This window comes from Prunus mume, linkage group LG1, assembly GCF_029339155.1.
Source record: "Prunus mume cultivar Tortuosa linkage group LG1, ASM2933915v1, whole genome shotgun sequence".
NCBI classification, from domain to species: Eukaryota; Viridiplantae; Streptophyta; class Magnoliopsida; order Rosales; family Rosaceae; genus Prunus; species Prunus mume.
This window is the reverse complement of record NC_142698.1, coordinates 9,434,208-9,687,999: the sequence shown is the minus strand read 5'-3', so window position 1 is coordinate 9,687,999 and position 253,792 is coordinate 9,434,208. Positions and strand designations below refer to the sequence as shown.

General features: G+C 37.0%; 24 protein-coding genes, 2 long non-coding RNA genes, 4 other non-coding genes and 3 pseudogenes across 45 annotated transcripts; 16 read left to right on the top strand and 17 right to left on the bottom strand.

The window, feature by feature from the left end:
- Positions 1 to 27,870: 27,870 nt before the first annotated feature.
- Positions 27,871 to 32,533, bottom strand: SVP (K-box region and MADS-box transcription factor family protein). Of its 6 annotated transcripts, none has more exons than XM_008237381.3 (9): positions 32,379 to 32,533; positions 31,653 to 31,860; positions 30,645 to 30,723; positions 29,998 to 30,062; positions 29,821 to 29,920; positions 29,697 to 29,738; positions 28,963 to 29,004; positions 28,721 to 28,878; positions 27,871 to 28,169 (listed from the first exon to the last, which is right to left on the bottom strand). In XM_008237381.3, exons 2-9 carry the CDS (start codon positions 31,832 to 31,834, stop codon positions 28,151 to 28,153), a joined length of 687 nt encoding a protein of 228 aa, XP_008235603.1. In that variant the 5' UTR covers positions 31,835 to 31,860; positions 32,379 to 32,533; the 3' UTR covers positions 27,871 to 28,150.
- Positions 32,534 to 38,063: 5,530 nt separating this feature from the next.
- Positions 38,064 to 51,622, top strand: LOC103334386 (kinesin-like protein KIN-14B). Of its 3 annotated transcripts, none has more exons than XM_089044224.1 (23): positions 38,064 to 38,619; positions 38,925 to 39,048; positions 39,349 to 39,435; positions 39,648 to 39,818; positions 39,949 to 40,055; positions 40,565 to 40,696; positions 40,814 to 40,992; positions 41,786 to 41,947; positions 42,959 to 43,050; positions 43,346 to 43,497; positions 43,781 to 43,954; positions 44,504 to 44,650; positions 45,194 to 45,367; positions 45,980 to 46,051; positions 46,648 to 46,703; positions 46,821 to 47,040; positions 47,794 to 47,985; positions 48,122 to 48,313; positions 48,682 to 49,032; positions 49,413 to 49,511; positions 50,184 to 50,324; positions 50,442 to 50,600; positions 50,944 to 51,622. In XM_089044224.1, the coding sequence occupies exons 1-23, from the start codon at positions 38,389 to 38,391 to the stop codon at positions 51,397 to 51,399; spliced, it is 3,870 nt and encodes a 1,289-aa protein (XP_088900350.1). In that variant the 5' UTR covers positions 38,064 to 38,388; the 3' UTR covers positions 51,400 to 51,622. The 3 variants fall into 3 exon arrangements, with proteins under 3 accessions (XP_088900350.1, XP_088900349.1, XP_088900351.1); XM_089044223.1 differs by having other exon boundaries at positions 38,070 to 38,619; positions 46,818 to 47,040; XM_089044225.1 differs by having other exon boundaries at positions 38,248 to 38,619; positions 39,349 to 39,448; positions 46,818 to 47,040.
- Positions 51,623 to 57,144: 5,522 nt separating this feature from the next.
- LOC148920969 (zinc finger BED domain-containing protein RICESLEEPER 3-like) lies at positions 57,145 to 59,373 on the bottom strand (annotated as a pseudogene).
- Positions 59,374 to 67,176: 7,803 nt separating this feature from the next.
- LOC148920968 (uncharacterized) lies at positions 67,177 to 68,794 on the top strand. The gene is made up of 2 exons (XR_016123234.1): positions 67,177 to 67,309; positions 67,905 to 68,794. It is a non-coding gene; the product is annotated as an uncharacterized LOC148920968 (long non-coding RNA).
- A 52-nt stretch (positions 68,795 to 68,846) lies between these two features.
- LOC103334379 (uncharacterized) lies at positions 68,847 to 69,977 on the bottom strand. Its single transcript, XR_016123236.1, has 2 exons — positions 69,332 to 69,977; positions 68,847 to 69,194 (listed from the first exon to the last, which is right to left on the bottom strand). It is a non-coding gene; the product is annotated as an uncharacterized LOC103334379 (long non-coding RNA).
- Positions 69,978 to 74,660: 4,683 nt separating this feature from the next.
- LOC103334368 (Alkaline-phosphatase-like family protein) lies at positions 74,661 to 83,212 on the top strand. 4 transcript variants are annotated; one of them, XM_089044222.1, is made up of 17 exons: positions 74,661 to 74,988; positions 75,114 to 75,207; positions 75,532 to 75,576; positions 75,686 to 75,858; positions 75,937 to 76,029; positions 76,134 to 76,240; positions 76,586 to 76,666; positions 77,091 to 77,143; positions 77,239 to 77,341; positions 77,933 to 78,076; positions 78,285 to 78,381; positions 79,438 to 79,663; positions 79,760 to 79,853; positions 79,994 to 81,010; positions 81,595 to 81,687; positions 81,821 to 82,104; positions 82,740 to 83,212. In XM_089044222.1, the coding sequence occupies exons 5-17, from the start codon at positions 75,948 to 75,950 to the stop codon at positions 82,870 to 82,872; spliced, it is 2,514 nt and encodes an 837-aa protein (XP_088900348.1). In that variant the 5' UTR covers positions 74,661 to 74,988; positions 75,114 to 75,207; positions 75,532 to 75,576; positions 75,686 to 75,858; positions 75,937 to 75,947; the 3' UTR covers positions 82,873 to 83,212. The 4 variants fall into 4 exon arrangements, with proteins under 4 accessions (XP_088900348.1, XP_016646822.2, XP_008235552.3 ...); XM_016791336.2 differs by having other exon boundaries at positions 74,685 to 74,988; positions 75,945 to 76,029; XM_008237330.3 differs by having other exon boundaries at positions 74,697 to 74,988; positions 75,691 to 75,858; positions 75,945 to 76,029.
- A 1,215-nt stretch (positions 83,213 to 84,427) lies between these two features.
- On the top strand, positions 84,428 to 85,869 carry LOC103334655 (uncharacterized). Its single transcript, XM_008237634.2, has one exon. The coding sequence runs from the start codon at positions 84,551 to 84,553 to the stop codon at positions 85,721 to 85,723; it is 1,173 nt and encodes a 390-aa protein (XP_008235856.2). The 5' UTR covers positions 84,428 to 84,550; the 3' UTR covers positions 85,724 to 85,869.
- Positions 85,870 to 88,381: 2,512 nt separating this feature from the next.
- LOC103334359 (transcription factor bHLH131-like) lies at positions 88,382 to 89,301 on the top strand. Its single transcript, XM_008237319.2, has 2 exons — positions 88,382 to 88,606; positions 88,879 to 89,301. The coding sequence occupies exons 1-2, from the start codon at positions 88,382 to 88,384 to the stop codon at positions 89,299 to 89,301; spliced, it is 648 nt and encodes a 215-aa protein (XP_008235541.2).
- Positions 89,302 to 90,118: 817 nt separating this feature from the next.
- On the top strand, positions 90,119 to 90,864 carry LOC148920967 (uncharacterized). The gene has a single exon (XM_089055179.1). It carries the CDS (start codon positions 90,190 to 90,192, stop codon positions 90,646 to 90,648), a length of 459 nt encoding a protein of 152 aa, XP_088911305.1. The 5' UTR covers positions 90,119 to 90,189; the 3' UTR covers positions 90,649 to 90,864.
- Positions 90,865 to 102,400: 11,536 nt separating this feature from the next.
- Positions 102,401 to 104,558, top strand: LOC103334340 (uncharacterized; annotated as a pseudogene). Its single transcript, XR_016125048.1, has 2 exons — positions 102,401 to 103,213; positions 104,322 to 104,558. The product of XR_016125048.1 is annotated as an uncharacterized LOC103334340 (transcript).
- A 1,504-nt stretch (positions 104,559 to 106,062) lies between these two features.
- LOC148920966 (uncharacterized) lies at positions 106,063 to 107,494 on the top strand (annotated as a pseudogene).
- A 3,192-nt stretch (positions 107,495 to 110,686) lies between these two features.
- Positions 110,687 to 111,425, top strand: LOC103344329 (uncharacterized). Its single transcript, XM_008247935.2, has one exon. The coding sequence runs from the start codon at positions 110,753 to 110,755 to the stop codon at positions 111,242 to 111,244; it is 492 nt and encodes a 163-aa protein (XP_008246157.2). The 5' UTR covers positions 110,687 to 110,752; the 3' UTR covers positions 111,245 to 111,425.
- A 9,261-nt stretch (positions 111,426 to 120,686) lies between these two features.
- Positions 120,687 to 121,702, top strand: LOC103334331 (uncharacterized). Its single transcript, XM_008237284.2, has one exon. The coding sequence runs from the start codon at positions 120,759 to 120,761 to the stop codon at positions 121,407 to 121,409; it is 651 nt and encodes a 216-aa protein (XP_008235506.2). The 5' UTR covers positions 120,687 to 120,758; the 3' UTR covers positions 121,410 to 121,702.
- Positions 121,703 to 126,030: 4,328 nt separating this feature from the next.
- LOC103334321 (uncharacterized) lies at positions 126,031 to 126,996 on the bottom strand. The gene has a single exon (XM_008237272.3). The coding sequence runs from the start codon at positions 126,916 to 126,918 to the stop codon at positions 126,370 to 126,372; it is 549 nt and encodes a 182-aa protein (XP_008235494.2). The 5' UTR covers positions 126,919 to 126,996; the 3' UTR covers positions 126,031 to 126,369.
- Positions 126,997 to 127,789: 793 nt separating this feature from the next.
- LOC103334312 (cell wall / vacuolar inhibitor of fructosidase 2-like) lies at positions 127,790 to 128,841 on the bottom strand. The gene has a single exon (XM_008237260.3). The coding sequence runs from the start codon at positions 128,678 to 128,680 to the stop codon at positions 128,135 to 128,137; it is 546 nt and encodes a 181-aa protein (XP_008235482.1). The 5' UTR covers positions 128,681 to 128,841; the 3' UTR covers positions 127,790 to 128,134.
- A 260-nt stretch (positions 128,842 to 129,101) lies between these two features.
- LOC148920965 (uncharacterized) lies at positions 129,102 to 131,409 on the bottom strand. The gene has a single exon (XM_089044040.1). It carries the CDS (start codon positions 130,292 to 130,294, stop codon positions 129,881 to 129,883), a length of 414 nt encoding a protein of 137 aa, XP_088900166.1. The 5' UTR covers positions 130,295 to 131,409; the 3' UTR covers positions 129,102 to 129,880.
- Positions 131,410 to 131,546: 137 nt separating this feature from the next.
- LOC103334303 (ribosomal protein S5 domain protein) lies at positions 131,547 to 133,492 on the bottom strand. Its single transcript, XM_008237249.3, has 6 exons — positions 133,110 to 133,492; positions 132,977 to 133,018; positions 132,774 to 132,889; positions 132,512 to 132,617; positions 132,082 to 132,135; positions 131,547 to 131,984 (listed from the first exon to the last, which is right to left on the bottom strand). Exons 1-6 carry the CDS (start codon positions 133,398 to 133,400, stop codon positions 131,826 to 131,828), a joined length of 768 nt encoding a protein of 255 aa, XP_008235471.1. The 5' UTR covers positions 133,401 to 133,492; the 3' UTR covers positions 131,547 to 131,825.
- Positions 133,493 to 133,634: 142 nt separating this feature from the next.
- Positions 133,635 to 139,174, bottom strand: UBP17 (ubiquitin-specific protease 17). 2 transcript variants are annotated; one of them, XM_089043873.1, is made up of 12 exons: positions 138,499 to 139,174; positions 137,878 to 137,999; positions 137,132 to 137,781; positions 136,951 to 137,039; positions 136,657 to 136,742; positions 136,359 to 136,521; positions 136,150 to 136,264; positions 135,869 to 136,011; positions 135,165 to 135,249; positions 134,859 to 135,071; positions 134,421 to 134,482; positions 133,635 to 134,338 (listed from the first exon to the last, which is right to left on the bottom strand). In XM_089043873.1, exons 1-12 carry the CDS (start codon positions 138,774 to 138,776, stop codon positions 133,879 to 133,881), a joined length of 2,466 nt encoding a protein of 821 aa, XP_088899999.1. In that variant the 5' UTR covers positions 138,777 to 139,174; the 3' UTR covers positions 133,635 to 133,878. The 2 variants fall into 2 exon arrangements, with proteins under 2 accessions (XP_088899999.1, XP_008235462.2); XM_008237240.2 differs by having other exon boundaries at positions 135,854 to 136,011; positions 138,499 to 139,172.
- A 1,087-nt stretch (positions 139,175 to 140,261) lies between these two features.
- On the top strand, positions 140,262 to 140,343 carry TRNAS-GCU (transfer RNA serine (anticodon GCU)). The gene has a single exon. It is a non-coding gene; the product is annotated as a tRNA-Ser (tRNA).
- A 1,239-nt stretch (positions 140,344 to 141,582) lies between these two features.
- UCP5 (uncoupling protein 5) lies at positions 141,583 to 143,205 on the top strand. Its single transcript, XM_008237230.3, has one exon. The coding sequence runs from the start codon at positions 142,123 to 142,125 to the stop codon at positions 143,107 to 143,109; it is 987 nt and encodes a 328-aa protein (XP_008235452.3). The 5' UTR covers positions 141,583 to 142,122; the 3' UTR covers positions 143,110 to 143,205.
- Positions 143,206 to 146,774: 3,569 nt separating this feature from the next.
- On the bottom strand, positions 146,775 to 155,477 carry LOC103334607 (uncharacterized). Its single transcript, XM_089043406.1, has 22 exons — positions 154,592 to 155,477; positions 154,117 to 154,425; positions 153,350 to 153,594; positions 153,182 to 153,253; positions 152,887 to 153,024; positions 152,386 to 152,507; positions 151,908 to 152,297; positions 151,266 to 151,353; positions 151,075 to 151,177; positions 150,864 to 150,980; positions 150,511 to 150,674; positions 150,289 to 150,403; positions 149,692 to 149,916; positions 149,432 to 149,613; positions 149,037 to 149,204; positions 148,856 to 148,961; positions 148,568 to 148,705; positions 148,167 to 148,328; positions 147,886 to 148,080; positions 147,557 to 147,745; positions 147,400 to 147,474; positions 146,775 to 147,242 (listed from the first exon to the last, which is right to left on the bottom strand). Exons 1-22 carry the CDS (start codon positions 154,640 to 154,642, stop codon positions 147,132 to 147,134), a joined length of 3,465 nt encoding a protein of 1,154 aa, XP_088899532.1. The 5' UTR covers positions 154,643 to 155,477; the 3' UTR covers positions 146,775 to 147,131.
- Positions 155,478 to 157,205: 1,728 nt separating this feature from the next.
- Positions 157,206 to 160,426, bottom strand: LOC103334272 (CURVATURE THYLAKOID 1D-like protein). Its single transcript, XM_008237217.2, has 5 exons — positions 160,129 to 160,426; positions 159,576 to 159,802; positions 157,787 to 157,891; positions 157,629 to 157,700; positions 157,206 to 157,527 (listed from the first exon to the last, which is right to left on the bottom strand). Exons 1-5 carry the CDS (start codon positions 160,286 to 160,288, stop codon positions 157,456 to 157,458), a joined length of 636 nt encoding a protein of 211 aa, XP_008235439.2. The 5' UTR covers positions 160,289 to 160,426; the 3' UTR covers positions 157,206 to 157,455.
- On the bottom strand, positions 158,750 to 158,842 carry LOC148920964 (small nucleolar RNA snoR128). Its single transcript, XR_016123449.1, has one exon. It is a non-coding gene; the product is annotated as a small nucleolar RNA snoR128 (small nucleolar RNA).
- LOC148920963 (small nucleolar RNA snoR128) lies at positions 159,085 to 159,174 on the bottom strand. Its single transcript, XR_016123448.1, has one exon. It is a non-coding gene; the product is annotated as a small nucleolar RNA snoR128 (small nucleolar RNA).
- A 19,476-nt stretch (positions 160,427 to 179,902) lies between the features above and the next one.
- LOC107881403 (uncharacterized) lies at positions 179,903 to 180,393 on the bottom strand. The gene is made up of 2 exons (XM_089053513.1): positions 180,080 to 180,393; positions 179,903 to 179,996 (listed from the first exon to the last, which is right to left on the bottom strand). The coding sequence occupies exons 1-2, from the start codon at positions 180,391 to 180,393 to the stop codon at positions 179,903 to 179,905; spliced, it is 408 nt and encodes a 135-aa protein (XP_088909639.1).
- A 3,434-nt stretch (positions 180,394 to 183,827) lies between these two features.
- On the top strand, positions 183,828 to 188,931 carry LOC103334262 (general regulatory factor 8). The gene is made up of 4 exons (XM_008237207.2): positions 183,828 to 184,597; positions 184,686 to 184,808; positions 188,263 to 188,379; positions 188,739 to 188,931. Exons 1-4 carry the CDS (start codon positions 184,097 to 184,099, stop codon positions 188,757 to 188,759), a joined length of 762 nt encoding a protein of 253 aa, XP_008235429.1. The 5' UTR covers positions 183,828 to 184,096; the 3' UTR covers positions 188,760 to 188,931.
- A 4,976-nt stretch (positions 188,932 to 193,907) lies between these two features.
- CYCD2;1 (Cyclin D2;1) lies at positions 193,908 to 196,640 on the top strand. 2 transcript variants are annotated; one of them, XM_008237197.3, is made up of 6 exons: positions 193,909 to 194,549; positions 194,960 to 195,046; positions 195,169 to 195,267; positions 195,388 to 195,589; positions 195,690 to 195,811; positions 195,949 to 196,640. In XM_008237197.3, exons 1-6 carry the CDS (start codon positions 194,217 to 194,219, stop codon positions 196,189 to 196,191), a joined length of 1,086 nt encoding a protein of 361 aa, XP_008235419.1. In that variant the 5' UTR covers positions 193,909 to 194,216; the 3' UTR covers positions 196,192 to 196,640. The 2 variants fall into 2 exon arrangements, with proteins under 2 accessions (XP_088900035.1, XP_008235419.1); XM_089043909.1 differs by lacking the exon at positions 194,960 to 195,046 and having other exon boundaries at positions 193,908 to 194,549.
- Positions 196,641 to 202,229: 5,589 nt separating this feature from the next.
- Positions 202,230 to 208,258, bottom strand: PFK5 (phosphofructokinase 5). The gene is made up of 13 exons (XM_008237188.2): positions 207,808 to 208,258; positions 207,624 to 207,714; positions 207,207 to 207,280; positions 206,163 to 206,274; positions 205,742 to 205,837; positions 205,471 to 205,572; positions 205,297 to 205,371; positions 204,796 to 204,936; positions 204,527 to 204,643; positions 204,333 to 204,437; positions 204,053 to 204,133; positions 202,914 to 203,042; positions 202,230 to 202,793 (listed from the first exon to the last, which is right to left on the bottom strand). Exons 1-13 carry the CDS (start codon positions 208,110 to 208,112, stop codon positions 202,626 to 202,628), a joined length of 1,596 nt encoding a protein of 531 aa, XP_008235410.1. The 5' UTR covers positions 208,113 to 208,258; the 3' UTR covers positions 202,230 to 202,625.
- Positions 208,259 to 211,772: 3,514 nt separating this feature from the next.
- LOC148920962 (uncharacterized) lies at positions 211,773 to 212,960 on the top strand. The gene is made up of 3 exons (XM_089042481.1): positions 211,773 to 211,870; positions 211,975 to 212,036; positions 212,154 to 212,960. The coding sequence occupies exons 1-3, from the start codon at positions 211,831 to 211,833 to the stop codon at positions 212,601 to 212,603; spliced, it is 552 nt and encodes a 183-aa protein (XP_088898607.1). The 5' UTR covers positions 211,773 to 211,830; the 3' UTR covers positions 212,604 to 212,960.
- A 2,875-nt stretch (positions 212,961 to 215,835) lies between these two features.
- Positions 215,836 to 219,422, bottom strand: LOC103334228 (zinc-finger homeodomain protein 1-like). Of its 3 annotated transcripts, none has more exons than XM_089042776.1 (3): positions 218,336 to 219,422; positions 217,267 to 217,340; positions 215,836 to 216,688 (listed from the first exon to the last, which is right to left on the bottom strand). In XM_089042776.1, the coding sequence occupies exons 1-2, from the start codon at positions 219,171 to 219,173 to the stop codon at positions 217,309 to 217,311; spliced, it is 870 nt and encodes a 289-aa protein (XP_088898902.1). In that variant the 5' UTR covers positions 219,174 to 219,422; the 3' UTR covers positions 215,836 to 216,688; positions 217,267 to 217,308. The 3 variants fall into 3 exon arrangements, with proteins under 3 accessions (XP_088898902.1, XP_088899180.1, XP_088898660.1); XM_089043054.1 differs by having other exon boundaries at positions 215,836 to 216,385; XM_089042534.1 differs by lacking the exon at positions 215,836 to 216,688 and having other exon boundaries at positions 217,146 to 217,340.
- Positions 219,423 to 232,105: 12,683 nt separating this feature from the next.
- On the bottom strand, positions 232,106 to 235,814 carry GEM (GRAM domain family protein). The gene is made up of 4 exons (XM_008237168.3): positions 235,325 to 235,814; positions 235,128 to 235,229; positions 234,166 to 234,437; positions 232,106 to 232,396 (listed from the first exon to the last, which is right to left on the bottom strand). The coding sequence occupies exons 1-4, from the start codon at positions 235,647 to 235,649 to the stop codon at positions 232,211 to 232,213; spliced, it is 885 nt and encodes a 294-aa protein (XP_008235390.1). The 5' UTR covers positions 235,650 to 235,814; the 3' UTR covers positions 232,106 to 232,210.
- Positions 235,815 to 240,967: 5,153 nt separating this feature from the next.
- Positions 240,968 to 241,068, bottom strand: LOC148920961 (U6 spliceosomal RNA). The gene has a single exon (XR_016123468.1). It is a non-coding gene; the product is annotated as a U6 spliceosomal RNA (small nuclear RNA).
- Positions 241,069 to 245,436: 4,368 nt separating this feature from the next.
- LOC103334210 (uncharacterized) lies at positions 245,437 to 246,412 on the top strand. The gene has a single exon (XM_008237159.3). It carries the CDS (start codon positions 245,616 to 245,618, stop codon positions 246,063 to 246,065), a length of 450 nt encoding a protein of 149 aa, XP_008235381.2. The 5' UTR covers positions 245,437 to 245,615; the 3' UTR covers positions 246,066 to 246,412.
- Positions 246,413 to 253,792: the final 7,380 nt, after the last annotated feature.

Here is a 253,792-nt window from a genome sequence, read left to right as displayed (position 1 = left end):
TATTCAAATATGCAGTGATAACTTTTGGGTAGGACTCCATGATGAGAAAGTGACAAACCATGATATCAAAGATATTGTATGGGACCTGGAACTGTCACAAAACGTAAGTATAAACTACTAATTCTATAACACACAATGCACTGCAGTTTTTATTTGTGCTACCTATATTACCCATTAATAATTCCATTTTTCTCCAATCAATGTGAAATAGGTTATTGAGGCCTATATGCAAATATGGAAGGAGAAAATAGGGCCCCATGTAGACAGATAGTCCACAGTACATGTCTATGTGGACTTGGGTAAGAATTATTTTGAAAATTTGAAATTGTTTAAATAGACACTGCACTGCAGTTTTCGAAACATATATACTAACATATTGCCATTCAATGCTTCCAGTCTTACATTCAAACCTATCTAGAGCCAACTTGGCATAAGGTCTTCTATGAACCCTTGCTTGAAAAACTCGGGAAATGCAATGTGCTTTTCTTCCCAATCATTTCAAGTTCCAAGTTCCACTTACACTCCTCGCATTTTACAAAAGTGAACGAAAGTGGAGACACTACAATCCACTCGGGTCGTTGGGACAAAGAAAAGAAGGAAAGTGCTTGACATTACTCAAAATTTTGTAAGTGGAATGAAACTGTCTTAATTTCTCAGCACAAACACAAATAGAAACTGCAATGCAGTTTCAGTATTATATCTTGCCTAATTTCAGACCAAAACTATAATATGCAATGCACTGATTACCATTTCTTTTTCTCTTTTTTTCTTCTTCTTTAAACAGGTTAATATTGTTGAAGGGTGGCTAGAATATATCAGACCTCAAGCACAAGAGTTCTTAGAAACTAAAAAAATACCAAAACTTGTGAAGCAAAAGGAAGGCCCCTCTACACCTCCACATGAAGATTTGTCTCCAAATGAAGAACTCACTCTCAATTGGATTTTGCAAAATCCATATCAGTTTCCATTTGAGGATGACACAGAATGTGCTTAACAAAGTTCATCTTCATAAGAATTGTGTCTACTCAACTATTCATTACAGTTTGAAATCATTCAAAACCAAAAACTAATCTCGTATTCATTTGCAGGTTGGATTGCAGCATGTTCATCATGTTCTACATGGATGAAATAGCACAAGGACAGCCCATTCCAAAAAGTGTAGACAAGAATTTCATGAATGAATATCGAGCACAATACGTCACAAAACTCCTATACCACAGACACTGTGTAATTACTCGTCTCTAGTGATTTGCCTTTCGTTAACTTAAGACAATATGTATCTTAATTCTTGTGGATGTTTGTAAATATTTCTAGTTAGGGTATATGAGAACATATTTCCTATACATATAAACTGCAATATAATCTTCGAACATGATGCAACAAAACAAAAAGGAAATAACAAATTGACTGAATTTTTGCAACAAATTAAAAGCTAGTGCAGTTTATATATATATATAAATAAAAAATGTGCTAAAAAAAAAGTGAAAAAAACCCAAAAAGCCAAAGCCACAATCAAAGTACTAAAACTTTGTTCAAAACACATTTAAGTAGGTCAGCAGTTGTAACATTCCAAAATACTTCAAAAATTATTCTGAAATTGAATTATGGAACAAGAAACTGCACTGCAGTTTTTGGTCAAAATATGGAGTTAAACAAACAGATCTAACTAATATCAAAACACATTTAACTCCATGAACAGTTATAACATTCCCATAGACTAGCAAAAATTATTCTGAAATTGAATTATTGCAGTTTCTGGTCAAAATCTGCAACAAATAAACAGAATATGCTCAAATCTGAAAACAAAATCTTCAACAAAATCTGCTCAAATCTGAAAACAAGCATTGAATGGCAGTCAAAAATTAATATCCACTCATGAAACAATTGTATAATTTTCATTAACTTCAAAAAAGAATCATCATATCCAATTAGAACCCGTGTAGCCAATTAAAGGCAACTAAAACTGCAATGCAGGTTTTGCAAAAAGTGCAATGCAGGAACTAACTATACATTCACTAAACCATATCTAACATAAGCAATCGTCAACTGAGAATGAATGTTCATATCACTGCCTTGCAAGTCTTCTTGTTGTGCCCTGCAACACTGCATCAACTGCATTTCAATGGCCTTGTAACTTCACCAAAAGCTTTGATCCTCTTCATTGGTGGTCTTCAAGCTGGCCTCTTTGTAATTGGCGGAAGCACAACTCCAGCTGCAGAACCGTTGCTGCCCAAGCCTTTGCCCAAGTCAATCTTGTAGTAACACTCCACATAATCATAAATTGAATCTTCTTTGCAAGAATTACAGCCACCTCATGCGTACAAGGAAAACCATCAATTTTCCAAAGACGGCAAGAACAAGTCCTTTGCTCAAGATCAACCATCACAGAATAATCAGCAAATACTTCAAAAACAGTGCAACTAGAACGACGAACTGCCCAAATCCTACCGGCCTCTGCTTTTTCCCACAGTCTAGTTTCCATCTCCGGACACAAAATTGTTGTCCACTTCTCCGCTTCAATTCGTCGTTGAGAATTCAATACCATCAATTTCTGTCAAATCCATTCTATCAAAGGTAGCACCGGCAAATCTCGAAACACACCAACCCAGTTATTAAACGACTCGGCTAAACTGTTTGTGTTCACTCATTTTGTGTTTGTTCCTGAGATGGAAGGGTAAAGTTCCCCATTGCCTTGAAAACCATTGACTAGTCAACAAGTCAACTTTCTTTAGTGTGCGAGCGTGCCACTGCTAGCAATAACGATTCTAGCAGACTTCTTAAAAATAGATCACTTGCGCTACAAATTACTAATTTCTAAACAAGTGATTGTAAATTTGGGTGAGGAATATTTCCCAAGTTCGTTCTTTTCCTGCCTCAGACTGGTGAGGACTTTTAAAATTTATCTCAATACAAAATTGGTAGTTCTGTCCAAAATATATGATAGTAAAGTGGATTGTTTTAGGCAGAAATGCCTTTTACAAAACTAAAAAAAGGAAAAATCAACTCTAGAAAGACAGAAAGGCAGCTAGAACTCCATTTTTATTTGGATGGAAGCTTCTGATCCGGGCTGGACTGGGTATGTCTGTGCTGGATTGAAATGTTAACAACTTCAACTGTTAAGCTTCAGCTGTAAATCGATACCAAAGTTTGATTTTGACAGAGCTTTAATCTATTTCGAGTAGGCAAAATTGCAATCTCTTTCGTCTAAAAGGGGAAGAAGTGGCTGGACTAGAGGTTTATTGAGTGGAACTGCACTGTGGTACCTGCTCGCTTGGTCGGGACTCTCCATAATTTTGCTGAGGTTTTCATATTTGTGAAAACTCAAACTCTGCTTGTTTTGCCTTTTGTTGAAGCAAATTTGTAATCAGAGAAGTCTCGTTTTGAATGACTTATTTCTCTAAGTCTGAACTTGGGAGTTCTAATCTATAGCTGAATTCTTTGTGATGAGCTTTTGGTTGCTCCAGTTTATTTCGGAGGTTTTCAGTGATCAAGTAATCATTTTAAGTCTTTGCCTTTGGCTGGTTTTTATTGTTTGATTGGTTGTTGAATTGAGTGTTTGGTGCTCTGTTCACCCTCTCCTATATTTATAAGAAATGCTAGAGTAGAGTCTCTAATTTTTTTTTACAAATGGGCAGCAGATTTTCTCAAAAAGATCTCTCATTTTTAAAATGTAAAGAAAGAAGGGTTTTATCAATTCTGGCAGATAAGCTCTCAACGGTCACTTCTCTGTTTTTGGAAAAGAACCTAACCCCTCTTTAAATTTCAACTGCCCCTCGTGAGAGCTCAAACCGTGATGGTTAGTTTGATTTTTTTTAGTTTGAACAACTCCCTATTTTTCCTGCTTATCTTGTTTTTGAGAACATAGCATGTTTATCCCTTGGAAATGATGTCTGTCGAATTTTCTGTATACAGAAAAGGATTTTGATCTTCTTCTCTGTCTGTGGTAGACTGGGAAATCTTCTTGCAGGAATGCCTTTGCTAATTTCCTGTCAATCCCTTTTTGTGACTAATTGAAATTGTTGACTTTCAAAGTTTTTTAGGTAGTCACGTGGGCTTTCTTAAGAATGCTTTCTTCGAAAAGATCCATTAACTTGTTCCTGGGCTTTTTGAGAGAAATGGTAGATTTTGTAGACTAGGCCCAATCTAATTCTTTTTCTACCGATCTGCTTAATTGTAATTGCCATTTAATTTGGTATTTTTTACATTTCGCCATCTTCTGAAAAAGACGTGGGTTGGGCTCTCTCCTGATCCGACAATTGAAGCCCTGTTCTCTATTCCTTTTGTTTCATGGGCCTTTCCGAGAAATGGGCCGGCGTGTGATTGCTTTTGGCCTAAAAAATGCCCCTTTAGGTTTGAATCATTTTAAAACGGTTTCAGACTTAATGATTGGCCAATCAATGATGCGCGCCATTTCCTGCCGTTGCACTAGCGCACGTCTGCCTATTCAATTAGGCTTCGTGGGGAAATGGGTTCTAATGGCTAATTAAATCTGGAAAAACTCCTTCCTTCCTTCCTTCTTTCTTTCCCACAATCTTTCTGTTTAGCTTATTAAATTTTTCTGAACTTCATTACTGCTCAACAAAACCCTAGCTCTGTTCTCATCTTTCCATTTCTTTCAAAAAACTTCTGCTCTTTTAGTTACGTCCCTTTCAATCCCCTTCGTTAGTCTAATTTCCAAAGAGAGAGAGAAGAAATGTCTTCCCCAAACACTCCTGCCAAGGGTTCCTCTTCCTCACGCTCTCCTGCCTATCTCACTGGAGAGGTTCGAAGCAAGCTCCATCCCTTCGTGCAAAAGAATCTGGATGAGAATGTTCTTCATCTCTTCAAGAACACTCTTGTTCTGGGTCCTCATTGGTTTGGCACCATACCGAAAGAGATGGCCATCTTGTTTAGGGATGATGCTGAGGCCCCTTTGTGCTATCAAAGCTCCACTTCTCTGGCTTCTCATACTTGGGTTAGCAAAAACTTGAGTCGCTCGTTTCCTTCAAGTGAAGTGAGGAATAGTGTGATAAAATGATCGGACTGGATTGACAGGCTTCTCCTTAGGCACGGAGCTCACCGAAGATGGCTGGTATCGCGATGCAATCCTTCCGCCTGTGCACTCTATCAACAGAGATGAGAACCTTTTGGCTACCGCTCTATGTTTCTAGAATTCGCCAAGAACACCTTTGACTTCCGCCTGGGCCCGATTACTCCAACCTGCTGGATATGGCTCAAATCTTTGAGTTCAGGCCCCATGGAAAACATGTAGATGCAGTGGGTGATTACCATAGGAGGAAGAATCAAGAGAAATTAGACAAGCCTTTCACCATTTCTCCTGCCACCATCAATCAGAACTGCTCTTTTTCAAATTACTTGAAAAAGTTTAGTACTGAGAAGGACAAGGATCAGAGCACATGCTATTCCTCCTGCATCGCTGAATAGGTTTGTGTTTCCAAATCGTTCCTCTCGCAGTTCTACTGAGCAGTGCACTGGTAAAAGCGCTTCACAATCATATCGATGTAGGGCTTGAGCCTACTATTCTAGCTCATTTATACAAGCACCTGCACACGCCACTTTGGAGAACCACTGAATCGCCTGGCGCATTTTGGATGATTCAGTCCGCTGCAAGTGTATTTCCAGTAATCGAGGTTTCGGACATCATTCTCCTCAAGACCAAGTCATGGCTCATTCGCTGATGTCAAGATAGGTGCTCAAGCATTCCATTGAGGAATACTTGACGTTCTTTGGGCACCGCACCAAGAGATTGCTGTCTGATGCAAGCGGTGCTCAAGGGTACCTACCCGGTTTCACTGATACGTGCTCTTTGAGAAAGAGCCGTAAGAAGAAGAAGAAAGATTTGAATTCGGAAGAAATTTCTGAATATGATGTCGCTTAGGGACATGCCGTTTGGTAGAGGCAAACCTCCCAACTATCATCTGGGGCGAAGTGTATCATCCCAACTTATGTGCCCGCTTGGCTGCCCTCACTAAGTTGGAGGTTTTCCTCCTCCATAGGTAAGTCTCGAGCAAGGTCACACTCAGAACTTCTTCCAAATCAATTCGCACTTCTTTTCGGCTCTTTTCAAACAACTAGTGTCCAGCCGAACCAAGGATAAGTCCTTTTGATCACCACCGCCACCGAGTTGGTGATCTTTTAATGAGGTCTAAAAACATCAAATGTTCTTCAAGGAACGCTTGGGCACTTCGCCGACATCGCTGGTTGAGCCGAACTTGCTCCTCGTGCGTAACTATATCCGAAATCTCAATTCGGGAAATAAACCTGCGCAGCTGCACCAATCATCCGTAAGGCACCATGAGCGAGCAGATTCGTGGATTCTCCAAGGTAGCAAGATGCGTGGTCTTGAACAGTGGGCTGAATCGAGGACCAAGCCTATTCGTAGGACAGCAGGAATATAATGTACGCTGATCCTAGTCCTTCTCAGAATCAACTATCTCAAGTAATTTGAGAAATAGCGGTTTATCGAGCCGAGAGATGATGAAAGGGCGTGACCTTCTCGGTTTTTCCTCCCGTGGTAACCACCAACAACATCAACAGGCCGGCCATGGGGCCTAAACCCAAAAATCTGAGCCATATTCAGCAGAGCTAGCATCATCGGACCCACACGAAAATCAAAGGTGTTGGCATTCCGTAAACACAAGGCGTAAGCTGTGTTCTCATCTCTATTCACAGCATTGTTTGGACAAGAATGGAATAATATATGCCAGCCTCCTCCAATGAGCTCCATACGTGGCGTAAGTCATCAATCCAATCCGCCACTAACCGGACTGTTCCTCACCCACCGATGGGAATGACCGGCTCAGTTCTTGCCGACCTGTATGAGAAGCTAAGGCGAGGTGCTCTCAAAACATAAAGGAGCTTCAAAGATCCTTCTTCATCAATTTTGCCATTTCAGCCAGAATAGGACCAAACCAGTGAGGCCCTAACACTAGGGTATTGTCGAACAAATGGAGGACATTCTCGTCCAGATTTTTCTGAGCATAAGGGTGGAGTTTGCTCCTAACCTCTATCGCGTGGTTGTCAATTCCACCCAGAATATAACTGGAGGAACTGAACAGGAAGACTGAGCACGGGACTTCGGGAAGACATTTCTCGGATTGTTTTTGAAAAAGGAAGTTGACAGGAAAAGCAAGGCAGGTTCTAGCAAAAAGAGAGTTGTCAAAAAGAAGCTCAAAGGAGTGAAGTCCTGAAAATACTAGGTTTTCGGATGAACAGGAGCGAGTGGGTTTTGAATTTCTTTTAAGGAAGCGCAAAAACGTGGGAAAGAGAAGACAGGATGTGGAGAAGACAAGGCGTCATCTGATATTGACTAGCTAGTAATCGAGCGTTTCCCACAGACACTAGCTTGGTGGGAAGACGTGGGCAGAGGTGGAATAACGGAGGAAACTAGCACGCGCCAATTTAATGGCCATTTCATTTAAGTCTGAAACCATTCCAAAAACGATTCAGACTTATGGGGCATTCTTTGGGCCTAATTGGCACGCCCAGCCCAACAAAAAGAAACCCAAAATCCAGAAAGGACTAGCCCAAGACCTATCAAAACCAGACAAGCAAACTCAGGCCTCAAAAGAAAGTCACATCTTGGGGACCTATTTTTTAGAACCCACGTGACATCTTTTCTTATCAGATTTGGAAAAGTCAAAAAAATCAACTATCACAGAGTTGATAAAAGAGGGTCAGTAGCTGGCAAGCTAGGAATGGATGTCTCTGAAAAAGCTAAAAAGATCAAATCCCTCTTTTATATATGCATGTGTCTCTTCTATTCAGAAAAATGAGATCCTCCCAAAAAGAGATAAGCAAACTTCAAACTCAAAAAGAGATAAGCAGGAAACAAGGGGCTGTACAAAAGAAATCAAACTAACCATCACGGTTTTTTAGCTCCTACAAGGGGCAGTTGAAATTAGAAGAAAAGAATAAGTTCTCTTTCAAGAAAAATAGGGAAGTGATTGCCTATTGAGAACCTATCTACCAAAAACTGATGAAACCGTTTTTTTCTCTTTAAAAAGGAAGATCTTTTTGAAGGGATTTGCCGTCCATTATTAAAAGAATCACCCTACTCCAGAAAACATTTCTTATAAATACAAGAACGAGTGAACAGGGCAAGGACAATCAATCCTACACTCAAATCATCAATCAAACAAACAACTCTAAAATCAACCAAAAGCTCACTTGAATTCCGAGTGAAACCAGCTTTAGATCAGAATTCCCAAGGTTCAGACTTAGAAAACAAGTCATTCAAAACGAGATTTCTTTCGTTACAAAGACAGGTAGAGCTTGAGCTTTTCCCAAACCTCAAAACCTCAACAAATTTCACAAGGCAGCCTCTAGCCCATCAAGTCCTCAAGAACAGCCACTACGCCCTTGCATCAAGAAGCCACAGCTCCCACTCAAAAGCCTCACAAAAGCTTGAAGTACATTAAAGCTCGCCAAAATTAACCTTTGGTATCGATTTACACTAAAGCTTAGCGTTGAAGTTGTCAATACCCACCAAAGGCATTTCCAGTCTAGTTCGATCGAGCCTCCTATCCAGGCAGAAATGGAGTTCCAGCTGTCCTTTCATCTTTCTAGCGTGGATATTTATTTTTATAGTTTTGTAAAAGGCAGTTCTACCTAAGACAGTTTAAATTCCATCAACCATTCTCGCCAGAACAACCTCCTTATATTGAGATAAATTTTCAAAGTCCTCACCAGTCTGAGGCAAGAAAAGAACTTACTTGGGAGATATTGCTCACCCAAATTCACAATCGTTTGTTTGTAGAAATCAGTAACTTGGGACGCAAGTTATCTATTCTAGAATAAGTCTGCTAGAATCTTCATTGCTAGCAGTGGCACGCTCACACACAAAAGAAAGCTGACTTGTTGACCAGTCAATGGTTTTCAAGACAGTGGGGAACTTTGCCCTTCCACCACAGGAGTAATCACAAAAATGGGTGAACAATTGGCCTGGATAGCATGTATTTGATTAGATCTGTATTGGCAATGATGTAGATGGTGTATAGGAGCATGTAGTGTCTGAGTTTCATAGTAGTAAAGTACAAGGCCAGGCAAAGTCTTTCAATTACAGAATATTTTCTTTCTACTTCTATCAGAGTTCTGCTCAGATAGTAGACTGCATGTTCCTTCCCTTCTTTGTTATCTTGGACCAGCAGACTTCCAATGGATACTTCTGACGCGGACACATAGAGTTTGAGTGGTCTGCCTCTCTTTGGCAGGGATAAAACTGGTGGATTTGAGAGGTAATGCTTGATCTCCTCAAAAACTTGTTGATGTTGTTCTTCCCATTTGAAGGTCTGTTCCTGCTTCAATTTCAGCAAAGAAGAGAAAGGCTGGATCTTTCCTACAGAATTGGATTAGAATCTCCTTAGAAAATTAATTTTTCTTAAGAGACTCTGTAGTTCTTTCTTGTTCCGAGGTGGTAGAGCTTCTATGATGAATTTTGCTTTGTTCTTGTCAATCTCTATGCCTCTTTTGGTGGACTAAGAATCCTAAGAAATTTCTTGCTTGAACTCCGAAAACACATTTCTTGAGGTTCATTTTCAGTTTATGTTGCCTCATTCTTAGGAATGCCTTTCTCAGATTTGATACATGATTTCCCTCTTCTGGGGACTTAATCACCTCATCATCTATGTAAATTGAAACGACCTGACCCAAATTCCACTTTGAAATCCGGCCAATCCTCGCTTAAAACTCGACACCTAGTGACTGAGGTCGTAAAATACCAAAATACCCCGAGTAACGTAAACCCCGAGCCCTAACTCGTGGTCGCGCCGATAATCGTAGGTGCCTATGTACCCTTCAAGGATCAAGCCACACGTAGTTCTTTCCTTTGTTCCCTGATCTATAATGGTTTGTTTACTAAAACTCGCTTTAAGGTGACATTTCGGAGTATCCGAGACTGCATTTTACAATCCGTCAAATGCTATATGATCCGAAATTACCTAGATCAACATATTTGAAATTGATTTGCGATCCAACGGTTCAAACGTATCGAACCAGAAATCACACACTAGACAAGATCCGTTCGGGGTTCAAACGTTATCCGAATTAAGATCCGCAAAATCCTACTCGCTCTTGGGGACTAGGAGATCATTCTAGGACAGACGTGGTCCCCACCTGCTGCTCAGCGCCGCCACGGCGCGTGGTGTCTAAAGCGATAACGCTTCGCCAAAAATCCTCAACATCTCGGCTTAAGACTCCTGTCCTAGGTAAAACACCCTATTTGGAACCACTTTTGTTTGGACCTACCCCAAAAACTGGCCGAAGTGGCGGAATGACCGAAAGTCTGCTGAAACCTAACTTATCGAACGATCTACACCTGAAATCTCTGAAATCCTACCCAACTAGCAGCTAGAACATGGAAAATAGCTAGAAAATCATACCTCACTCGTCCGACTTGGTGGCCGGAGGTGTCCGAACGAGCTCCGTGAAATTCCATCAAAAATTGTCCAAACCGCCTGTTTCGTGGCGGTTTCCGCGACCACACAGCAGATCAAGGTGGGATGGGTTAAGACTGAAAGAAGGGAGTGAGGTGGTTCGTTTGGCACTGGTCTTGCTCAATTTGGTGGTCGGAGCTGAGAGAAACCCTCCTAAAGTCGGCTGGTCGAACTGGAGGAGGAGGAAGAAAACTGGGTTTTACAAACTGAAGTTTGAAGTATTTACGATTATGCCACTGAACTTCTTTTGATCGTAACTCCTTCGTTACAACTCCGATTTGAGTACATTACGTGTCTACGGACTCGTTTCGTCGCGCTCTACACAACGGTACAACTAAAATCCCTAAATTCCTTCCCGGTCAAAAAGTCAACTTTTAAACTAATAAAATATTCTGGGGATATAATGGTCTTTTAATGGAATAAATTAGTAATTAAATATTAATTAAGGACCGGGTTGTTACAATCTACCCCCTTACAAAAATTTCGTCCTCAAAATTTACTTACCCTTCACTGGATGGGGTAGAGGTATTGGGCCTACGCCTGTTACTCGGGTGCTTAAGTACGCTCTTTTAGTACTGCACTCACCACTTGCATCTCAATAACTGTATCTGTAAGGCAATCAATAAAATCTGAAAGCAACCTATGTATATCCGGATATCTGAGGTGGCTTAAGAAAATATAAAACTCTGAAAAGATCTACTAATTAACTGAATTTATGATAAATTTAAAACTCTGCTGCCATTAATCTGATATTTAGCTAAAATTCTCCTTTTTCCTACGAGTGCTCGACACTGCTAATGCTGGGCACAAAAGACTAATTTGCTATTTTTAATCTGAAATTCAAGTGCGACTTCTACCAAAATTCAGCAGAGTCTCCCCTGTAAACTGAGCATTCCCAAAAACATTCTACCTGTAAAATAAGTGATGCGCATATTTTATATTATATATTTAACTCCATTTTTAATATAGTTTGGTTAATATTTTGGAAGAATTTTGATACTTTGAATTATATTTCCATTATAGGACTTTCGATTCCCTCTGGAGCAAAACATAATCAAATGGACGAATTTTGGAGTAATTCCAGTTGGAGGACGTTCGTGAGTCACTTGGCTTGATTGTATCAAAATTTAAGACTTTTCTACCAAGCGGTTATTTTCTGGCGATAAAATAAAGGAGCAGTGCGCGGTGCTGGAATAATGACGATTTGGGCTTTTATTATGTTTTGGAGCCCAAGATGACCTCAGATGGGTTCGTGGCCTTCTGGAGAAGTGTTCAGAACGTTTTTATCTTTAAAACGAGCTATCTTGGGCCAGATTTGGAGAAGATTTGAGACCAAAACGTGGCTGGGCAGATTTGGGCAGATTCTCCTAATCCAATTTGGATTTTATATCCTAGTATTATCTTATTTTAACCTAGTTTCCTTGTGGGGATGGGGCAGCTAGGTTTTAGGAGGTATTTAAGCTCCTTTTCACAGCAATTTAGGGGACTCCCTTTTTATTTCTTTTTGGTTTTTGGAGAAATTGCTAGGGTTTTGGATTTTCGCGACTTTCAGGTGTTTTCATTCTTATTCTTCTTAATGATAGGGTGAGGCCACGAGCCTTAGCAAGAATATGTAGTTTCTGTTCAATTTGCTTATGATTATATGCATGCAGATTTTTGAATTATTCATCACTGGGTTAAACTATCTAAGTGTCTTGATGCTTGATCACCATTAGGATGTTTAGAAAAGTAATTTGATGCAGTTTTGGTCGGAGGTCGATCCCTGAAATTGACGAAGGCTTCTTGTGATTAATATGTGCAAGTTCACTTAGGATGAATACCACGTCTTAAGGGTTGCATCGTTTTTCAAAAGGTTTCACAGAACTTAATGAGTCATGTATGTTTCAATTTGATCTGAATACCACAGACAAATTGCATGTGTGATATACGCTCTATGTTGGGGGTCCAAGTAGGCATATATTAGGAATACCTAACCTTCGAAATATGCATGTCTAGGTCATAAGTAATTGGGGGAACTATATAGAATTGTTAAGGTGACGGCGGATCCCTAGTGCTTTCTTAATTTGATTTCTAAAAACACAACTGTTTCTCTTGCTCTTAGCTTTAATTTTGCATATTGCCTTATTTTTATTAGTTAAATTCCTTTTAATTTAAGGTCTTCAAATCAAACATCTCAACTTTCTCTTTTGCAATAATTAATTAGAATTTGGTTGCTACGAGTTATTTAATAATCCTTGCGGAGAACGACCTTGCGAGAATCATTTATACTGCAATAACCTTGTTATTCTTGCAAGTTTTGTAGGAGTTTTAACCCTGTTTGCACAGGTACTAAAAAGCCTATCAATAAGCATGTATATTTATATAACTCACCAGCCATCATACATTAAATCATATTCAAGTAATTAAACATCATAATATTCAGGTTTCAGGTCGTAACAAACCAAATAAATCAATCTACTAATCAATCTTATTTTCCTATATCCAAAGAGGATATCATACTCGGCAGCATATTAATCAAATATTTAAAAGCACTTATCAATTTATAAATCACTCATATGTGAATAGAACTTATTCAAGATCAAATACTGCAACTGAATTTCATAGATCCATTTATGAAAACAAACTCTGCTGCCATTAATCTAATATTTAGCTAGAATTTCCTTTTTCTGTATCCATAAATGATATCCCACTCGGTAGCATATAATTTAAACGAAGAAATAAAAGCACTTATATCAAGTAATCATGCTTTCAAAACCATAACCATCAATTTCTCGTGACACCAAAGGTGACACGTCCTAACCTGAAATCATCGCTGGACTCAGGAGACATCCGTCAACTGGTCCGCATCCTCGCTCCCACGGTCTGGGTAACTCTGAGACTCGTGGGGTAAAATATGCTAGAAAAACTTAAGATATTTAATACTATATAAAACAATGAAAGATAAAGATGAATAAACATACCAAAGTAAAATGGGATGAAATAAAATAAGTTAAAGATCTAAGTTCCGAAAACCCTTAAGCTCTGGCATCGAAACTTACCAAAAACATATATATAAATATATATCCAACTTTCTCTCATGACATAAGTATATCGATTAAGAAAATAATAGTACTGTATCCTCAATTTAGTTTTAAAAACATCTCAGAACTTAAATCCTCTCCACCTAGGCGTACCCCCATATCTGATCCGTCAATTCCTTATATTCCACAATTCCTCGCATCACCATTGGTGACACGTCCTCGCAGGTCTCGGTGACACAAAGTCAATCCAAGCTGCAACCTCGTAGGATTCAGGGGACCTTGGTCAACCTGATCCGCATCCTCGCAGGTCTCAGAGATAACACTTCAATCTGAGCCGCAATCCTCGCAGGTCTTGGAGACATCAAGTTCATCCGAACCACAGTCCTCGCAGGTCTCAGGAGACCATTAGTCAGCCTGAGCCGCAATCCTCGTACCACACGGTTCAGGCGTCCCCGATACTCGTGGGGCATAAACTATCTCAAGGCAACTGGGGGGTATCCTATGGTTGGTTTGAAAACCATAATCTGTTATTTACATAAACTTTCAATAAACTGGCTCTTAACTGAACTTAAAATATATATATATATACATATACCAAAATCTGATAAAAACCAAAAGTTATATTTATTCCTTTTCAACCACTGAATATATGCATCAACTACTTAACTAGTTAATTAACCACCTTGCTCTCTGCTTGCATATTATTCCAATATTATATTTATACTCTTATAACACAATTAATCATATGAGCAAGTATAAATAGGTGATGAATAAACAGATAATTAAATGCTCAACTTGCTAAACCTCAGTTCTCGACATACAAGTACATATATATTAACATGCATAACAAGTTTTTCAAATGAGAACCTCAACAAATTTTTCAACCATAAGGAATGTCCAGCAATTCTGAAAGTAAGGATGCACAAGTAATGCAATGTCTACAGGAAGTTAACCTAATGCTCTGATACCAATTGAAACGACCCGACCCAAATTCCACTTTGAAATCGGGCGAACTCGCTTAAAATCGACACCTAGTGATGTAGGTCATAAAATATCAAAATACCCAAAACAAGAACATAAACCCCGAGCCCTAACTCGTGGCTGCGCCGATAATCGTAGGCTGCCTACGCCTTCATCGAGGGATCAAGCCACACGCAGTTCTTTTCTTTGTTCATGATATGTAATCTGGTTTGTTTACTAAAACTCGCTCTAGGGTTGACATTTCTGGAGTATCCGAGACTCCGCTTTACGATCCGTTAAATGCTATACGATCCTGAAATTACCTAGATCAACATACTTGAAATTGACTGCTATCCAACAGTTCAAACGTATCGAACCCGGAAATCACACACTAGGCGAGATCCGTTCAAGGTTCAAAAGTTATCCGAATTAAGATCTGCGAAATCCTACGCACTCGTGGGGACTAGGAGATTATTCTAGGACTGACTGTGGTCCCCACCCTGCTGCTCACACGCCGCCCACGCGCCGGCAGCGCATGGTGCCTAAAGCGATAATGCTTCACCGGAAAATCTCAACATCTCGGCTCAAGACTCTATCCAAGGTAAAACACCCTATTTGGAACCACTTTTGTTCTTGGACCTACCCCAAAAACTGGCCGGAAGTGGCCGGAACAGTGACCCGAAAGTCTGCTGAAACCTAACTTAAAAATCGAATGATCTACGCTTGAAATCTCTGAAATCATACCCAACCAGCAACTAAAGCATGGAAAATAGCTAGAAAACCATACCTCACTCGTCCGATTTGGTGGTCGGAGGTGTCCGAACGAGCTCCGTGATATTTCATCAAAAACTGTCCAAACCGCCCTGTTTCGTGGCGGTTTCCGGCGACCACACCTGCGGATCACGGCTATGATAGGTTAAGACTGAAAAAGGGGAGTGAGGTGGTTCGTTTGGCACTAGTCTTGCTCAATTTGGTGGTCGGAGCAGAGAGAAACCCTCTCCTGAAGTCGGCTGGTCGAACTAGAGGAGGAGGAAAAACTGGGTTTTAAAAACTGAAGTTTGAAGTGTTTACGGTTATGCCACTGAACTTCTTTTGATCGTAACTCCTTCATTACAACTCCGATTTGAGTCCACTACATGTCTACGGACTCGTTTTGTCGCGCTCTACGTAACAGTGCAACTGAAATCTCCAAATTCCTTCCTGATCAAAAAGTCAACTTTTAAACTAATAAAATATTCTATGGGTATAACGGTATTTTAATGGAATAAATTAGTAATTAAATATTAATTAAGGACCGGGTTGTTACATAAACTTCCAAGGAATGTCCTATCATATCATGGAAAACAGAATTCATTGCTCTTTGATAAGTAGCTCCTGCATTTCTTAAGTCAAAAGGCATTACAGTATACTCAAAAGCACCTATATGTCCCGGGCACATGAAAGCTGTCTTGTGAATGTTTTCTTCTACCACCATGATTTGATTGTAACCTGCATTTTCATCCATGAAAGACAGCATCTGGTTGTGAGCAGCTCCATCTACTAGCATGTCTGCCATTGGCATCAGATATTCATCCTTGGGGGATGCTTCATTTAGATTTCTGTAATCCACACAAATCCTAATCGCCCCAATCAAGCATAGATGGCTGGTCTGATGAATCCTGCTTTGAGCAATCTTTCTATCTCTTCTTTGAACTTTAGTTCTGCGTCCATGGACATCCTTCTTCTGGCCTATTTGACTGGAAGGTAGCCTTCTTTAATTGGCAACTTGTGCTCTGCTAGTTTTCTGTCCAGTCCAGACATCTCATGATAATGCCAAGCAAAACAGTCTCTAAAATCCTGCAAAAGTGCAATGATTTCATTCTTAAGTGGTTCCTTCAATAGTGCACTAATGAAAGTGGGTCTTGGATCCTCTTATGTCCCTAAGTTTATTTCCTGCAAAGGATCTTCCACTTCTGGCAGAGAGTCATCCATGGCTGCTGGTGCAAAATCTAATACTTCCTTCTGCAAACTCTCTTCCTCTTGATCTCCGTGCTTTCATGGGTGAATTCTGCCATATTGATGACTGGATTCTGCATGAAGAGCTTTCTTTCCTCCCAATATGTCAACAATCTGTTTGTAATGGATTGGATTGTTGCAGCTCGATCCTTTTCCTGTTGTTGGGGACTAATCATCGGGGTTCTGGAGGTTTAGAACAAAAGGTCTATTCCAGTCATTTAGGGAACTGGCTAGACCATCTTCAATGAGCCTCAGGCCGTGACACCATGGGGGCGGCTGTTCTGCAGTTGACTCCAAGGAAAGTGAAAGGACCAAGGTCATCATGATAGTACCTTGCCTCAAAACACATGGCAGAAGGCAGAAATGGTCGTGGATCGGCCTCTACTATCTCCATGTAACCTTCTTCATTCCACAAAGCTAGTTGTTGATGAAGAGTGGGAGGAACACATAGACTCTGATGGATCCAGTCCCTGCCAAGCAGTTGCATTGTAAGTGATAGAAGTGGTATCTACCACAAAGAATGCAATCTTCAGCTTCTTGCTTCCAACTATGACATCCACATCAAAGATCCCATGAGTTTTGGTGATGCCCCCCACGAAGTTGGTGACAGTCAAGCGTGTTGGAATCAAATCCCTCTCTGTTCGCCCATCTTGCTCAGCATTCTGTGAGGCAGAAGATTAATGGTTGCTCCTCCATCTACCATGACCTTGGGAATGGGAACACCCCCAAAATTTGTTGTTATGAACAAGGGTCTGAGGTGATTGGCCATCTCTTTGGTTGGTTTGGAGAAGCAAAGTTGTTCTGCATCCAGTTTGTTGGTAGTTCCTCCTGTCCTATGATTACTTGTTTGTTACAGTGGCTCTTACGCTTCGCCAACTTGCATTTAAAACTCTCCTGGGAGAACACATCTCCCTCCAAAGTGCTTTCTTGTCCTTCTGCTGCTCTAAATTTTTTTGGCAGAATGAACACCATGTTGATGCCCAAATCACCCTGTAATAAGCCCTCTAATTCTGCGCTAAAATCTTCAGTTTCTGCATTTATTTCTCCATCATATTCCATATGTTCTTCCCCATATTCTTATGTCCAGTCTCCATGTTCTCCTGCTTCGAGGAGTGCATTCTAGTCATCTGCAGATAGTTCATAATCTAGATGTTCCTCTTCATTTTCCTCAATCCAGTCTTCTTGTCCTTCTGCTGGAATAGCTTCAGATTTTCCTTGTGGTGGTTTAAGTTGATTGTTTGAGGATGAGGTAAGGTGGTTAGGAAATCTGCATGGAAATTCTGTTTTCACCAGCTCTCGTGGTTGGGAGATTTCTTGTTTTGCCTGGATGAGTACCTCAGGCCTTTTTCTTTTTCTGGCAGAATCGGTCCTTGGAAGTACCTGTGCATCCTTTGTGTTATTGAGGAACGTGCAGATCGCCTTTGGACCCTCTTACGAGTTCAGTTAACTTCATGGTTGGTCTGTCACTTTTTCGATGAATACCACCTGCCTTCTATGATAGCTGCCAAAGGTTTCTCATTCCTGGGCATCTTAATTGATATTTCCTTCTTGGGTTGTTCTGTTATCCTTCTTTGGCGGGCTGGGATAGTTTTTCTCCGGCTCTATCTCGGGATGAGGTTCCAATCCTATCAAAAATACTCGGAGTGGGCTAGTTCTGTCTGCTTAAGGCCACTTCTAGCTCACTTCACAGTTGCAATTGCTGCAGAGCACTACCCCAGCTGAGATAGTTGCTTTTGGTCTTTCAATAGTTTCCCTTGAGACCATTTTGCCTATGCTAGATCTAGCTTCTGCGTTGGCCTGCTCCTCTTTTGTTCGCCAATTTAAGTTGACCATGTTGACTTGTGGTCGAGGAAAGGATCTGTTATGACTTATGGGGTTTATCTGCCAGCTTTAACCTTCCTGCTGTTATTCCTTCCTGTATAACATCTCTTAAAACAATACAACTATTGGTGGAATGGTTCCAAGAGTTGTGCCACCTACAATACTGTCTGCCTTTGAGTTCTTCTGGCTTGGGCATCCTGTGGGGTATCTCTATTGCTTTTTGTAGCAGCATTTCATCAAATAAAACATCTACTTTGGTTAAATCAAAGGAATAAACCTTATTATGCGTTGGTTTGTTTGGAACAAACCCTACTGTGAATGGTTGTGGCTTCTGATCCTTTGGTGGCTTTGTAAGAGCCTTGCAACTGATGGGGTGTTTTAATTTTACCATTTCTGCCACTGCAATCTCTGTTTCCTCCGAGCCCTCCGCTTCTTCCTCTGATTCTACCTGAACCAGATGTATTAAAGAAGAAGATGACTTGTAATATGTGCCTTTGGAAGAATTCCTCTTCTGTTGTTCTTCTCTAAGCACTCTTCAGTACTTGATGTTTTATCCGCCAGCCAAATCTCCAAACAAAGATACCATCAAACCTTTTTCTCAGAGAGATTTTGAGGGCAGCCTGAGCCATCTTGATGAAGTATCTCTCTTCCATAGGGATTCGGCACTTCATTTTGAGTTTCCTAAACCTGGTTATGAAGTCTTGAGCAGGTTCATCTTCACTCTATTTGAGGACAGCAAGATCACTGATAGTGACTTCTGGCTGAATCCTGTAATAATAGTCATAGAAAACACTTTCCATCTGTTCCCAATTATGAACAGAATTAGCTGGCAGACTGGTGTACTAGGTGAAAGCTTGTCCAGAGAGAGAGTTCCCAAACAACCTTAGTTTTAACAAAGGGTTATTCTCTATGATATGCACTGGATAGAAAATCTACCTATATGCTCGACTGATGAAGCATGGGGGGTCCTCTCCATTGAATAAGGTAAATTTTGGCACCTTGAAACCTGGTGATAAAGGTATTTGATCGATATAAGCCGAATATGGCTTTCTATATGTGGGCCTTTCTCCTCTTCTGGCTTCAAGCTCCATCATTTCTCTGATCATTCTTTGTAATGCCCTCATGTCATTCAAAGCATTGACAGGATATAGATTATGTCCATGTTCTGGCTGGATATATGGCCGCAGAACTTCTTCCCTCATTCTTCCTTTTCTTCAACAATGGATGGTTCCTCCGGTTTGCCCCTAGTCTGCTCTCGTCATTGTTGGCAAAGGAGTTGATCCCCCTTTACCTCTTCTCGCCACTTTGGTGGAGAGAATGGATTGGGATCCATCCTTCAGTGTCTGTAAGGCACCACAGCTGGTGCCTCGGTAGAAGTGGCAAAGGTTGATCACGTGGGGCCGTAGGTTGTGGAATAGGCGGAAGTTCAGCTAGTTTTATTGGGCCTGGCGCAGGTCTTCCACCGGAGTGGGGCCTCATCTTTGTTGGACGGTGGGACTCCTCCCCTTTGCGCAGTTGGATCTCTCCATGCCCTTATACTCCAGACTATCTATGCAATGAGAGGGTTCTCTTGGTATGGCCATGCTAATCCCTGGTGGAGGGCCATAAGGGAGGTCTAGCTGCTGGACTACAACATCCAGATTTGGAATTCGCCATGGCACCTCACGATCTTTTCGAATCGCCTGTTGACCTCGCCACCGCATCATGGCTGTCATGTTATTGAGAGTATCTCGCTTCTTTGTCGTGATTTCGCCGAACACGGCTTCAGATATCGATTCAACCTCCGAGCCGCTCGAACGCGTCTACTTCAGGTCTTGCCATGAGCCGAGTGCACGCATCTCTTTCTTCCGACTCGGACCTTCTCTAAGAGCTACCTAATTTATCTCCATGGCGTGGTGCGGGTTCTGGCTAGAGCTTCCAATATTCATAAACTTTTAGAAACTATCTGTTAGATTATGTATACCGAGAAGTCCCACTAGGCGTGCCAAATTGTTCGCCCGTTTTGTGTTTACTCCTGGGATGGAAGGGCAAAGTTCCCCACTACCTTGGAAACCATTGACTGGTCATCAAGTCAGCTTTCTTTGGTGTGCGAGCGTGCCACTGCAAGCAATAAAGATTCTAGCAGACTTCTTCTGGAGCAGATAACTTGCACCCTTAGTTACTGATTTCTAAACAAACGATTGTGAATTTGGGTGAGGAATATCTCCCAAATGAGTTCTTTTCTTGCCTCATACTGGTGAGGACTTTCGCAATTTATCTTAGTATAAAAACAGTTGTTCTGGCCAGAATAATTGATAGAAATCGGACTATTTTAGACAGAACTGCCTTCACAAAACCACAAATATACATATCAACACTAAAAGACAAAAAGACAACTAGAACTCCATCTCTGCTTGGATAGAGAACTCTTATCCGGGCTGGATTGGATATCTCTGGGTTGGACTGAATTAATAACTTCAATCTGCTAGGCTTTAATTGTAAATCGATACCAAAGTTCAATTTTGGCAGAGCTTTAATCTATTTCAGGCCCTGGAAGGCTTTTTGAGTGGACAGAATTGTTTCTTCAATCTGCGAGGGCAAAGTGATGGATTCGAGGATTTACTGAACTGGAACTACACCGTAGCACCTGTTCTGCTTGATCATGGCTTTTCATAAATTTGTTGAGGTTTTCATATTTGTGAAAACTCAAACTTTGCTCGTCTTGGCTTTTGCTGAACCAAATTTGTAACGAGAGAAATCTCGTTTTGAATGACTTGTTTCCCTAAATCTGAACTTGGAAATTCTAAGAGATGGGGAGAAAGATAAAGCTTCTGATTGCTCTGGTTTGTTTGAAGTTTTTCAGTGATCAAGTGATCATTTTGAATTTCTTGCTTTTTGGCCGATTTTTGGTTATTTGATTGATTGTTGAATTGAGTGTCCTTTTATCTGTTCACCCTCTCTTTTATTTATAGGAAAATGTGTTTTTTGGAGTAGGGTAATTCTTTTAATAGTGGGCGGCAAAAGAAGATCTACAAAGAGATATAAGAGAAGGAAAGATTTTTAATCTGATTCTGGCAGATAGGCTTTCATCAATCAATCCTAGAGATCACTTCCCTATTTTTAAGAGAAAGCTTAATTCCTTTTCCCAATTTAACTACCCCTTGTGAGTTTTCAACCGTGATGGTTGGTCCGATTTCTTCAGTTTGAACAAATCCCTGCTTTCCTGCTTATCTCTTTTCTGAAAACATAGTCTGCGTACCCCTTGAAAAGATGGTGTCTTCTTTGGAGTGAAAACAATATCTTTGAATATATAAGGGGATTTTGATTTTTTGGATGGCAGAGATGTCTCTTCCTAGTTTGCCAACCACTGCCCTTTTAAATTTTTAATCAATTCTGTGGTAGTTGTAATTATTGACTTTCCATCTATGGTGGTCACGTGGGTCTTTGCAAAAAATAAGCTTTTAATCAGAGTTTGTGATATTTTGATCTGTGCTAGTGGTCTTCTCTCTTTTTGCAAAAAGGACTTGGGTCTTATTTTCTTATTTTAGGCTGGGCCTTCTTTCCCAAACTACAGGCTGGGTTCTTTGATGTTGGGCTAGGGCTTTAACTATTTTTTGGGCTGAATGTGTTTATTTATGGCCCAATTTCAAGGAGGTGTTTGGTGGCTGTCCAAAATTGAGATGGGCTTTTATTTCCTTATGCTGGGTATGCCAATTTAGGCCCAAACAATATCGCTTGTAATGGTTTGGAGTAATTGCGCCCCCCAAGCAAGGTCTTGAGTTCGAGTACTAAAATTCGTGTAGTATATGTGAATTTAGTATATTATTGTAGGGGCTTTTTTCTTCCGACAGCTACAAATGGGCTAGGCTACCGTAAGGAGCAAACTGAAGAAATCGTCCCCTGTGTCTAATATCGAAAATTAAGCCCCAAAAATGCTTCGAAAGGGTAGTAGAGCCTTAGGAAGCATCTTGGTTTCCTTCACCGACTAAAACGATAGCAACCTACAGATAATTTATGCATGCTTACAGATAAAATTTTGAGCTTGGCATGAGAGGCATGTGACATGAAAGCAAAATCAACATGAGTTTAGCACTGAGGGGAACTTTAGGCTTTCTTAGGGGAAAAAAGGAGTGTTAAGGTAAGAAAGAAGAAGCTTATAGGAGATTTGACTAGGAAGAGAGAAATGAAGAGCAATCTTGTTCAGCTTGACAGATACTCTGCTGCCATAAGAGAAAAATGGAGAAGAAGGTGAACAGTGCACGAGATTGCTAGGTTTTTGCAAGTTAGAGAGAAAGCTTGCTCTCTAAATCTGGGTTGGATTTGTTAGGTAGGAGAAGCCTCAATTTATAGCCGCTGGAAACCACCGTTTTTCAAGAAACCCTAATGGCTTCTACCTATTTTGGCCAAGCTTTTCCCTCATTTCTCATCTCCTTCCTTGGCTTTTCCCATTTTGATGAAATATCTTCTATCTATTTGCACCATATCAGAGTTTTTGAAGCTCAAGGCCCCCTTTTCCTATAGCTATGTCAATGGCAGACTTCTATTCTCAGCCATCTCTTTTATTACTTTCTTTCCTTTTTTCCATGGCTAAGTCTAATGGGAAAAGGAGTTGGGATATATACGCTGGTTCGAAGGGTGTTTCTCTCTCTGGCATCCTACAGGCTAATACCCCTTGGTTCCTTGAATGTTTTGGCTTTGAAACTTGCTCCCTCCATGTGCTGGCAGCTCTGTTCAATAAACCTGCGGACCCTCTCTACTTGGCTTTTACTTTTTCAGCAAAGGGTTGAGGCTTTTGTGGCTTATTTTGGAGTTTTGTATGGGCTAAGGTGGTTCCTTAAGCAAGTGAACTATTTTTGTTAAACATTGGGCTCTTTGGTTGAGTCAATAGGCTATTTTTGGCTTGGGCTATTGGACTATTTTTCTCCCTTGTGCTCACCCACATGTTTGGGCCTAAGAAATGGGCTTGAGTCCCAAAGCTCCCAAGCAACTCGAGACTTTCCATTTCTCGGCTCATCAATGGGCCTCATGTTGATTTATTACCATCCATACCACAACTCACTCAAGCAAGCCCCGGGCATTAGAGTGGTTTGGGCCCACTTAGGCTTGTAGCGTGGTTGGGTGTGAGATAACGATTTTGTGCTTGGCACGGCATGTTGCTTGACATGTTTTAATTTTATCGTCTTTGGGAAGGACTGCGATGTTTAATTTCGGCATGGGCTTGTAGAGCCGGTATATTTTATCTCAACCCCTAGCATGGCGAATTTATTTAGCATGGCACGTGAACTACAACTCGCATGTGGTGGGTTTTCGTGTAATCCGCTTTATGCTTTTCCTTAATAGAGTGTCGTTTTGGGCTGATAATTTATTCGGGCCCAACCATGGATTTTTTGGGCCTCAACAATTATCATCGCTTTCAATAAAAAAGTCATCAACCAAACAAAATCTTACTAAATGGAATTACGTGTCTAATTTGTGTGGTCAAATTTCCTTATATATAAAGCAAAACACTTTAATGTTTGTATGGTCAAATTTCCTTATATATAAAGCAAAACACTTTAATGGTCAAATTTTTAAATGTTCGTTCAAATACCCTCTGAATAATTTTATTTTTTTTAACCCGTAGTCCAATAAATCAGAAACATTCGATCAAAGCATGGGGAGGGGAGGTGGGAAGAGCCTATTCACACTTGACCCGAAAAAGGCTAAGTAATGATAAAGAGCAAAACAAGACCCAAAAATATATTAACAACTAAGAGATCGATATGAGCAGTTGGCAAGTATCTTCTGCAACTGACTTCAAGACTTTTTCCAATTTTCCGGTAGTATATATAAATAGCCTCTTTTTTCACGGTAGAATTTTTCGTTTGAACCATGGGTCGGAGATCTTCCTTCCCAAGCAAAACATAAATATTCTCAATATTCTGCCCAAAAAAAATATATATTCTCAATATATATTGTGCTCACACACCTGCAGTCAACTTTGTTTAGGAATAAACGAGATAAAATATACTAGTTATTAGAGATAGGAAGATGCCCTATTACATAAACTTTGTTAACTACATAAACCCCTTCTACTTAGAGCATTTCCAGCAAGCAGGCTGGGGGGAGGGCTGGGGGAAAAGCCTGTTTCCAGCAACCCAAAGCTGCCAGGGCAAGGTGTGGGCCCCAGAAAAAATGTTGTCTGGCTAGCCCTCGGGCAGTCCCGAGGAGCAAAACGCGTTTTGGGCCTCGTCACGTCACGACGACGTAGCTTTAAATTTTTAACGTTGGCGCGTGCAGCGACGCGCCAACATTAAAAATTTGACGCGCCTTCTGATCTTGCCGCCAACGGATCTATTACACGTGGCGCGACCGCCGTCCGATCGGGTTTGAACAAAATCCAACGCTTCTCATTTTTCGCGAATAAAAAAATGAAAAAAAAAAATCGGAAGTTGCACCCAACGGCTCTCTTCCACGTGGCGATGCTCTGGCGCTCCGATGAAGTCCTTCTAGCAATCCAACGGCAGCTGTTCAATCTGGCCAAAAAATAATGAAAAAAAATGAAAAAAAAATCGGAAAAATTTTGAAAAAATACCCAAAAAAATACTGATGTTTTTTCCTATAAATACCAACAAATACTCTTCACTTTTAACACCACCTCTTCATACATTTTCTTCTCATTCTACCATTATTCACTTTCTAGTCTAAATTTTTTTCACTTTCAAGTTGAATTTTTCTAGAAAAATTTAGAGGATGAAAATCTTATCTGAAATTTGAAATTAATTGGTAATTTATCTGGAATTTGAATTTCGAAATGTATCTGAAATTCAAATTTTGAATTTATTTCAAATTTGAATTTTGAAATGTATCTGAAATTTGAAATTTATCTGAAATTTATCTGAAATTTGAAACCGAAAATCTTATCCGATATGAATAGTATTGACACGTAGGAACCCAAAAATCTTATCCGAAAATATTATCCAAATTAATTGTTTAAATAAACAAAGTTGTGAAAAAAACCAAAAAAATGAATAGTATTTGCCATGGCAAGGGGCTAACTGCTGGAAACACACATTTCTTTGGGAGCTAGGGCAGCCACTATTCACGTGAATAGTAACTGCCCTAGGGCTCCCCTTGCCATGGCAAGGGGCTAACTGGTGGAAATGCTCTTAGGTACGCAAATGACCTAAACAAATCTCTACCACCATAAACAATAATTATCTATAAAAAGACGTAGGCTACGTATGTTGAAAACTTACAATTTGCGCTATAGGCACCAACTCTTATATCAACATTTTAATATCAATTGTTGTGGCATATGACATGGCAATTCATGTCACTTGCTGCATTAACTTGCTTAACTTTCTACTTTTTATCAATTATTTTATTTTAATCTCTGAGCCTTGTCATTCAAGAGTCCTCTTCTTCGTAGGATGACAAATGACCTACACAACCCTACCATCATAAACAGCCATCTATAAAAGCAAAAAGAAGAACAAGAGAAAAAGTAAAGAAGAGAAAAGGAAGATAATAAAAAATAAAAATAAAAATAAAAAGGAAAGGGAGAAAAAATAAAATAAAAGAGAAGATGCCAACGGGAGATAGGTTGAAATAAGGGGATGTAACAATTATTCACCTTCATTTTTATTCCCATAAATTAAATTAAGTTCTACAACAATTATGGGTTGATAAAAAATTTTAAAAAAAAATGTAGGAGGGTAAAATAGGCACACACACAAATTGATTAATTGAAATAATAAATATGGGTTGACTCATCATCTCGTTATGGCAACTTTGCTGACGTGGAATGCTAGTCGGGTTTACTTAAAGGGTCATGCTAGGAAAACCAACTTTAGATACCAACTTATGTATCATCTCTCTAAAAGAGAATACTCTTCGCCAAGCTGGTATCTAAAGTTGGTCTCCCTAATATTTTTATTACTTAAAAACTTAAAAGTTCTTGGGTTTCTCCTAATAAACCTTTGAACATTTGCAGTTTCATATATTTTTCTATAATTTAAATAAGTGCATAATTTCCACTTTGGCGAAGAGTACTCTTTAGAGTAAGTGATAATTGAATTCATAACTTAGGTACCAAGACCATCAATCACAAGAACATAAACTACCTAAAAAGGGTTTATATAAATGTGGAAGTAAAGTAACCATGCAAGGTTATTCCAGATGCAGAGAAATACACCATAAGATATATCTCCATAGTTGCATAAAGCCAAACAAATTTCGGCATGAAAGCCACAAGCCTGAACAAATCAACATGGACTGCAGAGCCCAAAACTACCAATACAACTACAACTTTTAAACTCTCACAAGTAAAAATACGAGTAGATGCACAACTACAAACTGAACACCCAACTCACAAAGAGTTGATGTAATTATTACAACCCAAAAAACTACAAAACCAATTGAGATGACAGAAAGTAGAGTCGTCATCGCCACCACGACGAAGAACACCACCGTCGGGCCCAAGTTGAGGGGAAAACTGCAACCACGCAGAAACCTACAACAACAACAACAACAAAAAACACACCCTCAAAGGGTCAAAAATCCAAGGAACATGACAAGTATAGGAACTACTTAAGGTACTAAAGAAATAAGAACAACTACTAATTCATCAGCTAAAATATTTCCGAAAATTCGGAAACTAAGCGATAGAGGTTTTGTGAAATCTTCTAAAATGTTAATGGGAATGTGTTTACCGAAATAACCTAATCCCTTTTTGTAAGGCCCGCATAGAAATATGCTACTGAAGTGAATAAAGCTAAAGCAACGGTAGTATTTATATCATTTGTGGGTGTGGCTAACTCCCCATTAGGTAACTATATGATTTTCCAAGGTAAAAAAGCCCCGGACCAATTCAACACAATCAACCAAAAAAACCAAAAGGAATGCAAGAGAAAAAAAGCAAGGAAGAAGAGGAGAGAAGATTGGGAAGGAGAAGGAAGGAACCCAGTCCCCTTGGATATGAGCAATGGCTAGGGTTCGAGAGGGAGAGAAGTGGAGAGCACTTGGGAAGGTTCAATGTAATTCATTTTAATCATCACGAAGAGCATTCTCTTGGATAGTATAGATTATTTTTTATAAGGGAGTACATATTCAATCAATATATCTATTCTATTAATTATTGTTCTAATGAGTACGGAAAATTGTAAAAGTAAAACATTCAAAAAAATTTAAAATATTCTTGCTTGAAAAAAATGTTGGAATGCCACAATTTAATACAATTATGTCAAATAGTAAGAATTTAATTTGTTAAAAACAAAAACAAAAATATACGGAAGAAGAAGTTACTCATCACTCCACCCGTACTACTGGTTTTTCAGTTTTTTATATTTTTATATATCTATATAAAAAATTAGGTACGAAAAAAAAAACTATTTAAAAAAAAAAAGTGCAATGGCACACACTCCAAGAGGCTAGTCTCAGTAACATTTTTTCATTTTCAAAATAAATACAAAAGGATGACAACCTTTTTTTTTAATTGAAATGTGTCAAACCATTGAGACTTATCATAATTGTAAACCATTTTCATCACCCTCTGTCACTAATTCAACTAGCCCCACTTGCTACTTGATGGGGTCAATATTGGCCCCAGCGGTGTTCGATCGATTAAGGCTAAAAAGGCAGGCCAACCATGCATCCTACCTACCTCTACATCAAACTCAAAAGAAAGGTTAATTGTCCATGTATTATGAATTATAGGAGTCGATACATGAGTCGTCGCAACATATGATTTTATTCTGGGGTCCCGTCTCATCTCATATTGCGGCTCATTCGAGAAAAATAATTACTTGGAACTATGATATACATTTAGCATCACATGGATGATAGATCTGTCCAAGATTCGGATGAATCATGTACTTCTTTTAACACAGTGGGGTTGCATGCACTTGTTGAATATTACATTCATCAATTAGTAACTCAACTTTCCCCAAACTATAGATCATATTAACCAGAGTAAGGTAACCTGCAAAACAAGGAAAACACAATAGAAGAATTATAGAGAGAGAAAAAATACATAGTGAAGCAATTTTGCTCAAAATCAACATTGCCACATAATTAGTACTAATTCAAGAGAAAGTACCGTAGTTTTTTGTTAATTAGCTGACCACATTATGTAGCAGTCAATCGATTTATAACTGTAGATTACAACTCATGTAACCAGTGGATTCTACCTGCCGCATAATGTTCGTCGCTAACGTACTTCATGGCAGGTGTTGGTAGCGACATGTCCATTTAAAATTGGAAAATGCTTTCTTGCCAAAGTAAATATAGGCATGCAAATACTCGTCTAAACAATTTTTACCCTTTAAAAATATTGCTTACGAAAATGGTCATGAGATTTGGATTAGTAATGTCATGGGTACTTATGCAACGGGTGTATACAATGTCCCTCTCTAAGTCAGGAGCTAGCGCATGAGAGTCGATTGGGAGAGGATGAATTTTCTAAAGATTAGGGCATATCAGTAGAAATTAATGCATCATATCAAGAGTACTAATTAGACTAATTAAACGCACCCCAATTTGAGAGATGTATCTGAGCTCTCATAGTCTTGCGGAGCGCTGTTAGAGTTGCAGAGGTTGGTGGTGACAGACTCTGATGACTGACCCTCCTCCATAACCATGTTTTCTGAATCGGCCCGAACCGGCCTCTGGCTATTATGTTTCTCCAGCACCTTCAACAACCATACCAAGAACCATTACCAGAGAAAGACTCGAAACATAAACATAGATGAAGAATTAATGGAGAGATCTTATACTTGCTGTCTCAGCCGTTCATTCTCTTCAACCAATCGCATCGCCTGCACGTTCATATACAAATCATGTCAAGGAAATAGAGAAGAGGAAAATAATTATATGGAGGGCAATATTTATTGTCTTCACCTCATTCTTTTTTCCTTTTTTTTCTTATCAAAATAAGCATGAACCATCTTTCATTTGCACAATGGAATGTGTTGGAAGATTACAATTGAAATCATTTTCAGGCTCAGGGAAGTCTACTCCCATGGTCGCCCTAGGAAACAGACAGGGCACAACAAAGACGATAATATCCACATAATCAGATCCTCAAATCATTACACAGATACATTGATTCGTATTGGTAATGCAGTACCCTAAACTTTTGACATATGTTCAGTTACTTGAAACATGGGAAGTCGTGAAAATGATAGAAACTTAATTGAAATTGGATCAACTACTCCCCTAATCAATCTAATTTCTGAATTTTCAAGTACTAGATCACGGATTGTGATGTGAAGTTCACATTATTACTTTAGGAAAAAAAATAATTTCAATACTCATGTGTTAGTAAAAGTAAGAGAAGTCGGGAATAAGAATAATTCCAATACGCATCCCAATCCGAACATCATAATATTTACGGCCTTTTAATTAACCCAGATATTATGCATGTCTGAAAGCAATGTCATATATCAAAGGATGATAACTTTAGGTATGATTTTATAGGTAGGTGATTTTATAGTTGAAAGAGTCTAACATTGCTTTCGAGATCGCTGATCTCTTTCATAATCTTTTCACCCTGAAAAAGACATACACAAAGATTTCCATTAGACACACATATACAGAGACCCCAATCTAGATTCAAGAGACTAAATACAGACCTTTTTCTCTATTACGCGGCCCAATCCAGCTTCAAGAGACTTCTCCAGTTGCTGCAATTCTTCCAAATTTAATCCTTGGATATCTTCTCCCCTTATCTGCCTATATGTCAACGATTTTATTTCTAAATTATGGAGTATAAACAGTAATTATTATTTGAAACAGAGACTTATAAATACCTAAGTTGTTGACTTTGTGCTGTAATTTCCTTGCTCAACGCAGAGTAGTTGCTGTTCTCCACTAGCTACATCAGAGTCAATAATTCTTATAAATCAAAATATAAAAATGAAAAATCGGAAAAACAATATATAATCCGAAATAAACTCAGATACTTTTTAATCAAATTTTGATTGTATACAGAACAAACTCCGAAGAATTACTCGTTTAAAATAAGCTCTTTTTCCGACTCTCTTACATAGGGCAGAAACTTGAGAAAACACAATAAGTCGTGTCCCTAACATTTTCCTTAACCGAGCATGCCGTGTGCATGTAGCATCCACTCACACACACATCCACAACGCACGACTCAATGAAAAATTTGATTTCATTCTAGCTAGGGCTCACATATAAATACTTTCCAAGACTTCAAAACAAAAGGAAAAAATCTCGAATTGGACCGATATGTTGAATCATTGAGACTAATAATTGTGGAAGGGTTAGCTCAACCGTTACTTCCTAGAGAACAAACAAAAACACAAGGCTTAAGATTACCATACAAAACACTTCAAGAAGATGAGATCAAAGTTTTAATGAATTGGGAAGGAGAGACAACACATCACATTATATGCATTTATTTATGTCTACATATGGTATATAAAGGACGAACCTGTAACTCAAGAGATGGTTGTTCTATTTTCGAGAGATTCTTTGCGTGCAAGTTGTGACGTTCTAGAATTTCCTTCGTGCTTCAGAAAAGAAAAATAATACACGTCACTAGCTGGTTAACTAGAAAGCTTCAAAGCAAATAGCAGTAAATGAAAAATAACAAAAATGGAAAGGACATAAAAAGATGTTATTCACATTTTAGTGAAATTTTTTGGTTTAGCATTTCGAAGATGCTGCTGCAACTTGTTACACTTTTAAACTTAAAATGTTCTTCCCCTCTAGAATCTTACATATATAGTATATGAGCAATTTTTGTTGTCATCGTGATACTGTCGTATGATATGACAAATTTATCTTAAAGTATTTACTCGTCATTCATTTATGTTATAACACGTGAATTAACAACACTCTGACAGTGTTTTTAACAGAAACAAAATTTTCTCAAACAAATTTGAAGCATTGTTCCAGAACCCAATAGAGGGAAACTTGAAAAAGAAAAATAGATGGCTGTAATTTATCAACTCCTTAAGGTGCAATTTCTTATTTTTGGCTGTTTTGATTTCTTTATAAGTAGTAAATTGTTTAGTCATGGTGGGTCAAACCCAACCATGGTAAAAAATGGGCGGTATCCAATAAGAATAGCAAGTGATTAGACCCCAATAAGAACAGTGTCTTATCCCTTGTTTGTTTTTATGTATATTATATGATTATATTCATCCCAGAAAACAAACATCCACATCCAAGTTCCAGACCTTTCACCCTATTTTACATACATTTATATACATACATATATATATATATATACACCCTCTTAATATTATTACAATATAGCTTGACTAGCGGAGCAGCTATTTCCATTGACGTGGTTCTTCCTCCTCCTCATTTTTCACCCCCAAAAAATAAACAAAACCGTACCCTCAAATTTTAAGCCTATCAATTTTCACGGATGATAAAAATATATATATAAAATAAAATAAAAATAGTGGGCTTGAGTTTGTGAGAGAGAGACCTGGAGCTGGCGTATTCAAAGAGTTTTCCAGTGGAAGAAAAGATGATAAGAGCAATATCTGCATCACAGAGAACGGAGAGCTCCTGAGCCTTCTTGAAAAGCCCTCTCCTCCGCTTGGAAAAGGTCACCTGCCTCGCCGTGGCGTTGTCGATCTTCTTGATCTGAATCTTCTCCCTCGCCATCGATCGATCTTCTGCTTCTGCTTCTTCTGCAAGCTTGTGAAAAAAGGAGAATGATATATTATAGAAAGAAAACTCTTAACTTTGTTTGGAATGGAATATTTTGCTTTCTTCTTTAGGGTTTAGTTATCTTCAGTCAGAGAATATAATCAGCAAAAAACTAACCAGAAAAGGCAAAGAAATTAGAAGCAAAAGGAAACGACGGCTAATTGGAGAGGGACAGGTCTGGTGCGAGAAGTGGCGGCATTTTGCCAAATTTAGCCAAGAATCTCTGGGGGCAAAGGCAAACCCTAAATATGCAATGAAATGAAATGCAAAATTTTAGAGAGAAAGAGACCCATCTCCATCTCTAGATTCTTAGATCCAGAGAGAGCTTTTTCAACACCAACAAGGCTCAGAAAATAAAAAATAAACCAACCAATTGGAGAAAAGAAACATTTTCTCAGGATAAGCTAGGGGAAGGGGCTTCTAGATTATTAGGTAAAAAGGGGATCTGTTTGGTGCCTTTTTAAGTTTTTATTTGCTTTGTATTTAATGATTTACTCACCAGTCTGAGTGAATCTGGGGTTTAGTGTTCTGTGAAACTTCAAGGCCACCAATGAGATTGGGAGAGAGAGACAAAAAATTATAGAGAGAGGGAATGTTTGTGGAAGTGTGGAAAAGGAAGGTCCTTTTTATGGTGAAGCAAACTACTGGCTGTTTTCCACGTCCTCGCCCTTTGGTCACTATTTCTTTGCCCTTTGGTTGCTTTAAAAAGGTATAACCGATGGTGTGAAAAACTGAAATGTTGAGTTTGCAGTGCAGGGGAAGCATTGAGCTCAATTTGGATGTATATTTTCTTAGTATAAGTCATGGTCTAAACTAAAGGGAAATGAGATTTCTCACACACACACAAATTATGTCATGTGAGTCAAACTTAAAACCTCCTCCAACTAGATAGACACAAATAGAACTAAACCAAGTGGTAAAAATGGTTAAAATTGTTGATGTGCAAGTGTTTCTGTCATGGTAGTCCCCACGCTCCCTCATCTCATTTTGAAGATATATAATTTATCATATGCGATATGTCCCTAATTAGAATCATTCTAAAGCATTTTCTCCATTCATCAATGTCTTTCTCGTCTTTTGAGGTCACAGTATTTGACATTCACATAGTAGAATGTGGCTAAAGTGAGTTATGAGTTTGATTTGTGCCCGCAAACAACGAAGAATGTCCAATTAATTGTTGGAAGCTGTTGAAACCAATTTCTTTAATGGAGACATCAGCATAACCTTTCCAAAGTTGCGTAATGGTTTTGATAAAGTCATCATGATTGACGGGTTGATCTGTGAGAACTTGAGCTAGAAGACCATAGATAAAACCAACAAAAGTGTCTGCAATGTCAAAAGAACTAATAACCAAACCAGCCTATTCATGAGGCGTGAGTACCAGACGACTACCAAAGGATTGCTCATTATCTACCACAGACGTAGACATTCCAAAACAATAGACAAGCCACCAAACAGCAAGAAGGGGAAAGGACGAGAGTAAACGAACCAGTCCCTAAGTTAGGGGAACGATTACCACGATGATGGATTGGGGCAATGGTGCACAGTGTTGATGCCAAGAGTGCAGACGTGATTGGGCAGGGAGGATGGGGGCGATGAGGCAAGCACGGCGAGAGCAAGGAGAGGAACCGAGAGCGATGAAGATGGCGGAATGTGATTGAGCGACTAAATTGGTAAAAATGGTTTGATGAGCAAGTGCCTCTCATGGTGGTCCGCACGCCCCTCATCTCATCTTGAAGATATATAATTTATCATATGCGATATGCCCCTAATTAGAATCATTCTAACGCATTTTCTCCATTCAAAAATGTCTTTCTCGTATTTTGAGGTTACAGTATTTGACATTCACATAGAAGAATGTGGCCAAAGTGAGCTATGAGTTTGGTTTGTGCCCGCCAACAATTAAGAATGTCCAATTAATTGTAGGAAGTTTGGGGAAGGATCTCGTCATTAGTAAACCAAGTTTTGAATTTGAATTTGGTTGAAATGGATGTCACAATTTATGTCACATACCCACGTCTTTTTTCCTTTTTTCTTTTTGGACAAAAGTCATTACTTCTGCTTATTAAATACACATCTAAAGACTAACTTGGGACCAAAAAACCTTAAAGATAGTTGATGGGGCAGTTTTGTAATTAACTCAAATGGGAAACCTTAATTGGAGAGCATATAGCATAGATGAGCAAAGCGTGAGTTGTGGGACTAAAATGAGCTACATTTTAATGACCCATCTCTTTAGGTTCCGTTTGGTTCAAGGAAAAGATTTAATGGGACATATTTTTCATGTATTTTCTCATGTTTGATTATTACTGGGAAAGTAACTAGGAAATGTCACTTTATTTCTTTCCTCATGTTTGATTGGCTATGAATGTAAAACAAAATTTATTTAATTTTCTAATTATACTCATATTACATTATATAAAAAATACATTTAATATTATATTGTAATTCTAAATTGTTAATGGACACAAAATAGTCTTAAGAAATGTGCATTTAATGTTGGTCTTAGTTTTCCAAGGGTAGGGAAAATGAAACCCAAGGGCAGTGGAGGGTTACATTTTCTCTCTATTTTCTCACGTGCAAAACAACTATTTTCCGTGTGTGGATTTACCAAATAAGGGAAATCATTCTCAAGCCCCATTTCTTATTAACCAAATGCACATTGGTCAAACGGTGACATGTAACCAATTTTATTGAAAGCTTTATTAGAAAATGATATCGTGAACCAAATTAATGTGCATACCAAAAAATAAAGGGTCACATTATTTGATTTGAGAACTTATGGACTAAAATGAGAACTTTTAAGAAAGTTCAAAAAACACTTTTTATTTATTTATCAAAGAACAACTTCGTTACAAAATCTTCAATAATACAAACTAAGACATCAATATGACATTCAAAACACCAAATTCAAGTGAGTAACAAAAATAACATGCTAAAAAAGCAAACTAAAGTGGGACAAAAATCGCATCAACAACTACTAGTCCACATTACTACAATTAAACATAATCTCAATAAACGCCCACACAATCCTATATAACCAACCCCTTAAAGGAACTCAAGCCCCATAAAGTAAATTTAGGTTTTAATCACAAAAAAACTTTCACTTTTGGAAAAAACCAAATTTTTTAAAAAAAAGACAAAAAAACCTCTCAACTTTCAAATCAAAGACATGCAAATGTAAAAGATTCCTTAGGAAATCCAAAAATAAATAAGAGTAATTTTGTCTGTTTTTTCTGTGGTCGAAACAAAATAGAAACTTGTGAACGTAAAAATAGAGTATATATATATATATATATATTTAAAATTAGTATATTTTTATCATTATTTATTGGGATGGTGGTGGTGGTGGTTCATAGGTGATTGATACTGAAGACACACACGTGGAGGAGAATTTGCCCAACGCCCATACTGCTGATGTGACCTGTGGTCGGTGGGTTTCGAGATTGTCTGCGTTGCTATGTTAGCTTTTTACGGAGGCACCAGTGAGCGATGGTGACTAGCCTCTACACCTAAACCTGGCCAAGCATGTCCCTCCCTCACCTCCTCAATCACACCGCACGGTGTATGTGATTCACACCACTAATTTCTTTCCCCTTTATTTTTACTTTAATAATTAATCATGCCTCTTTTCTGGTTTCTTGGGTTGGCTGCCTTCCCAACCCAACTCATTAGTATTGGCAGGCAGCAAGGGCTTTTTCTCTGAAAGGGTAGATCAATGTGTGCCGTACTTCTGTTCATGCATGCATGCTCAGTTTGTGTGTGCGCCTTCAACTCGTGCACGCAAAAACGAAAAAACTTCAACCATTAAAAAAAGAAGAAGCAAATATATTGATTTGATTTTTGGAGTTAATTTGATTTAGATTAATTAATACTACTAATTTTACTATTGGATTTAAATTTGGGCAGATTAATTTTCTTTTAGAGCATTTCCAACAAGGAGCCCAAGAGGAGGGTTAGGGGGGGCAAACCCAAAATGGTGTTTCCAGCAACAAAAGTCTACCAGGGTAAGGAGTGGGGCCCAACGAGCAGGGCTGGCCCGAGCTTTAGCCTGCGGGCTGAGCTGACGTCGGCGTTTCTGTTTAACTTTTTAACGTTGGCGCGTGGAACGCGCCTGCTACAATGCCCCAACGGCTTTCTTCCACGTAGCTGGCTTTGGGCTCTTCGATCCCATTTTTCCAAAGAATCCAACGCAGCCAATTTTTCCCCAATAAAAATCGAAAAAATTGGAATTTTTTAAAAAAACCCGCTACAGTGCCCCCAAATGGCTCTCTTCCACGTGGCTGGCTCTGGCTCTCCGATCCCCTTTTTTTCAGCAATTCAAAGGCAGCCAATTTTTTTCCAATTAAAAAAAAATCAAATTTTTTTTTAAAAAAATACTGAAATTTATATGAAATTTGAAATCGAAAATCTTATCCGATATGAATAGTATTGACACGAAAGAACCCAAAAATCTTATCCGAAAATATTATCTAAATTAATTGTTTAAGTAAACAAAGTTGTAAAAAAAACAAAAAAATGAATAGTATTTGCCATGGCAAACCTAAATTCTGAAAACACACTTTCTTTGGGGGGCTATGACAGCCACTTTTTACATAAATAGTAGCTGCCCTAGGGCTCCCCTTACCATGGCAAGGGGCTATCTGGTAAAAATGCTCTTACAGTTGAGATTGTTCTGTTAAATCCCAAAGGTTAAAAAAAAAGAAGAAAAAAAGAACCAGCTAATAATTATTGTGTAGCCAAGAATAAAAAAGAACCACCAAAACAAGACAAAGGATGAAATTCTTTTTTGGTAGAAATCTGTCTGAGGCCCATCAAACGGGCCCTAGACATTTTGGACTTGATCCTCTTGTGAGAACTGTCCCTTCGCTGGCACCACTTTAGTAAGTGTACAATATTTTCAATATGGCCCATATACAAAGCCCAACTGATAGAAGATCCATGACTATCCATAAATATTTTAAAAAAATATTAAAGAAATATGTCACGTGCAAACGGTATGAGAGAGACGCTAATGGGCTCTAGTCCAGTTTAAAAATGTCTTGATGTACAATTCAGTGATCATATATTCGAATCCCCAGACATTAAATTCCTGAAATATTACAATATAACAAACCCACTGGGCTAGTTTGCTTTGTTTTATGTTCTTCGGCCTTGTTTTTCCAATTCAACCAAAAAATAAATAAATAAAATCTCTAAAATAATTTGCATGGAATTATTAAGTGAAAATTAAGTAAAATAAGTGAGAATTACGCTTATTTCACTATGTTCATTATGCTTTCATGCACGCTTGTTTCAAGTTCAAGTAATTTGGTCTCTACATAATTGTCCATCTAATAGAATCATAAACTATATATATATATATATTTTATTTATCGAAGGCATAATTTACTTAAAATATCATAGCAACTTGGGTTTGATTAATCTGTACATTTGCGGGATTGATTATTATTATTATCGAATTTGTCTATGGTGTGGGCCAAATACCACCAAGCCCCAAGTGTTCTATCATCATTACTATTGGGTATAAAGAGCAAACAAGTACCAAAACAGCAAATTTTTGAATTGAGTTGAGCGGGTCTTTCAAGCCAAGTGACCCACCACAACACAAGTGCATTATGCAAATCCACTTGTTTTTGTTTTTATTCTTTTACTTTTTATCCCCAGTAAAATATTGTATTACTTAACAGTAAGAAGATATTTGTACCCCAAGCAAAAATAAAATAAAATGTACCATTTAAATAAAAGGAAGGGTGTTTAATTGCAATCGTTCCTAAATTTATGCTCGAGTGTTCTTCAATTGTATTACGCGTGACAATTTGGTCATTAAGTCAATTTTGTTGTCAAAATAAATAGGTCATTTTATTGGTTATTTGTACGTGAATTGACAGTTCTATACAATAAATTGACGATCATATTAATAAAAGTACCACTATAATACAAGTAGAGCCCATCCATACAAAGTGGTATATAATGTTACACATAAAGGTGGCATTTTCTCAATTAAAACCCCAAAGAATTTAACGTTAGGACCAAATATACGAAGACTCGGGCTAGAAACTAAACAGTTGGTGAAAAGTCAAATTCTCAGACCCAACAGGGAAGTTCTGAACAATCCGCACGCACCGTCACGTGCGCTGCCTTATCTAAAAACTGCAAGTCTACAATCGAAGGCAACCCCCCAATCTGAGAGCGAGATGTGAAGTAATAACGAGCGCAAAAATTTTGTGACTCAAAAAGCCGAGAAGTGTCACCCCTAAACGTCCATACGACGTCGTTCCCAGCCCAACCACAAGGCAGTAAAGTGCAGACATACGTACCAGTGTCTTCACTACATTTATATATCCCAAAAGCAAAACACAAAAAGAAAATGGCTGAAATTAGATGATCCCTATTCTCTAGGTCCACAGAGCCCAAGCCAGAGCCACTGAGAAGCAATTTTGGTTTCCTTTGGGGTTTTGAATTTTGGGTTTTCAAATTTTGGGGCTAGGTTTGTGGGGGAGACCGCAATGGCGGAGCAGAGGAACAACAATAGGTGGAACTGGGAGGTCAGTGGCTTTGAACCGAGGAAGTTGTCTTCTTCGTCGTCGACGGCTTCGAGCTTCGACCATGACGATTACAAGCCTGGTGCGCCTTTAGTTCGGAGGTACTCGATCTCTGCTGCCTCGGCTTTGGCTCAGTCTGAGCTTTCCAATCACTCTGTGACTTCTAAGCTCCAGAAACTCAAGGACCAAGTTAAGGTAATGCGATGTTTGATTTTGGTTTTGGTAGTTAGGGTATGAGGCTGTGATTAATGGAGTTTTTAGCTGAATCAGTGTTAAAGTCCGTGGTTTGTGGTTCAAGAGTGTGTGTTGTTGGAAATGCATTTTGAAATTATGATAATTTGGCTTGGAGAATGTGAACGCTTTGTGCATAATGTGAGAGACTGCATTAGTGAGAATAAGTGGTTGCATCTGTTCTGGAGCCTTTTGAAGTTATTTTACTGTTTTTATGTGAAGATTATGTTGGGTTTAGGAGGTCTGCTACAACATTTCTTTTTGGACAGCTTGCTAGAGAAGATTACTTGGAGTTGAGACAAGAAGCAAGTGAGTTGCACGAGTACTCTAATGCCAAACTCGAAAGAGTTACACGTTATCTTGGTGTTCTTGCCAATAAAACCCGAAAGCTAGGTAAGAGATTTGGTTTTGCTGTTTTATTGTGCGTTTGTCGGTTTAAAGGATTTCTGAAGTGGGTGGTATGGGACTTTTGTCTAAATTCCAGATGAGTGATATTTTTTGACATGGGTACCTTGATATTACATTGCTACATAAAACTACTTTTTTCTTTTTCTTTTGTGATGTATTTGCACTTTGAGATTAGTTAGTCCAAGAAAACTTAATGTCCTTCACCCCAGCGTTACTTTTTGTAAGGTTTTTGATGTTCTTGGTTATCTTAATGGATTTGAAAATTTGTCTGCATAAAAATGCCAGATCAATTTGCCCTTGAAACCGAGGCTAGAATTTCTCCGTTGATCAATGAGAAGAGAAGGTTGTTCAATGACTTATTGACAGCCAAAGGTACTCATCTTCTGTGAGTTTTCTCCTTTTGGGACTCTCTCTCTCTCTCTCTCTCTCTCTCTCTCTCTCTCTCACGCGGTCACTCACCCCCATAAAAAAAGGCATGCCACACATAAGCACTTTTAAATTTAATTTTCAAGGTTGTTGAGGTATTTAATTGATCTTACAAAAGTTCAACAGGGTTGTATTTTGTAACTAGCCTTTAATTCCAGGAAACATAAAGATATATTGTCGTGCAAGACCATTATTTGAGGATGAAGGTTCCTCAATTGTTGAATATCCTGATGACTACAACATCCGTGTAAATACCGGTGATGATGCCTTGTCCAACCCCAAGAAGGATTTCGAACTTGACAGAGTTTATGGACCTCATGTTGGACAAGGTGAGCATAACTTTCTTATTTCATTGTTTTCACCTTCCTATTGTGGTTGTGCTAGGTGAAATATTAAACATATTCTCCTATTTTAAAGCTGTCTTTGGCTAAAACATCTTTGACTTTTTTTGTTTGTCAGCTGAACTTTTCCGTGAAGTTCAACCTTTGGTGCAATCCGCATTGGATGGATATAATGTTTCTATATTTGCATACGGACAAACCAACTCAGGAAAGACACACACAATGGTTGCGCTCTTTTCCTCTTTTCCTCCCTCTGCATTTGTTTGTGTGTGTCTTTGCTGGAATGTGTTTCTGATTCATATAAATTTGTACTTGTATGCTGACTTCTATTCCTCTAGCCAGTTCAGGGCGTTGTAACTTGATATTTTCTTTTACAAATTTGTAAAATGAATTGATTACAAATTCTACGTTGATGTATTAGGGACTTTAAAAAAGAAATGAGAAGTGATTCTTCACTATTAGATTTGAACCTTAAAGCGTGGTGGGCTTTTCATTGTTTGTTACATTCCTTTTTGTAATCTGGATAATTCTTTCCACTGGTTTACAGCAAAATAAACAATGGAATTCAATGTACTAGAGCATGAATTTAAATTGCCACAATCAGTGGTGTGCCTTTTACTGTTTTTGGTACAGTAAGAGATTTAGTGGTAGTTGTTTCATTTTATTTATTATGAAAGTAGTTTCAAGTTGTGCACGAGTTTCATGATATTTGGCCTTCTGTAACCTTTTTTCAGGAAGGATCTAGCCATGATCGTGGTTTATATGCTCGTTCTTTCGAGGAACTATTCGATTTGGCCAACTCTGATTCAACTTCTACGTCGAGATTTAAGTTCTCCGTTACAGTTTTTGAGCTCTACAATGAACAGGTACTTATTTTTTTTTATAGTAAATTGTCATGATTTCTGGTTTATGTTTGTCTGAATGGCTTTTGAGCAAGGAACCCTCATGATGGTTTGATGTGGATCCCTTCCATGCTCTTGTAGATAAGGGATTTACTCCCAGAATCAGGAGATGCTCTACCAAAGATTCGCATGGGATCACCGGAGTCCTTTGTAGACCTTGTGCAGGAAAAAGTTGATAACCCACTGGACTTCTCTAAAGTATTAAAAGATGCATTTCAGAGCCGAGGAAATGATCCATCGAAGTTCAACGTTTCTCATTTGTATGTTCCAAATTTTGTAGGCTCGTTATATGGCTGTTATAGTGTAAGGTCGTACTTTTAGTAACGTAGTTTAAAGTTCTATGGTAAGCTTGAGCTTTCTCTTAAAAAAAGTCCCGTCAGATCACTGAATGAGAAGACCATGCTTAAACTGTGAAATATATATTTATTTTATTTTATGATCCTCAATTTGTTCTCAACTTTTCTATCGCATCACTTCTGTGCGTTCACTTGATTCAGGAGAAAGTGGTCATTATCACTTGTACACCTTTTTCTGGAAAAAGGATCTATTTGAGCACACGAAAAGTTTTGTTCCTTTTGATAGAAAAGATAGTCTTTAGTTAATTGATCTTAACAACTTGAACTAGTTTGTTCACTTTCATCTACTAAAATACGTTTAATTGCTACATAGTTAAAATAAATTTATTGCTGACATCTTTGATCTGCTGTTGACTTGGTGGAATATTGTCTGACATTTTACCAACTTGGTTGAAGCTACAATCAAGTGGCCTATTACAAGGTTTCTTTTTTACTTACCGGGTGTAGTCTCCAAACTTGACAAACGGCCACTGTTGCACTGTCCAGTTTTCAGGAGTGAAAACAGTTGAAGAAAGGGAATAGTGGATAGGAAATATAACTGTACCATTAAATTGGAAAACTAGAAAAAGAAGTTCAGTATATGCAGTCATCCACTTTTTTTATTTTTTATTTTTTATTTTTTATGTATGCTTGTCTATGTGTTACAACTGCTCGTTTATTAATTTATCTAAAATAGATTCTTGTTCACTATTGTCAGGATCATCACGATACATATATATTATAACAATTTGATCACTGGAGAAAACACATACAGCAAGCTTTCTCTAGTTGACTTGGCTGGAAGTGAAGGTTTAATTGCTGAAGATGACAGCAGTGAGCGTGTGACAGACTTGCTGCATGTGATGAAATCACTTTCAGCGTATGTTTGGATGACTTGTCTCATTTCTCTGATATTGAAAAGTTTTGGTTTCTAGCCCTTCAGGTTGCCTATAATTTTAAGGATGGTTCACATTGGTCTTAAACTTTTGAACAATATACGGTTTTCATTTTGCATGATCTTGATACCATAGTATGGCATTTCAAATCTATTTTCTTTGCATGCGATCACCAATGTTGAACGGATACAAATTTGGGATACTAGAGACGATACGAATATCTCCAAAAATTAGGATACATATACACAACGGTTAAAATAATATATATAGATATATATGGGAAAAGGGAATGTTTGTCTGATTGTCTGGCAAATTGTGAATCTGGACCCTTGATCAAATTGAATTTTGTCAGAATCTGTGGTACAGATTCACAGTACGGAAACATAAGCATTTTTTTGGCAAGAGAACATTAATCTACTATAGGTATAATATGTATTATTTCTTCTCTTTAATCAGAAACGTTGAAAACCTATCTTTCTCATTTTGTCGAACCACAAAAGAGAAGAGACTTATGTTGCCGGTTAAAATTAGCTTTTGAACAGTAGACCACTTTTATAAAATTTCAGAAGAACCCATTTTGTATCCTGACCATGTCTTTTCCTTATCAACTGCATATCCTTGTTTTATCTGAAAGTTAAATGTGCCCAAAAGACACATACTCCAAATGCTATACCCGATATGTATGCGGCCGTATCCGTTTTGATTACTCCATATGACCAAATTTGAAGGATCTATGCAACATAGGTGTTCACATTACTAAAAGGATGGTTAATAAATAAATAAGTGATTTTCCGCTGGTCCCAACAGTATATCAACTTTTCTTTTCCAACCCGTACTGAGTTTTTGCATGGTGGCTGCTTATATCGATCTATTATCTTTTATTTTTGCATAGATTGGTGAAGCAATGACATCATCATGTGCGAATATGGTACCTTTTGAATTTACTCCTGCCATCATGTACTAAAATGTTAGTGCAATTGATGTTGTGCATGTAGGTTGGGAGATGTTTTGTCTTCCTTGACTTCCCAAAAGGATGCTATTCCTTATGAAAATTCAATGCTTACAAAAGTACTCGCAGACTCGCTAGGTATTCAGTTCTCCTTATTGTTTATGTTAGTACTGATTTAGCTGTGTAATTGTGCCATGAAGCAAAAATAAAGAATGAGAAGTAGTGTATAATGCTTTTTATGGTTGTATGTGTTGGTAACTGGTTAATGGTTACTTGTGTCAGATTGATCATGGTGTCCATTACCCTCTGTTCCACTGTATGATTGACTGGCATTATCATTTGGGGTTTTTTTTCAGTTGATTTATATTAATTGTCTTTCATCAGTCTGGTTGGAGAACTATCTTTGATTTCTTATTGAAAAAAACTTCTGTAGGTGGAAGCTCAAAAACTCTGATGATTGTTAATGTAGTTCCAAATTCTGCGAATTTGTCGGAGACACTATCATCTCTCAACTTCTCTTCTAGAGCTCGAAATGCTGTTCTAGGCCTTGGGAATCGAGATACCATAAAGAAATGGAGAGATATTGTAAGTTCTCTCTCTCCCCCCCGCTTTCTATATATACTATAAATATTTTGCTTTGGACGCTTGAGTTTTGTTTTCTGTCACATGAGCACATCGAAGCAAGTAAATTGCATCGAAATGATATACATTTGATTAATACTGGATATACCAACTTTACCAAAAAAAAAAGTATGGAGCCCCTATTAAATGACTTCTTACCTTACGAATTTGTTCTGGTTAAGACACTGTTATGAGCAAAGTTATGAATTCATTTCTTCTGAATTTTTATTTGTGATGGTTCTTGTAGGCAAATGATGCACGTAAGGAGTTGTATGAAAAGGAAAAAGAAAGTCAGGATTTGAAACAAGAGGTTTTGGGACTTAAACATTCACTCAAGGATGCAAATGATCAATGTGTCCTACTCTTCAATGAAGTCCAGAAAGCGTGGAAAGTTTCTTATACATTACAGTCAGATTTAAAGGTTTTATAACTTCCTGAATTTGCTACAGTTTTCCAATTGACTTGCATGCTAGTGAAAGTCAGAAAAATTTCTTCCCAAATACTTGTTTGGACATGTTCTTGATATAAGCCAATTTTAATGTGTTTTCCTTTATTGTTCAAACTGTTAATTACTAGATTTGAATTTACAATCCAATTAAGGAATTTCTCCAGAGTTGCCTCTCTAGTCATCTAGTTTAATGATTTTCAGTTTTATCATAAAATTTTGTTGTGAACTATATGCTAGCTTTCTTGATCTATCTATTTTCACATTCCAATTTTCTAGTTTGTCACAATGTTTGACAATTTTCATCTTATATCTGGGGAATGCATTTGTAGTTTGTATTCTAAATTGGTTTTTGGTAATGTTTGACATTTTTCACTTTATCACCGGGGAATGTATTTGTGGCTTTTCTGTATTTTAAATTGGTGTTCGTCGCTGTCTTGTCTACATGTGTGATTCAACATTGATCATGTAGTTTCTTCTAGTAAGCATGTTGCTAAACTGGTTTAATATTCTCATTTGATGCAGTCAGAGAATATTATGCTTGCAGATAAGCAAAAGATAGAAAGGGAACAAAATGCGCAGCTCAGAAATCAAGTAGCTCAACTGTTACAGTTGGAGCAAGATCAAAAAGTGCAGATAGAACAACGAGATTCTACGATTCAGGCCTTGCAGGTTGGCCATGTGTCTGTTTAGTCTTCCTCATTTATATTTTGAGCGTTCAATATTTATTTTGAAATGTTCAGGACCTCCCGTAGAAAACCTGTTCAATGTTATTGTTGTGTTGCATTCATATTTTAAGTGTAACCTACGCTACATACTTGGGATGGGTGTTTCACTATAATATGATTGAATCGTTTGGAGCTTATTTGGGTCAGCAGTTGGTCTTTTGCGGCATGGTTATTTTTGACACTGTTCCATAATTAACTCAGCCCATGATATTATAATTATTTTTTTTTGGGCAGGTAGCCCCTGATATTATTTGAATATCAATGTTTTCAACTGTTGCTTAATGTGGTTCTTCATTAAAGTAACTATGGCACATATTCATTTGTCAATGCCTAGAGGTTTCAGTTTTGTTGCATTATTAAAGAGTTGAATTATGATGGATGTATGCTAATGTATGAAAGTTTCATATTTATGTTTCCTAATAAATAAATATACTTTGCAATATTGTTGCACCATATGGTGTTCTCTAACTTTAATTGTCTCATTCAGGCCAAAATGAAAAGCATTGAATCCAGACTCAGTGAAGCCCTCCATTCCAGTGAAGATCGGTCAGCATTAGGCTCAGATCTATCAAATGCCAAGGCAATTGGGGATGGCATGGATTCTCCACCAGTTACTAAGAAATTGGAAGAGGAGCTTAAAAAACGTGATGCATTAATAGAGGTGTGCAATTTTACCATAAACGTGATGCATTAATGATCATGAATCATTATTGCATGACCTCATATTTGTATCCTTGAACATCTTATTGATGCTATTTGTAGTCTGAATCAATATTCATTTCCCATGCAAACTAGAAGTTCACGAGCCTAAGTAGAGACTTGAACCTTTCAAGACATTAAGCATTGACATTTAGAATTAAACTCACAATGGCAATCCATTAAATCTGTAAAAATAAGAAAGCTATAGACCCAAAATGACCACAAATCTGCTAATGTCATGAAAAGTACCACATGAATAGTAATTATGCTACATTATCGTTAACAGTGCCCAGTAGTCTGAAGACCATTAGACTGCAAAAACTAGAATGAAGTACCAAAGGCTCCTGTTTTGGTCTCCTTGGGACCAAAAAGTTGTGTTATGAGGGTCTCTTCCACAATGACTTGGTATCCTCTACCAAGTCATTGTTTGTGTGTGCCACATGAAAAGATCATCTATTTAAATCTTTATTTCAAATCTCAATCGATATGCTCCTTTATATAGTATATTTCATTCTAAAAGCTCTCTCTCTCTCTCTCTCTCTCTCTCTCTCTCTCTCTCTCTCTCTCTCAACAGAGGTTACATGAAGAAAATGAGAAGTTATTTGATAGATTGACAGAGAAAGCATCTTTGGCTGGATCACCAAAGGTAATTTCTATTTATCTCATTTTAGATGTGGTTGTGTGCTTTCATGTTATAGATGTATCTTTGTGCAGTTGATTATTTTTTAAGCATTTCAAGTATCTGCTACAGTCTTTTGGTTTTATTCATTTTCTTGTGGCATCTTTTGTGCTTATTGTTGCATTCATTGCTTTTCTTGATTCAGTAATTCATGGGAATCTGAGGAATGCAGTTTTTAGATGTAATTCCGGGTGTTTATTGTAATAAATCAAGATTCTGGGCTGAAAGTTTTTTCAGTTAGCAATCTGACTCTATGGTAGCTGTTTCATTTATTCATATGATATTGATGGTTCTGTTTTGTAATGCCATTTGGACTAACTGAAAAAAGTTTAGGAGAAATTCAAAATTCTATGAAAAAGTTAGAGTTTGCAGAAATCTGTTGTCCTATTTGAATCCATTGTTAGATAATAAGCTGCTTCCTTATTTGATTTCATGTGATCGTGTAAACTATGTTCACCATTGTTTGTCTCATTCATGAAATTTAAGCAATTCTACTTCTGTGATTTGTTTAGGGTATTGTTCCATACTTCTAATATGTGTTTGTGTGTGTGTTGTATATTTAGCTGTCAAGTCCATTATCCAAGGGGCCGCTAAATGTGCAGTCTCGGGACCTTGTGAGGTAAGACTTTTGGAGACACTTTGTGGTTAATGTAATTTTTGTCCTATCTTTCTCTATTCAAAAGCCCTTATTTCCTAAAAGAATTATTAAACTTTATTTTTTAATACCATAAAGCAGGAATGATAGTAGGGGGCATTCGATGGATGTTGTTCCTTCATCACCGGCACTTGCTGCAGACAAGACTGAGGGTACAGTTGCTTTAGTGAAATCAGGTTCGGATAAAGTCAAAACAACCCCTGCAGGAGAATATCTTACGTCTGCCTTGAATGACTTTGATCCTGAACAACATGACAGCCTTGCTGCCATTTCAGATGGAGCAAATAAGCTTTTGATGCTGGTACGCGTGGTTTTTTTTATTTTTCTTTTCATTTGTGTTTGTAATCATACTGACATAATATGATTTATGTGGATATAATATGGTGTTGTCAGGCATTTCTTATTTTAAAGTGAGTATTAAAACTTCAGTTTCAACATTTCACCTTTAGTTGATGTTGAAAATGTCATACTAACTAAGGCTTTTTTTCTTAAATTTTTTTGGGGTGGTGGTGAGCTTTACATAGAGTAGCTTGTTAAATGATTGATTCATAAGTTTTTATAATAAAAAAGATTCTTGTAAACCATTCTATTTATTATCTGATCTCTCATCGCCCTTCTCACTTTCCTCTCCTTGTTCTTTCTATTTCTTTAACTGAAAACAAAAACATTACCGCACAATACCTAGGATCATAATTATTAAACAACTTTTTACTTGGCTTGACTTAGCTTGTATGGTGGATCATGATGTCAGAATGGTAATGCTTTATTAGTCTTTCAGGTTTCATTTGAGCACATAAGCTTTCTTTTGGTCAGAACATGTTAATGGTTGATGATAATTATTCTGTGGCTAAAGCTAAGATGTGATGATATGTGTTCACTTGTCTAGTATGGATTTTCTGCTATTTGGCTTAAAGTATTTTACCTATTGGTCTTTCTATATACAGAAGTTTCAACAGTTTGTCAATAACAGGAACTTGTACACCTATGGCAAATCCTGAGTAATTTGTATCTTAGAAGTAGAAATTCCAAAAGTAACTGTATTTACAAATTACAGGTTCTGGCGGCAGTAATCAAAGCAGGGGCTTCTAGGGAGCATGAAATACTTGCTGAAATAAGAGATGCTGTTTTCTCTTTTGTTCGTAAAATGGAACCACAGAGGGTAATGGACACCATGCTTGTATCCCGTGTTAGAATTTTGTACATTAGATCTTTGCTTGCTAGATCACCGGAGCTGCAGTCCATCAAGGTAATGAAAGTTATGAAACAGTAGAGACCTTACCATTCTATTTGTATGCTCTCTCTTTTTCCTGTGGGGTTGGGGTCAAGAAAATGTGATGTCAAATGCATATTATTTAATGCTGTTTCCGTCTTATTATTTATAGGTTTCTCCCGTTGAGAATTTTCTGGAGAAGGCTAATACTGGACGTAGTAGAAGTTCCAGCCGAGGTAGCAGCCCTGGAAGATCTCCCGTGCACTATGTTGATGAGCATATCCAAGGCTTCAGAGTGAATCTAAAGCCAGAAAAGAAGTCCAAGTTTTCATCAGTTGTATCAAAGATACGGGGCCTTGATCAGGTAGCTGCCATCTTTATGCTCTGTATCTCTGTGTCTCTCTCTCTTGCTCCAGTCTGTTGATATAAACAAGAAAGAAAGGATAAATAGAAAAGAGAATCCCAATACACATGCAGAAGGCAGACCAGAGAATGTAGAGAAAAGAAAGGCTAGCTCTTCTTCTGCCAATTTTTCTGTTTTAATGGAGAAGTCTGGAAGTCAGATGTATTCTCTTTACTTTTCGTGTACCTATCTTTCCCATTCTTCTGTTTTTGGGTGCTTCTTCACTATCACTTCTTCACTATCACTACTTAGTTTAAACATTTTCTGCTAGAATTCTCTTTTGTTGCAAATGGTTTATATGATGTGGCCCTAAGCACTCAAATGTACAGGATACTCCACGGCAGCAGGTAACTGCTGGAAAGCTTAGAGAAATAAATGAGGAGGCTAAAAGTTTTGCAATTGGAAACAAAGCTCTTGCTGCTCTCTTTGTTCATACACCAGCTGGTGAGCTGCAGCGCCAACTTAGATCCTGGCTTGCAGAAAATTTTGACTTCCTCTCTGTTCTTGGAGATGATGCATCAGGAGGGACAACTGGTCAGTTGGAGCTTCTTTCAACTGCAATCATGGATGGTTGGATGGCTGGACTTGGTGCTGCAGTGCCTCCTAATACAGATGCTCTTGGTCAACTTCTATCTGAGTATTCGAAGCGGGTCTATAGTTCTCAGTTGCAGCACCTGAAGGTATGTCTGGATCTTGGGTTAGTCTCCTATTTTAAATAGTTGGCTTAATATTTCTTTCACCCCCTTCAAAATGGTTGAGGGCCTAAGGACTTATTTACATTAACCTGGGAAATCTCCATTGTTATGGTGGTCCATATACCCGTGCTTTTCTATTAGTTTTCGGTAGCATCTCTGTTGTATTTATGTCCATTAGCACATTTGTCGTTTACTTGCTAAATTTGGTGCGAGACGTGCATGATTTTCCTTCAAATATGAGATGCCATATAATTGTTATTTATTTATTATGTGATTGAGATGCCTGACTACTTGTTCTGTGCATCTCTATCAATGAATTATTGGTTTTTGTTGAATTTTTTTTTTTTTTTTCCCCCATATTCCAGGATATTGCTGGTACGTTGGCATCAGAAGGGGCGGAAGATGCAGCGCAGGTTGCAAAATTGCGATCCGCTCTCGAGTCTGTTGATCACAAAAGGAGAAAGGTAATATTTTTTATTGATATTTGTGCACATCTTAGAAAGTATATATTTTGCATATTTCGTATACATTTTTTTGGGTCTGAAATCTATCATGCACTTCATAAATGCAAACTTGCGTGTTCAATAGAAAAGAAGAAGAAATCCTTGTAACAAAAAGGATGTAATCCTTGGGATATACAAGTTTTTACCTTAGTTTTTGTTCCTTTTCTCTAATTTTAAAAGGTTGGAAACTCATGATGCCAATCAATGTTTGGGTCAGACAGGGAACATTCCTTTTTCCTCCTTGCTCAGGAAGTTATTTTGCGTGTACTTTATTTTTCCTTTTCATTTTAAACCTGTTTGTTTTCTATGGTTGACCTCTTGTTTAATGACATCTCAAATTTATGTTTCTAAAAGATCACACATAGAATCTCTCGTCTGAAGGAGGTTTCCTGTCTCCTCAGTTGATATCTAGGTCTCTCAACTGAATAAATAGATTTAAAAATAAAAGGTATATCAGAGTTCCTATGTTTGACAAGTTATTCAATAAACCATCCACTGGCATGCAAGTCAAAATTCTTTTCTTTTATGTTTCCATTTCCTGTGGTGACAAACAAGTTGGCTGAAATGATCCTTGTTTCTATTATCTTCTTGGACCAATTGTTGGATATTATGCTAATTTCTTGGTTTCATCAGATTTTGCAACAAATAAGAAGTGACGTAGCCTTATTGACATTGCAAGATGGTGGTCCACCTATTCAAAATCCTTCTACTGCAGCTGAAGATGCACGATTAGCATCTCTCATTTCCCTTGATGGCATAGTGAAACAAGTCAAGGTTTACCTCTTTGCACCTTTTTATTTTATTTTATTTTATTTTTTCCAGGTGATACTTGATGATTGGGCTATTGTTAATTTGACAAACAAGAAAATGTAATACATTTTTCTTGTACAGGATATTGTGAGACAATCCTCTGTGAGCACCATGAGCAAGAGTAAGAAGAAGCAAATGCTTGCATCTCTAGATGAACTTGCTGAACGGATGCCTTCCCTTCTTGACATTGATCATCCATGTGCGCAAAGGCAAATTGCTGATGCTCGTCATGTGATCCAGGTATCTATGAAATGCTTAACACTTACTCGTCAGACTTATGTTACCAGACTGAATTTGAACACATTCAGTCAAAAAGTTAACCTGATCAATGGTCCAATGACATTGTCTGGAAACCTAAGCATCTTGTGTTGCCAGACAATCTGGTTAGAAGATATTTCCCTGCAGATACACACACATGCTATTTTTTTCTTTTTAACACAAAGGTTGCTTCTTGTAAAATTGATGGGTAACTGTGTATAAAATTGGTTTTTAAGTTTGCTTTCGGTGTATTAGTACTTTTTCCTGACAATGCAGTTTATTATTAATCTCTTACTTCACCCCCTGAATCATCTCTATGTTGCAGTCTATTCCCGAAGAAGATGATCACCTTCAAGAGCAATCTCATGCTCTCAAACCATCTACAGATTTAGGGTTCGGTACTGAAACTGACGTGGCACAGTGGAATGTCCTGCAGTTCAATACAGGCGCTACGACGCCATTTATCATCAAGTGCGGAGCAAACTCTAATTCAGAACTAGTCATTAAAGCAGATGCCAAGATTCAAGAACCTAAAGGGGGTGAGGTTGTGAGGGTTGTCCCAAGGCCATCTGTTCTGGAAAGCATGAGCTTGGAGGAGATGAAACATGTCTTCTCCCAACTCCCTGAAGCTCTAAGCTTGCTTGCCTTGGCAAGGACTGCAGATGGAACGCGAGCTCGTTATTCTAGATTGTACAGGACTTTAGCCATGAAAGTGCCGTCGTTGAGGGATTTAGTCGGTGAACTTGAAAAGGGGGGTGTCCTAAAAGATGTGAGGTCATAAAGTGCAGAAATCTGTCAGGCTTCATGATTTGCCTTGCTTTTCTGATGTATTATAAGATTATTTCATTTTGGGTTGTCCAATATTTGTTGAGCTGTGAATCTGTGATACTCCACGCATCATCTACACGTACTCATGCATGCACAGTGATACCCATCACTGGCATATAGCAATCTCTCTGTATTTTTTCATCTTCTTTATTATGAAAAGTTTTTAAATTTCTGTCTTTGCTCATCCCTAACAACCCTGCAGTTGCCGTAGTTTATATTTTAAGACGACGCTTTCTGGTAGAATAGTGATGCAACAATACTCTCATGCTAATAGAGAAACAAATTAATTGGTGGACAGTTTGGCTAAGAAAGGACGTGCTACTTTGAAAACTTGTATCTGGTTTAGGAATTTTCTATCGGAAATTTTACAGAGATTGTATTTGGATTTGTGTAGTTCAAAAATCCAAGGGCCTCCTTGTAATCATGTTTTGGTTTGAAAAAGAGGAAACTTATTGTGTGGGTGGGACCCAATATCTCAACTATTTTTTTCTTATTGTTTTCATTTGAAAAAAAAAAAAAAATTTTGAACATGAATTTTGAAAAGATATAATAAGAAACATTAATTTTTGTGTCACCACCAGATATGATCAATGGATGACTCAGAAATGCTAAAATATGAAAACTATGAGAGAATATTTGTTTGTGGGAATTTTCTGTGTATTCTTCTCCTTGTATGAGGTCATATTTATAATACAACGAAACCTGAATGGGCAAGTAAATAATAAATTCCTAAATCTATTTGCAGTAGGAAATCAGGAATTAAAGTAAATCAATTACAATTATAATAGGAATTCTTGGTGTGTAAGGAAAGTAAGTCAATATTCACAAGTCACGCCAACACTCCCCCTCACGTTGGTGCATAAATGTTGCCAATGCCCAACTGATCCAGTGAATTGTGGAATGCTTTACTGGAAATCGCCTTTGTCAAAATATCCGTCAATTGACCCTTGAATTTCACAAAAGGAAACTGAAACACTTTAGCCTCAAGCTTCTGTTTGATGAAGTGTCGATCCATCTCAACATGTTTAGTACGATCATGCTGAACTGGATTCTGTGCAATGGCTATAGCAGCTTTGTTGTCACAAAAGAGATTCATTGTGGATGTAGGTTTATACCCAAGTTCAGTAAGCAACTTTCTTAACCAAAGAAGTTCATAAATCCCTTTAGTCATGCCTCTGAACTTGGCTTCTGCACTAGATAAAGATACTACATTCTGTTTCTTGCTCCTCCATGTCACCAAATTACCTCCCACGAATGTGAAGTAACCCGATGTGGATTTTCTATCTGGTACATTACCTGCCCAATTTGCATCTGAATAACCATCAATATTTAAATGACCATGTTTTGAGAACATAAGTCCTTTTCTAGGTGCATACTTCGAATATCTAAGTATCCGAAGAACTGCATTCATGTGGTCTTCACTTGGAGAGTGCATAAATTGACTGACAACGCTTACCGCATAAGCAATGTCTGGTCGAGTATGTGACAAATAGATCAATCTTCTCACTAACCTTTGGTATCTTTCTTTATTAGTTGGAACTTGATCCGGATATTCTCCAAGATGATGATTCTGAACAATAGGAGTGTCCGCAGGTTTGCAATCTAGCATTCATGTGTCTGTCAACAAGTCCAAGACATATTTTCTTTGAGAGAGAAATATACCTTGTTGTGATCGAGCCACCTCAATTCCCAAGAAATACTTGAGTCCACCTAGATCCTTCATCTCAAACTCAATAGCCAAATAGTCTTGTAGTTGTGATATTTCCAATTTATCATTCCCAGTAATAATCATATCATCAACATAGATTATTAATGATGTTACTTTCCCTTTCCGATGTTTCAAGAACATAGTATGATCTGAGTTGCACTGTTTGAAACCATTGTTCTTCATTGCCATGGTGAACCGTCCAAACTATGCACGTGGTGACTGTTTCAATCCATACAATGCTTTTCGTAACTTGCAAACTGTTCTAGTCTGAGTAGTATTATAACCAGGAGGAATGTCCATGTACACCTCTTCCTCCGTGAGTTCGCCATGTAGAAAAGCATTCTTTACATCAAATTGGTATAGTGGCCAATCCAAATTAGCTGCAAGGGACAATAAGACTCTGACGGTGTTTAACTTTGTAACTGGAGCAAAGGTTTCTTCATAGTCTATACCATAGGTCTGTGTGTACCCTTTTGCCACAAGTCTTGCCTTGTATCGCTCGATAGATCCATTTGCATCGTGTTTTATAGTAAATACCCATCTATATCTGATAGTCTTTTTTCCTCGTGGTATAGTCTCCAATGTCCAAGTTTGATTTTTCTCAAGAGCTTTCATCTCCTTTTTTATAGCTTGGACCCACTTAGGATCTTTCAATGCTTCAGAGACCTTGGTTGGAATATGGATAGCAGACAGCTGATGCACAAAAGCCTTGAGTGGTTCAGATAGCTTCTCAGTGGATACATGATTTGCAATTGGATACGGTGGGGGGAACATTGATAATAAAATTTAATTTGAGTCCTTAATTTGCTAAAAAAAAAGGTCAGGGGGTAAATTGAGAGTTATGTACAAGTTCAAGGAGTAAGTCATCAATTTACCCTAATTGAAATGAAAGTATACCTATTCAAGTTGTGCCATTCGATCCTTAAAAGAATTGAAATATTTTGTTATTGCATCTAAATCGATATTGTCATCAACTTCTTTTTCAATATAAACAATTATAGAATAATATTTCTCTAATGTATTCTAGTTTATAGTGGGCCATATATGTTTTTATTTTGTTCTTTAAAACCATGCATTAAACAACATCTAGACTTCATGGCTAGTATGGCTATGTGAACTTTGTGGTGTAAATTTTGTGGTATTTGAGGCCCTGGGATCAAACTCTTTGTTGCACCATTGAGAATTGTCTTTATGTTTTTTTTTTTGGTTGAGAAATTCTAGGATTACATTCATAATTTAGCCAAAAAAGTTACTAGCCACAAAGGACTAATACAAACTAGCCACAAAAGGCCATTACAATAACGGAGCAATCTAACATTAAAATTAAGACAATCTGATGACGATCACACATGATCGAAGAAACTCTGGCATATGCATCCCAATTAAGATTGAAAATTCAGAATAATCGAAAAGAGATAGAGATTGAAAAAACTAAGTCATAACAATACAAATAAAACTCTTACAAAGGAGAGATGAAAAGCTCTCACAAAGGAGATGTGAAAAGCTCTCACAAAAGGAGAGGTGAAAACTACACAGAGAACCCAAAGAGTCTTTGTGACTTATTCTAAACATAAAGAAACCGGAAAAAGGATGGTGATGGAGATCCGACGCCGAGATGCAAGCTCCTGTGATGGTTGGTTGGAGGAAAATCATAACAAAACGAAGACAAATAGGGAAAACCTTTTGTCTCTGGAAATGAGGGAAGAAGAGAAGAAGGGAGAAGAGAGATGGGAGAGGGGAGAAGGGAGGAAGAACAGTGGATTCCTCCCTCCTTAAAGTGTAAAGGGCTCTAGGAGGGTTTTTTGAGAAAATTATCGTTATATTTGAATGCCCTTTTGTTAATCTCAAACCCCTTATCATTTCAGCAATTAAGTTCAAGTTTTGAAATAAAGAAATCTTAGTGTAATTGTAGCCTTGTGAGTGGTTCCGCTTAGGGATGGCAAAGGGCCGGGTATGACAATACTATCTTCGTCTCCATCTCCACCCCAATCCTCGGTTTAGGCATTTCGGGGAATCCCTGTCCCCGTCAGAGAAGTGTCTCCCATACCCGCCCCAATCCCCAATTTTTAATAAGATACTTGCTAAAATAATTTTCTAAAGCACAGTCACATCATTGTGAATTTTTAAAAACATCCACCACAAGATATTTCTTGTTAAAATAATTTCTCAACAAGGCAAAAGAGGACACAAAACTTGAAATAATTTCTCAATCCAAATCTTTATAAAAATTTTCAGTAAGCACAACAAATCCATCTAGTCTTAAATTAGAAAACCAATCCCAAAGAAATATTAACAATATTCTGTCATCAAATAAAACTTCACAATTTCAATGAACTATCTTATGCTTCATCATTCATAGCTTTAATAAAAAAAATGTTCTCTGTTTCAATGGTAGACTCCTACAAAAAAGAAAAATTAATAAGATAAAGACATTACAATTATTTAAAAGAAAATGAGAAATTGGCCAATATAAGAAAAAACCATTTAAAAAAAATAAAGAGAGCTATTAAATATAAAAATGTTACCTCTTCCTCATTATTATTATCTTCCTAATCTTGAAAGGTGAGTCTTTTAGCTTCGTTCTCATTAGAGCTTGAAGCTAACCGTATAAAAAGAAAATTCAAAAAACAATAATAAAATGTTTTACTTAATATGAAAAATATAACCATAAAAATATTTCAATACCTCTTATCTCACTTCATAACCAATCACGAGTGCACATCAATGTCTCTACTGTTTTTTAATGAAGCCGGGTACGATGAGGGCTTATAATCATTCCACTAGTACTAAAGCAAGACTCTGAAGCAATTGTGGATACTGGAATGGCCAAAATATCTCTAGCAATATCATGCAAAGTAGGATATTTGATCCTATTTGATTTCCACCAACACAATATATCAAAATCATCATCATCATCATTCCTAGGTAAAAGAGATTCTTCTAAATAATGCTCCAACTCATATTTAATATGTCCATGGGTAGTGGAGTGAGAAACAAACACATCCAATTGCTTTACCAAATCAACTTTAGGCATAGATGGCCTAGATGAAGAAGTAGGAATCAAAGATTTAGAATGCACCTACTGACTTTGTTGAGATTTTGACTGATACTCCTTGACCAAGTCATAGAGAATATCTTTACATTTCTTAATACCTTGGATCCAAAATACTTGCAACTCCCATCAAACCATGCACTGTATCCCAATACTTCTCAAACTTTGTTTGCATATGTAATGTCATTGCTTGCACCTCTTCTTGTTCAGAATTAAGCCAATCATAAATTGCTAATCTAATAGCACAAATATTCTTAAAGTAAATATTGGTAGTAGGATACTTGGTCCCTGAAAAAAGTACAATCACATCATAAAACATGGCCAACTTATCAACAAGCTCATTTGTCTTTGCCCGATCACTTTCACTAGGCACTTCTTTGTACAACGGCTCACGATGCTTCAAATGAGGAAAAACATATCTTTGTATATCGTTGTAGTCTTAAGCATGGAATATGTAGAGTTCCATCAAGTCTTACAATCAAGTTCTAACATTTTAGAGGTTGGAACTCTCAATTGTCTTGCCGCTTCAAGAAATTTCTCCTTTCTTTTTTGGGTTCCTAGCCAAAATACAACACTGCACCTAATTTTCTCAATACTCTTTTTAATCACCTCTAAGCCATCTCTCACCACTAAATTCAGAAAATGAGCACAACACAGCATGTGGAATAAACGTCCATCTAACATAAGTGGACTGGAGAAAATCTTATCTAACACTATCGCAAGCATGGAATCATTTGTAGAACAATTATCTATAGTTAAGGTGGACAACTTACGGTCAAGATTCCATTCGAACATGCATTCAAATAAAGCATCAGCAAGTACATCCGCCGTGTATGGATATAGAACATATATAAACCTACCATAAAAACCAAATAAGTCACAATCTAATTATTTTTTTTAAGAGTATTAATAATTCAAATAAGAACAATATAATAAATTTACCTTATTAGTCGGCTTTGTAAATTCCATGCATCATCAATGAAATGTGATGTGATAGTCATGAATTCTCTTTTTTGATTATTCGATGTCCACATATCTGTTGTAATGGCAATTCTACTTCTGTTGGTGTCCAACAACTTCATTGTTTTCTCCCTCTCAACTTCAAAAACCTTAAAGATATCATTCTTGATTGTGTTTCGAGAACACACTTTAAATAATGGTTTCAAAGCATTGGAATACATCTTGAATCCAATATGATCAACCATGGATAATGGATATTCATGAAGAATAATCATATTTGTAAGTGTCCTCATAGCATGGTCGTGGTCAAAATTATAACTACCAAGCTTGACGGTCCCATCATTCGACTTTGTAGGATTCAACATTGATTGATCTCTAGTTCTTTGTCTTTTATAAAGACAAGACTTTACATGATCAAGTAAATGTCTAGTCTCATGTTATTTGCGCCTAAGGTATTCTTACAATGAATGCACACAGCTTTCATTTGACCACGAATTTCTTTCTTTTCAAAATGTTCCCGAACAGGAGATCTACCTTTCCTTTTATTCACAGCATCTTGAGTTGAACTGGTGGCTTCTGTGTTGTTATTTTTAGTTGCTGTAGGATTGCTATCATTTTCAGTTGGTGTAGGATTATTATCCTCCTCAATTTGGGTTTCAGGAACTTGAGTCTCTTCATTTGTCACCCATCTAGAAAACATATATATACATTAAAAAAATATAAAGATTGATACAGCAATTGGAAGGTACAATATTTTTTACAATAGAAAATTATCAAAGAGAGAAATCTTAAAGAGAGAACCTTGCTGACCTTTTGCATGTGAACTTGATTTGAAAGAAATCTTAAACAGAGAACCTTGCTGACCTTTTGCATGTGAACTTGATTTGAAAGAAATCTTAAACAGAGAACCTTGATGTGTAGTCGCCCAAATAATTCGAGAGGATAACATCTTTTTTGAATATGAACAAAACTTAGAACCCAAATTCATATATGACCTACTTGATGGAGTACAAAAGCTTAGCTTTTTTGTAAATACTTTTGAGTTTTAACCTTCCACTTTTATTTCCTCATCATTTATGGTCTATTTAAGGATTTTGGTTTTCCTAACAACCAATAGAAGCAGCAGCACGTGGCCAACCCCTCATCTTCATTCATGGTATGTTCATGATCCTCACCATATTAGACCAATCCACTATGTTGTTGCCAAGTTTGGTTAAAAAATGTATCAGATAAGCTCATCTGACCGTGTTGCTGTGCGTGCCAACTATATGCAATGTATCAAGAATAAGGAGCGACACTAAGGTAACTCGTTTATTATATTATATTAATACATATTAATATACATTTTTATATATCAATTATAAATAAATATATTACTTATCGGGCCGGGTCCAGGGACGGGGATAACAATACAATCCCAGGCCCATCCCCGACCAAGGATTTTGTAAATTCGGGATCCTCACTGCCCCGATTTCCCTCAAAACTCTCTCTTTAGGGCCGGGGACCCGACGAGTATTATTTCCATCCTTAGTTCCGCCTTTGTACTAGGATTATTGTTTCTTATTTGCTTGATGATATTGATCAATGTTGGTAGACTCAGCTTGTCCATTTGCTATAGCAAAGTAAGAACTGAATTGAACAAATTTAATTTTGTACATCTTAGCTAACTCCTTGATTTCCCAAGACATGAAAAAAGTCCCTCCATCAGTTGTGATGAGCTCAGGAAATACAAACCTATGAATGATATGACTTTTGATGAATTGTAGTACCTCGTAGGAAGATGTGCTCTTTACTGAAGTGGCCTCTACCCATTTGGTGAAATAGTATGTGGCTAAGATGACGAAGTATGAGCTTTGTTAGATGGAGGATTGATTTTACCTATGAAATTCATTGCCCAACTTCTAAAGGATCTAGGTTTAAATACTGGATTCAAAGGTATTGCAGGTGCATATTGAATTGGGCTATTTCTTTGGCAACTCTCATACCCTCTCGCATAGTTAAAACAATCCTTCTCCATTTAAGGCTACAATAGCCATATATTTCAATAACCATTTCATCTTTCTCTTTAGGAGTTCATCATTGATGAGCACAAAGTTTGGAGCTCGCCTCTTGATTTTCTTATCAATCCTTAGAGAAGGATTGGCTAGATAATCAATCAGAGGCTTCCTCGAATCATTAAGCTTAATAGCATTTACCTCTATGTGCATTCCTCTGGTTATCACAGAAGGTAAATTTCTTCTTTTGATGGTTCTTTCTAATTTATTATCTTGAATTTAAATTATAAAGGCAACTTGAGCCATTTGATTGGCTACTAAGTTCTTTGCTATTGAAATGTATTCCACATTTACCTCAATATATTCTAAACACAAATTCTTAGTTGCCACATAACAGGTTGCTAGATTTGGATCTCTGCATATATACTCATTGGTTAACTACTTGAGCACCGAATGTGAGTGTCCTTAAATCTCCAGATACTAGACCTTGAGTTCCAATAGCATTTCTAAACCAATGATTAATGCCTCATATTTTGCATAACTTGGGCCAACAAAACACCATAAGTAGCTGTTATGGCCCCTGCAAAATCAGAAACTGTGAATCGTGTGGGACTAGGTCCTCCTTAGTTTTACCCAACCTGGAAAATTGATTGAAAGGAAGGATATTAACTGTTGACCCTCCATCTATCAATACCTTGGGGAAATGAACTCCTCCAATGTGTGTTGAGATGAAAATATAACTTCAATGAACAATCATTTCCTTGGTTGGTTTGGACAAGAATATTGATCAAGAGGTCTTCCTCTCCCCTTTGGTTTTGCAATTTTGACCTCAAGTTCCTTGTTTTTCAATGTATCTAATTTCTCATCAGATTCTTCAATTAGCCCGATGAGCGCAACATTGCTCTTCAACCACTACATCCCTTTCTATGCCATTTGCTTGATCTTTTCTGACTTGGAATGAAGCTGGTAGAGCATAGATCATATTCACAGGCATTGTTTGATCATGATTAGTTTGATCTTCAACGTTTGCCCCTAATCTTTGTTTTATTCGTCTGTCGACTGATCTACTGGATCTGCCATTTGATTTGTGACTTCAACTATCGGTTATTCCATGGGAATTTCCATTTCTACTTTTTTGACAAGTTTAGAGATGGGTTCATCTGCTACCACTTCTTCTATTACAGAAGTTTATGCAGCATAAATAGATAAGGTTTTCAAACCTAAAGCCAGTTTGAACTCCTCATGGTCAATATCATATTTGAGCAAGCTATCATCTTATTTATCCTTATCATCCATGATGTCATCCTCCTCCTCATTGTTAAGAATATCTTCAGTTTTTTGAAGCTTTTTTGGTAGGATGATCTCCATCGAGGGTTTGGAGTCTTTCTGCTACTTTGGCTCTTCTGGAAATGGTTGAATAGTAGTGCCTAAGTCTTTCCCTAAAAAGTGCTTCTTTAGTAGGAGTAGCCTATCTTCTTTGGTCATTGTGGGCGTTGTCATCATGCCTCTAGCCATTTTTGTAGGAACAACATTCTCTTCACAAGGGAACCATACTATAACCGTAAATTATCTAAGATTGGAAAGAATAAAACTAAATAAATATGGCTAAGTTGCATATGCTAAGTGAGTATTGAAATTTCTTACTTCTCACTTATTCTTTTTCGTCAACTTTTTTTTTTTTTTTTGGTGTCAGACATTTCTCTGACATGGAAACCCTCTAGCATTAACTTCTCCTTTGCTTCCGTGAGGAAGCCCCCACCCTGCTTGGCTAATACCAATTATCCATTTATAGTCCTTCCCCAGCATGTCCAAAAATTGTAGATGAATATCCTTGTACATTAACCACATCTTAAGTAAATTGTCAATGTCTAGAGGTTTCAATATGAAAATTGGACACTCTGGACATGGTATAAAAGCCTAGACGGCATCGCTGAAGTCAGTTCGATTCTCTTGAAAGTCTTGCAGAGCTAGCTAGAATGGATTTTTTGTCAAACTCTCTTATGCACAATTTTTACGGCTCTAAACAAGTTGTTTGTCCCTTTCAATTCGTTTGAGTACTAGTTTTTCATGGCCATTGGTGACTTTCCCCCAAGGTTGATACATGTTACTTAATCTTTTCAATCTTGAATCTTTTGGACTAGACTTATCAACTAGTTTCAAAGGTTTTAGGAAAATAATGCTCAGTAGTTGTACGTGATTTTGACATGAGGTGGAAGGTAAATGACTTGACAACTGGAAAAGAGGTGGGAGAATAGAGTTTTTTTAATATGCGCTATGATGATGTGTTAAATTGTTAGATATATGCCCTAGAAGCCAATATAAAATGGATAATTCTAGGGACATAATATATAATAATCAAAGGGGCAAGAACTTTGCTTTAGATACATAACGTACACAAAGTCACAAGTCCATGAATTAAGATATAAATAGAAAGTGGTCTAAAAAAGTTAGAAGCACGAGGCCTTTCCATACATATAAATATCGTATCCTAAAATGTTCCTGGTCATAGGATCACCAATTGGACAATGGTGACTGGCAAAGACTGGTACACATTATGTCTGCTCAATTGGGAGGATGACTAGTCTCAAGTCATTCGTGTAGAGACACTGAGACAGATGTGTAGGTGCTCTATAGAAGATGGAGTCCACTGAACCCAATTAACTTTAGAATTCTTGTACGGAAGTCTTACTCACAAGTGTCAAACAAAGAATTCTAAGTTGTGATAATGCAAATTAATCCTTAGACTTGAGACATCACAGTTGTCTTGTGTATATGTTGTTTCTCGTTGAGAGCACTATACGGTCGTATCAAAATAATGTGACTTAAAGGTGTTCCTCAGGATCCTCAGCGTGTACGCATAGATAGGTGAACTCTTGAGATGTCATATTAGGGATTTTGACACAAGTTTACCATATCCCGAGATTATGACATAGAGTATTGAATTAGAGAAGGATCGAATTGCATTGTAATAACAAACTGACTAGGTTCTCTAAATGAATTCTTTTTAGCTTGGGTAACCATGACATACTGCTAGGTGTCACTCATAGCTTTGTGGAAGCCTTATAAGGACTAATTATAATTAGTCTCCGCCAATAGGGACAATTGTATGTAGGGATACAATTCACACTTGATTCAAAGTGAATCATTCATACCCACTGCCTTGCTGATTAAAGCTTATAAGATCGCAAACCTAAAAGGAATCGATTGGGAAATTAAGAAGAGAATGAATGATTTTGTGACTTGGTCAAAGTCAATGTGAGTCAAAGGTCGAAGTCAAAAGTCAAAGGTCAAAGGTCAAATGGTTGACCCGACACTTGACACGGTCAACTAAGGATGACCGGGACAAACACTCGTTAGACAAATGAGTGATTAAATTAGTTAAGTCACTAGAAGTAATTAAATTGATTATATTAATTTAATTATTCAATTAAAATTTCATAACTTTAATTAAAGGTCCCATATGATTTGGAAATTAAAAAAGGATTTGACCATATAAACTTAGGCACATATGTGACACATTATAGGATTAATGTGTTGGACCAAGATAGCAAAAACATGACACACAAAAAGGGGGAGTGGCTACACTAGGGTTTGGGGGTATTTTTGTCACTCTTGTGACATTTTTGATCCTATAAGTGTGTAGCTATGATATCTTATCATCCTAGGGTTTTCCAATTGGTGAAATTTGAAGAGAGAAAACATCAAGCTCTTTCTCCCTAACCGCTTCAATCTATCACATCAAGTGAGGGTGCTAGCACCACTCTTCACTTCTTGTCTACTCATTCTCTCATCCCATTCAATCCTGGGTGAAGACCTTTGGGGAGATGCATATATTTGTATCTAAATAGACTTAGGGATTGGAGATTGTTAAAGTCAAGGGCTTGTCTTCTTTCTGTGTAGACACGGTCTCTTTGGCTATTTAAGACTTCATCAAACTCAAATAATTGCTTTTGGATGTCAAAAAAATAGTTTCCTACTTTTCGTAGAGCTTCATCTAGTGCTTTGGTCAACATATTGGACTCAGTTGGTTGGTCTATAACTAATGAGAGTCTCAAATTATATATTTTTAATATTATTTTGGAGACTTTATGATATAATTTTGGCTTAATAAATATGATTTCACTTGTTGTTACATTTTATTCTCACCAACCGGATTTATGAATTTTCTATATTAATTTGGTGAACTTATTAGGTGAATTTTTCTTCTGTAGGAAGTTGGAAAGCCAAAAGATGAAGACATACATTTGTCCAAGTTCAAGCTAGGCGTGAAGAGAATTACTGGTGGATTTTATTGAAGAATTGATTGCGGGATTATTGTGACTATAAAGAGAAGTAAAGAGGGAGAAGAGAAGACAAAACTGTTGAAGCTAAAGAGCCTATTTCATGTCATTCATAGCCATTTAACGCCCACTTACCCCACCGTTATTTCTTTTCCACTAACTCTCCACCATCAACACATGTTTAATCCAATTAATCCCTCAATTAAACCCTTCATCACCCACCACGAATGTGTTAACTTCCCACTCACCTCATTTACTACTATAAATCACCCATCAACTTATTTGGCAAGGGCACCCCTACGACAGATTTCTTTATCCATTTAGTTTATGTTTTCTTTTGTAATGAGTTGCTAGAACTCTAGCTAAGGCTAAAGGGAATGTTCTTTGAGTAAGTTTGTGAATTGTTCTTTAATCCAATATATGGTGTGAATTGCTAAATTCTTTTAGTTTTGGTTGTTCAATATTTCATATCCTTTTATTTTGATTGATGTTGAGTGCTATTATCTTTTCATGAGTTCAATTATATTTTTATCATTGTTAAGAACTGACTTGGCATGCTTTTAAATTAAAAGAGTAGATATTAAGCAACTCCATTTTCTGAACAATCATTAATAAAATATTACATTGAAAAATTAAATTGGTTTTAATTTCTTTATCTTCCGGTTAAAGTTTCTCAATGATGATTTTAATCGAGTTATAATTTGGATTAAAGAACATGAAACATATTTTGTTTAAAGAATTGAACCTTGATGCCTTAGCATTTCCATTATTGATATTTCATTTTTAAACTCAATTTCCACAAAGTCAAATTACTTTATCCATATTGCTTGTCACTTTTATTGTGGTACGTTTAATTATTTCTTTGTGTGCAGATATTTGCCTACCTGCTCCTTGAGGATACGATACTTGGACTTCCAAGGTTATTACTACGTGTGACTACTTGCACTTGGGTATACGCAACAATAACTCTAAAAGCTCTAATTAATCCCTAAAAGGACTTGGAAATGACTTTAATGTCTACATGATAAATTTTTTGATAAGTTGGTCTCTATGGCATCCTCCATTTTGGCCATTCAAAATGAGTTGCCTCAAATTAGCAATCTCATCTCGAAATGCCAATATTATGATTGACCATAGGTGTTGCTAGTGAATATGAAGGTGGATTGATATGTCTTTCATCCACTTCCTCTTCAGTCTCATCCCTAATACGGATATGTTCTTGTTGTCTTGCACGACCTCCTTTTGCTCTACCATTAGTGACATAATTACCATATCTCGTCTCCATCTATCTGTATTAACACCCCTACCAGGACCATTTCTTGGAGGCTTTGGAGGTATTGCAACTTCACCATGCATTGGAGCTTGGTATCTAAGTTTAGTAACGATTATAGCCTCTGATCATACTGGTGGAGCCTGATTGTTGTTACTATTAGTTAGTTGAATCACAATATCTACCACAGCAGCAATTTGAATGTTCACTAGTGGAAGGTGAACAACAAGTTGTTGAGTAGGTGAGGAATTTCCATGGCCACTTGACTGGCCTGTAGTAAATCCTCTCATTTCCATAGTCGTATTTAGTAATCTGCATGTGAGATCACCACTAAGTGGACTATTACAACTTTTGTCACTTTGGTTTGCCATGTTGTTGATACTAGCTTCAATTCTTCGACTTTTAATAGTAGTTTCTAAAAGATTGTTGAGCTAAACCTTGTGTAAGAGCTTCTCCTGGTTGAGCAAAGTTTGTATTCATAGTGGTATATATACTATCAATAAGAGTGTAAAGCATAGGCTCAGTTCTCGCAAACTCATCGAAGGTTGCACTTAGCTACTGAGTTGACACATTTCATATCCCTATTTTCCATGTGAAGTCATTTTATTGGGATTTGGATTTGAGTTTACCATGTATATTTTCGTCTTGTATGTCTAACCATGCCCAAAGTAATCCCACCGGGCATGCCAAAAATATGTTTACTTCATTGGAGAGAGATGTGGGATGAGGCACGTTGAACAATGTTCTAGCCACAACTCTTGTTGGATCAATTCAGCAAGTGATTTTTCTTAAGGCCCAGGTAAGAGGTCTCGAAGTGATCCAATATGTTGTTTGCATAACTGTCCCACTGTCAGAACTTGGCTTAGCCCAATAAAAAGAGATTGATTGGTTAAATATATATTCTTTAGTAGTTTGCACGTTATAATATGGCTCAAATTAGTCATTGATTGGCCCCAACTTTTTCTCAAGCATTCGCTTTAGCATTTTGTTGACTGTTTCGACTTAGCCATTGGCATGGTGATGCATAGGTGAGGAGAAGCGTAGGTTGATTTGAAGGTTCGAGCAGAATTCTCTGAATTTCTTATAGTTGAATTGCTTGTCATTGTAGGTGATGATGGTATGGGGGACGCTAAATCGACAGACTATGTTTCTCCATACGAAGTTCTAGACTTTGACGAATATGATGGCTACTAGGGGTTTGGTCTCGACCCAATTTGTATCGTAGTCCACGACAACAACTATGAAGCTTTGTTGCCCTTTCTCTTTGGACATTGGACCTATCAGGTCTAGTTCCCATTGATCAAAATGCCAACGGCTAGTCATAGTGGTGAGGTGCTCAGGTGGTTGATGAGGGATGTTGGCGAAGAGTTGGCAAGTTTGGGATTCTAGTGCGACATTTGGCATTTGTGTCCATAGTGGGCCAAAAGTACCCTCGACTTATAATCTTTGTTGTCATTGATTGGGATGCAGCGTGATCTCCACATATTCTTTCTTGGATTTCCAGGAGTGCCTCACATTCTTTCTCTGGAGTTACACATAGTAATAGCGGGAGGGAGTGGCCTCACTTGTACAACTTGCCCTCAAGGATGACATAGCGAGTTACTCGCATTCTTATTTGTTGAGCCTAGGCCTGGCCTGGGGGCAAGGTGCTGCTAATAAGGAAGTTCCAAATTAGGGTCATCCAGTTGGGTGCATCATCGACCGCCATAACTATGGCTTGGTTATATTGATGCCTCTTTTTGTGAGGTATTCAATGGGCACAGTGCGGGTTATTTCTGAGTCTAGAGTTGAGGATAATCTCTAGGGTGGGCACGGTCTGGTTCGACTGGTTCTTAGCTAAATTCGAACTAGAACCGTCTGTTCATTTGGTCCGATCCAGTTCAATTCTGATAAAAAAACTAATTACTTAACCAAACCAACTCGAACTAGTTAAAATCTAGTTCAGTTCCGATTTTCTCGGTTTGGACCGCAAATAATCCCAACTCAGCTTTTTTTTTTTTTTTTTTTTTGCTTTGGATTTTTCAAACTTTAGGCCCAACCACTTGTTTTCAAATTTTGGGCTTAGAAAGTCAACTGACTCAATTTCTAATCATCCAAAATTAAATCCATCAAACATTAAATTTAATTTTACATCCCAACAACTAGGGGTGGGCATCAATCCGGCCGATCTGGTTACACCGACAGAACTGATTATATTGGTTTGGTTTGGTTTTGACCAAAGAAAAAGTCAATAGTTTCTAAAATCAATCCGAACCGGTTTGGTTCGGTTCGACTGCGGTTTGAGAATTTTGTAAACTGTCCTAAACCAAACCGGACCGATTATAAATAAATTTATTATTTTTTAAATATATTTTACATGTGGCAAGGCTTGAGTGGTTATTTGTAAGTGTTATCATGCGCCATTCCGCACATGATTGGACTCTAAAAACTTAACTCAAACTCACGGATCTCTCTGTACCTTTCCCTCACATTTCTCTCAGGCTCTCCTTTGTTTCCTAACCCTAGCTGCACACAACACTCACTCATCACATCATTCATCTCCATCTTCATCACCTTTGGCAGACAATGTCATCACCTTTGGCCTCTTCGTCTCCCCAGTGTAAGTCTCTCTCTCTCTCTCTCTCTCTCTCTGTAGATTTGATGGTTTTCTTGTTCAAGTTTCTGATTTGGGTTCATATCTCTCATGGGTTTTGACTTTAATTGGTTCATAACTTCATATCTCTCATGTTTAATGTGCTGTATTGATTAATGAGTTTGAATGTTTAAATTTCTATTTTTTCTTTTTTCTGTGAAATTACTGAATCTTCTCATTAGTTAGATATATATGGGTCTTCATTTTGTCTTTTTTTTTTTGGCTGAAATTAGTGGGTCTTCTATTAGATTAGCTCATCAAAATTTGTTTGGGTGCTAACTATCCTGTGATGAAGAAAATGATTGGGAGAGGGAGAGAGGTGGGCTCTGGTGATGTGTGGATGGGATTTGCAGAAGTTAAAAGAGAAGATGGGTATTTGATTAATATATATAAGGTGGTGGGGAAGGGAGAATACTGTTTAAGTTTGTTTTTTCTCAATTCATCATTTTAATTTTTTTAAAAGAAAACTCTTTTTATACATTATTCTATTTTTTAAAGATTATTACGTTTTGATGTTTGTTGATATTTTGATGAAAAATCTGTGATTGTGTTTTTTATATAGGTTTTGCTTCTAATAATCCAGCAGCTACGGATGAATCTGCAGAAGGGGTTGATTTCTATTTGTATTAATTAGTTGGATGTTAAAGTTTATTTCTATTTGTACCCAAATATGGGATTGTATTTGAACTTTGTGTTGATGCCTAAAATTGGTTCAACAGAAGATGACCTCTTCGAGATCGAGGTCGGGCAATTCTTCCAGACTAGGTTAGCGTGACCAACCAAGTCGTCCTCCAGAACTTGTAAAACAAGATAGCCTCTGTGGGTGACACCGGTGTGGTGCCGGCCAAGGACCCTCCGATGCTTAAGTCAGTCGAGTGTTTGAGAGTAAAATCACACAATAGGTTCTAGTGCTTAGAATTGCATACCTTTTACGAAGGATGACCTTAGCCTTTTATATCATCCCAGACGACCTAATCCTTCTCGGAGTGGGACTCCAGAGCAAACCAGCTCTCCTCGAATTAGGACTCTAGAACATCCTAATCCTCCTCGGACTAGGACTCCATTTAGATTGGCATCTTGGTGATCCCGAAACATCCCAACTTCCTTGGGATTGGGAGTGCTTTGAGTGAACACAGCGTAAATCAAACTCATGTGCACCGAGGCTGAGCACAAATGGGCCCACAAGTCCACACGGGTCAGGGTGGAAAAGTATAGGGTGACCAGGCTCAAGCCCAGCCCGACTACTAACACCGTGGTCTAGCCCAGCTCGACCACTAACACCGTGGTTTGGCCTAGCTCGGCCTAGAGGTATTTTACCTCACAAACACTTTGTTTTACTGGAAATTTGGTTAACTTTCCATGTTTGATGTATTGGAGATTTGGTTAACTTTCCATGTTTGATGTATTAGAGATTTGGATTATATAATGAAAATGCTGATGTTTGCACCTGTATCAGTTTCTGTTTTAGGATGTTTGTTAATAGGTTCTTTGTTATTATAAGACATTTTGTTTTATAGCTAAACCGGCCGAACCAAACCGCACCAAACCGGATATGAATTGTTTGGTTTGGTTTGATTTTCATTTTGATTTTAACTCAAATCAAACCACACCGAACCGTGAAAGTTTAATTGGTTCAGCTGTGGTTTGAGGGTGAAACCGGACCAAACCGGACCGTGCCCACCCCTACCAACAACAAACAAATACATAATAAATCATATTTAATTACAACTAAATTGCTGAAAAATAACATTCAACTGCTCCATATTTTTCAGGAATACTTCACGACTCTTTAATCTTCGCTGCTCCTAAATCAACAACACATTCTTTAATCTTCTCCATTAGATCTTCCCTTCTTGCAGAATTTCAATGGCACCATATATGCAAAAAAAATAAAAAAATAAAAAAATAAAAAAATAAAAAATCAACAACCACAAGAAACCTCTAAAAACCCAATTGTTGTCATCAGAGCAAGATATATAGTTAGCTGACCAAGATATACAACAAAACCCAAGATAGTCCCCGTTTGGTCATTCAACCTCACAGCCACAAAGTGGTGGCTCTGCATCTTCAAATTCCCACCCATCAGCACCAAATCAACCTCTTTGCTTCTTCTTCCTCTTGTTTCCTCTTTACCCATCTCATATCTAATCATCCAAATTGAAATCCCATTTCTATAGTATAAAAAGAGATAGACCCATTACTTAAAAAGAAGAATTCTCAATTCTCAAGAGACAAGCATGGCTCTCAATAGATGGAGAAAATAAAACTCAAATTTCAAAGTAGTTTTTCTATTTCTCTCTCTCTCTGAAATTGGTCTATCTGAGGCTATGAATTCTAAAAAAGAAAGATTTCAAGGAATTAAAAAAAAAAAAAAAACAGAGCTCTAATCATGCCATCTCAAAGCGTGAAGTTTAATTAGAGGCATCCAGACAAAGGAGCACGTTCACTTTTTTTCTACCATATAATAATGGAAGCCTTAAATTGACCCGAAAACAAGTCCCCAAAATACAATCAATTGATATATATAAAAAAACAACCACATCCCAACAAACCCATATCTCAGCATCAATACAAGAACAAATGTACAAATATGTATGACAAAAACAAAACCCAAATTTCTAAGACACTGACCTGATTAAGCCCTTTGGCAGGAGGAACGAGTCGTTGCTCTTGAGTGAGAGCGAAAATGAGAGAAGAAGGAAGAAGAAGAGGAGGAAGGAGAATGAGAGAGAGAGAGAGAGAGAGAGAGAGAGAGAGAGAGGCATTTACGGCTAGGGTTGGACTTTGGTTGATGTATAGTATAAAACGTTCATTTCAACAATAAAAAAGAGTATAAAAGATTAATTTAAAAAGGTTGGCTGCTAAAAAATAATAGCATAAGACGTTGGGCTTGAGGTAATCGATATGTTTAGGCCCAATTGAAGCTGGGAATGGATGGAAGGTTAAGGTAAAAGCCCATTGTATATATAAAATATAAATAAATTATATTAATTATATTCAAGCTAGTCTAGTTCAGCCCGGTCCAATTTTTTAAGACATGGAACCGAAACCAGAACTAGCTAGTTACAGTCTGTTCAGATTGTTGACTTTTGGTCAACTCATTTTTTTTCGGTGTGGTTTTGCTCGGTTTTTCAGTTTGCCAGTTTGAATGCCTACCCTTACTAATTTCGCCAAAGAGTCGGCTTGGGTATTCTTTGCCCTAATGATTTTGGTAATGGTATACAATTGGAAAGAGGAGATGAGATCCTTGACCTTTGCCACGTAAGCGGTCACCTAGTTGACCACTAGTTGTGAGTCGCTATTAACGTCGATGTGTGCAACAGTGAGCTCCTTTGCCAATCGGAGCCCAGACAAAGGTCGTTGTTAGAAACTTGGAAATGGAATCAAATGGTATATTCTACCTTAGCTCTGTCAAACGAGATCAAGACCAGGCTGGCTCCGCAGGCTTGTTGATTTGATGCACCGTCAACATACAAGACCTATCGTGGCTGCGCCATGGTAGCAGGGGTGATATCCGTTGTGGTTAGTGGTGGGGTGGGCGCCGGGTGAATCCTGGTTTCTTGCTACTCACTTACGAATGTCGACAGGGTAAACTCTGAGATGAAGTCGGCAATAGCTTGGGCTTTTATGGTCGTTTGTGGTTGATATTCAATATCGAATTCACCTAGCTCAACAGCTAATGAGCTGACATGGCATTTTTAGTTTTCGCAAGGCATGGTTGAGTGGTTGGTCGATCAAAATGACGATAGAATGTGCTTGAAAGTATGGCCTTAATTTTCTAGCTGAGACCACTAAGGCCAGTGCTAAGCATCGAGCTAAGGGCTAAGGTAGGTCTTCTACTCTAGTAGTGCTCGACTTGCGTAATACACTGGGTGTTGTATTTTATTGCGTTCGGGAGTAGCTGGTCGCCTCGCGGAGGAGATTTTTGTATGTTTTAGGGGATTCCTGATGAGGGAAAAAAAGAAATCTCTCCGTGGATGCCCTCCATCATGGCGATATGAGTTTTTATCCTTATCGCAACCTTCACATCGAGCATACTTGTTATTGAATCGAGTGATGTAATCCCTAAGTTTTTAATCGGGTTGCTGTTTGACTGCTGGTAAATCATTTGTGATGTACAACCAATTAAAGATTATCATGTATCACTTCAAGAAAACCTTTCTAAGTTCGACGAAAGAACCAATTGATTCAGAAGCAAGCCGTTTGAATGAGATCATAGCATGGCCTTTGAGCGTGGTCGGGAACATGCGACACTTAGTTGCCTCATTTACTTGCCTCCTTCCATTGTGTGATGAAAATTGTCCAGATGGTCATAGGGGTCGGTCATCCCATCATACAATGGAATATTTGGGGCTTTCAAGTCTCCTCGCATCCTGTAAATTGTGGGTGTTGGGTAGTGGAATTTCTTCCTCATTGAAATATGGCCCCTTAGGCATATTTGATTTCTCCACTTAGTTGAGCTCATCCCACACGCTTTTCAGCTTGCCAATGACCAAGTCCTTGAGCATGGAGGTTATGCCACCAATACCATCCTCTCCTTAGTTCGTCTCAACAGTGCTCTTCTATTTACACTCCCCACTTAGGTGCCCATGCTGCAGTTGATCTTGATGAGGCCTTAGTGTCCGTCAACACTACCCGCTGTTTGGGGTCGGCACTAGGATTGCCATTTTGTTCTTGTTGGCCTCATGTTGCAAATTTACCCTCTTTGCCAGGTCTTCTTGAATTACCTCATTCTGTAGGCGGATGATGTTGCTGAAGCTATGGACATCCTTCACGCCTTTTAGGATTCGGCTCATTTTGTTTTCCAAGTTGTCGAGACGATCCATTTGCTGCCTCTTCTTCTTCCGTCTCTAGAAGTTTTTCTCGGTAGAGCCTAAAAAAGCCTTATTTTTCAAGCTTTGGTTTTGCATGGTTTGGTTTGTTCGTGTTGGACTTCAGTAAGGGAATAAGACTTTTGTTTGCAAATTCCCACTGACAGTGCCAAATGTTGACTGATACGAAATCAGTTAGCCAACTAAGATCTTAGCCTGGGCCTAGATCGGATGTGAATAAGGCTAACTCTGCGCAAATGGACCTTCTTCAATTACCTAGGTGATCTGCACAACGTTAAGAATAAGTTATCAAAGATGCATTGGTGTGGTACTAGCCAAACCTTCTTCGATGCCAAAGATAGAAGTAGAATGAACTAATATTTAGGAAAGTGAATGAGTAGTGTTTCTGGATAGGGAAAAATTTATTACCTTTGTCTAGTTGTAGATGAGGGGTATTTATAGGAGATGAAGAGAAGGCATATCCCCTTCAATCCAGCACAAGAAGATCTTCAGCCACTCTCATACTAGGGTGAAAAGGTGGCTCTAGGCATTGGTTACTATACTGGTTATCAGAGGCCAATGGTTGGATGACACATGAAATTGATTATAGGTGTTGTAAATGTCTTCTCCACCCATAAGTCGACACATGTGCGTATGTAATTGGGAAGGTAATATGTGGCGAGGCGTCAGTCCACCTCAGTCCTTTCCCATGTGACATTTGGGTGAGAGGAAGATTGGGTGCAAAAATGGTTTACAAGTGTGGGAGTTGAGTGATCCCATGAGAGCCGACCCTCCAAATCGACTATTAGGGTAAGCCCCATAACATGGCAATAGGTCAGGCTGGTGTAAGAATAATTTGTCCTAACTAGCCTATTGGGATGAGTCGGTATGGCTTGATAAAAAAGGCGACCAAGGTCAGTGTAACATGTATCATTCATTTATCTACGTGGTCTTGTTTTATGGGCTTGGCGATAAAACCTGTCAACGATGTTAGAGAGAATACTGGAGTGCAATTGATGATGACGAGCATAGGCTCTTTTGGTTGTATTCTTTGTATATATTTTTTTCACTACAACGCTTGGGTTGGTGTTCTAAACAATTGGGACATATAACATAGTCCCATGGCTCATTAAAGTCCTAGATGATTCATGAGACTCTACTAGTTGTCCAAAGTTGTTCAGAAGCATCACCCAAATGTTGCTTTGAAAAAATTTACAATCTATTCTTGTCACCATTAATTTCAATCTAATCTCCTCTCTAACACCAACCTCATCAACTTGCCTACCATCTTCTTCTCCATCTTTCACTAGCCCCATTTTCTTGCCATTGTTCTTTTCCTCCATGGTAAAATTATGCACTCTTTGCTCTCTATTTAAGTTCCATTTTCTTGAAAAAATTTCTCTAATTTTCTCAACAATTGGAATCACCAAATAGACCCATGCCAACCCCTTCATGTAACTTCAATTTGATAATAAAAACATAATTCTAAGAAACAGTTTATAATAAATCTTAACTTTTTTGGTCGCTAGATTTTACACAAAAATTCAATTTGGTCACTGAGAATTTTTTTTTAAGTAAAATTGGTTACTATGTTTCCCAAAGTTTACAATTTATAGACATTCTATTATCTTCCGTTAATTTCCTTTAAGTGCAGTTTTTAATTTTATGTTTTTACGAGTTGTGGTACATTATGCTATTAGGGTTTAACAAATTGGGGGAAATCTTGGGTTGAAATCGGAATTGTGAGGTATAGCCTCATAGATTGGATGCTATATTGAAGCTTGAATCAATTGAGTGAAAAGTGTATTATGACTTCATATGGCAATAAGACGTAATCAAGATGATAGAGCATAAAAAATATATTGAAAAGTTGTTGATTTCATTTTAATTTCATTTGCCTTTTTTATTGAGAGAAATTTTGGGTATAACGTATTTCCCTCATACGGGAAGAAGTCTGAAGGTGATTCCGGAAAAAAAAAAAAAAAAACTGCACTTAACGAAAAATAAAGAAATGTCTATAAATTGTAAACTCTGAAAAACACATTGACCAATGTGGCTAAATTTTTTTTTTCAGTTACCAAATTGAATTTCCAAGTAAAACCCAATGACAAAAAAAGTATTTAACCCTAAATCATAATATACATGGCTAGACAATTAGAATAATTTATGTAATATTGTATGTGTACCTACCTAGTGTTCAATAGTATAATAATTTTTTTTTGTTGTTGGTGAAATGCCTTTAATTAAAATCGTGGAAAAGGGCCTTGACTTAGATATAAGAGATCTCAAGTTCGAATTCATGACATCTTAGTTGTGTGTATATATGTATGAAATCATATCCTTGTAATTTAGACCATCGTTTGTACTAAAAAAAAAAAAAAAAAAATTATGAAGAACGTTTATTATTATTTTTTGGTACGTGATTAGTGGTATAATTCCATTTCTTATTTTCAAATTAAATTAAATTTTTATTTTTTTGTAATTGGAGGTCAAGTTAGCACACTAATAACTAAAAAGTACTATTTTTTTTTAAAAAAAAACTTACAACGTCAAAGTGTCTCTGGTTCCACTTTCAATTTGATCCAAAATTTTAGGATTTGTTTCGATCGTATCATAATTGATTGCTCCCTTTGATAATTTCTCGTTATATTATCCTCGGGGAAGCATTCGAAGTTCCAATTCAGCATAGAGGTTTAGGGTTCGTAAAATGCCATGGCTGCTAACGTGCTCGAAGCTGACGCTCTTCACCATAGCTGGAGTTGCGATTCAAATGGTTGGCCTCTCCATCTTCGTCTTCGGCTTCTTCCCTGTCAAACCAACCCTACCTGGACACAGGTACTCTGGTTTCTTAGAATAATACCAAGGATCATAGAAATTGAAACATCAACAACCAAAAGAAAACAAAGCACTTTTTTTTTTTTTTTTTTGTCTGAGTTGGTTCATTTCACTGACAATGGCAGTGGTCCGGAGAGTTTTCAAGCACCCAAGTGCAATTCGATTCAAAATGAGACCGAGAGAGACCTGCATCCTCATCAGCTCGGGTCACTGTATAAGGTACTTGTTTCCTTCATGCTGCTTTTGGTTTGGCAACTTTGAATTTTTACTTAGAAGTTCAGTTTTGTGAAGTTTGACAGTCTTCTAGCTCTAAATGCACACTTGCTCTGGTGGGTTTTTGGTATTTGTAATTATTCTTCACTATTTAGCTTCGGAACTGTTAATATATGTGGCAACAAAATTTTTGTGGAATTCAATGACTTCCAGGGCAATCCTTTTCCAGATAGTATGTTTGGGCTTTTAAATGTTGCAATATCAGGGTTTTTGCATTTGTGTGTGTACACATGCATACATACATAATTCCTTGTTCTATTGGCAATGCAGGAACTATCTGGAATGCCCCTTGCATTTGACCGGCTAATACTAATGGTATATTTAGTTTGTGTCTGTCAACATCTGTGCGGTTTTTTTGATGTGTTAGTTGATAAAGATGTTATCTAGAGGATAAGATTTGGTTTGTCCTTTACAATCATGCCAGTTTAGGTTATTGATGGTCTTCCAGCAGAACTTGTGCTTGGCAAGGATGGTAAGCCTCCAAGCAAGGCATTAATGGAAGCCATGCCATATACTCAATCACTGCTTGCTAATGGAATGGCAATTGGGTATCATGCAAAGGCTGCACCTCCAACTGTTACAATGCCTCGTTTGAAGGTTGTCTCCATCACAATATTTTTATATGTAGAGAATCATTCTTGTAGAGGTCTGCTTTTTCATCACCCCTTGGTATAGGATTGCAGGCTATGGTTTCTGGAGCAATAGGGGGATTCCTGGACGTGGCTTTGAATTTTAACACACAAGCTATGTTAGATGACAATCTTCTCGGTTAGTTGATAATTAATACTTTAATGTTAAATTCATTCACTATGTCAAATGTTTTGAAGACTGTCCAGAATTTCATGATACTTGTTTACTTCTTTGCCTCACAGACCAGTTTTTCAAGATTGGTTGGAAAATGGTGATGCTTGGTGATGAAACATGGCTTAAGTTGTTTCCAGGATTATTTATTAGGCATGATGGAGTCAGCAGTTTCTTCGTAAGTCTCTTTTTACATAATCAGTATGTTACATGTCAAAGCTTGCATATGACGATTAAGCTTTTACATCTTCACTTTTGAAGTGTCTGGATGCTAATGGAGTGAATGCTCGTCTTAAGATTTCCTGTTTTTATAGGCTTGGCTGTGATACCCTGATGTGTTAAGGCCACTGCCATTTTTGGTTGGCCAGTTTTCATGCAATTTTTCACTTTTCAGATTGATTAGTAATCTTATGTTTGATGTTACTCTATTCTTGTAGAAGTCAAATTGGTAATTTTGTATCTGGGTTTATTGTGGAGGTTGTAATATATGCTGACTTGCAACATGCATTCTTTCTTGCTAAAGGTTAAAGATACAGTACAAGTGGATCAAAATGTTTCTCGACATCTGGGTCATGAGCTTAACAAAGATGACTGGGATTTTCTGGTTAGTCTCAGTTACTAGCTTACTAGATAATATTGGATTGTCCAGGGCTCCTAGTATACCTTATTAGCAACACCTGCTGCCGATAATTGTTGTAAAGAATATTTGTACTCTTACTTTGCCAGTTTGTTAAATGGACTAGCATTTTAATAATTTTTACTTTCAAGCTGGTTTTACAGGGTAGTTCCAATTTTTCACTGTGTTTAATAGCAATAGTTTCATTATTATGAAAAAAAAATAAAAAAAATATACTTTGAATATATATTCATCAGATTAATCGTCAAAATTATTCTTTGGAAAATTCAAAGTATCATGTACTTTGTATTCTGTTGTTTTAAAATGACATAATCAAATCTTGAATGATGAATTTAGTTTCTGCTTGGAGGCATTGCTCTGTTTTCCACTTTTAACTGAAACTGCATGTCAGATTCTTCATTATCTGGGCTTAGATCATGTGGGACATATTGGTGGGCGCAACAGGTAGTCCTTTTCCCTAATTTATGTTAAACCTCTTTTGATTGATTCAACAATCTTATTTCTTGAGGATTAAGTGGACATGTTTTTTATTATTTCAGTGCCTTGATGGCTCCAAAACTTTCTGAGATGGATGACGTGGTGAAGATGATTCATATGAATAGTATACTAAATAAAAAAAATGATCAAGGACGGACACTCTTGGTTTGTCGTTCTCTTATCTGGTTCTTCTCATTGACCGTAGATTCTTACTTATGTCTCATGAATTCAATGCTGCTGATCATGGAATTTCATCTGAGGAGCAATAACTGACCAGCATTTTACCCACTCGATTTTGAAAAATGCGTATCGAAACAAATAATGGAAGACTAACTATAATATGCAGGGCTAAAGCTGTAGGGGTTCTGAATTTGAGGCATAGGTGTATCCAAAGGAAACATGCTTTTCTAGGAAGGCCTTTAAGGAATAGAGAGTGCATTTCTATCTAAACAAGGTTTTGTCTTTTCAGATAACATTTTATGGCACTGGTAGTATCATGTAAAGCAGCTGTTAATGTGTAAAACTGTTGCACATAAATACATGTATGCTCAATGCGTGGTTCACATTCCATGCCAGTTTTCACTACTCTCTTTATATTATTGGATCTAATCAGCTATATCCTTATAATTATTGTCTCTCTTTCTGTGAGGTTTATAAAGTGTTTTATGTATTTATTTATTTTTCTGTTCTGTCAGTAGTCATTAAAAAATTTGAAATCATACTCATATCTGTCTCTATCATGAATTTCTTATCTAGGTCGTAGTAAGTGACCATGGCATGACTGAGAGTGGTAATCATGGAGGGTCCTCATATGAAGAAACTGACTCCTTAGCCCTTTTTATTGGCCTGAACAATGACATCTCTGATTATTCGTCGTCCACCCATAACATCATTTATCAGGTAATTAAGATATAGAATTGTATGGTTATAATGTTCCATGATTATTTACATTGAATGGGATTCCTAGTTTCCATTAAATTGCAACAAAGGCATACTTTAACTTGCTGGACTAGAGAATTTCGCCCCAAGATTAAGACTAAAATATTTCCTCTTCATCACTTACCCGCAAATGTAATTTCATTTATCGCGTGCAATTGTTGTGGTTCAGGTCGACATTGCACCAACATTAGCTCTTCTATTTGGCGTTCCAATTCCAAAAAACAATGTTGGTGTCCTAATTGCAGAAATTTTTGGGTATTTGGCTGGTTAGCTCCTCTCTCTCTCTCTCTCTCTCTCTCTCTCTCTCTCTCTCTCTCTCTCTTGCATTGTTGAGGACACCCCTCAATGTGGTCCAATTATCCAAACCGTCTAATTCTTAGATCCCTGTTTAAAAGTCATTCATGCAAAACCTAAAAAATTTCAGTCTTTATGGGGGAATACTGTGTTCGTTTTGTATATGGTTATAGTTAGATGATTAAATGGTTTCTGGTTAGTTTGGCCCCACATGCCCTTTTGGTTCTTATCAAATGGGATCCCTTGTTATAAGTTTTATATAGATTTATATCTATGCATATGTGTGTGGGTGTGGGTGTGTCTGTGTGAATTATTATATCTATGTGCTGGTGTGATTATATGTGGGACCTTGTTATATCTAGGTTGGTTGTACATGGAGTTGAAAGAATGATATGTGGATAAGTTAAGCATGTGTACACAATAAACTTGAAATATTTCTTTACAAAATTTTGAGGATCAACCACAATGGTACTGTATCCCATTTTCCCTTGAGGTATCCATTGACCTATTTGTCTCCATTGAAAATAGGTGGTGTGATTTTCTTCAGGGATGCTATTTAAATTGAGCTAATGTTGTCTCTCTATGCTAAATGACATTTGGATGTCAATCTTTGACTGATGATGCACACTAAATCAGCTTAATTTCTTGTAATGCAATTTACCATACAATTATAAAGGGATGTATGGAGGAGTAAGGTGTTAGACATAGGCTAAAGCCCTTTCTGTAAGACAGCCATAAGAAATGAACAACTGACAATACAAAAAAATGATACTTGAAACAAGTGGAAGTTTGAGCCACAAATCTATCCTCTCCTGTCAGATTAATTAGTCTTATTGGTAGATATTAATTACCTAGTTGTTTTTTAACCTATGAGTTTTGATAAGCAGATAAATTAATAACTCGCACTAAATGTCGCTGACTGCTATGACTTTCCGTAGCCTTAGATCTTGTCAAGATCAACAGCCTGCCCATGTACTACTGAATGTGTGTAATTTCTGATGTTGCTTCCTTGTCTTTGATGAGTAAAGATGACCAACAACTGAAGGCACTGGAGTTAAATTCCTGGCAATTGCTTAGATTATTGCAAGCACAAATGCCTGGTTTATCATGTCGAAATTACCTATGTGATGGCTTCAATGATGATCAAGAGTCCAAGATAACCAAATGCTCTGGGAGCATGGGAAAGATGTTTTGTTGCCTATATACGAATGCTGCACTTCTCCAAAATTCCTGGATGTCAAAGGAATTCTCCAGGTGGATACATGACACTGTCTGTTATCGAAATCATGACACCAGATTCAATAAGGAAAACCTCTAATGCCAGTCTTTATGTGTAAATTATGTAACTAGGTCTAAAAGTAGGGAAGACTACAGCAGCGCTGTTACAGCATACTATGAGTTTCTGAGAACTGCAAGTGAGTGGTTATCACGCAGCGCAACTGATGTATGTATACTCTTCTCCCTTGTAAAGATGAACAGAGATGGTGATTGTTTCTGATGGAGAGAGTCTTAAACTGTTTCATTATGTAAATCTTAGTTTCTTTCGCATAACTTTTGTCCACTGACAATTATTTTATTTTCTAGAAACCTGTCAGCCTACTTACTCTCGGAATTGCTGCAATGCTCATGTCTTGTCTGATATTATTAAGCCTTCTATTTAATATGTGCAAAGAAGTCTACATCAGAGAGAGGTACCTCTTTGACTTAGAGAGCGCCATGCAGACCTGGTATTTAGATGAGACTTTTGTATTAGGCGTTATATTGATCCTCATTGTAAGTATGGTATCAAGTTCTATGGTAGAGGAAGAGCAATACGTTTGGCATTTTGTGGCTTCCACATTGAATTTGTTATTATTGCGTAAAGCAATACAATGTCCTCCATGTGGAGGAGCTCAAGATCTCCGTACTTTATTCAAGGAACAAAACAAAATAAGTTGTTTTCGATTGAGTTCCATCTTTGTGGTTCTTGTTTCTGGAAGGATATTGAGAGGCTGGCACCAGGGAGGCGTGAATTGGACAAATCTTCCTGACATCTCTAAGTGGCTTGAGCAGGCTGGGACTGATAATATAAAATCAATTCAGCTCGTCTCATGCCTTCTACTGATGACCTTAAGCTTATATGTTCTTTTTCTACTTGGGTCCAACAAAAAGGTTGTTCTGGTGATTGGATTTAGCTTTCTTATGTCTGGATTGTTGGTTTTGCAACATGTCACTAAGCATCAGGATGGTATGTTTGTGTCATCCAGTTACAGCACGACTACATTGGTACAAATAATTTATGCAACTCTGGGTGCTTCCACATTTGGAACTGTTGTAGCCTTACCATGGCTTGTACCTTTTTCAATATCTGAGATGTGCTCGAATCAGGACTTGTACATGTCAACTTCTGCTCCCAATGAAGTTCAAAATAAGTCGCTTATGGCAAAATTAAGAGATTCTCTATATATAATTGGGTGGACATACATCTCCTGCTGGTGTATTCTGCAACTTTTGCTTCAACAAACAATTAACTCAATGCCTATACTATTGCTACTTGTGCAAATTTTCGCCAGCATGTTGTATTTTTCTTACAGTGCTCTGCATCATAAGCCGTGGGTTGAGGTCAGTTTCAATATCAGTTTGTTTTGAGTTAATGTTGTTTTCATTCTTGTGTATCAAAGTCATGTTAATCATAGACTGGTCCAGTCAATAAAAGCAATTATGTCGTACCGTTCTTAAATTGAGAAGTATGAAAATTTGAAAGGCTTCAAGTCTCTTAAGGTTTGATTTGCCCCTTGTTTGGTTGGAGAAAGATAAAGAACATACGTACAGAAAATTGTATTTTTTTACTTTTTAATATGTTATGTGAAGAATGTAGAGGGAAAATAAAAGGGTAACGTTTTGTTTCTATGAGACAACTTCATTTCGAGTATCATATTGTAAAGAGATTCAGAATATCATTTCGAAAAAGAAAGCATGCGTGTGTGATGTGCTGCATGAACAGTGTTAATTTGTTTGGAAAATGTTCTCTTGCCAGACAGCCTGGCATGTTATTAACAAGCCACTTATCTGGCAACATAGCACATTAGATATTTGGCAACATAAGATGATAGACATCTGGCAATAGAACATTACCCCATTTTATTTACTCCCTAAGCCTTATTTATTGCAGGTACTAATACTGCATTTTGCATTTGTTGTTTTAGGTTGCTGCATTTTACTTTTTGGGAATGGCTGGCCATTTTGCTCTGGGGAACAGCAATTCTCTAGCTACTATTGATGTTGCCGGAGCTTTTATTGTACATCCTCTTTACCCTGGCATAGTTTTTATAGAAAAGAAAAACATTATTTTGGGGACAGATTGCAGAAATTTTGAGATTTGAAAAGTTTCTGTTTGTTTCTGATTGTTTCTGATTGTTTACTCGTTGCCAGGGCATCTCAAGTCACTCGACGGTACTTTCTGGCATCTTAATGTTCATGATCACCTACGCCTCCCCAATGTTATTTATCCTTAGCATGGTGATGTATATCTCTGTGAAGGAGACAAGCTATCTCCCATCTCCCTTCAGTGCAGATTCCACACAACTCCTCAAAATAATGCTTGGCTTTCCTTGTCTGGTTCCACTGGGGTTGAACTCCATTTTGTTGACAGCGTACACCATCATATTGCTGTTAATGAGGAACCATCTCTTTGTTTGGAGCGTCTTTTCTCCCAAGTAAGTCTCACTGAGATAAGGGCTTGTATTAGTTGATGTTCCTGACTGAAATAAACCTCTCTTATGCAGTGTGTTTGTCTAGAGTGAGGGAGTCTTAAGTGATTGTTTTAGAAATCTTCTGTGGTAATCTATTTATTGTACTATGGAACTCCTTGGAAAGATGTAGGACAAAGAATTTAGGACATGGTGAGAAATAAAAACAGACTGGAGAGTAGAAAAGAGAGAAAACCAATTGTAGAGGTTGAAGAAGAGAAGAGAGGCAGGAGAAAATTAGGGTAAACTACAATCAGTCTTCCTTAATGTCAGTCAATCTAGAAGTATGAAACTATATTACAATAAGACTTACTTTTATATGCATTCCAAATAATAAAATATAGTAACATAGTAATTAACTCTAATGATCAGAACAAAGTTATCGTAAACAGAGATAAATGAATAATTAATCCCTAAATTGTAATCGTAATAGGTGAAAATTATATAAGATAAAACTGATTTCCAAGCTTCTGTTTACATCTGAAGTAGATATTATTTTCTCTTGAATCCGTTGTCGAAAGACATTTTAATAGCTAAAGGCGGTCCACAGCTCATATTAACTTCACTCACTTTGGAATTTATGGTTTGCATCTTCTCTCCAGGTACATTTATGTTTGTACTACAACAGTATGCGTCTACGTTGGGGTATCTGTAGTAGCTACAACTGTGACATATACATACTTGGTGCTGGGGTTTCGAAGAAAGATGCAAGGTGAGCTTAGCCATCAGCAGTGATTTAAGATAGAGCTTGGCAGAAGGAGTAAGGCTATTTTCATTGGTGGTAAACCAATGCACACGGATCATTCTTTTCTGTAGAAGAGTTTGTACTTTTTCCTCTTCGGCCAGAAAATATTTTTTTGTAGAAATATAGTAGGAAACTAAACCAGCAGAAAGACATACTGACAAAAGTGTTGCTTCTTGCGGAATTTTAGTGCTGCAGTGACAAATTTAGTACACTCTTTTTGTAGCTTTGCCCTCTGTCTTTGGGAGATGGAGTACAGGAACTAAATTCTTGCAGATTTGTTGGGAAAATAAACAGGAAAGAAAGCTTGGGTAGAGCCCTAGATTGTTGATCTAGTTGCCTCTTATTCTATTCCAACTGCATTAGGCCATGGTGGCGTGGCGTTACAAAAATTGTGACTTTCAGCAATGGGTAAGAATTCTGAACCAAAAAAAAAAAAAAAGGGGTGGGGGAGAATTGCTCACTTCTGCTGAAATGGGAGTATAACTACATGGCTCCCATGACGGGTGAATTGGGAGAGTAGTTACGGTGGCTCAGAGCTGAGCTCGCTAGGCTAATTGGCAGTATGATACTGCCAAAAAAGAAAGTTATCACCTCCATGACATTGAGGAGGCAAGTAGATGGGAGCGCAATTCCAAGTCAGGAAATTCTTGCCTCATTTTATTGGAGTAGGAACACCTTATGCTACCAATCACAGTTTGGCATGTGCATAAATGTTTCTTTTTATTTTTTAAGAATTAATTTTTTTTAATACAAGCGATAGTCTAATATAGAAGGGGAGTGGAGGTTTCTAATACAAGTCAAAGTCCTTTTTCATTGGATTAGACCATGTTGACTTGATGAATTAATTTTGTATGTGTCAAACGGTTTGCACGAAAATAGGGATGTCTCCTTACAGGAAAGAGGCAAGCCACTGAAATGGGGTTTTTATTTTTTATTTTAATGAACAGATTTTAGGCCATGAAAAATCCTGCTCTCTCTCGCCTAGAGATTTTGACAGAATTTCTCTTATTAAAATATGATATAATTTAGCTATTATTGACTCAACCTTGGCTTTAAACTCAACATAGCATACAATAACTTCCCTGACTCTAGTATTACCCACCATACAAAGAAGAACTACTTTTTTGGTGCAACAAAACTTCTTAACTCCTTAAAAGAAACTTCTTTATTTACTATGTATAACAGTAATGATTTATGTAATACAAAAGAAGTTATATGTAAATGAAGGAGGAGATGGACTAGGCTCATATCGTATGCAGTCAAAGGATTGAGAAATCAAAAAAGGAGCACCAATAGAATATTGAGAGCCTCTGCCTGTCCTCCCTCCGTACGTCTGATCTCTGTATTCTCCCACTGTGCATTAAAACCCACAGACTGCACCACTGTGCTCTGAAGCAGGGGAAGATTGCGCCCCAAGCAACAGCCACGTCTCTCTCCTTGGAGGAACCCACCTGGAATGCATATAATATTCCTCCTAAAGGACCAAAATACCCTCACAAGTCCCGGCACAAACATGTAAAGTTTCCTCCAAAGCTCATGCCCCTTTTCGTCCACTGAATTCCCCATCTTTAAAACTCCTCTTCTTCCCTCACAAAAATCACTCTTCTTCCCACAAAAACACAGCATTCTGAGGAAAAAACACAAAAAATTGATCAACAAAGAACAAAAATGGTTCATGCAAAACGCAGCAGCAGCTGCTCGCCCAAAGCCCAAAAGCTTCTCACCCTCTCAGGCCACTATCTCAGCCACCGAGATTTCTCTTATTGCCGCAAATTCGCTCTCAAAGCTCGAGAGTCCGACCCGCACAACTCCGAGGTCGACCAAATCCTCGCCGTAGCCGACGTACTCCTCGCCGCCGATCACCAAAACCCAACTGACTGGTGCTCCATTCTCCAAATACCGCCACCCGGCTCCGAAAACCCGTCGCTCGTCCGGACCCAGTTCGAGAAACTCAAGACCCTCTTGGAACCCAGCAAGAACGGGTTCGCTTTCGCTCAGGAGGCCTTTGAGCTCGTCCAGAAAGCTTGGTCCTTTCTATCGGAGCAAAACAAGAAAACCCATTTCGCAAATGGGTCTGAGAATGGGCAAGAAACCCCAAAACAGAGAGAGCAGGAGGAAAAAAATGTTGGGGAAAATGGTAAGGGGTGTAATGTGGAAGAGACATTTTGGACAGTTTGTCCGTACTGCTATTACATGTTTGAGTACGGGAAGGTGTATGAGGATTGTTGCTTGAGATGCCAGAATTGCAGGAAAGCGTTCTATGGAGTGGCAATAAAGGCGCCATCACCGGATATTATAGTGCAGGGGAAGGAGCAGTACAATTTCTGTTTTGGGTATTTTCAAATGGAGTACACGGACCCAAAGAAGCAGATGGAGACAGAGGTAACTGGCAAGAAAGACAAGGATGTTGTGGTTATCTCTGATGATGAGTTTGAGGATGATTTAGTGGATGGTAATGTGGGTTTTGAGGGAATGCATGAAGAAAAGGTAAAGATTGGGAGTGAAGGAGTTGTGGGAACTGATATAGGTGGGAGTGGAAGAGCAGAGTTGAGGAGTGAAGGGAGGACACCAGTGAAGAGGGTGAAGACTCTAGCAAGGCGTCTGAAGAGCATCAAATCGAAATCCGTGGCAAGGAATACGAAGAAGATAATGGGAAATGAGATGAGAAGCAGGAGGGTTGAGTTGATGGGTGATGAGAGGGTGGAAGGAGCGGACACGAGTGTTGAAGATGGAAATGGAATTGATAAGGGAGGTAGTGGAAGTGGGAGTGGAATGGATGGGCTGGAGTTTTTTGAAGGAGAAGATGATATCTATGTTGGTATAGGGGATAGTCCAGTTTGAAAGGAATGGAAAGGTAAGAGATTTCAGGGTGGTGATGGAAATTCCAAAATTTTATATGGGTTAACTTTTGAAGGGTTTAGCAAGTAGGAGCAAGGCTTTTGAGTAGACTGGATTACACGGTAGACTCATCAACCAGGTGCTTTGATCTCATAGTAGAAATTAGGTAATAGTTTAGCTAAGGTAATATTATCCAACTTTATCTTATAAAATGAAAAGTTAAGCAGATGTTCTGGTATCCCTTGCAGGATTTGCTTCAGCTGTAAGTCTGCTTAATTTTGTGGATAAATAGATTAGGATGACTGATTTTGAAGCACAATGACCTGATAGTTGATGGTAGTTTCTTTCTTGTAATGGTTCACCCCACTTTGATTGAACAATGCTTGCAGTGAATGGTAAATTGGCAATCAAGGTTTTTATGTTCTGTTTTGCTTGGGACCTGTACGAGTTATTGCTTTACACACTGAATTATTCAACTTAAATCCTTACTGTTAGTTGTTTCCATTTGGTTTGTCGGGAGCTTGTTAATCTTGACTATACCAATTTTAAAATGAGTTAACAACCAAGTAGCAATACGGAAGTTACCCCAGCTCAAAAAGTGAAGAAGTGCCTCTCACCTCTGCCACAAAAAGATGAATGGATGCAGCCATTGTGTAGCATATTGTGGTAAGAGATGCAATGTGATAAATAATGAAATGGAGTTTTAGTAAGAGTTACTATCCTTTTTCCTCATACATTAACAATCTTGAATGTACTTACTTCGTATCCTTTCTTATTTAGCTATCGTGTAAGTTAATACATCCTCTTATTGCAGGCCTTCTTTGTCATGCTTATGAGTATATTGTTTAAGATACATTGGATATATCTTTAGGCTCTTACTGTTCCTCTCTTCGGATATATTATCGTTAGGCCCTTAGTGGTGGTGAGATGAAAGACCTAAAGCTGATGGTCAATAGTTGAAGGCAGTAAGGGAAAGATAATGATAATTGTAGGTTGAATTTTGCTATATAGCAGAATGCTGTAAGTTATATGTATAGAGGATGTTATATAGGAGAAAACTCGTGGAAAAATGCTGGTCCTTCAGGTAGTTCTCATGGTGCTATCAAAGAACAATTAGAGAAAGCAAGTTAAGCAACTCACAGGGCCACCACTGATAGGCTTCTAGAGTATAATATGAATGTTTTGATGCTTTTGCATTGTGCTGCAAAGTATTAAAACAGAGTATGATATAATTATTTTAGTTGTTGCCTGTTTACATAATTATGAATATGAGATGGTGTCCATGAAAAATATTAGCAATGGAGTTAACAATGTGAGGTTGATGGCAGCTATGGCTACTATATTGTGCCCTCAGGGCTCTGCCATTACAGGCCATGATTTATGTATGAGAACTGTTTTATTAAGCACTGATGCCATGCATACTTTGGACAATTGGAATTTGCACCTCTTTTTATAGTCATAAGTTACAGTCAACTTGGATTTTGCTTTATTTTTGGACTGATATGACGATGTGAAGGGGTCTGGCTTTGCTAGAAGGGATAAGGAAGAAGCAACATATTCATTAATTAAGTTGTGTAAAAATGCAAATGGTAATATGAAGAAACCAAATTGTCCTTTTTATTATTTTTAATTTTTGAGAGCATGCATATTTGTTGCTACTTTCAATCATAGTTATATATATTTCAAAAGTTTAACCAATAACCATTCTTTTGTGTAATTAATACTTGGCACATGCGTTCTGAGAGGAGTGACACTGAGATAAAAGCAGGTAAAATTGTATCACGTGTTTAAAGAGTAATGCTAGGGAGACCACATTGTTGTACTTCTCTAGCAGAGGTAGAGACAACCAATGCAAGTAGGTCTTACCTCTATTAGAGACATGATACACAAAGCGGTACAATAATAGTCTCCCTAACAATTTCTTAAGTAAATTCGGAAAGGAAATAATTAATAGAAATTAAGGGCACTATTTGGCTGGAGTATTTCTCCTTATTAGCAATGACGTATTATATTTATATAAAAATAAAAATAAAAACAGAGGAGAAAAATTGATAGTATTTCTCCTTATATTAGCAATGACATCAATATCTACTTTGTTGGAAGAAGTCGATGATATTGATTTAAAAGAAAAAAAAGAACCAAGTATGAGAGAGTAATAGATGTGATTCGTGACTCATGTGATACTGATACCCTAAGTCATCTTCTGTATTTTATTGATATTGTTTTGCCTTTTTTGGTTTATTCTAAATTATCGCAATTTTTAAATTTACAGCACACCCAATATCCAGATTTCAGGATCGCACAATAATTACCCTAATAGTAAATGTCATTTATTAGGTTCAATTTGTCACATTTAAATGCAAATATATTCCATCGTAGCATTTATTTGCTTCAATATACAGTTATCTGGTATTTGAAAGCACTGGTTGCAGAAGATTTCCTATATAAAACACAAACGTTGTCTTTCCCTCCATTGTTTTTAGCGCTATTCTTTCATGGTTTTACTATTGCAACAGGTAGCATCCCTCTCTTCTGTTCTTTTCCAATTTGTTCTATTTCCCTTTCTCTTTCTTTAATTCTTTTGTTATCAGATTTTTTTTTCTTTCTGTTTTCTAAATGGTGCGATTATCTTAGACAGGTTATAGCTAGCTAGAGCAAGATATGCTGTCCATCCCAAGTTATTATCCGAAGCAAATCAGCTTCCCAAAAGGCCCAGGAGTATTCCCAGTGAATACTATCTACTCCAAAAGCTTCTTTAAACCAAAATCAAAGGCAGAGACCAAAGTAATTGCAGCCAAGAAACACAGTGACTCAGAGAGAAGACGAAGGATGCGAATCAATGGTCAATATGCCACTCTTCGTACTGTCCTCCCAAACTTGATCAAAGTAATTATCTACTCTTAACATGCATGTGCACAAAAGAAAAACCTTCTGTTGCCAACCAGATTGTGAATTAGAACCATCGGTTAAGAATTATGTTTAAACATATGTGCGGCCTGATTTATAGTTTGACAACGTAACATAGATTGTGAATAAAAAACCGTTTGATTAATTAGTTGGAATTATGTTTGAATGTGCGCAGCTTCGTTTGTAGTATGACAATATAACATGTCATGTATTTCGCAATTTCTCTAAAATAAAATATTTCTTTGACACAGATGGACAAGGCATCTGTGCTTGCAGAGACGGTCCGGCAAGTAAGGGAGCTGAAGAGGGCGGTGGCAGAAGTGGAAGCAGCATGTCGCCACGGTGACAGTGATGAATGTGTTTTACCAGGTGGGGTTGACAAGTTGAGTTTGGAACAGTGTGATGGAGAGCAAGAAGGGCTTGTGAAGGCCACATTGAGCTGTGACGACAGGCCGGGGCTGATATCGGACATGACAAGGGCACTGAGCTCTGTGAAAGGGAGGGTGGTGAGGGCTGAGATGGTGATAGTTGGTGGACGGAGTAAAAATGTGTTGTGGATTCAAGGGTTGGGTGGTGGAAAAGAAGGGATGGTGGCGCTACGGAGGGCATTGAAGGTGGTTATTGACAGGCCTATTTTTGCAGGGCTTAGTAAGAGGTTTCATCTTCCTCAGTGATTTGGTTGTGAGTAGAGCTAACCCATACATCAACCATAACTTGTGTTTGATATGCTAACACAATTTAGGATCAAGTATATGTATCTTAGTTGATTTCTTATTAATTTATCATTAATAGGAATGAATATCATTTGTCTCCCTCCTACTTGTGGAACTATGCTGAGGAGATGCATCTTGTGTCAACAGGCCATCAAATTCATATGGCCATTTACAAAACAAATAAGAACTTAAATACAATCACTTCTTATAAGTTAACAAAATTCTGACTCGCCCATCCTTGGCGTAGCCCAGTGGTTAGGGCGAACTTGCGATTGTGTGTGCTCCACAGGTCATGAGTTCGATTCCCCACGGGATCAAACCAAGATTTAAGTGTGGGCTCATGGCTGTGGGTTGATACGCTAGTCTACCCTGAGTTTAGATGATTAGAAAAAAGAAAAATTCATTGAAACATTACCATCTATTTCTAATAATATGAAGGAAATATCCATTAATTGATAAATATATTGTGGGGTTAGACTTCGACTGTCAGAGAAGACAAGGCTATAGAAGAAAAGAAAATGTTGGGTACCAATACCATCTACTTCTAATCTGAATGACATTGAGATCATGCTACATAATAGACTGCTTACGTTGGACAATGTCACAAAAGGGTTGGTGGATAGTTTTAAATAAAGATACGTTTCGAATTAATGTTTTTGCGAAGGTGAGCTAACCACTACTTCTCCACACAACCCCAACTAGATTTCATCAAACATTGACAACTAGTTTATACATCCTCCCTATAAATACCTATAAGACATGTTATGCCTTCAACTCAAACAAGAAACAGAAACAATTACTCACATATATTGAAGAACTTGCTCTCTGTGATCCTATATATCAACCAATATGGCAGGTTTCAAGCATTGTTTCCTACTATTGTCTATGATGGTAGCAGCATTGTGTTTATCAAGCCTTGATGTGAGCCTGGCGGCCCGGCACCTTCTGGACACAGCAGCTCCACCCCCGGCATTGCCGCTGCCTACCATTCCATCTCTTCCCATTCCCAAGGCTACATTGCCTCCACTGCCTTCCTTCCCAACACTGCCTAAAGCCGCATTGCCACCATTGCCAACCACCCCTTTAATCCCAGCACTGCCAAAGCCCACATTGCCTTCTTTCCCAAGCACCCAAATCCCATCTATGCCAAAACCAACATTGCCAACCATCCCCACTGCTCCCAAGGTCACTCTTCCTCCACTTCCTTCCACTCCATTGCCAACTATCCCGACTACGATGCCTTCAATCCCCACCATTCCAACAACAATTCCAACAATTCCTTCCCTGTTCCCTCCTCCATCAAATTAAACAGTTCTATCTAGTTCTGTTGCCATAGTGAAGATCCCACATTTGCATTTATCTACATCCTACTAGTTTATGGTTCTGTTTCAGAGGATTCTTTCTTTTCATGCACCGATGTTCATAGATGCAGAATTCATTTTCAGCTTCGCATGTGTGATGTTATATTTATATTGTTGTTTGCTCTGTTACTAATATATTTATGAAAATCATCTGTTTCTGTTATGAGCTCCTCTTGAATATCTTGTCTTGTGGGTATGAGATGAACCAAGGTTGAATCCAATCAAGCCATGCTTGAACATCGTATCTTTTAAAGCAAACACTGGAATAAAAGGCCGATCATCCACGAAACATGGAGAATCTTGACGGCTAATTTAATCGAAACAATTTCTACTTCAATCAAAAAATGATGAACTATTCTAAGTCTAGTTTGAATGATGCCCTGAAAAAAGAAAAGAAAAGAAACAGTATGGATCAATCTCATATGCAAATCGATTAGAATGGCTAAAGCATCAGGATATTTGAGCCAGAGGAGGCTGCAAGATTCTCATATACCCTACAACTTCCTAATTTATTAGGACCTGCTCTTTATAGGACAAACTGACAAAATTATAACATCAAGAAGATGACCAAGCGCATAAAGTATAGAGTAATTTCAGAAAATTAAATCAGGAATTTTGCAACTAGCCTAGGAACTGTTTCTTGTTACTTCATTTTTTTGTTGAGTTTCTGATTTTTTTTTATTTGATAGATACATTTTATATAAGACCAAGTCAAAACACTAAATCTCTAGCAAAGATGCGACGTTGTTTCAGGTTGGATGGTCGCATTCGGCCAAGAGCGTCAGACCTCGACGCAATCATGATCATCTTTAGAGAAATTGTCCGTAGATATTCCGTCTGGGCAATAGATGCACACAAAACTTAGATTACACGTTTAGCTGCAATAGCAGGAGGTTGAAAAATAAACAATACACTTGTGAATTTCAATGATCCTAACGATCCATTTTAAATTCAATGATCATTATCGCAAATAAAAAATTACTCAAACTGGAAGCATTTTAGACATCTCATTGTGAAAAAATTAGATAGAAAAACATAGTGCTTGCAATAAAATCAATGATTTCAAATAGTTAAATGAAAATTTTATGGTTGATTTTTGGCAGGGCTGATTGTTAAAACCCAACAATGTTGGCAGAACTACTCACTTGTACAACAATTCAATATACTGAAAAATACAGAAATCTTTTCCTCTGTTTCTTTCTATGAATATTCAAGATTTTTTTCTCTCATTCTTCTCTGTTAGCAAAATGTACAATGAAAAATAGTTAGGAAACCTTAGTTATACCTGGCTTAAGGCAACAGCAGTTCTAATGATTTCATCTAATCCGTCCCCGGAGAAGGGAGGATACCTCTTTATTGCATCCATTCTGCATAAGCAATACATTTAATCGAATGTTACTAGTACTGATTATCAGGAGAGCTCAAACAAAACAATAACACTTAAACGTAATAACATGTCATTAATCAATAATCTAAAATGTATCTGTATAATCTGTTGACACAGTGACCCTTACATCTTGACGACAATTCTTTGCCATGAACTTGGGAGAAACTGGGTCCTCCAATCACTGTTGACATCCATCAAATCTGCTTAACCGAACCAGCAGAACTAAAGATTTAAGACGAAAAAATTGGGTTGCAACTTCAATGAAAGTGCAGTTTCTTGTTTTTCTGTTTCCTTTTTTTTTAATTTTTTCAGTAAAGGAATAGCAATATGAACATGGAATATATCTTTTTATATATATTAGCGATACTCTAAACTACTTACGGGGAGGGGATTTGAACTTGAGGCGGACACATTGCCTTGACCAACTTGCCTAACCAACATGTGCACAAGTTCACTTGTAGTATTAACTTGAGCAATAGATTGTGGCAATAGAAAGGTTACCAGGGGCTGGAGTGGAGACCAGAGTCAGATATAAGAGGTTTAGAGAGTTTTCAACACGAGAACGAAGAGCAAATAATGCAAGGGGAAAACAGGGTTATAGTTTAGCTTCTAAATTTTGTTTATTAATGATGCATCGATATAAATTAGGTTCTAATTCTAAATGGCATCACATTACTTGACGTCTCCATCACAAATTTTGTTTAGTAATAAACGTGATAGTTCTTTGTCATGAATTCACCCGGCGAGAGTTGCCTCCAATCGTTGGTATCCACGAAATCTAACCAAACTGTCAAACACATTACACAAAAATAAAGTGGATTGCAACTTCAATGGAAAGTGCCTTTTTTTGTTTCTTTTTCAATAGAGATCGAATTGCCACTTCAATTTGGAGTTTTTAATTACTGTTTATCCCGAAAAGACCCGCCAGCCATGCGTGTGGGATTAACTGAGGAGTTTGTTGTGATTGTGAAGGTGTGCCACTGTTGACAGTTAAAAACTCCAATGGATTGAGAGGGAAAAATGAAAAATACACCCAAGTATTGACTTTAAACAAAGCGATTATGAATTGGGTGGAAAACTGGCCCGATATAGATTCTTTTTTTCTTTTCTTTTTTGCCTTAGATTGAGTAAGGACTTCAATATTTATCTAGTACAACAAGTAGGAAGACAGAATGAAATACAAACTTGAATTTAGGCACGTAGAAGAAACAGAAGGAAGAAGATTGGAGCAAAAACAGATAAGTTTCATTCAATCTGATCAAAACAGCAACAGCTCCAAAAACAGAAAACATCCTAGAGACTAGAGAGCACTCCACCGAAAGCATGACTCATTGAGGCAATAAACAAAACATGTCCTACATAAAGCATGGGCATGCTTTTACGAAGTGAATAAAATATTAAACGCGACTTTGAATTCGGTGGGTTTGGTTTAACTTTCAACGAGGCAAATGATTTCTTCAATCGAAAGCAAGCCATTGAGATGCCTGGAATTCTGGCAGAACAGCAAGAATAGCCGGAGGTTCTTACACCTTTGCTGTGAAAAAAGGCTTCTGTATTCGATAGTGGCAGTCCTAATGTTTTGGAGGCCTTAGGAGAACCACCAAAATATGGCTTTTTTACCCTTTGTATATGAACTCAAAGTCACAATTGTAACCTAAAAAAGAAACAAACAACATGTAATTCACATAACAACTTTATAAAATGCATTAAAACATCACTTAAATATCACTCATCTTGCATTTTTTGACGCCAAAGTGTCAATTAATTTTACATAATCAAAAGTTTCTACCATGTCTTTTTCAATGGATCCATAGCTAATTAAGCCATTCAATCTTTCTTCAATTGCTTGTGTTTTTTTTTTCTTTTGTCGAAACCTCAACTCAACTGTCTTACGCTCAGCAATAGAAACTCTTAAATAGATCATCCTTGTATTTTATTTCTTACCTTGTTCAACTAGGTTAACTTTTTTATTTATTAAAATTTTCCATTCAACTAGATTAATTGACTTAAGCTATAAGTTTAAATAATAATGGGCTGTTTGTTGAATTTAGTTTTACGATGAATAATTGGGATTTTTTTTACAATATTTGGGTCTAACATAATATTAATTTAGTACATTTTTCAAAAATAACATACCTATGTATATATAAATGTTCATACAAATTGGGGCCCTCTCAATTTAGAGACCTAAACGGCGGCCTTACCAGTCTATGCCCAAGGCCTCCCCTCTATTCGAAGGCCTCGGATTGTGAGCTTTGAGTTTGAAGCTTTATTTTCAGTTTTTTGGTCGTTTGATTTGTTTGATTGTAGTTCTCCTTTGAGCTTGATTGCTGCTATTTATAAACGAGATCCTCCACGGGTGGTGAGTGAGGCTCCAATGATGAAGGCTGGCTCCATTATGGTTAAAAAAATAAAACAATTCCTCTACTTGCCACCAAATGGTGAGTGGGGTGGGTCGGAACGAATTAGTGCCAAAAAAGCAAGGATAAAACCGAGGGGTTTACCACAGTGGTGAGGTCCCTCCCCCTCCCCGTCCTTGGTCACCAGTTCGAATTCCAGGAAAAAGTGCCCCCTTCCCCAATTCACTGCATTTCAAAAAAACAAAAGAAAAAAGAAAGGGATAAAAATATGAATAATGCTACTCTTACCACATTTGTATACCACTTCTTTATACCATCTTATGTGGCAGCTGAAGTGAACAGCTACATCAACTAAAATTATTTAATATTTTCTTTTCTTTTATGATTTATTCCCGTATTTGTTTTTCTAATTGCCTTAATTAAAATACACTTAATTGATTTAATTGATTTGACATATAATATAGACGTGTCACATCATGTGGTATAGAATTGTGGGATAAAAATGTGGTAAGTGTAGCATTACTCTAAAAATATAAACTCCTCCAAAACGAGCTCATGCATGTTGTAAAGTCAATAATGGAGCTCAAAATGGTAGAACTCACTACTAATTGCTTGAAGAATAATAATGATGTTTGTCTGCCAAACATTTGAGTGTGATAACAAAAAAGAAAGAGGAGAAGAATTTCAGAAATATCAGAGAAAGATAAATGGAGAAGACTAGAGAATTTTGAGTTTTGATTTCAATCACTAACTCTTACAAAGTAAGGCTCACTCTTATGTAAACAGATCACAGAGGGGCTTAACCGACTAACCACACAGCTTAGCTGTCTAACTAATGCACGTGCTAAGTACCAGATTTGTAACAAACTTACTGACTTGCTAATCATAGTTAACATACTAACCATAGTTAACACTTTCCCTACTTAGGTAATTCTCTTAACCTAAGATAAGCACAATGTTGTGAGAAGATAGGACCATGTAGACCCTTTGTAAATACATCAGCAAGTTGTTCATCTGTCAAAACATACTAAACCAGCAAATCCTTCTTCTGCACTCGCTCCCTTACAAAATGGAAATCAATGTCCAAGTGTTTGATTCTGGAATGGTATACTGGATTTGAGCTAAGAGCCAACATAGACAGATTATCACAATATGCAACTGGAGGATCTGGTAGATATAGCTTCAAATATTTTAAAACCTGTCGAATCCAAGCCAAATCAGTAGTAGTATTGGCTAGAGCCCTATACTTTGCCTTTGTAGAACTTCTTGAAATAGAGCCTTGTTTCTTTGACTGCCAAGATATAGGATTGCTGCCCAAAAATATCACAAAACCTGTTGTAGACCTGCGAGTGTTGATGTCTCCTGCCCAGTCAGCATCACTATATGCAGAGAGTTGCATATCACCAGCTGTAAAACTCAGGCCATATTCTAAAGTACCTTGCACATATCTGAGAATCCTTTTCACCAAATGTCAATGAAGATTAGTAGGTTGATTCATGTATTGACACACAGAGTTAACAAAGTAAGCAAGGTCTGGTCTTGTAAAAGTCAAATATTGAAGAGCCCCTACAATGCTCCTAAACAATGTTGGATCAGTTAACACTTCACCAGACTCTTTTAACACCTGTGTATGTGGTTTACATGGAGTTGAGTAGGATCGACAAGAGTGCATCCCAGCTTTGTGAAGCAACTCTTTAGCATATTTGGACTGATTAACAAAAATATCACCATTGGAGGCATAGGATACTTGCAAGCCGAGAAAGAATTTAAGCTTACCCAAGTCCTTCATTTCAAATACAAAACTTAACTCATCAATCACAAGCTGAACCATCTTCTCATTAGAACCTGTGAGAATAATATCATCAACGTAAAGTAAAAGGATCACAACCTCTGAGTCTGAATGTCTAACAAAAAGACTAGGATCAGACTGTGAAGCTTGAAAACCTATAGCTGGTAAGTATCTAGTGAATTTGGCATTCCAAGCCCTTGGAGCTTGCTTCAAACCATACAATGATTTCTTAAGCTTACATACAAAATCAGGATAACGTGGATTTGCAAACCCTTGTGGCTGTTTCATAAACACTTCTTCTTCTAATTCGCCATGTTAAAAGGCGTTCTTAACATCAAGTTGTCTTAACTGCCATTGATTCATTGTAGCTAGACTCAGTATTAACCTGACAGTGGTGTGACGCACTAAAGGACTGAAAGTTTCACTAAAATCTAAGCCTTGCTATTGACTAAATCCCTGAGCAACCAACCGAGCTTTATGTCTAGCTATAGAACCATAAGAATTCCTCTTTATCTTATAAATCCACTTACTACCAACAATGTTTTTATTTCCAGGATTAGGAACCAAACTCCAAGTACCTTGCATATGCAAGGCGTCAATCTCTTCTTGCATGGCTTATTTCCATTGCGGAGAAAACAAGGCTACCTTATACCTTGCAGGTTCATCTAATTCAATATGAGCATTCAAACATGTATAATACCCCCACATAGTTAGGAAATTGTTTCTTCTGTACTATGACATCCCTAATTCTAGTATGCATGGGATGAATATTAATAGGACCAATAGGTAAAGAAGCAGATGAGGATGTACCCGAAGATGAATGCTCAAGAGGAGGTAAAACTGGCAGGTGATGATCACCTAAAAGGGGATGATCCACCTCTGGAACAAGAACTGAATCTGAACCACCTAATTGCGCAACTGGAGATGCAGAAGTAGAAGATGATGTTGAAGGAGCTATTGATGTGACTGTGGTAGCTCGAGGTGTAACTTCTTGCAAAGGCAAAGGAAAAAGAATAGGTGGCATTGTCACTTGGGATTCAGAAACAGGAGTCGTTGAACTAAGCAATAATGACTTGAAAGGCCAAACAGATTCATCATGAATCACATGTCTGGAGATGACAAATTTGTCCTTGGCGATATCATAACACAAAACACCTGTATACCCTGAAGAATAACCCAAAAATACACATTGAGTGGTTCGAGGTTGAAACTTGCACATTAGAAGGTCTGAGATATGGATATACAGCAGTGCCAAATATTCTTAAAGACTGTAACTCTGGTTGCTTGTCATACAATCGAAAATAAGGAGCTAGATGCTTTAAGGACTGACTTGGCATTCTATTTATTAAGTAGACTGCATGTGCAAGAGAATGGTACCAAAACTGTCCAGGCATATTAGCAGCAGTCAAAAGAGTCAGAGCAGTCTCTATAACATGTCTGTTTTTCCTCTCAGCCATACCATTCTGCTGTGGGGTGTATAGACATTTAATTTGATGCAGAATACCATGACTAGCAAGGAAGTCAGTAAATGTTTGGCTAATATACTCGCCGCCACCATCACTCTGAAAATGCTGAATTTTAGCATTAAATTGAGTCTGAACCAAAGCAAAGAATTTGAGAAACTTGGAGAACACCTCAGATTTATTAAAAATGGGATATATCCATACAAAGCCAGTACACTCATCTAAGAAGAGTACAAAATATCGAAAGCCATGAATGGACTTAAAATGAGAAGGCCCCCAGACATCACTATATATCTTAGAAAAAGGAATATCTGACTTAACATGAACACTAGAAAAGGGCAGCTTGTGCATCTTTCCTTGAAGACATGAAGGACACAAATCAAACTGTGCATCTTCTAAAACAACCATGTTGGAATCTTTAAGCATAAGCTTCACCACCTCATTTGTTGGATGACCCAATCTCTGATGCCATGTGGTAGAACTCACATGCTGACCAAGATAAGCTGTTGGATTGGAAAACGAAAACCGAGCAGATGGAACTTTACAAGGAATAGGATATAAGCCATTATGGCTAGAGCCCTTTAGAAGAGTTGCCTTTGTTGTCTTTTCCTGTATACAGAAACCAGCAGAATCAAAGCTTATGATACAATGATTATTTTTGCATAACTGGTTCACAATTAAAAGATTTGCAGAGAGCTTGGGAACATGAAAAACAGAAGGCATTTTAAGAGATATAGAAGCACAAGACAAAGGAGTAGTGTCAATATTTGTTCTATTCAGACCTTCACCATTCCCCACGGTCACTTGATCAGTGGAATCATAGGGGTAACATTGTGCCGAGTAGAGACATCAGCAACCATATGATGAGAAGCTCCACTATCTGCAATCCAAACATGATCTGCCATCTCTTGTCTCAAATGAGTTGTTATTGGAGCATAAGCATGTGTAGGCATATAAGAACTGTGAGCTGCCATAGAAGAGATAGTGGATGAAGGAGCTTAACCTTGATAGACATAATTTGAGCGATGGAAGCAATCCAAAGCACCAATTTGTGGTAAGCAATAATTGACCCAGAAATCTTAGAACTGTCATCACTATGACGATGATAACAATTCACGGTAGTATGGCCACGTTTGCCACAAATCTGGCATTCTGGAACAACATAAAATTTAGAAGAAGAGTCCCCAAATCTTGCTTGAGCACCAGAAAACCCACCATGAAAATTGGAACTTGGATACCGAGTCTGTGAAAACCGACCACGTCCAGAGGCAAAACCTCTACCATTACCAGAAGAAAAACCACAAACATTGCCAGAGAAAGATTAAGAACCAGAGACTCTATTATGAAAACCAGAAGCATCATGAGAACCCATATAGGCAACAGACGGAGTGGAAAGTAAACCCATACCAGTAGAAGAAGAACCAGGATGCTGCAACACCTGACCATGAGAAGAGGTAGAAGACATATACAGAGCATGATGAGTATGAATCCGAGCTTCTGCAATCCATTCCGCAGCAAGCAATTGAGCACGAAAATCTTTCAGGGAGATCAACAAGTCACGAGCAATGAGAATTGTCTTTATAATGTCATACTCCGAAGACAACCCATTTAATACGGTGATCATAAAATCAACATCTAAAATTGGCACCCCAGCAGAAGCCAACTTATCACGAATGTGTTTAAGCCGAAGAAGAAACCGCTCAATGGAGTCGGCACCTTTCTAAGCAGTCTGCAGCTCATTTTTGAGATGATTAATCCGAGATTGTGATACAGTAGCATAGCGGTCAGAAAGTTGAAGCCATGCCTCGCGAGCGGTCTTGCTGCCAATGACATATTCTAATGCCTTATCAAAGATAGTAGCAATCAGAAAACTCAAGAGAGACTTATCAGTACGCAACCAATCCCTATAAGCATCCGTGACCTCTGAAGTAACGCCAATTTCATCAAGAATCGCAAATTTGGGGGGAGGAACAAGCGAGCCATCAAAATGGCCAAAGAGATCATATCCTTGGAGTAGAGATTCAATCTGAAAGCTCCACTTAAGAAAGTTGTCATCACCAAGACGAATAGTAACCATACCCAAGAGACCTTCAACCTTGATTGATGAAGATGACGCCATGAGAAGTAGTAAATCCCGAAGTGCAACAAATCCCTAAATTCAAGAAATCCATAATTGTAGAACGAAATGAAGATTTGAAGAATGAAAGAACAAATTGAAGAGTCGAAGAACAATTTAAAGAATTGAAGAATGAAAGAACAAACGAAAGAATTGAAGCAGAATTTGACGAAGAGAAGAATTGAAGAGCGGAAGCAAGAGGATCAAGAAAGAGCATGAGCGATGCTGGCTCTTGATACCATGATGATAGAAAAGAAAGAGGAGAAGAATTTCAGAAATATCAGAGAAAGATAAATGGAGAATACTAGAGAATTCTGAGTTTTGATTTCAATCAACTAACTCTTACAAAGCAAGGCCCACTCTTATGTAAACAGATCATAGAGGGGCTTAACCAACTAACCACACAGCTTAGCTATCTAACTAATACACGTGCTAAGTACCAGATTTGTAACAAACTTACTGACTTGCTAATCATAGTTAACATACTAACCATAGTTAACAGAGTGAAGCCAAATGCTTGTGAGTGAATAGCCAATGTTTTGGCCTATAAATAGACATCTCCATCAGTAGAAAAGATATCTATCCAAAAAAAGGATGAGAGCACACCAAGTGAGAATGAAAGAAAACCCTAGCAGAGAACGAAGAAAGAGGAAGAGTGAGAGGAGAGAGCAGAGAGAAAAATCAGTGAGCCAGTGAGATTGTAAACACTAAAGATGTAGCCCTATTATTTTACATAGTGAAAAGTTACTGCTACTGCTCTCCAAGGACATAGGCATGGCCGAACCTCATTAAATATTGTGTCTCATTTACTTTACGTGCAGCTCAATATTCTCGCATATCCCATTCATTTTACAACGCGTTATCAGCACAAGAAGCTATCGGATATAACTTTCTGTGCTGCACTATTATTTATACTACTAACCATTGTGTTGATGGAAGGAAGAAAAGTAGTAGAGGAGTTGTGGTCTAGTAGAGAGAGGAAGCTACTAGCTTTTGTAAGAGAGAGATATGTGAGCAAAGCCACCGAATAATGATAAGCTTTATGTCTCTTTACCTTATTCATTTATTTTATTGATATTCTATACTATTCAATACCACTTCCTCATGCTTGACCATATAAAGAGAGTTTGTACTAGTGGCAGGTGAGAAAGCAACAAGATTGGAAGCATACACATATGCACAAAGACCACTTTAACTTGGTAATGATGGTCCATGTTGATTGCACTTTGATATGACCACTATATATATTGACATATATATGATATGAATATGGAATGATGATTTGATGAGCATATAATATACTATATTTATTTACTTTCCTATTACTAACCACTAATAAAATGGATCCTTAATAATACTAACATATTACCGGTAGGAGGCCATTAGTAATACTAAGAGTCCATTTTATTAGTGGTTAGTAATAGGAAAGTAAATAAATATAGTATATTATATTCTCATCAAATCATCATTCCATATTCGTACTATATATATATATATATCAATATATATATAGTGGTCATATCAAAGTGCAATCAACATGGACCATCATTACCAAGTTAAAGTGGTCTTTGTGCATATGTGTATGCTTCCAATCTTGTTGCTTTCTCACTTGCCACTAGTACAAACTCTCTTTGTATGATCAAGCATGAGGAAGTGGTATTGAATAGTATGGAATATCAATAAAATAAATGAATAAGGTAAAGACACATAAAGCTTATCATTTTTCGGTGGCTTTGCTCATATATCTCTCTCTTATAAAAGTCAGCAGCTTCCTCTCTCTAGCAGACCACAGCTCCTCTACTACTTTTCTTCTTTCCATCAACATATTTTTCTTACTTTATTGTTAGGTGGCGGTTTTATCCCCACATTTACTTTATTTACAATATGGTGTAGTTTTATTACCAATACAACAATATTTATTTCAAAGTGTAGCGCGGGTTTATCGTCTACACAACTGCCTTTACTTTTTATTTAAAAGTATGGAGTATAATTAGTGCCCATACAAGCACATTTACTTTATCACACATTTACTTTATTATTTAAAGAATGGTGTGGAATTAACGTTCATACAACAAGCAATTTAATTTATGAATTTATTTAACCGCACATTTACCTTTATTTAAAGTATGGTGCGGGTTTATCTTCCATATCAGCAATTTATTTACAAACAATTTATTTTATGAATTAATTGTGTGATATGATGAGTTTTAAAGCATATAAAGATCATAAATAGAAGTTCATTGATCCTCATCATACAACTACATCAGGACCTGAAGATCCTTGATGATGATAATGATATGAGAGCTTGCAGTCTCTCCGGTACTATATTTGTAAACAAGTGATCAGACCTGAAGATCCTTGATCTTTGACAAGTAAATAAGGACCTGGAGTTCCTTGATAATGTAACAGTACCGTATTATTTAACAGTACAATACACATCAATAATAACTGTACTGACAAATGTATTGTACACATGAATAGACACATATTCATGACTTGATGAATAATACCATATACATGAATAGTGATGTATATATAAATATTAACCATTTTAGGTAAACCGTCATTATATACAAAAGGGAACCGGCCCCAAAAAATATGTTTCCTTTATTTTAATACATATGCCACAAGCACAATATAGTACCGGTCCGGTCCATATAATCCGGCCCATTGGAGAGAACTTGTCCAATTTGAATCTTCATTGGAGATGAAGATGCCCTAACTCTGGCAGCCTCCTCCTCATTTTCCGATGGCAGCCTCTAACCCTGGCACTGTTAGTTTGAAGCTCCTCATTGACACAACGCGCAATAAAGTCCTGTTTGCTGAAGCGGGTAAGGACTTTGTGGACTTTCTCTTCACTCTCCTGTCTCTTCCGGCTGGTACTATCATCAGGCTGCTCTCTAAGGATGCCATGGTTGGTAGCTTAGGCAAACTTTATGAGAGCATTGAAACTCTCAACGATGAATATTTGCAGCCCAATCTTAACAAAGACACCCTCCTGAAACCAAAATAACCTGTTGCTGCTGGACCTAACCTCCTTGGTTTGTTAACCGATGTCAAATCTGATGCTCGAAACACGATCTACCATTGTTCGAATAGTAGTTGCTACTACCGCAACTCTCATGAGGCTGACAATCCTAAAGCCATATGTCCAGGGTGCAAGTACTACATGAAGACCGCCGCTACTTATGTTGCTTCACCGACTAGTGAGGTACAGGCTACTTATTCCGTTGCTGGCAAGGTAGGGTATGTGAAGGGCCTTGTTACATACATGATAATGGATGATCTCGAAGTGAAGCCTTTGTCTACTATTTCTTGTATCACTTTGCTCAGCCGGTTCAGTGTTAAGGATGTTGGTGTCCTTGAAGAGAAGGTGGTTGATCTAGGAATGGATGAGGTACGTCAGACCAATTTCTTTATTAACGGTGTGCTCTATCTTATCTGTGCCTATATCGGTTATGCACTCCTTTTCGATTGTTTGCCTTCATGAATTGTCTTGATTGACATGGGAGGGGGATTCGAACATGAGACATGTTCCATTTTAGGAAAGAGCTGATGAGGGTCGCCCACCGTATGCTCGACGAAATGCCCCAACCAGTTGCTGCTGTCTGTGCGCTACTTTAAGCCCAGCTGCGTGCTCTGGCTTCCTTTTTGTTTTTTAAACGCTTGGCCTGCCGCTTTGTCTATCATTATGATTAAAGTGGACATGGCTGTGGACATGCTATTTGACCTGCATTTTAGCCTATGAAGGCTATATTGGTTGCTGTTTGACATGCAATACTCATACATCATGATTTTCTATGTCAGTAAACTTGTGTGTTAGACCCAAACTAGGTTCAAATTTATAACAGATACAAAAATAGTAACATATTCATGAGCCAATTAAAGTCGTAGAACACATGAATATGTGTAATGACATGGATGAAAGGGGGTTTGTGTTTTACCATAAATTATGAATGCAAGTGTAACCATTTTAATTTTTGGAGTTATTTTTGTCTAAAAAATATAGGAACTTTTACACGTTGACCCTATAGAGTAAAAATCCTGGATCCGCCACTGTATAAGTAGTAAGTTGGTAACACATAACGATCTTTGATATGTTTTCCAAAGAAGGGTTTGATCTGATAGTTTTCCCTTTCTAAGTTGTACCCTTGGGGACTATTTATACATAGTTAATTGTATATACGTGTTCTATAATTGTTTTCATCTGATGCCCTTTGAAAATTTTCAATTTCTTTGTTTGTGATACATAAATCAAGGAGGGAAACAGTGGGGAAATAAATCTGAGCTTGCTTAAAGACACAAATTTTTCTATGGTTTTGAGTCGTGAACCAATTCATCATTTTCTTGAGTTTGCTTAAATAAATCTGAACTTTCAATTCTATTTGGTTATAGCTGGATTATTCCAGAGACAAATTCTCTAAGTTGTAACCTAGCTAATTTGACACAACTCTACTGTCATTTTATTCAGATTAACAATCATTTTTGTTTTGCTTTATTTTTAGGGTGTGAAACTACTAAAGGCATCATTGCAGACAAAGTCAGTTCTCACCCATGTGTTCCTTAGATAGAATATCAATGGAGCATGAGCACCTCAACTTAGCACCTCTGGAATTGACATTCTGAAGCTTCTCTAAGATGTTTCTGTTTTGAGCTGGTTTAGTCTGTTATTACCTGGTTATTTTGGAAGTCTTCACAGATCTGCTGCTTAAATGAGATGCAATGTCGTTCTTTTCAGATTATTTGCCCCCTATTTTTTTATTTATGATGTTTTGGATTTTCAAATTATGTCCACGCCTTGCAAAAATCTTATGAAATTGTAAGGATTATAAGCAGGCTGCGAGCTCTTCTACTGCGAGCCGGAGAGTGTGTATGCATATAGCAAAGCCACATAAAAGGAACCAATGTTGAGTCCAATCAACCCATACTTGAGGATGGTCTTTCTAATTTAACACCTTAATCAAAACAATTTCTACTCCAACTAGAATATATATTCAAAATATGTGGATGTGAAGAAATGTCTCGCATTGGTTAGTTAACAAACCTTTGAATGGCTTATAAGGAATTAGGCTACTTTCCCATTGACAATTAATTTTAGGGTGGACCCTCAATTTCCTTCATGGTATTAAATTCAATATTGCCCACGCATGAAGCCCAACAATCACGTGCTCAACGCCACTCAATATATGCATTATCTATGTGTTAGACTTGAAATTTCGCCATACATGCCAAGGCGTGTAATGATGTTTCGCATCGAAAATTTAACAAACCTTTGAAGAACCCTGTTTGGTTCATGAGAAAGGAGACTTGGGGATAAAAAATCAATTGATTTCCCATGTTTGGTAAGTCCAGACATTGGAAATCTTTGTCTGGCACATGGGAAAGTAGGGGGGAAAGTGAAACCATCATCTCAACTTGAGTTTTGTTTTCCCTCCTCATGGGAAAGTTTGGGAAAATGAGCCAATATTAAATAAACATTTGTCAAGACCATTTTGTCTCCATTAACAATTTAGAATTACAATATATCATTAAATGCATTCTTTTTTTATTTGATTTAATATGGGTATAATTGAAAATTTATATAAACTTTGTTTTTCATTCATACTCAAAACAAATATAGGAAAGTAAATAAAGTGATATCTCTCAGTTACTTTCCCAGCATTACCAAATGTGGGAAAAGAATCTTCTATTTCCTATCCTGAGAAATGACATGGGAAATGATTTCTCCTCAAATTCGTTCTGTGAACCAAACGGGGTCTATAAGGAGTTGGACACTACTTTTAAAGTGGAATCTCAACTTCATTCATTTTAAAACTCATTCACATATTGAGATCGACAAGTCCCAAATAGCTTTTGTTAACCCAATTTCAAACATTTGAGAATCTATCTACCAAACCTTTCCTTTTTATACATACGTCAGTAAGAGGGCAATCCTTGAAAGAAAGAAAAAAAAAAGTATGAGGGCAATCACCACATACAATGCACCAATTATAGCATTACATACGTTAGTAAGAGGGCTTCATAATTCCGTACTTAACACATTTAAATATATGGATATGCAGCGGCCACCAAATTCAATGCTTTGCATTGGAATATGAAGAGTCATTTCAACCTTCATGTACCACTATTAATACTCTAGAGAACTCTAAGGGTTAGTAATTGCTCCATCATTGGCTGGACTCCCATGGAAACCAAACATATATTATATACAACCTCCAAGTTGACACTTACCTTCTCATTTTTTCGATGGCAACCTCTAGGTCTGGCACTGTTAGTTTGAAGCTCCTCGTTGACACAACTCGCAATAAAGTCCTGTTCGCTGAAGCGGGTAAGGACTTTGTGGATTTTCTCTTCACTCTCCTGTCTCTTCCCGCTGGCACTATCATTAGGCTGCTCTCTAAGGAAGCCATGGTTGGTAGCTTAGGCAAACTTTATGAGAGCGTTGAAACTCTCAACGATGAATATTTGCAACCCAATCTTAAAAAAGACGCCTCCTGAAACCAAAAGAACCTGTTGCTGCTGGACCTAACATCCTTGGTTTGTTAACCGATGTCAAATCCGATGCTAGAAAGATGATCTATATGTGTTCGAATAGTAGAAACCATGGTTATGTGGCTGAAGACCCTAAGGCCAAATGTCCTAACTGCAATTACTCCATCTCCACCGCCGCTACTTATGTTGCTTCACCGACTGCTGCGGTGCAAACTACTTATTCCAGTAAGGTAGGGTATGTGAAAGGCCTTGTTACATACATGATAATGGATGATCTGGAAGTGAAGCCTATGTCTACTATTTCTGGTATCAGCCTGCTCAACAGGTTCAGTGTTAAGGATGTCGGGGTCCTTGAGGAGAAGGTTGTTGATCTAGGCATGAATGAGGTACGTCGGCAAATTTTTTTATTAACTGTGTGCTCGATCCATGGTCTGCCTGGCCCACTTGCATCTCCAACCCTTCTTTGTACTTCTATGTTTTTTCTGTGCCTATATTGGATATGCACCCCTTTGGACCCTTTGCTTTCGTGGATACCAATTTTTTTTCTTGATCGACATAGAGAGGGGGATTCGAACTTGAGATTGGAAAGACAAAATACAAAATAGGAATTGCATCTTCAAAGTGGTAACACATAAGTACTCCAAACAATAGTTTGATCAGATAGTTTTCCCTTTCTAGCCCTAAAATAAAACCTAGGATTGGGTTTTCTTTCCATCCCTGTTTTCATTTGGTGGACATGTTTTGAGTCCTGAACCATGGTTTGAGTCTTGTTCCAATTCAACTTTTTTTTTTTTTTTTTTTTTTTGATTTGGTTAAATAATCTGAATTTTCAATTCTATTTGGTTCTAGCTTGAGATATATTCTCTAAGTCGTAATCTAGCTTTTGTTCACATTAACAATGTTTTTTTGTTTTGCTTTCTTAGGGTGTGAAACTGCTTAAGGGGTCGTTGGAGTCAAAGTCAGTTCTCACCCATGTGTTCCTTAGGGGGAATGTCAATGCAGCTTAGCACCTCAAGTACTGGAGTTGACATTCTGAAGCTTCTGTAAGATGTTTCTTTTTTAGCTTTTTAATTTGTTTTGCCTCGTTATTTTGGATGGCTAGCGCATCACAGATCTGCTGCTTAAATGATGAGATGCAATGCCTTTCTTTTTGGATTATTCAAACCTTTTTTTTATGATGTTTTGGATTTTCAATTCATGCCTTGCAAAATCTTATGAAATTTGGATTAGAAGCTGATTTCGAGCTCTTGTTGTGGGACTGAGAGCCTATGATGTTATTCTCTCATTTGGACGTCCGCACATGATTATCGTGTAGACGCTATTGTAAACAGGAAGGAAATGAGGAAGGAGTAGTAAAAAAATACATGGCGCGGTAATAACGTCTAGACGTCCGTATAGGGGAATTTCTATATATATAGCAAAGTCAAATGAAATGAACCAATGTTGAGTCCAATCAACCCATACTTGAGCATGGTCTTTCGAATTCAATACCATAACAATACAATTTTTACTCCAATGTAGAAAATATATATACAAAATTCAAATTCAAATTTATTTCACTCAGTAACATGACCAATATATGTTGCGAGTGCTTTTATACATATTTTTTCCGGAGTTTTTTCAACCCAAATTGAAACGGGCCCCATGATATGTTTTTTTGCTCTTAATTTGGCATGTAGATGACTTGTGGCTTGCGTGAGTTTGAAAAGCCTTTCTTGTGAGTTGGTTAACTTATTTGCAACCAATTAATTAATTATAAGTTAGGGAGGTAAACTAACTAATGCTTTTTCCCACTTCATCCAACCACAACTCATCAAACTCATTGTTTCTGTCTATATAAAGCCAATGGAGACACTCTCCTCTTCACAACAAGAAACAACATTTGAATTATTAGATTTGCTTACCACCTCCTTCAAGCTTTACTCTCCTCTCAACTTCAACCATGGCTTTTCCCAAGCTTTGCTTCATTTTCTCTTTCGTGGTGGTATTGGTCTCGAGCACCCAAATGAGCCAAGCAGCTCGCCACCTTTTGGACACACCAGCAGCAGCTCCACCGCCAGCACTGGCAATCCCTACAATCCCATCTCTGCCAAACCCCACACTGCCCCCATTGCCCTCGCTACCAACACTGCCCTCGAACCCCTCCTTGCCTACACTTCCCACTGCCCCAACTCTGCCAAAGCCCACATTGCCTACCTTGCCCACAGCATTACCTCCATTGCCAGCCAACCCACAATTGCCCACATTCCCAACAACATTCCCTCCAATCCCCACCATTAATATTCCTTCGACAATTCCAACAATTCCCTTCTTCTCCCCACCCCCATCAAAATGAGCCACTTGAGATATACATATCAATCTCTGGTACCCCACGTTTACTATTATTACTATGTATCAAGATCTAAATTCTTGGATATGCTGGAGAGAGTCTTCAGAAGTCCCAGAACATACGATATGGTTCTTGTGTTTCATTGTAGCTCATTAGATTATATATACCGTAAGCTTGTGTCAGATAGAGCTTGTGAGGACGTTATTTTATATGAATTCTTTGCTGTACTTGTGAGGATGTCAGAGTGCTTATCTTTTCATTACCTATGACAGTATTTGTTGTTTTAATTCTTGTTATTAATATCATAATACTATCCAAATGCTTACTGCTGAACCTGAACCTGAACCTGTTTTTTTTTTTTTTTTTTTTTTTTGGATCTGAACCTGAACCTGAACCTTAAACTCTAAAATAAAGAGGATAATGCAAAACAAACTAATAAATTATAATAATTGTCAAGATACATATAATTATAATAAATTATAAAAAGCCTAATCAACTAGAAGGAAAGACGCAAAAATTAGTTAAAGGCTAATTATTTAAGTCGTGACCTTTTACCAACAAAAGTTTATATAATTATGGAAGATCCAAAGAGAAAAACTTGCCCGAAACCCAAAATTAATTGAACTGCGTAGATTTGGTCGATGTTGTTTGCAATAGGCATATACATTCACAAAATAATGCGAAAAGCATCTCAGCTCAAACAACTCATCTCATGATAAGGGATGAGGTAGCTTACGAAAAGAATATCATCAAGAGTTGTTCTTGCCTATCCATTTGGTGCTTTGCAACTGTCTGTTATAGGAGTGGACTCTGTTCGGTTAAACATACTGAGAGGCAATCGCCCACTAAATTGGCGCTATCAGTATAACAAATCTCGAAATTACATCAAACCGCCACTCATGTCAACCGACCACAGTTAGCTCCCCGAACAAACAGATTGGCGCGGTTCGATTTTGGTTTTCAGAACAAGGACGATAAATCACGGAAGAAGAAGGCTAGGGTTATCCATTCGGGTGGGCTGATTACTATCCAGGGGTCAAACTAATTTTAGGAAAAAAAAAAAAAAAAAAGAAGAACCGCGTATAACCTTGCGGTTAGGCTTCTCGTGTCAACACAAGTCTAGCCGGCCGGCTATACTATTTTTTTAAAAAATCTATTTATAAAGAAAAAAAATTAAAAAAGGTGTATCGTTGTGCAGCTATACCATTTTTAGAAGAAGAAAAAAAACCGTGTATCGTCGTGCAGCTATACTATTTACACACTTAAAAAACAGAGGTCACGATTAGGCGCCCACATGTCAAAATAAGTATAGCCGCCCGGCTATACTATTTTTAAGAAAAAAATTAAAAAACGTAAGAAGGTAAAAAGGGACCTCTTTAAAACTTAAAAGTTAGGTCACTATATAATATTTTAATATATATTATTTTTATTCAATACCAATGAAGAAGATACATACAATTAATTAATATTATACTTGACCCATAAGTTGTTAAGCTTTTCAAATATTCACCATTCAAAAGATTTACCAATACAAGTACAAGTGTAAATTCTCTGGCGTGAAGCTATCTCTAACCGCAGAGCATATCAATAATCAAAATGTATTGTTAATTAGGAGTACAATTTCAAGGGCATCTAATGTCCACCCAAATTGAGGATTAGTATCCTAGGGTAAGGGATGCTTGCAGCTGAAGCAATCATCTGGACTTCCCAAGCCATGTAAAGGATCCAACGGCAGAACCATTATGTGGGTCCCATGATGCTTTTTCTGCTTCAAAATTTGGTTACTTCCGCAGCCACAATTGGCATACATATGACTAATAAGATTTGTTGTGGCTTAGGTGAGTTTAATAAGCCTTTCTTTTGAGCTAGTTTGGCTTTGAGTTTGAAACCAACTGTAAATCAAAGTTGGGAAGGTGAACTACCATTGCTTTTTACCTTTTTTTCCCACTTCCTACAACCACAACTCATCAAACTCATGTAGATGCTTCCTACCTATTGGTTTTAAATTCTCTATAAAAACCCAATGGAGGCTTTCTACTCTTCACAACAAGAAACAACATTTTAATTAAGAGAGATTTGCCTACAATACAACTAGCAGCTTCTTAAAACTCAGCCATGGCTTTTCCCAAGCCCTTCTTCATTCTGTCTTTGGTGGTGATTTTGTCACTCTCAAACACCCATATGACTGAAGCAGCTCGCCACCTTTTGGACACGCCGGCAGCAGCTCCACCTCCAGCATTGGCATTCCCTACAATCCCATCTCTGCCAAAACAAACACTGCCTCCATTGCCTTCAATACCAACACTTCCCAAGCCCTCGAACACCTTGCCTACATTTCCAACTGTCCCAACTCTGCCCAAGGCCACATTGCCTCCATTGCCCTCTACCCCATTGCCTACCCTTCCAACTACTCTGCCTCCATTGCCAAGCTCTCAAATGCCTTCTTTGCCAAAACCTTCCGCATTGCCTACGTTGCCCACAACACTACCTCCATTGCCATCCAATCCACTGCCCTCTCTCCAAATCCCAACAACAATCCCTTCTATCCCCACTATTCCATCAACATTTCCGACCATTTCATTCCTCTCCCCACCCCCATCAAATTAATTAAACCATTTGAGATTTGAGATATATGGATTGATCTCTTTATGCTTGCTAGGTCCTACAACTATGTAATTTCTTGTATTTCTCGTGTCAGAGAGCTTGTGAGGATGCTATTTTTCACGAATTCTTTCTTGTTGGGTTTCATGTATCTTCATGATATCTATATATTCTAGTGTTGCTCTTTTTTTTTTTTTTTTTTTCGGATACAACAGTGTTTGTTTTGCATTCTTGCAATCTTGTTATAACTCTTGTATTATCAAAAGGCTTATCGATTCATCCCGCCACATAATCTTCGTCACTTTGTCATCGAAATGCTACTGGTCATGCCATGGACTATATAAAGTGGAAAAACAAATCAACAACAATTTCATTAACTACTGCCATGGCCATGGGCTCAAAGTTGATCCCGACTGGCCATTTAGTAACTAAATTAATCTACCCCACAATTCCAATGCATTGAATAAACAAAAACCAGTTGGGTTGATTTCCCTTTAGCCGTTCACATTCCTGGCTCAGGGTAAGTAATCTTTCTCGTCTAACAACAAATTCCACTGCCTCATTGCCATTTTCATACGCAATTAATCATACTGCAAATTTACATTATATCCAATGCTCCAACATGGTGGCTCATCCATATTTGTAGGTAATTACAATGTTCACTAACTAATTGTAAACTCATAAAGGTATCAAATTGTTTAGCTCAGCCCTAGAGATCTAATCTATAAGATTTGACGTTCTATATAGATCTTGATGCTGGATTTTCAAAAATTGTTTTGTTTAAGGACACATGAAGAACAGTGCAACCCACTGCTCTCCCTGAACAAGCACCCAAAAATGAAATTGCATGTCTCGGTCCAATAAGGAAACCAAAGGGCCCATTTGATAACTATTTCAATTTTAGTTTTTAGTTTTTGTTCTAGAGTATAGAGGAAAAAGAGGGAGAATGGAAGGGAGAATGAGAGTGGAGATGGAATTGAGAGGGAAGATGAAAGGAGGATGGGAGGGAGGAGTAACAAAAGTGAAAACTAAAACTAAAAAAACTGAAATCTACTTGAAATTGTTTTCACTTTCAAGTTTTTGTTATATGGAGATATTGACACGCCTGCAAGTGTGGAAGCATGAACGTATCAAGGACTAATTGGTTTAAGGGAATGAGAAATGACCGCATTCTAAAATGAATTTTAGAGCGGCCATTTTATCCCAGAAAACAGATTACTATGGCACAACCACAACCTGTTCTGTGAAGGATGACTAGACATATCCTAACAGATTTTCTAAGCCAAATTTTTATTTTCAAGCAAACTAGAGGAGGTCCCTTCAATACCACATTAACTCCTATTTAAATGCATGATGAATGATGTATGAAATTTACCTAAACCCAAAACCCAGATGCATTATGCATGTCAAAAAACGAATGTATTATATCCATATGTAATTTTATTTTCTATTTATTTTTCATGCTCACAAGGAGAACTGAAGCACCTATTGTTTAATTTATATATATAGTCCCCTTCTATTGATGGATCCCTCGAATAATCCAAACCGTTTATCTTCCAAGTCTTCATTCATAGATCATCCTTGCAAAAAATCTGAAAAATTGAAAATTATTAAGGCATCTAATTGCTAGCAACAAAATAGATGAACACAATTGTAACAACCCTATCCTTAATTAATTCTTAATTATTATTTTATTCAAGGAAATGACTAGAATACCCCCGAAATATAAGTTGACTTTTTGACCTGGAAGAAATTTGGGAATTTTGATTCTACCGTTGCATAGAGCACGTCGGTACGAGTTTTTAGACACGTAGTGGACTCGAATCGGAGTTATAACGAAGAAACTACGATAAGAATACATTGAGGGGCAAAATGGTAATTTGCCATATCATATTTTTAGTTTGGCCGGTTTCTGACTAGCTCCAGCCACTCCAGGTCGTGGGACCGGTTCAGGAAATGACCAGCATCAGCCGACGAACTCGTCTGGGCTGGAGCCCCGCCAAGTCGCCGCCACGAGCTGGGAAAGACCGAATTTTCCTCAAACTTTGACGCTGTTTCCGGCAGCTTTGGTGACGAAATTCGTCAATCCAGGTATGGTTTCTCACCTACTCTATGAGCTCTAGCTGGTGGTTGGGTAGGTTTCCCTCAATTCGAAGTATAGATAGTTCAATTTTCGAGTGAGGGTTTGGCTGGTTTGGGGATCGCAATTCCGGCCACTTCCGGCCAGTTTTTGAGGTAGGTCCAAGAACAAAAGTGGCTCCAAATCAGGTTATGAACCTAGGATAGGAAGCTGGGCTTACAATTTGGAAGTTTTCTAGTCATCGGAATTGATCAAGTCACCCACGCGTTGCCAGCGCATGCGGTTACACGTGGCCAGTGGGTGGGGACCACCCTCAGTCCTAGAATGATCCCTTGGTCCTCACGAGCGCGTAGGTACTCTCGGATTTCAATTTGGTCAACGTTTGAACCCCGAACGGATCTCGCTTATTGTGCGATTTCCGGGTTCGATACTTTTGAGCCATTGGATCATAGTCATTTTTAGATATGTTGATCTAGGTAAGTTCAGGATCGTATAAGACTTGATGGATCATAAAAAGGAGTCTCGAACACCCCAGAAATGACAACCCTATAGCTAGGTTTATAGTAACGAGTCCTGACCGAAAGAGAGTTCTCTAAAACATGTTACAGGTTAAATATATAGTCATTTATAGGTTGCAGGCCGGATAGAAGCAGTATCTCCGAGGCTGCGAAGATTGCGGCTCGACCTGCGAGGATACATAGTTAGTTATAGGTTGCAGCCCGAATATAAGCGGTATCTCTGAGGCTTGCAAGGATTGCGGCTCGACCTACGAGGATAGATAATAGTTATAGGTTGCGGCCCGGATAGAAGCGGTATCTCCGAGGCCTGCGCCTGCGAGAAGGGATGTATTAATGGAGTTGACATATCAGGATTAGAGGTACGCTTAGGCGGAGAGAATTTCAACTCTGAGAACTACGTGCGGCTTGATCCTCAGAAGGGTACGTAGGCAGCCTGAGGTTACAAGGTGCAGCCACGAGCTGGAGTCTTTGAGATAAATTGTATTTGATTGGAAGGGCAATTAGGTCATTTGTGCCCGGCATCTGCCAGTGTCGGGCACGCACAGGGTTCGGCTCGAATTTCAAAGTAGAATTTGGATCGGGTCTTTTCACAATGCTTCAAGAGAAAAACTAAAATAACAATAATCTCATTGGGTGGTCAAAATGTTTCGGATTCAAGTATTTTTTACAGATTTGATCTTAGTGGGAAAATTTAAAAGTTAGACGGTTCGAATAATTGAAAAACAACATGTGGTGGGCCCTACAACGGTATCCCTCACATAGGCTTATTTAAGAGACCTCTCAATAGAAAGCTCACTATATATATATGGTCCTGATCGTATGACACACAAAAAAACCACACATTTATACACACCTTTTTAATTCTTAGATGATTCACCATCCAATGGCTCAAAATGCATATGTCATTATTGTTTTTAAATCAAAAATCAATATTCTATTTTTACTTTTTGAAAAAATGTAGCAATCATTACTTCAATTTCTCTCTCCTCGCATGTGCTTCTTTGTTTCTATTGCTCTTCCTTTCACAGATCTCTTCCTTCCACAAACAACTCTCTCCCACTCCATTATTCTCTTATGTCTTCATCTCTCCTTAATGCCCCGTTTGGTTCACGGAACGAATTTTAGTGGAAATCACTTACCATGTCATTTCCCAAGGAATGGGAAATGGAAGATTCTTTTCCCACATTTGGTAATGTCGGAAAAATAACTGGGTGCTTTCACTTTGTTTCCTTTCCCATGTTTGTTTTGAGTAGGAATGGAAAACAAAGTTTATATAATTTTCCAATTATACCCATATTAAATCAAATAAAAAAAGAATGCATTTAATGATACATTGTAATTCTAAATTGTTAATGGGGACAAAATAGTCATGAAAAATGTACATTGAATGTTGGCTCATTTTCCCAAACTTTCCCATGAAGAAGGAAAACAAAACCCAAGTTGAGAGGAGAGCTTCACTTTCCCCTCTACTTTCTCATGTGCCAGGCAACCATTTCCCATGTCTGGACTTACCAAACATGATAAACCAATTGATTTCTCATCCTCAAGCTTCTTTTCCCATGAACCAAATGAGCCCTAAATTTCTTCATCATTTCTTGTTGGACTTGTCGGAAAAGTGAAACCATTGCAATGTCAAAAGCTTCTTCATCATTAGTTGTAAAGTCATCACGCACCTCTAGCCCTCATCTCCATCAGGTCAGAACCATTATTTGTTTAGTGTCAATAGCTCTTTTGCATGCATATTGTCTTATTCTTTATTTTATTTTTAATTTGAATCATATAAATTTAGGGGTGGCATTTTAGACCGAAAAACCACAAAAACCAACCGACAATTTACCGCAATTGCGGGAAACCGAACCGCATTTGCGGTATGAAGAACCGAACCGCATTTGCAATTGCAGTTGCAGTATTTGATTTTCAAAACTTGCTGTTACCGCAAACCGCGACTATATTTATAAATAAATAAAAATTGCATTTTGTATATAGCATTAGTGCTCGAACAACACAAAGGAGTCTTTCAAATCCACTCACCACCACCAATACTTGAGTTTGTAACTTTAATTTGTAACATTGGTGCATTGCATTTTCCTTTTAGTTTGTAACTTTAATTAACTTTTAATTGGATTTTTCCTTTAGGTTGTAACTTTAATTCATTTTGCATTGCATTTTCCTTTTGGTTTGTAAGTTTAAAGGATTTGGAATTGGAATGCTTGAGAAGTTGAGGTTGTGAATGCTTGAGAAGTTTAACTTTAATTGTAATGGTTTGTAAGTTTAAAGGATTTGAAATTGGAATGCTTGAGAAGTTAAGGTTGTGAATGCTTGAGAAGTTTGACTTTAATTGTAATGCTTGGAATTGTAACTTTAATTTTCTTTAGGTTGTGAATGCTTGAGAAGTTGAGGAGGTTGTGAATTTATATTTTTGGGTTAAAGTATGCTTGAAATCAAAAGGCTTCAAAAGAAGCATCAAAATTAGGCCTAAAATATGGAAGATTGGATTTTTATGACACAAAAAGAACTTGCGGTTTTAAACCGCTAATTCACGGTAACCACCCGCTTTTTGCGGTTTACCATTGCGGTAAACCGCAAACAGCGGTCGGTTCTACATTTCAAAAATCACCATACCGCAAATAGTCGGTCGGTTTGCGGTTTGAGCAAAAATTCGAGGTTATCGAACCGCAATCACCCCTATATAAATTACATCAACACAACACCACTTGAATTGGTGTCCTCCTTTCATTTATTACATCAATTCATTATGAATTGGTATTATTAAGTTTAAGTTTATAGTTAAATTAGTGGTACTCTTAAATTATAATACAAATTATAAATCAGTGAGATGGAAAAAAAAAAATCAATTAGCCTGGAGCAACAGATGTATAATTATATAATTATTCTTTGAGTTATGACAGAACTTGGTTTGATTTCTTTTTTTGAGTTATGACTGAATTTGGTTTGATTTCTTCATATGCAGATGGTTGGAGGGATATTGAATGGTTTGAGTTATGATTGAAGGATTGTATTGGATATTTTCCTGGAGTATTTTATGGTTGTTGGGACTACTGATTCTTTGAGTACTAAGTATCCATGCTGATAAAGAAAGAAGAATGTTGTGAACAATTACTTTTGGTTAATGATTGATGATTTGTTGCATTCATCAAGCTCTAGTGTTGTTTCTGGAATGAGAAATGGAATTTTTAACATCGTTTGACTTTGCTAATATATGCAATCTATATGTTTATTAATCTTGTCAACTCTGATGAACATGGCTGAAAAACAATGGTTTCAACTATAAAATATATATATATATATATATATATATATATACAGAGAGCTTCCATTGAGGGATCCCTCAAATAAGCTTATTTGAGGGACACCCCTTGTAGGGCCCACTCCGGATTGTATTTCACTAATCCAAACCGTCTATTTTGTAGATACACATTCAAAGATCATCTCTACAAAAAATCACTTGAATCCGATATCATTTGATCATTCAATTGAGTTATTGAAATTTTAATACTTTCTTGAAGCACCGTGTTCATTGATTTTGTAGGACACAATTGGATGTCGAAACGGTTTCCAAATTGTCTAATTTTTTGTAAGGATGATCTATGAATGAAGACCTAAAAAATAGATGGTTTTGATCATTGGAAAAAAAATTGTAGGGTACCCTAAAGGGCGTCCCTCAAATAAAATTATTTGAGGGATCCCTCAATAGAAGGGGACGATATATATATATATACAGAGAGCTTCCATTGAGGATCCCTCAAATAAGCTTATTTGAGGGACACCCCTTGTAGGGGCCATTCTGGATTGTATTTCACTAATCCAAACCGTCTATTTTGTAGATACACATTCAAAGATCATCTCTACAAAAAATCACTTGAATCCAATATCATTTGATCATTCAATTGAGTTATTGAAATTTTAATACTTTCTTGAAGCACCGTGTTCATTGATTTTGTAGGACACAATTGGATGTCGAAACGGTTTCCAAATTGTCTAATTTTTTGTAAGGATGATCTATGAATGAAGACCTAAAAAATAGATGGTTTTGATCATTGGAAAAAAAATTGTAGGGTACCCTAGAGGGCGTCCCTCAAATAAAATTATTTGAGGGATCCCTCAATAGAAGGGGACTGTATATATATATATATATATTGTGTTTTGATGAACGAATAAGTTCATTAGAAGAGCTAAAGTAAGGAGAAAAGGGATATCATTGGAGTGACATTGAACAACATTGTAAAGAAACAAAAAGAAAAACAATCATGAAAAAGTGTGATGAGAAATTACAAAATTAAAAAATTTAAATGGTGAAGATAGATGAAATGAAAACTACAAAATGGAAGAATTAGTAAAAAGTTTGATGGATCGAAACAAAACAAAAAAAAAAAGTAAAAGAAAGCATAGTGGAGAGATTTTAGTATTATTATTATTTTATGACTTAATATCACAAAACGTCCCTAAGGTTTGCAAAACTATTAGATTGCATCCTTAATGTTTTTTTGTGTCACTCGTGGTTCTCAAGGTTAGTATGTGCGATCACCAATGGTCCTTGTTGTTAGGTTCCGTCAAAAACTCTTTTAATTTACTGACGTGGCATATGTATATATCACAAAATATTTCACACACCTGCCACAAATGGTCCTTACGAAATTTTTTTATTTTTTAATTTAAAATTCGTAAAATTTTGATTTTCTTTTTAATTATTTATAAATGAAAAAAACCATTTATATAAGGATTTTAATCTTAAAGACCATTTATGAACCCTAAACCCTTAGTTTTTTTTTTTTTTTTAATTTTACTAATTTTAAATTATTTTTAAAAAACTCTATAAGTTTGTTGATGTGGCATATATATGGAGCCCACATCTACAATAATATAGTGCCACGTGCATTTAAAATATAATATATATATATATTAAATAATTTAAAATTCATAAAATTTTATGAATTTTAAATAATAAAAAAATAAAAAAATTGCAGGGACCATTTGTGATAGTTGCGTGAACCTCAAGGATGTTTTGCGATATACATAAATGACACGTCAGCAAACTAACGGAATTTTTTACGGAACCTAACGGTATGGACCATTTGTGATCATACATACTAACTTTGATGACCACAAATAACAAAAAAAAAAAAAATTAAGGATGCAATTTGATAATTTCATAAACCTTAAGGACGTTTTATGATAATAAGCCTTATTTTATTTTTTTTGGCCAAAAGAGTAGAGAGATTATTGAAGAGAAATGGGAAAAAAAGAAATCACTAGCTAGCTATTAATCGAAAAAAAAAAAACCCAAAGCCTAAGATAATTGCGTAGCAAAAAGAGTAACTGAAGAGAAGAATAAAAGTGATGGGCTTTGTGAAAGCCCAGCTAAAGTACCGAAGAGTTTTAGATGGAAAAAAAAATGTCTTTGTGTTTTCAAGAATGTAATTATGTGGTTGACTTATGTTTCCGAGAAAGTAATGAAAAAGTATTGTTTTTCTTTTAAAATAATATCATATGCATTTTGAGCTATTGGATGGTGAATCATTGAAGGGTTAAAACAATACTTTATATATATAGAGCTTCTATTGAGGGACATTCTTTTTAGGACCCACTCCAGATTGTATTTCATTAATCCAAACCGTCTATTTTGTAGATACTCATTAAAAGATATCTCTACAAAAAATCACTTGAATCTGATATCATTTAACCACTCAATTGAGTTCTTGAAATTTTAGTACTTTCTTGAAGCATCGTGTTCATTGATTTTGTAGGACACAATTGGATGTCGAAACGGTTTCCGATTTGTCTAATTTTTTGAAATTATGATCTATGAATATAGACTTAAAAAATAGATGGTTTGGATCGTTGAAAATAAATTCGCAAGGTACCTTAAAGTATATCCCTCAAATAATTTTATTTGAAGAATTCCCCAATAGAAACAGACTATATATATATATAAAAAAATTTGTTCTTATGCGGACGTCCGCATTTTGTTAAACTACGGTTGTCCTCAGATTTGCCAATATATGTGTACATACATGTAAAAGCTTACATGCTGCCAGATTACTTTCACATTGGCAGAGGTGTGGGCCCTCCAAAAAGTATCCCAAATGTGGGAATATGGAGATGCAAAAGAAGAAGCAATACCATTGGTTGCTCTCAAGGCTCTTGCAACGTGTTAAGCACTTTGTACTAAACTGCCATTTTTAATCAATGAATCCAACAGCCTTCTTGTGCTAAGTGGAATTGCACGAATCAAATCCACCTCTTTTGCCAAAAAAACAAGTGGTAACTGGCACAACCGTAGTTTAACAAAATGCGGACGTCCGCATAAGAGCAAAACTCTATATATATAAAGCATTCTGTTTTGTTAACCAATTTTAAACATGAAAGAACCTATCAAAACCTTTGATTGAGTGTGGTTTCGGTTCATCTCTAATTGGTTAACCCGATCTCTTCCTATTTGATTCATTTGTTTGAATCCGGAGTTTAGTTTTAGGAGGAGATTTTCAAGGCCATCTCATTTCCAACCAACGAAAATGGTATTGCAGTCAAACGGACTTTCTTAGCCATACCCAACCTAAATGGTGATTGTATATGTAGTTCCCATGTTCAATAGCCAATTGGCTTAAGATTATTGGCTTGTCTTGCGTGAGTTTATTCTTCAGCCTTTCTTTTGGGTTAGTTTGGGTATGACTTTGAGACCAATTTATTAATCAACTCAGGGAGGTGAGCTAACTATTGCTTTTTTTCCCACTTCCTACAACCACAACTCATCAAACTCATTAGATAGATGCTTCCAAGTCCTCAAAGTCGCACATTTTTTCTCTATAAAAACCCAATGGATCCTGTCTGCTCTTCACAACAACAAAACAAGATATTAACAAAGAGACTTGCCTATAGCCCTAGCAGCTCCTTCAACTCAACCATGGCTTTTCCCAAGCTTTTCTTCATTTCGTCTTTGCTGGTGGCGATTTTGTCAGCCTCAAGCACCCAAATGAGCCATGCAGCTCGCCACCTTTTGGACACACCAGCTGCAGCTCCACCCCCAACACTGGCAATCCCTACAATCCCCTCTCTGCCAAATCCCACTCAGCTGCCTCCCTTGCCTTCACTGCCAACACTTCCCAAGCCCTCAAACACCTTGCCTACACTTCCAACTGCCCCAACTCTGCCCAAGACCACATTGCCTCCACTTCCCTCAACCCCATTGCCTACACTTCCAACTGCCCCAACTCTGCCCAAGACCACATTGCCTCCACTTCCCTCAACCCCATTGCCTACGCTTCCAACTGCTCCAACTCTGCCAAAGCCGGCCACCTTGCCACCGTTGCCCTCTACCCAATTGCCTACTCTCCCAACTACTCTGCCCCCATTGCCAACCTCCCTACCCCAAATCCCATCTTTGCCAAAATCCACATTGCCTACGGTGCCCGCAACCCTCCCGCCATTGCCATCATTCCCCTCAACAATCCCTTCAATCCCCACCATTCCAACAACAATTCCATCGATTCCATTCTTCTCCCCTTCCCCCATCCAATTAAACTACTTGATATATTTATGCCATGTTTCTCCATGATTACTAGTAGAAGTATACAATCCAGTTTCTTGTCTGTGCTGGGGAGTCTTCAGAATATATGATTTGATGGTTTCTTCTGTTTGATGGTGGCTTATTAGTGTATGTATACAGTATACTTGTGACAGAGAGGCTGTGAGGGATGTTATTTTCCTTGAATTCTTTCTTTGTTGGGATCTTCTCGATATCTATTGTAGCGTTTGTTGTCGTATTAATTCTTGTTATGATGAATTATAGTATTATTATCAAAAGGTTTATTCTTTATTATATATAATATATGATCTTTGTTATGGAAACCTACTGGTCATGTCATGGACTATATATGCAGTACCCAAAGACTGAAGCTGAAAAGGAGAATATATATTATCTGTATATCTATAAGAGACGGCCGAAATGCATAATAGATTACTAGATACATAGCTTTAGGAGGGACGAAACGCTAACATATGATGCCATTTACTACAATGCTATGTGATTGGGTGCAATTACAAGTATAAATCTTCAACCAAATCCATTGACAGGATCCTCAGTATAAATTTTCAAGCTATTGTGCTTCAACGAACAAAAATGCAAAGAAGATTTATGTAAACAATATATTACAAGCTATTTAATCGCAATAGGGAGTAATGCATAACATCATCTCCAGCAACAATAAAACTTGCATAACAGCGTTGCTCGAAAGCTGGCAGCGCCACATGGCCGAAGTTTACATTTGAAATTAAAAAGAATAACAAGGGTAGATAATTTTGACATTAGGGCTTAAAGAAATAGGAGTGTTGGGATCAATAGGATTTTTCAGAATTGGAGTTTTGGCAAGTTTTCTAGGTCCATGTTTAGAATGTCGAACATTAGCCAGAATCTTAGAAACTTCAGAGATCTTATGAATTCTGAAAATATCACCACCATGTGGAAGAGAGGAGCGAAGGCGAGATGGAGTTTTCAAAAGGGAGTAGGATGAGGGAACAGAAAGAGCCCCTTCACCATCAATGGCTTGCACTGCAACCAGCATAAGTAAAACCAGTGTCACCATCATCTTCATCATTAGCATATACTTATGCAAATATAACTATCATATATTCTCTCTTAAAGTTTTTGCCTTATTTGTAGCGTTTGTAACTCATGCATGGTTTCAAAACCATAAATATTAAATATTAAATAAAAACACAATTAGAAGGTTTAGAATCAAATTTTACCTTTCTTTGGGGTTATTGTCCTATGGGAAGGTTCAAGAGGAAAGGGAGACTGTAATAACCAATTCACCGCTCTATCATAAAGTTGAAAGTTCTTCTAACAAAAAATAAACAAAAGGATGACCTTCATGTAATTAATTAATAATTCATCAATGGGATGTTAGTTGAATTGGCTTAGGTTTTTGGCGTGCTTCCAAGTGGTCCTGAGTTCAAGCTCCCATGGTACCCGTGTGTGTGAGTTCCCCTTTTCTAACTTTGGCAACAACAACAAAAATCTAATGAATTCTTTAAAAGTAATCAATTAATCAATTAATATTTTATCTAGTTTGTTACACTTTCAATTAATTGAGGTGTAGGTATTCTTTTTAAATTCGTGCTTTTATAATTGAGGTGTACGTAATCAATTAATATTTTTTCTAGTTGTTGCTTTTATAAATTCGTGCATCATACTCATATGTACGTATTCTTTTTAAGTACTTTAATTTTTCACACACCTCAATTATACGGAACTATACTTGTTTTTTAAACCAAACGTATTATACTTGCATTATTCGAGTATATATTTTTTATGTATAATCCATGCATGTTGCGTATATTTTCCAATTATTCCAACATTTTACACTCTTTCAAAAAATGAAAATAAATCATGTTAAAATACAGAATGGTTGAATTTTTACCGTATTTTTTTTATAAATTTTTTTTTTCCAAATAATGCACATACAAATTTTATGTACATTTTCTCGGTCTGGTATTTTACTAAATACAAAGAAGATATATATAAAATGCGGTACTACTATGATCAAGCGAAAGTTATCAAATAATTTGCAAAATGTTAACAATGAAGATTCATAAAGTATATCAAAGTTCTTGATCAATACCACCAGTTAGTTTATAATGGTACTTTTTCCCAACTAGGTATTATTTAATGGTACTTTTTTGAAAAGAAGATTTCATTCATATAAACCAAAATAGGCATACATAGATCGACACGAATATAGTGGCCTCATTAAAACTTTCTTAGGAAAACCACGTGGGACAAACTCAGGATAGGAAAGAGTACCACACATGCTATAAACAAACAAAAGAGTCCAACTCATGCCACTTTGGACTGCTACAAAGAACTAGAATAGAAAAACAAATAACCAAAACAAACTACCAAATGACTAGAAAACCAACACACAGGAGACCCCGCAATAGAGCACACCAACGCATCCCAAACTGTCAAAGAAAGTCTTATATGATAATAGTAATAATAGTTTAATTGTACTTTTCTTTCAAAAGTTAGAAGAAATCTCCCCTATTGGTAACAAAAGTTAATGAAACTTGTTTAGCTACACCGTTTTCCAACGGTAGTTCCATTTATTTCATTTCCAACCCACTAATCTTAACAGACGGTTATTTCTATTTCATGGTAAATATACGATAAGACCATCATTTTAACTTGAAATTATACATAAACTGATGATCTACCATGAAACCAGTTAAATGAGGAGACGCATTGAGGTCTCTCAAGGGGAGGCGTCTCATCGCTTTCAAGAGGCGGCAAATTGCCTCCTCAACAATTAAGCGTGAACATAAAAATTGCCTCTATGAAAGCGTACGTGGAGAAGCCTCCCATTGGGAGACCTCAATCAATCCAGTGTGTCTTCTTGTTTAACTAGTCTTCATGGTAGATCATTAGTTTAGTATAATATCAAGTTAAAATGATCGTCTTATCGTATATTTACCATTAAATAGAAATAACAGTTTGTTAAGATTAGTGGGATGGAAATGGATTAAATGGAAACTAATGGTGTATGGTGTAGCTAAACAAGTCTCATTCAAAATAATAATAAAATAAAAATTACCAACAGGGGAGGGAGAGATTTCTTCTAACTTTTAAAAGAAAAGTACCACTAGATTATACCGAATTGGTAAGTAAGTCCCATTATAAACTGACGTGGTGATTCATCATGATGAACTAAGGTTATGAATATTCTTCGTTGTTGTTAACAAACATTTTGTAGATTTTTAGATGAGTTTCGCTCATAGGCAGTGGCAACCCATCTTGTATATATCTTCCATTTGTAGTTAGTAAAATACTCTGGAAGGAGAAAATATACATAAAATATTTACATGCATTATTTGGAACTTTTTTTAAAATACGATAAGGATTCAACCATTATTTTATATTTTAAAATTATTTATTTTCTTCTTTGAAATAGCGTAAAACATGTGAAATAATAGATAAATATATGCAAAATGCTTGGATTATATACATCAATACACGAATAATGCACGTATAATATGTTTGGTTAAAAAAATACATACATATACGATACACGAATTTATAAAAGCTTAATTGAAAGTGTAACAACAACTAGATATAATATTAATTGATAATGAATTTATTTTTTGTTTATTTTTTGTTAGATGAACTTTCAACTTTATGATAGATAGCCTTCTTGAACCTTCTCATAGGACAAAAAATTTCATTCTAAAGCCTTCTTGTGTGTTTATTTTTGGTTTTGAAACCATGCATGAGTTGCAAACACTACAAATAGGGAAAAAGAAACTTTAAAGAGAGAATACAGTCATATTTGTTCAGGGATGCTAATGATGAAGATGATAATGGTGCTACTGGTTTTACTTATGCTGGTTAAAGTGCCAGCCATTTATGGTGAAGAGGCTCCTTCTCTTCCCTCTTCATCTCACTCCCTTTCGAAAATTCCATCACGCCTTGGCTCCTCTCTTCCACATGGTCATGGTGATGCTATTTTCAGGATTCATAAGAGTACTTCTGAAATTTCTAAAATTCTGGCTAATGTTCAACATTTTAAACACCGGCGGCCTAATAAATTTTCCAGAACTTCTATTCCGAAACCTCCTATCCTAGAGACTCCATTTCCCGACAATCATATTCCTCTAAGCCCTAATGTCAAAATTATCTACCCTCCTTTTTCTTAATTTCTAATGTAAACCTCGGCCATGTGGCGCTCCCAGCTTTCAGGATCTATCCTGCATCAGATGATAGACATTCACCTTTTCCAGCAATGATGTTATGCATGTTTGTTTGCTGGAGTTGATGTTATATATGCATGTTACTCCCTATTGTTGTATTTACTTTTGTTATCATTTTTTATATGTAAGATTTGATGGTTATTTTCAATAGTTTGTTCGTTGAAGCACAATAGCTTGAAAATTTATACTCCTTAGGAACCTGTCAAGGGATTTGGTTGAAACAAAGAGTAAAACTTCATAAAAACTGGTTGAAGATTTATATTTCTAATCCAACCATTCAATATGACTTTGTAGTAAATTAAATGGCATCATATGTTATTACCGTCTAGCTCTTATCGATTTACTATTACTTATCGTATCTCTAAATAGAGATATGGGTTCCAATGTTGAGGTGGTACACAATGTGGTACAGAAATGTGATCTCATCACTCATATTGCGCACAGTCGACAACATGATGAATAGCATTTCCATGACAAAGATCATATATAATAACAAGAATAAGCCTTTTGATAATACCATAATTCATAACAATAATTAATACAAACAAACGCTACAATAAGCCAACAAAGAAAGAATTCATTTATATAAAAAAAAACTTCCTCACAAGCTCTTTATCACAAGTATACTGTATACAAAGACTAATAAGCCACCATCAAACACAAGAAACCGTCATATGTTCCAGGACTTCTGAAACCCACCAGCACAAACAAGAAATTAGATAGTATATATACTGGTAAGCGTGGAGAACCATGGCATATATATGTCAAGTGGTTTAATTTGATGGGGGTGGGGAGAAGAATGGAATCGATGGAATTGTTGTTGGAATGGTGGGGATTGAAGGGATTGTTGAGGGGAATGATGGCAATGGCGGGAGGGTTGCGGGCACCGTAGGCAATGTGGATTTTGGCAAAGATGGGATTTGGGGTAGGGAGGTTGGCAATGGGGGCAGATTAGTTGGGAGAGTAGGCAATTGGGTAGAGGGCAACGGTGGCAACGTGGCCGGCTTTGGCAGAGTTGGAGCAGTTGGAAGCGTAGGCAATGGGATTGAGGGAAGTGGAGGCAATGTGGTCTTGGGCAGAGTTGGGGCAGTTGGAAGTGTAGGTAAGGTGTTTGAGGGCTTGGGAAGTGTTGGTAGTGAAGGCAATGGAGGCAGCTGAGTGGGATTTGGCAGAGAGGGGATCGTAGGGATTGCCAGTGTTGGGGGTGGAGCTGCTGCTGGTGTGTCCAAAAGGTGGCGAGCTGCATGAATCATTTGGGTGCTTGAGGCTGACAAAATCACCACTAGCAAAGACGAAATGAAGAAAAGCTTGGGAAAAGCCATGGTTGAGTTGAAGGAGCTGCTAGGGCTATAGGCAAGTCTCTCTGTTAATATGTTGTTTGCTTGTTGTGAAGAGCATACTATCTCCAATGGGGTTTTTATAGAGAAAATATGTGTCAAGACTTTGAGGACTGGAAGCATCTACATGAGTTTGATGAGTTGTGGTTGTAGGAAGTGGGAAAAAAGCAACAGTTAGCTCACCTCCCAAACTTAATGTGTTCCATATTCAAAACCAAACTAACTCAAAAGACTAGGGCATAAACTCACGCCATGTGTCCTCCGTTTGATTATAATCACCATTTTGGGTATTTGACAAATAAAAACTTACTTACATTGGATGTTACTATGGCGGTATTTCAAGTCAATCACGCACTATCATGTAATTTAATTTTTTTTTTCACACAACAATATGTGGTTTACATTACGTGATTGACTTGAAATATAGCATCCCTTTATATGAAAGTTCTCATCCATAATCCATGACAATATGTTCTCTATGTTGACCAAAGCATTAAAGGAAAGACAATACATTTCGTCCCCCTTTCGACTCTTGGGCCGCTTTGGGCCATGTTGAATGTATCATTTCAAACAATAAGGTAATAATTCCATCCGCCTTTTTGGTTTTAATTTTATTTATTATTTTATTATTTCTGAATTAAGAAGACTTCAGAAATTTTTCGAACAGATTTATCACTTTAGTAAAAGACATGTTCCTCAGAATCAGAGAACTCTTTCGAGTAGCATGTGACATCAACTATCTTCTACAATCTGTTCAACAAGTCCAGATCACCTTCACACTTTTATTATTTTATTTTTTGTTTGAAAAGATGTTCATTTAAACTTGTAATATCTTTCAACAAAAGGAAGAGAAATATTGCCTGCATCAACATTCTATTCTGAATAATTAATTATACATGTTTTTTTTAATATAAATGATAGTCTAAATTATAAGAGGAAGTGGGGGTATCTTACACACACTACTAAAATAGCATAGATATTTGAACATGAGTACACTAGTCTGCCACCATTTTCACTAAACTAGACTCGTTGGCAATTAATCACATATGTTTAGGTCATGCATTGGCACTTGCAAGCCCAAATCATACAATTAGTAGCCGACAGTACCAACATAAACACAGACGTAGACTACAATGATTGAGAAAATTAAAGAATTTTTTTTTTCTGCTCTCTCTAAGCACTTTAGTTAGGCAATATTTAATTACCAACCAAAATTATCAATAATTCCCAAAGCGACATCACAAATATGCTTCAAACCCTCCTCTCTTCTTGCAAGTTCTGGAGGATAAGCCAAAGCTGGGTACCTTTTGAAAGCATTGTGGCAAGCATTTGGGTAGTCAGCAGCTGCATTGATGTGCATGGAAGCATAATCATATGATTCTGAGGCCAAATCCTGCACTGAAGCTTGGAGGGCATCTCCAGCAAAGCCATACTTATCAGCACACTCCTTGAGCACCTTCTTCATGTTTGTGTCATTGTTCTTTGAGCTCACTAGTTGAGAGGACAAGTAAGATGAGGTGGCACTTGCATTTGCCATCCCAATCCCAACCATAATAACTGCCAATCCCTTTGTGTCTGCAGTTTTGCTTGTGGGATCAGATTTGAGGGTTGAGACACAGAGGCCATAGTATTTGGTGTTCTTACAAGTTTTCTGGATCAAATTTGAGTCGGCAGTCACAAAGAAATTATGGGTTTGGGGAGGAAATGCAAGGGAAAGAAGAAAGAGAGAGAAAATAATAGAACCCATGTGTGAGAATGTTATTTTTCTTTTGGATCTAGATTTTCTTATGGAGGAAGAGAGCAAAGGAAAGGCAGATAAGGATTAAAGGAGGGTTCAGATTTTTTTGAAAAAATTATTTTTTCTGTGGTTGCAACTTGGGATGTAAGAGATCTATTGGGTGCCTTGACTTGTGTCACAAATGAGCTGTTTTCTCGTTGCACTTGCTTTATTGAATTCAAAGAAGGAGAGGGGCTTTATTAGGCAGAAAGCTACGAAAACGATGCCAGTCATGAGGCCCTGTTTGGCAGCTACCTAAATCCCAAAACATGAGTCACGGGTCATAGATAACAAAAACAAACAGTTGAGACCCTCAATCCAATGCTCTTTTTTGATGAGTTCTGAAATGCGTTGGTTTTTCATATAGGGAATCTTGATGAAATGACAAGTGAAGAAAAAGAGCTTGGGAAGGGCCATCATTGAGTTTAAGGAGCTTTATATAGAAAATTTATGTTTCAACATTTAGTAACTTATTTATTCATCAATTACTTTATATTTAATTTACTTATGATTTTATGCATTTGATCGTTATGAGATTAATTTGTGTTTGGCTTGAGATTGCTTATTTCGTCATCAATTTCCAAGTTGTTGTGTTCAATGCGAGTTGAACGATGACCTAAAATGTAGACAGTTCTAATTGTTAAACCACATTGTTTGAGTAATCCGATGAAGAATTAACAAACAAAATACGGATACACTTGTTAATTATGTAAACTAAATGGATAACCCCTCTTTATTGAGTAGAGCTAATGATGCTCAAGATATTTACCAGTAGCCCTTGGAAATCAAATCATCGTTCATCACATAAAGTCTCCATCTGTTTTTTTTTTCTTTTCTTTTATTTGCTTTAAGCTGACATTACCAGTTATTAATGATATGATTATGATCAAATTTTGAGAGGAGCTGATCACCAAAACAGATGAGAATCGTATATTCTAACAATTCAGACAACAATACAACAAAAGCATTACACATGTTAAACTGAAATGACTAGAAAAAACAATACATCTATATCTAGGACGCATGCATGACAAGAACAAATTTCATAAGACAAACAAACACGCACTCTTCAATCTTCTCAAATACAGAACCGTTTAACAATAAAACCAACATCTATCTAATATAGGTCAAATGTAGATGTCGAAAATCAAACAGGGCAGCACTAGCTGTTTAATTTGATGGAGGAGGGAACAGGGAAGGAACTGCTAGAATTGTTGTTGGAATGGAGGGGATTGAAGGGATCGTAGTTGGGATAGTTGGCAATGGAGTGGCAGGAAGTGGAGATAGAGTGACCTTGGGGGCAGCAGGGATGGAAGGCAATGTTGGAATATTTGGCAAAGGGATTTGGGTTCTTGGGATCAAAGGGGTTGTTGGCAATGTGGGTTTAGGCAAAGTAGGAAAGGAAGGCAGTGGAGGCATAGTAGGCTTGAGAGTGGGAAGAGAAGGAATTGTAGGGAGTACCAAGGCCGGGGGTGGAGCCGCCATATCCAAGAGGTGCCGAGCTGCCAGGCTCATATCAATGCTTGATAAAGACAAAACTGCTACCACCACAGATAGTAGGAAACAATGCTTGAAAGCAGCCATTGCTTCTTGCTTGATATGCAAGGAACTTGTGTTATTTGTTTTGAATGGAAGGGTTACATTCCTAATAGGTTTTTATTGGGAGTGAGTCGATAGGTTTCTCAGTGTTTGACGAAATCTGGTTGTGGTAGTGTTGAGAGGTACTGGGTGGTTCACCTCCCCAAAATGGATCGAAGCCTAATCAATTTAAAACCACCAACCCACCGTTTTAGGGTATTGCTTAGGCAATCTCTCATGTATCAAAAGAGAAGGTAACTTTTGCTAGTTTTGATCTTCAGATATCAAGTTTGAATAGATTTGTGTGTAAAAATATTATGCATGTGAATTCGTCAAATTGTTGCTTGATTCAAGTTTCAGTCATTTACTTAACATTTGCATTGTATTGACAAGCCAATGCCATCTTGTTGTGAACAGTGTTTGATGTTATATGCTAGTTTTGTTCCAAATATAATCAGAATAATGTACCAAAAATAGCTGAATAACAGACACTAATTACCACCTCATTGTATGGTTAAATGACTACAATCCATATAAATGAAACGTCGCAATACTTGAAAGTTAACTTGAGCCTGCTAAGACACTGAAATTTTCAATGAACCATACAATGTTGTATCCAATAGGACTAGCAGCCATTTTCTTTCTCTAATGGGAGAGAAGGTTTGCAAGCGCTTATTTTGGATCTATATGAAGAAGAAGACCAGTTATATAGGGAGAGAGAGTAAGCTGATAAGTGGTGTTTGAGGAGATGTGGTTGGGGAAGCTTTGTATTCCAATACTAAAAATGGAAAACAAAATGCAAGCCACATTAACCATGAAGATTTAGAACTCAAGGGTGGGCCTTACAGTGCTAGCATAAATGCCAAACCACCCAGAATCATTGAAGATGCTGCAGATTGTATTTGGAGTTCGAGTATGACTACTATGCTACTTCTCAGAATCACTCGTTTTGTAAACAGTGAGTGGAGTGTATAAGTCCCTTTAGAGATAGGGGCGAGTACTACACGAGCTCGTAAGTAAAGTACGGAATCATGTAACTTGACCACCTAACTATAGAACCACCTGATCAGACCAAGAAGAAACACATAGCAAAATGTTTAACAGAAGGCAATTTTTTAAATGGAATCGATCTCTGGATTAAACAGCTATGACTATCAGCTTAGACTCGACACGAAGTCTGATCCAAGAAGAACACAATGCTGTGGGCAGCATAAAATAATAGTTCAGCACTAAATTTTTAAACTTGCACCCAAGTCCATAAAATAAGAACATATTTCTTCTCATATAACGAAGGCTGTCCTATATACAACATGTCAGGTAAACAAGCAACCTTCAAGAATAAGTTAATCTTTAGTACCAACTAGTTTAATTAATAAATTAAATATCTCTAAACAATCTGCAGCTGCTTTAGAGATTTTTCTGTATATTGGGGTCTTACCTGTAGCAAAAGATTGCTTCCCAGCACAGCAGACGTAAAACGTATGTACCAGTCTTGAAATGCTTCATCATGAAAATGTCTACACTAGCTAAGGCTGTTTCAACGCTTATAGAACACTAAGTCACGGCTACAGTGGCTTTTGATAGCATCCTCCAATTTCTCAATACGGTCAAAATCAACTTGGAAAGTAACCATGGTGATGCCATCTTTACCAGTCTCATAATCTTGCTTGATGTCTTCAACTTGAAACGACTGTAGCTGTAAACATCAAAATACAAGAAATGGGTACACTTAATAAATTTGATCATCTCAACGCAAAGGGGGGAGCTATTGTCATGCATCTGAACCAGCTCACCTGATGGTATAGAACGCCCAAAAGATCAAATGGAACCTCCACACCCATTCTCACCTACAGAGAGAAAGGATAAGATCATATATTACAAAATTTTAACAACGCAGAAAAGGAATTTCTTTTGGGGTGAAAAACTTAATTCAGCTTTAATTCAAACCAAATGATATTAATCCAGACATTCGTGAGCTTTGGTCCCAAGGAGTTGAAATACAAGCTCCAAATACGAGGCAAAAGAAGAAAACCCCCATCCATTTTATGATACTAATAGAGTAGATTACAATTTACAACCAAGAATGGACCGATATAGGGAAGTTCTCTCCCGTTCTAGTCTCCTTGCTTTCTGAAGCAGTAATTTTTTTTTTTCCTGTCAAGTAACTAAACAGGACAACTTTGACATACCAGTTGGAATAAAAGCAAGAAAGCTAATTAATACCTTGGATTTTACAAGACAAGTTGGGGCATTTCTCAAGCATTCTGAGGCAACTCCTCCATAAGCCCTGACAAGTCCTCCAGTACCCAATTTAATACCTCCAAAGTGCCTACGAAAAATAAATAAAATACAATCCAAAACACAATGTAAAACCAATAATAACAGAGACAGCACAGAACAGTGTGCATACATACTTAAAGAATAAATTCGTCAAACAAATGCGAGTGAAAGAAAGCATTTTGTAGTGGAAAACAAATCAATTTACCTGATGACGACCACCATAACTCTATCAATTCCTGAAGATTCAATAGCAGAATGAATGGGTTTTCCGGCTGTTCCCGACGGTTCACCATCATCATTAGACCGGTATTGATCTCCAACCTGATCAATTGCTCACCGGATTAATTAAAAAATGCCAATAACCAACCAAAAAGACAATGACAGTTTACAAAACCTAACCCAACCAACCTTGTACGCCCAGCAATTGTGAGTAGCACGTTGATCTCGGACCTAAAACAACAACCCATCATTTGCAACGGTTCTTAATTTTCAAGTTATTTTCTTTTTTGAAAAAATTGAAGAAGAAGAAGAGTGAAAGTACCTGGGAGAGGAAGGATTGAGCGGATTGTTCGTCGGGGATGGGACCAGCGATGGCGATGAACTTGCTCTTCTTGATCTCCTTTTCGAATCTCACTCTCTCTTTGATCGTCGTATACGCGCCACCATTGCTGCTGCTGCTTGCGGCGGTGGTCACCATGGCCTTGTTGGCTCCGGCGGCTATGCAGCCTATGCCTAAAATTGAGGCACAAATGCGAATGCTGCGATTGTGCTTAATGGGCGCTGCCCTCTGGTGGTAAATGAGATTGTATTTTGTTAATGCTACTGCTGGCATTTGATTTGGGTTTGAAATTCCTTTTTGCTTATTATATCCTTATACTCGTCGTCACCCACTGCTCGCTCTCCTCTGCTTATGTTCTGGTAGTGGTGGGGGAGATAATCCAAACGGTGTCGTTTTACTTGTCGCGGCCTCTATTCTTTCCTCAGACAAGACAAGAACAAGAGTAAGGAAAAATGGATTATCGTATGATACTAAAATTATCATACCATATTATAATTATTCAAAAAAGGACCCAACGAAAGATTAATATGATTGACTACTTTAAATTATGTCAGTATTGGTAATAAACCTTAGTGACTTTATTATCCTATTTCCTATTTCCTACTTGCATCTCAGCTCAAACCTCAATAAAATGTTTGAGCTGATCCTTTTGTTTTTCCATTTGCGCTTCTTACATCTCCAACGGGTGGAATATGGGACCATACAAATTGCTGCTGGTCAATTTCCCTACTTCTACTCCTACCACTGCTAACTAATCCGAGGTTGACTTTCTACGATGTCTACTTCTGTCGCTACACAAAACTGTTGAGGTTCTTTCTCCGTACAAGCCGGTCATTGCCGCTGATGAATGCCTGCTATACTGGCTGTACCAGTCGGGTCCCGTTTCGCCAAATATGTAATCGGAGAAATCTTCGTTGCTGGAAGAGTCCTTGGTGCTCGCGGTGCTACAAGAACTTGCATCGGATGAGCTGAAAATGGATGAACTCTCACTTGATGAATCCAAAGCAGGATATCTGTGCGTTGGATGGAATCTCCAATCATCTGGATCTTGATTTAGTGGTTGATTGCTGATGAGACTTGGAACCACGGAATTAGATCTCGATTTGGATTTGGTATGGCTGGAAGGAACAGCTTCCAAGTTCCTTCTCTTCAATTTCTCACCATTGGAAACGGCAGTACTTCCAAGAAAGGCCGGGGGCCGTGGGGTGCGCCTAGAAACATTAAATCTTAAGGTGTTTAGGACAAAGCAAAAATAGAAGATCATTTGTAAACTGGGCTCCACAGGCATGTTACCTTGCATAAAGAAGCATGTATGCCCCTTGGGATAACACCCTCTTTAAATCCACAGGTTCAACCTACAAGATCATGCGTGTTCAAGAAATTTAAATAAAAAGTTTAAAACATCTCAATCCAATAATCATCAGTGTTCAGACTCGCAATTTTTATTTTTTTATTTCCCTTGAATTACACGTCTAGAAGAAGTTCAAGCACATGGATGCATACATGCAAAATTCATTAGCAGGTTTCTCGTCTTTCACTGGCCATAAATTGGAGATATGCAAAATCCCAGAAAACAATGTATTATAATCAACTTCATCCAAGGACATAACAATTGATATATGTCTCCTATAAACAGGGATTCAAGCAGAAAGACAATGCCACCCAGAAAGCAACAAATTAACATAAGGCCCTAACTAAGATGGAAATATGAGAAATGAAAGGAATACATACTGAACTGTCATCAATCTTGAACCACTCCCCTTGATTATTCTTTACATAACACACGTAATGGCCTGAATATGCAGCATTCATAATATCCAAGTGAACAACCACAGCATAAAGACTGTACAAAACAGATCTATCACTTGTTCCACCCATATATGGTGACATGTTGAGAACCTCTGGGAACCGCACCGACTTGTTCAGCTTCTCAAAGTTACGAGACTGCAGTCATGGATGGTACAGAGCACACATTAATATTTCTAAAAAAATACATGACAATCAAAGTTCAAAAAACTATAAAAGAATTTTAATTACCTGAAACCGCTTCAACACAATTGTAAGGATATTTGGTGCCTCCATAACTGTTAATTTCTTTTTGGCTTTCTCATAAGATTTACACCTTCACAAATGTTGGGAACAAACAAGCATCAAAGAATTAGAAGAGTGGAAAAAATAAGACTTGAGACCCACCTGAAAGAATACTTTATATAAGTAACATACTGAATCTAAAAATTTGTCAGGCCACCTAAGAAGATGGGTCAAATTGCCCAACCAAAGCGAGGAAAAAATAATTTTTGAACTAGCAGTGAGGTAGGTGAGCACTCTGTGATCATATTGCACTAGAATCTCCATATTTACATGGTTCCTCAGCTATAATCAGGCCACAAGTGTTAAGGCCTGTAGAGAAACACCTCAACAAAAGAACAACAAACAGAAGTGTTAAGCAAAGACACAGGTGTGTGATCATTGGGTGACAAGCCCACCATCGCCCCCCGTCCCCCCCAACCTACCTTCCTCTCTCTATCTCTCCCAGTCCACAACCTATATAGTTGGTTGGCAGCCCAATTAGAAATAAAGCAACTATGCATGAAGACAGTTGCAAACCATGATCTAGGTGTTGGGCATTGAAATAAGATATAATAAAGGGCCACAATGATAAAATAAGCGTTTTATCCCACAACTGAACAAATAAATAAAATTTATACTGGTGCAAATGAACCAACCTGCTACAATGGTACCTATTTTTTCCATCCAAAGTTTCAGTAGCCGTAAATTGTGCAAGAGCCTCTTCAAGAGTTCCAATTTCCCCGTCAATTTCGACAGTAAGATCCATCATCTGCTCAAATCGCTCAGATTTTCCAAGGCACTTCATACATGTTATCTGAGAATTCCAATCATGGCATCCCAAGAAATACCATTATCTATTTTTATTACAACATCAGAATGCACTTGTACATTTGTAAGTGAACAAAAACCCAAAAACATGTAAATTTTGACAAAATATCAAAAAAGTAACAACCTTAGATCGAAGGTAGCCTCCAAAAGTCATGCCTACTAGGGTTGTTTCTTCTGCCAAAGTACCAACAGCCCCGGCTTCCTTGAGACAAACAGATTGCATGGTATCAACAGCATACCTGCCATCTTAGTAATTGGTGAAATGATACATATTCAAAAAAGGAAGAGTAGCTCTGCAACAAAGTTCTATCTGGTTGTCTTTAGCTGGCTCACCTCAAAAATTCATGAGCATCTTCTTCCCTTCCATGGCCAAGATGACTTCCAATTTTATGTATTTTAGATAGTATCCTGATCGGGGACAGTAAAGACTTCCCTTCCCTTGCCTTCATAAGAAGAATTTCAAACTCACAGATAAAACACCAGTCATGCTTCTGACCTGGCACAGGGGTAAAATTTGTCAATGGAAAGGCCATCAAACACATGGTCCTAACAATTAAACTGGCTGTAAAAATTATAAAATATATATCAAAAAAAATAAAAACATGTGTAAGAGTCATGAAGAGAAACTTGCATGCTCTAGAATGGAGCCCTTGAAGAAGATAAGAAGCAAGAGGCCGAGTAAATGCTAAACACTGGAGCACCGCATTAGCATAACAGCTGAGAAATCCAAAAAAATAAATAAATGTATTATCAGCGAAAAATTCAATGAACTTCTGTTAAAATTCCGCATAAGAAAAATCTAAAGAGTTTTAACAGACCCGACAAAAGGATTTACCGAAACTGGTTAAACTCTAGTCTAGAGTATGCGAATGGTTTATTTCTATATGTTTAATACGTTCTGTGCAAAAATAACTCTCCACATCACCTGTTCCCACAATTCATAAGGCCAAATGGACAAAGATCCACATTGTCGTAGGAGTACAGTTTCACGAACAGTTCATACGGAAAAATTACCTGTCAATAATACAGTATAAAAACAAAATTGGTATCCAATCGATAACAGAGGAAACTACTAGTAAAGGAATCAATACAAATTTGACAATAACCTTGTATTTTCCAACAATCTCTTCTCCATGACCTGAGAGGTTGGATTTCAGCTGTTTTGAGGATTTAAACTGCTGCACAACTTTCCTTACAGAAGTTTTCAATCCATTACGGGCATTTTGTGGCAAGTTTGGGATACTACCAACTTTTTCATTTGCAGGCAATGCATGATAAGCTTCAATCTTTTCATATCTAGAACTGGAATACATATGCTCTCCAGTGGTTGAAGATGGCCGATCAATGGAAACACTATGTGACAGAGATTCTTCTTCTTTAGACTCATCTTCCGTGTCATTACTTGATGAGCTCTTGGATTTACAGGCATCAGTAAGTTTCTTTTCTGATGAAATAGGTCTTCTGGTCAGCTTCTTACTGCCAATATTTTCAGGCTGAGCATCACCAGATATGTTTTTCTTGGCTTTGGGAATTTTTGGTGTAGATTCAACCTCTTTATCAATATGAATGGATTTCATTTTACTTAACTTATTTGCATGTGATACGTCCTCCTGAATGTTTGCCAACTTAGCGCATCCTGAGGGTGATGACATATTCTCAAGCTGATCAGGAGCAACAACATCAGAAAGAAGTTTCTCTCTGGCATCCCAAGATGCAGTACTGAATGTGGTTAAATTAGCTTGTGATCCTTTTCCATCTGCGCAATGGTTAATTCAATCATCGTCATCCAATCATGAATGAATGAAGCTTCTTAAACCAATTGAGATTAGTACTGTATCTCAAAAATGATTACCGTGATGAGATATTGATTCACCATGGAAGTCACTCCTGTCTTGGAACCGCACGGCATCAATTGAAGGCTGACATTCATCTTTGTGACCTTGTCTCCAATGAATGATTTGACACTTACCAGAACTACAAGAAAATGTTCAAGTGAAAACAATGTTTAACTATATCTATGCTAGCATGTGTAACCACCAAGGCAAGAATGAGAGTGATTGTGCACATCCCATGGTAGTTCAGAGTTCAGAGAGTTAGACATACAGAAAGGCATCATCGGAAGCCCAAAATATTATAGTTAAATCTGGTGATAATGTCTTCAAAACTAAAATCAAATCAAATCTTTCCCGTAGGAGCTAGCAGCCAGATCCAAATATCAAATCATGTAAATTTTCTTATTTATAATGTTTCCTCAACACAAAATAATAATAGTACTAATAATAATCCAAGGGCATAATCTCACGCAATTGAATTTTGATACACAAGCAACACACTAGCTGGACAATTGCAATTTCTCAATTAAACAGTAAGCTGAATCCATCACATAATTCAAACAAATACGCAAACATAAACATCGTCCAGAAAAAGCATAAAATAAAGCTAAAAATAAACAATAATTAAAAGAAAAACGAACCAGTATCGGACAGCCTTGCATTTAGAGCAGCGCATTGTGGTGCTGGCATAGCAGACGGCACAGTGGTACGGCAAGGACACCGGCTGCACAACCGGAGCGTAAGGAGACGTGGCCTGAAACTCAGCGACGGCGGTCTCTTCGGAAGCCATAGCCACAAGCCGCATGATTTCCTCTTTATTGATCACCGCATTCTTCCATTTGTGACGAATCACAAGGAAACAGGCCAGGACGAGGAGCAGTAGGAGGCCCTGAAACCCTAGAATTCCAGGGACCAGCATTGATCGAATTCGTCGAGTCAGTTGATCTTATCCGGCGCCAAGGATGAGACCAGAACACAGAAACCCTAGAATGTCTTTTCTGCTATACATAAATCCGACGGCGGTGGAGGTGGCGGTGGCGGTGGCGGTGAGGGGGTAGGGAGAGGAAATAGGGGAAATTTGGAGGTGCAGAAAGGGAATTTGTGTGAGGGTAGTGTTGTTGGTGATGGAAGTGCGAAGGAAGCATCTGGTGGATGTAGGTGTGATGTGGATGGTGAGGTGAGATAGAAGAGATGGAGGAGGAGAGAGATGGAATGGGAGGGAATATAAGACGGATCGGATCCGAGAGTGGACTGTCGGGTGTCGACGATTGGGTTTTTTTTTCAAATTGTCAGTGATTCTCCCTCTTTTGTCTTCTCCCGGTTAAACCGTATTTTACCGCGTACACAATTATGGAAGCTTTTTATTATGTATCCTCTAGTTTGCTCATAAATTTTCAAATATGCTGCAATTTGGGCATTAATCTCCGCTAAAAGAACCACTCCAGCTCAGTAACCAACATTTTCCTCCAAATTGAAACCCTATCCCATAAGATAAGAGTGACATTTTTATGGAGGAAAATGTCAGTTTCATAGCTGGGTTGGTCGTTTTAGAGGAGACTAGTGTCCAAATTGACATCAATTTGACGGCAAATTTGATTTAATTTGATGGTGGGATTAATTTGACATGAAAGCGAGAGTTGGAGGATCACTTGAGTGAAAATTATTGGAGAGACTATAATGTGAAGTTTAAACAAAGTGAGGAGACTATTTGAGGAGGTCAATCTCACCATCAACAAATGTAAAGAAATCATGGAACTTAAACATTTTTAACGTTTTGATAGTGGGATTAGCCTCCTCACTTTAAACTCTTAATTGTAGCCTCTCCCGAAAATTAGAAGGAAGTATTAAATTTGAAATCTTAAAGTTGGAGGATCACTAGGGTCTCGGCCTCACTATTTCAGGCCCAATGGCATCTCCATTTCGGGCCCAACGATCATACTTAAAGGCCCAGAGAATAGTTAGTCTCTATAAAAGGGGGGCTGGCCTGCTCAGAAAACTCTCTCTCTCCGGAATATTTTTTTTTTAATCGAAACTCTCTCCGGATTGCTCTCTTCATTATTTCTTCCTTTTAGTTCATAGTTTCATCTCAATGTAAATGTAAACTCTCTACACATATATGCAAAATACAAAACAGCGGATGTAGCCGAAATTTATGAGTGAACCGCTCAAATACTAGTGTTACTTATGTGATTGTGTTTTTCTAGACTTGAGATATATAAAGATGTTCTTCTTTTCTTTTTTTTTACCCAAAACATAGTGATGTAAAATGATTTCAATTCTTTTTGGTTCCTAAAATGAAACTCCTTATCCTCAAAAAACAACCTTCTGTCCTAAGATTTTAACGTACGCCGCTGTTGTTACTGACTTGATTTATAAAGAATTCTTCGCTCTGTCTACCAACAACGTCGCTTTGGCCGAGTGGTTAAGGCGTGTGCCTGCTAAGTACATGGGGTTTCCCCGCGAGAGTTCGAATCTCTCAGGCGACGTTTCTAAAATATTTTTGTCTAATTTTGTCAATTTATATTTTCCTTTCCTGTTATTCTGGAAGCGAGGTCGGCGCCTTCCCCGAGTGCCGCCTTCTCCGCCAACCACCTCAACTGGGTCTCGGCGACTTCGTCAGTCCAAACCCTTTCAAACCTTCTACAAGATCCAGTTCTGATGAGAGCTCGGGACACGTGTTCGGCATATAGAGCAACACTCAAAAAGGCCAGTTTGTCCTCTGGGTAGGAACGGAAGGAAACCCAGTCAATACTTTTGCATTTGGTCCCGTTGAAATTTGAACAGCCAGCCACTTAGAAGTTGAATTGATTTCCCACTTGCCACCTCTAATCTAAACTAATAATAAACCGCACTTGGCCAAAATTTCAACATTTGCCCCAGAAAACAAAACCGATGATTGATGACTGAGTGATGAGCACAGATGTAACGTAAACAACTACCTTGCACTTGCGGATTTCAATTTGCATGCCCTCTCCTCTACGGCGTCTTGACGATTTCCAACTCTCATCTCATCCATAAAAATTATGATTTATTTATTTATACAAACTATATTGACGGAGAGGAGATTCGAATTTAAGACATCCTTTAATCACTTAAGCTACAATTTCCTTACAAATTATTTTAGATTTCTTAAAAGAAATATATTTGTGCTAGCCGTCAAATCGTTTAGCACAACGTGTGACCTAAATGAAACAAGTGAAAAATATATATGAGATCATCCAAGACGCTTCGTTTAAAAATTAGCCATGAAAGTTAAACCGTTTTGACTTTAGAATTTTATATGCATAAAAGTGAAGTCTCTTGGACTCTAGAATTTTATAGACATTGGTTATTTGACTACAGCAATAGCGGAGAGTCTCGAGCATATGCTTAAATTCAAATTGTAGAGGAACAAAGGCAACATCAAATTGAAATAAGAATATTATTTCCCAAAATAAAAAGTAAGAATATTCCTTAATTGCTGGATGTGCGTTTAACCCAAAATTATCAATGCGAACAAATGCAGGTCCTTAATAAGGACAAATCAGTGATCTCAAATTTGAATTTCTATGACACATTAGCAGTGTGTGTGAGAAATTTTCTTTCCTCTTCCTAACTTTGACAAAAAATAAAAAATAAAAATAAAAACAAGCGTGGGTGGAACGATTATTTCTCTTCCAGTCCATGTACCTAACCTTTCCGATAAAATCAAACAGTAAATTACAATGTGAACTGATTTCCGTTTTTATTTTCTTTCTGTTTTTATTTTTGGTTTTTTTCCCAAAATTTTCTCTGCATTTGTTCATCATAAATGATTTGATTGGAGGCATAGACGTTAGACAAAATAGAGTGGGAGGGCAGGACCCACAACCGCGTAAATATAGGATGAGTTGCAGCTTCGGATGTTTGTGCTGAAATCGCGTAAGAAGCTAATTTACAAATCTGCACCTTCTTTCCTAACCCAGCCACCCAGCACTAGTCACCTTGTGCTATAAATATTCTCTGCTTCCTTCTCCAAACCATTCACCCTTCGTTTCGTTTTGTTTCGTGTGACTCTCATAGCATATGTCTCAGAGGCCCAGCGTTCCTCATTCTTCCTCCATAGCCTTCAGCCTCCATTCTCATCTCCTGGTCTCCAGTGAGATGAACCCTAACTCCAACTGGTCTTCTCTTTAATCATTAATTCCGAAACCAATTCAATTAATTTTTTAATTCTTTTCAGTCTCTCATACCATACACAAAAACAAACCAACCTTTTTTCTGTTTGTTTCTCAAGAAAATTCAACATGGGCGTCAAAGGTTTTGTTGAAGGAGGCATAGCATCCATCATTGCTGGGTGCACCACGCACCCTCTCGACCTCATCAAGGTCCGGATGCAGCTCCAGGGCGAGACCCACGCCCCCAACCCGAACCCTAACGCGGCTGTGCAAGCTGTTCGCCCCGCCTACGCCGCCGTCCACACCACCGCCGCTAGACGCGTCTCTATCCCTCTCCCTCCCCCACCTCCCCCGGCGGCGCGTGCGGGTCCGATTGCCGTCGGCGTCCGCATCATCCAACAAGAAGGCGTTGCCGCCATGTTCTCCGGCGTATCCGCCACCATGCTCCGACAGACTCTCTACTCCACGACGCGGATGGGCCTCTACGACATTCTCAAGCAGAAATGGACCGACCCGACGACCCACAACATGCCGCTCCCTAGCAAGATCACCGCCGGGTTGATCGCCGGAGCCATCGGAGCCGCCGTGGGGAACCCGGCCGACGTGGCCATGGTCCGAATGCAAGCCGACGGTCGGCTCCCGGTGGCTGAGCGCCGCAACTACAAGAGCGTCATCGACGCCATAGCCCGAATGGGGAAGCAAGAAGGGGTTACGAGCCTCTGGCGCGGGTCGTCGTTGACGATCAACCGAGCGATGCTCGTGACGGCGTCGCAGTTGGCGTCGTACGATCAGATCAAGGAGACGATCCTGGACAATGGGGTTATGCGCGACGGGCTCGGGACCCACGTGACGGCGAGCTTTGCCGCTGGGTTCGTGGCTTCGGTGGCGTCGAACCCGGTCGATGTGATCAAGACCCGGATCATGAACATGAAGGTGGAGGCAGGGGCTGAGCCGCCGTACTCGGGGGCTCTGGATTGTGCGCTCAAAACGGTGCGCTCCGAGGGGCCTTTGGCGCTTTACAAAGGGTTTGTGCCTACGATTTCTAGGCAGGGACCTTTCACTGTTGTACTGTTCGTGACGCTGGAGCAGGTTCGCAAGTTGCTCAAGGATTTCTGATCGTGGAAATGGACGGTTGTGATTTAATTCGGTGTGTATCCTATGATGACGAAAAATAGTGCTTTTTAGAATATATGAATAAATAATTTTTATTTATTTGTCTATGTTCCTTGAGATTGGATGGAATCTGATTTGATTAAACCTTGGTAAAACAGAAAAAAGAATCAAATTTAACATACATAAAAAAAAGAGCAAACATTCTAGCATGTGTGCGCCACATTCCCTTGTGTTCGAAATGTTTTTCATGTTTTAAATATGCAAACCATGATTTACAAGTTAACAACACAACGTATCAAATATTTTATAAGACTTTTTTTTTGGCATAGATAGATTTGAACACTGGCGGAGCCACAAAGGCTCAGCCTCCCTTGCTGAAAAACCCTGGCAACTGCGAATATTGACTAGGTTACTTTTTTCTTAAATCCCAGGTTTGAAAGAAAAAAATGGAAAAAGGAAAAAGGCCTACAACAACCCACCATTTATTTGAGCAGTTCATTTAAAAGCCATAGATGTTATTCTACAAAAATTATTTGAATTGAAAGACCCATGACATAGGTTATCATATCTAGGGAGTTTAGGCTTTGTTTGATATCTTACTCAAAAAAATAAATTCAAAAACTATGATTCTTTTTAAAAACATAAGTTTTTAAATAGTGATTTTAAGATCTAAAAACTTGTTTGGTATTGAACTCCAAACTATTTTTAAGATCTAAAAAAATTGAAATTAAAATCAGAAATCCTAGATTCCCAAATTGAAATTAACAAAAGAAAAGGAGAGAGAGAGAGAGAGAGAGAGAGGAGAAAGAAAGATACGGGACATGAAGGAGAAAGAGACGAGAAGAGGGAGGAGAGGGACGCGAAGGAGAGAGAGACGGGACATGAAGTAGAGAGGGAAACAAGAGAGGGAGGAGAGAGAAAGAGACGAGACATGAAGTAGAGAGAGATAGAGAGAGAGAAACTATAACACCTCACTTTTTTTTGTTTTTAATAATGGGGGTGTTTTTGAGTTTTTAAAAATTGGCCTACCAAACGGATTTTTATAGCTTTGGACTTAAATCTGTTTTAAAGTTTATAAAATTGGATCAAAGTTGGATACTAAACAAGCCCTTAATCATCTTTAGATTTGTAACAAAGAGAGCAAAAAAAAAATGGTGGTTAGCAGTAAGTAAAAATCTGCCCCTATCCCTTAGCCTAACCACTTATATAAGCAAATTAGTATTATTTAAATTCTAATGGTATTTGATTGTCATTTTGTTTTAGAGCTTTGGTCTTTTAAATATTGCTTTTCTCTAAAAAAATTTATAGCACCGCCACTGAATTTGAAGTAGAGTAGTTTCGACACCAAGAAATCAGTTTTTTAGACTTTTTAAGCCTTTACTTGAAGGACTACAACTAGTGATTCTCTCAAAATAGCTTATTTTGATTATTCTTTTAATTGGGCATAAAATCATGACTACAACTAGTGATTGTCTCAATATAGTTTATTTTGATTCTTCTTTTAATTGGTAATATTATTGAACATGTAAAGTCGTTCTTACAACATTTGTCTGCAGTGCTTTTTGTTTGCATGCCTCGTTAATGCAACGGAGTTGCTCATCGTTTGGCGAAATTTGATTTGTGAGTTGATAGTCTTAAAAGTGTGAACGAATCCTCATGATTTTATTTAGGATTTTCATGTTTAGGAGCCTTAACAAGAGAAAAGGGGACTACAATTGTTCATGTGAAACAATATTAAGATGAACATTATACAATAGATTGACTAATACTAAATATCTATGTGACATGCTGACGTGGTATAATGATTCTGTTCAAATTATAAAAATGTGTATTGTTTTTAATATAAATCATAAACCTTTTTTTTGTTCGGTCGATGATGAGCCTAAGACTCAAATACACGTGTTATATAAATTATATAGATTCAATACACTGCGTAAAAATGTCACGTGGTAGATAAAATAGACTCAAAATGAATTTCATAAACTAGTAATGAACGGGTCCATCGGGTAGCTTATATGGGTTGACATTGAAATGATTCATTTTAAAAACAAATTAGGAGTCAACTCGAATTCGTTTATATTAACATAAATTTTATGTCTATTTTAAATTATGGTATCTTAATTGGTGTTGTGTCAAGAATTCTCAACCGGCCTTGCTTTCACCCACTAATTTTATTTTTCCCACTAGCTGTTGCTTGCCTAGTATATTGTATTGGTGCCGTCGTTCTCTTCTTTTTTAGGGATGAATTGCCACCTTCATTATTATAAAAATTAAACAATTAGGACAAGGAAAATCGAGAAATAGAATCAGAATGAAGGAGGGCACATGGAAACTAATTTGGGCGCATCCAAATAGTCCAAATTGCGTGTGGGGCCTTGACATCACATGATCCACCTTTATACGGATGCCGCGAATGGTTCATGTTTTATGGACCCCAGCCATTCACAGTCACCGTAATTCATTCCTTACCTGCCACCATGGAGTCACGGACTCATCCGAACCGTACACGTGGTCGATGAGTGTTGAGTGTTGAGTTGGAAGCAGGATCCTAGAATCGGATGACCAGAAAAAAAGATCCATACAAATATCCTAGAATATATCATTAAACTAATAATATTTACTAGGTTTATGCTGGATGACATTCCCAGCATTATGCACCAATCACTCAGTTTCAGTTTCAGTTAATTGGTAATCTAATTTAATTATCTTAAGATGATTTGCATCGTTCAATGGGGTCGGGGCCTAATTATTATTGCTGGTGGGTTTTAGAAAGTGGTAGGCCTGGAACAACTTTACAAAATTGACAGGATATGGGTATTCAGTGGACCATCGATTGTTGATGCACCCAGTTCAATTATTGGATTCTCAAATGGATACTAGCTTTTCTTTTAAGGCACTCATATAGTGTTAGGCTTGAAACGTATCATTTAGTTATAACAGTTCGAATGTTTAAGTCGGAAAAATCAAAAGATGAGCGTGAAAATCGCTATCTAATGTGTATCCAATAGTTTACAACATCATATAGTTACAAATTATAACATTTAACGGCAAGTTCTTATTCATTCTTACATTCTACTATTATGTGTACAAAGTTCAGATAAATAATGAAAGGTTACAAGTCACGCTTTCTTTTTCATCAATTGATGAAGTAAAGAGTCGTCCTCTTTTCATATCTCCTGGCAGATCTTGTAAAAAAGAACGCTATGTGCACCGTATCTACACGAAAGTTTCTACATCCCATAACTAGAAATCAAATAAAAATCTTATGTCTGGTCGGATGTCAACTGCTTTGTGGACCATAATGTATGTGACAATGCGATTTTCCACCATAGAAAAATATTTTCTTTTTCTTTTTGTGTGTACTTGGAGGGGAGGGAAAACCCACATGGCAGTAGTTATTGCAATATCAATTTGTTTGATTCAAAGTGGAACAAGATGGGACGCCATGAAGCGCTATTGATTTCACCCCATTATTCCCAATAATTCAGAGACTAAAATCTCCGTAACCATCATGAACATCACATTCAATACGATTAAAAGTTAGAACTTTTCTACCTTGTCATAATACATCTTGAATTGAGGCCTATTTTGCGATAAGTGTGTTCGTAACATTGTCATGCAGTATTATTAGTTCTCATGTTATACATGGGTGAGTAACGATTTTAGAGTTTTTAATCAAAGTGGGAGAGATTCGAACTTGAGACATCTTCAAGAAAGTCGAAACAAAAGAATTGGAATTGTAAGAAGCATTAAAAACTATTACGATACAATTATGAACCATACAAAACTATTACAATTCAATTATGATAGTGTTGTGTTGTTCAAGCCTATTGTAGGCATACTTTCTGACAATAGGAATCGCCACGGAGGTCATGGCGGTACGTAAACTATGACTCAAAATTGACAAATACTTGCTGTTCAAAACTTTGTGGTTTTTGTGTTGTAACTCGTATCCTTTAGTTCTACTATTTACCAGCCATTCTTCAACGATGGTAGTTTAGTTCTCCGTATCATATTCAGCATCCTTACAACATGGAATTTATTTCCTGCATAGATTGTGGTGGCTCCAGGTCTTTTTCTTCCAATACATTTCCACGCAGTCGCTGCATTTCTGATGCAAATATGTCATCCAACTTCTGCCAATTCAAAAACAATGAGTATGGTTAAAAAATAATGAAAAAGAAAATTAAACCAAATCTAGCTTCAAATTCTGCAAGGATGATATAGGCTCCTGGAACATGTAGAGATATTCAATATCCAACAGAAACTTCAATGACTGAAGGGCAAACTTACAGAAACTGCAACTCGCAAGCATTTGCACCGGGACACCGCCTTCTTTCTTTTATCTTCCAACAGATGCAGGACATCCTACAGAAACCAATTGGATAGGAATGAAATTAATATGCTAATCCAAGAGAGAGCTTGTAGGGTAAAAAATTAGTTTATTTACCTGTCCCATCCGGTCCCATAACTCTCGGCAAAGTTCTACAAACACAGTAGGATCACAAACAGTGTGGAGATGATCTATTGTCCCTAGCAAAAGAACCTCTAAAGCCTGCATTCTACTTGGGACAGCTGATTCCTCGCCCTTCGAGCCTCGAATAATTTTCTTTAACTTCGTTTTACTAGCAACTCTAGTCTGTATTTAGTTACATGGAAATGAAACAAAGCATTAACTCATCATACTCATATATTAATGATCATAAAAAATTGTAGTAAGCAACAGATAAGTTGACAACATTGTTAACCTAAGAAATTCAGCTGCAAGTTTTTACTCACATTCTCAGCAAGTTTCTCCACAACTGCTAATCGGTAGCTTCTAAATTTGGTCCTGAGCATCGCAGCTTCGTCTTGTAGACGTACTCCTGTGGCATATCCATCAGGGATGCAAGAGCTCCACGACATCAACCGGTTTTCTATGTTGGGCCACAAGAAATCTGACATCCTCTTCATGGAGTTAAAAAGAATTCCCAACTGAAAAACAATACATAGTATATTGATGAGTGTTGAAAGAAAGATAAGATTCCAAGTAGCCATTCAATTGTGAAGCAGAGTCTCACCTCATTTGGGACCGAATACATGTTCCCGCCCTGTCTGGATAATTTATGGACATATTTGAAGCCTAATATTTTGTTTGTCATATTATCCTTCAGCGGCGATAAAACATCACCATAGTTCTTGTCCAAAGCTTCCACAATTGCCTTCTCAACATCGGCAATAACCTTTTTAAAACACGAATAGTCTCCAAGTATTAGTCATACAATTTCAGGTTCAGAATGAAATAACAAAGAAAAAAGCTGTTCACACAGTCAGAATTGAGTATTCTTGTTTATATCGCTACGGCTATATACACTTTCCTTTTACTATTAACAAAATATCCCCTTTTTCTATAGAAGGAACCATGCATTAAAAAATAAACATAAGAGAAAAAGTTAAGAGTTGAGAGACAGATTGCACTTACATTCCCCAAATCAGATGTATATACTGGCCACCGACTAATGATGATTTCGAATTCATCGAGCATTTTCTTCAGCTCATTGTCCATATCATCAACAAAAAGGATTGTTCCATGTTGTGTTATGGCACCAGACCATTTTGCCTGAAATTGATCAATTTCTAGTAAATTTCCACTCGGATTGTATTCAAGAAATTCCATTCAACACTTGGATTGCATTCTACTGAGCTACAAATAAACACAACTTGCACCAAACTTTGAGCAACACTAGAAATATAAATCCTAGCTATATACCTTATCTAGCTTGCACTGGTCAAGCAAATGACGGCGTTTGTCCTGAATCCACATGGTTATATGCGAGTGAAACAGCTCTTTGGCATCAACTCCACCTTTAACAAGGCTGAAAATAGTTTTGCATGAGTAGGGATACAAAAGGTAATTAAAAACACAGATTAAAACCAGACAAATCACTCACTTGATGTTCCACAAAGAAAGATCCTGTTGAAATCCTGTAGTTGCAATAACAAGTTCTGCAACTGGAGGCGATAGGCTTCGAGGAGGGCATGCAACAAGGAAAGCACGCAATCTATTGCAGAGGTTAAAACTGTATATGCATGAAGAAATTGTTGGAAGGTCTATACAGCTGCACAACAATTAATAAAGAAAAATAATTAGTATACATAACAGAGGCATATTCAGTTATTCACCAGTCATCAGCTGTGGAATTTCAAAACCAAACATAATTACTAAACAAACGAGTGAAAAAGACGAGGTCACACATCAAAGGATATGACCATAAGCACATTCTGTGAATCCCAAGGATGTGGCCACAAGAACAAAATAGACTGCTACACAGAATGTCATACATACCTTGGGAGGATACCTTGCTTGTGGATTTCTATGTCAGTCAGAATTTCATTTCTAAGACCCAAAAGCAGAGATTTCATTTTCTGATAGGATGTAGAAAGGTCTCTCTGTGTTCCCTCATTACTGGTTAGAACCAGCTCATCTATCTCTACACAGTGCATTATTAACCTCTTTCGTGCGGCGACCTGTAAAGCCATTTGGATTTTAATAAAGTATAAAAAGGTAAGGGGAGGCTCATGCATGGAGAAGCTAGCTTCTAATACCTGGAAAAATTTGCATAATTTCAACTGTGCCTCAGGACTCAAAATATCATAAAGAAGGGCATATAGCTGGACAGCAGGTGCCAAAGCAGGTGCAGCCGTTCCACTGGCAGGCCTAAAACAATCCACCATCCCTGACAGTGAAGATTCTTCAAGTGACTTGTAGTTCTCAAAAACTGAAGCAAGAGTCTTCTTTACTTGATCCTCGATCTTTGCCAGCATGCAGTTCTGCTTGAAATATAATTTTAAGTTACAAGAGGGAAAAAAATATCTATTATCCATGTCTAACATGAAGGAATACAAACTGAAGAAAATTGCAAGTTTTTAAACTTAAAAATTAATATCAAGGCCAAAATAAGTAATGAAAGTATAAAATATACAAAATATAATGTATAATTGGTTGTCCCCATGGAGGATGAAATGCATGACCAGTTTACTCAAATGCCATGAGAAAATACCAATTGCCTCAGGGCAATTGTGAAAGAATTTTAACAAAGCCAAAAACCGAAGAGATAAGTGAAGGTACAAGGAGAAGCAAATTTCTCAACTAAGTTTGAAAAGGAAAACAAAGCTTGAGCCCAATGCAGTCAATTCTCATACCTCTTGATAACTTAACAGATTTGTGCTCTTGGCCTTCACATCTGATAGCAAATCATGTACTGTGGTGAGACAGTCTTTGGTCGGTGTAGCGACATCCATGACATAGGAAAGGTATCTGCAAGCAGCATGGAAAATTATACACAATAGAAGTTAGAAGATCCACAATTAGGTAATATTCCCAAGTTTAGTGTAACAAGTTACCATTCTAACATATTTCACTACCTTAAATTGGTGTATGTCTTGGATACTCCATAGTAGGATGCAAATTCAGTCACTAACCACCTCCATGAGCCATGTAACAACAAATTTCTTTGCTGAAAATGTTGAACCTTCATTGCAACTTCTAATGCACAGTCATATGCAACAGTTTCTGCGATCGAGCCATGCTGGACATGGAAAGAAGTGAAATAAATATCATACATACATCGAATTCCAAAGATATGTGAATCAGTTTTCAAGAAAGAATTTAGCTATTGTACTGTAAAACCATAAACCAATGTGAAACAACTTAAGTAATCTCACTCTAAAAGAAAAAAATTCAGATATTTCTGGACCATAGGATCTTATATAGGTACCTTAAGATTACTATTTTCATCTGGACTACTAGAATACTTCATGCTTAATTGTATTCTGCCGACAGGTTCATCGTCTAGATCACTGCTATATATAGGCCACCATCGTATCTTGTCACCCTGCATTAAAAAAAAAAGGGTTTAGTTCAAAGTATAACTATCAACCGTCCTTCTTACAGATGATAAGTAAATTACTAGTTTCTGAAAACTGCACCGGTTCAGCAATAGCAGTCAATTTGACTAAGGCATGACCACAATGTTGTCCCTCGGAATTTTGAACTTGTATAATCAAATCATCACCATTGCTATGTGGAAACCTGTACAAACGCAGTTGTTTAACTATAAAGGTATGGAACCATATGAAAGGGTAAAGAAAAAGAAAACAGAAAGGACAAGAGTACATACAACACGCGGGTTTCACTTGATCCGGGTTGCATCTGTATTGCATCCTCTTCAGGTGAACTTGTCAATCTCAAGAAGCAGGAATAAGTTTCTGACAGAAAAAAGTTCAGCTAGTGTCAGATGCTACTCAAAGAAAAGAAATCTAACTTGTAGTATGAAGACAAAAACATTACATTTCTGGATTCAGACTATGCTTGAATTCATTTTAGGAGCTAAATTAAAAAAGGTATTAAACCAAATGCAGAGATCCATGCCACTTTCATGTCATAAATATGGTGAGGATGTGAAGTAAAGAATTTTCCCGTATTGGAAACTTAAGGGACCTTGATGGGCTTATAAGGAGTTGGGCTACTCCCCCCCATTGCCAATTGGTTTTGGGGTGGAACCTGAACTTCCTTCTTTACTGTCGCCACATGTGAGGGGGCGTGTGAGGATGTGAAACATATCTTCCAGACCAGATTGGCTAGTACCAAGGGTGAGCTACTAATTCCAGCTAGATGGGCTAAATGTCAAGCTGGTTATTTCTTTACACAGAACACTCAACTCAAGTAAGCCTTATTTCCAACTGAAGCTAGCAACATAAATCTACTACTGTCATTCGTTAATATCTACTTAAGGCTTAAACTGTACAAAATATTTGCATACCTTGCACTATTTCATACGATGAAGAACGGTTGCACAAAGTATTTGTCCTTGTTTTTAGGAAGCTAGATCCTTGTTTTATATGTTTCCCTCCAGCCTCTAGGCAAGCTAAGCTTTGATGAGAAAAGGAATCATTTGGAGGAACATGAGGTTGTAGATAATGTTTCCTTGTAGATTTCAACCCAGAAGATAAATCTGATCTTAAACTGGAGAAGCGTCTACGATAAGAGCCATAATCAATCCTTGGTAGTTTTGGAGTGCAGCCAGAAGGTGGTATCCTTGGTATTTTCAGAGATGGGAAACTGCAGCCAGAAGGTGGTATCCTTGGTAGTTTCGGAGATGGGAAACTGCAGCCAGAAGGTGGTTCATCTGAATCCATTTTCACTTTACGAACTGTAGAATGCCAAAATTCCAATAAGATGGTGACGACCATAACATTTTGACAGAAAAGTAAACTGAGCAAGTTAACCAAGTAGTGTACCTTGCACTTTTATTTTGCCAGAAGTTTTCAGATGTCTTGGAGCTGCTGACGTACTGAGTAGCTGTGAAGGTCGTCGTTCTGCTAAAAGCTCATCTTCTGATTGTAATAATACATGCTGTAAACTGAAATTTCAGGTGTGAGTAGAGGAATGATTAGGTTGGTGAAAGGCCTAAAACATATGATATGACATTCCCATAAAATAAAAAAAATAAAAAAAAAGTATTGCTGCTGCATGCATAAAAAGACTATAAAAGACAGACACTTGATCAATAAAATGTAAAACTGGGTTTCCTAAAATCCTATTGACAGATACAGCAAAGACTCAAGAAGTTGACACATCAATATCCCATTCATAACTGTTATTTGCAATGGTGAGACACAAATTCACCTTAGCCCTACCTTGCACTTCCAAACTACTCATATTCATATACAACTACCAGGCAAAAGATTTAGTATGTAAATAATGTGAAAATGAAACAAAAATAAAGGAACTATAGTCACCCAAATGCATCTCGCAACAGTGCGCACTCGTTCTCCAAGAAACATTGAACTTCAGTGCAACAAGACTGCGCCCACGCATGAAGACAGACCCTAACACATGCATCATAAGCGATTACTGCACACCAAGTACCTTGCACACTGAATGCATGAAACACAAATGATAGAAACAACTACTGAATCAGTGAGGTTACAATAAAATGTACTCACTTGAATTTCTCTAAATCACTTAAGTTCAATAATCAAAAACCAACTACTTATGTGGTTATTCTAAATACATTTCAGCTATGTAACCGACCTTGCATGAAATACTGGTAGGTGAGCAGGTGAACGAATTGGAGATCCGTGAACTTGTACACCAGCAGAAGTCCTGCAATTCTTAATAGTCAGTTTATAGTTCCCCAGCAATGTCCTGTAGAGAAACAAAGAAACAGACCATAGCCACAAGAAACAGCAGTGCACAAACCTGATTGGTGAGTTAGAAATTCCATTGCTGGAAGCATAGTGTATAGAGCTGCCAGAAAAGACATTTTCTGCTTTTCTTGAACCATTTGTGTTTGCAGGAACAATCCAATTTGAAGAGTGACTTGTGTCATGTGCTCTAAGAGGTGAACTTGGCTCATCAGCATATTCAATCTCCAAAACAGGAGCACTGGGATTATTATTAGAAATATTCTTCTTCAGCTGTGCTTCCAGACGATCCCGCACCACCTACACAGATGTTAGCAGACTGTTGAGTAAAACTACAATCAACTAAGCAATAGTTAGAAAGCAAATTGTTCTCCAAAGGCAAACCTAAAAAAAGGCTTTTCTTTTAGAAACAAACAACAGGCATTAATGAAAAATAGAATATGTATGCCAATTAATTCAGCTGTGCCTACTTTGTTAGAATAACTTTCTAGAATCACAATTCGTTCCAGCGCGTTCCCTCACCACACCAAAAACCTTAACTAGTTATATTTAATCTTCAAAATGGTCCATACTAAGTTTAAATAAGAATGCATTTCAATTTACATGCATGAAGCTTTAGAAACAAGTACATATAATGGTATCAATTAATATCAACAATTTTCCACTTGACAGCCTATCCTAACAAAAAGAAAAGCTTGTTCACCATTATGCTTTGTTTCAATGTCATACAACCGAAATAGCACCCACGAAAAAGGTAAAAGATAAAAACAAAAAGAAGCATCTAGTATCAAGAATAAATACAATTGTGAAAAAGGATAAAACCTGATTATGCTTGGATCTTGTTTCCATATTTGCCTGCAAAGTAACACTAGCAGAATAATCATTCAAAGTGTATGGCCATCTCGGGGCACCATCATTGTTCCTTTCCGGTTGGCTAAATGCAAATTCAGTACTTGTATCTGAATCAGACAATTCAACTTCTATAATTTCAGGACATCTTACTCGGTTCCTTCCACAATTCCCATCCACATCTGAACCAAACCCGCTTTCGTCGCCATTCACAGGTACTGCTGAAGAAGGCAATCCGAAGCCTCCTCCTTTCCTTAAGTTGTTGACAGCAGACTGTACTCTCTGTAACAAAACTAAATCATTAGAAAATCTTTATGCATGCAGAGCCTAGTCTCTAGTACAAACTTGCAAGATGCACACAAACACACACTTGGCGAGTCATCGAATCAAAGACTAGAACTTTCAACTGAAGATGCTAAAAGAAAAGGTTGAAATTCATTAGGCTTACCTCTCCAACCCATCTTAGGCCTTTGGTGTCCAGCCCTCCAGTGAACGCCATTATGAAGTCTCCTTCTCACCTAATAAATTCAACAACATAAACAAACTCTTAGTAAGAAAAGCAAAAGGCTTTACAGCAGAAAAAACTCACAAAGAACCAGACTTTTGATACATTATACGCATGAAAGAGAACAAGGGGAAGAAACCCAAATACCGAAATCGAAACGGCTTTGCAGAGAAAAACTGAGAAACAACAAAGATGACAACTTTTATTGGTTCATGAGATGTACGAGGTAAATATACCACACACTTGAGCTTTGCAGAATCAATTGGGAACCAAAACAATGCATGAATCCCTTTTACAATCTGGAATTACAATCACGTAATCTGTGATCAACCAAGTGATTTATGTATTTATTATAGTTACCTAGAGCAAAACAGAGATGATATTTGCTTTTTTCATTATCTTTTGACCAAAGAGACTTACTAGAATCAATCAGGAAAGTTGTCAGAAATTTACTTGCCAAAGATGAGCCTAGTTTATAACTTGGAACAGAAGACTTACCCAGAAGAAAATCATGGAAATCTTTTTATAAGAAATCTCTAAAATTTTCTGGCTTTTGCTTCCTCTCTCACTCTCTTTCCTAAATCCTACTTGATTTCATTCCTCTCACTACCAGGAAACCTTCCTTTTCTCTCTTGGTGTCAATTCCCTCGGCTTTTCGATATTTCAAAAATTAGAAAGTATTTTGTTTTGGTCTGAAAATATAAGAAAATCAAACTACATGTCAGTCCAAAATCTACAATACGATTATACGAAGACGAACAAATTAATGATGAGTCTGTCCAATGAAGACACATAAGATTTTTTATATTTTTATTTTGGGTCGGATACAGAAGAGGATTTAAAGGAGACGTGCGAACTATGCGAGGCTGACGTGGCATATGCAAAGTTGCTTCTCATAACGGTCGAATTTCTTAATGGCGCGTATTTTTCATCTCTTGTTTAGGGTTCAACAATTTAGCACCGACTTAGACTTTTTCTTTTTTCCGTTGTGTCATGAATGGGAGTCGAAAATGATTCCAATTCCTGCTTCTCATGTGTTTACTAATAATGGGTATTGGAGTAATTCTTATTCCTTAATTCACTTATCTAAGTTTCTCAATTTATAACTTCAAACATCACTTTCTGGTTTTAACCCTCATCCTTTCTTTACCAATTTTTTTTTATCACAAGAATAAGAATGCGAGGGATGGCAAACGTTCCCTATACCCATCCCAACCTCATTTCCGTCGAAGATGGGATCATGAATTTGCAATATTATGCGTACTTTGTAATATTTCAAAAATACATGTGAAAAAAAATTTAGAAATAAAATCATTCTCTGTTCCCGTCCTGCCCTCATTCCTGATTCTTTCCCGCCAAGCGAGGCCCATTCGAGGCAGGGCTTTCCCGCTAAGCAAGGCCCATTCGAGGCCGGGCCTTGCATCAAGATATGTGATCTACACTAACATATACTTTTCCATGAATTAGGATATTAGGTGATGTATGATATACTAATACTACAATATCTTGAAGAATGGAATTGGCATTCCACCATTGTTTTTCCATGGGCATAGTAATCGTGAGGAATAATGTTTAATTTTGTTTCTTCTTTTTCTAGTACGAAGGAAAATAAAGAAAAATGGTAATATTCAAACTTTACCCTTGAATGTTAGTATATTGAATGTTAGTATAATGGTCTCCATCACTTGAGCTACAAGCTCCCACTAGAAATATTTACTTCATTGTTATAAAACTTCAGGAATCGGCCTTGGCTCCAAAGGCCAGACCCGTCCTAAGCCTTCGAGTTCAGCGCCAAGAACCAAGGCCGACCGTGCCCTAAGCCTTCGAGTTCAGCGCCAAGAACCAAACCCCGAACCACAACCTCCGGATAGTACTGAAACTCAGTATCCTGGGCTATATATGGACCCGAGCTCGAATTCAAGCCCCGATCCCATAAAAAGAAAAAATCTACTCATTGCAAAACTGAGGAGGAAAAAAAAAAATACAAATTTATAAATAAACCCAATTCTAGACATGTATTTATAAAAAAACCCAAGCACTATTTAAACATAGAAACACACCCAAAATCAACCCCAAAGTCAACTTTTTGGGTGTGTTTATGAATGAGTTTTGAGTGTGTGTAATGATAGGTTTTGGGTGTGTTTATATGTTTAAATAGTGCTTGGGTTTTTTTATAATTTCAACCCCCATTTTGGATGTTTTAGTGAAACTCCCAAAAAAAAACCCCATCTTTGAGAGCCTAGTAGCTCATCTGAGACCTCTTCCTTCTTTGGTCTCTGCTGTAGTTAGTTTACGCAAATTCGTTGTGCCGGATGACACAAAATCCAAAAATTAACAGGTTAACGGTAATTCAGGCCGGGTCTTCAAATTAACAGGTTAACGGGAATTCAAGCTGGGTCTTCCACTAAAGAAAGACCAATGATGGCTTCAAAGGAATTCTTTTCCTCATGTAACACATACCATTATTCAGTATAAAGGATACAATTTAAATTTCTATTAACATTCTGACTTTTTTCCTTTTCATGTGTATTTATTACCACCACAAAGATAAACAGAATTTTAACAGGGAAAAAGGGAAGAAACTGGATCCAAAAATTGTTGGATCCAGATCCAGATTCCAGATAACAAATGCTAATTAAGGCATTAGCCTAAGTGAGAAGATGGTGAAGCAAGATAGAACAAACACAAAACCACATGATCAAGATCTAAACCTTCTAAAACCAATAACTAATATATATTTTGCCTGTATTGGAAACGAAATTAAACTCTACATTCATAAGTTTGTGCAGCAACAACCTGACAGCATATCAGTCATCATCTGACCCAAGAACCTGCTGCTTAAGAACCTGAATTTTAGCAAACAACTCCTCCCTGTTTTCCTGCGAGACAATAATCGCCGTTGAGCATGCTTTAAAATGGCTTAATAACCTAACAGCCAATTAGTTAATAAGGCGGAATTTGCCACTAAGTCTATAACTACCTTGAATATCAGATACCGAGTGCTGAACCAGATTGTGTATCCAAGACCCACAACTTCCAGCAACTTGGGGAACTGAATCATATGGTGACCAAAGTCAATATCCCAGAGAAAGGGAAACCTTCAAAATTGCAAATTAGGAAATTTAAATAGAAACTGACCAATGGAATAGAATCAATAGCTCCAACAACAGCTGATGCTAGCCACAGGGCAAACAAGGCACCACCACCATAAAGTAGAACGGCATATGTATCATCACTGTCCAACTGCAATTAGTCAAAGAGCAAGACATCAGTACAGCATATTTTTTTCACAAGGGTATTTGCATTTAGTATTTGGCAACATGGTTTCACCAGAATCCAATCAGAAAGCTGGATAGAGAATGCACTCAGCAGTATATGCAAGCGTGCAACAAAGAACTAACACAACCAGATTTGAAACCATAAGGGTTAACGCTAACGTATGCAAATTGCATGAGAGGCTGCAGCATACAACTGCGACTGCGAATCACATATATTGCTAGAAAGCTATAACAATTTGCCTCTCAAATTGACACAACAGAAGGGAACCCCAAAACAGTAGACAGTAAACCAATTAACTACCCAAGCAGTCCAGTTCTCAAAATCAGAGAAAAGCCCAATCAATAGCATATGGAGCTAGGGGTCAGGTTGTCTTTCAGACAATTCATGATAAGAGGTTGCAAAAAGTTTAATCAATGCCTTCACATGCAACAAAACCCACATCTAAAACATGGGCTTATTCTTGTTTATTTCAGGTTTAGAAAAATATTTGAATTTTCCACAATTGAAAAGAAACCATTGAGTCAATCATAAAGAACTTGATAAAAATAAGAGATCTTCGACAAAATGCAAAACTTATAAGATTCTCTCATTCAAACAACTCGTTGATGTAAATATTGACATCATGCATGCTTGCATTACTATCTTCCATTCATTAGCAACCAGTTTGTGCTAAATAGCTATCACCTTCTCTTATACTTGAAGATCAACTAACAACAGAAACAAATGAAAAGTAATACTCACACCAACGGAAAAGATTGAGCACAAAAATAAAGGAACAACAAAATGAACACACCAGATACTGAACCAAATTAAGCTATTGAGTTGTTCAGGTAACCGCTCAGAATCAACATGACTGTCGAGGTTCCATTGAGCATTCTTAGACACTCTCAACTAGTTACTGAATCATCATCACAACCCAAAGATCACACAACCTTTTCAGGAACTAAAGCCAAAGAGTCATAGTTTTGAATAAAGTAAAAGTAACTCGTACAACTTGTGCAAAAATCAAAATTGACGTTATAAGAACAGTAAAACAAATAAATAATCACCAGGCCGTCACAATGCCTGGAAGTAAATAGATGGAAAGTGTGTTTTAAATTATCAAAATGTACAGAGGTCATAGTGCTGCTGGAGTAAAACCTCAAGAAAACACTTAGTTGCTCAGGTAACCGCTCAGATCGACATAATTGTCGGAGTTCCATCGAGCATTATTACACTCTCAAGTAGTTACTGAATCATCATCGCAACCAGGTTTGTACAATATCAGTTTTGAAGAATTTAAACAAAAAAATTAGTTAAGATGGATAAACCAAACAACACCAGTGCATCTTGGATAGAAAGAAGAAACCAACATGATTAGAAAACACAAGGAATTAAACCAAAATATCAAAAATTCTAAAAGGTATAATAGCTATACAGTACAAAAACAGAATGAAAATACTGAACTTTAACCAGCAATTGCAATAAAAAAAAAATGTAACACCAAATATCTACAATAACCAGAAAATGGGTTAGCATCCAACCACTTGTTAATGAGGTAGGAATGAGGAATAACCTACAGACATCCAGTTAGGAATGTGTTTACTACTTTAAAAAATATATATGTATATATATATATATATATCAACAGTTATACAAAGTAACAAACCTTTATGTCAAGGTTATTGAAAAACTCAGATATCTGCGTTTGGCCATCCACGCCGTCCACAGTTGAGTCTTCTTTGGGTGCTTCTTCTGCCCAAGTTCGATTGTAAAAATTATTTTCAGGTGGTCGAACATCTTCCAATGATATCACACTATCTCGCTCTTCAGCGGCATAAGGATTTCCCCCACTTGGTGTTTCCTCTGATGTTGTTGCTCTTCGCAAAAGCAATCCTGAAAGAAAAATACAAAAGACAATGCTCCCATCAGCTAGCAGTCTCTGTTACTTTCAATATATCAAACTAAAAGAGTATCGACCAAACGCCCAAGATGGACAAACAACATTAAAGAAACCCACTTGAAAATTCCAAATTAGACAGCAAAAATACAAGTAAAAAAAACACAACAAAAACAATAAAAGAACATAAATTTTTTATTTTAAAAATGAGCCAAAACCCAAAAACCCTAGCTGAGAAATGAAAACAAAGCAGAAATTAAGCACACAAATTAAAGGGGTTTGTTTGGATGGGATACCAAATGCTAAGGGATGGAGAACGTACGAGAGTGAAGCCTGACAGAGTTGCGTGAGATTGAGGTTTGTCTGAGAGGGAGTGAGGGTTTGGACGTGATGTTGGTGGTAGGGTTTGTGATCAGAAGCTTGTGGTGGTTTGGAAGGTTGGAGATGGCTTGGGTAGTAGCTGTACAAAGCTCCATTGTCATGAGGCTCAACTTGGTTCAGTTCCTTCTATTGGTGGACGATCTGAGAATTGGGGGCGATGCCACCGCTATATAGGAGGGAGCTGTGCTAGGGTTTTTGGGGATTACCGAAATATTTGTTATCCTTCCATTTTTTTCCTTTTGGGATATACACAAAAATGGAACCTCATAGAAATGTTAATCAGAAATAGATGTGCTATTACTAAACTGCCATTCATATAAATAGACCAATATTGACCCTTAATTTTCCTCATGACGATTTATTCCTCCACATTATGTAGGCAGATTAAAATAACAGTCCGGTTCACCCGGTCGCCAAGGCCTAGGAAAGAGCATGGTCACCGGTCGTTAGATACATGATCCAACGAAAAATATTAACCAAGACTTTATTAAACAATATATATTTAATATAAAAAACTGCTCGAAAATTCAATTATATCAAAAACTAATTAAATCTTATGCTCTCAGGCCTTCTCCAACCCATTTGGAGCTAAACCCAAATTTTTCCCTTTCAAAAAGTAACTTTTATTGGACTCAAATCATTTTCTCCCCCAACTCTCCAGACCTGAATTTTAAGTCCGCTACTTTATTAAATTGTTAGAATGGTTTAAGTCTAATTTTTTTTTTTATATTATGGTTAACTTTTCTTCTTTTAATCTTTTTAAATAACTTCATAATTTAATTTTTTGAACAATTTGACCTAAAAAAATTGAAATTCTACAAATATAATTTTATTCAAAAAGAAAACACACAATCTTCAAATTCACCATACATGAAACCCAAGAGGAATAAACTAATAACCACTATCGTGGGGGCTTGGATAATAGTCCCCTCAATTGTCTTTGGGATTAACTGCAAACTGTTGACCTTGTGCATATTATTGCATAATTTCATTTTGTTTATTCCCCCAATACTTCTTCTTTCTTGGAGTTTGGAGTGAGTTTTGGAGTTGGATATGATTTTGATTAATTTAAAATATTATTATGACCGTTGAAATTTTTTTACCGTTTAAATAGCTTGGATTTAATATGGATCATTGATTTGAGTTACTATTGAAATTATTAAAAAAAAAATTTGTTTGAATTGTTGACGTTGGATTTCAAAGGCAACATCACCGGCGCTTGCCACGTGGCTAGACAACAGCTGTAGCACATCAGCAACGACGGGGCCTACTGATTCTTCCTTGCACATGAGCTTCGTCAGCCTTAAGTGGACTCCACCAAAAAGTTTTCCAGTCCAAGCAATAGCTGGAATGGTATTTGGCTCCAATTTTGAGTTTTCCCAAATTTTGGTCCCTTATTTTTCTTGGGTTGGGAGAAGAATTGGGCTATAATTTGGAATTATTTGGGTTTGGCCTCATAGGTTGGAGATGGCTTTACTCAATATATATATATATATATATATATAGAGCAAAAGGCAGAGAATAGTGAAATATTAAAAATACCAGAAAATGTCGTTGATTAATGCAAACGTTAAGAATTTAAATTATTAATTAAATTAGGATAATATGGTAAATTCACACTTAAAAAAAATTAAATTAAAAGAAAAAATTAGATAATGGATCATATTTTTACGGAACACAACTACCCATTATCTTTTTAATTCTTAAAAAAAATTAAATTCTTTTAAAAAAGGCCTCTCGCAGAAGCGCATGCAGAGAGGTTAGTATATATGAGGCTGGATCCGTGGCACTATGTTTTTAATACAAGTTTTGACACAAATTTTGAACCATTAGATTTAAACACTATTAATGGCTGATATTAAATCTCACAACTAATTTATTATTATCTTTCTAATAACACTTTTATTCAACATTGTTTATTATTATTGTAACATAATAATTACCAATCACACACTATCCATAACTCTCCAACTTTCTTTGTCTTTCTACCTGTAGCTTGTTAGGGTGAGCACTCAGCACTCAACAATGGCATCCAGTCTATTTAAAACCCTAATCCGATCGTCCAAATTGAGATTAGTCAGGACCATAAATTTCATCCTTATAAGGAGTCAAATCAGTAACCACATCACCAAATAGATGCATGATTGCTTTGAAAAGGCTTATTAATTGGAGCCATGGTTGGGGGTTTCTTTCTGCAAGTCTTTCTAGTCTTTCCATTACTCTTTCTCCAACATTATATTTTGCAGGTTTCTTTGCCAAAATTTCTAGATTGTAATATCATGAAGAATGTCCAGTTAACCAAAAAAAAATTGAGCCATGGTTGCTAATTCACTTCACTCAATTAGTTGCTAACTTATTACATATTGAAATAAAATTAAGATTATTGATAAAGTGGAAAAGCAATTGATTAAGAGTCATTGTGATAATCCCTAATGAAATTTCACAAAACTAAGAGCATGATTACCTTGCCCTCCCATGGAAGTCCCCCAAATTCATTCTGGTTTTGAGTGGAGAGAAGTGTTTTCTGATCCTAACAATCCCATGTCTGCTTGGGTATTTTGTCAAACTTCATATGTATTGCTTTGTTTTGATCTGGGTATGAAAGGTAGGCAAATGGTGATATTTAGCACATCAAGGCTATGGAGATTACCAACGCTGGGCATGGAGGAAGAGAGATGTAGAAGTTGGGGTGCTGTGCAATTCATAATTATTAGATTAAAATAATAATAATAATAATTTGAATAAATGTAATTATTAGAAAGATAATAATAAATTAGTTGTGAGATTTAATATTAGCCATTAATAGTGCTTAAACATAATGGATTACAATTTGTGTTAAAACTTGTGTCAAAAATATAGTGTCACGGATCCGTCCCCTATATATATAACTTTTATGCTAAAGAGTAACCTGTTTGGTTCAAGGTTTAGGAGCTTGGAAATAGGTTTCAAATTGCATTTCCATATTCGATAAGTGCACTATTGGGAATGCAATTATGAACTCATGAGTATGGATTTCTCATGTAGAGGAGAAGTTCATACCCTAGCTCACCTTGGGAAAATTTTCCCCCCATTTGGGAAAGCATTTAAAGTATTTTTTTGGACTAACTTACCCATGTTATTATTTGTAAATACCACTTTTTACCCTTAATAACTCTTAATATATTAACCTTTAATAATTAAAAAATCAAGGGTGTTGTTGGAAACTTGATAAATTTTCATTCCTAATACTGCACTAACCAAACATGAGAATGGTAGATAGTTGCATTTCCTAGTTCTCATTTCCCAGCGTTCTCAAACGTAGAATTAAACATGGGAAGTTTATTTTCAAGAAGTTCAATTCGCAAACCAAAAGGGCTGTAATGGTTTTCTTTTAGGTAGTTTTGGTTCGCTCAGACTATAATGAGGGGTAAGTTATAAGGGGTAAGTTATAAGGGGTTCACTTTATAGTCATTGGATCAATCCAAGGGCTTGGGAGAATTGGGATAAAGTTGTGCAATCGGGTAGGTGAGGAACCCAAACCCGAATTTAATATCCAGCAATGAAGTTGGTCCCAAAAAAAAAAAAAAAAAAAAGAGGCAAGTTCGAATTTTGAACAGAAAAAACCTATTGATTTCAAACTCATAGCTCAGAGAAACCGCTAAGCTCTGAGAAACGGTTGAAGGCAACGGGCAACGACGGTTGAAGGCAAAGGTTAACGACGGTTGAACGCAACTCCACTATCTAAACCGTGAAAAAGTATTTATTTTGAGTGGAAGGAGCAAAGACGTGGATTCTGAAACAGTGAAAAGACGAAGCAGTGGAAGGGGAATGAGAGAAGCCGTATTCGTTGGAAGTGATAGGTTCCATTTGTGGAGTAAAGCTTCACAAAGACCCAACACAGACACCTTGCGATTGTTCAATAACCAGCATTTGGTGAGTAATTTATGGAATTTGAGTTTAGGGTTAGAGTAACCGTTTTCCCCAATTTGTACCATGAATGTTGTTAGATTTGGCATCTCTTCTGTATGCTTCACTTGCATGTTAATTTTTGCTTGCGTATATGTTAAAAAATGAATGAAAATAAAGTCAATAACATGTCAATAATGATATGAATAAGGTAATGGTGTTGAATTGGAGGAGGCCCTCAAAACCTTCCACATTTGAAGCAGTGCAGAGTGCAAATTATCTCTTTGGCGCTAGAATATATATAATTTTTGAAATAAATATTATTTCCGTTGTTACTAAATTTGCCTGTTAAAAATGAGAATAGATAATAATAAACTCATGAATAAAAGTGCAAAGCATTTGAAAAAAGGTTGATCTATGACGATTATGGCTGACTGAAGAAAAAGCTAGAAAGAAAAAGGATGTGGCAATGGCTTAGCGAGCAGATAGCAGAGCAGATGCTTTGCTTTGCTTCCTTCCACCATCTTTCTTATTTATTTATTTATTTATTTTGTGTTGTGTATGAGATGACAATAATTGTCATGTGTGTGAAGTGTAGAACTTGCCTAGATTGCACTCACACTCACTCATGCATCAACCATTGATTGGAGTTTGTACCATAAATAAAACACATGCTATTGCTTGTAATTCACAGAATTATTGCATTAACAGGTATTTGCACAAAATATGTCATATTGCTTTGATGATGTTAAAGCCTGTGATCAGTAAGCCCTATGCGCATGTACTTTGTAAAATTTTTAATGTGCTGGTTGACTAGTTGTGTAAATACCAATGTGATTGTGCAAATACGTGGTAGTATATTTGTTCACGTTATTTCATCTTGTATTTCAAGAAATGGGATCCAATTAGAACAATTCAAGACATCATGCTTTGGCCATCTTCTGAATATAGATAAGATTCAGTTTAACGGGCAGATTGTGCATGGGGTTGTGTTGCGTAGAGTAGCGGGGCAGAGTGTGAAAGACTTGGATGGACTGAATTTCTTAATAGGGTGCGACGTTGCTCAGTTCACTCGTTAGGATTTCTGTTTGATCTTAGGGCTTCGTTTTGGGGAAGTGCCTGAAGTTTCCAGTGGAGAAAGTGATGAAATTAGACTTCAGGAAAGATATTTTATAGACGAAGGAATTACATGTAATGCTTTAGAAGAAGCATTTCTGAGGTGCACAGAGGGAGATGACGTCTACTAGCTAGCTCTTGTTTACTTTGCTGAGTTAGTGGTTTTGGGAATGAACAAACATTTGAACATCAATCTAAATTGCCTGACCCTTGTAGAGGACTTGGATGCGTTCAATAGGTATCTATGGAGTTCGGTGTCGTTTGACAAAACCCAAGACAGTCTGTTTTCTGCACCAACAAAGTATGTGAAAAGCTTTGAAAATGAAGAGGGAAGAGGGAAGGGGAAAAGTAAGGTAACCGGAACAAGGCGGAGAAATGAGAATGGCAAGAAGGATAACCATGGTGAAGTGCAAAAGGGTGGCTGAAGTTTTAAAGGTTTCACGTATGCTTTCTAGGTACATGGTAATAATGTTCATGTCATTATGTTTTGTTGACTTTAAAACTTAAATAATAACTTGTGTTCTGTGAATTGTGTAGATTTAGGTATATGAATTAATTCCTAGAATGTTGGACCTGAATTACTGCAAGGTTGTTGATCAGATAGCTCTCCCGCGTATTTTGCGATGGAGAACTACTACGTCTGTTCCCGAGATGAGAAAGTTGAACAATTATTTTTTCCAGAGCAAAGAGGTTTGGTTTGCAGCCTTTAGAACTATTTATAAGATTCAATGAAATTATGAAGTAGAATGATTGCATATGACTCTTATCTGTTTTCTGAAATAGTCAGTTCAGTTGCGGGCGCTATGTCCAAGTGAAGAGGAAATGAGACAACTATATTGGAGTTGGCCACAGGATCGCCCTACTGTTGTCTCGGCAGAATCAATTCCTTCTTCATGTGCTGACCTTGATGAGTTGAATAAGGCGGTAAACTTGTTGAGGTCCGAGTTGTTTCAAGTAAAGCGGGAAAATGACGTCCTTGAGTTAAAGGTCATACGGATGGAAAAAATTTTGGACCATTGTTTAGGTCCTCATTTTGAGCAGGAAGTGAGAAGGGACATAGCTTTACTGAAAGAGAGGACGAATCGTTGTGTCGTGTCACATCTATTTAGGGGATATGAGGAAGTGGATGGCATGCAATGGGATGAAGGGCCAAGTAACAGAAATGAGAGAGAGGAAAATAAAGAAGAGGACATTGAAGGGGGTGAAGGGCCAAATAACAGAAATGAGGGAGAGGAAAAGGAAGAGGAAGAGGAGGGGATTGAAGGGGGTGAAGTGCCAAGAATGAGAAATGAGGAAGAGGAAAAGGAAGATGAGGGGATTGAAGGGGGTGAAGTGCAAAGAAAACCAAGGGAGGCAGATGAAGCTCAAAGGAAAAGAAGTGAGGGAGAACAAGTGAAAATAAAAAGCAACAAAGGAGAGGAAGCGCAAAGAAAGAGCATTGAGGGAGAGGAAGAACTGCAAAGAAAAACCATTGAGGGAGAGGATCCGCAAAAAAGAAGAAGGAAGTGAAAACATAGAGAAGTGAGGAAAAGGAAGTGCAAAGAAACCAATGTGAGGAAGAGGATGATGAAGTTATGTTGGTTGGAGATGACATTGGCAAGAGCACGGAGGGGACAAAGGTTGAGTTTACTCTCGGGGACATTGATTTGGATCAACCTACAGCTGTGTTATCTCAGTTGAACATTTGGTTGAATGATGAAGGTCAAGGTGTGGAACAAGAGGTCCAATTACGGAAGAGGAAGAGGATTATTACTATGTGGAAGATCGTTGAAGCTAGTGAAGTGGTTCAAAAAAATTTGCCAAAGACAACCCGACGTTAGACGTTAGATCCAATGAAGGCGATTCCGCATAATGATATGGTGAAATTGCTGAAACTTTGTTGGGAATGGCCCCATAATCCAAAGTAAATCCTTTGTTTTTTGAGATAGAAGGTATGAGTGTATATATTTTTTTAATTGGTGTGTTTTAAAACTTTTTTATATTCATAGTTTGGTGATGCAATTTGGCGACGTGGAAGCTGAGATTGAATTCTTCGATTCCCTCGTCAAAGCTGACGGTTGGCTGAAAGGAGATGTAAGTTTAATTGATTATGCATTTGTTTGAATGTACATAGATTATGAGATTGACAAGGAAAACATGTGCAGCACATTGATTTGGGCTTGTATCTCATCCGGAAGCGACAACAACAGTTGGAGGAAGTAGAAATATCGGACTGGACAACGACCGATGTATTTTTCAAGGTATGTGATGCAGGATGCATAGGACCTAAATTGTTTAGTTTCCTAATTGATTTGTTAGTTTCCTATATTCTTTAGTTTTCCAAATCCTAATAGGATTTCTAAGTTAGTTTTCCAAATCCTATTAGGATTTCTAAGTTTCCTATTTTATTAGGAATAGAATTTCTGTTTTACCTGAGGATTTTAATTCTATTGTCTCTAGGTTGTAGTTTGTTATAAATACCACTATGTAGTTCTTTAGAATTCAGATTTGAATATTGATTAAACATTCCTTTAAACTCTCTGATTTCTGCCTGCATTCTACTTTTCATTCCCTTCAGCTTTTCTCATCTATTCTGTCTTATTGCTCTAAGTGTTTAAACTAACACACCCAGGGCTGTGCTACATCAGTATGGCATAGGCCTTGACCAAATGCTGTTAATAATTACAAATTATCCATACTTACTTTGTGGAGGTATTTAACCATTGATTGTTTTCTATTTCATAGAATCACATCCATACTTGTTTTGCGGATAATAAAAGGAAAAAAGAGCAAGTTGGGTGGAAAATTAGAAGCAGTTTAGTGAACGTTGTAAATAGCAAGGTTCCGGCGTGTGAATTGGATTGGCAGAACACGTATAAGGTGTATGTACCTTGTATGTTGCCAAAATATAAGCATTGAGTGGCTCTAGAGATTGATCTAATTTAGTGTGAAATCAAAGTCTACTATTCAATGGTTTCACTCATTCCAGATCAGAGCTTAAAGAAAGAACTCGGCCCCCTGTCAATTACGATTCCAAATCTTCTGAATACCCTTGACTTTTATGAAGAAGGTGTTTACGCGAACGAGTGCACCCGATATTGGTGGTGTCCATGGCCAATACATCGTGTGGATGTTCCACAACAGACTAATCAATGAGGACAATTTTTTATTTAATTTTATTACTTTAATTTGTCAATTACGTGAGAATGTCATTAGTTGAATTGATCGAGTTCTTGTTTTGCTTCAGAGGCGATGTGGTATGTTCGTGTTGAAGTACATTGAGTTGTTGAGTGCTGAGATTCCCTTAACTACTTGCACCTCGCAGAACATGCCATTTTTTCGGTTGAAGTTGGCTGCAGAAATTGCACGGGGAGATGCTTACATGCCATGATATCGGTTGAACTTGGTTTAGGCACATGATGATTAAATAAGTTTTGGGAATATCCAATTTCAAAGTCATGTAAATACACAATAAAGACCCACGGGTCCTTTTCGAATTTTACCCTTGAATTCTTCTTCGTCTTTCTCAATCTTAGTGTATTTGTGTACAGAAATTTAGATTTAAGTTATTGGACAATAACAATTAGAACCAAAATAGTGGCAAATATTATAGCGGATGCATGCTTTCATTTCCATTAGCGTGATATTACGCTATGTTTATTCTCATATTGTGCGAAATGTATATGGAGCTGGATGCAGAGCATAGAAAAATGAAGAATCTGAAATGGAGATGTTGAGGGTTGGTGAGGAGAAAAGTAAATGGATCTGTAAATCTATTGCACGTGGGCAATCTAAATGGATAGGCAGATGCGTTTTTGAAGTTAGACACATATCATTCTCATACATAGAATGTGCATATAGAGTGTAAAGTTTTTTTTTATGTAATGAAACAAACATCGGTGTAATATTGGCCTAACTCCTTCACGACATTTACATAACCTCAACCAAACTGCATTGAATTGGGATTTGAAGACTGCATATGTGAATTGGGATTTGAAGAATGCATATGTGAATGGGGACTGATGGCTTTTTAAGTGTATTACATCATTGCAAAGTGATATGTCATCATTTATCTAAGCCACCATTCCAAATATCAAATCCCAATCTTTAAGCCATTCAACATGCCTTGACTTAATCGCAATGGGTTGCATCTTAATAAAGTAATTTTGTAAGGGAAATAGGCGGCTATGGCCTCGCCTCCAATATTTTATTCAATCATGCCCTCTTTATGAAAACACATGAAAAAATGTCCCCAGGTGCAATACTCTAAAAACTCTCTATTGGTTCCGCACTGCCTCTCGGGTTTGAATCCCTCTCTCCTTTATAATCGGTTAATAAATTGGTTGATTTTCTTTATTTTATTGATTTTGAGCAGCTGAGTAGCATAAAAGTAATGTATATTGGTGCGTCTATATTGCATGTCTGTTGGGTCTATATTGCTTATCTATTGCGTGCATATCTTACATTTATTGCGTCTGTATTGATTTGTATTGCTTACGAAGGAAATAAATAACAATACACAGGCAACAGACAAGCAATATACACACAATAGACATAAAATATACACGCAATAGACATGCAATATACATCAGTCCCCAATTACATCAACCATAAGGAAGTCCTATTGAATAGGAAATTCTACTTAACAGTTGTTCTTCCTACTAAAACAAAGAATAATGACCGTTTTCCCCCTCAAATCTAACTTGAATCCTATTTTTGCTCTTAATAAACATGCAATATTAGAGCAATAACATGCAATATACATGCAGTAAACACTCAATCAACTTTCAATAAACCTTCAATATCGGTTCAATAACATGCGAAATACATGCAGTTAGCAATCATTAAACCTTCACTAAACATGCAAACAATCAATAAATCTTCAATAAACACTCAATATCGGAGTAATAACATGCGAAATACATGCAGTTAATAAACTTTCAATAAACACTCAATTACATCAATCATAAGGAAGTCGTATTGAATAGGAAATTCTACTTAACAGTTGTTCTTCATACTAAAACACAGAATAAGGACCGTTTCCCCCCTTAAATCTAACTTGAGTCCTATTTTTGCCCCCAATAAACATGCAATATTGGAGCAATAACATGCGATATACATGCAGTAAACACTCAATCAACTTTCAATAAACCTTCAATATCGGTTCAATAACATGCGAAATACATACAGTTAGCAATCATTAAACCTTCACTAAACATGTAAACAATCAATAAACCTTCAATAAACACTCAATATCGGAGTAATAACATGCGAAATACATGCAGTTAATAAACCTTCAATAAACTTTCAATATCATGCGATTTACATGCAGTAAACAATCAATAAACAATCTATATACACTGAATAATTATGCAATCTTCAAAAAAAAGGTATTGTCTTATTATTGCATCGTATTGGCCCTGTATTGTCATTTTATCGTCTTCGTATGACTTTATTTTTTTAAAGTAAGTCTAGGAAAAATTTTACTGGGTTTCAGACAAATAAATGCTTTTGTTTCAAACAATAATTTAAACTCAATGTCAATCCACCTATTTGAATAACAAAAATTACAAATTGGGTTTGAAAAGTCATTGGTGGTGCGTGCAACATGTGTTTTTGGGGAGAACTTTTATAATCCTTTAACCGTGCACTTAATTGGTTATTAAAAGAACAAATAATATGACAATTGATACAACTAATAAAACTAATACCAAGTCCTTAATGGACTTCAGCATATTAAGCATTGTAGCATCATACGTGTCAGCTTGCTGATCTGCTTGGCGGAGGTTACATCAACCCATTCGAATCCACTGCAACTGGTGGCTCCTTAATTGCAGGCATTATATATGCAAAATAATTCTGTCAGAGTTAGACATAGGTTTTTGTTTTTCACCCACATACATATTCTGAAAATGAAAACCTACATATGAGGTAAGACACTTCCAAAATGGCTTCCCTCGATTTTTATCTGATTTTGAAACCCGAAGCACCATTGTAGCTCCACAATACTGACACTTCTTTGTTTGAGCGGGAGATAAAGACGAAGACATGTTGAATCTTCTCACTTCTACCTCTTCTCACTCAAATCTTCTCACTGAAACTTTCGGACTCATACCTTCTCAGTCATACCCGTTCACTCATAACCCTAAACTTCTCACTCAGCTCTCTCTCATCTCTACCAAAATTAAATTATATCCTTCTTTTCTGTGTGTGGGTGGGTTGGTCTCGATCTGGACACTTGTACCGTCAGAATTGTGACACCTTTTACTCCTAAAAGCGATATATTATTTCACTACCAAATATTAATCTTAAAATTGAGGGGACACTGTTTTAAATATATTATTTTCTTTATATTTCATTAAGGCAACTAGTTGGATAAGAATCCGTCATTTACTAGGGGTAGTGTGGTGTGGAAAAATGAAAAAGTATCTGATGGGACCTTCTGTCACTAGTCAGTAATCCATCACATTTGTATCTAGGGGTGGTTGCGGTTCGGTAACAGTGAATTTTTACTCAAACCGCAAACCGACCGACTATTTGCAGTTTGGTGATTTTTGAAACCGCAAACCGACCGCGTTTTGCGGTTTACCGCATTGCGGTAAACCGCAAAATTCGATTGGTTACCGCGAATTAGCGGTTTAAAACCGCAAGTTCTCAAGCATTCACAAAAATATAAATTCACAACCTAAACAAATAAATACACAACCTCAATTTCTCAAACATATATAAATTCACAATCTCCTCAACTTCTCAAGCATTCACAACCTAAGAAAATTAAAGTTACAATTTCAAGCATTCCAATTAAGGTTAAACTTCTCAAGCATTCCAATTCCAAATTCTTTAAAGTTACAAACCAAAAGGAAAATGCAAAGCAAAATGAATTAAAGTCACAACCAAGAAGAAAAATCCAATTCAAAGTTAATTAAAGTTACAAATTAAAAGGAAAATGCAATGCACCAATATTATAAACTAAAGTTACAAACTCAAGTGTTGGTGGTGAGTGGATTTGAAGAACCCCGTTGTGTTGTTTGAACACCAATATTATTTACAAATAAAACAATATAGTTTAGTACATTTTATTATAAGAAGAAACATAAATAACATTAGTATAAATAAACTAATTACTTACAAGTTGTCATATGTTCCATTTCCTTATAGAATTCAACATCATCATCCGTGCGGCTATATTTTGCGGTTTGCGTTAACCGCAAGTTTTGAAAATCAAATACCGCAACTGCAACCGCAAATGCGGTTCGGTTCTTAATACCGCAAATGCGGTTCGGTTTCCCGTGATTGCAGTTTCATTGCGGTAAATTATCGATTGATTTTTGCGATTTTTCGATTTTTCGGTTTAAAATGCCACCCCTATTTGTATCAATGAATTTAATGGCGGGAAAAGCCTAACAATGACTATGGAAATAGGTTATTAATTGACTTTTGGACGGTCTGACTTCCTTTGCATTTCGATGACATTTTCCCTTTGCCTGTCTTATGTTTTGGGTGTTGGGTTCAGTTTCTTTAAAAAGGATCAACTTGGAAAAACCCCAAGGAAACACCTTTTCAAAACAGCGTAAACAGAAACTAAAACAAACCCAAAACTCCGTATATCCTCATTTCTCCCCTCTTGCAGTCCTCAAATCGTTTTATTCCAAAAATATTTCAACGAATTCGAAACATTACACTACAGTCGGAGGAAAGAGAAGAAAGCATTTCCATCTGGATGTGCCTCAAGCCTTTATCCCAGAATTAGCTTGGTTTAAAGTAATGTTATACGTGGCAACCCAATCATCGAAAGATCTCTTTCGTATGACATCTGTGAACCCATTGTTCAATACGTTGGCAAACACTCCACAAGTGTGGAACACCATTTCAATGGAAAAGTACCAACACCATCCTAACTGGTACTATGCCTCAACGCAGGTCCGGCATTTCGTGGAACAATGCAGGGCTTGCGAGAACTCTGAGGCGATATTTAGAGAAGCGTTCGACGCGCTTTTCGCACGGTAATGTGGAACCATTGTCCGGGATGCGCGTTGCAGCCACGGTAGGCCATATGGAAGCGGCATATCTAGTTGGACTACTTGGCATGTCCAGAATTGGTCAGTCAAAAGAGAATGCATTAGAATTCTTGTGTTCTTTGAATCAACGTAACAACATTGATATGAAAGGAACAAGGGATGCTTTGAGACGAAGATTAAGTGGAATTTTCTCTGTTGGAAGACATATCGTAGATATGTTTCACTATGGGAAGATTAAGTTCAATCAGTGCAGCGCTTGTAACAACAACGACTGGTGTTTTGTTATTCCAGGCTGGCCTAGTGAAGAAAAGATCAATCCTGCCTTCTGGACTTGTTGCAATCGATGCAAATGGCACCGTGAGAGTATTTTTTAGTTCAAGGTGATGTGTGTCTATGTTGTGTCAGGGAATTCATACCCTTATAATTAGTTGTAATATGTTTCTACGGTTTTTATACGTGTCTGTGTTCTACAAATGTTGTTTCTATTTCATGTTTTAATCTATTTTGTCAGGTGTTTGTGCTATCTTAAACCGTTTTATATATAAATGTATAATATATGTTATATAGTGGAATTATTACTGACATAATTGACGGCTACGAATGACATTTTACTGACACATATATTTTGCACAACTGCAATCTTAATATTTGGTAAACGAAAACGCATGCATGAAGTGAGTATGTGTATTTTTACCGGTTCTTGGGAATGATATTTTCCTACTTAGCACATCCCAAATGATTTGGTTACACGTTTCTTAAGCAAAACTTGAACAGTGAAAGACTTTGAATAATTATTTCCTGATGTTGTAGGATGGATGGCTTGTATATTTCCATTTTATGTTTGAAAACATTCCCTAAACCTAAAAAAGAAAAAACATTAACAAATTGAAGAAGAGAGAAACTGATTAGCATTAGAAATGGTTTATTCGCACGGAAAATAAAAATAAAAATAAAAATTTAGAGTAAATATAATTAATAAATGTACAAGCTAAAAAGTAATATAACAATAATAATACAAATAATTTAGGATAAATAATAATAAAATACTAATGTAGCGTAACCATGAAACAGGGAATTCAGGAGGAAGATGAAGTCTCAATGAGCTCGTAGCAATTTTCGGAACATTATTGTGATTTTTGTGTATTTAGTTATGAATTTTCTAAGAAAAAGTCATAAAATAATAATTTATGGTAAAAGGTAAGGATGTGGCCATGTTCACTGACGCACACTTGTCAAGGGTTGAAATGTGAGGGGCTGAGATCGCGCCAGGTGTCCATTTGGCAATTATTTTAGCTTTTTTAGTGCAAAAATCTTTGAAAAAAGATAATAAATAGTAGAAAAAATCCTAAAAATGTCCTGAAAAATACCCCCGCCTCCTTGTGACGTTATAAAATTATGAAACCCATAAATCATCCATTTCGCAATGAAAACATTCAAATTGGTTTACATAACTCACTTTTCTCTTAACCCTAAGTATATATGTTTGTTAACTTTAACTTCAATAACCTACTTCAACAAGCATCTCTCGTTAATGTTCGGAACTGCTTTTTAAAATGCGAAACCACGAATCGGAGAATTCAGAAAGGGAGATGGAGTCTCAATGAGCTCGTAGCAATTTTCGGATCATTTTTCTGATTTTTGTGTATTTAGTTATGAATTTTTTAAGAAAAAGTAATAAAATAATAATTTAGGGTAAAAGGTAAGGATATGGCCATGTTGACTGATACACACTTGTCAAGTGGTGAAAGATGAGGGGGTGAGATCGCGCTAGGTGTCAATTTGGCAATTATTTTGGCTTTTTTAGTGCAAAAATCTTTGAAAAAATGTAATAAATAGTAGAAAAATCCTAAAAATGCCCCGAAAAATATCCCCGCCTCTTTGTGACGTTATAAAACTATGGAACCCATAAATCATCCATTTCGCAATGAAAACATCCAAATTGGTTTACATAACTCACTTTCCTCTTAACCCTAAGTATATATGTTTGTTAACTTTAACTTCAATAACTTACTTCAAAAAGCATCTCCCGTTAATGTTCGAAACTGCTTTTTAAAATGCGTAACCACGAATCGAGGAATTTTAGCAAAGGAGATGGAGTCTCAATGAGCTCGTAGCAATTTTCGGATCATTTTTCTGATTTTTGTGTATTTAGTTATGAATTTTCTAAGAAAAAGTAATAAAATAATAATTTAGGGTGAAAGGTAAGCATGTGGCCATGTTGACTAACACACACTTATCAAGTGGTGAAAGGTGAGAGGGTGAGATCGCTCCAGGTGTCCATTTGGCAATTATTTTGGCTTTTTTAGTGCAAAAATCTTTGAAAAAAGGTAATAAATAGTAGAAAAATTCTAAAAATGCCCCGAAAAATACCCCCGCCTCCTTGTGACGTTATAAAATTATGGAACCCATAAATCATCCATTTCGCAATGAAAACATCCAAATTAGTTTACATAACTCACTTTCCTCTTAACCCTAAGTATATATGTTTGTTAACTTTAACTTCAATAACCTACTTTAACAAGCATCTCCCGTTAATGTTCAGAACTGCTTTTTAAAATGCGTAACCATGAATCGGGGAATTCAGCAAGGGAGATGGAGTCTCAATGAGTTCGTAGCAATTTTCGGATCATTTTTCTGATTTTTGTGTATTTAGTTATGAATTTTCTAAGAAAAAGTAATAAAATAATAATTTAGGGTAAAAGGTAAGAATGTGGCCATGTTGACTGACGTACACTTGTCAAGGGGTGAAAGGTGTTGGGCTAAGATCGCGCCAGGTGTCCATTTGGCAATTATTTTGACTTTTTTAGTGCAAAAATCTTTGAAAAAATGTAATAAATAGTAGAAAAATCCTAAAAATGCCCCGAAAAATACCCCTGCCTCTTTGTGACGTTATAAAACTATGGAACCCATTAATCATCCATTTCGCAATGAAAACATCCAAATTGGTTTACATAACTCATTTTCCTCTTAACCCTAAGTATATATGTTTGTTAACTTTAACTTCAATAACCTACTTCAACAAGCATCTCCCGTTAATGTTCGGAACTGCTTTTTAAAATGCGTAACCACGAATCGAGGAATTCAGCAAAGGAGAATCATCCATTTCACAATTACAAATTCAAAAATTGTTTACATAACTCACTTTCCTCTTAACCCTAAGTATATATGTTTGTCACTTTAACAAGTATATTTCCTTAATATTCGTTATATAATTTGTAATAATACAATAATTAGTTTCCTTTCATATATAAGGATGTAAAATTATCTGTTTTGGTTATAATAATGTACATATATAATAAATGCACCACTACTTCAAAGTCATCATTGGAACTGCGCATGCGCCTAGAGTTTTGAAGACGTCAGAGATATTCAATAAGTTGTCCATATGCACCTGCACCTAGAGTTTTGAACACGTCGCCAGTATTCAATAAGTTGTCAATATGACGCTGCATTGGGAATCAGTAATATATTTTCTATCATGTCCAATGTCACAAACATATAATATAAAGAAATAAAGTAATAGTAGGAGATAAACCAGTACAAAAAACAATATATAACTTGTACAAAATAATGCCATAACCTTGTCACAAAAGCACTCACACATGCTTTTCCATAAACCTTACCCTAACATATAATACAAAAAATAATATATAACTGGTACAAAATAATGTCATAACCTTGTCACAAAAGCACTCACACATACTTTTTCATAAACCTTGCCCTAACATATAATACATAAGGACAACATTGCATATGATGCAACCATGTCCAAATCTGATACGTGATCACAAAAAAATGGACATGGCAGCAACATATGACTGAAGTAGATGGGCACTTTGCATCGTGTTATCGTAATTAAAGACATCAAAATATTAAGGTTGAAATCTTCTATAGTAGTAAGCATCAAAATGGGTTTGAAGCAGAGTTTAACGAAAATTCCAATTCCTCTGATTTGCCTCTACTCAAACACGATAACCAAAATAGTTACTTCCCTTGCTGAGTATATTTGTTAACATCGGAAACGGTAATAGATGACCAATCAAACCCGGGTACGACGAGTTTTGCATAAGACCGGAAGTAGTCGAATCCAACTTGTATCACACGCTTCTTTGACTCCATTGCATTAGATGAGTTCTTATATTTTTGAACAGCTACACTCCGAAGTTGTTTGTGTCTACGCTTCATGCGCTGCAACTTCGCTCTATCCAGATTGGCCTGCCTTTTGTCATCTTCAATTTGGCCTTCAACAAATTCGGCCTTCAACAAATTCCAAACGTGCCCTTGCCCTTTGGATTTCATCACCAAGTTGAAGATGCTTCTCCTTCCAGAAAGCAAGAAATCTTTCAGACTCAAAACTTCCAACGAAATGGTCATTCTGTCTAGGAATGTGACATTGCTTGTCTGGTGACTCACTTGTGTTTCGAAGGCGGTCTTTGTTTGGAGGGGTGTTTATTATGCTCACATCAAACTTCGTTAGTAAATCCATTCAATGGGGGGAGAGAGTTTCTGTGGAGGACAGAGTTTCAGTAGATGAAGACAGATTCGGTGGAGGAGTGAGTTTTTTGTGGAGGGAGAATTTCTATGAAGAGGGTGATACTAATACCAATAAAAAAGGGTTCCTGTATAAAAAAACATTTGGTTGACAATATATAAATTAAAAAATGTCTTATACAATCTAACTAGTTTGGTTAGTTTGGTTGGGTTCACTAACTAGATGTCACTTCCATTGAGTTATTTCAACCACTACCAGTGGTGTAAGGAGAGTCTGAGGTTGACATGCTTGAAAAGCAAAACCTGACACCTCTTTTTTTAAAATTGAAATAAAATACATATGTTGACTACACGCAAGCTTTGGTATGTTGGTCTATAAAGCTATGTTCCATTTCTCAAACTAAATTGAATATGCAATCCTCATCCTCTAAAACAAATAGGATTATTCAAGCATGTCAACCTCTTCAGCGCCAACAACACAATCGAAGATGAAAAATTGGAGTTGCATGTTCCATTTCCACGTTGTACTCGCCGACCCCTTCCATTTTCAACATCATTTGGGAGTGAGAGGGACTCCGATGATCCATTAGAGGCAATAGACGCAGTCAGTACTAAGCTGGATTATAATTCAAGACTGATCAATTCATGGCATGAGAAATGTGTTGAAGACGAGGCCATTTTGGTTGATCTTAACATTAAAGTGAACAAAGCGTTTTCCCAAAAGAACAAGTACTTGAAGCTGAGTCATAAAAGGAAGCTGAAAGCTGAGGAGTTGGATATAGTAATGAATGATGAAATTAAAGGTTGTTTGATGAACCATATGCGATGCAAAGAGCACCACAGTGAACTGGAGTTGGCATTCAATGAAAGATTCAAAAAATTCCGAGCATTCGCGGCAACTACTCATACAAGTTATAATTGGGACTATGTGTCCCCTGATGCTGTGAGAGAGATACTAGTTGATGGTGGTGACATGAATGAGCATAAGCACGTCAAAGCTGCTCGGAAGAAGCCGACCGATACGACTAAGTGATTGCGGCTACAGCTGTTCTGTTGGTTGGGGGTGATCGTGGTATTGCACAAATTAGAATGATATTCCCTTAATGTCATTATGCAATATAAAATAATACAAATATCATTTTCATTTTCTTCATATATAATTATTGGGACTATGTCTTGCAAGTCGTCATGTGTTTCTTCTGTCTAACATTATATTTTGCGGATATGAAAATATTATTCAATAAACAGTCAATATCACAGCACGTTGGAAATCAGTAAAGCCCCATTATCATGACACGTGAGTTATAAGTAAAATACAATGTGTTATATATTGTTTAATGAATAGTTTATGGTTTATGTATATATAATAAAATTCCAAATATTGCTGAATATTTATTTTGTCTATATCACTGGGGACATGAGTGACCATAAGTACGTGAGACCTGCTAAGAAGAAGCTGACCAATACGACCTAGTGATTGTGGCTACCGTTGTTCAGTTGATTGGGGAGATCGTGGTATTGCTAAGAGGGAGCACATAAAATGCTTTGCAATCAAATTTTATTTTGTGTGTGGAATTATGAGTAGTTCAAATGTTAGTGTACCCTTTAATATTATCCAACCATTCGAAATGTGATTAGCTGCAATGTACTTTTTTACACGTTGCTTTCTAATCTTTCTGTTCCAACAAAGTGCTTCAAGTATCCTTCAGTTACGAATGTTTGCAAAATCGTGCACCTAATAACCAGTCAAGTTCAGATCTTAATCACCAGTAAAACACTAGAACATAACATTCGCACAAAGTGAGTGCTGCTAGAAATGATACGTGCTGCTGGAAATCATTATCTGCTAATAGAAACAACAGCTGGCTGCTAGAAATGCTGCATTAGCCTGTCATATAATCAATGAATCTCTGTTAAAACATAATTCACCATAAACTACCCATTTTACAAGGTAAAAGTCATTGCTTCTTCACATAAATTAAAATTTGATGCTTTATCTAATGTCTATGAAAATTTTTAAATAGGGAGAAGACGTAAAATTAACATGTGTCCAAATTTTATGCAAGAATGAAACCAAGCAAATTTTCATTTCAATTATCAATGGACATAGTAAGAGCTCATCGGTGGACATGAACAAAAAAATAATAATACCAAAACTGCATCTAGAAAACTTCACCTGATCATTAGTCTTCATAATAACCAGGCTTCGTATAATAGAAACCTAAATCATTGAGTTGGTCCGTGCATCCTGTAAAATTCGTCGAATAATGGATCACTAAGATCTATTGGAGTTGATTCGTCATTGTTCGACGGTGATGTCCTGCATAAACATCAAACAGAAGCACATAAGAACTTTACATATTCAAATTTTAGGTCTTATTATAAATAATGTTAACATCTTACGGTGTGTTCAAATTTCTTGGGCATTGTCTTCTATCATGACCAATATGTCCACACTCCCGACAGTGTCTAATCCCTCGCTTCATTGCCTTTTCCTTTGCTCCCGTTACTCGTTTCGACCCTCCATTGCACCTTACTCTCTTATGGTCTTTCATATATTGTGTTTGAGAGCTGTACCCTCCAACTTCGTTATTACTTGGTTCATCCTTCAACAACTTCAACTTCACCCGCAAACTTTTTAGAGTCTCTGACAGTAGCTCACATCCTTCTTCACACATTAATGCATCCTCAACCACATCTGAAGCAAGTTGGGACATTGTACTCCGCTTTGTTAAAAGACCAGGATCTGTAGAGTCTTTAATTTCGTTGCCATTTGCATCGACACCAATCCAGATTTCGCAGTTTTCTTCCACCTTTTCAAAATGTATTTATCGGGCATATATTCAATCTGGTCCCTTCTGAACAATGCTAGGATGTGCTTGCAAATAATTCCAACAAATTCAAATCTTTTGCAACTACACGATGCGTGGTCAGAATCTTTGACATATACGACTTCTGCCACTCTTGTTTCCCAATTTTTCCTTTCGCTCACATTAAAGACAACTTTAGAAGTATCCTCTGTTTTCAGCTCTAGGAAACATATTGTACTTTGTATTAGTTCTTGCTCAAACTTTTGAAACATTGTCCTTGTGTACAAGGTAGCCATTTGCTTGTTCATTGGCATTGGTAGAATACATTGAGCCGCTTCAAATGCATCTACGTGATCAGCAACTAACTCTTTTTGACGTTGATGAGAAAGTGCCCTCTCAAATCTTATTACGAAATCCATCAACGAATTTCTCCTTGATATGTATTGCTTGAAGAAACCATGAGAATATTCCGCTCTTTGACTGCTTGACATTCTAGCGGCAAAAAAGTGTCGTGCGTAGGCTGGAACTCAAGATTCCCTTAAATCAAACATTGAACTTAGCCATAGATGGTCAGTCAAACCAGCCTTTGTAACCACAATATTCTATTTTGCATCAAACTCATACTTATTGTCAGTATCCCATATGGCTTTCTGGAATTCACGTCAATACTCCTTATAAGCAGAATGTAGTAACTTAACAGAGAACTTTGATGTGATGTGTCATATGTAAAGTCGATGAAATGTAGTCGGAAAGGCTATTGAAACCACTCTACTTATTGCCGCATCTTGATCTGTAATGATCGTTTTAGGTTCGCCACCTGGCATGGCTTTCTTAAACTCCTCAAACATCCAAATAAACGACTCAGTCGTTTCCTTGCTCAAAAATGCGCATGCTATGACAATTGTTTGACCATGATTATTAACTTCCAACATTGGTTCAAATGTCAAGTCGTATCTATTCGTGTTGAATGTGGTATCGAATACAACAACATCTCCATAAAACCCGTACGCCCGTCTAGAAGTTGCATCTGCCCAAAAACATCGACTAAACCTGTTATCGCCATCTCCCTCAATCTTGAAATAAAAAGCCTCATTTTTTTCTGTTCAGCCATAAAATACTCGGTCACTAGTTCAACATCGTGGTTCCTTACCTTCCCATTCGCACTACATTCAAGATTGTAGATATCCTTTTTTATAAAATCGATTTTATCCATTCCTCCAGATTGCACCTCGAAAATACTTACCTTCTGATTAATGGGAATATTAACCGAACCAAACTGTTTTGTGAGTACTTTTGTAGAGTCTAAAATACGACGATGTGATCTCAGTAAATGCATTCTTCCTGAGGGTGTCATCTTATGATTGTGTCCCTCTGTAAAAAGAGAGATGATATACTTCTTGCTCCCATGTGTCTTCACAACCACAATCTTAGCTTTGCAATTGCATCTACTTATTTCCCGCTGTCTTTTTCTCTCCCGAGTTTCATCCTTTTGGTATGCACCTTGTTTGCAACATACAAATTCTTTTCTCAGAATCTCTTTCTTATTTTTTCCCCAAAAGCTGGAATGAAGTCGAATACCAAAGCCAGCCAAGAATGCATATCTATTATAGAAATTATAAATGAGGTCAAGTGAGTTGAACTTCATCCCAACTGCTGGTGTTTCCTCATTTCTTACTTCAGGAATGTAAACCCTCCCATTAGCTGTTACAGAGTCATCACTCTCTGAGCCCCCAGACATTTTATCCACGTATATTATTGATCTACTTCTATATTACTGCATAGCAAATGTTAATTCATTAATCAATCATTACTGCATCACAACTTATCAATGCATTCCACTTACACAAAACATTGCCCAAATTGACACAATACACGCATAGCCTAGCTTGTTGGATTCTGATTACACAAAACACAAGCAAAATTTAATATACAAATTTATAAATAAACCCAATCCTAGACATGTATTTATAAAAAAATCTAAGTACTATTTAAACATAGAAACACACCTAAAATTAACCCCAAAGTCAACTTTTTGGGTGTGTTTATAAATGGGTTTTGAGTGTGTGTAATGATGGGTTTTGGGTGTGTTTATATGTTTAAATAGTGCTTGGGTTTTTTTATAATTTCAACCCCCATTTTGGGTGTTTTAGTGAAACTCCCAATTTAATAATAGTTACATCATCTCTTGTGAAATAATCTGGAAAAAATAACATTAGAACCAACATGTTCAACTAAGAACTCAAATGTAATTCAAACCAGCAATTACAGAACTTCACCCAATATCCTCTCCAAATGCTTACTCCTAATGTCATTAAGCCTAAGTTTAGGATCTTTTACCTACATTTCATAATTTTCCAACCCTCCTTAAAAAAAAAATAATCAACTAAGTATATTGAATATTTATAAGGAAATGACGCATTATTGATAGCAGATCAAATGACGCATTATTGATGCCACAAATGACAAATTTCTCACCCTCACAAAAAACAAATCAAATCCAACAAAATCAATCCAGTAAGAGTGAATTTACCTCTCAAAGTCAATCGGGAGCTCCGAAGTCAGTCAGCTTGAGAGAATGTGGTGGACATTAGATAGGATTCTTTCGTAGTGGAGACCTCATCTCTACCAAAATCGAGGAACAACTGCAGCAGCACGAAAAAGAGATATGCTACTTTGCTTTCATCCGAATCTCTTCTGCTGAACGAAAAAGAAAAAGGGTTTTCACTTGAATCATAGAATTAAAACAGGGCAATAGCTAGGTAAAAGCCATTAATCGTCATACCGAGGATACCATAGATCGCAGGCCTCCCAAGGAGCTGATGACAATGGAGCGATTATGGAGTTTGGGAGCTTTGGATCTTTCTAATTGTGGATTTGCATTACATTAAAAAAAAGAGGATTGTGTTCTTGAGTTTTTCACAGAGAGGGGAAAATCTTCAGCTGAAGTTGGGTTTCCAAACGGGTCAGATTTCAACCCGATTCTACATGCACCCTCTTTTAAAAACTCATCCAACGGCTCTTACATACCCCTCAAAAAAAACCCCTTATAACTTTCCACCCACTATAGAACCACTCGTTTTGGTTTGTTTACGCATTTGGGCTGGTGTGCATATGTAGTTGGAGCTTGCAACCAAACGAAAGTAACTGAAAAAACTGTAGCAAAAGACCATTGGGCTATTTGTGGGGCTCAAGAAACTTCCAATTGAAAACACAACGACATGGCCCCAGCCCCAGCCCAAGTAACCGTCGCCGAAAATTGACCTTTCTCAGATCCAACCATCTTCCAACGTTCTATCCTCTTCTCATAATTATGGTCCAATCGGAGAACCACAAAGCAACCTAATCCTTAAACCACTGTACTCGCCACTCACCTCAAAAACCACACTTCTCCAGACGACGCCGTCTCGCCCGCTAACGATCCCAAGAAGCGAGTAGTTAACATTTTCATTACTCTCAGCATTAGGCCAAATCCCAACAATAATCTCACCTTTTTCAACCCAACTTGTTCAAAATCAAACGAATCTCAATCCCTCTCTCTCTCTCTCTCTCTCTCTCTCTCTTTCTCTCCGTCTCTCTCAACTCTCAAACTCTCTCTGCTTCTCCTTCTCCAATGGCTTCCGCAGTGCCCGAAACCCTAAGCCGAGAACAGTATGTGTACCTGGCCAAGCTCGCCGAGCAAGCCGAGCGCTACGAGGAGATGGTGAGCTTCATGGAGAAGCTGGTGGTGGGGTCCACCGCCGCCGGGACTGAGCTGACGGTCGAGGAGCGCAACCTTCTCAGTGTCGCCTACAAGAACGTCATCGGCTCGCTCCGGGCGGCTTGGCGCATAGTGTCATCGATCGAGCAGAAGGAGGAGGGACGCCGGAACGAGGAACACGTGGCGCTCGTCAAGCAGTACAGATCCAAGGTCGAGACTGAGCTCTCGGCCATCTGCGCCGGAATTCTCGAGCTCCTGGAGAAGCACCTTGTTCCATCGGCTTCTACTGGAGAGTCCAAGGTCTTCTACTTGAAGATGAAGGGCGATTATCATCGATACCTCGCTGAGTTTAAAAATGGCGATGAGAGAAAAACCGCTGCTGAGGACACCATGGTTGCTTACAAGGCTGCTCAGGTATTTTCATTTCTTTTTCTTTCGATTTAATTCACTTAAAAACCAAATTTAATTTAGTTTAATTTGGTTTAATTGGATTGGTGTGAAGGATATTGCTTTGGCTGATTTGGCGCCTACGCATCCAATAAGGTTGGGGCTGGCTCTCAATTTCTCGGTGTTTTACTACGAGATCCTTAATTCCTCAGAGAAAGCTTGTAGCATGGCTAAACAGGTTTGGGCTTCCTTTGAGATTCTTGAAGTTATTGGTTTAAAGACTTGTAATTCTTTACTTCTTATGGTATGATCATATGAATAGAAAACACTGGAGTATGTTGAATTTTGAATATGGGTGCGAAAGATCTTTAGGTTGCTTGCCTAGGTATTTGTTAATTTGAAATTAGGGCAGCTTCATTTGTATGGAGGCAAATTAGTAGTGGAATACATAAGCTACAATGGTGTTGCTTACTGTAAAACTCTTTCTGTTAGTTTGAGGATGTTGAAGTAGTTTATTTTACTCAATGTGCTACAAATTTTGCTGTTCTGGACATAATTGACTGAGAAGTAGACTCTTGGAAATGCCTGTTTCTTCCATATTTTGGTCCTTAGCCGCCAATATTTTTCTTTAAAAGCAAAAAGGTATTCTTTTGATTGCATAAATCTTTAGCAGTGCTCAATGACACTCCAACCTAGCCTCTTCCACGGTCTTAAATTCTGAGGGCAAGTGAAATGAAGGGATTACCCATCCCACCACGTAATGACCCTGTTAGCGCCTTTTCCACCTGGGCTGATGCACATTTGCATCATTTATGTTATCCATATTGTATTTATTATCAAAACATATTAGGGTAGTAGATGAATGTGCAGTAAATAGGTAAGATCATCATGTCACTATCTAACCCCTGCAGTAACCAATATTTGGTTTAATCTACACAGTTATAGTTGTTCATCTACATGTATACTATGTAAGTCCTTGTATATTTATCAAGTGTTATTTAGTCTGTGCATTTGTTATTGTTAATTTATATGCATATATATATATATATGTACTTTATATAAATCACTCTTGTTTAATTGTTGCAGTTATTTAATCTACTCCATTTGTTATTGTCTACACTTTTATACATATACTTATTATGTTGTGTATTCAGTCATATTTTAGTAACTAGTAAACCCTTTCTAAGTAAGAGTGTGTATCTGCACACATTATGTTCACCCTAATCAGTCCAAATCTGTATACAGTTAAGTTTCTTCTTTTTTATTTATTGTCATAATAGTAAGCATCTCCTAAAGTTTCATTGGAAGTTTCCATTTTTTCAAACAATTTCCGTTGCTTCTCTTGAGTTTTTACCGCTATCGTGTTTTGGACCTCTGGTATATTTTCCGGACCGATATTTTAGACCTTGGCCTCCAAGACATCACACATTCTTGGATAAGGCACTATAAATTAGCATTTCTAATTTGGTAGGATTTAACTCGCTTCTTCTGAGATGCAATATGCTATTAGGAGACCAAGATTAGCAAGAAGTTGGTTGTGATTATTTATAGTATTTCCATACTTGCTACACCAACATAGTATGATTATTACTTTGGTAGCATGCAAAGTGCATCTTCTATGCTGGAGGCTAACGCTAATGGTTATACTGGACTTTGTTTTTTCTTTGGTGAAGATAAGAATGGACTTTGACTGTCTGGTTGCAAGGATTGCTTGATTGAATTTATTCATTAATTGTTTTCTCTTTCCCTCTTTAGGTTTCTTTTGCTTGCATTTGTAGATGGATAATTGGGAATTATGGATGTATAGATGAGAAGAAGGGAAAATGTTAACTTGGGAATTTTAGATTTTTGTATGGTGTTTTGGCAGTATTAAATTTTATAGACTGTAAGCGGATGAACTCACTTATGTTCTACCCATAAAGAGTTCATTTAGCTAGGAAAGAAGCCAAACTTGACATTGAGTGGCACCAGCTAGCTAGACCAACCAAAAGCAGGAGATACAATTATATTCACTGGGAATAGAATAGTTATGCAGCAATTACAATTGGCCTCAATACCCTATGCATGTTCATCTATGTGACATAGATGCAAAACGTAATTTATGGCATGGACTTCATAGTATGTTAGTGTGATCAATTGTCTGTTGTGTTTTTTAACATTTAGATATTGAAAATCTGCGTCCAAAAATCTTTGGGTAAGGGTTTCATCTCATATGAGGCATATATTCTAGTCATAGGAAAGCTAAGAGCTAATTAATAGTTAGAAAATTTTAGAGGGCAAGTACAAGAATTAGGCCAAAATGCATTTGGTATCAACTAAGAGATAACTTAGGAGGCTACCTAATAATTCCCCTCAAATTCAATGGTCTAGAGAGAACGAGTTTTTGGAATGCAAAAGTACATAAAGGTGCTTGTGAATCCCTTAATGAAGAAATAAAAATCCTGATGGGTTGAAGGAACAAACTGAAACCAATTACTGTCAGAAAGGTATATGGTCACAAATGAAGTGATAAATCAAGCTCAATGTGCTTGGTGCGAGCTTGGAAAACCAGACCAGAAACCATGTTTGTAGCATTGAGGTTACCAAACTAGAGCAGTACCGGATTTGAAATAAGCAAATGGAGCTAATGAGGAAAGGTGGTTAATCCAAAAAATCTTGGCACAAACTTGAGTAAGTGAGCAATGCACTGGAACAAGAGACAGTAGTCTTCTTTTGGCAATACAAAAAATCAGGTTGGGGCCCAAGAAAACTTAGAAACCAGAAGTTGAAGACCGAGAAAACCAACCCAATCAACATTAGAGAAAGCATAAACAGCAACGGTACTAGAAGATGGTCAAAAGTCTAATACAGAATCCAGTGTTACTTTGAGAGACTGTAGAATGTGCTCAATAGCAACAAGATGTAGGGTTCATAGTACACTCATAGATTGAGCAGCATGATGAATTGCAAAGGTGATGTTTGGATAAGTCATAGTCAGCTACTGGAGTAAGCAAACTAAACAATGGTATTCAGTAGTGTCTGAAAGGGTGAGTATGCAAAATTGCAACTTAGTGCTCAAGGGAGTGGTGCCTGTTTGCGCTTTCCCATAACATTTCCTAGTTGCCCGAGATGGAAGGCCTAAATGTAAAGAAGACAACTCAAGGCCTAGAAAATAATTAAGCGTGCCGGGATTCAATATTTAAAATTTGTTGCAGAAAGTGGACATATAGGAGGAAAGCAAAGATGGTGTGTCTCTGGCTATCACAATTTCATCCACATGAGAGTGACATTTAAAAACAAATATGGAGGGATCTGTGTAACCATAGGATGAAAGATTTAAATTGCTGAAACTAGGCATGAGGAGTTTGTTTGGGCCCATTAATAGCCTTGTCAAGCTGGAAAAAAAAAGGTTAGGATGCTGGGATCCACAAACCTAGAGAGATAAAATGTCGGGGTGCAGGAGGCAAGGTGGTGATTAGGAAAACATAATAAGAGGAAGTAACAAATGATGGAGAGAAATTTTGATCAATGGAGGGGGGATTCGAACTTGGGACCTCTTCCAACATTCGAAAGAGAAGTACCAGTAGACAAAGAGCTAGTTGGTTTTATTGTCTATACTTTGTTAACTCCTCATACATGAGCTGATATAACATATCTGTTCCGATTGATGTGATAATCTCTAGATTTCTTAAACTACCTTGCGTTGTATGCAGGCTTTTGAGGAAGCTATTGCTGAGCTTGATACGCTGGGAGAGGAATCATACAAAGACAGCACCCTTATCATGCAACTGCTGAGGGACAACCTCACTCTCTGGACTTCAGATTTGCAGGTCTGTGCTACTTTCAAATTGAGTATTTTTTGCAGCGATTTATGTAGTGGGGATGATATACTGTTTGAATTTTGATGCATGAAGTAAGCAAAAAATCATCAGAATATATTAATTGAAACCTCAAAATCAAGGGTCCAATGTCATGATTTACTGGTTGAATTTTGATGCATAAAGTAGGAAATATATTTATAATGCTCTGTATGACTAAGAAATAAAAAGGGTTTGATTCCCTTGCATGCGTGTGGTCTTTTAGTTTGCAAATTTAGTAATGGGTGTGATGTGCAGGCCATAAATATGTAAGGTTGCATTTTAGCTTCTAAAAGCCTTTCCTAAATATACCCGTGTTTGGATTCTTGCAGGAGCAGATGGATGAGGCTTAAGCACTGGATTCTTAATCTCCTTGAGGGAGGTGGGCTTGAATGTCACAAATATTCTGTAATCTGCCGACGACTCTATTATGTCCTTATGTGCATATCATGTGCTCATGTTGACATGTTTCCTTCTAATTTGTTTGGTTTGGTTAATGAGAGTAGTAAAGATGATTCCTGGTAATTTTTTTTTTTACATGCTCCGCTTTTAGCTTATGATACGATTGGGAAAAAAAGAATTGAGACCATTCTGATTCCAGAACGACTCTCTATCATCAGTTTGGCTGCCTTATTTTGAAGGCATAAAGTTGTCACCCAAAGGTTTTTGCCTTTCGCCCTTTCTTGCCCCCTATCTTGCTCATAATATTTTCCCTCTTATTTACATTGGTTCATTTTATATTATTTTGGATTACATTGGAGAGAATCGAACTTTAAAGTTGTCCTGGTCCTAACTCAATTCTCCACCCTCCCTCGCCACTTGGGCTAACCCTTTATGTGCTTTTTCATCAACGCATTGTGTTGGGAGCTTCTGTAATGAGGGGCTGTGTCGAGGGGTACAATCCTGCCGTCCAATAATGACTTTGCAATTTGAAAGAAGGGCTATTAAGTCCCCTTCATTATAACCCTTCACTATAACCCCTCATTACAGTCACTCTGTGTTGTGTTGTGAATCATCGATAAGTTTGGGGGAGCCTGAAAATGCTGCTCGTCGCTGTAGTGAAGCTTGGTGTTTGCATGGCTACCAGTCCATTCTCTCAAGGGGGATTTTCATTTGAGAAATGGGCTTGTTTGGTGAAGAGAGTCCAGTCTTGTGTTGAATATTGCTAATAATAATCACCTCAATGGTCACTTTTTTACATGATCAATCTCACAGCTTTGATTCAAACAGTGGGGGGCATTGAATTACAAATTCCAAGGTCTCTTCTCATCAATCCTTGGTAGGAATTCTAAGCAGCTCTAACATCAAGAAGGCATAAATGGCCAACTGAAAACTACACCCATCATTGTCTGTCCCAAAGAAAGAAAACATGTTCTTTCATTCACTCAAAGCAATAAAACTCTGAAACCAACTTCACTTGGCCTTGCTCATTGCAAATAATCTACCATTTCAGCTCAAGAACCAAGGTGTTTTTGGTCTTCTCCCAGCTGCTGATTAATCATTGGTGCCTCATGGGAAAAGTTGATCTCATTCAAAACTTGATAACTGAATTTAACAAGCAGCTCCTGTTCTAGTCCAAGTCTATTATTCCCTGTTCGAAGCAATCATGCTTTGTAGTTTGTACATCCAGTTAAGTTCCAGCGGGAACTCTCTTAAAAACCATTTGACTTCTATTCTGTATTTGAACCCAAAACTAGTGAATTTGGATCAAATAGTTTGATTTTTTTTTTAATTTTTTTATTTGGTTAGACTATCATTTTGGATCACATATCCAGATAAGACTTCACATAATCAGTCATTCAAATTGACGAGAACATGTCCCTTAACTAGTAATACTGGATTTTCGTAAAAATGCATTCCTTGTTGGACGCTTTTCTCCTTACATTATCTTTTTTTATTTTACATTAAATTCATATCGAGAAAGGGTGAATTGAATAATCAGTTGAGTTAGATTATGATAGTAAGACATCGTTACAGGTAGATTTCCTCCGTAATTACATTTAAAAAAGTGTATTATTAACCATAATTAACAATAAAATACTGCAATTCTGCATCACTGATCAATTTTTTTAAAAATAATCCAGCATTTTCCGTGGCAGCATCATAATAAGGTTATTAAAATTGTGAAGGAAAAAAGAAAGAGACTCCTCTTGGAATGAGCAAGTATGCATTGGTCTCTCTAACCCTAATCATTTCCAATGTATCCATACACTATCTTCCACAACAATCGACAACTGCTAATTTTGACATCATCATTACTGATTAAAGAAAGTCCAGAATTTATAAAAATTGCTAGTGGAAGGGAAAGAAGAGGACAAATCACAAAACGGAAACAAAAGTAGATCCGTTACAGCAGAGAGACACATTTTAATTTTATTATTGTATATAAATATAAATAATTAATATATATATTAGGTCTGAGTCTCAGCTCTGGCTGGTGCTCTGGATGCTTTTGATGCATGGGGGGCTCGGGGTTTGAGAGAGAAAGAGAGAGTGCTCGAATCTCAAACACTTGCAAAAACCCTAAAGACCAAAAAGAATGGACAAATTAATATCCATTGTCCTCTCATGCCATTGCCATGCAGGTCCAATAGATTTAAGCTTTGCTTGCTCTAGCCGTTTGCATGAAGCATGAAGCTCTTACAAATTACAGTTAAAGTGTGTCAAAGTAAAAGGCTGTTTTTGTTTAATTTAATTCAACTTTGTGATGCACGATTACACGTGATTTGGGATATGTTTGTAGTAAAAAGTGTTTCACATTTGGTCTTGGAGAATTTTTGGGAGCCAAAACCCCATAAAAGAGGAGGGTGGTGGTGCTGGTGGTGGTGGAAAGGCTAACACAGAGAGAGAGAGAGAGAGAGAGAGAGAGAGAGAGAGAGAGCATCTCTAGGAGAAGAAAAAAGGGTTGGAAATTTGTGTTGGTAAAGTCTAGAAAAGGGAAAGATTCAAAGATCATGTTTCTTTTAGATCTTGTTTTGGTTTGAAACCCTACTTTTTATGAATGCAGGATTGAGTATCCTAAGTAGGGAAGCTTTAGAATTTTTTTCCATTCAATTTTATTTGACAACATATGGTTGGAATGGAAACTTTGAATGTTGGTGTGCCTAATTTGAATGACCTTCGATAAAATATACGAAGGTGAATGATTGATTTTGGAATTCAATGACCTAATATTATTAGGGATTCCATTTGATTTTGCAGTTCGATCAAAAATAATAAGCCCGACACAAAACTCATTTAATTCATGGCATATGTCAATAGTTCATTAAAGTATATAATATTTTACCTCCAATTATTCTTTTTTTCCTGACATTTGTGAAGAATTATTGGTGATAATAACTAGCATAATGTGCTTAATTTAATGTCAATTATTATGAATTATTGGTCATAAATAAATACTCTAAAAAATTATTAGTACATGCCATGACAATTTCATATTTCTATAATTTCTATCCCACTTTTCTTCTTCACATACGAAATTTGTAGCCCTATTCACCTTACTCCCAAAAAAAAACCTAATAAGTATATTGATCATTGTTCACACCAGTGACTAGTGGAGATGGATATTGATGGTCCCTATTGGATCCAAAAAAATACTTCCATACCCCGAAATCATTGTTCCGGAAAAGATAGGAAGAGGGAGACAATGACACCGGAACATGGAAATTTCTCTCCTAAGTTGAGGGTATATTTGACCTAGGACATGTGCATGCATAACATACAATTAGAGTGAGAAAGGCCAAAAGTACCATGGTGATGCCGATTTCTGAACCAAAACGGTTAGTTTTGATCATCTGCTGAGATTGCACAGAGCACGCGACTTCCTCAAAGGTGGAAAATGACAAAGCCATTGTCCATCGGTCATTCTTCACCAACCACCTCCTACATCTACACCTACATATTTACCCCTTCATTTCATTCATTCCCAATTGCTAATTGCCACTACGCTTCCTTTGCCTACCCGCTTCTTCCAAAATAACATTAAATAAATTAATAAATAAAAGAGAAATTCATCCCAATATTATTCCACCAAATACATTTTGCATTTTACAATCACTTGTCATATGCACATCCAAAGAGCTTTAGATGATCTCAAGTTCTCAACTTTTAGTTGGTTGCAAATGTTTCACTTATCTAATCATCACAAACTCATGACGACTTGTTAGACAACAAATCTAATTACTTGATATTTATCCCCTTACTTCTCTAATAATTTTCTCGTGTATTTGCGGCGCTATGTATATCAAATTATGATAAACTATTCAGTATTCACTTGATATTTACTATACAATAATAGTTCAGTGATATCTATTAAAACTCGATTCGGGTGGCGAACATACTAAACTCGATTATGAATTTGCATATGGTATCCCCAAGTCTTCCTTTTCAATTGTTGAGTTCCTTACCAAGCTTGTAAATTCTTTTAGGTATGGCATTAAAACGGTACATAGTCCTTACAAAAATGCAATGGGGTCAGATTCAACTAGTAGTAAACAATTGGGCTTGTAAGAATTGGAGTATTTGACTTGGGATCACCCTTTGAAAAAAAAAATTATATTCGTAAGGGTTAATGAGCCCAATAAACTAAAACCGCATTGTTCGTGGGTTCACAAATTAAATATGTAATCTCCCCACCGTATTTTGTGGAATCATTAATTACATCATTGCTAATTATATGAGATAATCACAACCAAGCATTTACCAGAAAATGAAAATCACAACCAAACCAAATTATCCTCGTTTCTCAACAAGAGGATTACTGCTCTTTAATACTTAAAAGCCACATTGCGGCTTCTAGTTTCAATAGTAACACTTTATTTTACACGCTTACGATAAGAGTTCAAATCTCGCTCCCACTATTTTTTAAATAAAAGAAGCAAATAAAAGTTACTTGTTCATTAACAAGTCTTCGACACCGATTCCATTAGGCCCCGACCTTCTAATTGCTTGCCTATTGAGGCATATTCATGCACTTCATTTAATATTTTCACACCTTCCATCACACTGTTATCCAACTTTAAATTTTTGAAATCGACTCTTATGTAAGTTATTAAATTTATGCACTCGCGCATAGATACATAGATTTTTCACGAGTTGTACTAACTAAAAATTGTCACGAATGACTAAAGATTGTGAGGAATGCAATATTTCACGTACATTAACCTTTATACCATTGAATTACTTGTCAAAAAGATAATAGTAATTAGAATAGCATCTTATACAAAGAAATGACATGAATATTATTTTTTTAATTTTTTTTAATACCTTAAAAGACCTTGAGTTCATGATATTTGACAAAAGACAGGTATGCGTTATCAGAAGCCAAGACACCTTCGAAATAAATCCTAAAAGCCTAATCTTTATCCCTCATCGACTGAACAAAGTTTGGTTTGTATTTTGTTTTTATTCTGTCTTTTATATTATTTCGTTATATTTTGATTTCCCAAACCAAAAATAAATTATAAAAAGAACAAATTGTTTGGTTTTCTTTTGTGGGCTTGGTTTTTTATTTTTGTTTCTGTATATCCATGAATCCACAACCTTCTCTCCCCCAATCTCACGTTTACCCTAAACCCACATGCTCAGTTCCTACATAAAGCTCCTCTCTTTGCATATAGTCTCTCCCCAAACACCCAAACACCTCTCTCTCTCTCTTTGTTTGTATCTATACCATATTCACACTTTCTTTATAGACTCCCTCCTCTTCTTCTTGGGTCCTGTTTTACAATGAAAATGCCATCTTTGATAAAATCCAGACTCTAATTTGATGAGATTTTCTTGGGTTTTCCAAGGCATATTGAGGTGCTCCAATGGCAGACAGCTTTGACTGTGCCAACTCAAACCTTCTTTGTGCAGAAAACTCAGATACCTGCTTTGATGATCTTAATTCTAATACCATAGATGACTTGGGGCTGTTCCCTTCAATGCCCCATAAAATCAATAATACCCACAATCAAGACCCCAGTTTTAATCATAATAGATCCAAATCTATGATAGATTTTCCGTTACAGAGTGAAGCAGGGGTTAGTTCAATGGTTAAGAGGGAGAGTGAGCATTTTCCCAGAGACGATTACCTCAAGAGACTGCGCAATGGGGACTTGGACTTGAGCAGTAGAAGAGAGGCCCTTGATTGGATTTCGAAGGTTGGTCTTTTTACTTTTCTTTGAATTTTACCTTTTTTTTGTTCCATTGGTTATTGCTTATCTTATAATGATTTGGACTTTTTACTAGTTTTTGCGATTGTCATTCAGGTTTCTGCAATTGGGTTTTGTTCTTCAACAGCATCATAAAACATTTGTTTACAATGTGACTTGTTTGATTGTTGTCGATATGTTCTGAATGTATCTAAGTTGTTGGGGATCAATGATCATGCGCGATTATTCCTAATCTAGTTCTCTGTGGCATCTCGTTTGTGTTCTAAAATTGGATATTGGTTTTCCCTGTATGTTTGCCCAGTTACTTCCTCACTTATGTTTCCCTTGTTTCTGATTGATGATGTCCCTTTTGCTTGATTACTGAATTAGGTTGACTTTTTTTCTATTGTGATCAACAGGCTCATGCCCATTACAGTTTTGGACCATTGAGTGTTTGTCTATCTATGAACTACTTGGATCGCTTCCTTTCACTTTATGAATTGCCTGTAAGTTAAGAAATTGGACCCAAAGTTTGCTTCTTTTGTTATTGGTTCAATTTCAAACAACGTGTTTTCATTTATGGTGTTTCTGTCCTTGATTATTCACTTCACTGTTCTTGTACATACAGAGAGGTAAAGCCTGGGCCGTGCAATTGCTAGCTGTGGCTTGTTTATCAATAGCAGCCAAGGTGGAGGAGACTACTGTACCTCAGTCTCTGGATTTACAGGTATTGAAATCATGTGCATTGATTTACAATGGTTGACTTGCAAATTTGATATTTTGGAAGCCGCTGTTGATCTCTGATTTACTTACAATGTTGTTGTTCTTATATGTGGATTGTGCACAGGTTGGAGATCCCAAGTTTGTGTTTGAAGCTAAAACTATACTAAGAATGGAGCTTCTTGTGATGAGCACTCTAAAGTGGAGAATGCAAGCTTGTACTCCCTACTCATTCATTGACTACTTCCTCAGCAAGATAAGTGATGATCAACATCCGTCAACATCATCTATCTGTAGATCAGAACAACTCATATTGAGCACAATAAGAGGTTTATTTTTTTTTCCTGACTGTGAATGAGTTATATTTTGTAGTTTGATGTTCTTGAGGATTAATTGGTTCAACGAACTGCTGGATGGGAATAAATGCAGGTATTGACTTCTTGGAATTCAGGCCTTCTGAAATTGCTGCAGCAGTGGCAATTTGTATTTCAGGAGAAACACAAGCAGTAGACATTGATAAGGCCATTTCTTGTTTCATGCATGTAGACAAGGTAAAAAGGTTGTTTCAGAGATGCAACCCATGATAGGACAAATTCGCTTTAGCTAATAACAAAGTATCCTGGATTTAATATGTTCTTTTTATCAATTTAATGATTTCTTGAAGCTCATCTGTTTGTGGGATTTGCAGGTAAGAGTGTTGAAGTGTCTTGAACTGATGAAAGATTTGTCATTGATCAGTGGTTCTGCTAATAGGGGAAGCGCCTCTGCTTCATCCGTACCCCAAAGTCCGGTTGGGGTGTTGGATGCTGCATGCTTGAGCTATAAAAGTGATGAATTTACAGTTGGGTCATGTGCAAATTCTTCACATAAAAGTCCAGACATTAAGAGGAGGAAACCAGACAATCCGTCTAAAATGGACTCCAAGTCATGAGATGTGAATTTTTCTCCTTCACAGGCTATCCAATCAGTTTGGTTGAATGGGAGTTTTGGTGTGGTTTTGGAGGTTCCTTATAGTAACACAGAAGAGAGAGAGAGAGAGAGAGAGATGAATAAAGTAATTTGGAAAAAAAATATCCAGGGGTCTCATGCTTCTAGCATGAAAGTAAAGTCACCAGCTGTTTATAATGAGACTACTCAACAGCCATAGATTTTAAAAGTGGTGATGATCCAGGGGTGCACAGCATTTTGAAAGATATGATCCAGTGGTGTTTGGGGAAAATACAGTTTTTTGTTGTATCTACCAGTTCAATGAGAAAGGGATCTGGAACTATATATAGCTGAAAAATATGTTCAAGTTTTTGTTTTTAACATTTTCCTTTCAGTGACAATATAAAGCAAAAAAATAAAATCCAGCAGGAGATCCAATGTTTTATTTTTTAATTGGATGAATGAATTAGTAAATTTGTGGTCCATTTCTGGACAATAAGATGCTGCTAAGTGTTGAGGAGGGAGGAGTTGCTATTGGGATTGACAATGGCTAGGATATGCCCCATTGGCCCCAAATAGGAGGCCCACCATTATTTGTTTTGAGTGGTGACCAGTCAAAATCTGAGCTTTCTCTGTACCATCATGCAAGTATTTCTAGTCATTATGAAGGATAGTTCCAAAAATAAGCAATCTTGGAAATAAACCCATTATAGGTAATTACTATTAAGCGATGTGATTTGATTCGATTTGAACTAAAATGAAGGGTGAAATCAAATAGTAATTAACTGGACAGTTTCACGGTTTAAGCATAGGGTTAATACTATTTTATCTTGGCTAATTCATTTCATAGTTGTTTTGGTCAATTTCGACATCGTACTTGTAATCGTGCGACTCATAGCCTTGCACGTTTCGCACTTTCTATTTCGGACCTTATAGTTTGGATGGAAGATGGACCTGAATGATTGTCTCTCATTCTTGCTAATGATGTTATGCTTGCTTCTTAATGCAATGTTATGATCTGATTCTAAAAAAAAAGGTCCACTTCAAGCCTTAAATTGTCTAATTAATTAGTACAAACAATTAAAAGTTTTCCTCTTTCGATTGGAGCGGAAGGAAAAAAATGTTATTCCGGTCCATTTTAAACAAGAACATTTGTCACTCTTGAACAATAACACCCATGGATGTCACTTCTCTAGCAACCATAGGCCGGCGAGCAGACAGATCACACTCCTACGATCTTGACCGCGGTCAACAACCAAACCGATGGGTCATCAGGGAAGGAAGCTCATACGACCACGTCAGCTGCTACAGAGAAGAAGAGGTAGCCTTGTCAGGAGTAGCACGAGGAGTTGGATGCAGAATAAAAAGAGCAAGAGCGACTAAGCTTGAAGGATTACTTTGAGCAAGGAGTTGTGAAATTTTATTTTAAATAAGTCATTGAAGAAAAAATCAAAATTTTAACCATGTTACTGTTGGAGAATGATATGGTCATTGTCATTATCAAAGAATAACTGGACCGACTTGTTTTTATTTGGAGATACTGAACCATTTTGTCTTCGTGCCATGGTCAATGTCATGCTCAATGTCCTTATATTATAATAGTAATACTCTTTTTAGGAATTAGGAACTTCAATTTTTTAATGCATATACTTTAGCTACATTAAGTTAATAAATTTCAACTCAAAAAGATAATTGCTAGGTGCAAGTGGTTTCTTTTAAATATTTTAATAAGTATTCTTTTTCTGAAGTCCAACTATAATCCGGGAACTCTTTTACCTAAAAAGGTATCTCGAATTAAAATGTGGACTTTTAATTAGGTTTTTCCTTTTCCCATACTTTCACTTGGTGATCATATTAATCTAAATTTTAATGAAACAGTAACAGATTTTTTTCTTTTGGTAATTGGAACATAGGAAAACTTAGTCGATTTTACCTAATGATGTGGTGCAGTCTATAAAGGCTATTAATACTCCTCTTAATGATACACGAGGGGATTATAAGTCTCAATATTTAGCATGTATTATGTTCACTTATGTCCTATTTCTCCACTCATCATGTAAATTTGAAAAAACAAAATTCTATCTTTCCACCCAACATTATCCCTAAAATACCTTTTACTTATTAATTCAAGCAAATTCTCTATGCTAATCATTAGTAGTTGAGATATGAATTGGATAGGATCAAGTTGTGTTTGACGGACTGGATAAATGCTTTAGCAATTGAGGAACCATATGCTTTCTTCATTTTTTTCTTTTTTTCTTTTTTTCTTTTTGTCAAACGGTAGAGTAGGTGGGTTATGTGAGTTTAGGTTTTTTCCCTAAGTCCTTAGAAATCATTTTATAAAGGGGTACATTTGTCTTTAAAATTTTGAAGATAAAGTGGGTAGGAAAATAGAACAGGAGGTGGAAATAGCAACACTCATTTAGCATCAATGTATTTATACACATTTAGAAAGATCTTGACCCTTAAATTAATCCAATAGATTTTGATGACTCCACGCCAGCATTGTTATATTAGAATGAAACTCACAATTTCCACCTTGGTATCAGACTAAAAGGACTGGGTGAGTTTTTATTTTATTTTAATTTTTATTTATTTTTTATACAAACAATATTGGCGTAAGGGGAATTGAATCTACGATCACAAGTGTAGGGATAAGTGATCTTAACCACTTAAACTACAACAAGCCCTTCGCAAGGATATGGTGAGTTTTAGTCTAATACAATTATTCTGAATTTTAATTTAAATGCATTGATGCTAAATGCGGAAAATTAGGATCCATATCAAGGATCCTTATATGTGGCCTTTGCCCAAATGGTGAAATTTTCAGTTAAAACATCTACTCAAATACAACATTTAGTTTAAACTAATTTGTATAAAATTAGAATTTGGAAATTAAAATTACCGCATAAAAATAAAATCTTTACTTCGCTATTGTCACAATATAGACTCAATACTAGGGGAATGTTATGTAATTTTTCTTTGATTCCCTCTTCGTGTGTTCTTTGTGATACATAATCGAAATTCGTGTCTCATCTATTTTGAGATTGTCCTTGTGTGTTTGAATCTTTGGAATCATTTACGAATTTTTATTGAATTTCATCCCAACTTAAATACTGATATTATTCATTGGATTATCACTAATGGGTCTTCTTTAGATTTGGAAATCTTTTTTACTTTTTTTGTGTGGAAAATATGGGATGCTATATTAATTGATTTTTGAAATGCGAATAATAGTGTTAAGCAAAGAGTAAAAAAAAGGGTAGAACTAAGGAAAATTTTTATTACATGGAAACCTCCTTTGTTTGATTATTTTAAATTAAATTCTGAAAGTTCAGTTAAGTGTATGCAACAAACACCGACTAACTTTTGGTCTAGTGTATTTGTCTCCACTTGGTTAGAACTTAAAAGAATGTTGACCTATGTGGATAATGAAAACGATATACATTTGTGATGAGTTCGATACGTAAATAGTTGTGGCTAGATTCATTGAAAAACAAAAAATAAGGTTTCTTAACCGACAAATTCAGGTGATTACATCATAAACAAACTCATTCTCTAATTAATTAGTTATGCAGATGATTTGAAGATGGTGGGTGTGTTAGAAGGTGATTGATCGAACCATTTACAATTTTTATCACGAGGTTAGCAAACCCATCTAACTATCTAAAGAAAACAAACGTAATAAGTTCAATTACCATCTAATGAATGCAACATTTTAAAATAATATTATTTATATTACATACAATTTTGTTTGAATTTTTCGAAGCATGAAAGCATCTTACAACCAGGCAGCACTCACTAATATAAATAAAGAAGAAGGATTATAAATTATAATACATTGACTGGTTTAATTAGCAATAGCAACAGCTAAGCATGGTCAAATAGTGTTGTTATAAACCAAAAAGAACCCAAAAAAAAGTATATTCAAATTAAAGCATTTGTAACGACAGAGCGACAGTGTACTATACATCAAGGTATCAAGGATCCCAATATCACATATGCATGGGATATGAGACGAATCGGCAGCAGCAAAAGAAGTAGCAAGAAACGCATTTCTTGAAATTATTAAACAAATCCCAGTCCCATCCCATTTGTCAAATTATTTGGCCACGTCAGTTTGAAGACCATACTTACTTACAATTCTCTCTCTCTCTCTCTCTCTCTCTCTCTCAAGTGTCTGATGTGTGCATGTGTGGTTGAGGGGCCAGAGGTCAGTGACACTGCAAAACTGGGTTCAGGTTGGTAGAGGTTCGGCTCTGCAGGGGAACTTGTTGACTGATAACACAGAAATTCAAGTGCTCCATTTCCTCTCTCATTTTGTATATCTTCTCTTGTGTCATCTATGCGACAGTCTCGAATGCTGTAGTGTTCTCTTTATTTTGGATGGTTCACTCAAATACCAAATATATCATAATTTAACACTGGTGCAAGGGACTTGTTTCTTGTGTTCAAATATCTTATTCTTAAATATCGCTTGTATCCAATAGTTTATGCACAGAATAGAATTATATTAAGGATAACTTATAGTAAGAAAAGTGAACAAATTCAGTTGCTATCTTTAAAGGGTTATCTCTGAGAACAGTGTATTCATAGTTAAGTTATCTTTAAAGGGTTATCTCTGAGAAATATAGTAATGAACAAATTCAGTTGCTATGTTGCGTATTTGCGGGGGCATGCTAATATTTTGTTTTTCGATTGACTTTTTTTTCAAGAGCGTTACAAGTTCATATTCAATCTATATATATTTTTCTGCGTTGATATTGCACTTATATTAAAACCCTACATCGGTTCATACTTCTATTTTAACTCTTTGTAATGTAATTATGTAAACCTTGAATACTCTAACGTTGAGCTAAAGTCGCTTTTGCCACAAGCACAGTAATCAGAAACAACACCGAAAACATGGGCACAGAAATGACACACACAGTATTATTGAAGAAGAGGCAATTCTAGCAAGCCTGGCACTGACAGTTGGCCACACCATTGAACATGCTTTGGAGTTGTAGAAGTTTGGCAATGGGAAATTGAGTTTCGTTTGACCGAGAAAATGAAAGTTGACTGGACGAGAAATTGGTGTTACCAATACGAAGAAAGAATATATATAATTTACTTAATGTAGCAATGGGGAGGGGAAGCAGAGGGAGCAAAACCGAGAGCAAACACTTTTGTGAGAGTGCGTGAAGGAAACTGTAAGAAGTGGGAGGAGGTGAGGTTTGGTCAGAGGCTCAGAAGAATCACAGCCCTTTTTACTTGTCCATCCCTTCTCTGGACGGTAATAATATTAATTAATGTCAAAGTAAAAGTAACCTCCTTACTTGAAGTTACAGTTTCACCCATGAGGGTTTAAAAGATGATTCATTTTCCATTGTGCTTCTGTTTGTTTTCTGTTTTCTGCTTAAGGGTGCGTTTTGTTTGGTGCTATGATTCTTGAACAAATAGTTTTTCATAAATTGTTTGAATACAAGCGATAGTCTAAACTACAAAGGGATGAAGATTTCTCACATACACACATTATCAAGGTGTCACAGGAATTTCAAACCTAAGATCACTTGGTATGCAAATCAAGGCTTTTTTCTACTCGGCTAGACCTCGTTGACAGTTTTTTATAAATTTAAATAATTTACAAACAGAAACTTGCACTCTGCACCATGAATGTCATATCAAATTTTTACGTTTCTTTTTTAATCTAAAATTATTTATTTTTCTGCAAAATCAACTGTTCAAACTCTGTTTATGCCTCATTTGAGCAAAACTTTTATGCAAAGGCAGAGAGAGAAAGGGGCTCATCAAGTCATTTCACATTGATTTGGTATCATTAGCCAAGTAGGACCAAGCTATAAGCTAATGTTTGAATTGCACATTTCTAAAACAGCTGAGGCACATTTTTCTTTTGACCAGATCAGAAGCATAGAATTAACTTATAATATTCAATGAATCCTTGTTTGCAAATCCCATCAACACCAGTCTTAGTACTGTGAACCAAGAAAAGAGATGTAACATGATGTTGAATGAGCACAAAACTATTAGAAATAGACAAGATTAGAGAAAGTAGCTACTAAAACTATTCTTGAAGACTTGTAAATATAGGCATCCCAAGTTTTGAAACTAGATTATATATACGAACCCAGTGTGGTTGCTCTGGTTCACCTTATCAGTAACCACATTCAGATTTCTAGGATACAACAAATGATGTACAGAAATATTATAAACCAAAGCACCAATTGCTTGGCTCAGTTTAACTTTCAAAATAATTAAGAGGATCTGAAGCAGTTATGCTATAAACTAAACAAATTTAGTGGAGGGATGTCTTCATCCTTTTGTATTATTTCTTCTGCAGCATGCCCGAGCAAACCAGATTCCTTCTGACGCTGGTTTTTTTTTTTTTTTTTTCCTGTAACTTACTCTTCGAAACTTATACTTCTCAAAACTGAGTAATTAGACAAAGTCTGGCTGGCCTGTGGAAGTCAAGCAACGATGCCACATTCGGCTGTTAGGATCTATCAGCCTGGGATGAGAAATGACCTCAGGAATTGGAAGGTATACATAATGAGTGTTGCATGTGCCGACTGTGATTCCACTATACCCAGCGAATGCACCATGAACCTGTTGTAGACATGCATGCGTATTGAATGTAGTTCAGAGGAGATACCATAAAAAAAAGGTCTTGTACTTATTTGTTTGTGTGTGTGTAAGTTTGGGTGTTGGAGAGAGAGAGAGACTCACAGCATTTTGTCCTAGCACAGCACAAAGAATTCCATCTGATGCATTTGCACGACATGCACGGATCATGTATGTGGGGTCTATATACTTCACATCAACAGGAACACCAGCTTCTTTAAAATATTTTTTTGTCTGGCAGATGATTGTAGATGGTTACAGACACCACAAATGTTTCAACCAAATTATGAACCGAACAATTAAATCAGAGGAATTGAATTATCAGAATGTCAGATAATTCATATGAAGAGAAACAAAAACTGTTAATTTTTATGAATAACAAAAGTAGGATCAAGACTCAAGAAGACAAGAGTATTGGCTGGTACACAAGCATATTAAAAGTCCTAATGTGACTCAAGATCACCACCATGAGTAAGATAAACATGTTGTGTGTTGGTGACCAAGCACGTTGAGACTCGCGAGAGTCAGAGATTTAAGCATATAAACTGATAAAGCTTATGAGCTTCCATATTAACATCATGCATCTATATTGCAGAACTTTGTTAACAGTATCTGAATGTAGTTCACACCTCACCACTGCCTATGTTTATTGTCAAGCCCAAAACATGTCAACTCCAACAAATATATGCACGGCTTGAAGGATTGTACAAATAAATCCAAAAGAGCAATTTGCATCTTCAACCCCATTGAACATGGGCAGGGCTGTCAACATGGCTGAAAGAACCCTAGTGATACAGGACTACGGTATGAGACTTGAATCGAACATATGGCTCCCTTTCCCAGACATAGGGAAAGATGGAGTAAACAAAGTAAAATAGGAAAGAGAATTTGTGCACCATGTCTAATATAGTGGTGGAACATGGTTTGTAATATTAAGGCGAGTTGACAAGCAGAGTTTCGTCATTGTTTGATGAGAGTCTTAAGCAAATTTAGGTCTAAATAGTATAACCCTATCCAAATTTCCTGCAAAACGGCACATTGACTATTGTCTCGTCAAACGATGACGGAATCTTCTCAATTATTTAATGCATAAAACCTTAACCCAATCATTGCGCACACGATAAATCTGTGAAGCACTTACTGAGAAAAAGAAAAAGCCTGACAGCATGGTACAAGTCTAAAATTGAGTTGGAAGTTCTCATATGCAATGGAAACCATCATAGCCTTAAAACAAAATCACCAACCTCTTGCTGAATATGTACGCCAATATCCCCAAATACAACATTACCAGATGCATCAGTAGCATTGGTTTTCTGTAGTAAATTCTGCATAAAAATAAGCCTACAGCACTCAGCAATTTCACTTGGAAGATAAGAAAAGCATCAACCATAAAAATAATAGAAAAATTAGTTTGCATGATTTGGACATGGAATCCAAAGGGAGGAAATTATCATTATTCTTATCAGTTAAATATACATTCACCTACAAGCCAAAACAAGACTTGAAGTTATGACTCTGACTCACCTGCCCTGCTCCCTCTGCTACACAGACCACAGCTGATCCCTTTGTTTGAATTAGGTATTTCAGATGGTGCAAAATACCATGAGGACCGTGCATTTGAAAAGGTACCTTGGATGCGCATATATGACTAGCATCAGTGTATGTTTGGAAAAATATGTAAATAGGATATATCAATAGCATCAGTGCAGTCTAAGTACCTCAGGTATCAAACATATGTCAATTTGTCCACTAGACAGGGATGCGTGCATTGCTATGAATCCACTGCTACGACCCATCAGTTTCACAATGCCAACGCCATGGTAAGCACTATGTGCCTATTACAAGATTCAGAAGAAAGATCAGCTTACCATGTAGACATCACTGCCAGGAAAACAGTTGAGCAGAAGCCTTACATGAACATAAATCCATGCATGAGCAGTAAAAATGATATTGAATAAGTAACATAAGTATCATAACTTATTTCTACCTCAATATATGCTGAACTTATTGCCCGTTGTGCTTCTTCAACAGCCGTATCAAAACCAAAAGTTTTGTCCATTAGCAAAATATCGTTGTCTATGGTTTTTGGCACACCAACTACAGCCACTCTTAACCGTCTTTTACGGCACTATAAGAAAAATAGGAAAAAAAAAAACAAATAAATTAGAACTTAAGAAGATTAAGGCAAACGAAAGAATCAAGCATTCAAACTTAACAAAGACTACAAGATTGTCACAAGTTGGGACCCAATAAAATCCCTCCACAGAATTTATGTTAATATTCCAGGTACATCTTTCCCAACCTCTACCAGCATTGGCTAAGACGTTTTAATAACAAAATAAATTATCAGATAGACTATCCCAAACTAATATCTTATGCAGGTCCTATGTGCGCAAAGTTAGAAAATTATTATTATTTAATTAATAAATACCAGATCCCACATATGACATGGTGCGCCAGGTCAGTACAGATCCTCAAGCTTACCAACCTCATTGTGTATTGCGTCAGCTCCAGCATGTGTGCCATTTCCACCCAAAACAAAAAGCATATTGATTCCTCTTTCCTGATATCAACAAGCAAATACATATATCATAAAACCTTCTAGGAATCATGATGGTTCACTATTACCAATTTTCTCAAAAGAAGCTTTTCAGATAATCACCTCCAAACTGTCCACCATTTCACTAACACTGGGACCTCCACGTGAAACTCCTAACAAGCTTCCTCCAGAAAGATGAACATTTTGAACCACTTTCCTTGATAGCTAATAATCAAATCCAGTTTCAACGTATTAGTCTACAACATAAATGTATTCTTGTTGTAAACGAGGAAACATATATTTGTTGTAGAAGCATAGCAATGCTGCAAGAGAATATGTTGATTGAATGGTTCATACTAGATGTCTACTTGCAAGGAAAAAAACAACAACTTACTGGCATTTCAGCTAATTCTTTGTCAGAAAATCCGCGGTAACCATAAGGAATCCCCACAATCTTTTTTACTCCATATATTTCAAGTGTAATGACAATCTGTAGAACATATATGATTCAAGTATGTTAAATACAATACGTCATAAGTATGAATACTTAAGGAGCATATAAGGAAAACAATTAGGGAAGATGCTAAGCTCCAATCATGTGTTTGGTTAAGGAGTACTTCTGGGCCATCCATATCACGTGTTTGATTTCAATGTGGGAACGGAAAACATGTTTTATCAGCAATTTAAGAACGACAATTTATAATACATCATATGAATTATTAAATATACCAATTTCATCAAATAGTACTTCAGGGCCAGTGCTGATAAAAACCACAAGAAAAATACATGTACAATTACTGTTTGATGAAACTGACCTGTCTGATGACGTCATTAAGACCAGGGCATAGCCCTCCGCATGTTACAATTGCTGCTTTCACTTCTTCCGGTTTAAAATATATTTTTTCTCGAGGCCCGGCACGATGAACCCTGGAAATTTTGAACACCATATTCATCAGAAATCGCAGTCATCCAAATGAAAAGCCAGTATTGCACAGGGAGTTCATACAATATGTCGTAAGAAGAAATCCATAAGGAGTTAATATGATATGATTACATTCAATTTGCAATTCTTTCAAGACCTATCATAGCCCAACGTAGAAAATTTTGAAAAGCATAGAAACATGTGTGCTCCCTGCTGAATATTATATATAGCAAATTGATATGACTATCAGCTAATAACACTAAAAGAAAGTCGAAAAAGAAGAGTACTACATTCAGTTAACTCGTCGATCGAAGCATTGTTGAAGAAAATAACGTCAATTGCTTCAAAATCCTCTAAAGACACATGGCAACATGAGCGAGATAACAGCCATTCCAATGGACCACTCCTTGAAGCATTTCATGTGTCTAAAAGTTCAAACGATTCATTTTAATCCGTGGTCATCATCTTCTCTCTCACTCCCACAGTCCCACTCCACTCTACAAGTCTTCCATAATCTCTCTCTACTGACAGCTCAATCCTAGTAAATATATCCATTATCTCTCAACCCTCCAGCATCACTCTCCACTGACAGCTTGATCCTAGTAAATATCTCCATTACCTCTCAACCCCCCGCCCCCCACAACAGAAACAAAAACAAAACAAAGTTTGAGAAGAAAAAATATTTAAACCACATCAAGCATGCCCTTGAGATTTCACCCCGTAACCAATCCCTGTCAAAATGGCCTTGCAGAGAACCTATATGCAGTCCCCAAACCACCCACTAGTACTCACAGAAACAGATCTGTTTCTATATCTGATTGGCAAACCTCCAAGGAACAAAAACATAACCTCACTGGAAACCATCAACTTATTGCCACTGAATAGCTCACCTAGGAAATCCACAAGCAACCATAAGAGAGTAGAGAGAAATAATTACCATTGCTCCACCCACGTACAGTTAGGATCAATGCATTCAGCACCAGCAGATGTAGGTGACGAATAGTATATAGTCTGAAAATATTGAACAAAAAACAAAGCAACAGTCTTTAGCATTGCTCACATGGAAACCACATAACAGAAAAGAACAAAAAAACCATCATATTATTACAATTCAATTGGGTTCAACCTAAGCAACAAAAATAAAAAAGGGTACTCTCATAATGAAACGAAGGCCCAAAAAAAAAAAGTTTCTCATCATTTCTCAAGACTAGTAAACCCATCAATCAATCATTGACTGAAACAGACTATCACAAAGACTGGTACACTAAATAGTGGTTCAACAAGTTCAGATTACGAAATTTTGTAGAAACAGAGATTCATACAAGAATAATAGTTGAGTAATACTTATACATACCTTGAGAAGTACGCGGTCGTTGTTGTTTATGTAACCATGCCATTCTTCATCTGATGGGTAGCCCCCTGCAAAGTCTTCTATCACCGGAGTCCTGCAACATAAATTCAAGCAATTTCAGGCACTCAGAACTAAAAATTCAAAACTAAAGAACAAAGAAAGCAACTGAGTAAGAGAGAGAAGTGACCTCATCCTGAGGCAGAAGGTGGAAGGAATGGGAACAGATTCGGGGAATACGTCAGTGATGTGAGGGATGTTGAAGCGCCTCTCGAAATCCCTCTGGAACTTGGATTTCCAGTCAGGATCGCTGAAATCGATGTCCTTGTTGTGGCTCTTGCTCTGAGCGAAGACGACGCGGCTCTTCTTGGCAACTCCATTGGAAGCAGGCAGCCTCAGAGATGGCGAACTCGGATGCGAAAGTCCATGGGAAGCGCGGTGGTGGTGGAGGGCGGCGAGTCTGGGGGCGATCGCAGCATGCGAGAGAGTGCCCATGAAACAGAGATTTCGAGGCGCAGAGAGCTTCGTTTCGATCAATGCAAGTGTTTGGAAGAGTTGCACAGAGAGAGAGAGAGAGAGAGAGAGAGAGAGAGAGAGAGTAAATTAAAGAGAAAATACAAAGTAACGGGGAAGGGAGGGATGCCGTACGAGCTGACTTGGGAAAAGCTTGGGAGAAGTAGGAAAAGCTTTAGTCCAAGCTGTCAAATGTAGGGCCTTGGTTATGGAGAAACGGAGAGAAAGCCTTCTGTTTTTTGGCTCTCTCTTTGCCTACCTACCGTCCGCCTTGCCCTTTTCAACGTTTGCAAAATGCCGGCTTTTTGTTTTGTTTTTTTGCTTTTGGACTAAAGCTTTGTGATTAGGTTGTCATTCCTATTATTATTTAATAAAATTTGGAAATTTCTCCCATATTTTTAGTGGAGTCCATGCTTGCATGTTTTAAGTCTAGCTATTGTTTAACTGTTTTCACTTCACTTATTACGCCGTGTTAGAGGTTGATTTTTTGTTTTAAAAACTGTATTCATTTGCATTGTACATGAAAATTTAAAAACCAAATTAACTACTGCTTTGATTTTAGCCATAGTTAATAAGGGAAAGAGCGAAACTTACACACACAGGTACGATGAGGCTTAAATATGCTCATAACCATTTGGAAGCACACCAAGTCCGAGTCAATCCAATTAACACCCAATTGGTAAAAAATAAAAGTTTAATTATTAGTAAAAAAAAATTATATCAAGCCGTAAAAATTATTTGTACTTTGGCATTGCATGCCCGAGTTGAAAAAGCTGACATATTCATAACTTGTGGGTTATTAATTAATTACAATATTCAACCCTAATTTCCAAAAAATACAATATTCAAGCCAAGAAAGTCCACTGTTTTCTGAAAAGGTGGCACATGACTTTCTCATTTTCTATTCCAAAGAGCCCACTTCGGGTTCGTTGGTTGGCAATCGGACCATGTGAATACCAAACTATGTGGGTTTGATTGGTGTCTTTTACACAATGCCAAAGCTGCTTAGCTCAACTGCCCAAGCTTGTATTGATTTCCACTTAGCTCCATTTCTCTTTAAAAACATATCTGGTTTGAATTGACTTAAAGCGGGCAGTGCCAATACCATATCGACACAACCGAAAACTGTTTGGTTGGTAAGAAAATCTTGAGAAAATGATGTTTGATTTACACCTCCAAATCAATTTTGAAAACAGTGAAACTGAATGATTCAATAATAAGGCAAAGAAATGATATTTGACGTGCTGCTAATTTGTCTCATTTTGTGGCATCTGTAAAAAATAAGATGAATTTGAGTTGACAACAACCATACAAATAATTGCGTAGATGGGTTGGTGTGCTTGTGTAGATGGGTTGGTGTGCTTGTAAACGTAAGCCTAACAAAAATAGGATTTATGGAGTGGACTCCATGGATGATAGGGTTGGAATCAGCCTCTAAAAGACATTTGTTAATTGGATCCATCACCCCCTTGGTCACTATCAAAGCCATAAGTATAAAAACATAACTCCATTTAAATTATGATTACATGTAAGTTTATCCCGGAAATATGACGGATTGCATTAGGACATAAGGAAGCATAATTTCTTGAATATGCTCGACTTTTATTCTATACATACCACCACATATGCAATTGTTAAAATTTTAATTTGCTAACCGATCGCTCCCTCCAACTTAAGTTCTTTTGCTCCCCAATCTTACTCTTCTAAGATTGGCATGGGTAATTAACACCATCATTTGTTTTTCTTTACAAGTTTCTCACACTAAAATTGCTTTGGATCTCATGTTCAACTTATGCCTCTTGAAGAGGTATGGAAAGATGATTTATCTCTTATATATGAATTATCTTTTTGTCCACAGTTCTAATATATTTTTTTGGTTAATCAATGTTCATTAAAACCCCAAAAATAGGAAGCAAACAAAATAGAGAATACAAGGGCCAAAAAGGCCAAATGCAGAAATAACCATAAGCACAGAGAATATTAGAATAAAAACCAGTACAGTCTAGTATAACAAATCTTCCCCACACAAAATCAAAATAAAATACAAAACAGAGCCACCGTCCCTGCAAAGGCACCGGAGACCGCACCAATATGGCCACAAGGACGGGATTCACATCCTCTACACTGAACAGCATAGCTGCACATAGAGACCCACCGATCTTACGCCAAGAATAAAATTCCCCCATAAACAGAAAAACATCAGCACATGAGCATTCTTCCAAGAGTCACCTTCTGCTTCACACCCAAGTCTGCATGTGCACTAAGGAGAAAACAGCAACCAATCACAACAAGATTTGTAACCATAACACTTATACTTGTGGATATGTTGATTCTAATTGCATTAATGTGCAGATAAAAGTAAGTATTTTTGTGTGTATGTTAATGAGTTGTTAAGAATATAATTACACAATAATAAACTTAATTAATGGTTCAGATTCATTTTATTCTTATTCAAATGATTTAGATTCACAGTCTGTCAATATAAGTAGATTAGTATTTTACAAATTCGTTCATAGGCACTTCAACTTACATCAGCCCAAGGGAAGGGTAACTATCCGTAGGCCCATCACGTGTGTGGGTTGATTATGCTTCAAGACCAACCCAACATTTGATTCCTTCCAAGTAAAGCAGTTTTTTATTTTGAGAAATAATCTCCCTTTTCTTATTCCCCAACACAACCAAATTACCGCTTAATTTGAGTTCAAACTTAAAAAAATAAAATTAGAGCCAACAATACTTTTATAAGATTAATTTGAGTTCAAACTTAAAAAGAAAAATAAGATGAATTTGAGCAGACAACAACCATATAAATAATTTGCGTAGATGAGTTGGCGTGCTTGTAAACGTAAGCCTAACAAAAATAGGATTTATGAAGTAGACTCCATGGATAATTTACAAGTTTATCCCACTAAAATTGTTTGACTATGTTTACATCTCAAGTTCAACTTATGCCTCTTGAAGAGGTATGGGAGGGATGAGTTATCTCTTATATACGTGTTATTTTTTTATTCACGGTTCTAGTATTTTTTTTGCTACAAAAATGAAGGTTCGTTTCATAAACATGGGGCAATTACAGAAAGTTGAGCAGCAAATTCACCCCAGTGGCCAGAAACAATGAGCCAAAGAAATTGAAACAGAAATATCGGCTCACTAGAAGCCATAAACATACGAAACCATCACATCATCAAAACCATTGCCCAAATAGAGCCTAGCTACCGTCACTGTTAATGAGTTGTTAAGAATATAATTACACTATAATCAACTTAATTAATGATTTAGGTATCTTAAACACTGATATTATGGAGAGAAAAAAAAAATGTGAAATAGTATTTCGCAATATTCATAGGCCCGTCATGTGTGTAGGTTGATTATGCTTCAAGACCAACCCAAACATTTGATTCCTTCCAAGTAAAGCAGTATTTTATTTTGAGAGACAATCTCTCTTTTCTTATTCCCCAACACAACCAAATTACCTTCCAGTAATTTTTAATTTGGGCTGAGATATTTGGCGCCAAAATAACGTCTCTAACGGCCATTTCTCACTAAGGCAACCCAACTTATGTCGTCTTCATTCCAACCACAAATGTCTAAACCACAGGTCCCATTCACAGCAGTCCCAATCGCTCTGCTAGGGTTTAAAATGGGTTGATTTGAAGCACAAGAAGACATGTAACGTAGCACAAGACACAAAGTACAAAGTATGGACCAGCAAGGAAAATGCAACAATTCAGATATACTAGGTTCCTTTGATTTCCATGCTATTTGGCTAACAAATTCTTAGTTTTTCATGTGCTCTTCTTGCGGATCTTATCCAACTTCGGTGACCCTTTCGTGGGTTTTGCAGATTTTTCGACGCTGCATTCGAACGAGGCCACGAATTTAATCAACAGCACCGATGCTTGGCTGGTGACACATAAAGAACTAATCCCCCTTATTATTTGTTACTGAATTCGTTTATGCTAGTTAAATTTGAGTACATTGTTTAATTTCATCATGTAGTAATGTAGTTGTGTTATGGTATAGTTAAAGGAAAAGCCTGGGGCCTTTATCTCAGAAGAAGAGCTGAAGATTCGGAGTGAGGTCGAGATGGATATAGAGAGAGACTTAGAGGAAGAAATCAAAGATGGAATCTGCCATCTTGCTCTGAGATTGCACAGGCTTTATCAACAACAAAAGGAAAGAAGATCAACTTCTGCTGCTGGAGATGAAAGAAAGATGAAGAAAGCATTTTGTGAGGTGAATATAAACATAAAAATGGAAGGGGGAACCAGGATTGAAATAAAAGAGACCAAGAAACCGGCACCTCCTGATCAAAAGGGTAGTGGTCCTAATTGGTCTGGTTCAAGATCAGAAAATTATATGCAACCATTTGTGAAGATGCCTAGAAATTCCAAGAAGTTTGATTGGGCCAAAACACTGAGGTCAAATGTTGGCCCTGTAGCCTTCACAAAGAAACAATGGCAGCCCACATGAACTTGTTAAGGGGCTTGACAAAGCAAGCATACACATAGGGTACTGATAACGGCTTCTCTCAACTGGGATGGAAAGTTAGAGATTGTTTTGGTTTGTTAAGGGTCTGGACTTGAGGTCTCTTTGACATGACAATAATATCAGTGCTGTTGGGAAGTGCTGATGAGACCTGTGATTTTTTTATAAGACATATAAATAAGTTGTGGAATGCTATGTAAACTCAATTTCCAAAAAAGAAGAGTTAAAATAAAATTTGCAATGTAAACTACTTTGTTTTTGTTTTTAATTGAAGATAGAGAAGCAACCAGAGAAGAGTAAATGGATATTCGTAATTCTAGTGGTCAAGAGTATTTATTCGTAGATTCATTGTATGCAGAATATAGTCGTGGACTAGTCAAGTTTCAGCCGACTTAACATTTTTCCTCCCCTCTAAATATTAGCCCATATCTTCATATCCCAACCCATAATATTTTTAATATTTTGAAATACATTTTTGTTTTATAAATGGGGACAAAGATATCTTCCAATATTTACTGATCATCATACCAACCTATAGTTGATATTATTTGACCTACTTACTTTCACACCAAGAAGGGGAAACAAGGCATCAATTCGTGAAGGTTTTATGCCTGTGGCCCAGCAATATTTTGTGTGCATGAGTGAGTAGTGGCCCTAGTGGGTTGTCTCACATTCACATAAATACATGAGCTCCATAATTTTGTGTTGAGTTGAGTGAATTTGAATTTATTAAAGGATCTGTCATTAAAATGGTCCACAAAGACAGGCACTATTAATCAGAGTCATTCTATAGTATGAAGAACTATCTTTTGATCGTCGGATCAAACTAATTAATTTAATTTAATGGCTAATTAATTTGATTCAACAGTTAAAAGATAAGGTTTCATATAAGGATCTCGCTATAGAATTCTACCTATTAATCAACCAAGTCAAAACAATAAATGAATTATTAATTCCTTTTTTATAAATTAAAGGCCCCTTTGCTAACTATTACAATTTTTATTTTTATTTTTTATTTTTTGTGTTATAGTATAGAGGAAAATGAGATTGAGAATGGGAATAAGGATGAGATTGAAATTGTTTTCCCTTTCAAGTTTTTGTTTGTACTTTTGTAACTCTTCCCTCCTTCTCAGTGTCCCCTCTTAATCTCATATCCACTCTCATTCTCACTTCCATTCTTCCTCTTTTTCCTCTATACTCTAGCAAAAAAAATGAAAATGAAAATTGAAACGGTTATCAAACGGGCCCTAAGTAAATGTCATATTATTCGAAAACATTATATATTGTTAAACACACACACAAACAAGGGTGCAATGAAGATTCAAATATGAGATCACCGGTCTACAATTCAATGTCATTTTTCACTGAATTAGACCTCGTCGGCGTCAAACTATTAAATTAAATTATTAATTATGTGTATTTTTTATTTTCTTGATATGAAATATTGAGGTTCGAACTTAAAATGTAATTCAACTCACCCAACTAAACCAATTATTAGTTTGTATATTAATTAAAAAGAACATTTCCTGCAAAATACTAGTTGGTGTCTTATTAATTGTGTAGGTAGACATGATATTAAATATGTTTTCAAAGACAATGAGGGTGTGGGCCTGGCATCTCCCCAAGACATTAGTAGTAGAATCACACCAAAAGTTGAAAACATCAAAACTCTTTGGAGGTTGGATTGAGTAGGGACAACAAATTTAATTGGTCAGGCAGACCAGAGGCCCCCAGATTTAGAATTGGTGTGTACCATTGAATGGTCTTAATCGTTTGACTGTCAAAAAGGTATCATCAAATCTAAAGTATATATCAGGTGCCAATGCCAAACCCAACTTCCTTTCAAACTTTTAAATCTTACAATCCTCTTCAAGGTTTTGCTTTCCGAAGTTGGATCATCCAAAAGAATCTTATCAGGCCCCCTCCCTCCTCTTCACCTTCTCCTACAATGTCTTATTTCTGCTCCTTGACTCATCTATGACTCTATGCACGTATAGTTGTTAGGTTCACCGACTGAACTTCTTGGTAAGTTTATTCCCATGTCTAATCGCACAAGATGGCACGTACGCTTTGAAACATGTAATATGCCAGCCAGGTGTCGCAATGTATGTTCAAAGTGCCAAGAGTGATCAATTCAGTCAACAAAAACTAATCCAACCATTATTGGCAAGTCAGTTATCAGCTTTACTAATTTTGACCATGAACCAGAATTGATATGATGATGACCACCAAGTTCTAGGGTTTAGGCATAAAGCTAGCTAGAATTTCATTGAAGTGCCTAAAGCAGCAGCTAATTCCTTGTATAAGACAACAAGTTTCCTTCAAGGTTGCGAATATTGCTTGATCATTTCTAATCTAATCACACTCTTGTCTGTCTGCATGAATGTCAGATCAGGAAAATCGATATGCTTAGCCGAAAGTGCAACCCATTCCCCCATGCTTATGAATTGATGCTTGTTAAATCATCTATCTATCTTACAAACAAACTGCTCATAGCAGCAAAGTGTTTTTTTTTTTTTTTTTTTGTCCTTTTCTTCTTAATGCCAAAAAGAAAGAAAATTATGAAGAGAAACCCGAGAAACTCCTCATTGTTATAGCCACATGAAAGCCTACTAAAATTGTAGGCAGATGTAAAATTCCAGCACAAAATGTTCAAAGATTTAGAATTAAGTCACCCTTTTGTTTTTGTGTTTGGGCAAGAAAAGGGTTTGATGAGCGCACCGGCCCTTTTTCGAGGTAGCAGAAATGACAACATGGGAATCAGAAAGCAGGCTAGGATTCTCAAATTCTAATATAGTTGCTCAAAGTACAATAAATACATGGAAATTCTTATCAAATTTGCAGGAATTCAATTCTATCTCTGCAAGCCCTTGCATCTTTTGATGAGTCTATTTAACTTAGGGATTTTAACCGCAATCGTCCTGAACTTATTTCCGAATTTTATTTTAATCATTCAACTCGTTTTTAAGTCATTTTAGTCCTCCAACTCTCACGCATATTCTAATTTAGTCATTCCATAACATTTTCTTTTCAGTTTTTAGATATCTAAATTAACGGTTTTAAGCTTCAAATAGTCGGAAAAATTCACAAAATTTGAAGGAATGACTAAATTGGAACACGCGGGAGAGTTGGAGACTAACTCAAAATGAGTTGGAGAACCAAAATGAATCTCGGATATAAGTTCATGGATCATTACGGTTAAAACCCTAAAAATTAGTAGACCATTGCAACAACTTAATGCATTGAAGACATATTACAACTCTAGATCTTTAATTAATTGCAAAGTTAACCACATTAGTTTCACAGCAGATTTCCAGTTAATATGTGATGACTTTTGGACCAAAAGTTCCCTACTTGGCTGAACTTTGAATGCGCATAGGAGGAAGAAAAGACAGTCCATGAAAAATGAAGCATTTGACAAGGGGATGGATTATGTGGGATGATTTACAACCGTCTGAATCTGCTAATTTGAACTTTGACCAGATTTCCCAATAAGTCCATGGACCACAATGCAGCTTTAACTGATGTTGGGGTTCCACCAAAACAAGTAAAGCATCTTCAAGGATCTCATCTAGGTAAGCTTGGACTCTCACAAGAAGAAAACCTCCAACAAAAGTTTTATATATATATATATATATATATGTATATATTTATATCTTTCTTGCTAGTAAACTTGAGACATCAAATGCTAGAAGTAGAACAAGTAAAAGGACCCAAGAACAAGCACACCTCACAATTTCAAACCCTGAAAATGGAATTTGGTCCTCCTGAAAAATTAAGCTGAACCATGACTATACTTTACAGGCTGAGCCAGTCAGATTTGTTAATTAATTACCACAGTTAAACACTAATTAAAGAAATAATTAAACTTCAATAATCTTAGATGGGTGTGTGTGTTTATAGTAGAGAATTAGAAGAAGATTTAGAAAGATTCTTGGAAAGAATGCTATCAACCAACCCTAAAAGATCTGCAGTTGAGGGAGCTGCAGACAAAAGCTCTGTGTCCCCCTCCCTCTTGTGTACATTTATTAAGAGTTTTTTTTGCTGCTGGGAGTGCGCCCACATGTTCCCTTTGAAGCAGATCGTTGAAATTTGGAAAAAGATAGAGAAATTAATAAAACGAAATATATATATATATATATATATAATATTTATATCTGCAGATAGATAGAGACCAAGCTTTGGATCTATCGACTTTCTCTCCAACATGGACTGAACCCACATTTTGGACTTGAGTTTCCATGAAAACAAAAACTACTGTTTCTCTAGCTGCTATATCTTCTTTCCCAAGAGAAAACAAAACAGTAGAAAAATGAATAGTATAATAATAATAATAATAATAATAATAATTGAATGACTTTGAGCTCTTTCTTTTCCTTCCCAAGGTGACCCCATCAGATCAGGGATATCAAACATCTGGGTTCTACCCTCTACACCAGACAAGCTCCATCATATGATTACATGGATCAAAGAAACCAACCTCATAAAATACTCTAAATTTTTCAAAAAGAAAGAAATTCATGGATATCAATAAATATTATATATATATATATATATATATTCTGCACTCATTACTGCAAAAGTAAAAGCAGTGTTTGCAATGCAAGAAAGAGCAAAGACAAAAACTTGGTAGCAGAAAGAAACAGACCAGAGAATATGAAAGCTAGGTCCCAAAGATCATCATCCCTTTTCAACTCGGGTTGGGTTCATCATTTGAAGGCCCTTCAGAAGAGCATAAGATCCAGACAAAGAGAAAAGAGAAAAAATTAAATTAAGCAGTGAAAAAAGGAAAGAGAAAAAGTACTGATCATTGAACTATAGCATCTCATACAATTAATGCTTCTCAACATAAAATCCAGAGAGTCTGAGATTCGTGGACGAAAACAAAAAGGCATGGGATTGAAGGGAAGAGAAGTAAATGAATGACACAGAAACGTACAAACAAACACATGTAAAAAAATATAAATAAAAGAGATGGTATATATAGAAAACGGAAAATGCAGCATGGATCGCACAAGTCTTGTTATTAAGACCACACAAAGCCTACGAACAGATGGTCCTCCCTCTATACTCTATACTCTATGATGATCATAACCAACAGCTAAACACTGCAAACTCATCAACATTGATCAACCCATTTAATTAAATTAGTAGGATGATTAAGCAAAGATATATGATTAATATATTTTACATGCACTAGTTAATGAAATGATCAAATGGGGCACATTCACAACAATGAGAGAGATTTCACACTCATCTAAATCAAGTGTTCAAATAACACGGATGATCATCACTACACTAGTCAATAAATTTAAGAAAAAAAGATTAAAAATAAAAAGAAACCCTAATTAAAACACTAATTAAAATCCCGGAAAAGCAGTAGAATTTCTCAACAAAGTCGGCTGCAGGCACATGATGATGATTTTTGTTCCTGATCAGTTTCGCCACCTTGACCAGAAGAAAATTACCTCTAGCTGATAAATCCTACTACAACTGCTAGAGCTAGCCAAGGGTTGTCCTAATTAAACTAATAAGTACAAAAGATCCAGAAGATCGGTCGACTGACAGAGAAAGAGAGAAATGATGAGATGAACATGAACAAGAATGATGATATACTTGTGGGTTTTGGGTTGTTTTTCATGTTCATTGTCTTCCTTGTTCTGGGTTTGTTTGGTTTCTAGCTTAACAAGCATGATCAGCTAGCTAGGGTTTCTTACCCAGAGTGTGCTTGTTGTTATGCATCCAAACCTTGAGGACGTGACGCTTCACTCCAGTCTCGTTGCAGAACTGCTGAATCGCCGGCTCGTCCTGCTTCTGAATCCTCCACCCCAGCGTCTCCGCCAAAGTCAACATCCTCTCCTTCTGCTCGGCCGTAAACTTCGTCCTGAACCTCTTCTTCCCGGAAGACGCCGTTCCATGTAAACCCCCTCCCATTCCCAAATCCCCTCCACCGCCGCCGCCTCCGCTAGGATTCGACATGTCGTCCTCCTGCTCCTCCCCCCTGCTATGGGTCCCGCCCCCTCCCGACGTCGAAGGCAGCGCCAGCGGCCTGTGGTGCGGTGCCACGTGGAGGTACCCTGCTGGCGTACGGTAGTACGGCGAGAACTGCGGGTGGTTGTGCTGCCCGTGGAGCGGCACCAGCTGCCCGTACGGGTCTGCGGTCATGAGCGCGAGCCCGCCCGGGTCGCCCTCCTTGCGGTGGAAGTTGCGATGGCAGTTGCAGGCGGCGCATTTTAGCGCGTCGAGCGTGCCCTCGGCACCGGCCGGCATGAACTCGCCGCAGCCGTCGAGCGCGTGGCCTCCAATCCCGACCGCGTGGTTCTTCAGGCACTCTCTGTACCTCGCGGCGCCCTTCCTCTGCTGCTGTTGCTGTTGCTGTTGCTGTTGCTGCTGCTGCTGCTGAGACGCCGCCGCCGCCGCCGCTATTGCTGCTACGCCCTCGGGTCCAGAACTCGACATTTTGACCCGGACGCCACCCGCTGAGTTTCCGAGCGAGTCGTAACTCGCCGCCATCTCCATCTCTTCGTCATGCTCCTCTTGATCCTCGAACTCCATATCAATTAATTAAGGGGAACCAAAAACGAAAAACCCCCCAGAAATTAATGAATCAGAGAATCAACCCAGAAAGAAAAACCCAAAAAGAAGAAAGAAGAAGAAGAAGAAGATAGCGAGGACTGAGTTTAGAGAGAGAAAGAGTAGAGAGAGAGTGTTTTTGTGTATGTGTCAGGTGTAAATTTGTAGTGTTATCTCTCCTCTCACACTCTCCTCAACACTTAGCTTAGCTCCCTGCAAAAGGAGCTTTGTCCACCTTCAAACCCCCTTCATATACTTTCCCGTTTTCTCAACCCCCACCGGCTACTCCCGGTTAAACCAGTCATTTTCACCTTCTGTCTCAGTTTTTTCACCGCGCGGTAAATTTCAGAGGTGGAGAGAGATGGGCTTGGGAGTGTCAGACTGCCACTGCTACTAGTACGAGTCTGAAAACAAAAAACAAAACAAAAAAAAAATATGAAAAAGAAAAATGAACGGAAAAGGCAAGGGATTTTTATTTTTTTTATTTTTTTCTGAAGTGCCCCACGCTCCCGGCAGCAAGAGAGGTGGTGGCGGCGCGTGAAGTGTCAAGTACTGTGGCAGAGGAGAGAGAGAGAGAGGGGGATGGTGATTGGGTGCGTGTGAGTATGTGTCAGGACACGGCATTACTTAGGAAAAAATAAATTGTCGGCATTTAAGGCAGCTGGGGGTACGTGCTCTCGTCTCCGACATGCGTGACGCGCTTTTTGGCGTCAAAATTCCATCTTTCTTATTCAAATATTTCTTTTCGTGTCTCAGAAAAGGAAGTGAATATTGGGTGCGTTTTTTGTAAACATACCCACTCTACGGTTTGGTGTTTGTGGGACACGCTTTTCTTCTTATTTTTATTTTATTTTATTTACTGACTAGAATAATGTTGGTCTTAAAAAAGAATGTCTTTTTCCATCCCAACACATAATCGTTCTTTTCCCTACACAACAACAACGAGATGAAATTAGTTTTTAGTTATTCCAGAAAAAGTAGATCAGATATTTTTTCCACATCTTTTTTAACCTACTTATTCCAAAAGTGTTACAGCAAAATCCTTATTTGAACGATTCGCTAGGACAATTTGTGTATTGTTTTTTTCTTAAGCTTATGTTGAATAGCCAATAAATAATTTGGTGCATTTTTTCCCAGAAAGTTTCTTAAAAGAAAAAATTCAATCTCAATATGATCACTTTAGGGGTCAAATCGTTGTTCCATTACTTAGTGTACTTCCATTCATTTGTCATGACAAAGGACAAGTAAGTGTAGTTACTATTCACGCGAATAGTATATGTCATAGTATTTTTTTTCCCCAACTATTGCCATAACAACTCAAGAACAATTACTATTTACATGGGATTAATTTTATTTATACGTATGAGATTAATAAATAAAAAATTGATAAGTATTTGTATTTAAAAAAACTCAGAATCTTTGGTATCTTTTCAGAATTTTTTTCAAATTTTTTTTTTCGATGACGTCAAGTTGGCATCAGTGCCCAAGGGCAGGAGGTCAGGTTGATCTTGTCTTGGACCTTGCCCGGGCTTGGTGGACCCCATGTGTTGCCAAGGTAGTAACAAACCGTTGGAGCTAGTTTTGGAAGCCTAAAGGGGCTTTTGTCTGGGTTGAGCTCACCGTTGAAAATACTCTTAGAATAGGACTATAAGTTGTCTCGTTATAGATCTTGAGTTCAAATTAAGCTTGGCTTAAATTTAGCTCATCTAAACTCAACTCGTAACATAAACAAGTCAATCCGAGCGTGGCTCGTTTAAGAAACAACCACGCTTGAGATTTGGTATATTTGGCTGATAAAGTTGAGTTCAAAGATCCTTTATATGAGCATTGTATTATTCGATTTGGCACACTGCTGAGGCTTGTGAGTTATGTTATGGTTGCCTGCCGCCATCCATGACTTAAGAAAATAAAAAATAAGGGCAGAAATAGTATGGTGACGAACAACAGAGAGACAAAGATGGTGAAACATTCGTGCATACTAAGATGAGTGGGTTGTAATTTTCAAAAGGTTTGAAATTAATAATGAGATTAGTGGAGTAGCAAATGATTTCACTTGTAGCTAGGATCTTGCCACTTTTATAGTAGTAGTATTAAAATGTGTTAAACCCTAATCATCAAAATCCAATTCACAACACGTGCATGCACAGTGCACATCACAAATGACTGATATATAACTCAACCAAAAATAATAATAATAACATTGTTAATTTAAGAAACCATGAGTCGAATATAATGTATGGTCGAGGAAGAAGTTCGAATTAATTATTATTATTTTTTTGTTGGAACTAAAGTTCATCCATAAAAGGGCATAAAAATAAGATTCAACAAATTGAGCTCAGCATCAATGCAATAAGGCCTTAGGTTTTTATCTTGAACTCAATCAATCGAATCCAATTATAATATAAATTAGATTAGATTGGATTGGATTGAATTTTCAACCGAAAATAAGAAGGCTAACGAGAAAACTCATAAAATAAAAACTTTTGAGAAAAATGAAAAATGAAAAAAAAAAAAATAGGAAAAAGAAACTAGCAAAAGCAAATGGGCGCACGTATAATGGCTTATGGCTGGGAGAGTCGCTGTTGTCCTTTTCGGGGTTGAGAAAACCATAAAAACCAGTATAATTGGTGATGGCTGGCAGTCTTATCACATGAAAATCAGAAATGGCACTGATTGTATTATTGTAGGGGGAGCTTTGAAGAAACTCATCCGCCCAACGCAAAGCAATGCCTTACCCGGGGGGGTCTGGCTGGTTGCTGTCTTTGAGTTTCAGCTAATTACCTCCACATCCATCAAAATGCTTTTGACCATTACCAAATTGACACCTCTTTTGTGTACCCTCCTCCTCCCTGTCCCTGTGACCTTTGATCCGACTGCATGCCCGCCAATTGCCTAATTTTCATGAATGTATTGTCAAATCTCTCTTCTTGAAGAAACAACTTGAACATTTTTAGTTTTTAAGAGAAAAAGAAACAAAAGGAAGAATGCTCATCACTTTAGTTTTCAAGTGTCATTTCATATCATTATTCTAAATTGGGGGTTTTATGGCCGAAATGGAATTCAACAGTTGACATCAACTACCCTTATACATGGACCAAAATAAATATAAAAAAATTAAAAACTACCCTTAGAGCACTTCTACTTATTTATCATAGAAAATGATCAGGGCAAGTAAAGACGATTGTTGTTCATGTGAATAGTATCTGCCTTAGCAATGTTTTGTTTTTGTTTTTCCACCTATTGCCATGGCAACCTAAGGACAATTACTGCTTTCATATGGGGTTAATTTTATTTATACATATGATATTAATAAATAAAAAATTACTAGGTATTTATTTTTAAAAATTTTGAATTTTTTGGTATTTTTTCAGAATATATTTTCCAAAAATTTTAAATTTTTTTATTTGCTGGCATCAGCGCCTGCATGTGGTAGGTTTAAATTACTAGGTGTAATTTTTTTTTTTTTGGATCATAATTATGTTGTAAATTGAACAATAGTTGATGGAGAAATTTGAAGAGAGAGGTAACATCATATTCAAATGATTTAGGAACTTTATTGATACCAAAGTGCGGGATGAAACATAATAGAAAATTGTGATAACAAATAAGAAAATATCATGTTTAAAAATAGTAAAATTATAAGTTGTATCAAATTAGGTCAAATTGAACCGAACCAAATCAAATGTTACACTTGCTTTTAGTGCGAAAGTGGAACCAAATTTATTTGACGAATTTAATTTAGCCCATTTAAACTTTTTTCGAACCTGCTCCCAAATATATATCACATAAAGTCAAATCAAAATGACAATAAAGAAAACTTAAAATGAGATATATAATATGTATGTATCTAAGACCACATTTTAAAAAAAGAAAGAAAAACCTCTATAAAAAAAAAAAACTCTAGCCGCACTTTGGTCTCCTTTCTCCTTGCCGACAACCAACAACAAGGAAGCTAAGGAGGGAGGTGGCCACTGCCCCTTATCCTCTTCGCCCATCTTCATCTTCCTCTCCTAATCTCTCCTGCTTTTTCTCCCATCTTTTCCTTTCCTCTTATCCCCTCTTCTCCTTCTTCAATCTAGATATGTTTCGATCTAGGTATGTTTGTTTGTTTGATTATTTTTGCAGTTTTCTAGGTGACTGGTGTTGTCTTTGTCTCGACAGTAGCGCAGTGAGTGATCTGGATTGTGTCTCTCCTTGGGAGGGTTGTGATATCTGGTGGCTAATGTTTTGTCTATGTTTCAACGGCGGCAGCAGCAGCAACTACGTTAGTTGTAGTTCTTGGGATGTGGTGCTCTTCTCTACTATGTGCCAACCAAAGTACCATGTTCGGTCATAGCTCATAGGAGGTTTTCTTTGTCCGGTTTTGAGTTGAAGTTGAGTACTTCTCAAGGGTCCTTTTATTGTTGTTTATGTGGTGACGCTAAATTGTGTCTCCCCTCAGGAGAGTTGTGATAGCTAGTGGCTGATGTTTGTCTCTGTTTCAATTGTGGTGGTAGCAGTGATACTGGTAGTAGTTGTTGAGATGTGTTGCTTTTCTCTACTTTGCACCGACCAAAGAACTATGCTTGGTTATAGAAGTTTTTCTTTGTCCGGTTTGGAGTTGAAGTGGAGTGATTCTTGGGATCCTTTTACTGTTGTTTATGTGTTCCTCCTGCGTGTTCTCTTATGATTTCTACTATGGTCTGCATTGCAATTTATGTGGGTGTCAAAGGACTATGATTTTGCTCATAGAAGGCTTTTTTTTTTTTTTTTTACAGTTGGGATGTTCTGCGGTCCTCTCATGTGGGTCTACTGTGTTAGTCTATAGTTGTGGTTCTTGTCGGAGGTCTATGTGTTAGTTTTCGTTTTGGATTTGTTCTTTTATTGTTATGGTCCAAAGTGACCAGAATCGGACTCTCTTGTTAGTTTAAAACATGTGCGGTACTCTTTTCTTCCCTGGAGATTGTCCTATAAGGTTGTACTAGGAAGGTTTTAACGAGGCCACTGTATCATGTCGTTCTTTGTACGTCTTTGGTTCTATGAATGAATTCTTTTTCTAATATATATATATATATATGTATATTAATAAAAGGAGGTGATTTTCTCACTCCTTTTTTCTCCATTGACACTTCCTTTTACTCTTTAAAAAAAAAAAATTACTTTTTAATCAATTTTGTTGTTTCTTATTCTATCCTTACCCTACATTAATTTCTTTTTTACTTCACTTTTATATTATTTCTTTTTATTTATACTTAATTTTCCAACTTACATTTCATATAATTTCTTATTTGATTAAAGGAAAAAAATATTGAAAATGGATTACAAGTTGGAAAATTAAGTATAAAGAAAAAGAACTAATGTAAAAGTAAAGTAAAAATAAATTAATATAAAATAAAGGTAGAATAGGAAATAGAAAGAGCAAAATTGATTAAAAAATAATAAAAAATAAAAGAGAGTGGAGAAAGATCCTTTAATAAAAAGATAAAAAGAAGTGGTGGTAGTAGTATGTAGGAGGATGAAGTAGTGTTGAAGTATGGTGGAATGGAAATGTCGTGGTTTTTGGGTTTCATGTGATTCCCGCCACCCCAAAAACAGCCAACGGTGGGGGGGGGGAGAAACGTCTGACGGGACGTGCTGACACCAAACACAGGGCACAGACATAGTGTACCATCATCAGCATCATCGTCATCACTCTCTCTCTCTCTCTCTCTCTCTCTCTCTCTAGCTAACTGTGTCTCTGTATTTGTGTTGTGTGCTTTGTGTATTTGTATGTAACGTTTGTCTGTGTCAGCTGGCGGGAAACCGTTCCCCCCCCCCTCTCTCTCTCTCTCTCTATATATATATATATATGTATATATATAAAAGACAGAATCAGGAAAACGACAATTCCATTGTCTTCATCTTCAACTATATTAACATATAATATAAATACTCTCATGAGAACACTGTTGAAATGATGAACGGAACGGAGCAAGGTAATTTGCCGTTGAGAAATGAAAAGAAAGTTTATAGAAAAGAGAGAATTGCGGGAAAAAGGGGGAGTGGATGTTGACAATACAAGAGAAAGAGTGGGGCGACCGTGATTTTCCATTTCTTATATTCTTTGGCAATCTTGGCATGGCAGCCTTTCTTTCTCTTCTCTCCTCTCTCTCCTCTCTAAACAACAGTGGCCCCCATCCCCTGCTTCTTGCTTCTTTCTTGCACCACCATCACCCCCTCCCCCCACCCAATAACCAAATCACCAACATAACCCATGATCTTCTTTGTCTTTTCTTGCTTGTTTACTTAACACAATAATATATTCTCTCTTTCTTCTGATATTGCATGTCTTTTTTTTATTTTTTTTATTTTAAAAAAGAAAAAAAGAAAAGGCTAGCCAGCGTAGCTTGCTATTTAGTTTTCTTTCTTTCTTTCTGATTTTCTTGTACACTATCATATCATTTCCATGCTTGGATTTTACAGCTCATTGAATCAGAAGATGGATGGGACAAATCATCAACAACAAACACACACATTATACACTAGCTAGCCAGCTTTGTTTCAAGAAATGATTCATCTTTTTCTTTTCATAATCATCAGTTTTCACTGAATTGGGTAATTGGGTTTTGACCTATTGTTGTTAACAAGTATTATTGATAATTATTATTATTATTATGCTTCTGAACCTGAAGATGGACATGGATCGATCGGAGAGAGTTATACGTAATTATTATCAGGACCACCTTTGAATATAGAGGATAAAAGATTACATGGGTGATTCTCTAACAGTAGTAATTGTGAAGGCAGCAGTGCATGCCTGACATTTCCATCCCCACCAAACACTGGTTTTAGTTGACATTAGGCACAAGCATAATGGTCATCTCCTTTACTTCTTCATTCTTCTATTCGTCATTATATTATATATGTGTGTGTGTGTATATGGAATGGAGATGATCCATTGATTCGATATCTTGGGTTCTAAGGAAAAGATAATACAAAAGAGTAAGATACGATACGCCTTAGACAACTAACAATAAATAAATAAATAAATATAGGTTCCCTTCTATTGAAAAATCTTTCAAATAATTTTATTTGAGGGACATCCTTTAGGGTACCTTACAATTTTTTTCCCAATGATCTAAACAATCTATTTTTCAGGTCTTCATTCAATAGATCATCCTTACAAAAAATTAGACAAATCAGAACCATTTTGATATCCAATTGTGTCTTACAAAATCAATGAACAAAGTGCTTCAAGAAAGTACTAAAATTTCAATAACTCAATTGAGTGGTCAAATGATATCGGATTCAAGTGATTTTTTGTAGAGATGATCTTTAAATAAGTATCTACAAAATAGACGGTTTGGATTAGTGAAATACAATCCGCAGTGGGGCTTACAAGGGGTATCCCTCAAATAAGCTTATTTGAAGGATCCCTCAAATAAGCTTATTTGATGGATTTCTCAATAGAAGCTCTCGGTATATATATATATATATATAACTCATGTATGTATGTATATATATTTTTGTGTTTTAACCTTTGGTTCATGCCCATGCATTGAGAATATATTTGAGATTGCAAAATCTACTACGTACGTACCTATTCGCAAATCAAAACCAGAGCCTCATATACTATTGATAATATCTTCTAAATTAAGGCAAAGTTAAGCTACAATCTAGAAAGAAAGAAAAGTGTAATTATTTTCGATTGTCGTCTTTTATCTCATTTACTTTAATTTTGTGTCACATTTAATCACATTCTCTCAATTCTGTTAAGAAATTCGTTAACCCTTATGAGGTGATTCGGTCCAATTTAATTAATTTATCCCTAAATGTCTTTTGATTTTATTTTTGTCGATTAAATAAAGATGTCGTGGGATGAGTATAAGAGCATCTCCACCGTTGGCCCCCCAGGCTGAGCAACAGGGTGCCTAAGCCCCAATTTGTAGTTCCAACAGGCTTCTACAACCCTGGCAGCTCATGGGTCCCAGCAAATTGGGCCAGTCCAAAGGCCAGAATAGCCTGGGCTGTTGCCTGGGTTTGCTGGCGTCAGCGATGACGTCAACAACGAAGAAAAATTATTTAAAAAATCTAAAAAATACTAAAATTTTCAGAATTTGTTTTAATAAATACGTAGTCATATTCTTCACTTTCCACACCAAAACTCTTTTTGCCATGACAATAGGTGGAAACGCCACAAGTCTTTTGTAAGGGCTGTCACTATTCACGTGAATAGTAACAACTCTTACCTTACCCTTGCCCTTTGCCATGACAAATGAGTGGAGGTGCTCTAATAAAGGTGAGAATTAGTCGTTTGAAGCATACATATGCATGTACATGTGTAAAATAACATTTACTAATTTAAATGTAAATGTTTTTGGCTGTGAGTGTTGGAGGTACGACCAAACAAAAGTTGTGGGGGTTGGGGTAAATGTTAAGCATATAAAAATAAGGAGATATATTGATAAAGGCCAAAAGAAATGAATCACCATCCTATATTTGGGCTGACAATGTAAAATGCTTCCTCCACTACCATCCAGCTTGCAGCTAAACAGAGAGAGAGAGAGAGAGAGAGAGAGATTCTCTTCTTCCTTACTGTTCACCAGCTCTTGCGTGTAATTGAACTCCCTACCCATCCCTCCCCCCTGTCCCTCTTCCCTCTCTCATCATAATCACTATAACCTTATATGACATTTCCTCTCTCTCTGAAGCTCTGCTTTTCTTCAATGTCATTGCTTTGTCCTACAGGCTATCATAGTTTATAGAAAAGATATTAAAAAAACACAGGTTATCATGAGTTGAATTAACTCAATTATTATACTAGCTATATGATTAAATTAATTCTCTATTGCAGAGACCTCTCCTTCGCTTGCACAACAACAAACTACGCCCACGACACAAAAGTTGGGCAACTAAAACATTTTACTTCTTTTTGCTTACAAGAAAAAGGGGAAGACATTTTCTGACTGTATGTAAGTTTGCGACCCTTTACACGTTCAATGAACATTGTTAAGTCGCCTATACAAGTTCAATATCTTGGTGATATGCAATCATGAAACAGAAGATGTTGTGCAACTCAACTACAAGTTAGTGCAAAAAGGAAAGTGATCGATCTTGAGTAGGACCATAAACCATGAACCTTAAACATGAAATAACGAAATCAAAGCACACATTGATGAAAGAATTGAAAGGTGAGATCTTACTAATAGTATTACTTAATTAGTGGGTAGTGTTGGCATATTCTCTCAGTCGAGCCACAGTGCATCTCAATTAAACAAACACAACAAGCTCTCATTGAGGAGAAAGACTTTCATACAACGACGGAATAACAAAACAGTATTATGTCGGTTATTAAATTTTCAAAACTGGGGTTATGTCGGTTATTAAGTTTTTCTGCTTATTGAGTGGCCAAGCCAAAGCTTCCAAAGTGACCTCCACTATAAAATATTAACTTGTCAATGGTCCAGAAGAAGCCAGAAACGTTTGGGAACAAAAATAAAGGCATCTAAAGCTAATTGCTACTAGCACCCATGATTGCCTATGCATAACCAAGGCCACCGACATGTAGGTTTTTATTAATTAAGGAAGAAAGTTAATTAATTAATCAGATACACTTAGATTATAAAACATGATGATGACTGATGACTGATGACTGATGGCTGAGAGAGTTGTCATGAATTGAAGGACAATGATTATTTAATGGAACAGTACAATTGCATACTTTGAGAGAAAAAGGGTTATGAATGCCATGAAGGCTTCCAAAATGTGCAGTGCAGGGTTATCAGGTTACATAAATATGGGTACATACATAAATGAATTTTAAATTGAAGAAGAAAAGTGAAGACTAGATATGGATAAAGTCTAAAATATTGATGGTTTTGAAAGTATGGTGGTTTGAAAATACAAAAATTTTGATAGAAATATTGAGAAATTATTGATATTGATAAAAATTAAATAAAATCATGGAAATTGTAAGAAAAACTTGAAAAAAATTCTTGAAATTTTGGAGGATGTTTATTTAGTTAATTATCTATTACTTTATCACAAAAAAAAAAAGAAAAGAAAGAAATGCATTGCATGATGAATTGAGTTGACAAAAGTTGTAAGTGTAGAAAATATGTAGTAATTAATGAAAGAAGATTAAACACACCATAATCATTTATTTATAATGATTTACTTCAATATTTCATACTTTATACATTGCATAGTAATATACATAAGTAATTTAGTACCATATAGAGTTCCTACAAGGTTTAAATTTGAGTTGTTTACAGTAACATCCCCCGAAATTTTTGACTTTTTCACAAAATTCGAGGTTTTAGAAATTATAAGACCACCTCCTGAGGTTTTAAATTGATTTCACGAAACTTATTTTCATTGATTTTTCATCTAAAAATTGATGATTTCAAAAAATAAAAAATAAAAAAATTCTCTAAATGACAAAGTTGACCTTTGAGATTAGATTGCATATACTTCATTGAGGTTAATTTTGTCATTTGCATAATTTTTTTTTAATGAAATCATCAATTTTTGGATAAACAATCAATAAAAAGAGGTTTTGTGAAAACGAAACCTCATGGGGTATTCGTGTAATTTTTAAGACATGAGGAGTTTTGTGAAAACACAGAAAAACTTCAGGGGTGTTAGTGTAAATAACTCTTCAAATTTTTCATTGTCTTCGTCATCTCAATATTATAGCAATATTTTGGCCAAATGTTGCTGAAGTGTGAGAGAAATTATCGACGTCAATATTTTCTGATATTATCGATACTTATACGATATGTGTATGAATATATTTTAAAATATCATAGACCCGAAAAAACAATAATATCCTCAATAATTAAATTTGACATAACGGAGTTCTAAGAAGACAAAGATCATTACTAATCAATCCCACTTTGACCTGCCCCATCCAACCCTTTTGCTTGGTTCAACTCAAGCATCATCAAGTTCCTATTTTAACTGGAAATTAAAGGGCCACTGCCTATTGACCGAATTATCATTGGTGATCATAGCATAGCATGTGGCCCAACCTTGCTAGACTTAAGAAATTTTGAGGCTTGCATCAATGAACATTTTTATGAAGGAAAAAAAAAAACTCTGGAAATGTTATGGGTATGTAGGTAAATAGACAATGGCCGCTTGTTTTTGGACATACAAAATATTTTGATGCTGAACTTTTTGGCAGAAAAGTGATTATCTTTGCACCATATCAACTTGATAACCGAATCAGATCAGGAGGCGGACATTTGTGCCCAAAATAACCAAATATCAAACCATTTTGAATTGAGGGTCCAATCACAACTCAAATTGAGAATCTTCACAAACCTAATTGGCAAAAGCAGATATTACTGAGATATTCGGTTTGGTTTACCTATTCTATTAGACCCTAAACTACCCAACAAGATCCTTTGTTTTTCTTGTTTTGCTTTTTTCTTTTCCCTGAAATGATCTTACAATCATCACAAAGTCCGGCTTGGAAGCTATGGCAGCCGTATAATGGCACTTGGGCGGTCAAGCGTGAAGCAGACTCGGAAGACTTTCGTAATGAATTTGCTTTAATCACACTTTAAGATCCAATTATAGGCTAAAATCCTAAGACAAGACGGTTGCGCGTGCAAATGAAAGATGTGGGTCACTAATATAATCCATCTAATCTAAGCATGTTCGTAAACAGTTGGTTGTTTTATAGATGCTTTGATTTGGGACATTATAGGCCCAATAATTAGAATGATCAAAATAAGATCTGTGGAAATCATGTATGCCGAAAGGGAGAAAATGCCTTGCCCCACCACATCATCTGCTGCCAATGCTGCGTACCAGACACCCACTCCACTCACCAACGTTTTCTAGCCTTCCAATAACCTCAACACCCACAGAGAACCAGATTTTCCTTTAGTAACTACGTTTGCAATTTTCCAAGACCTGAAGCCACGTTTGGTGGTTGGGATTCGTATTATGGGATTGCATTTATACCCGAGTTGTAATTTGATCGCTTAATTAAATTATTCGTTCAAATGGTCTACCAATTCCGTCAATATTGTCGTTAATTTCAAGGTTAAAATTGTCAATTTATACTAACAGAGGGGTGGTAATTTACGATACAATTTGTTACACTACCGAAACCCACACAAAAAATTAGTGGTTCAACTCGCAAGAAAAAAATGCAGGTAATTTTCAAGTCAATCCGCTATGACTCGTTTAATAAATAGGTGAGTTTTGAGTCAACCTGACAACTCGTTAAAATCCTATATAACCTGTTTATTTATAAATATAATATATATAAGTAAAGGTCCAGTGCATTGACAAAAATGAACGTTCTGTTAAGTTGGTTTCATTCGCATGATTCTCATTGGTGTTACCCTGGATTGAAACCCAACACTAGTACTACAATATATTTACTTTGTACTCTTCTTTTTGGTATAACCCCCTTCAATGTTTTTCCCAATCAACAAAGCAAACTAAAAAAATGCTTATGTCTAATTTTTTTCTCTTAAGCTCTCATATCACCATCAATCTCACTCTCTTTGGTGGAGTTGTTTAGAACCAAATTCTACTGGTTACTAATTGCTACCACTTTTTATTAAACATGTGATTAACCATGTAACCTGTTTACTAATTGCCTCCTGACTCTCAGAATTATTCACCAAATGACAATAAACCTCACTTTGATCCATTCTTGGCATCGGACACCAAGCAAACAATGCCAAGAATCATCATGAATAAAGGCAGAACTAGAAGGACATCAAGAATCTCCATGAATAAAGGCAGAAATAAACTTCACAAGATTCATGCGATTTCGGTTTTTCGCATTCAAGAATCATCATATGGACTAAAAGCAACAATTCTGAATCTCATTCCAACTATTCTCCTAAAACAGTATAAACATATGAAAAATGTCAAATGACTGGACCTCATTTTCACATGACTTTCAAAGAATTTGCACAAGTGTGGCATACGGTATCAAAATCAATGTTGAATAATTTAATCTATAAATTTATCAGTTACAAAACATCTTACGATGGGCAAAAAGCAAAAATTCTGTCCCACAAGAATAATTATCACACACATGAGCTCCGGGCTTGCAGAGCTTCTTGTAGGGATTGCACAGCACCATCATAATTTAAGAAGCCCATGAACCAAAACTCATGGTTATCAATGGAGATAACCTGGATGTACTTTTCAGCAGGGTTTGATCTGCTTGATGAAGGATTAACTGCTTTAAGCTGATGTAATGGGATAACCACCTACCAATATTAGAGAGTATAAAGAAATGAGTAAAATAATAGCAAAAATAAAATAAAATACTCATCAAAAGAAAAACAAATAAAAGAATTAGAACTTACAAAAACAATGTCTTCTGAAAAACATCAGTTCAACAATATTATTAAGAAGTAGGAATATATCACGAAGCTTGACCAAATAAACTATTTTGAATTAACTAATATGATTTCATTTAAGCACAAAGATATATCTTATATACCAACTGCCATAATTTAGTAGCGAATAACAAAATCAGAACTAGTTTTATGTAACTCCCTATTTCCTTATGCAAATGTAAAATGAAAAAGTTGTTCCTCATCTTTGGTTTCACAACAATGATGACATAATTTCACTGTGGGCAAATTACCACCGCTCTTATGTGACACAGTAAATAACAAATACATCTTTGCCAAGAGGCAGCAGGAAAAGAAAAAGTGAGGGCAAACATAAGTAGAAGCAGTAGAGTAATTATTTATTTCTTTTTAATAAAAACACTCGAGGACAACACTAGGCTCACCTAATAACAAGTAACAATCATGGAAATATTAGATCAACAAGCTTCATATCATAATCAATATTGATCAAACAGGCTACACAAAAAGGGTTAGCCGTCAGTCTTCCCCATATAATGTGTTCTAGGTCTCGTTTCCAATGCCAACTGCCAAGAGACTTCACTAGCTAATCTAGCCAGAACCCACCTTTAACAAGTTCATTAGTAATGGAGATCACAAGCCCACTGAAGATAGAAAAAATGAAAATAACCAAATGATCACAACAAAGGCCCCAAATTCCAAAACAAAATTATGTTGGAAATTAATTTCTTGCTTCTCATTTATTGGGATCTAGCATTAATACTCTTATATGCTTCCCCCCTCTAGAACTACTTCAGTTTGAACATCCCTTCTGGATCTAGTCCTCCTCTTTTTGTGCTCAAATAGAAAGTTGAAGAGCCTATGGTGAACCTGGGGCTTAACAAGCTCATTGAAATTTAAATCAAGCTTGAACCTCATGAATGCTTTTCATCCATACATGGGCTTAGCTCAGCAATTGCCTAACAATATGGTGCATCAATTTAAGCCCCAATCCATACTTTAAAACAAAAAACAACTAGAGTTGGTCATAAACACAATTTACACCTTCAATTGGGAACAACATGGGTCCAAATAAAGATAGATGGAAAGGAATTTCTATCCACAAAACAGAGACTTTTCAACAAACTAGCAGTGGCGTATTCATGGTAGCTCCATTTTAAAATAATTTGACATCCAAGAACAGACACCTTTAAAAGTGCTATCACAGGACCAATTTTTGACTCTCAAAATTTATTTTACTTTTTAAAATTTGAATGTTAAAGACTTGTTATGATTAAAGTTGAAATTGGCTAAAAGGATCAGCAGTACAGAGGTTCATAAGTTCTGACTAAGGAGAATCAAGTCAGAATAAAATTATATACACTAAGTGTCACATCACAAGCCTTGATAGTAATCCCACTGTCAAAATTTATGTTCCCTTTAATACTTAGATGAAGAATCACCATCATAATGGAAGACAAGAGGGAAGCTTCCTTCAAATGTCTTACACACATCCTGATTCACTATCACGATTTTCTACATTATAATAATATAATGCAGTCATAGAAATAAACAAAATAAATCACTCAATAATGCTTCGGTAAGAAAGTTATCTGTTAATTGAAATCCCATATTTGAAAAACCTTTTAAAGACACAATAGTAAGCACATATGCAAACTTACCTTGTAATAGCTCCATTCAGTTTGGTCATCAGCTTTGTATGAAATGGGATTATCACTACAATAAGCAAGTTTTGCAGTAGAAACATATAAAACTCCCATGACTGGACCCGCTGATGTGGATAAGTAACATGCAAATGAATTTTGAAGTTGCTCCTCAGGAGCTGTCTCAAAGGTTGACTGGAAGATCTTCTCATAACCACCTTCTGCTAGAACCTTTGTTCCTTGTGCAATTCTTCCCATGGCAGCATCAGCAAAACTAGGGCTTGTTTTCACTAGTTCGAAATAAAACAGGATGATTAGTGACTTCATCCATCACAATCACGATATTTTTGGATCAACAAAATGGACAAAGTAAACAATAAGAATAACAAAAGCAAAACTGGGGAGATCAAGAGAGATTGAAATTCCATTTTTTCCTGACAAAAGCAGAATTTAATTTGCGTAGTCAGTGTGAAACAAACAACAAAAGAAAAGCATTCGACAGGAAATTAGTTCAGACGGTTAGAGAAACTAGAGGATGGTACTAACAGCCAGTCTATATAGAACACTTTTCAAGCACCGGGCTAAGCGTTTTACAAGAGGTTGCTTGGCTAATCCTCCTCACAAATTTTAAACTTGTCGATTCTCGTGTTCATCGATAAATCTACCAAATAAGATTAGGACAGACCACACCTATTATTTTTCACAAATCTCAGAAACAGGGATTAATCAGAATAACCAACACAATTAAAATGTCAACTCCTAATATTCATGAAAAATGGATGATAGTAGCCAATCAATTCCTACAAGCAAAGGAAGCAAAATTGGCAAATGGAATATGACAAAGCAACCAAGACATTTGGAACCTTATCTTAATACAATTCCCATTATTTTCAAAACAACATGTAGAAGAAAAATCGAAGCAAATTAATCAGCAGAGATCAACAAAGAAAAGAAGAGGCAAAAAGCAAGCAGAAACTCACAGTGCTGCCACGTGTTTCCAGCGAGATCCTCAGCCTTCTTAGTAGCCTCCCCCACCGACTTTCTCCACCTCCCAAACACGCCCCTTACAGTCTCCACCGAATCTGACCATGCACGCAATACACAAATACGTCGTCTTCATAAGCATACATATACGGATTCAAATACGTATATACATGTAGAATTACAGAAATACTACCTTTGAATGAGAAAGAGGAGGTGAGCATTGGGGAAGGAGCCACGTAGGGATTGGATCCCTGATGCGAATCAGAGGCGGCACCGGCGCTACTGTTGTGCGATTCGGAGACCAATTCGGGGCTCCAATGAACCGACTTCTTGGGCCCGGAACCCGTGGGAGTCCCGGAGGCCTCTGTCTGAGTCTGAGCCTGTGATCCCATGACGAAGGTAGCCCAGTTCTGATCCCCCGTCAAAGCTTCGCCAGCCGCTTTCGGGTTCGGACCTTGAGTCTGGTTCGGAGCCTGCGTTTTGGCCTCGGCCGCGGAGACGGGCTTGGGCTGGTCCATGGTTCTAGAAGCTTCGTGAGAATGCGATCACGGAGTGCGTGAGGCGGCGCGTGGAGAGCTAGATTTTTTGGGGGGTTATTTTTATGTGTTTTTTTTTTTTTTTGGTTTGTGTGGTTTTTTCTTTTTTTCGTAAAATTGGAGTTTTGAAGGGAAATGGAGGGGGACGGGTTTAGCGATAAGAACGGTAGGAAGCAGAATTAGCAAATCATTTGTTTTTAGCGTTTTAAAACTTGATGCCGATAGACACTCGTTTTAAAACTCGGACCCTCCGTTGACGGGGAGGCTATTTCTATTCCCCACCATTGACTGCCAGGTGTTGCTTTTACATTTTATTTTACACGATATATTAAGAAATTGGGATTCGACACACGACTCTGAGTACATGAGAGTAATTGCCTTCAATCAGTTGATCTACAAGTTACTTGTGACACGTGTCTTTTGTTGGTTATATTTTTTGTTGATTGTGGGGCAAAGGTTCAACTAAAAGATTTTGTCAATGCAAAGAGCTTGTAACTCATTTAGTTAAAAATTTTACTCCGAGGTCATAAGTTCAATTCCTTCCTCCTCCAATATAACTTATATATATAAAGTAAAAAGTAGAGAATGATAAAACATTCAAAATACAGAAAATATCATTGGTTAATACAAACATTAAGAATTGAAATTATTAATTAAATGAAGATAATATGGTAAATTTACACATTTTCATATTTAAAAAAATTAAAATCAAAAGAAAAATCAGATAATGAATCCTATTTTTATGGAACACAACTACCCATTATTTTTTTACAAATTTATAAATAAACCCAATCTTAGACATGTATTTATAAAATAAATTTAAATTTTTAAACAAATAGCCTCTCGCATGGGCGGAAGCGTGTGCGGAGAGACTAATTTTAAATAAATAAATATTTTTTTTTTTCAACTTGGGCCGGAGAAAAACCGAAACCACCAGCATGTACCAATTCTGAATTTGCAGCCGAACCCATCTGGGTGGATCCAGCCTACATAAAATTAGGTTGGGCTAAGCTTTGTAAGTGATCCAACCTACAAGGCTGGGGTGAGTTGGGCCTTGGGTGCTGGGTTCTGAATTTTCTTGGTTGGGTGGGGCTATATCTAAATTATACAATCAAATTTATCAGAGATAATCCGACCTTTTGGCAACCAAAAAAAAAAAAAAAAAAAAGAGAAGAAGAAATATATCAGAGATAAAATTGTACAATAAAATAAGCTAAGACTCTCGTGCCTTGTATCGTTGCTCATCATGTTAAACAGATTTTAAAAAAATATAAAAAATAAAAAATATGATTTTATGTTCATTTGTGTGATTGGTCCAAATGTTGAACTTTGGAGGATATACGTACTCCATTTGGATGGAGGGTTCCAAATTTATGAAAGTAAATGATATTGTAAGGTAGATTTGTTTGTATAGACTAGTACAATTCATGTATGTCAAGATTTAGACAAGAAAGAAATGAAGAAAACAAATGGACTTCAAATGATTCCTTGCATATAAAGAGACGGACCGAGGATTTCAAAATGGCGTGGACTAAATTGACCTTACATACAAACTTATAGAAAATTTGAAGGTACGAGTGAATTTCATTGATAACCAAAAAAAAAAAAAAAAAAAACAGGGGGACATAATTGATGATTCATCATTGTTTCTCTTAATAAAATCTTAAAGAGTCTTTCATATCTTAGCATTTCGATGTTGACCTGACAAAAATTCCAATAAAAACATACTTAAATAGTTAAATATCTAATCAAATTCCTGAAAATGACATCAATTGTAAATAAGAAACTAGACCTTTATTAAAATCCCTAATTGATAATTCATACAAGCAAGAACACCAAAATAAATTTCAAATCCTATTTGATAATTGAACAAACCAAAATCAATTGCAACTCATAAACTGATAAGCCAGAATTGCAAATCCCTAATTGATAAACCTCAATTATAAATCCTTAATTCATACTTCATAAATCCTAAATAATCCCCAAAATTTTAACATTAAAAAACCAAAAAAGAGAGAGAAAAAAAAGGGAATTTCTGTGGTTAGCCTAGTTGTGTGGTCAGCCCAATGGGAGTCTAATATTTCATGTGTGGTGTGGGAGGTTAGTTTTTTTGTTGTTGGTCAGCCTAGTGAGATTAGTTAATAAGATTTTATTTGAGTGGCTAGGCTAGGGTATTAATTTAGTCTATAAAAAAAAAAAACGAGTTCTTTTGACTATAGCCTAGGTTAGCATGTTTCATGAGACCATCCTCGCATGTTGTCATTTCAAATTCGTTTCAAATGTACTACATCTAGTTATTTCAAATACATTCAGTCTAATGTGGTTCTTACTTTAATAGCAAATTTAGTTTTGTTGTCAAATCCTTCCATTCAAAGGGAGCCTTATTTTCTTTTTGTGAGATAAATTTATGGTAGGGTAAGGGTTGATCAACCCTTATCTTCACTTCGTGATGTGTGATGTCCCATAAATTTTGAAGGTTGTATTCAAATTAATACAGGCGTTGTGGATGGAGTAGCGGGTTTGGTTCTGTTTTGTTGTTGGGTTCTAATGACTCTGTTGTTGCTTTTGAATTGTTTACTGCTAAGTTTGTTGTTTGTTGTTTGTTATTTAGTAAATAAAGTATTTCCAGCCAAAAGGGCAAAAAAGGGGTGAAAACTTATGGTACTTTATAGCTGTTTGAGGTCACAAAATCTAAAATCCATTTTCGATTCCTTTGATGCTTATGAAGTAGAATTACATGTTTGTAATTTTTTCTTGTCTTTCTGCATGTTATATGTGTTAGCTTTTCATCTTTGTACTTGGACCGCACTTAAAAGTTTGAAAGCTTTTGAATAAAATTTGATCTCAAAAACTTCTTTTAAGTTAATTTCTATAAAAACTACTCTCAAGAAGAGATATGGTCAAAATTGGTAAAAAAGTATTATAAAAAGAGAATGTAAATGGAGAAAAAAAAAAGGGGGAAATCAACTCCCTGAATTATTAATCATACAAAAAGAAAAGAAAGAAGCAATAGCAGTAAATGCGCTTTCATTTTGGGCATGATTGATAATTTTCCAGCACGTTGAGTGTATGAACAAAACATATGTCGTTGATAAATTAAATTAAAATAGGATATAATAAACAGTAATTTTGTTGGGTTCATTTCAAATGATTTCAATAACGTTAAAGAGAACCAAACAACTCCATATAAGGACTACGGAGGCAGAATTGTCACCAACGATGACATTTTCTCCTTCGAATATGTCAAAACCAGCAAACGATGACATTTTCTCCTTCGAATATGTCAAAACCAGCATATTCTTAATGGAGCTCTTATGGTAGCAGTAATCTTCCTTATTTTACTTGGGGATAATTTTTATTTGGATTTTGGAATTTCTTGATGCGTTTCTTCTTTTGGAGAAAAATTCTCTTTATTTGTTGTTTTGTCCCTAATCATGATTTGGATTTGGATAATATTACTGTTAGAGATAAGCATGACTTTTACTAGTGGGGTAATGTTTGGTTTTTTTAATTTTCTATATGAATCATAGTCTAAATTATTATAATATGTAAAAAAAACAATTGAACTCAAAAGAAAAAAGACAAGTATACGCAGATATGAGTTTAGCTAAGTTGGCTAGAGCGAATATGCTCTCCACTCTACACCCGAGTTTGAATTCTCATTTCCATAATTTAAATTAAATTAAAATAAAATATTACTTGGATTAGAATAATGAATGAATATACTATTCTAGTTCACTGGGCTAACCCATACCATATATACTTATAATTACTGTTGTGAATTGATTGGGATGCGAGGGATAGTGACAATATGAAAAACAAAACCTCAATCTTGAGCTTGACTATTGAGCTCATTACATTACATACGTCGTAACGTAATTAGTTGATCAAATCACACGGAATGCTAGGTCACCTAAGGTTACTTTGCGTGGCTCATCAATTTGTCTAATCATCATCTCTTAGGAGGCGTGCCTTGGTGCCTCAAAATCCTCCCATTCCTTAAGTGTTAAAATGACGCAATTCTTGGATCGTGACATGACAAATGGTATTAGAGCTATGTTGGTGGGTTCTACCATATGGAGTCGAGGGCATAAATGTCGACCCAGAGAAAGATTGTCAAAGATACTCATGTGCAACCCAACATGCTAGCACAGCCTGGGGTGTCACATTCTCCCTCACTTAAATGACAGGACACAAGGAAGTGCACTCCACCTCAACGCTATACCCCAAAAACACTAGTCATTAACTAATGAGGCTCCTTGCAATTGCTTATGAAGTCCAAATCGATCCATTAGTTTATCGATGTTCAGAGGCGGAGCCATAGTGGGGTCAATGGGGTCGCACGACCTCTTGGAAGCCATGGAAATAAGCTTAGAGGACCCTTAGAGCTGTTGGTGCAATCCTTTTAGAGCTGCTGGTGCAACTTCTTGGAGCTGCACATCACGTGGTCGACAAAATGTCTGAAAGAAGAGGAAGAGTTCGCTCGCAGGTTGAAGAAGGAGGAGGCTGCTGGTGCGCGATGTTTTTTTAAAAAAACAACATGGCCAAAAGACGTCGTTTTGGGCCAGGTCTGAAGAAAAAAGAAAATGCCCAGCATATCCTCCAGCCTCTCCTTTTCCACAGATCCGATTCTTCCATTCCAAAACCCCCAATTTTCTTTTGTTTTCTCCTCCTCCAACCCAAAATTATCTTGAGAAAATGATTATTCCGAAAAACCATTTTTCATACTTAGTCAATATTGCACATCCGCTAAAAAATTTCCGGGTCCGCCTATGAGACACTATAATTGAAGTCAAAGCAAAATGGCAAATTGCTATCTATTGGCCTCTTGACCATCACAAATCATTCTTTCCCCCAGTAATAACAAAGATTACACTTTAATATCTATCCCAAGCTGCAACTTCTGCCACACTTGCGCCTTAGCCTGTGCATGCCACTTTAATTTTTTTTTATAAAAAAATTAAAACTTAGGCAGTAGTTTAATTAAGGAATTTAGGGTAACTACTCCTCTCTCCTCTCTCCCTTTTCTATGTGATATCAGATAAAATGATGTCTCAAGTTTATGTGTTTAGTGCGTAAGTGAAGTATGAGATTCTTAGAGATGTTTATCGCACTAATTTCCAGTAACAATGTAAGTTTTTATTTTCATTTTTTTGCATATATAGAATATATATGTTGATTCCATCCTAAATTTTTTTTTTTGGGACTTTTATACTAAGACCCCTTGTGTTTCGATTCCTGGCTCCGTCACTGCTGATGTTGAACTCAACATGGTAGCACAACTTGGGCGTTAAATTTTAAAAGATTTTGACCATTTCTCGACTTATATGTGTCATTCTTGCCCATGGCCATACTAATCTTTTTGTTGTTCCAATTTTATCAAACGTCCCTAGGTCGTGACAATTACAAAACATAAAAAAAGAACTTTTGTCTAGACATTTACAACAATGATTCAAGAAACCTAAGTGAAGCTAGTAGTTTAGGGTTCAATTGAGGTAGGCCCCATTGGCAGTTCAATTGGATTTTCAATGCACACTCTTTTGTTTGATACTCTGTTTTGGTTAACAAAGTTCATTTTCTCATAAAAATGAAATAAACTAAATTAACCTTTATTTGAAAATAAGAAGAAGAAAAAAAATAACATGTTATACATTTGTTTTTTTTGTCGAAAACGTGTCATACATTAGGCGTTTAATTAAAGGACGACTCGAATAGATCTAAACTATGTGCAACCTTCACCGAAAACTTCATAAAAGTTCATTAAAAAACAAAAGAATAGAAAGAAGAAGAAGAAGTGAGAATCATTCTTTACGAGTGGAAGATGGCCGGTAAGACTGATTCCCAAACACTGAATTTGGAATCCAATTACTACAAGAAAAGGTCTAAAAGTCTTAACAATAATTGGGAATGTTCCATTTCATATGGGAAAAGCCCACAACCCTTTTCCCCCTTTTTGTGTTGGATTTGGACGTTTTTCGTGCGTCACCAATTCCCACGTATATTTCACAGAGCCATTTATCTTAGAACACCATTATCTTTCTCCATGTCATTTAAATTATAAAATAAAATAAAATAAAAATTAACACCGTCTTCTCAGCAATATTAATCATGTAGTGGTGCACATGTTCCATCTCTTTCTTGCCAGCTTCTGCCAGCTCCTATTCATCATACAACTAAACAAATATGTTCATACTAAGTTGCTATATAAAATAAGACCAAATCAATTCCACTTATTAATTGGTGCCTATGATGGGATACAATACGCGGATCTAGTAAAATTCTACTTCGTTTTCGAGAATAAGTTTCGTCATCACCCTAACTTAATGGTATGTTTACTATTGTTCGGAGAAATTGAATTGATGAGTTGAATTGAGAAGAATGGTAGTTGTTTACTAATTAGTAATTTGGGAGGAATTGAATTGAGGAGTTGAATTGAGAAGAATCAGATTATAGATTCCTATTGAAGTTGTTTACTAAACGATATGGATTGAGAAGAGTTAGATTTCGGATTCTTATTGAAGTTATTTACTCAACTATATGGAATTGGGGTATGAGTTGTATTAATTACTAAAACGTCCTCGTTGTTGGGTTAATTATATGGCAAATTTGAAAATTTGAAAATTGTGTAAGAATATAATGGGTCAAAAAGATGAATTCCTAATGAGTTAGTTCTCCATGAATTAGAATACCACCTCTCACCAAAGAATTGAATTCCTCCAAAATCAGTAATTCAACTTCTAATTTTGTGTGGACTCCACTTACTTTTTAATTCATTGATGTGAAGTAAATGCAAAAATCTTTCATATGTGGAATTCAATTCCTGATGAAAATTCAAATTCCTGATTAGTAAACACACCATAAGAGTTGAATTCATAATCTATTATATTAAGTTGGAGACTGAATGTAATTAAACTAAATGATCATTACATTACCTTATTCTTATTCAATACGTGTTAGGTGTATATAAGTGGTAATGGTTAGCACAACCCCTTTCTATTGAGGGATTCCTCAAATTATTTTATTTGAAGGACACCATTTAGGGTCCCCTATGAATTTTTTTCAACAATCCAAACAATCTATTTTTTCTGTCTACATTCATAGATCATCCTTGCAAAAAACAGACAAATCAGAAATCGTTTCGACATCCAATTGTATCACATAAAATCAATGAACACGATGCTTTAAGAAAGTACTAAAATTTCAATAACTTAATTGAGTGGTCAAATGATATTAGATTCAAGTTAATTTTTTTTTAAATTTTTTGTAGAGATGATATTTGAATGATTATCTAAAAAATAGACGGTTCTTATTTGAGAGATCCCTTAATGAAAGCTCTCTGATTGTTAGTAAGATTAAACTAAATGAGCATAATTGTTCTCTTCGACTGCACTAGAACTTAACATTAGAAAAACCAATTTTTTTTCGTCAACTGATATGCCAGTGTTTCATTTCCTTTCCTTCTAATTTTTTGATGTCAATTGATATGCTTGTGTTTCAAATAAACTTATTTGAAGGATCCTTCAATGGAAGCTATCTAGTGGTTAGTAAGATTAAACTAAATTAGCATAATTGTTATCTTCGATTGCACTAGAACATAACATTAGAAACATCAATTTTTGGACATCAATTGATATGCCGGTGTTTCATTTTTGGTCTACCCCCATGGTTAAAGGTCTTCAATTAGCTTCCCAATACGGTTACACTGACATTGTTGTGGAAACTGACTCTAAAGTTCTTATCGAATGAATAAATGGAAGTGCGAGGAATCAAGCATGAAGTATATTGCCCTCTTTGAAGAAATTCATAGTTTTAGCCGGCAATTTCATGATGTCCGGTGGAAATGGGTGTCAAGGAATGCAAATCGTGCTACTCACATGGCGACATCGATAGGATTTTGGGCTGTAGAACTGGAAAGTTGAGCCTATTGGCCACCACAATCTCTTGTGCACGTTTTGGTCTCTAATGGCTTGCCATGCCCTCTTAGCAACTCTATGTAAGGTCACAATCTGTGTGGGGAAATGCATCCTGCTGGTCTTTGTCGAGTCCTGTTTTGCTTCTCCTTCTTTAGTCTGTTCTTTGTGGCTTTGCCTCTTTGTTCAGTGGTCTGTATTTGGGATTTTTGTTTCAATGACCACCCCTCTCCCCAAAAAAAACTCACAAAAAGAGAGCTGAAAATCTCAAAAAGAATAGATAAAAACTATATAAAAAAAACTACCACTTATTTAAACCTTATTTAAACAACAGCAAATAAGAAATCGATACATTAGTTAATGTCTGAAACACTAATATCGTTGTACGCGTACTTCTTTCCAAACTTCTATGCACGGAGTCAAAAGACGACAACAAGACAAGAAAAATTTGGAGGCCAAGGTATTTTTTATTCGTGTTCGTTGAGATGAACATGTTAGTTGTTTTCCATTTGCTACGAAGCAACGGTAACATCATTAAACATATAATATAATCTGATGCAAAGATAATATTATAAATTTCTTTTCTCTCTCCCCAATTATCCCACAGACGAACGCCTAATTACAACAGAACACAGCTGGCACAAAAAAGCCATCAATTTTATTAAACAAAAGGAAGTCTCTTGCATACAACAAAAGGTCCTCATCCGAACCAAAACACAGTTCACCGAAGCGTGGCTGGATCCCAATTTTGATTAGACCGGTTTTATCATAGCCACCAATGGGCGCTGGCCATGTGTACAAATTATGTAGGCCATTTGTATTCTATAACTTCTTTTTAAATTGTATTCTAGAACTCCAATGGGATAAGTTTTAGGTATTCATTTCAAGCATCATATTTAACATAACCACGGTTAATTTTGGAATAAGATACAATGCTATAGCTTAAGTGATTAATACCATTTATTTATGCACCCGAGATCATGTGCTCTAATTCTCAACTTATTCCTATTAGAAATATAGTTTACAATGCGATTAACAAATATGGTCCATTCAGCATTATTGTTAACAATAAACAAAATAAAGTTATCTACATATATTTTCTGTGTTGATTGTAAAACAATATTGTCTTCAAATTTATTTTCCCACCTACCGTCACAACTTGGGGTAAGCCTGAAGACTTAGCAATACTTGTTTACGTTACATGAGATGGTTAGGCAACACTGTGTGTGGGTGCGTGTTTAGTGTGATTGTTAATGATAATTAGCAACAACTAATGATCAAAGGGTCATTTCCGTAAAACCACCGACCACGTTTGGAGTTGTTGAAAAGGGCAACGACTGAATCCAGACTGTTAAAAGCTAAGCTCCGCACTATTATATTGCCAAGCCGAAAATGCGAATGCACCAAATGTGGTAGAAAAAGACACTCTACTAACCCTCAAGCAACCATAACACGTGACGTGTCCAACCCAAATTGCCATGATCACACAATCTCAGCCCTCAAAACCATGTTTACACTGCGATTAAATTACCAATATAACCCTAATTACGACACGCGTCGAAGCGTAGCAATTCGTGTTAGGTGGTTCTACCCGTAGCCGATCCTTGAAGAAAGTTGAAAGAATTGACCAATTATTCACACCGCCCTCGCTGGCTTAACCACATTATTAAATTAGTAATATTTTTATTATTATAAAATTTGTTACAATTAAATATGTAATGTGGTCGTGGTGGGTGCATATGCAGATGCAAATGCAAATGCAATGTGGTATTTTATTTTATTTTTATGTATAAATATAATAAACCCTAAATTAAAACCCTCCATCAAGGAATCTCAACATCTCACATTATTGAATTTAGAAACGAGCTGTCCCTCAACAGCCCCCCACTTTCTCCCTGAACCCTTTTATATTCCCCTCTCCTTTTGAACCCTTCCCTCACTCCCCAAACTCTCACTCTCCCAAAACTCTCAAAAACTCATCAAAACCTCTCTCTTTCTCTCTCTCTCTCTTCCACAAAAAGAAGAAGAGAAACAAAAAATGAAGATGGGTTTTGCTGGGTTTCAAGTTCTCTTGGTCTTGGGTCTCTTGGCTACATCATGCATAGCCCAAGCCCCATCCCCCGCACCCACCGCCACACCACCAACCGCAACACCACCAACAGCAAAGCCACCAACCGCAACACCACCCACAGCCACCCCTCCATCCGCCGCACCAGTTCCGGCACCTACCACGTCACCAACTCCATCTCCAACCAAAGCCCCAGCTCCAAGCACCACAGCGCCAGCCTCCTCCCCCTCAGCCGAGACACCGTCTTCAACTTCTCCACCTGCACCCGCTGGTCCAGCAGGCAGCCCGAGCTCCCCGACGGCCGACACCCCATCTCCTCCTCCTCCTCCCAGTGGGAACTACGCTCCTGGATTGGCCAGCCGCGCTGCTATTGCTGGAACTGCTCTCGCCGGAGCCTTGTTTGCGGTTGTGTTGGCTTAAGACGCTCGTAGAGTTTGGCCTTGGCTGGCTGGCTCTCTTGGGTTTTTCGTAGTTCGTCCACTTGGAGACTCGTAGGCTGTTGGATCTGGGTTTTGATGGACGGACGAGATCTATTATTTTCATTTGATTTTGCTTTAGTGGTTTTTTTTTTTCTTTTTGCTGTGTTTCTTCCTTTTAAATTATTGGGTTTGACTCATGGAGGATATTTGGATGGTGATTAGTGCTCTTAATTATTTCGGTGATTCATATTGTTTCGGAGTCGACACGTGCACACATTTGTAGATGAGTCGTTTGGATGTACATCTGATCTGATGATAGTTGAATAAAACAGTTTGCAATTCTTTTTCTTTTTTTCTCATTTTTTCTAATTTACCACATTTCCAATGAGGAAGTAAGTTGGAGAGAGAATTGAGGCATAATTTTCTAGGGTTAGGTGGCTCTACCTTTTGACGAAGGGTAAGCATATGCTGTGCCAGCAAGATGTGGAATCCGACTCCCTTTGCTTGTCTACAAGCTTCTTCCATTGCTTGACGTTGACCCAACAATTTTCAAAAGTTACCATCATTTTTTCCAAGTGCTCCATTAAACTTGAGTCTTTTCTTTTGTTTGATTCCATAGTGTTTCTCCCACGTGTGATCCCTTGTAGATGAAAAGTTAAAAAAAATAGGAGGAAATTAGGTAGTAATAATTTTGTTTTGAAAGTGATTCGGACTTTAGATAGACTATAGCATTTTCTAATATACAATCATTAAAATTCTTGTATTCTTTTCTATGTGGAAATCCAAACGGTTCGAGCTAGTCAAACCAAACCAATCCAAACGGTTTGATTTAACTTTACGCTTGTTATTTTCTTATTGGTCATCACACTATCATGTTTCATCCTAGTCATTGATATCAACCACTTAATACTAAAGCCTAAATTTGTTAACCTATTCAAGCTCCATCTTCAACGATTAGAAATTTTCTCAACTACTATATAAATTTAGGTTATGAAGTTGCCTTTGCCTTTGATGTATATTTCCTTAGTTACTTATGAAGGGAAACTGATCACTATAAAATGTAAAATGAGGCCTGATCCTGAACCAGATCAATTTGAACTGTAACGTCACATTTATTCATTGTGCTATTTGAGGCTTAAACCAAACCATACTGAACCGCAACCACAACCACCACCCCTAAATTTGGCTGTGACCCAGTAATAGAAGCCTATTGGCTTGGAATTGTTCTTGATTCATTAATCCCATACATGTAAGAAGAAAAAAGCATGTAATAATTGGGCAGTAAGCCCTCATACAGAACAACTATGGAATCATCAATTCACACTCAGACCAGACATCTAAGAAGAATTGTAGAATTCTATAGTTAGGGCCTTAGATAAGGACATTAGATGAGACTCTATATTTTATTTTAATCGTTGGATAAATTAAATAAGGATATTAGATGAGGGCTTATTTATTAACCCTTGGATCAAAGTAATCAATTTGATTCAACGATTAAGATAGAGAGTCTCATCTAATAAGACCCTCACTATAGAATGACTCGCATCTAAATACAAGGCTACAATAGATGAGGCCAAATTTTAAAACAAATATGTATGTAGACAGACTTAGGTTATCCAGAATGATAGGGTGAGAAATGTTAGTAACCTATCATATAATATGCATGCTGGTTTTCCTTTTTCTCTTTTTCGTTTTCTTTTTGAAGAATCTTAGTAGTTAGGAAATGCCGATTAGATAGTGAAAAGTTCACTATGTTTGCATGATATATATGTTCTTACTAGTCAGGAAAGTACTCACATCTTTGGGACTGTAACAGTCACCATATATGGTTAAAAATGATGAATGTTACGTTCTGCACATTGTACTTTTATGTTGAAAGATTTACATTTTTATGTTACAAAGGGTTTCAAATAACAGTTGAGTTATTGGAGGAAATTAAACTAGAAAACCATGAGAAAAGAGAAAAAGGAAAAAGGAAAAAGGAAAATAATTAGGAAATAATTAAGAGAAGCATTTTGCTTGACATAAATTGCTGGTTTCAGAATAGGAAATATCATATCCAATCCTGTATAACTTCAGATTTTGTAGCCAGTGGATTCCCATGATGAACCTTCCCAAAACGCCCTAATGCCTGTCATTGAAAACCATCAATGCAAGCCTTGAAACAAATGAAGATCCTCTGAAAGCAAGAACCATCTTCAACTGAATCGAGCATACAATGAGATCCCACATTACTAGACTTCAAAGCATCAACTTACTGAGGTAAATGAGCGCAACACAAAACATTATCACCATGTAAATCACGATTGGTAGACTTCTTCTTCAATATGCTTCGCCAAAGGATTTGAATGAACTTTGCCATCCACAATCGAAGACAATACACGAGATCCCATAGCCTTACTATTTTTCTCATGAATCAAATCAGTACAAGTATACGATTGTTACATCCATCCATGTCCGTCATGTTCCACACTTATCTCATGGACAATTCGAATGACCTTTGGTTCTAATCTTGTTGACTCAATCGAAAAAGGAGCTAATTGATTTTCTTTTAATCTGTTTTGTTTTTATCTTTAACATGGTGACTCAAACTCAAATATAATTTAAGTTTTGTTCATCTGATTGCTCAGTTTTAAACCTTCTTCTTCCAAATTAACATGGTGATTTTCCTACTTGCGTATAATGGACAAAACCCATTCGTTTTGGGCCGGTTTTCGGTTTTTTAAAGGGTGTAGATATAATAAAAACAATGAGTTGCGTACGACCTGTTGGAGATTTGACTAGCTAGATTGCATTACCAAATATCAATTTTCTAAATTCGATTATAAAAAATAAAAATAAAATAAAACATTGTCAAAGATAAAGAATGAAGCTAGATCTTTGATTTGATTTAAGGGACATGTTCAATTCAAGGGCCTCAGATAAAAAAGGAAGTGAGAAAGCAAAGAAACCAAAAAATTAATGGTAGTTGTTTGTATGTGCAGGAACTTCTAGTCTTTTGAACTCCAAAGGCCGAGGGAGAAAAAGAAATCCCATATCTAGCACAAGATGGAGCAATTGAATTCAAGGAAATCAATCATTCATAAGTCATAGAGGAGACACCTACTTAATCCTCGACATCTTACAAAAAATTAAGGACTTTTTAATGCAACACAAACACATGGAAGACTCGGACAAGTGTCTAGAATCAAAGACCAATCATGTAATCTACCAAAGTATGATAAAACCCTCTTCTTCTTCTTTTGTTAAATTCATAGTCGAAAATTTCTACAAACAAGTTAGAAAAGAGTTTAAGTAGTACATAAAAGCCCTAATCAAAATAAAGAGAAATGCTCTGAATTACTACTATTATTGTAGCAAATCAACAATATAATATCGAAAGTATCAACTCAATATTGATACTTTATTCATGTCATATCATGACTATCTGGAATTATTTTCTATTGAAATAATGAGACAATAGCGATAATATATTGAGATGATATCGATATAATGAGACTATTTTTTTTTTCTTCCAATAACAATGTTGTTTGAAAGCTTCATTATAATAATTGTGGTATTTGAGAGCATTTCTCTAAAGAAGACCAAAAAAGCAAAATTGCCCACAAAATTCTAAAATTTAAAATGCGGTTATAGTCTTATTGGGATAAAAATTGGTTGAAATCAAAACAAAATAGTGAGTCGTTGTAGATCTCATTACCATTCAATTTGATGTATCATAGGCCAAATCACACAATCGAGCGCAACTGATGTTAACAACTCAACTTTCTTTTATTGTCTTTATGTCTCAAGTTTATTTTTTTTAATTTTTATTTTTGAGAAAGAAAATTCATTCATAAAATCATTGACGTACAAAGAGTGACATGATATAGTGGTCTCGTTAAAACCTTCATAGGACAACCTCATGGAACAAACCCACGGGGAGGAAAGAGTACCACACATGTCATGGACTAACAAGAGAGTCCAATTCAAGTCACTTTGGACCATTATAATAAAAGAACAGGTCAAAACGAAACCTAACACGAAGACGTCCGACGAGAATCGCAACTAGAGACCAACACAGTAGACTCACATGAGAGGACCGCAGAAACCCTAAATAGTAAACCCATATGAGAGGACCACAGAACATCCCAACTATCAAAAGAAGCCTTTTATGAGCAAAATCATAGTCATTTGACACCCACACAAACTGTAAGGCATACCATAATAGAAACCAGGAGAGAACACAGAGGAGGAACACATAAACAATAGTAAAAAAAACCCATGCGAAGCACTCCACTTCAACTCAGAACATGACAAAGAAAACCTCCTATGACCAAGCATAGTTCTTCGGTCGGCGCAGAGTAAAGAAGAGCACCACATCCTAACAACTACCACCAACGTCGTTGTTGCCGCCACAGTTAAAACATAGACAAAATACCAGCCACCAGGTATCACAATTCTCCCAAGGAGAGACACAATCTAGCGTCACTATTGTTGCTGCCGCCGAGACAAAACAACACCAATCACCTAGAATACTGCAAAAACAACCAAACAAAACAAATAGACAAACAGACTTAGATCCAAATAGATCTAGATTATCTGGGGAGGGGAAGGGGAGGAAAAGAGTGAATAAGAGGAAGGGAAAATATGGGAGAAAAAGAAGGGGAGATGAGGAGAGGAAGGGGAAGATGGGTGGAGGAGGAGGGGCAGTAGCCACCTCCCCCGCTTAGCTTCCTTGCGGTTGGTTGTCAGCAAGAAAAAAGGGGACCAAGGTGCGACTAGAGTTTTCACAAAAGTTGAAACACATTCAAGTATAACTTTTTGAAAGGAGTTGTTTATGTCTCAAGTTGTTGTATGAATTAGTCGATAGGTTGTTCTACATTGCATATATTCACCCTTAAGGTAACAGTGTAATAAGTGAGACCATTAATTCTCTACAAGTTAGACTAGATTTCAATAGATAAAATCCATCAAGAAAGTAGCAAATATGGAGAGGATTAGGGCTGATTTTCAAACGGATTGGATCAAAATTAAGGAATTCTAATTCCAATCCAAAAAATTTGGCATGAAATTCTTTCCCAATTTTGTTCAAAAAAATTTCAAAATTTCAAAATCCATCCCAATTAAGAAAACCCAGAATTTTCTGAATTTTGTTTGAAAATTTCGTAAAAAGGTTTAAAGTGGCTCAAAATTGAAAAATCATACTACAAAGCTCAAAAAATTATTATAAGTTATTACTTAGATGTTATTATCCTTTATGAAATAACTCTTCAATGTATATTCAATCATTAATTCATATTTAGTCAACATTAAATTAGTCACTGTGTGTAGTCTAAGCTTGAAACCCCAGTATATTTCAGAATTCAGAATTTTTGGAATCTTGAGATACTTTCAAATTCCAATCCAAATTTATTTTCGGAATTTTTAGATATTGAAATTGATTTGGATTTGCCAAAATTTGAAATTTTCGGATCGGAATCGGAATTTCCAATCCAACTTGCACCCCTAGAGAGGATAGAGCAAATGTTAGGGCAATGAAGAAAAACAGACAAACTAGGCCTGAGGGAAAATCTCAGAGAATTAAGAAGACTATGAATGTTCATTCGACCATTTTGGGTTTGCTGCTCTGATTTTGCAAAGCCGTTTCTTTGTATTTTTGTATTCTTATTTTTCTTTCTTTTTTTCTTTTTATTTAAGCTTAACTTGTTTCCTCTTTTAGGCCATGAAGGCTTCGGTTTTGTTTTTTCGGGTGCTGTGTTTTAGAGGTTTTGTCTCTCCTCATCGTTGAAGATTGCGTCTCATCATTTGGTCTCAACCACTATCATCAGCTCGTTGACTTCACGAGTGTATCTTTTGTTGTTCACCCTCGATGGTACTTATGTAGTTTGGGATGCCCTTAAAGTGCAAATAGCACTTATTATTTGGATTATGGTAGCACAACTCCTACTAGTTGTAGGGTGGGTGGCTTGCTAACTACCATTTTATGTCAGTTACTGGTTTCTCTTTGGTGGTTGTCAACTTGCTTTTGTGGCGCGGCTTGTGGTTGTTGGATTGTGCAACACATATATGTTATTTGTTTTAGGGTTTCCTAGTGTTATGATGTTGTTTGTGGGCTTTTGCCATTTGTGGGCTTTTTTCCTTTGTGTGGGCTTAATGCCTTTATGTGTGCTTTATGCATTTTGTTACTTTTATTACTGTAGTGGGCTCTATGCATGTTTGTGTTACATTTGGTGTGAACTCTATTATTTGAGTTCATTTTGATGTAATCAGGCTTTGATGCTCTATTTAATGAAACTTGATTCCGACCAGAAAAAAGAAAAAGAATGCTCATTCAAACACCTCAACACATCACCTAGGGCCAGTTTGGGATTGCTGTGAATTTTAAAAAAGTTGTTTCTGCTGTGCTTTGAAAATGATTGGCTGTAAAGTAAATCAGCTTCATGTTTGGTAAACAATATTTTTAAAGTGGTGTTATTACAAAAAGAAGTGTAAAATCCGTTTGATAAATTTTAATATAAAATTGACATAACTATGAATAATGACTAAAATAGACATGATGTTGAAAGTGTTATGCACTAATCATTTGGTGGTAGTGGTGGTGGTGAAAGAGATGGAGGTGAAGGTGGTGGTGAAAGAGGTGGTAGTGGAGGTGATGTTGATGAAGGTGAAGGTGGTGGTTGTGGTATTGGTGGTGGTGGATGGCGGTTGTGTAGGTGGAGGTGGTGGTGGAGGAGGTGTAGGTGGTGGTGTTGGAGGTTGAGGAGTAGGTGGTGACGGCAGCAACGTTGTTGTGGTGGTGAAGGTAGTGGTTGTGGTGGCAATGACAATGGAGGTGGTGATGGTGGTGGATGTGGAGGTGGAGGTGGTGTCATTTTTAAAACTTAATGATGGTATTTTGGGAATTAAAAAAAATTATTAAAGGCTCATTTTTGCTTTTGAAAACAGCTTTGAAAAGTAGAACATATTATTAAAAGTTGCTGTTAAAAGGTCACTACTTTTAAAATAATCAGAATATTTTATTTTTTACCAAACACCATAAACTGTGTAACTTTAAAATGAAGTAGACCTTTGGCAACCAAAAAAAAAAAAAAAAAAAAAATCCCTAACGGGGACTTGGACTAATACCTGAAGCTTTGTCTTTACTTCAATTTTTGTTTGATGTTGTTATTGCTTAGTTTTGGCTTTCAAATGGTTTGGGCTTTCGTCTGGTCGGTCTGTCTTTTATTTCTGCAGGATCGTATTTTCCCGTCGTGTGTCCTCCTTAGGCCTTTCTGGGCCTTTTTAATGAAGTATCTTTTGATCACAAAATAAAACTTAAGTTTGGGCTTTCAATTTTGTTAGTAATCACCGCAGTGCCAAAACTCCTCCTGTTTTGTCTTTTTATTATTATTATAAAAAGTTTATGAATACCATTCGTCTCAACTCATCTCTATCTAAACACTTATGTGTTAACCTTATGTATAGTTTATTGGCCATGTATGGGCATTCAAGTCTTGCGTTCAAGTCATCTCATGTTCTTTGTTTCTCTCCATCATGGATCGGGTATTGGGTAGCAATGGAGGCCCTTGTTTCATTCTGCATCTGTGATCTTTTTTCATTTATCATGATATTTCATAACCACATAACTACCATTATAAATTAACATATTATGATTTCCATGATTGCACAGAGATTGAACACGATTTTTTATTATTATTTGTTTCCATAACCAGCATGTCCAAATTATGATGGCAATCATTAATTCCC

Coding starts and splice junctions, on each gene's coding strand:
- UBP17 (XM_008237240.2), bottom strand. CDS start 138,776: ATGCTGGTCCCTGGAATTCTAGGGTTTCAGGGCCTCCTACTGCTCCTC. Junction 136,522..136,656: donor AGGGCTCCATTCTAGAGCAT/GCAAGTTTCTCT, acceptor CCCCTGTGCCAG/GTCAGAAGCATGACTGGTGT. Junction 134,339..134,420: donor TACATGCTTCTTTATGCAAG/GTAACATGCCTG, acceptor TAATGTTTCTAG/GCGCACCCCACGGCCCCCGG.
- LOC103334331 (XM_008237284.2), top strand. CDS start 120,759: ATGGCTTTTCCCAAGCTTTTCTTCATTTCGTCTTTGCTGGTGGCGATT.
- PFK5 (XM_008237188.2), bottom strand. CDS start 208,112: ATGGGCACTCTCTCGCATGCTGCGATCGCCCCCAGACTCGCCGCCCTC. Junction 207,715..207,807: donor ACCTTCTGCCTCAGGATGAG/GTCACTTCTCTC, acceptor TTTATGTTGCAG/GACTCCGGTGATAGAAGACT. Junction 207,281..207,623: donor ACGACCGCGTACTTCTCAAG/GTATGTATAAGT, acceptor CAATATTTTCAG/ACTATATACTATTCGTCACC.
- LOC103334210 (XM_008237159.3), top strand. CDS start 245,616: ATGAAGATGGGTTTTGCTGGGTTTCAAGTTCTCTTGGTCTTGGGTCTC.
- UCP5 (XM_008237230.3), top strand. CDS start 142,123: ATGGGCGTCAAAGGTTTTGTTGAAGGAGGCATAGCATCCATCATTGCT.
- LOC103334272 (XM_008237217.2), bottom strand. CDS start 160,288: ATGACAATGGAGCTTTGTACAGCTACTACCCAAGCCATCTCCAACCTT. Junction 157,892..159,575: donor TCAATAACCTTGACATAAAG/GTTTGTTACTTT, acceptor GACTAATTGCAG/TTGGACAGTGATGATACATA. Junction 157,528..157,628: donor CTCGGTATCTGATATTCAAG/GTAGTTATAGAC, acceptor ATTGTCTCGCAG/GAAAACAGGGAGGAGTTGTT.
- LOC103344329 (XM_008247935.2), top strand. CDS start 110,753: ATGGCTTTTCCCAAGCCCTTCTTCATTCTGTCTTTGGTGGTGATTTTG.
- LOC103334386 (XM_089044223.1), top strand. CDS start 38,389: ATGGCGGAGCAGAGGAACAACAATAGGTGGAACTGGGAGGTCAGTGGC. Junction 39,819..39,948: donor TGGACCTCATGTTGGACAAG/GTGAGCATAACT, acceptor TTTGTTTGTCAG/CTGAACTTTTCCGTGAAGTT. Junction 45,368..45,979: donor AACGTGATGCATTAATAGAG/GTGTGCAATTTT, acceptor CTCTCTCAACAG/AGGTTACATGAAGAAAATGA.
- LOC103334359 (XM_008237319.2), top strand. CDS start 88,382: ATGCTGTCCATCCCAAGTTATTATCCGAAGCAAATCAGCTTCCCAAAA. Junction 88,607..88,878: donor TCCTCCCAAACTTGATCAAA/GTAATTATCTAC, acceptor TCTTTGACACAG/ATGGACAAGGCATCTGTGCT.
- LOC148920962 (XM_089042481.1), top strand. CDS start 211,831: ATGGACCAGCAAGGAAAATGCAACAATTCAGATATACTAG. Junction 211,871..211,974: donor CAACAATTCAGATATACTAG/GTTCCTTTGATT, acceptor TGGGTTTTGCAG/ATTTTTCGACGCTGCATTCG. Junction 212,037..212,153: donor ACAGCACCGATGCTTGGCTG/GTGACACATAAA, acceptor GTTATGGTATAG/TTAAAGGAAAAGCCTGGGGC.
- LOC103334368 (XM_008237330.3), top strand. CDS start 74,861: ATGCCATGGCTGCTAACGTGCTCGAAGCTGACGCTCTTCACCATAGCT. Junction 78,077..78,284: donor CCCATAACATCATTTATCAG/GTAATTAAGATA, acceptor GTTGTGGTTCAG/GTCGACATTGCACCAACATT. Junction 79,664..79,759: donor ATGTCAAAGGAATTCTCCAG/GTGGATACATGA, acceptor TTATGTAACTAG/GTCTAAAAGTAGGGAAGACT.
- LOC107881403 (XM_089053513.1), bottom strand. CDS start 180,393: ATGTCCCAACTTGCTTCAGATGTGGTTGAGGATGCATTAATGTGTGAA. Junction 179,997..180,079: donor CCAAGAAATTTGAACACACC/GTAAGATGTTAA, acceptor ATGTTTATGCAG/GACATCACCGTCGAACAATG.
- LOC148920965 (XM_089044040.1), bottom strand. CDS start 130,294: ATGGCTGCTTTCAAGCATTGTTTCCTACTATCTGTGGTGGTAGCAGTT.
- SVP (XM_008237381.3), bottom strand. CDS start 31,834: ATGGCGAGGGAGAAGATTCAGATCAAGAAGATCGACAACGCCACGGCG. Junction 29,921..29,997: donor GCACAAAGTCAACAACTTAG/GTATTTATAAGT, acceptor GTTGACATATAG/GCAGATAAGGGGAGAAGATA. Junction 29,739..29,820: donor GCCGCGTAATAGAGAAAAAG/GTCTGTATTTAG, acceptor TGTCTTTTTCAG/GGTGAAAAGATTATGAAAGA.
- LOC103334321 (XM_008237272.3), bottom strand. CDS start 126,918: ATGGCTTTTCCCAAGCTTTTCTTCATTTCGTCTTTGCTAGTGGTGATT.
- LOC103334228 (XM_089042776.1), bottom strand. CDS start 219,173: ATGGAGTTCGAGGATCAAGAGGAGCATGACGAAGAGATGGAGATGGCG. Junction 217,341..218,335: donor TAACAACAAGCACACTCTGG/GTAAGAAACCCT, acceptor GCTCTTCTGAAG/GGCCTTCAAATGATGAACCC.
- LOC103334262 (XM_008237207.2), top strand. CDS start 184,097: ATGGCTTCCGCAGTGCCCGAAACCCTAAGCCGAGAACAGTATGTGTAC. Junction 184,809..188,262: donor CTTGTAGCATGGCTAAACAG/GTTTGGGCTTCC, acceptor CGTTGTATGCAG/GCTTTTGAGGAAGCTATTGC. Junction 188,380..188,738: donor TCTGGACTTCAGATTTGCAG/GTCTGTGCTACT, acceptor GGATTCTTGCAG/GAGCAGATGGATGAGGCTTA.
- LOC103334312 (XM_008237260.3), bottom strand. CDS start 128,680: ATGGGTTCTATTATTTTCTCTCTCTTTCTTCTTTCCCTTGCATTTCCT.
- LOC148920967 (XM_089055179.1), top strand. CDS start 90,190: ATGGCAGGTTTCAAGCATTGTTTCCTACTATTGTCTATGATGGTAGCA.
- GEM (XM_008237168.3), bottom strand. CDS start 235,649: ATGGACCAGCCCAAGCCCGTCTCCGCGGCCGAGGCCAAAACGCAGGCT. Junction 234,438..235,127: donor TGGAAACACGTGGCAGCACT/GTGAGTTTCTGC, acceptor ATTTCGAACTAG/TGAAAACAAGCCCTAGTTTT. Junction 232,397..234,165: donor CTGAATGGAGCTATTACAAG/GTAAGTTTGCAT, acceptor TAATATTGGTAG/GTGGTTATCCCATTACATCA.
- LOC103334655 (XM_008237634.2), top strand. CDS start 84,551: ATGGTTCATGCAAAACGCAGCAGCAGCTGCTCGCCCAAAGCCCAAAAG.
- LOC103334303 (XM_008237249.3), bottom strand. CDS start 133,400: ATGCCAGCAGTAGCATTAACAAAATACAATCTCATTTACCACCAGAGG. Junction 132,890..132,976: donor ACAATTGCTGGGCGTACAAG/GTTGGTTGGGTT, acceptor GCAATTGATCAG/GTTGGAGATCAATACCGGTC. Junction 132,618..132,773: donor GTTATGGTGGTCGTCATCAG/GTAAATTGATTT, acceptor TATTTTTCGTAG/GCACTTTGGAGGTATTAAAT.
- LOC103334607 (XM_089043406.1), bottom strand. CDS start 154,642: ATGGCGTTCACTGGAGGGCTGGACACCAAAGGCCTAAGATGGGTTGGA. Junction 151,178..151,265: donor TCAAGTGAAACCCGCGTGTT/GTATGTACTCTT, acceptor GCGTTTGTACAG/GTTTCCACATAGCAATGGTG. Junction 147,475..147,556: donor TATGGGACCGGATGGGACAG/GTAAATAAACTA, acceptor TGGTTTCTGTAG/GATGTCCTGCATCTGTTGGA.